The sequence below is a fragment of the Calliphora vicina genome, chromosome 5 (assembly GCF_958450345.1).
Source record: "Calliphora vicina chromosome 5, idCalVici1.1, whole genome shotgun sequence".
NCBI lineage: Eukaryota > Metazoa > Arthropoda > Insecta > Diptera > Calliphoridae > Calliphora > Calliphora vicina.
The window spans coordinates 81,012,335-81,300,692 of record NC_088784.1 but is presented as its reverse complement, the minus strand read 5'-3'; the positions used below and the strand labels follow the sequence as shown (position 1 = coordinate 81,300,692).

General features: G+C 29.9%; 1 protein-coding gene across 1 annotated transcript; it reads left to right on the top strand.

The window, feature by feature from the left end:
• Positions 1-58,090: 58,090 nt before the first annotated feature.
• Syn2 (Syntrophin-like 2) lies at positions 58,091-287,949 on the top strand. Its single transcript, XM_065511233.1, has 10 exons — positions 58,091-58,183; positions 197,498-197,573; positions 198,938-199,084; positions 204,943-205,228; positions 218,196-218,360; positions 224,049-224,233; positions 231,280-231,438; positions 257,897-258,121; positions 275,898-276,101; positions 287,615-287,949. The coding sequence occupies exons 2-10, from the start codon at positions 197,514-197,516 to the stop codon at positions 287,723-287,725; spliced, it is 1,542 nt and encodes a 513-aa protein (XP_065367305.1). The 5' UTR covers positions 58,091-58,183; positions 197,498-197,513; the 3' UTR covers positions 287,726-287,949.
• The last annotated feature ends 409 nt before the right edge of the window (positions 287,950-288,358 follow it).

The following is a 288,358-nucleotide window of genomic DNA, read 5'->3' as shown; positions in this document are numbered from 1 at the left end:
TGTTGAATTTTCTATGTATACCAATATTTTTAAGTGATTTATGCACGTTAAAGTGATTTTCGGAAGCGGGTCTATATGGGAGCTATGACTAATTATGGACCGATCGTAACAAAATTTGGTGACATGAATTTTGTGTATATAAAACTTGTTTGGAGCGGAATTTGTGGAGATACATATATAAATTAAATATTTATGACCGATAAAGTCCAATTTCGGGAGGACATTTGTTTTTCTCTAAAACTAAGAGCATAGGAGTAGCGGTACCAAGCTTAAGAGTTTTATGATATCAGAAAATTCACATTGGGTGAGTGTACTTCATTTTTGCAGGTCATGGAAATAGACAGTTGTAAAACATCAGCATTATCTTATGGTAGACTTTTTTTTGTGATCTGTTAAAAATTAATATTTTCCTACAATCACGTGTTTTAAACTTTATTAATTTAATTTTAAAGTCAAATGGGAATATTTTGCTATTGAAGAACATATATAACAATATTAATTTTATAATAATTTCAATAAACCACGTGGTCGGCTAATGTGGTATAGCTAAAGAATTTCAAGCAAATAATATGCCAAAGAAATGTGAAGTATGAAAATGGGCAGCGGAAGATTTGAAGAACGCTATCTGAGCTATTACAAACAACAAATGGAAATTTTTTTCGCATCAGTCATTCAATGTCTGCTACGAAGCGAAGAATGTATTGATGAGCTTCTGGTAAGCTTGGTCAGCCGCCAACTTTAACCGCATCCATTAAAGATGATTTAAATAAAACGCAAATCATTTACAAATTAAAATAATATGTATCGGTTATGCGGTTTGGTATACAATATTAAAAGAACATGGTGTACCACATTACCCGCCAATTTTTTCAATGGCTTGTTTATGGGTGTTTTCTTTTCTTCCCAAATTTCTCTGAAACTTGAACTTAAAAGACTTTTTTATTTTCATGGATGTAAACCTAACACTTGTAGTAAAACTCCAGCTGAAAACTGTTCCAATCGAATTAAGATTCTAAAAATTATAGTCAAATAAAAACAAGTAAGAAAGTATGGTCGGTCAAGCCCGACCATATAATACCATACACTAAGTAAAAGAGCAAAAACATTTTTCTTTTAAAATTTCAATAATTTATATTTTTGAGTGATTTTTGGAAGTGGGCCTTGTATGGGGGCTATGACCAATTATGGACCGATCACCATGAAATTAGGTCGTGTGATTTATGTCTAAATTAAAGTTAACTGTGTTGAATTTTCTATGTATACCAATATTTTTAAGTGATTTATGCACGTTAAAGTGATTTTCGGAAGCGGGTCTATATGGGAGCTATGACTAATTATGGACCGATCGTAACAAAATTTGGTGACATGAATTTTGTGTATATAAAACTTGTTTGGAGCGGAATTTGTGGAGATACATATATAAATTAAATATTTATGACCGATAAAGTCCAATTTCGGGAGGACATTTGTATGGGGGCTAGGTGAAATAATGGACCGATTTCAGCCAGTTTCAATAGGCTTGGTCCTTGAACCGAAAAATATAATAATATGTACCAAATTTCATCGAAATATCTTCAAAATTGCGACCTGTACTCTGCGCACAAGGTTTACATGGACAGCCAGTCAGCCGACCAGACGAACGGACGGACATCGTTTAATCGACTCAGAAAGTGATTCTAAGTCGATCGGTATACTTTAAGGTGGGTGTTAGACTAATATTTTTGGGCTTTACAAACATCTGCACAAACGCATTATACCCTCCCCACTATGCTGGTGTAGGGTATAAATAGGTATACCACATTACCCGAACTTACTCTAATATAGCTCTCTTACTTGTTTTTTTCAAAATGGGTTATTTTTTTCTGAAAAGAAATCATAGATTTTAACTTTGAAGACCTTTCAGGTCGCTAAGTGGGATGCGAGTTTGATATCTATCAAAATAAATGTTTTTTTAACTCAAAATATAAAATTTTTGACTTTTTTTGCAAAATAAAAAACTTTGTTGACTTTTTTTTCATTCATTCTAGTTCAGGGAAACAATATGTTTAAGGTTCAATTTCAGCTAGCCACCGAAAATCTGTTCATATATGGGCGATTTCATATCAAGTGAAGCAACTTTAGAAATCGATCTTCCGATTGGGATTAAATTTGCACCAAGGTTAGACCAGTTAGATAGTAATTCAGACACACTCAACAAACTCACTAAGTTAGAGGTAAAAATTTGGCATTTTAGACAAACTGGTGTTTTTTGTCTCATCCATGTAACTTATTAATTATTGTTCTTAGCAATGTCCCAAATAGTTAAGATAGCTATTTCTTCAAAATTTCGAAAAAAAAATTAAAAATTATAGAAATTTTGAATTTTTTTTTCCCAAAATCAAAAACTTTTTTCACTTTTTTTCAAACCGGGCTCTCTTTTTCTGAAAAGAAAAATTAGATCTTAACCTTAAAGAACTTTTTGGTCTCCTACTGGGATGATGAAAAATTTTGTTTACCTAAAAATATTTAAAATTTTTATTTTAATGTATAATTTGGTAAAGAAAGCTTAGATCTTTTCCTTTAGGAGCTTTTGTGTCGCTGAGTGGCATGCGTGTGGGATATCTATTAAAATAAATGTTTTTTTGATATTTCTTCGAAGGAAATATTGTATAGTAAAACAAATCTAAAAATTGTTCATACGGAGGGGACCAGGTCCATCCAAATAACGCCTATTTCTTATGTAAAATTCAAATTAAGAGCAAAAATTCTCAAGCCGCATAGTCGATATCAAAATAAAGTATCCCATTTTATATGGCCAAATATGTTCTTAATTATATTTTAAAGGGTTTCAGTAACCCCGCTCTTGGTATGAATATTATAGTAACTTTTGGGATTTTTTCAAAACTTTTTTGGGAATTGCGGGATTCTTCAATATAAATTTCAAAATTTGTTTTTATTTTTCTATTTCTAATAGAAAAATCTATATAACTGTAAAATATTCATAAATAAATAATTAATTTTAATTTGAAAAATTTGTATCTTTGCAAAAACTCAATAAAACTCATTTTTTGTCATACCTTTACAACAACTTTTTTCACTTTCAAAAACTCCGGGTGTATCTGTGGACAATTTGCAGTTTGTGTTAATTTAAAAAAACCTACTTATAATACTAACTTCAAACTAATATTAAAGTTTTATTTGTTATTAATACTATTTAATATACATTCCCTAATTAATCTATTGCTTAAAGTTGTCTTTATTTAAACTAATTATAGGACATTAATCATTGAAATGTTATCTGTTTTAAAATCAAACAAACAAATTTCATAATATATTAGTTTCAATATATTAATCGTTTATATTAGTACTTTGCTGTTCTTATTGAAATTAAATTATTTTCCTTGAACAAATATTTTGTGATTAAATTAGTTTTGTTGCGCAAATCTACAAAAACTAATTTAATTTAAGTGTATCCTTTAAATTCAAATTGTTTACTTAATTTATTATTTAAAGGAAGGATATTCAAAGAGTATAATTGCTTTAATTTAAAATAAATTTTAATTTTTAAATGTTGTATGCATGTATGTGTGTGTATTTGAGGGTGTTTGTGACAGCAATAAAATAAAATGGCAGGAGAAAAACACAAAATGTAATATTTTGTATGCATTTGAAATGAAGCCAATTAATATGAATATAAAATTTGCAATTTGGTTATGAGAATATGTATGTGAAATAAATAGTTAAAACAACTTTAAAGGTATTAAGTCGTACCACAGGTACTTTAAAATGAATTTCAATATTGTTCTAGTTTCGTTTCTGATTTTAATTGGTGTAGCATTTAATTACCTGTATCAATAACCCCATAAAAATAAGTCTAATGGTGTCAAATCATATGCTATTGAGAGCCAATTCTTATCACCAAAACGAGGAATTATATGAAAAGGTAATGTATCGTTCACTAATCTTGCACCGTCTTGTTGAAATCACATGTCATCCACTGTAATCAGCTCGCAATATCCAGTAGCAGAAAAAGTCACTGCATCATTAATAAGGATATGCTCGAAACTTTCATTATTCTTACAATTTGCCAATGAATCAAGCCAATTTCGGATACTCTGTTCTAAAGTAAAGCGTATCCCAAAGGAAGCGTTCTGCATCGATTGAAACAAATAGCAAGAACTGGACTATAAGGCGAGTGAGGAAAAACTTCCCAATCACTTCTTGCTAAATACTTTTTAACAGGTATTGCAAACATGTAGCCTATCGTTGACATGATGGGATATTACGGTTTTATGTCTGGTCTTATATACGGTCCATTCTCGGCAAATGCTCGCTTTTAACGAATCAGTAGTTCATAATAGATAGAAACCTTTTGGTTTTATCTTAGCATTATCTTATCTCCATGAATATATTGCCTTGCTTTCTATATGACTGGTTTGCCGGGCCTCAAATACGATATCTTACACCTCGGGTTATCGTAATGGATCCATTTTTCATCGCAAGTAATGATTCGGTGAACAAATTATTTTTTTCCACAGAAATACTTTATAAGGGGTCTCAGCTTCAATTGATATGATACCCAATTTCCCTGTTTTTGGATGAATCATGCTGCATGAAAACCTTTTGAAATTTCTGCTTGAGTAGCTCGATTTTTACAACAATCTTGTATTCAAACATTTTTGGTTTGCCTTGTCTTCCATGTCGAAACCTTCTGAACCGCATAAACCATCTCTCGCACATTGAAACCGATGAAACACATTAACCATAAGCATCGGTGAGTAATCAGTATGCTTCAGCGGCACTTTCTTCAAATTAAAGAAGTAAAGCAAAACTTCCCGCATATGACGCTTTGTTGGCACAAAACTCGACATTAAAGTAAATGTAAACAAATTGTTGTTTACAATATAATGTTCAATAACTAAGTGAGAATAGATGATATACATACCCTTCAAAATAACATATAAGGACTGAGATCGAAAAAAACCTTAACACATATTTTTCCTTAAAACTTTTAACCAAAGTATTAGTTGATTCTTGTTTTTATCAAGTCACCTTTATAAATCATATCAGTTATTACGTTTAATGTCAATTATGTTCATTTGCTGTTAATCTGATTAAAATGAGTGACGAGAAAAAAGTGCGTGCAATAATTATTAAATATTTTCAACAAGACCCAACTTGGTCCTATAAAAAGTTGGCCAAACAATCAGTCTGCCGTCACACTGATTCTAATGTTATTAAACAATATCGGAAAAATTTGTTCGTTAATAAAAAACCTGGTTCATGTAGAAGGAATGGTCCATGATGTATCTAAAGCCAATAAAAAGAAATCATCCGGTAGGAAAGCAGTCTGGTTAGCTCTGTACTCGGACTAAGGAGTGAGATCGAAAAATTCTTAACACACGTTTTTCATTACATTTTTTAACCCAAGTATTATTTGAATTTTTTTTTGATCAAGTTACCTTTGAAAAACATGTCAGTTATTATGTGTAATGTCAATTATATTAATTTTTTTGTTAATCTGATTAAAATGAGTGACCAGAAAAAAGTGCGTACTGAAATTATTAAATATTTTCAACAAAACCCAACTTGGTCTTACAAAAAGTTGGCCAAGCATACAAAGGTCTGCCGTCAAACTGTTTCCAATGTTATTAAACAGTACCGGGAGAACTTGTCAGTTGATAGAAAACCTGGTTCAGGTAGAAGGAATGGTCCACATGATGTTTCTAAAGCCAAAAAAATAGAACGCATTTTCAAAAGAGCTCCCAACACATCCGGTAGGAAAGCAGCCCGGTTAGCTCAGTGCTCGGACTATTTGGTACGAAAAGTTAAAGCTAATGCAGGTTTAAAAACATACAAGGCTCAAAAAGTTCCTGACAGGAACGCTACTAAAAATTTAGAGGCCAAAAACAGAGCACGGAAATTGAAGTCAAGTTTTATAAAAAAATATTCTTGCTGCATAATGGATGACGAAACGTATGTTCTGGCAGATTTTTCGCAACTTCCAGGTCAAAAATTTTATGTTGCTGATGCTCGAGGGAATGTTGAAGAAAAGTTTAGGACCCAAAAGCAGACAAAATTTCCCAGAAAGTTCTTGGTATGGCAAGCAATATGCAGTTGCGGCAAAAGAAGCCACTCATTTGTTACAACGGGCTCTATAAATACCGAAATTTACATCAAGGAATGTTTACAAAAAAGGCTGCTTCCATTCATAAGACTTCATAATGTGTCCACTTATTTTTGGCCTGACTTGGCATCCTGTCACTATGGCAAACAAGCCCTTGAGTGGTACAAGAACAATAATGTGGTATTTGTACCAAGAGAGGCAAATCCTCCAAACTGCCCGGAGCTAAGGCCAGTGGAGAGATATTGGGCTCTTGTTAAAAGAGAATTGAAGAGTACAAAAAAGGTGTCCAAAAGTGTGGTAGATTTTAAACGGAGATGGACTACATGTTCGAGCAAAGTGACAGAAAGCACTATAAAAACGTTAATGGAAGGGTTTCCGAAAAAGGTTCAAAATTTCATCACTAGTGATTAAAACTATAAAAATAATTTTTTTTGTAAATTGTAATAATAATTTCAATCAAATAAAAAAAAAATTAAAGCTGTAAGTTTAGTGGTTTCTTTTTTATAAACATATATGTATGTTAAGAATTTTTCGATCTCACTCCTTATTTGGTACGAAAAGTGAAAGCCAATGCAGGTTCAAAAACATACAAGGCTCAAAAACTTCCTGACAGAAACTCTGCCAAAAAATTAGAGGGCAAAGACAGAGCACGGAAATTTAAGTAAAATTATGTAAAAAAAAATATACATGCTGCATAATGAATGACGAAATGTATGTTCCGGAAAATTTCGCACCTTCTTATCAATATTTTTATATTGCTGATGCTCGAGAGAATGTTGTAGAAAAGTTTAGGACCCAAAAGCAGAAAATTTTCCCAAAAAGTTCTTGGTATGACAAGCAATATGCAGTTGCGGCAAAAGAAGCCAAACATTTGTTACAAAGGGCTCCATAAATACCGAAATTTACATCAAGGAATGTTTATAAAAGATGATGCATCCATTCATAAGACTTCTTAATGTATCCACTTATTTTTGGCTTGATTTGGCATCCTTTCACTAAGGTTTTGAGTGGTACAAGAACAGTAATGTGTGAGGCAAATCCTCCAAAGTGCCTGGAGCTAAGGCTAGTGGAGAGATGTTGGGCTATTCTTAAAAGAAAATTGAAGAGAAAGTTCGAATTTTAAAATAAAATTTTCAAAACTTTTACCCAACCTATTCCAGTTTTTGGTAATGTTTCACCATTTTCTCCATGTTTTACTTTTTGTTGGAAAAAAAAAATTAAAATTCTTTATACCAGCTTCATTAATATAACACCTATTTTTTATGTAAAATTCAAATTTAGGGCAAAAATTCTCAAATCGCATTGTCGATATCATTGGCCCATTTTAGATGGCCAAATAAGTTCTTAATCATTTCGTAAAGGCTTCCAAAAACACCGCCTCTGATATGGATATTAGAGCCAAAAAACTAAAAAATCCCATTTATCGGATTTTTCAACACTTTTTTTGGGAATTGCAGGATTACTGACTACAAATTTAAAAATTGGTTTTATTTTGTCATTTACAATAGAGAAATCTATATAACTGTAAAATTTCATTGAAAAATATTCTTAAATAAAAGTTTAATTTCAATTTGAAAAATTTGTAGCTTTGCAAAAACTCAATAAAAAACATATTTTGTCATATTTTTAAAAAAAGTGTTCCATTAATTTTCTAATTGTTAAAAGTTATATATAGTTTTAAAAAATAGACAACATCCATTGATATATAACATGTCTACCTTATGTTTTTTACGTGTCAAATTAATAAGGGAAAACTTAACAACTCGCAGAGAAATATTTGTACCCGCTATTATCAAAAAATGGAGTAGGATGGGTAAACATGTTGAAAATTTAATTTTAAAATGAGAATATCTCCTAAGCTATCAGAGATAATTGATAGTTTTTTTGGAAATCGTAACCCAAACGAAGAAATAGGATTGTTTTGAAAATGTAACATATACGAGGTGTCCCAATTTGGGGAACCCTGGCCGCGCATATGGTGGGCTTATGAGGTTCAGGCTTAAGACTTAAACTCGACAATATTTTTTTTCTGCGCTCGTCAAATTTCATTGACATCGCACTAAGCTTCTAGAAGTTACAGATTGATTTCCCTCAATTTTTTTTTTAAATACAACTGGGCCTTTAATAAACCTACAGTACGTATGAATAATATTTATTTAATTAATGCTTTATATTTATCATACGCACCGCAGAACATAGTAAACATTAGTGCAGCGAAATGCAAACTCACACCACTACAGTTTTTAGATATTGTAGTTGTATGAGTTGAGAATTATTCTCTGGCAAAAACAAATAGCTGAAATAATGAAATAAACCAACATAAAAGCGTAACACAACCTGCTTCTATCAATGCTCATGCGAGACTGCCTGTTTTTATACAATGTGTGTGCTTGCGTACATGTGAAAACAAAAACAAGAGAGCTCATTTGAGAGCTCACTGCAGTTCGCTGCATTAGTGTGATCGATTCTTCGACATTTTTTAGAAACCGACCTCAATGGCTCCTTGCACTTAAGCCTCTGCATCGCGTCAAGATTCAGAGGTTCGCAGAGGTTCATGGAAAAACATAAAACAATAAAGAGATCATATAATTATGATAAGGAATATACATACACGTATTCTAATAACAAAAATAAGTCTTTTTATAACGCTTAAATTGTTTTTAGTTCTAATTTTGATTACTTCTTTTAACCTTCAAATTTGAGTGAGTGGTTGATATTTTTGAAATTTTATTTAATCTCAAATGTCAATGGCGTAGTTAGGTTTTTAGAAAAACAAATTTGCCAAAAAATTATCTATAAAATTGTTTATACTTAAGGTCTTTGGTTCATATTTGACCGGGAGCAAAATTCTTAAATTTTTGTTACACATAATTGGTCAATTCACAAAATCACTTATCATGTCATATTGTCATAATGTCCTAATATTTCACAATGGTTTTTATTGATTTTCAAGCAAAAAATATACTAAAATAATACTACTATGTATGCTATAATACTACTATGTTTATTGTGTTATTGTAACCAACCAGCAGATACCTGCGCCGACTGCCTAAGAGTCGGTTAAGCCAAGCCGCCAAGTCATGATATATTAGGACATTATGACAATATGACTGATAAGAGACCTTGTGAATAGACCAAATGTATTTTTTTTGTGATATTTTATGACTTTCATTTGGCAAAAAAATCTGTTTTCTCTTTGGGTCTAATTTGACCCGAAGATTTGATGACCTTATTAAGGTTAAAATCATCTCTTAGGAATAAAACACAGTTTTTAGTTAACAAGGCATTGAGTAAGTTTTCAAGTTTTCCAGATCGCTTGTGACATTAGTCTAAATATAAAAAGTCTTCTAAAATAGTTGGATATTCGAAATGTGAGCTTTTCAAAAAACCGAAACCGACTTAAACAAAAAAACCGGTTATAACCGGTTATTAAAAACCGGGTCGATCACCCTACTAAACATTCTTCTCTCTTAAAAAGAGAAAAATTTATAAGGAATTTGTGTTGAATTACCTTTAAGAAGTTCTCCTTTTTATACCCTTCACTTTCGTGAGAAGGGTATATATAAGTTTGTCATTCCGTTTGTAATTTCTACATTTTTCATTTCCGACCCTATAAAGTATATATATTCTGGATCCTTATAGATAGCGGAGTCGATTAAGCCATGTCCGTCTGTCTGTCTGTCTGTCTGTCTGTCTGTCTGTCTGTCTGTCTGTCTGTCTGTCTGTCTGTCTGTCTGTCTGTCTGTCTGTCTGTCTGTCTGTCTGTCTGTCTGTCTGTCTGTCTGTCTGTCTGTCTGTCTGTCTGTCTGTCTGTCTGTCTGTCTGTCTGTCTGTCTGTCTGTCTGTCTGTCTGTCTGTCTGTCTGTCTGTCTGTCTGTCTGTCTGTCTGTCTGTCTGTCTGTCTGTCTGTCTGTCTGTCTGTCTGTCTGTCTGTCTGTCTGTCTGTCTGTCTGTCTGTCTGTCTGTCTGTCTGTCTGTCTGTCTGTCTGTCTGTCTGTCTGTCTGTCTGTCTGTCTGTCTGTCTGTCTGTCTGTCTGTCTGTCTGTCTGTCTGTCTGTCTGTCTGTCTGTCTGTCTGTCTGTCTGTCTGTCCGTCTGTCTGTCTGTCTGTTGAAATCAGTTTTCTGAAGACCCCAGATATCTTCGGGATCCAAGTCTTCAATAATTCTGTCAGACATGCTTTCGAGAATTTTGCTATTTAAAATCAGCAAAATCGGTCCACAAATGGCTGAGATATGAGGAAAAAACCAAGACAACCTCGATTTTTGACCTATTTTTGACCTATATCTGGATTACTAAGACATTAATATAGACAATATGGATATCTAATGATAGATATTTCAAAGACATTTGCAACGACGTATATAAGAGTTAGTAAGTTGGACCTACAATGGGTCAAAATCGGGAAAAAAATTTTTAATCCGAATTTTTTTTTTCAAAAAAAAAAAAATTAAAAAACCAAAAAAAAAATTTTTAAAATTTAAAAAAAAAAATTTTAAAATTTAAAAAAAAATTTTAAATTTAAAAAAAAAATTAAAATAAAAATCGAAAAATTTTTTTCCAAAAAATGAAAAAAACAACTAAAAAAAAATTCAATTTTGTTTACTTAAAAATATTTAAAATTTTGAAGTATAATTTGGTGAAGGGTATATAAGATTCGGCACAGCCGAATATAGCACTCTTACTTGTTTTAATAGGATTCTAGTGAAAGAAAATGTGAAACTATTTATTACTACTTAAAGCACTCGTAATGTATGCATTCCATTACATTCCTTTAGAATTCTCTTTTAAATAAACTGCATTTTTGTGTGTTTTTGTGACATTTTATGAAATTATCCAATAACCGGAAGTTAAATAGCTTCCGGTAGATTTAAATTAAAATATATTCATGGCACCCTACAACAAAAAACTATGTATAATAGAAATGACATTAAAAATAAAGTTTAGAACACAAATACCATGACTACTACAGAACAATGATCAATAAGAGATGCCAGTAGTTACTATTTTAATTTTATTTAAACATTTACCAATCCGCTTACTGCCAACCTCAATTTTTTTATAAATTAATTTGTTTTTACCTTCATTATATTTAACTAACGCTTTTAACCACAATTTATAATGCCAATGGCTATATGCATTTTTTTTATAAGTTAATCAAATATTCATAATGCAACTTTATTAATAATTTAACTAGAGGTAACAAAAAATAAAACCAGACAGCACAAAAAACACAAGTGACTGTGATTCAACTGAAATTTTATAATGAATGATCTCTTGATAAATTTATAACTTGCATGCATGCAAAAACTCTGGTGGCTGCACAAAAAAAAAACCTGCTGTCATTTAACGTGTGCATTGTTCAGAATTTTTGTGTTGCTGCTTTATTTCAACTAAACTTGTCAACAAAAATTTAATAATTTATAATTAAAAACCATCAACGTTGTGCTAAATTAAACCGCAAAAAACATTTTTTTTTTTGTTGAATATGAAAGATATCAACAACCATCACATGTAGTTAAATGATAATGTGGTGAGAATTTACCAGTAGAATATAATAAAATGAAATGAAATCAATTTTAATATGTGTTTATGCAGACTTTCAAAAGGCACTTGTAATAAAATTCATTTAAATTTTGTGGTATTAGCTTAATATTTCACTTCAATTGTGAGTAACAAATAAATGCTTTTAACATGGCAGCCTTTTGCCAATACTAATTGCAAACAATTTAATTTACATTAAATTTTAATATATATTTTTAATTTAGATTTCTAGATTTCACAGTTTATACTTGAGTATTAGGAATATTTATTTGATAATAAATTATATATTACTCATACGCATCATAGTAACAAGTAGGAATTTAGTATTTCTCATTAAAAACTAAAAAACGCAAATTCAAAATTGAAATTGAAGTAGCGTTTAAAATTGCTCAACTATTTTCTATACCTACATACATATAAAACAAAAATTAAATTATTTGCTATAGTTTTACTATGTGATGGTATCTGCAATAGAAATGAAAATAAAAATAGCTTAATTTCATCACAGTAACATTTTCAATATTTAAATTAACTAAAATTTAAAAAAAAAACTGTTGCTTTTGCTGTCCAAACATTCACAGTAGTTGCAGCAAATCGGGAACATAAAATGAAGGGAATTATTTTCTAAATTTTCCAAGTGATAGTTTTAAATGGAAAAAGAAAACAAACCATAAAAAACTTCAAAGAATTGTTTTTGTTTTCCACACAAATTATAATTATACTTAAATTATTTTTATTTTTCATTTGCGACCCCACAAAGTATATATATTGTGGATCGTTATAGATAGCGAAGTCGATATAGCAATGTCCGTCTGTATGTTGAAATCAACTTTCCGTAGCCCCTAAATAACTTACACACATGATTCATACATCAATATATCGGGAATACTTCCGGCTCGGTTGCTATTTAAAATCGACAAAATCGGCCCACAAATGGCTGAGATATAAGGGAAACCTAGATGTTTGGCCTATTTTTGATCTATATCTATTTACTAAGTGATTAATATAGACAATATGGATATCTAATGATAGATATTTTAAAGTGCATTGCAACGATGTATATAAAGCTATAGTAAGTTGGGTACAATGCATTGCAATGGGTCAAAATCGGGAAAAATATTTTTTAACCCGAATTTTTTTTCATCAAAAATTTTTTTGTCATAAATTAAAAAAATTATTTCGAAATGAAAAAATTAAAAAAAAACTTTTTTATAAAAAAATTTCGAAAAAAAAAAAAAAAATTTTGTTTACATAAAAAATATTTTAAAAAAAATCTATCTAAGATATCTCTCTTACTTGTTTTTATTTCTCACTAGATGAACCCGGTCCCTTAGAAAACATCTGTTTTATATTGCATCTCGATTTCGAAAGTTGATACAGTACCGGACAAAGTCAATGATCAACCTTCAATGATAATACTGTGGTGGCAGTCCAGCTGGTGCCAATGAATAAACAATTCAGTAGGATAATCCACGACTTGTTCTTCGTTCATTTCTGTATCAATCGATTTGTATTTTATTGTTTCACCAGGCAGTTTCAATTGTATTTGCTCACTGAGCTTGTTAACATCATAATTTGTTGGTGCCAAAATTGCACGTTCCCACAGCCATTCCGAATTTTTGTAGTTGGTTGTAAGACTTGGAAATATATTGCCGACAACGGGTTGAATATTCATTTGCATTTGGCAGAAGTTCGGAAACGATATCTCATTTGTGACGGGATCAATTGGAATTTTTTCCATTTCCATTTCATACAATTTTTTTGAGAATGTTTCGGCAGAAGGGTATTTCAGCAAATACACACGCATATTCGCATAAATTTGAAGGAACTTCGCATCATCATTGGGAAGCGGGATATAATTCTGTGGTACATTTGGCCTTGACCTTTAAAGGTGAAGCTGACGTCATTTGAAAGCATGAGTTGCACTTTTGGATATTTAGAAGGAAGTGCTTTGAATAGGATTGGCGGCGGAAATGTAACTTAGAAGCAGCTTAGGCGGCTCAATAACTGGTAGCGGAATAACTTTACTGTTCGAAGAGCACATTCCCGAGGATTCATTAGGGAACTCCAAAACGTTGTAATGTGAGCAATTTTTGTTCATTGTGCCAATGATTACGTCCTTGTGATACAGGAATCATAATTATTGTAATAAAATGCTGGCAACTTTAAATCGAATCTTTCTCTTCATCGATCTTTTCGGGAGCGATTGGTGTCTCTACAGCACTCGATGAAGATGCACTGCAACACATTTGCTGAAGTCATGATTCTCGTTATTTTCCCGTTTCTGCGGCTCTAGACGTATATGCCCTTCGAAAACAAATTTTATTTGAATAATACCTTCATTTTTATTAAAAGTGGAATGCGGAGAGTTATTATAAGTATTATTTTAATAGATTTCAAAGCATAATTGTTTATCATCAATTGATAATATAAAAGACTACACCACTGTGAATTAAAATTTTTAGATTGATGTCAACCATCCTAATGAAAATTGTCATTGTTTGATCGTTGGGAAAAAAGTACATATTTATTTCTCCAATTAAAAAAGAAATTTTTTTGTTGAGATAAACATTTTTTGGACAAAATTTATTTTTTTATTTTTTTACCAATTTTTTTTTACTACAATCACTGACCATGTAAACTTGTATATAGGAAACTAAATAAACTATCTATAAGAATTGAAGAAAAGGTCGATCAACATTTGTACAATAACCCTTTTTTATTTTGATAAACATTTCATTTTGCCACGCCACACAGTGGTTCAAAAAAGTATTTTGATTGGTAATAATTGGGTATCTCGGGAACTATAGGGGATATTATTACGAAATATCACATGGTTGGAGCTGAGGTGTTTTCGTGTTGATTTGTAGTTGTTCATCTTCCTAGGAGTAATGGGGACCAGAGCGTGGACCCTCAAGTTCACCTTGGGTCTCAAATTTTTAAAAAATCCATTTATGATTCAAATGAGCTGAAATTTAAAATAAAACTTTGAATGTCCCTGGACAAAAAAGTAATAAAGATATAAGCCTAATATATTTGGTGCATAATTATTAGATTGTTTATTACAAACTGTTGAAAAACGCATTCTACGGAAAATTCTAAGAAATTTTCCAATGATATTTCAGTATTTATTTTTTTTAATCATTTTTTTTTTATTGTATAAAAGACGAAATGCGCAAGATAGGATTTGATTTTAAACTTGCGGTTTCATGAGGACAAATTTTCCGTAGATTGAGTTTCTGCGATATGAAATTTGTTTACTTTTTGATCGTTAAATTTTAATTTCTTTGAAATCATATTCCTTCAAAAGTTCAATTCTCTAATTATAAAATTGAGTTTTAGATCACGATGACCAATTTTTTACCTCGAACTAGCGAAAATCGAAAAAGAGCAAAATAAAGTTTAACCAAATGTACATACATAGATATAGAAATATTTAGCTATTTTCATATTTATCCTTAACAATTAAAATTATGAACAATATAACAGCATAAATATTTTTTATTTTATTTTATTTTTTTCATACACTAACACAATTATGATTTTTAATGTCTCGACAATCATGAAAATGTAGTTGTTTTTTTTCTACATCATTTTTATTTTGCAAACAATTCCAAATTTCATCACTCTCATGAGCTTTATGTTGAAAAATGCAACACACACACACCACAACTGAATACGAGTACAATGCGTGTCCATAGAAAACCACAATAATTTTTATTATCGAATTGTATATTTGGTCAATTGCACAAATACAATTCTCCATAGATGGATGTTGATCGAAAATTCTTTAACAAAAACAATAAAATAACAACATCATCATCAAAATGCAACAACAACAAAAACAAGGGATTTTAAATATTGAACAAAACATTTCATAAAATATCAAACGCAAAAACCACACACACCTGCTCATATTCCGATATGAATACATAAAGGATTGAATGGAGAATTGAATAAAATAATAAAAATAAAATAAAACAAAACAAAATACTCATAGGAACTCAACAATAATGAACAACAATACTGTTAAAAACAATCATAGAGTTTGCATTCGTATCATCACAAAAAACATTTCTCGATCAAAAAATATTTTTATAGAGTACAGAAAGGGGAGAAAATGTAGCAGTTCGTTTAGTGAGTAATCTATATATATAAAAGAGTAACGTTACTGACTGACTGACTGACTGACTGAATGACTGACTGATTCATCATCCCACAGCCCAAACGACTGAAGCTAGAATCATGAAATTTTAACTGTGGGTTCCTCCCTTCCCAAAACGATCCACTAAGAAGGGATTTTTGGAAATTCGAAAGTTTAGGGGGTAAAAAAGGGTAAACACATGTAAATCCGGTAATCTTATATCTTCAAAACTAATAAAGATACAAAAAAACCTGAAATTGCATGTTACTCCATTTAAAAAATAAGCTGACAGGTGCTTCGTACTTTTTCGAAATTCGAACCTCTTAGGGGAGTAAACGGGTAAAAACTGTATTTTGGTACTTTTTTGGCAACTTATGTATCTTTTAAACCAATAAACATAGAAACAAAATTTAAATCGTATTCTTTACTTATCAAAAAATAAAAGATATAAGTTTGGTACTTTTTGGAAATTCGAACCCTTAAGGGATAAAAATTGTGCTTATTTTTGGTACTTTTTCATAAAATATGTTTTTCTATAATTTGACATAGACATTCGAATATTTTACTATGAGCTCCCACCCAAAATTCAAGCGGATACTTCATGGCACTTTTTTTATTATAACGGTACTTTTTTTAATTTTCTATAATAATGGACTTAGAAATATGAAATTAAGCATACATGGTCCTAAGTGAGTGAGAATTCTAGGGGGAGACTTTTTGGTACTATTTCTTTATTCGAATGGTACTTTTAGTAATTTCTTCACCAATGAATTTAGAAACATGAAATAAAGATTATATGGACCCGAGACTTAATAGTAGTATTTCTTTCTTCTAATTGGGGTGGCGAAGCGCACCGGGTCAGCTAGTTTCATATAGAATTGGTATTCAATATTTTAATATGCGTTTGTGCTGATGTTTATAAAGCCCAAAAATACCAGTCCACCTTAAAGTATACCGATTGACTCATTCTGAGTAGATTTGGTGATGTCCGTCCGTCTGGCTGGCTCACTGGCTGTTAAATATTGTGTGCAAGTACAGGTTTCCATTTGAAAATATTTCAATATAATTTGTCACATGTATTATTTTCAGCATAAGTACGAAGTCTATTAAGACTGGTAATAATAGCTATATTTTTTCACCTAGCCCCCATTCAAATGTTTACCCAAGTCATCGGTCATAAATGCGTGATTTATATAGTTATCTAAACAAATTTATCCACAAGTAACTATTATGTACAAATATTGGGTGTATGACTTAAAAAATCGGGATTTACAATGTTTGAAATCTAACCACACCATCACAGGAAACCTATATTGAATGCAACTGATTCGTTTTCAAATGAGCATTGGCTGAAAAACGTTCAGAATATGCGGTCAGACATGAAACCGTAATATTCCATTATGACAATGAACAGTGCACAGTGGGGCAGAATCAAAATTTTTTGGAAATAAATCTGGCATTTCTAAACGACTCGCCCGATCGGAATAAAACTTGGCGTAGGCAAGGGGCATTTGAGTTTAAGTTATTAAAATAGGCCCTACAAAGGATCCAGGGGCGGCGCTATAGGAGCTAAAAGTAATGTAAACGATTATTATTTAGTTTTACATCCGATTTTAAAGTTTTTTATATTTTTGGTAAGCCCTCGGCTAGGTCTTGAAAAAACATGTTTGCGTGTGCTATTTATCTCTTATAATTTCCGAGATATAGGCATTTCTAAATTGAAATTTTAAAATTTTGCTATACCTTGGTTCGCTTTTTAAAAAATATAGGTCGGACTTTTGGACCGAATGGACTCGAATTTTTTTTGTTGGTTAGACAACTAAATTACAAAGAACACACAAAAGATTTCAGAGCAATACCAATTTTGGATCCAAAAATAAACGATTTTCAATTTAAGTATTCAAAAAATAGTTCATTTTTGCTGTTTTTTGGCCGAAAAGGTGACTTAACTCTTTTTTTTATTAAAAATAAACTTTCTTTAAGAACATATAACAATTTTATATTTTTCTGTAAGGTATCTTAATGAAGAAAATTTTGGTATAAAAAACATGTCCTATTTTTAGAGTATGTCGCCCCTGCGTCTTTCGAAATGTGACCTATTTTTTATCAAAATTTCAACTTTGGGCTACATGTTCTAAAATCCCAAAGCTGGGATCAAAACACGGGAATCAGTTTTAGAAACTTCGATGTGTTCCTTATTTATCCCCAAAGTATTTTCCCAGTCCAGAAGGAAATGTGGAACGCATGGGCAAAATTGTAAAAATACCATTTTTGGGATTTTCGCTCCAATTTTTAGGAAATGCGGGATTCCCTTTAATCTTTTGACAAGTTTTTTTACATTTTGTTATTTCAAATGACAATTATAAAAAAACGTTGAAAATTTCATTGAGTTTTGTTGACAAACAATGATTTTATTACATATTACATATTTATTGAGAGAGATTCCAAAACTAAAATTTATATCAGAATTTTAATAGGATTGCAAATATTAGAAAAGGATCCACATTTATTCCGAGTTGTATGTTTTTGTTTAGAAAGGTTAACTTTTGGTCTTACAAAAAATTTCAAGTCAATATCTCAATTAGATTCAAAAGTATGCTACTTTGAAACTCCGTCCTTCAAAAATATTTCACTTTTTCATACTAAAACATTCGTTAGGAGGAGTTAAGAGGAGATTCTATATATGTAATGGTTTTAAAATCGGAACACAACCAAAGAAATGGGATCGTTTTAAAAATTGAACATACCCGAGGTGTCCTACTTTGGGGAAACCTGGCCGCACCTCTTGTGGGCCCATGTTTAAAACTTGATCTCGGCAGCACTTCTTCTTTTTGCGCATGTCAAATTTCATTCAAATCGGATTAAGGGTTTAGAAGTTACAGATTTATTTCCCTCTTTTTTTTTCTCATACCACTGTGTAATGCTCGGTCATCATGTTAAACCGAGTTTAAAATGGAGTAGTTGGAAGTTTTTCCCCACCGGTTTGTAATCCAGACCATGCCCCATTTTTTTCGATCGATGCAGAACTTTCTCTCTGAGACAGAATATTCGATATTGGCTTAATTAGTTCTTGGCCTCATAAGTGCCAGAGAAATGGAAAAAGATCATAGCTACGATGGTCAGTACTATAAATAAATTTAAATTGTACAAATGTTTAAAAAAGGTAAACATTTTAAAAAATCCCGCATTTTTAAGCCTAATATTTTTTGCTTAATTTTAAGAATAATAAACAAAAACAGTAAGTACTGCTATTTTAATCAACCCCTCTGTTCGATATAAAATACTTGTAGTCAATATTTTGCAATTGTATTCATCATGTTATTGTGGTCAATCATCAGTCAGTATGGGACAATATTTTTAAATTTTTAAAATTCTCTTCACATGAAAATTTATTTTTTTCATTGAATGAAAGGTGTATTCGTTTATAGCAGGGGTGGCCACATAACTAATAGAGATTAAACAAACTTACCGAGGACTCCTATATTTGATTTTTTTTAATAAAAATAAAAACTAAAAGAAAATGCAACAACCTGAGTTTGGAGGAAATTTAAATGTTTTCGTTAATCGTTGAAACTGTTCCTGCAAAGGTTTTCATTAAAATATAATTGAATCACACAGCAGCATTTTAACTGAATTATCTAATACAGTGAGGACGAAAAATGTTCATCATGGTTTTCGAGTTTTTAAAAATTAACCCTCCTCTAAACAATCCATCCAAGAAGACCCCTGACCTCGTGGTAAAGGTCAGGCAGCCCGCCACCTCCTGGGGAAAAAGGTAAGAATCAAAGAGTTAAATTAGCAAGGTTCCCCACCACCAATACCAAATATACAGAGGGCGTTGTTTCTAGGCAACAACAGATGGCAGCACCATACAGTAGACCAATCATCTGTTGGTACAACAACGGATTAACGAAACTGATATAAGGCAAAAATAACCACAGATCTTATGGCAACATCCTACATGTATCCTTGGACCAACAACCATTCTGCAACTAGCAGAACTAATAGTAAGGCTTATTGTGACTTCTAAAAGTATGTAAATGCTTGGAGAGATATTCTTGTCAATTTTGGATTTTATCATATCAAAGTTTAATTGTTTTTCGATGAATTAGTGTTTAAACTAGTACTAGTACTTCAGTTTTCATAGAATCAGAATCAGAATCAATTTCCAAAACATGTTTGTAATTAATAATGAATTCATCGGCTCCATCCAAATCTAATTTAAAGACATTGTTAACATCTTTTGGTAATGGAATGCTTTGGAATCGGTATTAGATATTAAAAATTATGCTATCTATTACTGGATTATATATACATATTTAACTTCTTTTAGTTACAATTTTATATTTACATATTTATTTTATTTTATAAAGGAAATGCTTCTTTATTTTATACAATTTTTAAAACCAATTGCAATTAAAAATCAGTATATGTTTATAAATGAATTTTCAGATATTACTTGATCAAAACAAAATTAACAAAGTATAATATATATACATATGTTTAAAAAAATAATAACCAACGACCAATAACACAGAGGAACAAAATTGACATTTTGGTTTGGTGCCGCGGAAAATGGTTTTGATAAAACATATATGGGACATTTCATAGTCAAAACTATCTTTAGTTTTTTTTGAGCAGCTCTTGTTTTTAAGATATCGCGGTTTTAATTTTTTTGGTTATTCTGTATTTATTTCTCTGTTTGTTTGATTATTTCATAAATGGATACTAAAATTAAAAATTCAGTTTTGTTCTGGTATTCTACACAAAATTATATTTTCTTTGACATCAATTCTGTTTATCTAAATTTCAGGATATATTGGTAATATCGCAAGGATGTTGAAAATTAACTTTTTTCAGTTTCATCCTTATAAGTTTGACCTATGGTAAAAGGGTTCAAAATTTTCTAACTATATACAATAAAAACATATCAATAAACTAATTTATATAAAAATATTGAAATTTCGCTGAAAATATATTAAACTATTTGGCAAAATAACTCAAAGTTGTACAATATTTTTCATATGTTTTTCGTATTAAAAAAATTATTAAATGATCGTAACTTGAATGTTTTACACCTGCAAGATTATACATAAACTAAAAATTTAAATATAATTTCTCTTGTTATATTATTTCATTACGGCTAGTAAGATGAGATGCTGTGTTAAAGATCCTAATATGTTTTCTTACATTTGTGGCGAATGTATATTAAAAAAAAATCAATTACATACACTGTTCTCCAATTGTATTTTGCTTACTTTGGTATTCAAATTCGCAACTTAGACAATTCCGGGATATATAATGTAGAAATAAATCTATATGTTTGTAAAAATTAATTTTTTTCTATAAAATACTAGTGTTTTTTAAAAAAAAATTAAGATATTTTCACCAACAAAGCTTGTAAATCACATAAATACAAAATTCGCAATATTTTAAAAACGTCAAATTAAGTATTTATATTGCTGTAGTTAGATTTAAAACTGTATTAAGAAATAAGATATAAGACTACCTAAAAATTTATTTATAAAAAAATTGTTTTTTAGGATGTGAAATTTCGGGATATTATCTAAATATTTCATTAAATTTTTAACTAATTTTTCATTTTAATTAAAAACTATGTTCGCTATAATGCCTTGAATGTTCAGTGCTAAATTTGTATTTAAAATGTTCATAATGCACAATTTTATTAAGGATAAAGCTAAAAGAGTCAAATTTCAACTTTCCTGAAAGATCAGACAAATATGCCAAAACATCCATTACAATTATTATACTCAAAAGAAGCATATGCTTACGTAGACCAGTCTCATGCTAAAAAATTTCACATTCTTAGCTGCATTACCCAACATTTTGAAGAAAAACTCCAAAAAATAGGGTATTCAATGATAATTTAAAAACCGCGATATTTCGAAAACGCGAGCTGACTGGAAAAAAAACAAGTATAACATAGTAATAAGGGTTCATCAACTTATACAAAACGTAGTTCAAATCTCGGGCACCAAAATCTCTGTTCCGCAGTATAATCAACTGAAGGAATAGAATCCGGTAAATCCAGATTTTAGCTTTTACCTAATGTTGATTTTATATAAAAATCTTCAAGATCACTTTTAATTACAGCGTCATTTTTAATTACTGACTTACAATTTTCATATCTACAACTCCATCTAGTTGTGCAAATGCTGTTTATTTTACATTGTTTAATTTGAAGAGCATCGCTTAGGCTGAATAAATCATTATTATTTTCTGGTTTCGAAAACTGAATGCATAAAACCTCTATGCTATGAATGTTTGCGCTGATGATTCATATGTGTGAACACGAATCCACAATAACTAAGTTTAGCCTGTCGGATAAACAATGAACCAAAATAGCTTGCGGATTTGACTCCTTCATTGTAGCTTGTGATCCGTTTTTAAAACCAAACATTACATGTGCTCCGCTGTACGATTGGCATTGGAATATTTTTTTAACTTTTTGGGTTCCAAACACCCCATGATTAATGTTCTAGGGCACTGGAATCTCTTAACGGAACAATCTACAAATCCAAAAAAATATTTCTGCGACTTTCCAAGTTTTTATCTGGGGTGGGCAGATGCGAGTCTGGGGTGGTTTTGACCACCTCTGCCCCCACCTATCTACGCCAATGGATATTAGTAACAATTACTATATATAAGCGATTCATTGACTACTTGATTTACAACATAAAACAAAGTTGTTACTACATAATATAAGGTTTGTAAGGTATTAGCTTTTCTATTGTCATATCTATTTAATTTGTATTTATGCATTACGCTGGCCATTAGTTTACACTTTTTGGGATTTTCGATTATCCCAAAGTCTAACATAGTTCTACGTCATCATCAGCTAACCATTTGAGCAAAAATATAAAATATTTATATTTAATTCAAAAAAGTATAACTTTATACCAAAAAAAATTAAAGAATTTCATGTATATCTCAAATCTCAAATTTTACATATTCAACATTTTTTCAAACGAAATTTCAAACAAGTAAGAAAGTCGGGCTTGACCGACCATATAAACTACAGTAAGTAAAAGAGCAAAAACATTTTTCTTTAAAAATTTCATTAATTTATATTTTTGAGTGATTTTCGGAAGTGGGCCTTATATGGGACCTATGACCAATTATGGACCGATCACCATGAAATTAGGTCGTGTGATTTATGTCTCTATGAAAGTTTACTATGTTGAATTTTGTGAGTATACCAACATTTTTTAAGCGATTTATGTACGTTAAAGTGATTTTCGGAAGCGGGTCTATATGGGAGCTATGACTAATTATGGACCGATCACAACAAAATTTGGTGACATGAATTTCGTATATAAAACACTTATTTGGAGCGGAATTTGTGGAGATACATATATAAATTAAACATTTATGACCGATAAAGTCCAATTTTGGAAGGACATTTGTATTGAGGCTAGGTGAAATAATGGACCGGTTTCAGCCAGTTTCAATAGGCTTGGTCCTAGGGCCGAAAAAAATATGTACCAAATTTGATCGAAATATCTTTAAAATTGCGACCTGTACTCTGCGCACAAAGTTTACATGGACAGCCAGCCAGACGGACGGTCGATCGGTATACTTTAAGGTGAGTGTTAGACTAATATATTTGCGCGTTACAAACATCTGCACAAACGCATTATACCCTCCCCACTATGGTGGTGTAGGGTATAAATATTCATATTTGTTTAAATTATTTCTTAAAAATACATTTTACAGTAGCTGCCTAACTACGGTGACGAAGCAGTGGCAGTCTGTGACATCAACTTGGGCACGATATCTCAGCAGTTGGAGAATACACTGAATATACTAAGTGGCTCAGTTACAACAATATATCAGACAGGGATATATACTAATAGTAAAGCCACAATAAAATCTCTAACAGGTGCATAAACAACATCGAATAATCATGATCTGATGATCTGGCGAAAAAAGAGTGATGATGCCTGACGGAGACATAGACTTCCTATTGCGTTTTCTAAATGCGAGCAGCGAATTAGTGACTTTTACTCTGAGCTCGCTTAGACAAGGTGGAGTTGTGCATCCAACTGTATGATTAACAGAATGATATGGCCTTGACTAATTTGGCCTGGCTTATAATGACTTCTGTAGAAGCTGTAAATAACTCTTGCAAACTAACCTGAAAAACTTGCACATGTTGCAAATCTAGATTAAGTGCTATATATTATTGTTGTGGTATTGCAAAATACAGCACTTTTCCTAGATTTGTAACATATGCAAGGTTTGCAGGTGTAGTGTGCAACGAAGACTGATTATAGCTATAGATTATTAAGATCAATTTATACACAAAGTAGGTCTTGTATTTTGGCTACTATATCAAAACTTCTGCAATATATTCGACATACAATTTATTAGCTTTGTTACATACCAAAATTATAATAATTTATGTTTAGTCTTTGTTAATATTTCGAACATATCATTTATTTACATTAATTCCATTCTCATTAGCAAATGACTAATTCCCCTCTCTAAACATTAAGCAAAATCTAATCAAACTTTTTCAGCTACTTTTTCCAGCTTGTACAATTTTTCAGCCTAATTTATTATAATCTCTTCTCACCTATAATTCATTTACTACCTTTTGTTAATAAGGCCAACATGTAATAAAAACAATAACAAAAAATATCTCAACAAACTGAAAAAGAACATAATAAAATACAAAAACTTTGCACCTCATTATTTAGCTATTTGTCTTAATGTTTGCCACTCACACTAACAATTATACTTACAAAAAAAAAAGCAACAACAATAACAGAAAAAGTGAAAATAATTAAGAAATCTTAACGATTTCTTTAACATGGCAAATGTTAGTGCGTACCAGCAAAGAAAAAAAACAACAAATTATGCACAACTGAAATAAAGTTTTTTCTTTTTGAAAAAAAAAAAAATCTGTTCATTTTTGTTGCCAAAAAAAAAACGAGAAAGAGAAATGAAAATCTTATGGGGAAGTTGTAGTGCATTAATTAACTTTTTCTTTATACCAATATTTTTGTTTATTCATTAGATTTTATGTGTGTGCCCCCTACAATATGCAGCAGTACCCAGCAGTTAAGCTAGTAGTCAATGTATCTTATAGACAGTAGTTGTTACAGTAGTTGATCACTTATCGGACTCCTATTTTTTTTTTAAACAAACACGAACTGCGAAGCGTTTTGCTTGTCTGCAGATACACCCAGAGTCTCTGGCGGGAATCGAACCCGCAACCCTCATATTAATAGTTCAGCACACTATCGACTGGTCTGTCGGGTCATTTGAAGTACAGATTAAAGTCAATGTGTTACTTTATACATAGCAGGTAATCTAGCGTGAAGTCAATTGTCACTTAAGTGTCTATAAATAATCTAGAGTTTCATATCTGTCAGCATATTCTGTGCAGGTTTCCTGTGATGGTCTGGCCAGATTTCAGCAGCTCAGAATTGATAGGACCCTTTTGTTCCCACCAAATACAGAGCATTACCTTAGCGCATATTAGGCATTGGTATCGCCAGATTATCCGGACTTCACATGCGATCTCTCACAATTCGGGATATCGTAATGGTTCCATTTTCTTCCGGCAAATAATGATTCGGTGCAAAAATGATTTTTTTTATAACGTTCAAGTAGCATTTCAGACTTCCAAAAACGTCTTTCATTCGTACGTCGTCGATTCGTATGTTATCCAATTGTTCTACTTTTGGATGAGCGCAGGGGTTTTGAAATTGCTGCTGGCGTAGCTACCAATGATTTTTTTGCAAGCTGTTGTTGAGTTTTACAACAATCTTCATTTGGTCAAACTTCTAACGACAAATTTCTATATTTCCCAACAGAAGTAAAGCTTGCCTCAGTCTAACTATGCCCATGGTTTCTTTACCAACTTGTTTTGTTGTTATTATTTGCTGCTCACATTCATTATAATGCATTGCTGTTATTCATTCACTGTTGTTGTTGCCGCTGCTACTACTACTACTGCTGCTGAGTATCATCCTGACTTAATGTAGAAATGATGATGACTGTGTTTTCATCTTCTTATTCATCTTCATTTTATCTTCTGTAAATGAAACTGAAAATTTGTGAAAAACAAAACAACAGGCAACAGTGGCAAAAAAAAAAGTTTTAATGAGTAATTTAGATATTCGTATTTAGGCTCTACTTAATTAAAGTTTAATAGAAATTAATTAAACTTTTGTTTATTGTGCTCCATCTTTCTAGCTGAGTTCTGTATAAGTTTATTAATGTTATTTTTGCAATTAGATGAATTTAAGTTGCAATAAGGTAAAGCATTGAAAGTGAGTTTTTTTGACGTCACATTTTGTTTAAGGCAGTAAATATATAAGATTTAATAAAATTAGAAGTTTGTTTTTGAAGATTATTATAAGAAACGTCTGAAGTTCCATCTTCAGTATTTTATTTAATATTCTTTATATTACGGGTTTTATACAAATACATGTTAATATTGAAGAAATTCGATTTAGAGATTTATATTTTGGAGAAAATATAAATCAATTTCTATAAGAACTTGGAATTTTATGTGGTATGATTTTTTGTGAAGAAAAATGTCTAATTCAAATTGTTTTTTTCTATCAAAAACTGATTCGAATAACTGGTATTTAGCCATTTTGTTTTGTTAATTGAAGAATATAGATATAAATTAAGCTTAAATTATTTTTTTATTAAAACAATGTAAAAATCGTTTGTGTTGGAACTAAGAAAATAGATCAAGGGAGAGAAGAAAGAGAATATGGTGTTTGTGGACTTTCGATTGGAACTTTTCTACATTGAAAATAACGGGAAAGACTTCAGTGGGAATTTTTTTTCACTTACAGACCGCTGAGAACGAATATGAAAAAGGTGTATTATGTAAAAATATGCGGACACCAGGAACAAGTTCCCTAATTTCATCAGAACACATTCCATTGTAGTGCCGATAGAAGAGTAAAACGCATCCCAGTTTATACGCTGCTGTCACAAATAATCAACTTCGCCCTCTCCTTTACGCGGGCGAAAAGCTTCAAAATAGACTTTGAAGCACCGATCCATACATAGGAGTTGTATTTTATTTTCGGTCGTATATAGGTGGCGTAAATAGTGAGGAGATCAGATGAAGTGAAGTAATTCCTACACCGTTTCAGAAAACCGAAACACTTGAACGCTTCTTTTGACACTTGAAAAATGTGTTTAGACCAGTGGACATCACATTGTATTCTCATGCCCAGAACACCAAGATGAAGCGACATGGTATGTCTTTTGTTTTTATGTCAACATGCAACACTGAGTTTAGTTAGCGTTGAAAGTGACCCTTTCGCACGACACCATTTAGAGATTGTCACAAGGTACCGATTAAGGGAATCGTTCATGTCTAGTTGACCCAATATCCGACAAGTGACTGCCTGAATATGAAAGTCAAATGTTGCTGTCCTCTGCAAAACAATATACACAGAGAAAACAGATTCGTGATAGCAACCGAATTCGTTGCCAATCGAATGATTCTACCTTAGTGACCGAATTTTACAGTTGTGGCTACAAAATTTTGGAAGGGGTAGCAAAAGTTTGGTTGCTTCAATCGAAATTCTTCTTTATCAACTGACTCTCTGTTGATAGAACCGAAAAATTCGATGTGTGCAACCGAATCATTCGATTTGCAAGAAATTCGGTTGCTATCACGAATCTGTTTTCTCTGTGTAGGGTTGGAAGTTTGATGTAGACGGTCGTTTAGAAAGAAATGGAGTAGGAGAAAGAACGTAGTCTTGCGGTACCCCTGAATTTATCTTGTACTCGTTTGAAGAGATCCTATCTATAACAACTCGTATAGTGCGATATCTGAAAAGCAATATCTTTTGACAAAAGTGCACCATGATACACGCCTTACACACAGAAAACAGATTGGTTGAAAATCGGTTGTAATTATTAAAATTTAATTACGTTAAACAACATTATATTCTAATCATTAAATAACTGTATATTTAATCGTTTTTTAATGTTTACACAGAGAAAACAGATTCGTGATAGCAACCGAATTTGTTGCCAATCGAATGATTCGGTTGCACACATAGAATTTTTCGGTTCCATCAACAGAAAGTCAGTTGATAAAGAAGAATTTTGGTTGAAGCAACCAAAATTTTGTTACCGCTTCTAAAATATTGTAGCTACAACTGTAAAATTCGGTTGCTAAGGTAGAATCATTCGATTGGCAACAAATTCGGTTGCTTTCGCGAATCTGTTTTCTCTGTGTAGAACTGAAATACAGTTTATTTTAATATTTGTTTAGGAGTTTAAAGAAGAAAAAATCATGAGTGGAACCACCGAAAGAAATATACCGAAAAGCTAATTCTCAACTAGCCATAAAACAATATTTTCCCATTATAAAATCTATTCAGTGGAAAAATTATGTACAAAACTAAAAAGTCTTCTATTGCAGTTCAGTGGTTGTCACTTTTTGAAGTGATAGTGTTCACAACACGCTATTATCTTTAACATTGACCAAATGCTGAGGCCAACGAGACGATTAACCAACAACCGTAGAAGTATATTTAAGTTGACTCTCTCAATAGAAAGCAATTTGACTTTAGGCACATGAATAATACTACTCTGGATAGTTGCTGGATGCGTGCATAATTCAGTGGCTGCAGGAAAAATTAAAAAAAAGGAAGAACAAACTGATTGCAAACTGTAAATCACATCATACTTTAAAACACTAAAAAAAATTGTAATTTATATTTATGTATGCATCTTTCTTTTAGCGCATGTTTATTAAATAAAGTATATTAAAAAAGAAAAGTCAATTTATTTTGAAATTAATTCACAGTAGTCATTAGTACTTTCTGTCCCTTTCACAGAATTGTATTTGAAAACAGTTACTAGTACTAATAAATTCAGTAATTCCAATCGAATTATGAGATAATTATTGTAACCGACAAAATTCGATTTTCTCTGTGTGGAAATATCTAGAGCCATTACTTTGCTTTGGCCAAAACGGTGAATGGAACGATGCCGTTTTTGCGATAGGAAAGCCAGCAAGTTTCCCGTAGAGCGTTCTCTACGAAAGCCATACTGCCGATCACTGAGTACATTCTTGTACTCTAAATATTTCACAAGATGACAATTAACCACGTTCTCCATAACTTTGGAAAATGCCGAAGAAATTGCTATTGGGCGATAACACAGTGATACAAAATCGAACTTTCCGCATCGGAATGGGATGAAGCTAAAAGCACGTTATTTTCTACTCAATAAATTTGCCGTAAAAATTGTATTTTTAGATGTTAGACTCTGTTCAAGTTACCGAGGTCGGGGCATGCTATGCGATTCATGAAAATTTGGCATAAATTGGAAATTTATGTAAAAAATAGGTCTACTTCGGAAGGCTCTGGACCTTGCCCTAATACAAATTTTGAAATTAATTTTCTTCTACAGTACTTACAAAATGTTTCCTTTGAAAAAAATATAAAAAAGTATATTTACTTTGTTTGACTTAGGATTTTTCTGATTTCTGACTAAATACTTGAAAATAAATTCGTTTTGGAAATGTTATTTCCAAAAAGTGTTAAATCAAACTCACATCAATGTAAAACTGCTGACTTGTGCATTGCTGGATGAGGTTAATAATACGGTGCTACGATGGAAAAAAACTTGGAAAACGACCTAGGGTAGGTTATAGGGCTTGCTGAGTACATTAGAAATTGTTTCAAAAAATTTCCAAAACACCCTCAAATTCAGAAGTTGTTCTGAAAAACTCGTTTTCAGTTATGTCGGTGAACTTATCGATCTGTAACTCAGTCAGTCTCTGTCCGACTTTAAATTTTTGAATGGGCTTAAAAACAAAACTGATTACGCTTTAAAATGACGTGTATTTTTTTATACATTTGTTAGTTATAAGTATTGTTTTTGTTAAGAATAGCTTTTCATTGCTTATTTTGATATGACAAATTTATACCAATGTATTAAGGAAATTTAGTTCTTAACAAACCATCGTTATAATAATAATTCAAATCGGATAAAAATTGTAAAAGTTATTCAACTTTTCATTAACACCTTTTTTAGTACTTTCGCCCCCAGCCCACACAGAAAAAATTATATTTCAATTCAAACATTTATCCCATATTCAACTGGTTTCAATTATTTCAAAATTAAATCAAGTATTCATTTGCTCAAAAATAAAATTTCTTGATATTTTCTATTGAATTTTGAGTTTTGAATTTGATTATTTTGACAATTGAATATACAATTTTCGTTATTGGTTGAATTTCAAATACAAAAATTATTGAATAGATAATTTTCGTAATTGAAATCACATTTTTGTTATTTTTTGTGTTTCAATTACGAAAATTATCTATGCAATAATTTTTGTATTTGAAGTTCAACCAATAACGAAAATTGTATATTCAATTGTCAAAATTATCAAATTCAAAACTCAAAATTCAATAGAAAATATCAAGAAATTTTTTTTTTGAGCAAATGAATACTTGATTTAATTATGAAATAATTGAAACCAGTTCAATATGTGACAAATATTTGAATTGAAACGGTTAAAGAAATAGTTTTTTCTGTGTACGAATAAAAAAAATCAAAAAACTATAAAAAAAAATATTTTTCTACAATTTTTAATTTACAAGGTAAATTTTGTGGAACTTTTTTCGAAAAAGTTTAATAACTTTTGCAAGTATAAACCGATTTGAATAACTAATATCTCGTTTCTGTCTACATAAAATTGTCTATAAATTACTGTGCAAAAAAAATAGGGTTTCATAGACAAAATTTAAAATAACTATTGTTGAATTTGAAAAATTAGGAAAAATAATAAAAAAGAAAGCCAAACAATTTATAAAAACTTAAATAATTTCTAGGAATATAGATCTTATACATACATTTTATCAAAGCCTAATTCTTTACTTAACTATAATTGTTAAAAATTTTGAAATCGATCTAAAAATATGTAAAACAGTACCCTAAAACAGTTTTTTCAAAATAACTAAAAATTTTGAGGGTATTTCAAGATCTTTGAAAACGGTTTTAGTATGTCCTCACCTAGGCCTACAACAACCACTAGGTGGCTTTTCAAGTTCTGACAAAAAGTGTCATTTTGTAACAGAGTGTAATCAGAGAGAGTCTCAGTGCTACTCATTCTATTTTTGTTTTTATTATAATTTAAATTATTTGCATAAATTATTAATTGTTTATTTTTCAATACAAATGTCAAAAATTCTCTTCTATACAATCTGGTAAAAATAATAAACTAATTAAATTTGCCAACATATAAATTCAATACATTTGTATTCCTCCACAGAATTAAGATAAAATAAAATAATCCTAAACAAGTCAATTTGTAACTATAATGACGTTAAAAGATTTATAGACTAATAAATGTAGACACTAATGCGAATGCTCTTTATAAATAAATATAAACAGACAGTTAAGTTGTGAATGGAAAATTTTTGTGAAAAAAAAAACTTATTTTCTAATTCAATATTATATAATAACTATGTAGTTATAAGACATAAGTAAATATATACTAATCTATATTTATATATAATAGATTGTATATGTATGTATAATATGAATATATGGACATTAGACAGGCCCTTATAAAATAGCTACTAGTCATAGATGGGCACTTTGCAGTACCAGAACTTTTTTACTGATTACTGGAACAAAAAAATCAGTATTCAGTAAATTTTACTGACTCCTGGAAAAAAAAATCCAGTATTCAGTAAATTTTACTGAATTTTACATTACCAGTAAGCATTTACTGATTACTGAAACGCTTACTACAGTAAAAAAGTAATGCAGTATGCCCATGTTTGTTACTAACGACCATTGTTTACCCAATTTTAAAAATATCAACCCATTTTCGACACGAGTTCTAGTTATCCGATTACAATTCATTGTTGCAATAGTTAGTTTTAGCTACAATTGAACTAAATAAGACCCATCAAATCTCTTTTTTTAAGGACTTGTCTAATAGTTATCCGTATTTGTAAATATTAGAGAGTGTAAATATTTATGTGTGTAAATTTGGCTTCAGGAGTACAATCTTTCTCAACTGTATTAAGCCACAGTATTATATAATTATTCACTTATAATTTATTTAATTTTATATTTACTATATGAAAATATTAGTGCAACTAAATTTGTAAGGATATTTTTGCCTGCTGGTTTCTGTACATTCAATCAGTATGTGTGATTGCGAATATATGTATGAATGGAATTGAATTTGCATTTACATAGATACACCCTGCTAACAATTTGTATCGAAAAAGTCTTCCAAACATATCATCCTGAAGTTGAAACTCGTCTCTCCTCGCCTTCCACTATTTATTTTCATTGTATAGTGCACTTTTTGGTGTCGAATTATTTTATATAGGACTATCACATTTTCATCTAAAAAAGGCAAGAAAAAAGAACATGTCTCCAATCCAGAAAACTTTTTGATTATTAGTTGAATAACATTCCTTCGAAACGATGTAGAAACATTTTAGTGTATGCATCAAAAATATAACATCCAATTGCTGGTAAGGCATCTGTACATAAGCATTTTTGTCTAATGTTTTATGTTTTAAAGGTTCATTAGTTTGTATTATGATTATTATTTAATAGTTAAAATTCGATTAGTAAAATTTTGTTTTTCACTTAATTCCATGTGGGATTTATATTCATAGACATAAATCCATACATATTTACGAATACAAATGAAGTATTTATTTAGTGATTTTGTCGTTTTAATTACAGTTGTATACAAAAATTATCACTTTTGAGTAAACTATAACTCAAAAACAGGCACTAAGGTAATACACTGTATTTGATAAGACCGAAAGGCTGCTACCTATTATGAGCGGCTGAAATCTGGACAGACTACAACACAGAACATGTATCGAATGCAACAGAATATGCGGTCAGACATAAAGCCGTAATATTCCATCATGAAAACATTCGGCCACATGTTGCAATACCTGTTAAAAAGTATTTAGAATGAAGTGGTGGGATATTTTGTCTCACCCGCTTTATAGTCCAGACTATTTGTTTCGATCGATGCAGAAAGCTTTCTCTGGGTTACGCTTCACTTTGCAAAAGAGCATTCTACATTGGCTTGATTCGTTCTTGTCCTCAAAAGATGATCAGATCTTTTGGCTTGGAATCCATATGTTGCACAGTGGTTTAGAAACTTTTTTTCTTAAATAATTCAGTATTCCGGGAACTATTTTATATTTTGTTACGAAATTTCACATGATTGGAGCCGAGGTGTTTTAAAGTTGACTTACGTTTGTTCAGCTTTCTAGTGCTAATGGGGACCAGTGCGTTGCCCCTCAAATTTGGTCACCTCGGATCTCAAATTATAAAAAAAATCGCCAAAAATAAGATAAAATTCAAAATAAAATAAAAAAAAACTTGTTAACAGTTATCTTGTCCCTATAAAAAGTTAAACGCATCCAAAGTTGAAACAGGTGAAAAGTGCCGTATTTTTTATGTTTTTTCCTAAAAAAAACCATATATTTTTCTTTTGTAGAAAAAAATTTTCTTCGGGACTATATAGAATTTTTATATGATCCTTATAGATAACTTAATGCAAAAGCGTGTAAAGTGAAATTTGGCTTCCTTAAGGGGACCAAGTCCCAAACACGCATATCAGTAAAATATTCTAAAAAGCCAAAGCAGCTATCCTCAAAAAAGCTTCATATTTGTATAACCTTATATGTTTCTTAAATACTTACAAAGTTTTTCTACTATCACATGGTAAGTAACGTAACAGTAGGCACTTTTCTAAAAAAACTCAGTTTATGGAATATATTTTCCCCGTTTTAGAAATTTCGGTATTTGAACATAAAAAATTTTAAAAATTATAATGTCGTTAATTTAAGGACATTTAGTCTACATTAGTTCCAAATTTTGTCATGATATCTCTAACCGTTAAAATTTTACATTAATTAAAATTTTATATTTTTCATAATGGAAAATCAGCATATTATAATTTTTTAACTTTTTAAGGTAAATGACGTCTGTGGAACTTCTGAGGAGTAAATAAAGGCAAAACCACTTGCCAGAAAGATGGGAAAAGTTCATAGCTAACAATGCACAGTGGGGCAGAATCAAAAATTTCAAAAGATTTCACAGCAATATCAATTATGGATACAAAAAAATAAACGATTTTCTATTTTAAAGATTAAAAAAAATAGTCGATTTTTGGGCGAAAAGGTGACATAACTCTCTATTTATTAAAACAAAACTTTCTTTAAGAACATATAACAATTTTATACATATTTTTCTGTAAGGCATCTTTATGGAGAAGATTTTGGTATAAAAAACATGCCCCACTTTTTTTTATACCAAAATTGGTCCACATGTTCTAAAATTCCAAAGCCGGAATCAGAAAACGGAAAGCAACTTTGGAAACCTTGATTTGTTCCCTATTTATCTACAAAGAATTTACTCAGACTCGAAGGAAATATGGACCCTATGGGCAATTTTTTTTTTTTTAATATTGTGGCTTACTAGTCGAGCTGCTACACTAAATCCCATTTTCGCAATATCTGGTTATCTTTTTTCGTAACAATATATTTCGAATTAATATAATTTTTGCATATCGTCACGATAAAAACAAGTAAGAAAGTATGGTCGGACAGGCCCGACCATATAATATCCTACACTAAGTAAATAATCATTTTTTTTTTAAATTTCAAACAATTATTTTCGTGAATGATTTTCGGAAGAGTGCATTATATGGGAGCTACGACTAATTATGGACCGATCGCCATGAAATTCGTTCGAGTTATTTATGTTTATATAACACAGTTATTTCTGTTCAAGTTTATGTTTAGACCAACATTTTTAAGAGATTTATGCTCGTTAAAATGATTTTCGAAAGCGGTCCTTATATGGGAGCTATGACTAATTATGGACCGATCATCATAAAATTAGGTCGTATAATTTCCGTATATATAAAACTTATTTGGAGCGAAATTTGTGTACATACCTATATGAATTAAAAATTTATGACCTATATAGTCCAATTTCAGGAGGACATTTGTATGGGGCCTACGTTAAATAATGAACCGATTTCGGGCCGAAATAATTGTATGTACCAATATAATTTTCCGACCCTATAAAGTATATATATTCTGGATCCTTAGAGATATCGGAGTCGATTAAGCCATGTCCGTCTGTCTGTTGAAATCAACTTTCCGAAGCCACCAAATAACTTACATAAACGATTCATACTTCAATATCTCCGGCATTCTTCCGGCTCAGTTGCTATTTAAAATCGAGAAAATCGATCCAAAAATGGCTTAGAAATAAGGAAAAAACCAAGACAACCTCGATTTTTTTACCTGTTTTTGACCTATATCTGGATTACTAAGTCATTGCTTTTCGCTGATCTAATGATAGATATTTCAAAGACCTTTGCAACGACGTATGTATACAAGACCTAGTAAGTTGGACCTCGATGGGTCAAAATAAATATTAAAAAAAATTGAAAAAACAAAAAAAAAATTTAAATTTAAACAAAAAAAAATTAAATTTAAAAAAACAATTCGAAAAAATTTTTTTTACAAAAAATCAAAAGAACAACTTTGAAAAAAAAATAAATTTTGTTTACCTAAAAATATTTCAAATTTTTATTTTGAAGTATATATGGTGAAGGGTATATAAGATTCGGCACAGCTGAATATAGCTCTCTTACTTGTTTATTTTTACTTTCCTCAAAACAAAATCTTTAATTAGTCTTTATAAAATGCATTGAATACTTTTGAAACCAACTGTAGTCTTTATTCCATGTTAGTGGCTGATGTTTTTTGTTTTTGTAGTGGATGTTGTATGACTATTTCATATACCTTGGGTAATTCCCATTAAGCTACATTATTATGTAAAAACGTTATAATTGATTTTACTTTCAATTTGTTATGAATTCCATAATATTGCTTAATACTATCTGTTTAAGCCCGCTCTTGTCCAGACTTCCAGCTATAGGAGATGTCTGTTGATGTAGTTAAACCGAATAGATTAGGCCTAAGATGAGTTCATAATAAATATTATTTTAAAATTAACCAGAACTCATTTCCAAAGTTAATAAATCTCTTTAATTTTTCAAGTTTTATTATTTAAAATAATTTTTATATATTTTTTCCAATGAATTCTTTTAAATTTTCTAAATTTTTATAGCAATATGCAAATGCCAACTTTGTTCAACAAATAGTTTTACAAATTTATTTTGCAAAGTAAAAAGTATGTATGTTATGTCTATAAAATTTCTTTACTCTACAATATTACTTTGATGATTATGGAAAACAAATCCACAAATCCAGAAATATAAAAGGACAAATAATATCCACAAAAACTTTTTTTGCTTAAGGAATTATATTATTTCAAGTTTAGCATTATTGAGAAAGTTTTATTTGTTGTTTTTGGTTTTTCATACACCAGCACAAATACATTTTGGCTGATTGAAATTAGTTGATGCATAAAAAAGTTTTTGTTTGCAAACAATTTTCTACAAATTCGTGGAAAGGTACCAACATAAATAGTTCATTGATTTTTTTGTTGTAAAACAGAATGTGAACATTAAACGTACCGCTCATATTTTACACAAAATTAACGAAAATTATGACTACTTTGCATATTTGTACAATTTGTTCGGAATTTTTCTTATTTTGCATCTTTTACTTTACTTCTTATTTTTTTTTTTGATTTCTTTGCCAGCGGTAAAACGTTTAAGTACAACGTAAAAATCAATGAGGAGAAAGTTTTTCCATTTTGATTGTGAGTATTATTGGCAATAAAAAGAATTTACGGCTGTTGTTTTCTTCTTTTAACAAAGAAACAACTAAAAGTCCTGAAAAGTATCAGCGAATTTTGGTGTTTTTTTTTTATTTGTCAAAATCATCAAAGCTTAAGAAAAACATTTCATCATTTTTAAAATTTGAAATAACTTTTTTGTTTTACGGCAGAAACAAATAAATAAAAAGTTAGGTAGCATTTTATTTAATAAATAAGTTTCTTTCAATGGTTTATTGCTGTTTTGAATAACTGCTAAAATTTGAAAATCAAAAGTTGTGTGATTGCAAATTTTGTATATGAACTTGAAATATTTTGTTGAAGCTAAAATGCGTATTGTTTGTTGGTTGTTATTTATTAAATATATCATATCAGATTGAGGGTCATGTTCTAGGTTGTATATTAGGGTGGCCCTTATTTGGGACTTTATACTATGTTTTCCATGTTGTCCCCCGTCTTCTAAAAACCAAATGCTTAAATTTTGGGTCAAAGTAGAAATATTTTCAAATAAAATTAAATGTTAAAAAAATTCAAATAGAAATAGCTTTTGTATTTCGTTAACCCATAGATGTATAAACATAGCAATTTTCCTACAAAAAGAATCACCAAATTTTAGGTCCATCTCAAATCGCAAATTTTATATTTTCAAAATTATATTTAAACGAAATTTTAAAAAATTTAAAATTTTTGAACTTTAACTCGAGTCAAAAAGATAGTCTCAAGCAACCTTCGATAGCATATAAATCCAACACCCACCTTAAAGTAAACCGATCGAATAATAATCACTGCCTTAGTGTTAGACTTAACGATATCCGTTCGTCAGTTTAGCTGGTTGGATATCCATATAAACCTTTTGAGCAGAGTGATACGTTTAAAATTAATCGAATTATTCGAATAATTTAATTTTTTTAAAAAAAGTAAAGAATGAAGTTTTGATGTCGGATTTTTAATATTTGTTTGTTATAGAAAACCAAAAAATAACGTTAAAGTTAACAATTCAAGTATTGATAATGTTAAAAAACATTCGAAAACAAAGTCCATCATTAAATTTTCAACAGAAATATTCTCATCAGATTAACTCCCGAACAATCTACAAAACAATTGACTAGCAAACCCTTTTTCCGTTTTGGAGCTATGCTTTAAAAAATTTAAGCTAGTTGGACATAATCCTGAATTCAAATACAATATAAACGTATTAAGAACTTTTTTATGTCGTTCATTAATTCGGGTTTTAAATTGAGTAACTAATTCTTTAGTAAATTAATTATTCACTATTTCTAAATTATTTATGACAAATTGTATTATAAATCAAGCTCTAACAACGTTGCAGAATCTTTGCTTAATAAAGTGGTCTTGGGGAATTACACAATAAAGGGAATCTGTCCAAAGTTTGATATCATTGTCAGTGAACGTGGCTAATTTGAAGTCAGGCAGTGCATGATTGACGCATTTACAAATACGCAAAACGTTTATTTCCATGTTAGACAAAGATATTCAAAATAATGTATAAGACGAGCTCCATGCTTTTCTTGCAACAAAACATTAGTTTGCAATATTTGTGTTTATCATTCGATTTATTAAAAATTTTGGAACACTTTTACGTACGCGGTTAATAACATCACATATATACATATATTTTAAGATCATGGCCTTCATCTATTTCAATGTAATCATTATAAATATCATCCTCAACATCACTTTCGACGACCGTTTCAAAATCACATTCTCCATCACATTCATCTCCACTTTAATATAAGTTACAATTTTGATTATTAATAGCGATTATTCTAATATTTCGCCCGCGAAATAACAAATATTTTATTCCGTATCTTTTATTTTCATTGGTTCAAATCCTAAGTTAAAAATTTTGAAAGATTTGTTTTTAGAATTGTAACTTCTTGCAGTAATATTTATATATTTATAGAAGGAGCTATCGGAACACTTTGTCTCTTTGTCTTTAGTTATTTGTCCAATTTCAGAAACAATACAATTTTTGTGAGTCATTATTACTTGTTTAAATTTGAAATTATGAAAAATTTTAATTAATGTAATAAATTGAAATATATATGAACATTTATTCGTTTTAATCGATTATTCTACATAAAATTGTTCGAATTATTCGTTATTCGAAAAATGGCCATTTTTAAATTGTTCGAATAATTATTCGTAAGAAATCATTCGATTAATCGAACGATCATTAGTCGATTGAATACCCTAGTATCCACATTATTCAACAAATAAAATTCAATTATTGGCTCCGACCAATATGTGGAAATTGTGTTCCTTTTTTGGACAAAGGAATAGGGTTTTTATCCCGAGAATCTTGGCAATTTTTCACTACCCGATTCTCGAGATTTTCAGTCGGGATTCCCGGGAATTAAAAAGTAGTTAAAAAAAAGTTTATTTTACATTTTTTCGTTTATATCTCGGCAATAATAGACCGCTTATTATTATTATTTATTTGGTGTTTTTCGAATGAACATTTAAAAAAGCATATGGAAAACTGCACGATCTAGAAATAAAGGTGAATAATCTTAAATGCCAAGATTGACCGGTGCGAAATATTCCAGAAAACGCTAGTCCTACGGTCCCTACTTTTGATGGCGGCACACCATTTGGTATTTTCAAGTATAGAATTGATTTTGGCCATTTTGGTAACAATGACAGCTTTATAATTAGTGTGTTTTGCAGATGTTGTATTATAAAAATTCACCTTTGAATCCAATAATTTGGAAATTTTCTCGATCAACATATATTTTATCTCTTAACTATTAAGCTAAATGTATTGAATTCACTCCTTTTACTAAAAGGCTTATGAAATGTTTTTTCAATTCATTTTGAAAATGATTAAAAGCTAAATAAAACTGAATGACGAAAAAACATTTTAATTCAATTTGTAGTAGAATTGAATTAACAAAAATTTAATCATTCAAAGTTTGAATAAATTCTGTTATTAACTTCAAAATTAATTCAATTTAAATGAAGGTTTTGAAGGATTTTTAGCTTCCTTAGATATTGAGAATGGATTTATGAAATAAAAGGCTGAAATTTTTGAATTACGGATTAAGATTTTAGTGAATTTAGCACAAATTGAATTAATTAATACGAAGCTCTATATATAATTGGTCAACTCACAAGGTCTCTTATCAGTCATATTGTCATAATGTCCTAATATATCACGACTCGGCGGCTCGGCTTAACCGACACTTAGGCATTCGGCGCAGGTGTCTGCTGGTTGGTTACGATAACACAATAAACATAGCTACAGAGTAGTATTATTTTTGGAAATTTTTTACTGGAAATACAATAAAAACCATTGTGAAATATTAGGACATTATGACAATATGACATGATAAGAGACCTTGTGAATTGACCAAATGATTCTAACACTAAGTTTGTTTATGAAATGTTGATATATTATTCATAGTTTACAGTAATATTGTATATTTCGGGAATTGCCGGGTACCCGGTAATGTTGAGAAAAATTTTACCGATTCTCGGGAATCAAAAAAAAATCGGGAAATTAAAAACCTTACAAAGGAAGCTAGTATATATACGAAGAAGTTCGGAAGGGCAGAATATATCCGAAACCGTTTGATGAATCCCAAACTCCTAAAAGTTTCCTTCGCAACACAGAATATATGATGATTCCAACGGACGTCACACTGTCTTCTCGAACCTAGATTCAAAAGGTTATCTGAAACTCCAATAGTTTCGTTATCCATACGAAGAATTGATTGTTGTGAAATCTCTAGACGTTTATGTGTCAATAGGCAACACTGAGTATTGAGTGCGTTGAAATTAACTCGGTTAAATTTACCACATCTGGAGATTGTTTTAAGTCACGATTTATCGAGTCATTCATATTCATTATTGAGAGTTTAATCTCAGAAAGAGTTGGTCTATGAACAAATAAATATGAGTGACAGATATTATTGTCATCCACGAAAGAATAAATTGAATTTGAAGTAATTGTTAGTAAATCATTCATGAAAATTAAAAAAAGGGAAGGAGAGAGAACAGAGCCCTGTGAGACTCCAGAGCTCAATATGAACTTCTAGGAGCAAACACCATCTATAACTATGTCCACAAAGGAATCTAGGATGATGAGAAAATTCTACCCCTACCCGAGATCAATTTCGAAACTAGTCCATCATGCTTTCGAAATGTTGGATTACAATCCTGAGCAGGGATGTTCACATTGAGTCCGGATAGGACTTTCTTAGGTGCCCAAGTTCTGAAGAATATTACAAGATACAATATGTATCACAAATAACAAATTGAAAAAAAAAATTTTCCAAAAAATTAAAAAAACAACTTTGGAAAAAAATTATAAAATAAATTTTTTTACCTAAAAATATTTGAAATTTTTATTTTGAAGTATAATTTGGTGAAGGGTATATAATATAGCTCTCTTACTTGTTTCCTTTAGCTTAGTTTTAAATACAAATCCGTAAGAAGAGGAGGAATGGAAATGCCGGTGTTTTTCCGAATTCTTTTGAATAGGACCAGAAACTTTTGCTGGTTTTTGGGGCAAGCTAGCTGGGGTATTCTAACTCGAATGCGATGTTCGTCTGTGCAGATATTGTAATTTGACGCGCATATTACATCCACATTGTAAAGCTAATTAAAAGGTCTATAATGAATTCCTCGTTCAGCATTATGATTTCCTAAAAAATGTCTCACAACGGCAACAAAATGTTTCCAAGCCGCTGCTTCTAAACCGATAATTGAATACATGAAATCGATGACTTTCATTACTTGTGGTCATCACAAATACCAGCTTCTTAAAAGGAATGCAAAACATGGACCAGTTTTATCTAATGCCTTCATATACTGCTACATAAGTCCCAATTTTATGTGCAAAATGGGACCTATGTAGCGACAAATCTGATAGATGTTGATTAATAGGAGATAATAGGTCGTCTGAGTACAGTAGAAGACTTTAAGCAGACGGTAAATCGGGATATTTCAGTTTCCTTTTATTCATATCATGTAATTGAACAACACAAAAATATCAATCATCAATAATGTTTCCATTGGTTGAGGAAGAGCATCCCTTCAGATGGGAGTTTCAGAAGGGCAATGATCAGAGTTTACTCCCTCGAAATTGGCAAAAGAGTGATTTTCTGTCAACTCTTATGGAATGGCATTGGCAGTCAGCGGACCTTAACCCAGTGGAACACCTTTGGGGAGTGCTCAAGAGTAAGCTAGAGGGCTTCAGTCCAAAAATAAGGACGAATTATGAGAAAAAATCCAGAAAGGGTGATTTTTCATTGATAAGGACGTTTACAAAAAAATTTGTTGATTCAATGAGCCGCAGATGCAATGAAGTTTTGGAAAACAAAGCTAGAGATGAGTTAAAACATTTACTTTGATAGATATCCTACTCGCATCCTACTAAGCGACCAAAGAGTTATTCAAGGAAATGATCTACGCATTCTTTAAAAAAAATTCAAAAATTTGTTATTATAATTTTCCTATATTGAAAGTGACAGGAAATACTTCAGGAGGAAGCTTATTCCACATACGGGTAGTACGGCTAAAGAACAAATTTTCCCTCTAATATGTTGTGCGATCTACTATCCAGTCGATAACGAATTGATGTGCCCTTGCCGAAGAGCGTCTGTTGCGTAAAAATCTACGGGTTTCGGGAACAAGTTCCCTAATTTCAGCAGAGCACATACCATTGTAGTATCGGTAGAACAGTGAAACACAACCCACATTGCGACGATGTTCCAGTGAGTCAATAGAGCTAGATACCCTACTGTCACCGATAAGCAACTTCGCCCTCTCCTGTACGCGGTCGAGTAACTCCAAAATAGACTTCGAAGCACCGGCCCACACATGAGAGTTGTATTCCATTTTAGGTCGGATATAAGTGGTGTAAATAGTAAGGAGATCAGATGGGGTAAAGTATTTCTTACACCGTTTTAGAAAACCAAGGCACTTGAATGCTTCTTTCGACACTCGAAAAATGTGTTTTGTCCAGCGGACATCGCACTGAATACTCATGCCTAGAACATCAAGAGCTTCTGATTCCTTAATATTTACACCACCCATAAAAAGAGATGGAGCAACATGATCTGTTGTGCGTTTGTGGGTTAACATACAACATTGAGTCTTGCGTGCATTAAAATCGACTCTATTCGCACAACCCTATTCAAAGATTGTCACAAGATCTTGGTTGAGCGTATCATTCATATTTTGCCTCATTGCCCCAATATCCGCCAGGCTTGGTCTATAATTGAATGCATATGAATGGCAAATGTTGCTGTCATCTGCAAAAGAGTAGATAGGGTTGGAAGTTTGACGTAGAAGGTCGTTTATAAAGATAAGAAATAGAGTAGGAGAAAGGACGGAGCCTTGCGGTACCCCTGAATTGATCTTGAACTCGTTTGATGAAATTCCATCTATAACAACTCGTATAGTGCAATCTCTGAGAAAGCTCGATATAAATCGACAGAAGTTATTACCAACACCAAAAGCAATAAGTTTTGCTAAAAGCGCACCATGCCATACTCTATCAAATGCTTTAGAAATATCTAGAGCCACCACTTTACTTTCGCCAAAACGGTGTATGGAACGACACCATTTTTCCGATAGGAAGGCTAGCAAGTCTCCCGTAGAGCATCCTCTACGAAAGCCATACTGCCGGTCGCTGAGTAAATTGTTGGACTCTAAATATTTCACAAGATGGTAGTTAACCATACTCTCCATAACTTTGGAAAATGCAGAACAAATTGCTATTGGGCGATAATTTTCAGGGTTGTTAGCCTCTCCCATTTTAGGAGTTGGCGTTACATTAGCAACATACTGGAAATTTGCCGGCACGGTATAAAGTGCTGAAAAGGTTAGCTAATGGACGAGATAGCATCGAAGAGCACTGCTTCAAGACCAGTGCTGGTATACCATCAGGCCCAGGAGACTTATTTATGTTGAGATCCGCTAAAACCCTTTTAACTGCGCGAGCGCGAAAGAATATATTCGGCATAGTAACAGATACTCTTTCGAGCTCGGGCAGTGGTTGATTGCTTTCCGGTAAGTTCGAATTATTTGCAAATAATTCAGCCAAAAGGTTAGCTTTATCAACCGGGTCAGTGAATGATTGGTCATTCCTTAAAAGAGTAGGAATTGATGAACTAGCATTATCCTTAATTCTTTTAACGAATGTCCAAAAGCTTTTACTGCCCCGGGGAGCAGTAAGAACTTTGGCACGGAGGCGCTGCTCGTGTAGAGATTTTTCACGCCTCAGCACTTTGGCACACGAAGATCTCGCCTTTTTGCGTAGCGAATCAGTTTCTGCATTTTTGTTATAACGCCAGATTCTGAATGCTTCCTCTCTAGATCTGATTGCAATTTTGCACTTCTGATTCGAAATGTTAACTGCGACTACCTTACTCTTTCCCATGTCGTGTGTTTATTAACACCACTGTTCTGAAAGAATCGTCATTAGGTCCCCAGTTGAACGACTACTACCTTGTCAATTCCATATAATTGACAAGGTGATAGTTTAACATGATCTCTATAACATTCCAGACAGCAGAATAAATTACAATTGTGCGATAATTGTCCGAAATCGGCATTTTTGAGGATTGGCTTGACGTTGGTAACCTTTCAATAATGCGGAAATATCCCAAATTGATATGAAAGGTAGAAAAGGTTCCTCCTAAGTGGACGGACCAGCGATGAGGAACATTTTTTTAAAACACGTGCTGGATTACAATCCGGAGCAGGGATGTTCACATTGAGTCCGGATAGGACTTTCTTAGTTGCCCAAGTTCTGAAGAATATTACAGATACAGTAGGTACCACAGGCACTGATTGACTGCAGTCGGGAAGTGATGAATTTGATGTGAAAATGTTAGCCAAAATGTAAATGTTTTTATACCCTTCACATTCGTGAGTAGGGTATATATAAGTTTGTCATTCCGTTTATAATTTCCACAATATAATTTTCCGACCCTATAAAGTATATATATTCTGCATACTTATAGATAGCGGAATCGGTTAAGCCATGTCCGTATGTTTGTTGAAATCAATTTTCTGAAGACCCCAGATATCTTCGGGATCCAAATCTTCAATAATTCTGTCAGACATGCTTTCGAGAAGTTACCTATTTACAATCAACAAATTCGGTCGACAAATGGCTGAGATATGAGGAAAAAACCAGGACAACCTCGATTTTTGACCTATATGTATCTGGATTACTAAGACATTAATATAGACAATATGGATATTTAATGACAGATATTTCAAAGATATAATAAGACCATAGTAAGTTGGACCTACAATGGGTCAAAATCGGAAAAAATATTTTTTAACACGATTTTTTTTTTCTCCAAAAAAAAACTTTTAATTAAAAAAAAAAAAATTTAAAATTTAAAAAAACAATTAAAATAACAAATTGAAAAAAAAAATTTCCAAAAAATTAACAACTTTGGAAAAAAATTATAAAATAAATTTTTTAACCTAAAAATATTTCAAATTTTTATTTTGAAGTATAATTTGGTGAAGGGTATATAAGATTCGGCACAACCAAATATAGCTCTCTTACTTGTTTCCTTTAGGTTAGTTTTAAATACCAACCCGTAAGAACAGGAGGAATGGAAGTACCGGTGTTTTTCCGAATTCTCCTGAATAGGACCAGAAACTTTTGCTGGTTTTTTGGGGCATTCTAGCTGGGGTATTCTAACTTGTATGCGATGTTCGTCTGTGCAGATATTGTAATTTGACGCGCATATTCCAAGTTTTGTAAAGCTAATTAAATGGTCTATAATGAATTCCTCGTTCAGCATTATGATTTCCTAAAAAATTTCTCACAACGGCAACAAAATGTTTCCAAGCCGCTGCTTCTAAACCGATAATTGAATACATGAAATCGATGACTTTCATTACTTGTGGTCATCACAAATACCAGCTTCTTAAAAGGAATGCAAAACATGGACCAGTTTTATCTAATGCCTTCATATACTGCTACATAAGTCCCAATTTTATGTGCAAAATGATCTCTGTTTCCGACAAATCTGGTAGATGTTGATGAATTGGAGATGATAGGTCGTCTGAGTACAGTAGACGACTTTAAGCAGACGGTAAATCGGGATATTTCAGTTTCCTTTTATTCATATCATGTAATTGAACAACACAAAAATATCAGTCATCAATAATGTTTCCATTTGTTGAGGAAGAGAATCCCTTAAGATGGGAGTTTAAGAAGGGCAATGATCACAAGTACTCCTCAAAATTGGCAAAATAGTGGTTTGCTGTCAACTCTTATGGAATGTCACCGGCAGTCACCGGACCTTAACCCAGTGGAACACCCTTGGGGAGTGCTCAAGAGGAATCTAGAGTCCAAAAAATAAGGACGAATTATGGTAAAAAATCCAGAAAAGGTTATTTTCTATTGACAAGAACGTTTACAAAAAAAAAATTGGTTGATTCAATGAGTTGCATATGCAATGAAGTTAAGGAAAACAAAGCTAGAGCTGAGTTAAAACATTTATTTTGATAGATATCCTACTCGCATCCCACTAAGCGACCAAAAAGGTATTCAAGGAAATGATCTACGCATTCTTTTGAAAAAAAAAATTAAACAATTTTTTATTTTAATTTTTTTTTTCGAAAGATTGAAGAAATAGCTGTTTTGCTAAGAACAGTACGTAATAACTTACATGGATGAGAAAAAACACCTGTTTGTTAAAGACTGACCCCCTCTAACTCAGGAGTTCTCGACCGATCTTGTTGAAAAATTGTGTCTGAATTACTATCCGATAGAACTAACCTTTCCGATTGGAAGACATCGATTTCTTAAGATGGTTCACTTTACATGAAATCCCCTATATATTTTATATTTTTTTAGATCATAATATTTTATAAGATTATCTAGATTCATCTTTGAATAGTTTATATGGTCAAAAATACAAAACATTTTAAATCGATGAAACAGACTTTAAGTATTCAAACTAAAAACCACTGTTTCCAATCGCCAAAGTGATACACGACAACCTCGAAAAAAATTTAAATTTTAAAATAAAACCGCTTTTTCTCATATACACCAAGTAGGGTCGGGCTTCACCTACTATACTTTCTTATTTGTTTATTTTCACATTTAGCAAATAAGTAATTACTAAAACATGTTTAATTTAAAAACATGAACAAATTTCGAACTACTTTTTACTGCTTAGCAAATTTCGTCATTACTTAAGGTCAGTCAATACAGTAAATAGTATTGTACGTACTTATGAGTGAATGAATGAATATATGCAGAAATCTTTGAAATGTATTTGTATCAAACACGTTTCAATTCAACCAGAAATAAACCACAAACATAGAGAAATTAATGTTTTTGTTTTAGAGTAATTGAAAAGTGTTGCTACTATTACTAGTTATTCGTGTTTTCCATCTACATTTGCATTTGTATTGTTCATTTGTAAGTGTATTCTTATACATACGTAGTGTGTAGTAATAGATGTAGTAGTGACCGATACAAATGATTGTACTTTTAACACTTTATGCCACAAGCACAACATCATCATGACATTTTCTGGCCCATGTCCAAATGGTCTATACGGATGGTACAACACAAAACAGCAACAAAAAAAAGCAAATAATACAGCACCAACACTATTAGCAACAACTACAACATTATCAACAACAATAATAAAAACAATTACAAGAGCACTAATAATTGTTGAGTGAATTTGCATGTTTATTTCTTTCCTTCAATTGACCCACAAGCCAAGTGTTTTTGCATTAACAACAAAAAAAAACAAAACAAACATAATACTAAACAACAAAAACAACAACTAAGTTTATAATAAAAACAATCTAAATAAAATGTTCACATTGGAAAAACACACAAGCACACACTTCTACACACATGTATCTGTGAGTATCTGTCGTTTTATGTAAATTTTATTCTAAATAAACTGACTGCACATTGAAAATTATAAAAATATATATAAGTATGTTTATGTATATAGAATAAAACTTCAATTACTACATTTGTATAAAATATTAATTTTAAAATAATTATCCATAACAAAGTTATCAAACATCCTTAATTTGACATGAAAACATAGAACAAGAAATACTAAATACATGTAGACTAGGGTAGTCCTCATATTGGATTTTTATACCCACCATCAAAAAATGGAGATATGTATATTGATTTTGTCACTTCATTGTAACATATCGAGATATTAGTCGTAGAACCAAGAAGTATATATATCACAAGATTCTCACACGATCTAGATATGTCCGTCCGTCTGTCCGTCCTTCTATCTGTTCAAAACACGATTTGACCCAACCTAAAGGATCTAGCTGGGTGAAATTTTCCAATACTCCCGTTGGGCTTAAAGTCAAAATTCAAAAATTAAACACAACTACATCTCCTATATAGCTATTTTACAAAGTTGTCCAATTTTGTTAAAATTTTCAGCGGGTTTTTTGATTTCGGAGAACAGCTTAATGTTTTGGGAGCATCAAAATCGTATAAGTTCAATATAAGTGCAAGCCTAATACACACAGACATAAATGCCCAACAAACACTTTTAAAAATCACTAATCATTGAAAAAGAATTAAAATCATAAATTAAAATTATTATTTTAGATGCAAAATTATTGCTTTTGTGTAGGAGTTTCTAAACAAATTAAACGTACGTTATTAGTGGTTGTTTTAACATCCGAATATTATACTTTATTTCCTAAAATACTTAATACATAGTATGTGGTATGTTCATTTCACAAGCTAATTTGAAATTCGTATTGAAAAACCAAAATAATTTGTGAGTCCGGATCAGTGTTGCCAGTTTAGCCTTTTTGAGGCTAAATTTAGCCTTTTTATTTACTCTTTAGCCTCGAAATTTTGGTTTTAGCTTCGTGGCTTTTTTCTAGCCTTTTTTTAATTTCTAAATAGCCTTTTATGAAATTAAAAAAGGCTAAAACCAAAATTTTGAGACTAAAGAGTAAATAAAAAGGCTAAATTTATATTTGTGAACCATTTTCATTTTAATTCATTAGTTTTTCGTTTAGTTTTTCAACATACTCAAGAATTGTGCAGTATTAAAAGAACAAATAACAATTGCCAATATCAAGTGATTCAAAATGAAATAGAGTATTTTATATCTGAAAGCTTAAATGTCTAACAAATTCTCTTTCAAGACAAAATTGTTATTACACATTATATTCATCATTATATAATGGACAAGAGCCCCACAAACTCTTGAAGGCTTGTGATACTCGATGGCGATCAATAGCCGTTTAACGTCTTGTGGATCTATGCTTCGAGTTAAAACCCATTTTGTTTTAATTTCGTCAAACCAGCAATTCTAAAAAGCCAAACTTTTAAGTAATTAATACACTGATTATAATTTGGCGTACCATCTTTTTTTAAAACCAGTATTGCACAAAGTACAAAAAATAAATAAATCATTTGCTGTTTTCTGATTTAAAATTCAAGGAATTTGATCCATTATCGTCGCCAATTGAAAATTGTTTAATGTTTTTGACACATTTTTCATACTAGTTTGATGAATGACAGATAAAATAAAGAACGTTTTAATTAGTGAAGATTATGACAAAAATAATACGACAAATTAAACTAATTGAGCAATTGCGACAAAGATTACCATATGAAAACTCTACGCAAAATCAATTTTTTTCCCGTTGATAATAAAGTAGTAAAACCAAAAAAATATATTATGTCATATTGATAGTGAAAAATTAAAGTGCTAATAAAATTACGAAGCTTAAGGCTCAGGGGCAGAATATATTAAACTACAAATGGACAAATATAGAACCAACAATGTCCATTTTCTGACATGGTTAATCTAGTATTTAACTTTTTAGTACTTCCTTTAAGTAAAGTAAAAATATAAGGCTTATATTCATCGTTATATAATGGACAAGAGCCCTACAAACTCTAGAATGCTTGTGATACTCGATGGCTGTCAATAGCCGTTAAACGTATTGTGGATCTATGTTTCGAGTTAAAACCCATTTTGGTTTGATTTCGTCCAACCAGCAATGCTACAAAGCCAAACATTTAAGTGATTAATATACTGATTATAATTTGGCCTACCAAGTTTTTGAAACCAGTATTACACAAAGTATAAAAAGTAAATAAATCATTTGTAAGCAATTCAGCGGATCCAACAAAGCTGTATTCTGATTTAAATTTTTTTCTAAATAGTTTGTGTTTTGAAATTGTTATACAATGCAAGGAATTTGATCCATTATCGTCCCCAATTGAAAATTGTTAAATGTTTTCGCCACATTTTTCATACAATTTTGAAGAATGAGATATAAAATAAAGAATGGTTTAATTAGTGAAGGTTATGAACAAATATTTTGCAATTGCAACAAAGATTATCATAAGAAAACTCTTCGCAAAATCGATTATTTATCCGTAGATATACACTTAAAATACACTTAATATATGATAGTGAAATTACGAATATTAAGGCTCAGGGGCATTTTAAACTACAAATGGACAAATATAGAGCCAAGATATCTATTTTCTGACATGGTTAAACTGGTATTTAACTTTTTAGTACTTCCTTTAAGTAAAGCAGAGGTTGACCGACTTTTCAGTACAACGAAAATTGTAAAGTTAAAAAATGTTTAATGTGTTATTGAATATTAGATTATCATCAAAAAAATTACATAAATATTATTTATTGTATTTTATTTATATTTATGCAAATTCTAGTTCTGATATTTATATTTATTATTAACAGTGTACCGTTTTAATTTGATTTGCTTTTATTAATTTTATGAATATATTTTGTAATTTTTTATTTAAAAATAGTTTTAGCTTTTTTTGGCTTTTTTTTAAAGCGGTTTAGCTTTTTCTGGCCTTTTTTTAAGTCAATTTAGCTTCTTTTTTTGCCAGCTCCTGGCAACACTGGTCCGGATTAAAACAAAATTTAATAAGGTATGCTCTCGACAAAATTACAATTGTTCATGATTTAGCACATTTTCAATTACATCTACTGGTCACACTGATTAAATTCAAAATCTTCGAAATTTGCAATCAAATCTATGTGTTTGCTGGGCGTAAACAAAAAATATTTACAAAACATATGCAGAGACGCCTAATGCAAATTGAAAGCAAATGTTTTTTGGCTTTCAAAACATATAAAAACAAATCGCAAAAAATGGAAAAATAATTAGTTTTTCTCGAAAATTTCAAAATTTAAATCGCAGGTACGAAAAAACTATAAGAGATGTTTTCATAATTTTTTCACATTTTTATTCCCTATTATATTTTCAATAAATCCCAATGAGATGATCAAAAAATTCTAAAATTTGTTTAACAAAATTTTTAGAAATTTGAAAATGGAGTTTTGAAACTGCCGTTAAAAAAATTTTATTTTTTGGTCATACCTGCGAATAGGTTAACGGTATCCTACGAAGACAAAAACTCACATACAAGTATGGATATATTTTAAGTAAAAATGAGCTTTTATTTTAAAATTTATCAAAATATGTTAATTTTGTTCCTACATTTCTTGTTCTAGTTGCCTGAGACACGTTAATGGCCTGGCAAATTTTTAATAACTTTAAAATTTTTTGACCAATTTCTGTTTTGTATGTCTCATTAGAACGAAAATTACGTACACATTTCTATTCTTTTAAATTAAATTGGAAAAGTAATTTTTTAATGGCAAAATTTTTACAAAAACTAAAAAAAATGCATGTAAATGCATTTCAAAATTTCAGAGGGCTTAACCCCTACCGATTTACCTAAAATTTTTTCAGGATGATTTTTTACTAATGTTCACCAAACTGGGGGGTGAGAATAGCCAAAATCCAACTATCGTTTATTAAGGGCCACCCTAGTGTATATATTGTGTACATGTCATGGAATGTTTCAAATTATTTTAAAAATAAAAATCATATTCTATAATTATTTTTTATACAGTTTTTCCTTAAATAATTTTAAATTATAATCAAAAAAGGCCTCGAAACTTTAATAAGTTTTAGTCAAGTCACTTATCTTCAAACTATTCAAGTTTTATCTAAATTTATGAATAATAACTACATAAAACAAATTTTTTTTATACTCATACGCATGTTCGACAAGGCATCGACAAGGTTCTTAACCCTTCCAATTTTTTTTAAAAAAGGATAATAAATTTAAACAATATCGTTTTAGCAAGGATATTTTAAAATACATTTCCCAACATTTTGTATATTATTATTTTTATAATTATATCAAAACAAGTAAGAAAGTATGATCGGTCAAGCCCGACCATATAATACCCTACACCAAGTAAATGAATAAAAATATTTTTCTTTTAAAATATCAATAATTTATATTCGTAAGTGATTTTCGGAAGTGGGCCTTATATGGGAGCTATGACCAATTATGGACCGATCACCATAAAATTAGGTCGTGTGATTTATGTCTATATGAAAGTTATTTATGTTGAATTTTGTGTATATGTATACCAACATTTTTAAGTGATTTAAGCACGTTAAAGTGATTTTCGGAAGTGGGTCTATATGGGAGCTATGACTAATTATGGACCGATCGTAACAAAATTTGGCGACATGAATTTTGTATATATAAAACTTATTTGGAGCGAAATTTGTGTAGATACCTACATAAATTAAACATTTATGACCGAAAAGTCTAATTTCGGGTGGACATTTGTATGGGGGCTAGGTGAATTAATGGATCGATTTTAGCCAATTTCAATAGGCTTCATCTTTGGGCAGAAAAAATTACATGTAACAAATTATATCGAAATATCTTCAATCAAACACGATGGTTATCAACATTTTATTCTTAAAGGACTTCAAGTTTCAAAGAAGAACACTTTTCAAAAAATATTTTTTTTAAAATATTTTAATCTTAAAGTTTTAAAACTTAAAGGATATTACAACTTTAAGATTTCCAATAAATTCCTTTTGAAAAAATAGTGCCTTACGAACCAAATAGTTTATACTACACTGGTGCATATTCCTATAAACGCACACTACTTTTTTTATAAAAGATTGTAAAAATTAAACATGAACATATTTAGGAGGCTACAAATTTGTTTGTTAAATTAGTTAATACTTCACTTAAAATATTGTTTACAAAAAAAATTCATTTGCACTTTATTTATTTTTTTTTACTTAATTTTCGAGATTAACAGCCATTTTTAAGGGTATTTTCCTATAAACGCACTTTAATTTATGGGCCACTGTAGCATTATTAATAATGTGTGGATGATCCTTTGTTATGGATTGTTTAAGAAATACGGTCTGGCATTGATTCCACTAATTTTTTAAGGAGATTGGAATCAATTTCCTCACAGACTTGTTTAATTCTTAGTTTCAGCTCTGTCACAGTCATTATGCTTTCATTCTGGGCATTATTTGCATAAACTTTACGGGCAATGAATCCCCACAAGTTCTCCATTTGGGTTTAAGTCCGCACTACAAGTCGGCCAGTCCAACAGAGGAATGCTATGTTCATTAAACCAAGATTTCGATTGCTTAGAAACATGGATTGCAGTATTATCTTGTTGGAATATGCAATCTCCATCCATTTTTTTATCCATAAATGAGAGAAGAGCATCTTCTAACAGTTCATTATAAATCGCACTATTCATTTTTGTCGGAACAAAACATATTTTCGACTTGCCAACTGCAGAAAACGCTGACCAAACCATAACACTGCCACCACCGAAATTACGTTTTGCCATCCGAACATCGTTTGATCTCAAATCGTGCCAATACACTATAGGAAAAATTAAAATGACCTTACGATGAAATAATAAAATTATGAAACTGAACTTTATTTGGACTTACAAAAAAATGTTAGCAGATGTTAGTTATAACATCATAACAGTTCTTTAGGACAGTCAATTACCTACAGAATTTTTCATATTTCAGCTGCATATATTTGCATACTTTTTCAAAAAACGCATTTTTTCAGGTAAATACAGTGTGAAAAACTCAGAATTATTTAATGTATGGCATGAGAAATATGGTGAAAATGAAAAAAGAGCCGCTATATATGCATATTTCTTGTCACAAATTTATGAAAGTGATTGTTCAGAAAATCTAAATCAATGTTTAGAGGAGCAGTCACGAATGTTTTGTGCAAATATAAAAACCAAATGGAGTAAAAGTTATAGGAGTTTAAATAATTTTAATAAACAACATGTTGTTTGGCTTAACCTCAATAAAAATAGATAAAGTGCACCCTACCCCCACTAAATTGAAGCCTGTTCGACCGCAATTAACATTTTGTCAAAATGCTGAAATCTTATCCTACTTCTTTAGAAAATTACCAAACAGATGAAGAGCAATCGGAAAGTGAAGATGAAGAAATAGAATCGAGCGGTCTTTTGAACCCTTGTTTTTTAAATATGGTTGATAATTTAGAATTAGAAAATCAAATTGATGAATAAATTAAAATTTTAAACATAACTGAGTTTATTTTATTATCAAATGTTAGTTTACACTCAAAAAACAAAATAGAAGAAAAGAGTTTAGGCAAATACCTAAGAGTTACAGGTATGGACTGGATCCAGGAACATACAAACCCGTAAACACAGTTTGGAAGAAATTTTTAGTTAATTTTATTTTTGTCTTTGAAATTCAGTGTATGGAAAAGTTTTAATGGTCCCTTCCTCCCTTTTAAGAGTCTTCAAAAATTCGAATCCAAAAAAATTATTTAAATCGGTCCTGCCGTTTGGCTGTAATTAATTATAGCCAAAAAATGGGGAAAATTTCCAATAGTGCAATAGCATGAGTTTGAATCAGGACCGTCTAAATTTTATTTTTTTTTGTCAGAGAAAATTACTTTTTTCCACTCATCTGTCCATTTCATATATTTTCTTGCGAATTTTAGACGGTTTTCTTAATGGTGCTTTTTTAAGCATTGGTTTACATTTCGTCTTTTTCCATTTAATGTTTTCATCACTGGAAGATTAAATTTATTCTTTATTTGTGTGGAATTCAATTTGTTGCGGGTTGCTTCTTGTTTTATTAGATTAACGGCCATTTTCACAATGTACGATTATTTCATTTTAACCGGAAAATTAACTAACTGTCGGTTTGTTTAACGGGGACCATTTAACCAACGGTTACCGATTTACGTTTCACCATCATTTGATTACTTAACCAAAGCATTCAGTAGAAAGTATGGCAATAATGCATACATTTGTTTACGAAAAATAGTGTAATGAAAGATTTAAATATGAAAAATTGTCTAAAAGACGGCATAAAAAATAATAATTTGTGTTTTCTTAGTGGTATAATAAAAAAACGTATAAAACTCAAAAATATTAAGGTACCTAACTGTAAAATTTACAGAACAAACTGAACAATAATTACTGAAAACCAACAAGGAAAAGTGCACATTTGTTGTTTGGTTTGTAAGTGCAATATCCGGGTGGTATATGGATCACCCCGTGCAAAATTTACTTTACTTCGCTTTACACTTTTAAAAATTATAAATATTACAAAAATATAAATGTTTTTCCATGTTCTTTTATTATGTTTCTTACAATTAAGATGCTAACCGGCGAAATTTATTCGGTTATATTTAACAGCAACTTTGTTGTTAAATAGTGTCAGTTAAGAATTAATCGTACATTGTGAAATTCATATTAGCCTAACTTGCGGTTAAACTTTTAATCGTACATTGTGAAAATAGCCGTAAGTTGTCTTCTTGTTAGTTTTGTATTTCCCTTTGTAGGTTTGCGAACTCCATAATTTTGACCTTTCTTCAAGAAATTTCGCACATCACTTTCTGAACGATCGATTTTACGTCCAATTCCTCTATTGGAACATCCTTGGTCGTGAAAAAAATTTAATTGGAATCTTTTCTTGATCGGACAAAAAAGTTCGCTTGGGCATCTTTAAAAGTGATGAAATTTATCGATGTTACTATTAGAAAAGTAACTTTGGTTGAAAAAAAACTAAAATTGTTAATATTTTATTTTTGGTAACTTTTTTAAAAACAAATTTCACGCCTGCGTTTATACGAATCTTCCACTTAAAATAGCACCAAGAACATTTGATCGCATAATTAAGGCAAACAACAAGAATAATAAAAAACTTAATTATAACTTATAACAAAAATACAGAAACAAATTAAGTGCGTTTATAGCAATATGCATATTAAACAATTTTTAATTTAAATAAAAAAAGGTTTATTAAGAAAAGTCCATGTTTTTGGTTTGTCGTTTATGTAGACCAGTAGTGTTACGATAAATTGACCAACAGTATTGGGCATATGGGCGGCATTTTTTCCACGGTACCGATTCTCAATTGTGGCTATGTCTTGATGGAATCTCTCTCACTGAAGTCCTCAAAATTAATAAGGAAAAATCCAGTTGGCTGTCCAAAAAATTAATTTTAAGTGACATATTGACTCCCATTTGAATGAACATTTTTAACATCGTTTGATCCTGGCAGGATAAAATAATAATAACGTAAAATATCATCCTGAAAAAATCTTAGGTAAATCGGTTTCAGAGAAATTCCAATATTTGGAATTTCTAATTTAAAGATATAGAAATGTTATTTATTTTTGGGCCGATTTTGATGAAACTTAAGAAAAATATCATGCAATTTTATATTTTCCACCAGCTGGTGAAAGGGTATATAAGTTTGTCATTCCGTGTGTAGCATTGAGAAATATTCATCTAAGACCCAATAAAGTAAATGTTTTCTTGAATCTCATGATATCCTAAGTCGACTGTGCTGTGTCCTTCTCTGTAAAACACTCCCACGTCCAAAATATACAAACAAACTTAGTAGGATTTAAAAAAAAATGTATTTTTGTCCTAAGCGTTTGGTATTGAAAATCAGTGGACTTAGGGTTATAAACCAAAATGTGAGACAACCTCAAACAAAATTTGATAATTTTCACATATTTTTTGTTATTTTGTGTAATGTAACTTGTTCTTAATAAAAATCTAATTTTTGTTAAGATAAAATTTAATAACTGCCATCTGTATGGATTCACAGAAAACTTATCGAAAGCTACAAAGCCGTATAGAAAGCAGCTGCCATCTATATTTATTCCCAGAAAATTTAATAAAGCTTCAAAGACGAATAGAAAAGCCTATCTATTCCTACAACTTTCAAAAAACTTTTAGAAATAACGATTTTCAAAATGCTTTTGAAAGGAAAGCGAAAAACATATAAATAACGTTATTAAAACAATATTAACACAAACCTAAACCTAATGGGAAAAATGTTTTGCAAGACAATTTAGTACCATAATACACTCCACAAGTACTAAATGAAGTGTTGTAACTGCATATAGTCCTGAGTAAAGACACAAACCATATATTACAACAATAAGTGGCAGCACCATATTACAACAATATTATGACAGGCACAGCTGGTAACACTTTGTTTACATATTTAATAATGCGTGTGTGTCTGTATATGACCTGCCGCACACAAAGAGCGCAGCAAAATACAAAAACAAAACTGTCAAACTATGTTGCAAACATATGAAATGAGCTAAACAAAATCAGTTCACTCGTGAACTGCAAGAGAGCTTGTTATCGGAAACGGAAGAACGTCAAATATTTTAAATAAAAATTTAAACGGCCACAGCAAAACCAAAAAACATAATAAATTAGAAAAAAAAATAGTTTTGTGTTTAAACAAGAAATAAAAATTAAATTATTAAATAAAAGAAGTAAACTTCTTAACAAGTAATATTTAAAGAAAATTAATAAATTTGAAAGTGTAAAAATTTAAAAAAAAAATACTATTTAAAAGTGAAGTTATATCACAACAAATGATGGTCATTTGCTAAATTACCGTGATAATAATGAAGATTTTAAACCTGAAATTATATTTGTTTAATAAGATTTGGGTGCGGTGCTAATTTTTGGTAAACAGAATAAAATATTTTGCACGATTCATCAAATAATTATTTGTTACATAAATTAAATTAAACAAAAAAAAATACAGCCCAATTCAAGCTAATACATTTTATGGTGAGGTAGAAAGAAAAACTGAATACAGCAAAAAAACAGTATTTGTATTGAATTCTTTTGGTTTATGACACTTTCCTCTAACCAAAACGAACAAAAAAAATTGAATTGTATACTTTTTGGAAAGAGCTGGGGGTTTTGTGTTGCTTTCTGTCCATGCTCCAATTTCTACAGCTGTTTTCTGTTAGAAGTTGAGCTGTTCTAAAAAAGAGTAATTGTGCTCTCTCTACACTAGCTCTCTAAATTTGATTTATACAAACAATACAGAGAGTAAATTGCACGTTTTTTTAAGGATAAAAAATCAAAACAAATTGTATACACATCCTTACAGAAAAAATTATAAGAAAAGGAGCAAAAAAACAAAAATAATGAAATTTATTACTCCATTGTATTTGTAATAGTAGTAGGTAGTATTAGTGTAAGATACGAGCCCACAATTACCTTAAGCAAAACAACAACAACAAAAGAATTTATTGGAAAAATTCTATTAAAAGTCAAGAAATCAAACGAACTTAACCAACAACCCAGCCAACATTATCAATATACCTTCAAACAAACTTTCACATAAATAAATACGTAGCTACGTACTTTCGTAATCACTTGCTGCTGTCTTAATACCTTTAAGGATTATACATTTTATATAACGGTAAGTTCTGGCACTTTGCTAACTATTCTACAGCTAAATAGAAAAAAACATATTTCATTTCTTTAGGTTTTGTGACACGAATACAAAATAATTCGCCTTAACCTACATCAACATTCCTCTTAAGATTTGTTTTTTTATTTTCATTAAATGGTGGTGGTTTTAATGATTCAGTTGTGGCCTCATTGAATTTGTATTATGTTCAAATTATTCGCTTTATTTCTTTTAACATTCAACTACATACTTGAAATTTTGGGAGTGCTGCCTGCCACAAACAACATGTTGAGAGTGGTGGATAATTGCGTAAAAAAACTAGATTTTTTAGAAATTTAATTTGCTAATTTTAAATCACTAATTTTTAACAAATGAATTGAAATTTATTGTGAATTTAACACTTTTTATGCTCATTAAATTTAAAGCTCAAATTTACATAACTTATATAAACCTAATTTATAGCTTAGTGAGCAAACGCACTAAGTCCACTTTTTATGAAAATTGAGGTTTTAATTCAAAGCCTTAGAATACAATGGTATGTAAAAGTACATAGGTCCTAGAAATAAGGGCTTAACGGAATGCAATTTTCCCCAAAATATTCTTTGTTGATCATAAATGTTTGGCATTAAAAATTAAAAAAAATCGATGTATTAGAACCAGAGTCATCGATCATAATCAAAAAAGGAAATTTAAATCTAAAAGGTAATCACTAAATCGTTCCATAACTGACCATATCAACCATACATCTTCCTAAAATCACTTAAATACGCATAATTCTCCTATAAATATCGCAATCACTTCAAAATTCCACATAAATTATCACCATATATATAGAAATCGGCGCACTTAATCTAATGAAGAACTGATTATTGGTCCATAATTAAACATTAGGGTGAAGTGAAAATTTATGAATATTTTTTTGTTTTCAACGGCATAGCGATATAAAGTTGCCTTTTAATAAGTAAGTTAAACGTACGAAAAATTATATATGTACCTGTTTTGATGTTTTGAGGTGCCCCAACACAATTGAAAATCAAAAAAATTACCTAGTTTTCATATTGTCATTAAACCATCTTATATTTTATAATCTTTAGTTTATGTTGAATATAAATATTTGCATTCATTGTTGGTCAATATAATTATATTCAATAATTAAAAAAAATACATTTTTACTTGAAAAAATTAAATTCTTATTTCATATATTTTAGAATCCACATATGCCGAAGTGGGTATTTCTATACCCAATCCACAAAATCGTACTTGTAGCTTAGGAAAGTGAGTGAGCCCGATGAAAGCGTGCAAGTAATAAAAAGTTAATTTTAAAATTTCTAGAGCCAAACAGGGTTATCCTTATGAAATATTTGTGATTTGTGACTAAATTCAAGAATTTTGTCAAACTTAATTATGTTGGGTCACCTCTATATATACACTGATAACGCTGATGTATTTTGACATCAGTTCTATGTCAAGTGTCTTCGTTTTTGAACCCATGACACTTTTCATCATTGTGATGTTAGCCTTTACAACAATTGATAAAATAGTCATCAGGGTTAAAGTGTTATCAATGTGATGACATATCGTCATCACAGAGATGACTAATCGGAGTCAGTTTAATAAAAAAATGTCATCAGTGCGATGACACAGTAACATCGGAGGAATGACTCTTCGGGCTCAATTTGATCACAAACTGTCATCAATGCAATGATACATTGGCGCAATTGGATACAATTATCATTGACTAATCGGCATCAATTTAATGGCAAAAAGTCATCAATTCAATGACACACTAACATCAGAGGAATGATTAATTGACACCTATTTATTGACAAAATGTCGTTAATACAATGACACAATAACATAATTTTAATGACAAGATGTCATCAATGCAATAACGAATATTAATAACTTTAAGACATGTTGTCATCAATATTATATTTTAATAATAATTTACTTATAGTTAACACATCGAAATATTGGTCGTTGAGCCATAAAGGTGTATATATTATGGATTCTTACAAAATACGAAGTTTTGATATCCTATAAAAGGCCTTTCAGGGCGCTTTCAATTCTATAGCAGAATTTTTCGTGACATTTTTTTCCTGAAGATTTATCACAAAAATCCAAATTATGTTGCTATTACTCCTCAAGACTGTATAGCCCACAACAAAGTGGTTCCAATAATCTCTATCGTCGGCTTGATGCTGCAAGGTAAAAGCTGGTCTCCCAACTCGTCTGCTTCACTGCGGGTTCCAGTCAATGCATTTCTTACCAATGTATGGTTTTCGGAAGGTGTGACTTATCCAACTCTATTTCCTCTTCAAGCCGAGATACCTTGAAAAACGATTTTGCATATCCGAAACGATGCTTGAACGTTATGAAAGAAAATCATTTTTGCACCGCGTCATTACTACGACAGCATAGCCCACAACAAAGTGGTTCCAATAATCCCTATCCCCCAACTCGTCTGATTCACTGCGGGTTCCAGTGTATTCATTTCTTGGCAAAGTATGGTTTTCGGAAGGTGTGACTTATCCAGCTCTATTTCCGTCATTACATGCGATGGAAAATGGATCCATTACCATAACCCGAAGCGTACGAGGTCGTATGTGAAGCCCGGCCAACCAGCCGAATCGATACTAAAGCCAAATATCAATGGCGCTAAGGTAATGCTCTGTATTTGGTAGGACCAAAAGCGACCAAAAGAAGCTGAGGAAATCTAGCCAGAACATCACATGGAACCTGTACCAAATGCAACTGATTCATTTGCGAAAAACGCCCATAATATTCCACCATAACAACGCTCCATCATAACAATACTATATTTCAAAGTGAAGCGTATACCAGAGATAGTGTTCCGCATCGATCGAAAATAACAGTAGCCGGTCGGAGCACGGTCTGGCTTACAAAGCGGGTGAGGCAAAACATACCAACAACTTCATTCTAAATACTTTTAAACAGATATTGCAACATGTTTCCGAGCGTTGTCATGATGGAATATTACGGTTTCATGTCTGTCCGCACATTCTGAGCGCTTTTCCACCAATGTTCGCTTCATACAAAACATCTGTATTCGCTACATGTTCCCTGTGATGGTCGGGCAAGATTTCAGCAGCTCATAACATACAGGATCATTTTGGTCCCACCAAATATAGAGCATTACTTTAGAGTCATGCACATTTGGCATTGGTGTCGATTCGACTGGCTGGCCAGGCTTCACCAATGTAAGATGCTTGGGTTATCGCAATGGATCCGTTTTCCATCGCAAGTAATGATTCGGTGAAAAATTATTTTCTTTTTTATCATTCGTATTGTATCCAACTTCCATGCTTTTCTATTAATACTGCTATTCGCAAAAGTTTTGAAATTGCTACTTCAGTTGCTCACAATGATTTTACAAACACTTGTTGAGTTTTACAACATTATTTAAAGAGTAATGCCTACAATATTTTTTGGCTGGCCTGGGCGATCTTTGTCTTCCGTATCTAAATCACCACTTCTGTACCGGATAAACCATCTCTCGCACATTGAAAGCTATGGAACACATTCACCATAAGATTTGGTGAGCAGTCGGTGTGCTTCAGCGGCACTTTTTTTCACATTAAAGAAATAAAGCAAAACTTCCCTAATATGACGACTCGTTGGTACAAAACTCGACATTTTGGAAGCAAAACTGTGATCTTTACAATATAATGTTCAATAACTAAGTTTGAATAAATGACAGATATGTATGTACCTTTCAAAATTACGTATAAGTTAAGAAAAGCAAAACCCGCGTTTAAAAGATATGCTATCTATTGTAAATCCTGCAATTTTAAGTCTTTACCGAAGAAAGACACGATTTCTAAGCTTCAAAGTCATTAATTAAGTTAAAATATTTCATTCTGTGAATCTAGATGCCTTTTCGAATAGTCAAGTTCTCTTATCAAGTCACTTAGGTAAAAAGTTAAGGCGTCGATAACACGTCGATTTCATATTCATCAGGAAAAACATCCAACATCTCTGTATGGTATGGTATTTTTATACCCTTCACCATGAGTGGCATGGGTATATATAAGTTTGTTATTCCGTTAGTAATTTCCACATTTTTCATTTGCGACCCCATAAAGTATATTCTGTATCGTTATAGATAGTGGAATTGATATAGACATGTCCGTCTGTGTGTTGAAATCAACCTTCCGAAGCCCCCAAATAACTTGCATACACGATTCATACATCAATATCTCCGACATTTTTCCGGCTCGGTCGCTATTTCAAATCGAGAACGAATCGGTCCACAAATGGCTGAGATATAAGGAAAAAACTAGGACAACCTCGATTTTTGACCTATATCTGGATTACTAAGTCATTAATATAGACAATATGGATATCTAATGATAGATATTTCAAAGTACATTGCAACGATGTATATAAGACCATAGTAAGTTGGACATACAATGGGTCAAAATCGGAAAAAAATATTTTTTAACCCGAATTTTTTTCCATCAAAAATTTTTTTTTTTTTGTCATAATTTCTTTTTCCAAAAAAATTAATTAAAGAAATTTAAAAAAAAAATTTTGAAAAAACTTTTTTTAAAAAAAATTAAAAATCAATTAGGAAAAAATAAATTTTTTTAAAAAAATTTTAAAACATTAAAAAAAAAAATATTTGATTTTGTTTAAATAAAAATATTTAAAAAAAAATTATTTTTAAGTATAATTTGGTGAAGGATATATAAGATTCGGCACAGCCGAATACAGCTCTCTTACTTCTTCATTTTCATGTAATTTAACAAAAAATGTTTAAGAAATTCTTGCAATAACATCAGTTTTTAAATTATTTTCTGATATTTCCTATAAATTTATATTTCACAAAATTTAAAAAATATTTATATATATAATAAAATAATTAAAAATAAAAAAAATTAAATATAAACTTTAGGATAATAAAAAACCTTTGGAGAAAGTTGAATCAAGAATCTTTATCTAAAGAATTCTGCATATCTTGATGTTTATACTACAAATTCATCCAACAAAACAAAAAAGTCCTGTGCTAAATACTGTGAGAATATAATATAATTTTGTAATTCCTATTTATTACCAACTAAAACGATTACATTAACTATAAATTATACACTGTCTAATGGCCAGTACGAAATATATTCCAATTGTCATAGGTCTCCTCCTCAATTCTTTACGCTATGCATATTTCCTTCATGTCACTGCTATCTCTTAATTTATTTATTTACTTACATTAATATACCAACAATTATAAGAAAAAACAAGTAAGAAAGTATGGTCGGTCAAGCCCGACCATATAATACCCTACACCAAGTAAATGAGTAAAAATATTTTTCTTTTAAAATATCAATAATTTATATTTTTGAGTGATTTTTGGAAGTGGGCCTTATATGGGAGCTATGACCAATTATGGACCGATCACCATAAAATTAGGTCGTGTGATTTATGTCTATATTAAAGTTAACTATGTTGAATTTTGTGTGTATACCAACATTTTTAAGCGATTTATGCACGTTAAAGTAATTTTCGGAAGCGGGTCTTATATGGAAGCTATGACTAATTATGCACCGATCGTAATAAAATTTGGTGACATGAATTTCGTATGTATAAAAGTTATTTGGAGCGAAATTTGTGTAGATACATATATAAATAAACATTTATGACCGATAAAGTCCAATTTCGGGAGGACATTTGTATGGGGGCTATATGAAATAATGGACCGATTTCAGCCAGTTTCAATAGGGTTTCTTCCTGGGCCGAAAAAATTATATGTACCAAATTTTATCGAAATATATGCAAAATTGCGACCTGTACTTTGCGCACAAGGTTTACATGGACACCCAGCCAGCCAACCAGAAGGACGGACGGACGGACGGACATCGTTTAATCGACTCAGAAAGTGATTCTAAGTCGATCGGTATACTTTAAGGTGGGTGCTAGACTAATATTTTTGGACGTTACAAACATCTGCACAAACGCATAATACCCTCCCCACTATGGTGGTGTAGGGTATAAAAATATCCTTTACATTGCGTGCGTATTTTCTTTAACATTTATTTCCAATTTATTTTGTTCATTCCTCCACTTAATAATTTGTTGTAACCTCACACGCTTTACCACACTTATACATATTTGTCTGAGCTTTATTCAATACATACACAAATTATAAGGTGTAAGTGTTTATTAGGGTGGCTCCGCTTATAAAGTTTTTTTTTTCTGAGAAATTGGCAAAAGTCTCATATGGGCGATTCCACGAGAATGACAACCATGATTGAAAAAACTTTTTTTCAATATGATCTGAATAGGAGAAAACACAAAAGTTGTACTATGTGAAGGTATTTATAGGTTATTACAAACATTTTAAGAGCAAAAATAATAGTTGAAACTGACTATATTTAATTTTTTAATTTAATTAGTATGTTTTAGGCTAAGATGGTAGCGAAAACTAAGCGCCCAATTATAATGAAGTATTTAAACGGAATATATATTTTGTTATTTGTTTTTTAGTTTTTGGATACATATATTTACAGAATATATCATCACCTAAAGTGCAAAATAACGTATCATCATTTTTCATAAGTTTATAGGAGAAGCAAAAAACGATATAAAATTAAATCTACTTGAGATATTGAAACAAAATTTTCAAATCTGAAGTACAATGACTCTAGAAATATATTTTATGGAAAAAAAATAATTTTTTCAAAGCACACTTTAAGAAATGTGGCTTACGTTTTTTTGAATTGTTATTTTCTGAAACAGAAAAACGTACCATCAATATAAATTTTTATGAAAAAATAAAAACTTAAATAAAAATATTTTTTTTATTTTAAATAAAAGCAGTTTATATATAAATTTTTAATTTTATTATGTTTTTTTTATTTTAATTACTACAACTACTTTTTTAAACTAAAAATGGTTCTTCATTAAATTTTTATTTAGACTGCAAAAAACATTCAATTACAACAAATTTATTAAAAAACAAATAAGAAAGTATGGTCGGTCAAGCCCTACCATATAACACCTTACACTAAGTAAAAGAGCAAAAACATTTTTCTTTTAAAATTTCAATAATTTATATTTTTGAGTGATTTTCGGAAGCGGGCCTTATATGGGGGCTATGACCAATTATGGACCGATCACCATGAAATTAGGTCGTGTGATTTATGTCTTAATGAAAGTTATTTCTGTTGAATTTTGTGTATATACCAACATTTTTAAGCGATTTATGCACGTTAAAGTGATTTTCAGAAGCGGGTCTATATGGGAGCTATGACTAATTATGGAGTGATCGTAACACAATTTGCTGACATGAATTTTGTATATATAAAACATATTTGGAGCGCTACTTGTGGAGATACATTTATAAATTAAGCACTTATGACCGATAAAGTTCAATTTTGGAAGGACATTTGTATGGGGGCTAGGTGAAATAATGCATCGATTTCAGCCAGTTTCAATAAGCTTGGTCCTTGGGCCGAAAAAATAATATGTACCAAATTTGATCGAAATATCTTCAAAATTGCGACCTGTACTCTGCGCACAAGGTTTACATGGACAGCCAGCCAACCAGACGGACGGACGGACATCGTTTAATAGACTCAGAAAGTGATTCTAAGTCGATCGGTATACTTTAAGGTGGCTGTTAGACTAATATTTTTGGGCGTTACAAACATCTGTACAAACGCATATTACCCTCCCCACTATGGTGGTTTAGGGTATAAAAATTAGGATACTAAAAACTAGGATAAGCTAAAAACGATTTATTAATTAATTACTCAAAGTGTATACGTTATTTTGTTGAAGAAAATCATATACTTGATGATACTTTAGTTTCAATTTTGTTTATAACTTGGTTATTTTTAATAGTAAAAGTTTAAAATTTTGTACTCATATGTAATATGATATAGTGAATCGTAATCAATAATAAAATCAATTTCTAAATTTTTGATCATACGTTGTTTTGCATTTTAGGTGACGATATGTATATTGATTTACTATAAGAGAAAAATCTTTAGCGTACGGTATGTCACTTACGATATTAAATTTTATTTATTACAAAATCTTCCGAAGATTGTTTTCATTTAAATATGACAGATTGTAGTGGAAAAATATTTTGTTTTGTGTAAGAAATTAAATGAAAAAATAACGCCTCTTACGACTCGCAAATTTTAGCATATTTTTACATGTACCTCAAAATTACTTCCATTTTATGTCACGTGCGATATAATTTTTCGTAAATATGAACAGAATACTGGGCTTAAGACAAAGATCGCCCAGGCAAGTTTGAAGTCCATAAATTGGAGGCATTACTCCATGAAGATTGTTGTCAAAATTAGCAAGAGCTTACAATATTATTGGAAGCTACTCAACCAGCTATTTCAAAATGGATCCATCCAAAAGCATAGAAATTGGGTACCATACGAATTGATGCCAAGCGACCTTGAAAGAATATTTTCCATGTCCGAAATGATTCTTGAACTCTATAAAAGAAAATAATTTGTGTACCGAATCATTATTTGCGATCAAAAATGAATCCGAATCGTAAGACTTCGTATGTGAAGCTCGATGTTGCAAACAGCAACATCCACACCAAAGCCAATTACCCATGGCGCTAAGATAATTTTCTGTATTTGGTGGCAGCAAAAAGGTCCTATCTATTATGAGCTGCTGAAATCTAACCAGAAAATCACAGGGAAGCAGTACAGATGCAAATGATTTGTTTGAAGCGAGCATTGGCCGAAAAGCGCCCAGAATATGCGGTCAAACATGTTACCGTAATATTCCATCATGACAACACTACGCCACATATTGCAAAACCTGTTACAAAGTATTTATAATGAAGTGGTTGGATTATTTTGCCTCACCCGCTTTATAGTTCAGACCATGCCCTGTCCGACTACTATTTGTTTCGATCGATGCAGAACGCTATTTCTGGGATACGCTTCAATTTGGAACATTAACAGATGAGCAGTTCTTTTGGCTCGGAATCCATGTGCTGCTAGAAAGATTGGAAAAGGTAAATACAGCTAAACATTTTAAAAGTGCCGCATTGATAGGTCATACAATCCAATCCGCAGCCATGCCGAAAAATTTTGTTTCCTTCCATGAAACAAAATTTTCTTGATTTAAAAAAAAACTTTAATCCTGAATAAAATCGCGATTTTGTCGAAATTTAAAAGAATACAAATTCAAATGTCCAAAGGACTCAAAGGGTATCTGTTAAGGTATTCAATCGATTAACCGATTAATTTTGGTAGGTTAACTGTTCGAATATTTTAAAATTGCCGATTCAAAAAACAAATAAATCGATTAATATGTATCGATTAACCGATTAACTGATTTTTTGTTTGGTACTTTATATAGAGATATGGTTTTAAACACACAAATTTTATTTCTTAACGAATTACGCACATTTTCATCTAGCAACAGTTTACTGAATTAAAGTACAAAAACTAAATGAATTTGAAAATTAAGTTTTTTTTAGAATCTTCTATGAAGAACATTGTCCTACTGAATGGGAGGACGACATGATACTAGAAGAAACTAAACACATTACTGAAACGAGTCTGTAATCAGAACATATTTCTTTTGCAATTAAATATTTATTTTTTTGTTGAATTGATATGTTTTTGTTATTTTTATTAAAGAATAATAGAAATTATTCAGTTAAACGAATAATTTAAAATTAACCGATTATTAACCGATTAAATCTAAACCCCGATTAATAATTCGCTCGATTAACTGATTAAACCAGAAACCCGATTAATTGAATACCCTAGTATTTGTCTACTAAATATAGTCGAAATCAGAACACTCCAGGAAAAAACTTGTGTTTTTTCCAAAAAAATAATTTCACCAACAAAAATTTTTTTCACCAAAAGAATTAAATTATGATAAATAAAAAATAAGTTTTCTTTTAAAGTGAACTGAGGTGGATTTTTTTATCTTTCTAACCCTAAAAAAACATATTGAGAAATACTATCTTAGAATGAAGTTAACTTCAATTATCTTTGCGAATATTCAATTTAATTTGGGTGCCACCCTAATTTATTATAGAGCATGTGTTGTATATTTGAATGTATATAAGAAATGGCCCTGACAATGGCTTCTTTTTTTATTTTTGTTGCCAATATACATACTCTTTTGCCTTTCTTTCTTTTGGGGGTTGTTAATTTTACTTTTTTACTGTTTTGTAATTCACACCTCCCGACTGTAACCTCTTCACTAAGAACTGTCGCTCAAGTCATTGTACTTTGTTGCAGGTGAATAACTATGCGAGGAATGATTGATAAGGTTTTGAAGGGAATAAAAAGAAAATTGAATAATAGGATCCTGTAAGAGACATTTCAATTAATATTTACTTATAGTAGGCTATGTGCATCATTGAATTTTACTTAACATATCTTTTTTGAGAATTTATATGAAATTAACAATAAAATACTTCATTTTTTCTATTATTTTTACAAATTAGACATTTTTGAGGACTAATATTAAATTTGTATCCATATTTATACAGACATGTTTACCCTGCCATTTGAATTGCCCATCCACCCACTTACATTTTCATACCAGATATAGAAAATCACATGAAAAGCTCTGCACACAAGACACAACAATATTAAACTTTTTTATTCTCATTATTTTTTTCCCCCATTCATGGCATTTAATATATTTTTTCTCCATATTTTTTAGCTTCAACATCAAGGACACATTGTTGTAGCTGGATGTTGTTGTTTAAACGAATGAATAATTAAAATAAAATACTCAAGTTTATTGTTTAAGTAAAACAGAAAAAAATAACTTTCACATGCAATTTTAATGAAGTTTAAGAACATATTTAAAAATATTATTATTTTTTATTTCTATTAATTTCAAAACAACACTGCACGTGTAGAAGATGGTTTTGCAAATTTCAAACATAAAATTGTTAACAAGTACTATTTGGAATTAGAAAATAATTTTAATGGTGTGCTCCAGAACTATAAATTCTTGTAATGTGGCATTAAAACAAAACAGAATTTAATCTAATTTGCAAAAAGAGAAAATATTAAAATGCCGGATATGCAAGACATCCTGTTTTGTATGAGCTTTGCAAAAGTGTAGTTATTGATCTTGGGTGAGGGAAATTCATTTCATTCTTCAATTCACATTCACATTCAATGCTATTGTGGTACTCAAAAACATTCATATTTTAATGTTATGAATTGTTTAGCATATTGAGTATTAGTGTAAATCGCAGGTCTTTATGTTGCTCAAATTAAGCTTCAATCGGAGGTCTTTATGATTCTCAACTTTAGCTTCAATCGCAGATCTTTATGCTGTTCAATTTCATCTTCAAAAGTAGGTGTTAATGTTGCAGAATTTTAGCTTCAATCGTAGGTCTTTATGTTGCTGAACTTTAGCTTCCATCGTAGGTCTTTATGCTGTTCAAATTTTTGCTTCCATCGCAAGACCGTATAGTAGGGCTTTGTGTTGCTCAATTTTATCTTCAATCGTAGGTCTTTATGTTGCTCAATTTTAGCTTCTGTCGTAGGTCTTTATGTTGTTCAATTTTAGCTTCAATCGCAGGTCTTTCTGTTGTTCAAAGTTATCTTTAATCGCAGTTCTTTATGCTGTTCAATTTTATCTTCGCAAGTAAGTGTTTATGCTGTTCAATTTTAGCTTCAATCGTATGTCTTTATGTTGCTCAAGTTTAGACTCAATCGCTGGTCTTTATGTAGTTGAACTTTATCTTCAATCGGAGTTCTTTATATTGTTCAATTCTAGCTTCAATCGTAGGTCTTCATGATGCTCAATTTTAGCTTTAATCGCAGATCTTTATGTTGCTCAATTTTATCTTCAATCGTAGATCTTTATGTTGCTCAATTTTAGCTTTAATCGAAGGTCTTAATGTTGTTCAAATTTATCTTCAATCGGAGTTCTTTATATTATTCAATTCTAGCATCAATCGCAGGTCTTTATGTTCCTCAATTTTAACTTCAATCGTAGGCCTTTAAGTTGCTCAATTTTAGACTCAATCGCAGCTCTTTATGTTGCTCAATTTTATCCTCAATCGTAGAAATTTATGTTGCTCAGTTTTAGCTTCATTCGAAGGTCTTTATGTAGTTCAACTTTATTCAATTCTAGCATCAATCACCGGTCTTTATGTTCCTAAATTTTAGCTTCAATCGCAGGTCTTTATGTTGCTCAATTTTAGCTTAAATCATAGGTCTTTACGTTGTTCAACTTTAGCTTCAATCGTAGGTCTATATGGTTCTCAAATTTAGCTTCAATCGCAGGGCTATATAATGTTCAACCTAAGAATCAATCGTAGGTCAATTTTATATTCAATCATAGGTCTTTATGTTGCTCAATTTTGGCTTCAATCACAGTACTTTTTAATGTTCAATTTTAGCTTCAATCGTAGGCCTTTATGTTGCTCAATTTTATCTTCAATCGCAGGTCTTTATGTTGCTCAATTTTAGCTTCAATCGTAGGTCTTAAAGTTGCTCAATTTTAGACTCAATCGCAGGGTTTATGTTGCTCAGTTTTAGCTTCAATCGCAGGTCTTTATGTTGCTCAATTTTAGCTTCAATCGTAGGTCTATATGGTTCTCCAATTTAGCTTCAATCGCAGGTCTTTATAATGTTCAACTTTAGCATCAATCGTAGGTCTACATGTTGCTCAGTTTTAGCTTCAATCGTAGGCCCTTATGCTGCTCAATTTTATCTTCAATCATAGGGGTTTATGTTGCTCAAAATTAGCTTCAATCGTAGGTCTCTAAGTTGCTCAACTTTAGACTCAATCGCAGGTCTTTATGTTGCTCAATTCTAGCTTCAATTGCAGGTCTTTATGTTGCTCAATTTAAGCTTAAATCATAGGTTTTCACGTTGTTCAACTTTAGCTTCAATCGTAGGTCTATATGGTTCTCAAATTTAGCTTCAATCGCAGGTCCTTATAATGTTCAACTTTAGCTTCAATCGTAGGTCTACATGTTGCTCAGTTTTAGCTTCAATCGCAGGCCTTTATGTTGCTCAATTTTATCTTCAATCGTAGGTCTTTATGTTGCTCAATTTTAGCTTCAATCACAGTTCTATATAATACTGAATTTTAGCTTCAATCGCAGGTCTTTATGTTGCTCAATTTTAGCTTAGATCATAGATCTTTATGTTGTTCAACTTTAGCTTCAATCGTAGGTCGATATGGTTCCCAAATTTAGCTTCAATTGCAGGTCTTTATAATGTTCAACTTTAGCTTCAATCGTAGGTCTACATGTTGATAAGTTTTAGCTTCAATCGCAGGCCTTTATGTTGCTCACTTTTATCTTCAATCATAGGTCTTTATGTTGCTCAATTTTAGCTTCAATCACAGTTCTTTAAAATGCTCAATTTTGGCTTCAATCGCAGGGGTTTATGTTGCTCAATTTTAGCTTAAATCATAGGTCTTTATGTTGTTCAACTTTAGCTTCAATCGTAGGTCTATATGGTTCCCAATTTTATCTTCAATCGCAGGTCTTTATAATGTTCAAATTCAGCTTTAATCGTAGGTCTACATGTTGCTCAGTTTTAGCTTCAATCGTAGGCCTTTATGTTGCTCAATTTTATCTTCAATCGCAGGTCTTTATGTTGCTCAATTTTAGCTTCAATCGTAGGTCTTAAAGTTGCTCAATTTTAGACTCAATCGCAGGGTTTATGTTGCTCAGTTTTAGCTTCAATCGCAGGTCTTTATGTTGCTCAATTTTAGCTTCAATTGTAGGTCTATATGGTTCTCAATTTTATCTTCAATCGCATGTCTTTATAATGTTCAATTTCAGCTTTAATGGTAGGTCTACATGTTGCTCGGTTTTAGCTTCAATCGTAGGCCTTTGTGTTGCTCAATTTTATCTTCAATCATAGGTCTTTATGTTGCTCAATTTCAGCTTCAATTATGTGGCTTTATGTAGTTCAATTTCAGCTTCAGTCGTAGGTATTTATGTAGCTCAATTTCATCTTCAATCGTAGGTCTTCATGTAGTTCAATTTCAGCTTCAGTCATAGATCTTTATGTAGTTCAATTTCAGCTTCCTTCATATGTCTTAACGTAGTCCAATTTCGGCATCGATCGTAGGTATTTATGTGGCTCAATTTCAGCTCCAATTGTAGGTCTTCATTTGATTCAATTTTAGCATCAGTCATAGGGTTTATGTAGTTCAATTTCAACTTCAATTGTAGGTCTTCATTTGTTTCAATTTTAGCTTCAGTCATAGGGTTTATGTAGTACAATTTCAACTTCAATCGTAGGTATTTATGAAGTCAAATTTCAGCTTCAATTGCAGGTCGGTTTGTGGTTCAATTTCAGCTTCAATCGTAAGCCTTTATGTAGTTCAATTTCAGCTTCAATCATAGGACTTTATCTAGTTCTATTTTAGCTTCAATCATAGGTCTCATTTTTACCATTAATCGAAGGTCTTTATGCAGCTCAACTTAAGCTTCAATCGCAGATCCTTTTGTAGTTAAATTTTTAGTTTAATGTAGTTTAATTTTAGATTTAAAACTATAAAAGTTTTAGCTATGAGTTACTGAAAATTATCGCTTGTTACTATGTAAAACCTTTCATAATTTCAGATAAACAGGTAGTAAAAAATACCACTTCTACTCTAAAAAAATTTATCAAGAAATAATAATAATGAATGTAAGTACAACTTTCGCACCCAACCAACATGATAATTTAAAACAAATACATGCAAGAAAACATCATACATATTTATGCAAACACACAGATAAAGAATAGACTTTGTTTCTTTATGAATCTGTAACGGAAGTTCATTTGCTGTATTTTAGTATCCTGTTACTCACTGTGAGTTCATGCCAGACCCGTAATCATTTGCGAAACATTTTTGAGTAATGTTGAAGAAGATGAATGCCCTTTGGTGATAAAGTGTTATAATGGATACGAAGGTCGCATGATAAAAAAAAAACAAATAAATAACAATTTAAATAATTCAAAAAATAAATTTATCTTGTTGCTTATCAAACGGCTTTTAGAGAAGTCTTGTGTTTAAAATATTTTACAAAATTTCCAAAAATTAAGTAAAGGACCCTCGTTTATGCATGCTAGCCTGTAATGTTCATCCATTTAAATGATGTACATGCCAAAGCAGGGCACAAAGAGAAATAAAAACAGTTGAGAAAGAAGTGCATACAAAAGTTATTTTAAATCGACATGTTGTAAGTAAATTGTATTGTCTATTAATGACATTCTTATTTTGGGGTTGTTTGAGTTTCTTTTGCAATCCTTGCACAAGAATCCCTAAACGATACAGAAATGTAAAATAAAACAAAAAAATACGCAGCAACAAAAAACTGTTTGGAACTATAAAAATAATATAAGAATGTTGTTTAAGTTCTGTTTTAGTTGTAGCATAAGATAAATTCAAATCTTTAATTACATTTTATATTCGTAATAAATAGATTACATATTGCAAACAATGGCAGTACCAAATAAACAGTAATTTTTTACCAACTTATTCCATGTTGAATTATGCTTTCTGCTATATTTTATTGTTAGTGTTTAAGAAGAAAGGATTTTTGAAATATTTTATTATTGTAAGTATATTTATGTAATTGTAAAAGCTTTATTGTGCTGTTGGCAGTTTCTGTGAGAATTTGAAGCACTTATAGAATTCATAGTAAGATTATTATTTATGCATTGTATTGTGTCTTTTTTAGATAGATTTATATAAACATTTGTGCGACTTAAACAAATTTTGTTATTGTGAAAGTTCTTTAGATAATTTTGGTTTGGCAAAAACAATTGTTGTTAAATATTAAATTGCACATTTAGTAATAACGGAATTGAAATCTATACATAACTATTTTTCTAAAAAGATATTGAAAAACTCTCAATTTATTAAAAATTCCCCAAACGGTTATGTAACACAGAAACATGTCAAGATTTTACTCGTTCTGAGAAAGATGAAAGAAGAATATAATGAATGTATATTCACAACTTACAAATATCATTAAAATTTCTGATATGTAATCATGTCTAGAAAATATTTTACCCATTCCCACCTATTTGCTGCCAAAAAAGATATATTTACACCATTTTCAAATCTTAAACTTCAAGCTTTTTAAAATTTTAATCGAGTTTACAGTATGCGATATATTAGAGGTCAAAAGTCACAAAAATCGATTTTTGATATAAATTCCCTAGGGGAACAGTAACTAATACAAAACTTGTCACGTGTTTAGTTCCAAAGTGATAGGTACCATTTCTATTTCAAACGCTTTAACATGGCGATGTCCTTTGAGGGGGTAAATTGATACCATTTAATCACTCTGTGATAGGTCACACAATTATTATACCCTTCACCTTCGTGAAAAGAGTATATAGAAGTTTGTCATTCCGTTTGTAATTTCCACAATATAATTTTCCGACCCTATAAAGTATATATATTCTGGATCCTTATAGATAGCGGACTCGATTAAGCTATTTCCGTCTATTGAAATCAATTTTCTGAAGACTCCATATCTTCGGTATCCAAATCTTCAATAATTCTGCTTTCTAGAAGTTTCCTATTTAAAATCAGCAAAATCGGTTCACAAATGGCTAAGATATGAGGAAAAAACCAGGACAATCTCGATTTTTTTTACCTATTTTTGACCTACTATATCTGTATTACTAAGTCATTAATATAGACAATATGGATGTCTAATGATAGATATTTCAAAGGCCTTTGCAATGACGTATATAAGACCATAGTAAGTTGGAGCTACAATGGGTCAAAATCAGAAAAAATATTTTTTACCGGAAGTTCTTTTTCACCAAAAAAAAAATTAGAAACAAAAAAAGTTTAAAATTTAAAAAAATTAAAAAAAAAAATTGAAAACAATTGGAAAAAAAAATTTTTTTCCAAAAAAGAAAAAAATAAATTTTGTTTACCTAAAAATATTTAAAATTTTTATTTTGAAGTATAATTTGGTGAAGGCTATATATAAGATTCGGCACAGCCGAATATAGCTCTCTTACTTGTTTTTAAATATTTTTACCAAATTTGCTTACAATTCATTGATTAAATAGTTGACAATTGAAAATTTATCAAGTGATATGTCCTCTTATCACATATCACGAGACTAGTTCATTCAAAACAATTGACATAAATTTTCCGCAGAGTTGAGATTTTTTTCAGTTATCTATTTTTCCAATATTTCGCGTAATTTACACTCAATTTATCGTTTATCTCATTTAGAACAGTGCCAAGTTTAAACCTAAAATTCACTACTTTTCATAGAAAATCGTGAAAGTTGTTATTGAAAAACACCTGACAAGCTCATTTTATAATTTTCAGACATTAATTATAATTCTGTTGTCTTTTTGGTGTAAAAAGTTAAAAAAAATTAAAATATCGTTTATTGAGATATCAAAGGTTAAAAGATATTTACTAATTTTGGAGATTAATTTTCTAGGAAGGTATGTGTTATAAATAAATAAAGTTATTCAACATTGCTAATTTTTCACAAAAAATTCCAAGATGTCCAATTTTACTGGGTTTATTTGTCATCAAATGTAAATTTAGGAGCAGAATACATGATTTAAATTTTAATACTGGTCGAAAGCAAAGCAACTCCTATTTGTAATAGTATTTAAAGTAAATTTCCACCAATTTTATTAAAAAAAATTGCATTCAAGTAGACACAAAATACCGTGAAAGGTCTGTGGCAACATACTAAAGTAAACAAGTAAGAGTGTTATATTCGGATGTGCCGAATCTTGTATACCCATCATAGATATGTGGGTATATATACATATATGTATATAATTTCCTTATTTGTGTGTTTCTCTTTTCTGTCTATCCAGAGTTTTTTGAAGCCCACTGATGGGCCAGAAAGCTGAAAATTGGCATATATAGTAAAACACTTTGGCCCAATCCTTTCGTAGCCAGATTTTTTGGTCTGTGGCGGAGAATTACGAGGAAAAGGGGGCGTGGTAAAATTATTTTTTTTAAATGTTTGCTTATATTAAAGTACCCTAATGACATAGGAAGCTGAAAATTGCTTAGCATATAATCCTAACAACGGAACATAGCCTGAAAGTAGGGTGTACGACTTTTTTCGCTACATTTCAGCTAATTTTGAAGCCCCCTAAATACTAAGAATTGACAAGCATATGGTAATGACGTTGGGGCTTACCATAAAGTATAGTATTAAAATTTTTGGACTATGGACGCAGAATTAAGAGAAAAAAGGGGCGTGGCAAAATGCATTCATAGTAAGTCCAAGAAATATTTGCGCGTGTTTTCCAGACCTCTGCAAGAAGCATATTCTCGGAGAAGTTATTGCCAAAATTCATGCCAACGAATTTCAGAAGAGAGACTTACCACATGCTCACATGCTTATAATATTGGCCGATGACGACAAGCCTCGCATTGACAATATCTGTTCAGCTGAAAAACCCAATTCAGAAGATATCCAACTGCTAATCCTAATTCGTCCTGAATTGAAGATGGGCAGTGCTCGAAAGGTTTTCCGAAACAATTTTAAGACGAATTGATATGCAACTTGATGAATACCCGAGATATCAACGTAGAAACACAAAACCAAAATTTGGATTTGAGGCCAATCAATGTAATCCGTAGCTTAGCTTTAAATACAATTTCCACATCAATGTTGAAGTATGTGCCTCAGTTAAAAGCTTTAAGTATTAAGTATTCCTTCATGAACATCGATTTTCTTAATCTACTCTAAAAACCAAGAATTTTGGTGTATAACACTAAAATATTGATGAACGGGAAGTGGTCTCTGAAATCGTTTTTTAGGCAAAATGCATTTTTTTCAAAAAATTAAAAAATTTTGCTTTAGTAATTTGCCTCTAACTCAAGCGGTTCTTAACTGATTTTAACCTTATTACTTGCATTAGAAAGCTAATTAAATTTCCTAAATGTTTCTTAAAGCAACATTGCAATTTTGTTGGATGGTTTTTTATTTATAGCATTACAACTTCAGATTTTCAAATACGAATTTATAATTTTTGTTAATTTTTGTTTACCTTTTCTTATATAAAAATTGAACGAGGCAAAATTTGTATATTCTGTAAATGCAGTATGGTAGAAAATTTTAAAATAAAGATTTTGGTGTAAATAACAGTAGCATTCTGTTAAGAAAAACTGAACTTTTAGTTGAAATGATGAAATGACTAAAGTTGTTTATTTGTAAATTTCCTTCAATTTCATAAATACATTAATATAAAGTAAGAAGAGACAGAGGTTGGATTTTTATTTTTTCAAATTTGCTAAAATTATACTTTTGTTGGAGTTTGGATGCGTTTTGTGAAAATGCTCGATAACTTGAATCAAATCATTTTACTCACTGTTTTCCATCACTAGTGTGTTGTTGACGGTTTTTGGAAGGCCAATTGCGCGCTCAGCAGGATCGTTAACTACTGTTAAGTTTATTGCAAACTGTTAAATTTTGATAATATCGAAAAATAATATAATATCGAAAAACATTTTTGTGTTCTCTGACACCAGGTCAACGATTTTGAGGTTAGCTTCTTTGAAAAAACACTTATAAAGAAACAAATTTTGCTGGTCCCTTGGACTATTTAAAGCGGATGCCATTTCGTCCAACTTATTTAGTGAATGTCTTGGATCAAAAAAAGATAAACCAATCGCAAAAAAATGTCTGTATAGTTAGCTGCGACTAATTTTATTTTTAAGCTAGTTTGACACATTTTTATTATGGTTCCTACATTTTACACAATCTTATTTTGATGAAGAGCAGACATATTTAACAAGTAAATATAGATTTCAAAATAATTAATTTTTATCATTTCAACTAAAAGTGCAGTTTTTCTTAAAAGAATGCTACTGTTGTTTACACAAAAATCTTTATATTAAAACGTCCTACCATACTGCATTTACAGAATATAAAAATTTGTAATGCTATAAATAAAAAACCATCCAACAAAATGGCAATGCTGCTTTAAGAAACACTTAGTAAATTTAATTAGCTTTCTAATGCATGTAATTAGATTCAAATCTGTTAAGAACTACTTGAGTTAGAGGCAAATAGCTAAAGCAATATTTTTCCATTTTCTGTAAAAAAGGCTTTTTGCTTAAAAAAATTAAAAAACGATTTGAGAGACCACTTCCCGTTCATCAATATTTAAGTGTTATACACCAAAATTCTTGGTTTTTAGAGTAGATTAAGAAAATCGATGTTCATGAAGGAATTTCGAAAAAAGTGTAACAACTGAGACGGTCTAATGTATATATGTAAGTCATGACTGCGCTAAATCAGAAATTCCAGAGAAAGCTACTTTAAAACATGACGAATGAAAAAGTTCGTAGACACCAGGTATGTGAGCGCACCAGAGGATGGTTGGCGAATTCTAGCAAGACCAATGCAAGAGCAGCCACGCTCAATAATGTGCCTTGCCGTACACTTGCAAAACAATCAGTTATATATAGCGGAGTCGATATAGAGATGTCCGTCTGTATGTTGAAATCAACATTCCGTAGCCCCCAAAATAACTTAAATGCATGATTCATACATAAATATATCTGATATAGACACGGTTCAATTGCTATTTAAAATCGAGAAAATCGCGCCACAAATGGCTGAGGACCACGACAACCTCGATTTGTTTTCTATTTCTGGATTACTAAGTCATTAATATAGACAATATGGATATCTAATGATAGATATTTTAAGCAACTTTGCAACGACGACATGTTTTTGACATATTCACTAATAATTAAAAAAAAAAAAAATAAAAAATAAAAATGTTTGCCATACAATTTTTTTCACTGATAAATTAAAACAAAAGAAATAAACAAAAAAATTGTTAAATGAAATTTGCTCTTTTACTTGTTTTAGCATATGCTTATTCAGTTAAATTAAAAAGTACTTCTTGAAAGCGTTCATATCTAAAATTCGATTATTTCGCGATTAAAATTTTATGAATATAGATAATAATTGGTTTCGATTTCAATTTTTATAACTTACGTAAAAGGGAATACTTTGATACTTTGTTATTTTTTTACTTTGATGTTACTAATTTTTCACTTAAATAAACTTAAAGTATTAAATTAAAAAAATTTTTTTTTAATATTTTTAAGGCTCGATAACTTTTGCAACTTTTGGCTCAAAAACTAAGTTAACAACGTTTTTATTCTGTCCTGTAAAATTTTGCTAATAGCTTATACGCCCTTATTCACTGCCCTGCTTCCTCTAATTAATCTCCATTTCACTTTAGCATCCTTTTCAAACATCATAATCTGAGATTGAAAGTATGTTTATAATCTCTTGTTTTAAAGCCTTAATAATCCACCATTTATTTGCTGGAACATATTTATGTGTATGTACGCTTTTGGGGATTTTTGTTAATCTGCTTCCGACAGCATGTTCTTTTGTTGTTGTCTCTTACACGTACTTCTATTTTGCAAATATTTTTGCTTAATAAACAAGAAAAAAAAAACAATGAACGGAAATCCTTCAGACTTAAATTTGAGTTTTAACAAATAATATTTGCCTTTTTAAGATAAAACAAACACACACTTTCCATCTGCACATGTACACAATGTACGTTGTGCTCTTAAAAGAGCCAACACATGCCCTAATTACTTAATTTGTTACAAAAATTAAGTTTGAAAACTGTATTCCATATAGTCCAACATACAGGAAACGAAAAACCAAAAAAAAAAAACAAAAATACAGAACTAAAACTGCAAATAAAAGGAAACACATAGAAACACAACGGAAGTATAAAGCAAAAATACACAATTTCGTATAGAAAATATAACTTGATTAATTACCAAATATGTATATTAGGATGGCCTCCAAAAAAATATTAAGAAAAATAAACTTTAATCAGTTAGCACAAAATGTTTGAGAAATAATATCATAAGCAGGGAACATCAATTTAAATTTTTGGTTACACACAAATTGGACAACCCTAATATACAATTATTAACGCATGTATCTGTCTTTGTGTGTAAACATTTCAATGTATTTGAAACATATAATTCAGTTAACAATTATAACCATACATTTCAACACTTTTAGCCAAAATTAACCCTTAGAAGTTGTTGTCAAAACTTGAAGTAGATATCACTCTTAAACCACAAAAGTTTTTTTGACAGGGAATTTTTATTGTTGGAAACATTTTGTAATTTATCCATGAATTAGACTGACATATTTCATAATTTATTTTGATATTAGAAATTAGTACTTAATTACTATTACTGTATTTATTCCTGTTTTCAATAAACAGCAAGTAATACTATTTTATTTGGCGGTTCCGAATCTGGTATACCCACCAGCAATATGTGACAATAAAGTATTATTTTTATAACATTTTATAACCAACACTCAGGGGATATCCCCATATATGTAGTGCATTGTATTGATGTTAGGAAATAAAGTTAAGAGAAGGAGGAAAGAGGAAGTAGTGCTTGTTGTCGTTTGACTAGAATTGATAAATATTACATTCGGCCGGAAATACATTGGCAGGTTGTAGATTCCACATAGGGTAGAAGGGGGATCATTCGCCATAGGGGCACATCTGCCAACACCAAATAACTTGAAAACCGACTAATCGATTTTGTTATATTATCAATTTATGTTTTCGTTTATCGATTATTTATCATCCCTGAAAGTTGGAAAGTTTAATTTTACATATGATATGATACAGACGCTGTGAAAATATTTCAGCTTGTGAATTTTTTATGTTAACTTTTTTAGTTTACTAGTCATAGAATAGAGAACAATAAGTGACAATAGTTTTTTCGATTATTTAATTTGAAGTACGAAAAACATTTATATTAAACCTCAAAACTAACCCTGGGTCACATTCGCCAGATACAAAGAATCCCTTTGATGGAGAGCAAAATATTGATAAAATATAGAAAACATCAGTCACAATTTGTTAAATTTTTTTTTCGTTAAGTTATGTGCAATAAACAATAAATATCTAGTTTATTATACATTGTTTTGTAAATTAAGGTATAAAACAGTAAAATATGTTTATATTTTTGGATTTTGTTGTTTTATTTTACAAATGACAAATCTGCCCCATCTCTTTGACGTATTTACCCCATGGGTGGGGAGGTTACGCCGTTTTTGATCAGTACAGAAATGTTAAAAAAAATATGTATATAAAGATTAGATCGGCAAGATTGAAATGATCAAAACTAAAGCCAACATATCTAAGTATCCGAAACAAGAAACAAATTAAGAATATGAATTGTGGTTTTAATTTGAAATCGCCTCAAAAAAAATGTGGCGTATAGTCCCCCTTCTACCCTACGAATGGTTCGACCAAAAAAAAGTTTTCCCTATAATGTGTCGTGCGGTCGATACTCAAATTTATAGCAAATGGGTGCGATCATCACACAGATCGCACCCATTTGCCACAAACATATATTTGTTTACTGTAACCATATATATGGTTGATACAATCATGTGAATCATAAATTAACCATATTATGGTTACCACAATCATGTAAACAGTTACTGTGACTATAATATTGTTAAAAATCTTGTAACACTATTTAAATGGTTACAGTAACCATGCCCAATTATATTTTTTCTCTGCGTGTATAAAATATTGATTAGCTGCCTACATTCGGACGATGTTCTAAAGTACACGGTGCTACGATGGAAGAAAAAGTTGGAAACGTCCCAGCGTGGGTTATAGGTCTTGCTGAGTACATTATAAATTGTGTCTAAAAATTTCAGAAACACGCTCAAATTTAGAAGTTATTCTAAAAAAACCGTTTTCAGTGATGTTCGTCGACTTATCGACCGACTTTAAATTTATTAATGGGCTTGTATAGAAAACTGATTATGCTTTAAAATGACGTGCATTTGTTGATACATTTTTAAGTTATAAATATTTTTTTTTTCTAAGAATATCTAAAAAAAAATAAAATTTAGCAACTTTTCTTATTTTAGTCGCTCTTCATTGCTTATTTTCATATGAAAGCTTATAAACATTTATACGAATGTATAAAGAAAATTTAGTTCTTAAAAAAACATAGTTTTAATTATTCACATCAGATGAAAATTGTAAAAGTTATTCAACTTTTCATTAACACCTTTTTTGTAAACAAAAAAAATTTACCAAAAAAAAAAGTAAAAAGTAAAAAAAATAAAAAAAAACAAGGTACATTTTTTTGAACTTAATTTGAAAAAGTTTAATTACTTTTGCAAATATAAATCGATTTTAACATGTAATGTCTCATTTTTGTCTATATAAAATTGTCTTTAAAACACTGTGCAAAAAGAATTAGTTTTTCATAGAAAAAAACAAGTAAGAAAGTATGGTCGGTCAAGCCCGACCATATAATACCCTACACTAAGTAAAAGAGCAAAAACATTTTTCTTTTAAAATTTCAATAATTTATATTTTTGAGTGATTTTCGGAAGTGGGCTTTATATGGGGGCTATGTCCAATTATGGACCGATCACCATGAAATTAGGTTGTGTTTTTGAGTTGAATTTTGTGAGTATACCATCATTTTTAAGCGATTTATGCACGTTAAAGTGATTTTCGGAAGCGGGTCTATATGGGAGATATGACTAATTATGGACCGATCGTAACAAAATTTGGTGACATGAATTTTGTATATATAAAACGTTTTTGGAGCGCAAGTTGTGGTGATACATATATAAATTAAACATTTATGACCGATAAAGTCCAATTTCGGAAGGACATTTGTATGGGGGCTAGGTGAAATAATGGACCGATTTCAGCCACTTTCAATAGGCTTGGTCCTTGGGCCGAAAAAATTATATGTACCAAATTCGATCAAAATACCTTCAAAATTGCGACATGTACTCCGCGCACAAGGTTTACATGGACAGCCAGCCAGCCAACCAGACGGACGGACGGACATCGTTTAATCGACTCAGAAAGTGATTCTAAGTCGATCGATATACTTTAAGGTGGGTGTTAGACTATAATGCGTTTGTGCAGATGTTTGTAACGCCCAAAAATATTAGTCTAACAAGTATACCGATCGACTTAGAATCACTTTCTGAGACGATTAAACGATGTTCGTCCGTCCGTCCGTCTGATCGGCTGGCTGTCCATGTAAACCTTGTGCGCAGAGTACAGGTCGTTGAATTTCTACATCTTCCATTTGCGACCCCATTTCTGGATCGTTATAGATAGCGAAGTCGAGATAGCAATGTCCATCTGTATGTTAAAATCAACTTTCTGTAGCCTCCAAATAAGTTACAAACATGATTGATAGATACATCAATATAATACATAATCGAGAAAATCGGCCCACAAATGGCTGAGACTAGTGAATGGTATGAAAAGCTAATAATCGATTTTCGACTTTTCGATCAACCATTTTCATTTCCATTTTTACAGTCGATTAATCGAACCCAATAATCGATTTTTTAATAATCGACCTGCATTTTTGGGAACTATAGCAAATACGCTATAATTATGGATTAAAATCATATTTTGGAATTGTATTATAACTCCTTTATGTTGAGGTGCTCATTTTATAAACCGTAACGGCAAACATTTAACAACAATTTTATGGAAAAAATTTCGTAGCGATTTTTATAAAAATTTCTTAAGGTTGAAAAAATTTCGCATTAAAAAAAGAGGTCCTCTGTGAATATTTTCCGATGTCATTTGAAGATTAATATATTGCAAATTTTAATGAAAGCAAAAAACGTAGACAATACTAAAAATTCTAGCATTTTTTTCTATTTCGATTAATCATTATCGAAAATCGATTTCAGCATAAAAATCGGAGTATATAATCGATCACGAAATAATCGTTTTTAGACCCTGAAAATCGATTTTCGACCATAATCGTAATCGATTTACCATTCACTAGCTGAGACATAAGGTAAAAACCGGGACAACCTCGATGTTTGGCCTATTTTTGATCTATATCTGGATTACAAAATCATTAATATAGACAATATGGATATCTAATGATAGATACTTCAAAGTCCATTGCAACGACGTACAGTCAGCGTCAAAAGAAAGTGTACAACTTGTTTTTACATTTAAAACGTTTTATTTACATATTAAAAAACAATTTTTTCTCCAGTTCTAGTATATTTAACAAAACACTTAATTGTTCTCTTGCAATATATAAACAAAAAACTAAACTATTTCAACTGCAACAAAAACAGTAACAACAAAACCAAAAATACTTCATTTTTAACGCGTCAGAAAAAAGTGTACACATTTAGAATTGCAATTAGATTTTTCTAGCTACATAAAAAAATATATTGTTATTCTTTATTTTTGCCTAGATTATATTTTTTTGTGGATCTTGCTGCTAGTCTCATGAGATTTTAAGATAGTAGCTTTTCTTGTTTGATCGCGAGAACTTTAAAACCAAAATGGGAAAACAAACTGCAATTGAAACAAGAAAGTAAGTCATAAAATTTAAAAATGAAGGCAAATTGTCACGTGAAATCTCCTCTATAATAGGAAGAAGCGATAATACTGTAAAAAAAATTATAGACAAACAAAAAAATTTGGAATTTTAGAAGATCAGCAACGTGCCGGAACACCAAAACGCCTTAACAACCTTGAAATACGATCGATTGTGAGAGCAGTGAAGAAAGTATTCACAGTAAGTTCAGTAAAATTATGCGAAGAATTAACAGATTCGTCTGGAGTGAGAGTTAGTAACAGTACGGTTCGCCGACCGCTACACCCAAATGCTCTATATGGTGGAGTTCCGAGAGAATAACCCCACATTTTAAAACGAAATAAAGAGCGACTTCGAGAATTCGCAAACAGGTATAAAAACCAAGAAAATTGTTTTGGAATAATGTGCTGTTTACGGACGAAAGCAAGTTTGAGATTTTCGGAAGTAAAAAAAGGAGTAAAATTTGGAGAAGCAAAAATCAAGAGTTCGACCAAAAAATGTACTATCCACCGTAAAGCATGGTGGTGGTTAGATGATGGTGTGGGGGTGTATGGCGTAGAGTTGTGTAGCTCATGAATGGCCTAGTTCAATTGAGCTATTCACTCAACTGAGCGAAGTGAATCATTCATCATACTGAGCGTTTTCAGCTCAGCACTGAGCGTATTCAACTGAGCGGATTTGTTTTATGCTCATGTTTCTTTCAGTACTCATGAAAGAGCAGCACAAGCACATTCATTTGTCATCTTAAAATTTAAGACTTAAATGTTTCACATGTTTCACTTTACTCGTCAATTCTGTAACATTCTTTCGCTCACTGACATTGAGAAGTGAGTGAGTATTGTGTCCTACAAAAATAAAACGATCATTAGAATGTAGGTTTGTTATGTATGTATATGATCGTATGCTGCCGCGTATATATTTTTGTTTCAAGAATTATTAGAGTTATTCAAATTGTTTTTGTTTTCATGAAGGAATTTTTATATGTGTGCTATTGAATGAGTGTGAATTTATTTATGGTATGGTGATGTAGAATGAAATAAAGAAAGAGTATTGCTACAGTTTGTAAGTAAATTTCATAAAAAAATAATGAAAAAGGGAAATACATAATTGTTATTGTTAAAATAATAATTGTAATTGAAATTAGCGACCTATCGTGGGATTTTCGCTGTTTTTTGTAATGACAGTTTAGAATTTCTGAATTTAAGGAACATTTTCGTGAATTTACACGTACACAACCCGAAAGTAAACAAAACACACATCAAGAGCGTAAAAAATACAAATAACTCATTTAGTTGCAAACAATAGAGCGTAAAAATACAAATATTTCATTCTGTTGCTTGATGTTGTTGCGATTTTTTTATTTTTAACCCATACATGTACACAAACTACAATTTCTATTTTTGCGCTTCCCTGGTCTAAACATTTGGTTAGTATCGGAAATTAGAAATAATAAAAAATTAATTCTTTTTTCCGCAAAAATATTAGTTTAAATAAAATACAATTTGGTTTTTTTTAAATTTTAATCAATTATTTCACGCATAAATCTCTAATTGTCAAAAGACTGTGTGTTTTTACAACTAACAACAGAAATAATTGATTTAATTCACTACAAGCAATTCTCAAAATGAAATGGTTATTATACAACATACTGAGATAATGAGCTAAAAGAGCGACCTAGTTCATTTCAGTGAGCTGAGCTGAAAAGAGCGGTCACTTCACTGAGCTAATAAACACAACTCTAGTATGGCGGCAAGTGGCATGGGAAAACTCATATTTATTGATAGTTTGATGAGCAAAACCGATTACCTAAACATTCTTATAGAAAATATGGAACCCATCATTAGAAAATTAAATCTAGACCGAACCTGGATCTTCCAACAGGACAACTATCCGAAGCATATTTCTTAACTTGTTAAAGAATGGTTGTTGTATCATACACCGAAACAACTGGAACAACCCCCACAGTCACCGAACATTAATCCCATAGAACATCTGTGGTAGCATTTGGACAGACAGATCAGAAAATGAAATATTACCAGCAATGACTCTCTACACGAAATCCTGCAGGAAGAGTGGTTCAACATCCCAACATCGGTGACATCAAAATTGGTAGAAACAATGCCAAGGAGTCTTGAAACTGTTTTAAAACTCAAAAGATGTCAAATAAAATACTAAACACGTTTTTTCTTCTAATTTCCCTAAACTGTACACTTTCTTTTGACGCGTTAAAAATGGAGTATTTTTGGTTTTGTTGTTACTGTTTTTGTTGCAGTTGAACTAGTTTAGTTTTTTGTTTATATATTGCAAGAGAACAATTAAATGTTTTGTTAAATATACTAGAACTGGAGAACAAATAGTTTTTTAATATGTAAATAAAATGTTTTAAATGTAAAAACAAGTTGTACACTTTCTTTAGACGCTGACTGTATATGTATAAGAATATAGTAAGTTGGACCTACAATGGACCTACAAATCGCAAACATTTTTTTAACCCGGAAATTTTTTTTTCAAATTTAATTAAAAAAAAATTTTAAAAAAATTTTAAAAAAAATTTTAAATAACAATTCGAAAATTTTTTTTTTTTCCAAAAAATTAAAAACACAACTTTGGAAAAAATAATAATTTTTGTTTACCTAAAAATATTTAAAATTTGTATTTTGAAGTATAATTTGGTGAAGGGTATATAAGATTCGACACATAGCTCTATTACTTGTTTTAATCTAAATTGGAGCTTTAAAACTAAGTAAAATAGTAACATATTGACAAAGCTATTACCGCAATCCATTGAATTTAAATTGCTACCACCATTAACTTTTAAGGTTTAATAAATATGAGCACATACACACCTACATAATTACTTATTAAATAAACAATACTTTAACACACAAAAACTTATTTTCCTTTCTCTCCAACTATACAAACATAAAAGATAAATACAATAGATAAATTATTTTTCTTTATAAATCATTTTTGGATTATTCTGAGTTCTATCTTTCACTCTCAACTAAAAATACGTCAGCTATTTTTAGCATGCAACTTGCAGCCACTCCATCAGCAATTAAAAAAACAAATAAAATTTCTGTTTTATTATTTATTCTGTGGCAAACAGAAATTCTATTTTAAATGTTGGAAATGTTGTACTCTTTTTTTTGTGTGTAAAATGTTTCCACTAGCGTATAAAGGAAATAATACTTGTATTTACAACATGTAACAATCAGTTGTTTCCCTGTAAAACTGAAATCAAATAAAAATATACAATATGAATGTTAAGCGAGTGTGTAAGTAGCATGTGGTACAATATTGTGGCACGGTTTGTCTATTCGATGTTTATTTTAGATAAAAACTCCTACAACTACAATTAAATTGCATGAAAGGCGCCAAACCACAAGTGTACAAATGTATGTACATTAGACTGGCCCTTAAACACTAGATTCATTTTGGATGGATCATGTTATTTATTAGCTAAAACTAACTGCTGCAAACTCATCCAAAATAAATCAATTTTTTAAGGTCCGGTCTAATGTACAATGAAGTAGAGTTAGACGAATGTCCACAGCAACATGCACACAGAACGACAGACGGACTCCAACACTTTCCCTATTCAATGATTTTTATTTTGTAATGTTTATTTTCTAATTAAATTGTTGTTTTCTATTTGGAAAGGGGTGGGGGAGCATCATGGAATGAAATGGAAATTATTATATTATAGTAAACATATTTCTTTTTGAAGCTATTAATAAATATTTTTATTATTAGTAATTATTGCAATTAGTGTTTTTGTTTTCCCTTTCTCACAATTTAATTAGTTTTATTAATAAAAATGACATATTAAGTTACATGAAATTAGACTAATAATCATAATATGTTTCTGTTGATTACATTTTCATATGGGCCATTAATCTATTAAAATATTTTGAAAATAGTTTTGTTCCAGCATAAATTTAAAATGTATCTAAAGCCAAAAATATTCTTTATATTTTAAAATAATTCTATTGATTTAATGGAATATGTCTGTCTTTGGCGATTGAGGTTTGCGTTACAATAAAAACCACTTGTAAGTACTTTTTCCAATTTAATAAGTGCTATCATAGACATGTACTTATATGTGGTTTGACAAACGTTTTAGAGATAATACCAAAACTAAATTATGTGGTTAGATGTAATGTGCTGTGAAAGTGAGAGAATGAAATTATAGTATTTAGTATAAAAAATGTTACAAATTGAATTTTAATTGAAAGGAATAATGTTGTGTTCAACAATTTAAGCTGAAGAATAAATATATTGTACATTGAAAGTAGTTTAGAATTTCTTAAAATTTCTTTAAAAAGTCAAAATATCAGACAAAATAATATAATCCGAATGAGCTGAAATTTAAAATGTAAATAGTCCTTGAGAAGATCTACAAAAAATACTCCTACATATGTAGGTTATCTCTATTAGTTAAACAAATATTTAGGTTTATTGATTTATTTTTTTGACTTTGGCTCGATCTTTTTATGGTTTTTTAGATATAGAGGTGTTGAATTTTATTTTTAATATATCAGCAAAATTTACGGTAAAATTCTAGAATTCCTTTATGTTTTTTCCCAAAATTTTTTTCCCGTCAGAAAAAAAAACTCATTTCAGGAGTTTTAATTTGTCCGTCATAAAATATAAGTCATTTGAGGAGTTTTATTTTTCCCGTCAGAAAACAATACTCTTTTCGCTTATTTTCTACTTTGTTTCAGTATCCATCTTTATTGAGTCTATCTGATATAATGTTTCTAGTAATTTATTTGTTTAAGAAAAAAAAACAATTTGATAATAGGAATTAAACAATAACAAATTAAAATCCCACTTGATTTTATTTTAATGACAATTTATTCAATTGCAATGCAAGGTGCTTTACAAATTGTAATGATCAGATCTATTTACATAAAATGAGTTTTATTTCTGACGGGAAAAATAAAACTCCTCAAATGACTTTTATTTGATAATGGGAAAAATAAAACTCCTCAAATGAGTTTTTTTATGATTGCTATTTAAAACTCCTTTTTATTTTTTACGTTGAATAATAAGTGTTTCTGTTTTAAGTAATTACTGTTATAAAATAAATTTTTTGACATCGCGTTCCCTTCCAAAAACCCCATATACGTATTGTTTATTATGTAGAAAAATATTTTCTTGGGACTATATCGTCCCCTCAATAAAACAATAGTGTATAAGCATTAGGCTGGGTAGATTTTTTGTCATAAAAAATCGTATAGCTGAAACGCATTCTACGGAAAATTCTAAGAAATCTTCCCCAAGAAACCATAGGTCTAAAATCAAATCCTATCTTGCGCATTTCGACTTTCATCCAATAAAAAAACTATTTAAAAACAAGTAAGAGAGCTATATTCGGCTGTGCCGAATTTTATATACCCTTCACCAGAATATACTTTAAAAAAAAATTTTTAAATATTTTTAGGTAAACAAAATTTAATTTTTTTGAAATTGTTTTTTTTAATTTTAAAAAAAAATTTTTTTAGTTTTTCAATTTTTTTTTTTTTAATGTATAGTGAAAAAAAATTTTGGTGAAAAAAAAAATTCGGGTTAGAAAATATTTTTTCCGATTTTGACCCATTGTAGGTCCAACTTACTATGGTCTTATATACGTCGTTGCACAGGTCTTTGAAATATCTATCATTAGATATCCATATTGTCTATATTAATGATTTAGTAATCCAGATATGGGTCAGAAATAGGTCAAAAATCGAGGTTGTCCTGGTTTTTTCCTCATATCTCAGCCATTTGTGAACCGATTTTCTCGATTTTAAATAGCAAGCGAGCCGGAAGAATTTCGGAGATATTGATGATATATATGATATATGTAAGTTATTTGGGGGCTTCAGAAAGTTGATTTCAACACACAGACGGACAGATGGACATGGCTATATCGACTCCGCTATCTATAACGATTCAGAATATATATACTTTGTGGGGTCGCAAATGAAAAATGTAGAAATTACAAACGGAATGACAAACATTTGGTGCACAAAAGTAAAGTTTCCCTGGCAATAATCCATGAATTAGGCTACGAATTGCTCACTCATACGCCTCTCTTCCGGATTTAGACCCTAGTGACTATATCTCGTTGGGATACAACCTGAAATAAAAGCTGGGCGGAAAGGGTTTTGACTCAATCGATGAAATCATCTCAAAAACAAATACCTATTTTGATGACCTCCACAAATCGTATGTTTTAGAATGGATACAAAAATTTGAGAAATTTTGAAAAATGTATGTAGAGCTCAAAGGAGACTTTGTTGAAAAATAAAAAAAAAATATCCGAAAACCTGTGTTTAATTCAAAAAGTCACAGACTTATTTATAATTCCTCGTAATTTATAAAATCGCAAATGAAAAATGATTCCTACTCCTCATCCAGCTAAACGCCGTGGCTATAATTTTTTTTTTTTTGACAGATATAACTTTTCCCGGTATGTAGAACCCCCGCCGATCACTGACTGCTATCATTTGTCGCATAGTGTTAATAATTGGCATTTGTAGAAACTTTAAATATGCATTATATATAATACGATGTTTTATGTTTAACATATTTAATTCTAAAAAAAGAAATTAAGGCTTTTTGTGAAAAATTTATCCGAGAATCCCAAAATATATTAAAAAAAAATCCAAAAATGGGAAATTTAAGATTTCTGCCCATTAGGACATTTGGTGCGAATTTTACAGAAGTCTTATATGCAAATTAAAACATGTAAGAAAGTATAGTTGATCAAGCCAGACTACATGACACCCTCAACATTTTAACTTATTTTTAAAAAACAGTTTTAAGGCAGGTCCTAACTTTAGTACCTCTAACTCACAGATTTTTAGACCGATTTCAAAATTTTAAACAATTATGGATAGGCAAAGAATTAAGATTTCATAAAATGTACCGCTTTATGTTTTATTTTTTTCGTAATTTTTCAAATTCAACAGTAGTTATTTTAATATGTTTCTATGAAAACCTATTGTGTTTTAAAAACAATTTTATATAGACAAAATGAGATATTACTTGTTAAAATTGGTTTATATTTGCAAAAGTTATTAAACTTTTTCGAAAAAAGTTACCTTGTAAATCCAATTTTTTTTTTAGTTTTTTTGTTTTTATACCCTTCACCATGAGTGGCAAGGGTATATATAAGTTTGTCATTCCGTTTGTAATTTCCACATTTTTCATTTGCGACCCCATAAAGTATATATATTCTGGATCGTTATAAATAGCGGAATCGATATAGCCATGTCCGTCTGTGTGTTGAAATCAACTTTACGAAGCCCCCAAATAACTTACATACACGATTCATATATCAATATCTCCGAAATTCTTCCGGATCGGTCGCTATTTAAAATCGAGAAAATCGGCCCACTAATGGCTGAGATATAAGGAAAAAACTAGGACAACCATGATTTTTGACCTATATCTGCATTACTAAGTCATTAATATAGACAATATGGATATCTAATGATAGATATTTCGAAGACCTTTGCAACGACGTATATAAGACCATAGTAAGTTGGACATACAATGGGTCAAAATCGGAAAAAAATATTTTTTAACCCGAATTTTTTTTTCATCAAAAATTTTTTTTTTTGTCATAAATTCTTTTTCCAAAAAAATTAATTAAAGAAATTTATAAAAAAAAAATTTGAAAAAACTTTTTTTAAAAAAAATTAAAAAACAATTTGGACAAAAAAAAATTTTTAAAAAGATTTTAAAACATTAAAAAAAAAATTTGATTTTGTTAAATAAAAATATTTTTAAAAAATATTTTTAAGTATAATTTGGTGAAGGGTATATAAGATTCGGCACAGCCGAATATAGCTCTCTTACTTGTTTTTTATTTATATGCGCTGCGGTAGAAAATATTAAAAAAAGGAGTTTTTATGAAAAGTTTAATAACTTTTTAAATTTTCATCCGATTTGAATAGTTAAAAAAACTAAATTTGCTTTATAAATTGGTATAAATTTTTGTAAGCTTTCAAAAAAGTTGATTAATTTTGTTTTTCTTTTAGATATTCTTAACAAAAAAATATTTATAGCTTACAAATATATAAAAGAACGCGTAATCAGTTTTCTTTCCAAACCCATTAAAAAATTTAAAGTGGGACAAAAACTGACTGAGTTACAGATCGTTAAGTTGACGAACATCACTGAAAACGGTTTTTTAGAATAACTTCTGAAATTGAGGGTATATCGGAAATTTTTAGACACAATTTTTAATATACTCAGCAAGACCTATATATATTTATATATCAGCGATTGGTCCGGTAGCACCGGTTAATTTAAATTAAATTTTAGAGATTTATGCTCGTTAAAGCGATTTTGAATGTTTTCTGGATACCGTCATTTTTAAGAGTTTTATGGGTGGTAAAGTAGTTTTCGGAATTGGTGTACATATTCAATAAAAATGTTGTTCGTTAACATATCCAAGGTGCCCTACTTTGAGAACTCCTGAGGAGTCTGGGAGGTCTGTCGTCCAAATAACCCTCGAATAATCCTTTGCTATGCTATGAGAAATCTGTCGTCCAAATAACCCTCGAATACTCCTTTGCTATGCTATGAGAAATTTCATGCCTATCAGCCATTTAGAAATGGCAGATTATTTCCAAAATATTTTAATTCTATCCCACTATAAGCTCGTATATAATAATTTAGGCTGGCAAATGGGCCACCTTTTCCAGACCAAACTGTAATTGTAAGGAGAATAAGTAAAGCTTCTTATAGACTATTAAAACTCTAATTTAGCTTTTAAGTGTAAAAATATTGTGCAATTCCACCAAAACCATTTTATTATATTTTGGCAGAATATAACTTGGATCTATTTGATACTCTTCTATTGTAGAATAAAACGAATCCTCATTAACACCTTCTGTATGCCAAAATATGTGTGGCAAGACCTAGAATGTTTCAATACTTATAATTTGATTCAAACAAAAAATAACTCTATTTACTTGTACAGTTTGTTTTTACAAACTTTATGCAAAAACATTGTTTTCAATTATAAATTTTTGTTATTAAATATAATTACTTTGGCAACTTTTGTAAAAAGTTTTTTTTATTGTGTTGTTTCCTTTTTTGTATAGTTGAGTTGTTGTATTACAATGAAGTCAAGTCACCTTAGAAGTATGAAAATTTGAATGAAGTTTTTTCTCTATTTCCCTGTTATATTTTAGAAAAGAAATAACTCGTAAATAAAATAAAAGTTTTCAATGTATTCTTAACACGTTTGATTTTTGTACACAACTATAGGGACGCATCTCATGGTATGATTTATTAGGGAGCAACACATTTCTGTTATAAAGGACATTATGTAGATCCCAATCAGTTCAATAAAATTGAGCGCAAAGTACAAAATTTGGATCAAAAATAAATAAATATATGACATACATATTTTCATCTGTATTTTGGGGTTTTCACCATTTCGTAGCTGCCGGTTTCAGAGGCTGGTTTCTTTGAAATTCATCCACATAACTCGATACCTCACTAATGTTTAGCTTACCAAAAAATTGCCTGCATTCTAATACTGATTCTTATTCATGCAACTTCACTGCATATTCCCACATGTATTATTTTATTTACTCTAGTTGCCTCAGCATTCTACATGACTTCGAATGCAGCAACACACAAACCTTAAGCCAACATCTTTATTTGGCATTTTTATTTGAATTTGTTTGCCTTTCGATCTAAAGATTATTTTGCGTATTTGATTTTCGTTTCATTCCGTACTCGTATTTATTTATTTGCAAACACTGTATGGAATAAAAAGTGCAACGTGAGGCAAACATTAACGTATTGACACAAACATACGTGACATGTCCAAACTTTTTACTCCTTTTTACTTCTAGCTACAGCAATGGAAGTTACTGGTGTGCTGTTCTTTTTTTAGTTTTCTTAGGGGGGAAAACATTTTATTTTGCTATAAATTTTCCGTTGCGTGTCAAATTCTATCACCAAATTGTATTTATTCCCTGTTTGACATTATTTTGTTATGTGTTGTTATATTTATTAGATTTTGGCATTTTGAGGGGTTTATGCTGATTGTGTCATTGCGTTTGCAACATATCGAACTATTAGTAATAGAACCCAAAAATTTAAATTTCAGCCACTAGGAAAATGTTTTTCATAGGCACTTAATAATTGTGTGTTTCAATAGTACTATGAGTTGAGTACTTCTGAAAGTTTGTGACCATTTATTTTTGGATAAGAAATCATTTTAATTTTCAACATAGTCTCCTTTGAGCTCCAAACACTTTTTTCAACGTTTCTCCAATTTTTTTATCCCTTCCAAAAATTAAGACTTGTCGAGGTCATCTTCACTCTTTGCGGTTTGGTGGTCAGTTTACTAACCACATTTTCTATATCCTTTAAAACCTAGTTTATAGTCCTATTGCCATTTTGCTAAAAAATCGAATTCAGTGTTACTTTGATATTTCGGTTGTTTGGTCAGAAAATTTAGTCAAAAATATTCGATTTCCAAAAATTTATCCGAAACAAAAATTTGTATCATAGTTATTTTTAATTCCAAGCGCCACGATCCACCGCAGTGGTTAGTAAACTAACCACTTCACTCTACAAAAAACCTTGGAATGGGGTGGTTTTTTCATATTTTTATTAGTCTTTTCTTACTTTTTATAATAAACTAACCTTGATTAATGTAAAAATGCAATTGTTTCGATTTTAAAATTATAAACAAAAAAGCGTGACTGAAAGAGTTAATAGGTATTTTTTGCGAGATTTCATCATTGACAGATTTGGAAACAATAAATAGCCACTAAATTGGGAGAACAATGGATTTTTGTCATGGAAACTGCACATGTGTTTGCATTTTCCTGGAAAATAGCTTTTTTTTGGCCAATCCAAAATGGTTCCAATGATTTAATTGACTGATAAAACCACCTTGGACTGTTTTGGACAGATTACACAACCGTATTGACTGCTGTCTGGTCTCTGGGTTGTGGTGGAACCCTGATTACGAAACGGCGCAAACACTAGTCCATAGTGTGGTTCATTAAAATTAATTTAAAAAAAAAACAATTAAAAAATTAGATTATAGCTATAATTATGATTGTTTTTTTTTTCAAATCTACATAAATATCTGCTATTTCAAATAAATATTAAAATATTTTTACATATTTTACTAGTAAAATGCCTTTTAGATGATTAGTTATTTATGTATTTATATATATGTATCTGCTTCCTCTAAAGAGAGTCAACTCAAAATTTTTAAATTTTCATTTTTTGCAAGAAATCGATGTACAGTGGTAATATGTGTGTATGTATCCATCTTCAACTTTTATTGATTTTTTTCGCCTACACTGAAAATTCATTTTTAAATTTTGAGATGACTCTTTATTGAAACCAGTGCGATACGTATACATAAAGTTATAATATTATATTTTTTTCTTTTTAAAGTATAAAATAATTTTGTAAATTATTTTTAAAGATATTTATCACTTTTTTAGATGTTTTAAATTAAAATCCATTACAATTTATTCCTAATTTGTTTTTATAATTAATTTAATTTTCAAGTTTTCAATCAATAGTTTCTCGAAAATAAAAACATCAGACCGAAAATCCTTTCAATGGCGGCATTTCAAAATGGGGAATTGAAAAAATATAATTGCAATTTTTTTCAAAATTAGGAAAACTACCACTGTTTAAAAAGCCTTTCTATTTTTGGTCAATAGTTTTTTCTGTTTCTAGGAGATTTCTATATGAATATTTTCAATTGATCACAATTTAACAACCTCAGTAAAATCTTGAAATAAAATGTTTGAATTTATGTTGAAAATATTCAGTTTTCCAAATTTGTTATTTTTTAAATCAATTCGATCTTAAATGTATTTTATTACATATATATACTAAATAATGAAACAGTTTCGGCTATGTAACCATAATTATTTTAATTACATTGTTCTTAAAATTTGTCACGAAGCATTTTAACAATTTTGTAAACGTCGATTATAATTAAATTGTCCTTTTCTAATTTCTTAATTGATGACAATAATGCAATACCTGTATTGTGGACAAATCCCAAGTCTCAAGTTCAAAAAATTGTTTTAAAACTGCTGAACAATTATCTTGAGAAATCAAATACGTTTTGATTGCTAGATAGTTCTTGAGAAATCGTTCAACTCAACCACTTGACGAAGCATTTCGCTCCATTCTGGTTCACACAACTCGAATCTTTCTTTTAGATTTGAAGTATTCGTTGTTGATAAGCTAAATTTATTAAAAACCTTGATTACAATATTCTCTATATCGAGTTTAACAATTTCAATCCATTTTTAAATGCTTTATTAATGATTTGACACAATGATTATTTTAAGCTCAACAAAAACACTCTTTTTGTATTCATTTCACAAAAAAAAAAACAGTACAAAGTGTGAAAATCAGTACAATTGCGTACTGATTTGGGTGTTGTGAATAAAACAGTACAATTGAAAAAAATCAGTACATGTACTGTTAAAAACAGTACGTCTGGCACCCATAATTGTGATGAGAGCTTTATCATACCCTAGTGAATATTCAAAATTGAAAAAAACTGAGCTATGAGAGAACCTATGGCATATCGTGAATTTTCCAATAGATTCGGATTTAGAGACCTCATGTCTGTGACCGTGCAAAATTCAGTAAACCACTTTTTTACAAATAAAAATTGATGGTACAGAGATCCCGTAGTATTTATTAAGCTTAGCCTTGGTTTGAGTAATGGATTTTTCCGCACAAAATAATGCTTAATGGGCACACAAAATACACTTTTTTTCTATATTATCCTCCAGTCATGCGATAGTTTGCTATCAATGGCTGTCAAACTCAAACCAAATGACGCAATGTATTTCAATTTTGAAAGGAGTCAACTAACAGATGCCTGTTGACAAGAGCAACAAAAAGAGTTGTCCTTTCTACTGTTTAAATTTGACAAAGTTGGACTTTCACCTGTGTTCCATATATGGAAGTCCACGTTTCTTAAAAACAGACATCAATTTGTATTGTTTAGATACTATATGTCGGAAATTATTATTGTTATATCCAGAGTCCCTAAAGGTAGTCATTTGGGACCGTTATTTTTCCTAATATTCATTAATGATCTACCATATTGTATTGCAAATGCCGAAATATTAATGTATACCGATGACATAAAGTTATTTCTTTGCTTAAACTATTCTAACCAATGATATTCTGCAAAAGAAAACCAGCATTCTTCAGATCAGATATGCAAAATCTCTCAATTGTTTCTCTTTTGGAGTTTTAACGAGTATCGCACAGTGGCCCAGGACTATTCGAACAATTGGGGCTCAAAGTAGGGTACCTTCGACATGTAAAATTTTTAAACAGCTGTCATTTGTTTTTTCTCATCCGATTTGAAAGATGGCTTGTGCTATTTATCTCTTATAATTTCCGAGTTATAGGCATTTTAAAATTTAAATTTTAAAATGGCCACTCCTTGGCCCACTTTTTTAAAGACAGAAATTTTGGTATGGTCCAAATTACCAATGATATGCAAAAGATTTCAGAGCAATATCAAATATGGATCCAAATATGAACGATTTTCAATTTAAAAATTCAAAAAATAGTAGATCTTTGCTGTTTTTTGACGAAAAGGTGACTTAACTATTTTTTATTAAAAAAAAAACTTTCTTTACACATATGTTTATGTTTTTCTATAATGTATCTTTACGGAGAACATCTTAGAATAAAAAACATGTACTATTTTTTGAATAAGTTGGCCCTACGACCGCGGAATTTGAACTAATTATTATCAAAATTTCAACTTTGGGATTCATTGAGTTTTGATAATAAATAATGATTTTATTACATTATTATTGAGTTTCTAAAACTAAAAATTGTATCAAAATTTTATTAGGATTGCAAATATAAAGGAACATTTGATCCACATATATTCCAAACTAATTTCAAGTCAATATCTCAATTAGATTCAAAAATATGCCACTTTAAAACTCCGTCCTTCAAAAATATTGCACTTTTTCACATTTGAGTCAGAACCATTGACTTTATAGAGCTGTGGGAGCTACGACTAATTATGTACCGATCATAATAAAATTTGTTGACATGAATTCCGTTTATATAAAACTTATTTGGAGCAAAACTTGTATAGATAACTATATAAATTAAACATTTATGACCGATAAAGTCCAATTCCGGGAGGACATTTGTATGAGGGCTAGGGGAAATAATGGACGATCATTTGCCGAAAAATTATATGTGCCAAATTCTATCGAAATATCTTCATAATTTCGATCTGTACTTTGCGACAATTCACCCCACAGTTTGCCGGGCATTAATTGAAATATTTTTTGTTTGAATTGCATAATTTTTTTCTTTTTGGAATCTTGAGAAGTCCTCTATGTAATATTGAGTATGTAAATGGAAACGTAACTAGTGTAGGGTATCATACTACTTTTTTTCGGTTGTCCTATCAAACAAATGGATAAGTAAAATAATGTATAAAGGATATAAAGTGTACAAAAAGGCCAGTTATACATGTGCATGTATTCATTCGTGCTAGAAAATCTCTAGGGTCCCTACTATGATGGACATATTATGTTCTTTTAATAGTTCGTTTTTTATAATTCATGATGATCCATCCATCTTGAATTTGAAAAGCAAAAAGGTTTTGTAGTTCCAGTTTAGTTTTAAAACAACCGCAATAGTAATGTGTCTTTGTTTTGTATTTAACTTTAAACATGTTGTTACTCATGGGAAATGTTAAAACATTTACTAAAATATACACTAATTAATTATGTATGAATGTTAAGGCAATTGGGGCTACGTCTTTAGAAGTTTAAAAATCTTTAAAAAAACCCAGAACCAAGGAAAACATTCATACTGGAAGGCTCCTATTTTTTACTTTGGCAATTTTGGATGCTCACAAGTCTAAAACTATTCTTCTAAAGTTTGAAGTCAGCAAAATCAGATAACGTTTAGAGGTTGCACATTTTATTATGAAGTTGTAAAATTTAAAAGAAATATATAAAAATTAATTTTGAGCGAATCATTTTTATTGAAAACACTGGAAAAATTTGTCGATATCCATGTCAGGAATATCCCCTCCCCTGATAGTTGCTGTAGGGCACAGCACGCATACCTTAAAGGGAGGTCGGGGAATACAATAGAGGGTACACTTGACAAAAAGTATTATATTATGGCATCTTTCTTGAATATAGAGGGTGCGATTAATAATGTTACCATATCCGCAATAGTTGATGCATTGTGTGACTTAGGTATTGATCAGCGAATAAGAAATTGGACAGAAAATATGCTTAGGAACAGGGTCATTAACTCCAATATGGGTATTGGTAGGACATGGAAAGTTGTGACAAAGAACACACCACAAGTTGGTGCCATCTCTCCACTTCTGAGGAATCTTGCCTTTTTAGGCTCAGTAGGATAGGCACCAAAGTACTCGCATATGCTGACGACGCACAGTGGGTTGAATGGTAGCCAAAGTGGCGATTAATTCATAGAAGCCGTAGTTTTAAAATATTATATTTTTTTATTGATGAGTTATAAAAAAAAGTTAAAAAAAAAATTTTTTTTTAACCTTTGTTTTTTTGTAAAAAAAATACCTTTTTCACAATTTATGCTGTAACTTTGGAATAGAAAGCGATAAATTATTGAATAAAATTGGAAATTAAAGCATATTTAATGTGCTATTAAAAAATTCAAAATATAAATTTATTGTGTGTATTTATATTAGTATAAATTTAATTTAAAATCCAATTTTTGTTTTACACAAAATTGTATAAATTTACAAATTTTTTCAAAAAAGTCATAAAAGAGAATATTATTATTTTTTAGTACTGAATAATCATAAATCCATAAAAACACAGCACTTTAGAAAAAAAAAAGTTTAAAAAAATTTTTTTTTTAACCCGTTAAATGCATTATTGTTTTTTGGAAAAAAGACCTTTAGCTCACAATTTATGCTATAACTTTGGAATGGAAAGCGATAAATTAATGAATAAAATTGGAAATTAAAGCATACTTCATGTGCTAATAAAAAAATAAAATTATAAATTTATTATATGTATTTATATTAGTATAAATTTAATTTAAAATCCAATTTTTGTTTTACACAAAATTTTATAAATGTAAAATTTTTTTTAAAAAGGTCACAAAAGACAATATTATAAATTTTTCGTAATGAATAATCATAAATACATAAAAACACAACATTTAAAATAAAAAAAAAATAAAAAAAAAAAATTTAACCCGTTAAGCGCATTATTGTTTTTTTGGAAAAAAGACCTTAGTTCACAATTTATGCTGTAACTTTGGAATAGAAAGCGATATATTAATGAATTAAATTGGAGATAAAAGCATATTTAATGTGCTATTAAAAAATTCAAAACATAAATTTATTATATGTATTTACATTAGCATAAATTTTATTTAAAATCTAATTTTTGTTTTTCACAAAATTTTATAAATGTACAAATTTTTTTAAAAAAAAGCCACAAAAGACAATATTATAAATTTTTGTATGAACAATCATAAATACATAAAAACACAACTTTAAAAAAAATGTAAGAAAAAAATGTTTTATTATTCTATTTTGTATCAGAATATGTTTTTTAGCAAGAGGAGTTCTTTCACTATAACTTAAATAAGTAAAAAACCTCAATAAACCCGCACGATTTTTATTCTGTATATAGCAGCTGAAAGTTCATATTTTAAGAGCATTTAATGGAATTTACCCGATCTTTTTTTAAACTCAATCTATATATCGAAAAAACCTTAATAATGGAGAACTTTAAAAAAATCTTAAAAAATATTTTCAAAACATTTATCTAAACAAAAATTATTTATTTATGTTCTCAAATACCTGAAGTTGATGGTTCCATTTTAATATTTCTACTTTTAACAGATTTAACAAAAAATATAAGCTCTCGAAATATCACAATTTTCAATTTTAACCACAGCACGCAAAATTTGTAAAAATTATTTGACTTTGACCGCTCACTGCCAATAAAGTAAGTTACTCACAACTGTAATTTTAGCAGTTTGTGATGTATTATTTAATGCACTTTAACCCAATACCAAACATGACTGAAACAGATAAAGTTCAGCTTTTGAATTAATCGCCACTTTTGGTACATTTCAACCCTCTGTGCGACGCACCCTTGCATGGACTTTACTACAATTTTTAAAAAAAAAAATAAAATTTTTCTTAAAACTATCAGTGTACATTTCATCTTTAAACATTTCTCTACAAAACTGCATCATTTGATTTTTGAAATTAAGTGTTTTGTGCGACGTTGTGCTTCTTATTCAAGTGAAGTTTCTTAACACAATAAGTGAACTCATGGAATCAGCTCTCAGCGTTCTGCTATCATGGGCCAAGCAAAACGGTCTAGGTCTAGACTTCAAGCGAAGCCAAATATCTTGGCTTAATTTTGGACTCTAAGCTCTCGTGGAAACTTAATGCTGAGAGTCGAATGAAGAAGGCATTATGTGGCTTTTATTTATAAATGTAAGAAAACCTTTGGGAAGAGCTGGAGTCTTAAACCATACATTGTACACTTGCTGTACACCACGGTCATAAGACCTATTTTGATCTATAGGACTCTTATTTGGTGGACAGTGATGGACATTAAGACTCAACTTTCTATTCTAAACAAGATACAAAGATTAGCATGTCTTGCAATTACTGGCTCTATGAATTCCACCCCTCAGACCAGGCTAGAGACGATGCTAAATATAACTCCCCTTGATATGCATTTCTGCTCAAGTCTGATCTACGACTTAAACAGTCGAGCGGACTGAAGCATGATCGTATTGGTCACGGGAAACGGATTACGGATTACCGAATTTTGATAGAACATTTAAGATCAGCTAATCCTGGCCTAAGGGATGACGTGATCTCAATCTACACTGATGGTGGCAAGGGCTCGGGAATTTTCTCAGATGAACAGGACCTTTTGTATCTCTCGCGCAAAGGGAATTCACACTCCCTTGGTGACAGTATCGAAATTGATTGATGGGCTTTGAACGAGACGGAACGGAAGAATGCTCTGGGCCAATCTGACAGAGATTAGAACTGGGACTCTTTTGTCTCTTAGTAGGAATTCGGTTAGGCTTCTTACGGATATAATCACTGGACACTGTATGATTGGACACAAGTCGTTATAGCTATTGTAGAAGTTGTTTGGTTGAAGAGGGGGAGGAATCGGTACAGCACCTTCTATGTGAATGTTCAGCCTTACAAGAGCATAGACTACAATATTTTGGTAGAGCTCTTTTCCATAATCTGGACTGTCTCAGAGATATGTCACTAGTAAATATGAATAGATTTATTAGAAGTACCGGCTGGTTCCCACGGGGACCACATTTCGTCACATAGTCAACGAAATTAGCGAGGGAAAACTATTCTCCACATAGCCTAACCTAACTTATACGTGTTATACGTTTTTTTACTTGGACACAAATAATAAAGTCAATAGTGATTTCAAATAGTACTCACTAGGATAGAATTTAATGAAAACCAGTTTTTTCGCATTGTTATCTTTACAAAATATAAAACACCAAATCCTCATTTGAAAAAGCTTTTTTTCCAATTTCCCCCTTAAACCAAACATAATCTAGGAACTTAGGCCATATTTGCTGTGTTTCTAAAGAAAGGTCTGCTATATTGCTTGGCATACACAAATCTCCTCACTGTACATCAACTGATGGCACAAATTAGTAAATAAAATTCTTGTATTGACCAATTTTTCTCCGCCCCCCCTCCACCAAAATTCTTCTGCACTACAATTACCTCAGGCTCATGAAACTCTTTGTTTAATTTACTGTAAAATGAGACTGATTTTTGTTTTCTACGACTACACTGCCGTTGTTGGTCGCAGTTGCTATCGTCATTATCCTTAGTTGTGTGCTTAAACATTTACTGAGAAAAAAAAGACAATTTAATGACTTGTTAATACCAGTACTTACACGCGTATCTACAATCGTACTCATACATCATTGTTATCGATCCACAATTACGTATCTATTGATTTGTGTGAGTCGCTAGAACTACATACAGTAAAAAAAGTTTCATGAAACACTAAACTGAAATACTTGTACAAAGATAGTGAGTGGAGTGGAATGGACTCAATGGAGTGCGTAGGATGTATGGTTGGTTGCTGGTAGTTTTGTCTGATACATATTATTTATCGTTGTTGGTTACTATTGCTGTTGTTGTTGTTGTGTAGAGTGAGTGGTTGTATGTAGTTTGTGTTGTTGCACGTAAATAAGTCCAAACCATCATGTAGAGTGTGAGAATACGAATGTGGCATACACATGACGTGCAATAAATTCAATAAATGATTTTAGATGTTTGATTTCAATTTCTGCATTTTTATTGAAGTGTAGTTATAAAATGAATTGAAACATGTGTTATGCTACAATTCTAGTACATGCTGTTAAACATTTTGCTGGTAGAATCGAAATTTCACATAGCAGAAATACATATATTAGAGCTAAATACATTTCGAGTTTTGCATTTATCAAACAACATTTCTTTAAAAGAACTGAGGTACTTGATTAACGGCTTAAAGCTGAATATCTGGGATTTTCTTGTTGAGTAGGATTTGCTTAAAGGAAACCAGTCGTAAGTTTTTGTGTTTAGACATATGACCAAAACTTGGGAATAGACAAAAAAAGAATCTTTTAACTGGAAATACTAATTTTTAATTACACAATATCGTAACCTTAATAAAACAACAGTGTATAATTTTTTTGCCATTTCGAAATAATTGAGTTTAAAATTTTCGTGTTATTAGTAGAGTATTCAATCGATTAACCGTTAATCGGTTAACCGATTAATTTTGCTCGGTTAACTGTTCGAATAATTTAAAATTGACGATTTTCAAATAACAAATAAACAGATTAATTCCTTTTTTTTGAACTTTAACATATTTTTTTGAATTTATTTTTCCATTTCAATTCAAATACAAATTTCAAATTAAAATTATATATTTTTTAGAACATCCAAGAAAATTGTTTAGTGAGAATAAGAACTGCCATATTTAATTTGCATGTACTTGAAACTTTGTTTAAATTTATATGTTCAGAACTTAATGAAACTAAACGAAACTATCAAAAGTATTCTAGATATTGAAACAATCCAAAAACGACACCAATGGTTTAACAAAAGATTTGATATGCTTAGAAAAAAAAACTAAAAAAAAACTGAGATATTGGTATTTTTTATCATGCTTTCGATTTCTCAAACATCAACAATCAGCGAGAAAGTTTTTTCCAAGTCAAGTTTTATTAAATCTAAAGAAAAAAATCGTTTAAATTATATTTTTTTTTTAAAAGATTATTTCAGAAGATCTCACTAAAATCCTAAAAAAACTCAAATGTGTATAAAAAGGATCTCAAATAATATATTTGCTATTATTTTTTGGTTGAATTATTTTGTTGGTTTTTTATGTTTTTGTACACAAAATTCGTGGTTGTATTTTCAATTTAAAATTAAAATAGATATTATTCGGTTAATCGAATAATTTTAAATTAACCGAATAAATCTAAACCCCGATTAATTATTTGACCCTAGTTATTAGAAATCTAGAACAAAAGTAATATTTCAATTGATCTTTTGAACCACTTTGTGGTAGTATGCAATACTATTATGCAATAAAATGGTGCATAGCTTATACACTATTGTCTTATTGACCGGACGATATGTTTTAGTATTCTGTCATTATCAGCATGCATTAAAATTAAACAAAACAAGTAAGAATGCAAAAGTACACTTAAAGAAAAATATTAGAACCTAGTTTTGGTGAAAAAAAGTTTTTGTCAACAATAAAAAAATAGGTGAAAATAATTTGTTTGTGAAAAAAGTCAAGGTTGTAGGCCAATTTTCTCGATTTTAAATAGCACTCAAAGTTGGACTATATCGGATATAATGATGTATCAATTATGTATGTAAGTTATTTGGAGGCTTCTGAAATTTGATTTCATCATACAGAAGGACTGACAGACATGGCTATATCGACTCCGCCATATAAAACTATCCAGAATACATATGGGGGATTTCATGTCAAGTGAACCAACTTTTGAAATCGATGTAATCTCAGACACAATTTTTATACCCATCACCATTTTTCATTTGCGACCCCACAAAGTATATATGTATATTCTGGATCGTTATAGATAGCGAAGTCGATCTAGCCGTGTCCGTCTGTCCGTCTATCCTTCTATCCATCTGTATGTTGAAATCAACTTGCCCCCAAATAACTTACATACATTCATACATATATCAATATATCGGGAATTCTTTCGGCTCGGTTGCTAATTGAAATCGACAAAATCGGCCAACAAAAGAGATATAAGAAAAACCGGTATTTTTGACCTAATCTTTTTAATCTTTATCTGGATTAATAAGTCATTTAATATATACAATATGGATACCTAATGACAGATATTTCAAAGTCCATTGCATCGATGTATATAAGGTTATTGTTGGACATACAATGGGTCAAAATCGGGATAAATATTTTTGAACCCGAATATTTGTTCACATCAAATAATTTTTATGTCATAATTTCATTAAAAAAAAAAAAAATTAAAATTTAAAAAAAAAATTGGAAAAAACTTTTTTTAAAAAAATAAAAAAAGAATTTCGAAAAAAACTACATCTCTCTTACTTGTTTTAACTCAAAAATTGTATGTCTTGCTTTACAAAACATTTATTTTGATATAACCCACTTGCATCCCATCCTAATAGGTCTTAAAGGAATAAGCCTAAGCTTTCTTTTGAGAGAAAAAAAAAATTTCAAAAAAAGTCAAAAACTATCTAAACTATTGGGACAAATTTTACCAAAAAGGCCGTAAAGGAAAACACCTAAGCTTTGATTTGAGCAAAAAAATAAATAAAAAGGTTCCATTTACAAAAAAAAAGTAAAACAAGTATTTGATTTTGCACAAAAAATTCAAAAATTGTATATCTTGAGTTGCAAAACATTTATTTTGGTACATATCCTACTAAGCGAACACAAAACTTTTTAGAGAAAAGACCTAAGCTTTCTTTTGAGCAAAAAATATAAAAAAATGGTCCATTTTGAAGAAAAAAAATTCAACAAAGTTTTTGATTTTGCAAAAAAGTAACAAATTTTATGTCTTGAGTTACAAAACATTTATTTTGGTAGATATCCGACTCGCATCCCACTCAGAGACCAAAAAGCTCTTAAAGGAATAGACCTAAGCTTTCTTTTGAGAAAACACAAATTAAAAAAAGGGCTTATTTAGAAAAAAAAAGTTCGATTTTGCAAAAAAAAAATTAAAAATAGTATGTCTTGGGTTACAAAATATTTATTTTGATAGATATCCCACTCGCATCCCACTAAGAGACCAAAATGCTCTTAAGGCGGGCAATAGACCTAAGCTTTCTTTTGAGAAAAAACAATTTAAAACGAGTGCTCATTTTGTAAAAAAAAAGTCAAAAAAGTTTTTGATTTCAGAAAAAAAATTTCAAAATTTTTTATTATTTTTGTCGAAACAGTTTTTTATTTTTTCCAAGTTTTTTTTTAATTTAAAAAAAAAAATATTTAAATTTATTAGTGAAATAAAATGCATGACAAAAAAAAATTTTTAGATAAAAAAATTTCGGATTAAAAAATATTTTTCTATTGCTCTTAAGGCGGGCAATAGACCTAAGCTTTCTTTTGAGAAAAAACAATTTAAAACGAGTGCTCATTTTGTAAAAAAAAAGTCAAAAAAGTTTTTGATTTCAGAAAAAAAATTTCAAAATTTTTTATTATTTTTGTCGAAACAGTTTTTTATTTTTTCCAAGTTTTTTTTTAATTTAAAAAAAAAAATATTTAAATTTATTAGTGAAATAAAATGCATGACAAAAAAAAATTTTTAGATAAAAAAATTTCGGATTAAAAAATATTTTTCCCGATGTTTACCCATTGCAGGTCCAAATTACTATAGCAACGTTGCAATGGACTTTAAAATATCTACATTATATATCCATATTGTCTATATTAATGATTTAGTAATCCAGATATAGATCAAAAAGGGGCCAGAAATCGAGGTTGTCCCGGTTTTCTTCTTCATATCTCAGCAATTTGTGGGCCGATGTGCCCGATTTTAAATAGTAACCGTGCCGGGATAATTTCCGACATATTGATGTATCAATCATGTTTATTTGGAGACTACGGAAATTTGATTTCAACATACAGACGGACATGGCTATAACGACTTAGCTATCCAGAATATATATACTTTGTGGGGTCGCAAATGAAAAATGTAGAAATTAATTTTGGAAGCTTTTTAAAATAATTTAAGTCCGTTTTTTAGCGACTGTTACATGAGTTTTTGAAATGCAAAATCAGTTATATTTGCATTTATTGGCATGTTTGCGATGAGTGCCTTGGGTATGCTTGGGCATTAGAGGTTTAATATTATTTTGATGCCGAAAAAAACATCCCACAGTTTAAGTAATTAAATATAACTGTTAAATTGAAATATTAGAACGAAAGAAGTAAATTTAACAATTTTGTTACCAATAGTTTAATTTCCTTAAATATTGCATTTTTTAATCCTCAATTAGCATTCATAAAAATAGAATAAAAATCGAAATTTCATTCGAAAAAATTAGTTATTTATGATATGCATGAATTTTATGATTTTTATTTTGTATTATAATTGGTCAGCGATGTCAAATTTTTATATTTTAAATACTAAAGCTCTTTCTAGATAATTGGATTTTTTTTTCAAATTTTTAAAAATTGGAAAAAAAACACTCTAATATTCATACAGATGTGTGTTTGGTTACGTGATTGTAAAAGTACTTGTATTCTACGTGGTTGATTACATATGTATTTACATAGGTATGTATGTATATTATTATATGGCCTTTGGTTATGGGTTACCATTAAATTCCTTTGAGGTGTTTTTTTTGGATTACGATACTTATTATTTTTCGTTTTCTTCTTTTTTTGTTGTTGTTTACCCCCCAAAACAGAAAACTACACAAAACATACACTTGTGATAATATACTCATCTACACTTAAGGATGAATGAATACAACAGTAAACACTCGCTCTTCAAGAGACACTTGAAAAAATATTTAGTACCTTGTTAGGAAAAAATAGTTTGTTGTGTAGAAAATCGAAAAAATAAAAAGATGAAAAGAATTGAAGGTCGGTTTTAATAGGGTCTTAAACAAGGTTTTTGTCTATATTCTTCATTTTTTATAGACAAGAAAGTGGTTGCATTGAGAATATTAATAATAAACCATTATAAAAGGTGTTCTGTTGTATTTATAGTTTATTAATTATTAATATTGAAATATAATAGAACAGATAGATAGGTTTCAATTAGATTACAATTTTAATTTTAAATAAATATTTTAAAGTCCATTTCCAAGTGCGTTTAGTGTGTATTCAGTCAGCTACACTTATATTTTATGAATATTAAGGTATTTATAAAATTGGGAATTGTTTTATTCAACCATTAGTCAAGAAAAAATAACATGTGCTCTTTTCCAGTTACTTACCTGATGATTTGGATTTTATAAAGGGAAATTTATGAATATATTCATAATGGAATATGAAATAACATAAACTCTTCATTATATCGCTCCGGTATCAAATTCTGGTACTTAAAAAAAAAACAACCAAATAACCCTAGAAACAAAATATTTAAATGAAAAAACAAAAGTTAAGATTGTCCTTTAAAATACCTTTATTGAGCAATAAAAAATCTAAAAACTTGAATGTTAAATACGAGTATATGAGTGGCCCTAATGATGCAGTTTTTACAGATAAAAAAATTATGTTTAGTGTATGCAAGATTATCTATAATAAAACGAATTTAATTCCATTCATACACATGTTCGAGCTCATGAAAGACTTCATTAAAATTATATAGAGAAGCAATTGTAAAAGAGAACCCATAACTTTTGTCAGAAAAGATAGCTCTAAAAAATGAAGAAATTTTAATTGAGGTTTGAGAAAAACACATGAGAAAAAGATTATTTTTCTATATTTTTTCTTATTTGTTCCTGTTTGGAGTAACAAAATGGTCAAAGAATATATTGTTAAGTACGCATGTTGTTTACATCATAGAGAAAACACATAGAGCGGAAACTCTCCAGTCAAAGACCTAACTCAGTTGTCAAAAACCTAAGTGGTGAGAATGTATTAGTAAAAAAAACTATGTAAAAACAAAAACAACACTCGTATGTGTGATTATTTTGAGTAATTTTTTTGTATGAGTTTTTTTCGAGTTTCCGCTCTATGTTCTCTATGGTTTACATTTCAGAAATATGTGAATACAATAGGGTGACCGTTATTTTGCACTTCTAGGATTTTTTATAATTCCAATGTGTATTGTATTGAAACCAAAACAAGTAATAATGTTATAGTCAACTGTGCCAAATCTTGTATATCCACCATCAGTGTGGGCCTTATAGTGTTTTCAACAGACAGACGGACGGGCATAACTAGATCGTCTTAGAATTTTATAAGGACCCAGAATATATATACTTTTGTGGGTCTGCAATGAATATTTCGATGTGTTACAAAAATATTGACAAAATCTATCTTTTTTGATGGTGGGTATAAACAATTTCAGTCATATCTGAAATCCCAAATTTTACATTTTCACATTTTTTTTTAACGAAAATTAAAAAAAAAATTAAAAAAAACAGTTTTTGATTTTAAACTAGGATTGAAAATGTCACATGTAATAGGAACAAAATGAGATATCGATCATAAAAATTTATGGATTCTTCTCGAATTTATTCACAATTATGTGAATTCGATCATTTTCACAAAATTGTATGTGCATACAAGCGTGTACTTTGAGTGTAAATTTTTTTTATTGTAACAAAAACAAAACACATGAAAAATTTACACTCAAAGAACACACTTGTATGCACATACAATTTTCCGAAAATAACTGAATTCACTTAATTATGAATAAATTCAAAAATAATCCTTCGATTTTAATGATCGATATTTCATTTTGTTCTTATTACATGTAGCTTTGCGGTAAAGTAATCAGAACAATTTCTGCCGATTTCGATTTTTCATGATTTTTTTAAAAAAAAAAATCTATTTTCACTTAAAAAATAAATTTTTTGCTTCAATTTTTTATTATAACTCCGAACCTACTGAGCCGATTGAAACGCAATATATATGTGAAAATTTGTACATATCATGGGGAAAATGTTTTCTAAATTAAATCAATCGAAAGAAGAACTCTAACTACTCAGTTTTATGTATATCAAACAAAAAAGTTAAATTTTTTGAAAATGAGCGAATTCACTTAATTATAAATAAATTAAAAAAATAAATCATCGATTATTATGATCTATATTTCATTTTGTTCCTACTATACGTGGCTTTGCGATAAAGCAATAAATCTGAAAAATTTCTGACGTTTTAGATTTTTCATGATTTTTTTAAAACAAAAAAAATGCTATTTTCACTTAAAAAATATATTTTTTGCTTCAATTTGTTATTATAACTCCGAAACTACTGAGCCGATTAAAACGCAATATATATGTGAAAATTTGTACATAGCATGGGCAAAATGTTTTCAAAATTTAATTAATCGATGAAGAAAACTAAATACTCAATTTTATGTATATCTAGCAAAAATTTTAAATTTAGTGAAAATGAGAGAGTTCACATAATTGTGAATAAATTCATAAATAATCAATCCATTTTTATGTGCGATATCTTATTTTGTTGCCATTATATGTGGCTTTGCGACAGTGAACAATTTCTGCCGTTTTTGATTTTTCATAAGTTTTGTAAAACACAAACATTTGCTATTTTCACGTAAAAAATATATTTTTTGCTTCAATTTGTTATTATAACTCCGAAACTACTGAGCCGATTAAAATGCAATATATAAACGGATTAAAGGCTATGTAAATTTCAACTTTTTTAAGTTTACTTCAATAATATCGGACTAACCATTTTTGATTTATTATAAATTATGTGGAAAAACATCTAAAAAATTATAAATTTTAGAAAAAAAAATTTTAAAAAAAAGTCTATATTAGTCATAGCTCCCATATAAGGCCCTCTTCCGAAAATCATTCAAGAAAATAAATTATAGTGTAGGGTATTATATGGTCGGGCTTTATCGAATATACTTTCTTACATACCTTATATACCCTTCGCCATGAGTGTCCGTCTGTATGTTGAAATAAACTATCCGTAGCCCCCAAATAACTTACATACATGATTCATATATCAATATGTATATCGGGAATTCTTCCTGCCCGACAAAATCGGCCCACAAATGGCTGAGATATAAGGAAAAAATCAGGACAAACTCGATTTTTGCCCAATTTATCTATATCTGGATTACTAAGTCATGAATATAGACAATATGGATATCTAATGATAGATATTTCAAATTCCATTGCAACGATGTATATAAGGTTATAGTAAGTTGGACCTACAATGTGTCAAAATCGGGAAAAATATTTTTTAATCCGATTTTTTTTTTTCATCAAAAATTTTTTTGTCATAAATACTTTTTGGAAAAAAAATTTTAAAACTCTTTTTAAAAAAAAAACCATTTTGGAAAAAAACAATTTTTTTTAAAAATAATATTAAATTTAATATTAAAAAAAATATATTTTTAAGTATAATTTGGTGAAGGGTATATAAGATTCGGCACAGCCGAATATAGCTCTCATATTTATTTTTCTAGTTATAACTTTTTTTAAGTAAAGCCGATGCAAAAAATTCCAAAAAAAAATTCAACTTTAGCTTAAACTTTCTCAACAACTGCTGAACCGATTTTTGTGACATTAAAAATGGAAAAAATTTAAGAAAATACCTCTCCTTCAAAAAAAGTCTAAAAGATCTCTACGTTTAAATAGTTAAACAGTTTTGGCCGATGAAAAAAGATCCTGAGCCGCAGTGTGTCGTAGCGGAACTTTTTTTCGTCATGCCAAAATCTATGGAAAAATCGATGGTACAATATCGACAAATTTTTGACCTTACAAATCGGCCCACCCTAATACACACGTATGTATATGTAGGAATACATATGGGGCATTTCATGTCAAGTGAACCAACTTTTGAAATCGATGTCTTCCGATCGGGATGAAATTTGCACCAAGGTTAGCTCTATTGGATAGTAACTCAGACACAATTTTTCAACAACATCGGTCGAGAACTCTCTGAGTTATAGGGGGTAAAATTTTGACAATTTGGTCAAACAGGGGTTTTTTCTTATCCATGTAACTTATTACCTATTGTTCTTAGCAAAATGTGTCCCAAATAGTATAGATAGCTATTTCTTCGATCTTTCGAAAAAAAATATTTAAAAAAAAAAATAAAAAATTTTTAATATTTTTTTTCCGAAATCAAAAACTTTTTTGACTTTTTTTTAAAATGGGTCCTTTTTTTTTTTTTTTTTTTTTCTTAAAATAAAGTTGAGATATTTTCCTTGAACACCTACTTGGTCGCTTAATGGGATGCGAGTGGGATATCTATCAAAATAAATATTTTGTAACTCAAAACATAAAATTTTTGACTTTTTTTGCAAAATCAAAAACTTTGTTGACTTTTTTTTTCAAAATGGACCCTTTTTTAATCTTTTTTTTTAGGTCAAACAAAAGCTTAGATATTATCCTTTTGGTCGCTTAGTGGGATGCGAGTGGGATATCTATCAAAATAAATATTTTTTAACTCAAGACTTACAATTTTTGACTTTTTTTTTTGCAAATACGATTTTTTTTCCAAATGGGCCCTTTTTTTAAAATTTTTTTTGTAGTCAAAAGAAAGCTTAGGTCCATTCCTTTAAGATATTTTTAGTCCCTTAGTGGGATGCGAGTGGGATATCTATCAAAATAAATATTTTGTAACGCAAGACATACAATTTTTTAATTTTTTTTTGCAAAATCAAAATTTTTTTCCAATATGGGCCCTTTTTTAATTTTTTTTTTGCTCAAAAGAAAGCCTAGGTCCATTCCTTTAAGATATTTTTAGTCCCTTAGTGGGATGCGAGTGGGATATCTATCAAAATAAATATTTTGTAACAATTTTTTAATTTTTTTTTACAAAATCGAAATTTTTTTCCAATATGGGACTTTTTTTTTAAAATTTTTTTTTGCTCAAAAGAAAGCTTAGGTCTTTTCCTTTAAGACCTATTTTGTCACTTAGGAAGATGTGAGTAGGATATCTATTAAAATAAAAATGTTGTAACTCAAGACATTCAATTATTGACTTTTTTTTTGCAAATTCGAATTTTTTTTCAAAATGGGCCCTTTTTTAAAAATTTTTTTTTAGTCAAAAGAAAGCTTAGGTCCATTCCTTTAAGATATTTTAGGTCCCTTAGTGGGATACGAGTGGGATATCTATCAAAATAAATATTTTGTAACTCAAGATATACAATTTTTGATTTTTTGGCAAAATCAAAAACTTTTTTGACTTTTTTTTAAAATGGGCCCTTTTTGTAATTTTTTTTTTTGCTATAAAGAAAGCTTAGGCCTATTCCTTTAAGATGGTTTTGATCGCTTAGTGGGATGCGAGTGGGATATATATCAAAATAAATGTTTTGTAACTCAAGACATACAATTTTTGTGTTAAAACATTTATTTTGATAGATATCCCACTCGCATCCCACTAAGGGACTAAAAATATCTTAAAGGAATGGACCTAGGCTTTCTTTTGAGCAAAAAAAAAAATTAAAAAAGGGCCCATATTGGAAAAAAATTTTGATTTTGCAAAAAAAAATTAAAAAATTGTATGTCTTGCGTTACAAAATATTTATTTTGATAGATATCCCACTCGCATCCCACTAAGGGACTAAAAATATCTTAAAGGAATGGACCTAAGCTTTCTTTTGACTACAAAAAAAATTTTAAAAAAAAAGGGCCCATTTGGAAAAAAAAATCGTATTTGCAAAAAAAAAGTCAAAAATTGTAAGTCTTGAGTTAAAAAATATTTATTTTGATAGATATCCCACTCGCATCCCACTAAGCGACCAAAAGGGTCTTCAAGGATAATATCTAAGCTTTTGTTTGACCTAAAAAAAAAGATTAAAAAAGGGTCCATTTTGAAAAAAAAAGTCAACAAAGTTTTTGATTTTGCAAAAAAAGTCAAAAATTTTATGTTTTGAGTTACAAAATATTTATTTTGATAGATATCCCACTCGCATCCTACTAAGCGACCAAGTAGGTGTTCAAGGAAAATATCTAAACTTTATTTTAAGAAAAAAAAAAAAAAAAAGGACCCATTTTAAAAAAAAGTCAAAAAAGTTTTTGATTTCGGAAAAAAAATATTAAAAATTTTTTATTTTTTTTTTAAATATTTTTTTTCGAAAGATCGAAGAAATAGCTATCTATACTATTTGGGACACATTTTGCTAAGAACAATAGGTAATAAGTTACATGGATAAGAAAAAACCCCTGTTTGACCAAATTGTCAAAATTTTACCCCCTATAACTCAGAGAGTTCTCGACCGATGTTGAGTTACTATCCAATAGAGCTAACCTTGGTGCAAATTTCATCCCGATCGGAAGACATCGATTTCAAAAGTTGGTTCACTTGACGTGAAATGCCCAATATATTATATACAGCAGAACTCAGCATTTTGCCCTGTTTCATATTGATTTTTAATAACAAACATTATATCTAATGTATACGCATTTTTCGTATCACTTACATACATATTTATGAACGTATACATATTTATTTTTACATACTCCCTATAATATCTTTGTGCATGTATAAAAATACTAATAGAATTCTACAGCTTGTGGCAATTGTTTTGTAGAATGGCAACTCCATATTATGGTTATTTGATGTTTTTTCATGCCTTTTGGTTACAAGTATGAACTCAAAAACAATTTCATAGTAGAACTGATAGAACTGAAAACAATAACACTTTACGTCAAAGATCTGCACCGACAACCATAATGGCAACTCATAGAAAAACAAACATACAAACATGCACTCGTTGTTCACAAGCCCTTAGTGCTTTTGGGAGTATGATAATTTATTGGAAAACAGGACATTTACCATTAATATCGATTTCTGTTTTCATTTTCCTTTTTATTTCAACAGTGAAAATATTAGTCTGGACATTTATATCGTTTATCTAGTATGTGATACTGTACACAAGTATATGTACGTAAAACAATTTGTTACAAAAATGTCACAATAAATGTATTTTGTAATCCTTTTTGAGAACCTTAAGAGACATCAAAGTTTTGCCAATAAAGCCATAGAATTTTATTGGAAAATTTTTTATATAAGTTGGTAATAAAATAAAAAAAAACATACGCACAACTAGGTCTAAAGTATGTCATATTTATATGATGTTTTTAAATCATTTTTTCATTTTTTCTCTCTTTAAGTGAAGAAAATAATTGTTCATGGCTCAAATATAAACATTTTTATACCCACCATCAATTGTATTTAAGAAATTTCTAATTGCATTTCAGAATATTCCAATTTAGTTAAAAAATTACTAATTCCAATTCAGAAATTTCTAATAATATGTCAGCATTTTATAAACTAATAGAAATACAAATGGAATTTATATTGGTATACTAATGCAAAATTTTAAAATGCATAAAATTTTAAGAATAAATTACAAATTCTAAAATACAAATAGAAGATTCAAAAATATAAGGCGATATTTCTGAATTAAATCAGAAATTTCTGAAATACAAATGGACAACTTTTAAATTCTTAGAATTTTCTGAAATGTTCTGAAATACGATTTCAAAATTTAATTGGAAATTTCTATTTTCTAGATCTATTTATCCTTTAATCCATTTATATTTTGCATTTTAATCGGCTCAGTAGTTTCGGAGTTATAATAACAAATTGAAGCAAAAAAATAAATTTTTTACGTAAAAATAGCAAATTTGTTTGTTTCACGAAAAAACGAAAATGGCAGAAATGGTTCAGTTTTATTACTTTATCACAAAGCCATATATAATAGCAACAAAATGCGATATCGACCAAAAAAATTTATTGATTCTTTTCGAAAATTCATTTCACAAAATTTTAGTCTTTTGTTTGGTATACATAAAATTGAGTAGTGAAAGTTCTTCTTTCGAATGATTGAATTTATAAATATTTTGCTCATGATATGTACAAAATTTCGGATAGTTTCGGATTTATAATAACAAATTGAAGCAAAAAAATATATTTTTTAAGTGAAAATAGCTAATTTTTTTGTTTAAAAAAAATCATGAAAAATCGAAAACGGCAGAACTATTTCAGATTTATTGCTTTATCACAAAGCCACATGTGATAGGAGCAAAATGAGATATCGATCATAAAATTCGAATTTAGTATTTATTTATTATTATAAGTGATTTCACTCATTTTCACAAAATTTTTTTGAGGCTGACCTTTGTAATCCTTTGATAAATGTAAAAGTTGTTTATGAATAAGGCCTTAATTATTTATTTATTTCTACTTTTAATATAAAACGTATTGACCTTAGGCATTGCTTAAAATCGTTAAATATTAATTTGAATATTGTATTTATTTAGCATATTTATAATATATTTGCATTCAAATCTTGTTTTATTTAGTATTAATTTAATATAATAAAATACATCAAAAACATTTGGGTGGCCCTTATTTGTCACTTGTTTGATATTTCCCATGTTATTCCTCATCATGCTAAAACCAAATGCTGAATGAGAAAAATCGAATAACATTTACAGGCTTCATATTTTATTTGATACTTCGCCCGGTAGAATTTACTAATGTTAGTTCTTCAAGTTTCTCCAACCCACATACTTATTTATTTGCAAATAAAATATCTAAATTTGTACAGCATACTTTAGGGAGCTTTTTTAATACAGTTGAAGGGACTAAAAAAAAAAATCCTAGTTTTACCCGGAATTTTTTAATTTTTTTTCTTTACAAACCATCTCCTGAAAATTTCAAATCAAATAAAAAAAATCAGCCATGGATGGACCATTTCATTTTTATATTTTACTAGTTGATCGCCCCGGCTTCGCCCGGTAGCATTTACTAATGTTAGTTCTTCAAGTTTCTCCAACCCACATACACCTGCCTGTTCTTATTTATTTGCAAATAAAATATCTAAATTTGTACAGCATACTTTAGGGAGCTTTTTTATTACAGTTGAAGGGACTAAAAAAAATTTCCGAGTTTTACCCGGAATTTTTTAATGATTTTTCTTTACGAATCGAATAAAAAAAAATCAGCCAAATCGCTCCAGCCGTTCTCACGTGATGTCATTACATACATGGACCATTTCATTTTTATACCCTACACGACCATAGTGGGGAGGGTACTATGCGTTTGTGCAGATGTGTGTAACGCCCAAAAATATTAGTCTAACTCCCACCTTAAAGTATACCGATCGACTTAGAATCACTTTCTGAGTCGATTAAACGATGTCCGTCCGTCCGTCTGGCTGGCTGGTTGGCTCGCTGTCCATGTAAACCTTGTGCGCAGAGTACAGGTCGCAATTTTGAAGATATTTTTATAAAATTTGCTACATATAATTTTTTCGGCCCAAGGACGAAGCCTATTGAAACTGGCTGAAATCGGTCTATTATTTCACCTAGCCCCCATACAAATGTCCTCCCGAAATTGGACTTTATCGGTCATAAATGTTTAATTTATACATGTATCTACACAAAATTCGCTCCACATAAGTTTTATTCAATCATGTCACAAAATTTTGTTACGATCGGTCCATAATTAGTCAAGCTCCCATATAGACTCGCTTCCGAAAATCACTTTAATGTGCATAAATCGCTTAAAAATGTTGGTATACTCATAAAATTCAACATAGTAAACTTTCATATAGACATAAATCACACGACCTAATTTCATGGTGATCGGTCCACAATTGGTCATAGCCCCCATATAAGGCCCACTTCCGAAAAACACTCAAAAATATAAATTATTGAAATTTTAAAAGAAAAATGTTTTTGCTCTTTTACTTAGTGTAGGGTATTATATGGTCGGGCTTGACCGAAAAGTTTTCAAGTTTTCCTATTCAAACATTTTTCCAAATTTTGAACTTTTTAAAATTCGTATGTCTTAAAGTAAGTATTTCTCTCAATGTATAGATCCACTAAAAACGGATTTTTGGAAATTTTTAGGGGACAAAACTGCTAAAATCGGTATCTCTACATCTCCATAACTAAACTTTAAGTTATGACGTGAAAATTTTTGATATAGTTACATCTTATAAAATTTTTCAAAAAATTTTATTTTAAAAAAACATTTTTTCGTTAATATTTGCTTTTTTAAAAAAAAAGAGTGCAATTTTGATTTAAGTGAAAAAAATTGTATTCTTTACAAAAAAACAGGCACATTATTTCACAAGCCTTTTTGATAAAAAAAAAATGAAGAGAGGCTGCAAAATATGCCACCACCTGATAAGTTAAAGGCTAAAAAACTCAGAATATCCAACTTGAGCTGAAAAATAAATGGACAGTTGTGTGGTACTTTTTGATTTTTTAACTTTTAAGCAGTTAAAATGGACGAACACCGAGTTTTGGTACATATTCCAGACATTAAGTTTAAATGGAACCGTAGTCCTTCTAAAAAAATTGAAAATGGAATTTGGAACTTTTTAGAAATTTTAATGTATAGGGGGATTGATCCCTCTTTTAGAAATTAATTTTATTATAAAACCACTCCATTAAAAAATAATTAATAAAGAAATATGTTTCTTTTTCTACCGAACCACAGTGGCTTAGAAACTTTTTTTTTTGGAAATAATTCGGCATCTTGGGAACTATTGGATATATTGCTACGAAATTTCACCTGCACTTGTAAGCGTATTTTTTGTAGACCTTCTCAAGGACTATTTATATTTAAAATTTCAGCTCATTCGGATCATAAATGGATTTTTGGCGAATTGAGACCCGAGGTGACCAACTTTGAGGGGCTACGCACTGGCCCCCATTATCTCTAGAAAGCTAAACAAACGTAAATCAACTCAAAATCACCTCAGCTCTAACCATGTGAAATTTCGTAACAATATATCCAATAGTTCCCAAGATACAGAATTATTTCCAAAAAAAGTTTCTAAACCACTGTGCGAACGACCAAAAATGTACCAAAATGGATCAATTACGCATAGTACGGTACTTTTTCAAACATAATGATTCCTGGACTAATTTTTCCAGCTAATTCATAAATAATTTTTTTTAAACTGTCGAATCCAAAATCCGAAACAGGGCTCAAGGTCACTAAGTCTTGCTGGTTTGAACTTAGGAAATGTGTGTTTTTCGCATGTCTAATTTTATGTTGATTTCTTCAGAGTTGAAACGCCGAAAAAGCTTTATTTTTACACATCTGCCAAAAAACTCAATATTTTCCGCTAGTGAAACAAAATTTCCTTTTTTTAAACAAAAAAACAACAAACTATTTTAATTTTTTTAGCTTGGTAGCACACGTCGGGTATCCGCTAGTAATCTGGCATGAGGGCTATGAACCACCCTCAAAAATAACATAGAAATAAGTTTCAATATATATGCAAATCCTGCCACCAAATTTAATAGCGATCGGATCATAATTTGTTACAGCTCCCATATAAAGCCCACTTTCGAAAATCCTTTTAATTTGGTTTTCAGATGACTCGGATTTTAGATTTAGACCTTAGTAACATCGAAAATAGAAAAGGTGTCAAACAAGTGCCACCCTAGTATGCATTCTCGACCATAAACCTAATAAAATTTCCCTTCAAATCGTCTCCTCTAAAGTTTTATAATAGAGCCCTTAAGTAATTTCATCGTCTCTGGTTAATGAAAAAATCCAATGACCAGACATTTATTTGGCTCAATGCCAAGCAAATGATTTCCATTCTTGCCATAATGTTGTTTAACAATCGTAAAAACCAGACTATTGTAGTCTACTTATACGTACGTACGTTTGTCGGTTTGTCGGTATAAATGCAGTTTAATTTTGTATTATATTCGAATAAATTAAATTGTTACAATAAGTTGCCAACCATACAGTCATACATAAAATTTTATATAAACCAATGAATGCATACAAACATTCATATGTATAAATATAAAGTAAAACAATAAGAACAACAAATAATGAAAAAAAGCAAAACACAAAAAACTATTATAATAAATGTTTATGTCTGTATGTCAACCACAATTGGACGAGTGAATGGTAGTAGACCAACAACAAATCTAACACACACTTGCTTGCATGTTTACACACAAACATGTTAACAAATAAATACAATAACAAATAAATACAATAACAAAAAGAGACTGAAATGGGGGAGAAAGAGGGCGAGAGAGGGAAAGCGAGACAAGCAAATGTCCTTTTAAGTGCCATTTTTTATTTGTCAAATGTTCGTCCGAATAAACAAAAACAAATGGACAAACAAACAAACACTGTGCCTGAATGGCTCTGGTGCACCACACACTGGTGTAAATAAATACTACTACGAGTATTAAATACAATTTGTTATAATTTATTGATTTTATTTGTTGTTGTCAATGTTATTTTATTTTATTTATTTATAAACATGTAGCGGATATGTTATATATTATATACTTGTAAATAATACATTTAGTTAGTCTTTAGTTTCTTCAAAATCCAATGAACTTAATTCGCTTAATTTAATACAAGGTCTGCAATTGATTGCCATTTCAATTGAATTTAATAGAATTTAAGGTTTTGTTAATGTAAGTTCTAGAATTTTTTTTCTAATATTGCATCGGCTGTGCCGAATCTTATATACCCTTTACCAAATTATACTTTAAAATACAAATTAAAAAAAAAATTTCGAAATTGTTTTTTTTTTTTTCAAATTTTTTTGATTTTTTTAAAAACAAAAATTTTAAATTTAATAGTGAAAAAATTCATTATATATTTTTTTATGGTTTTAGAAGCTTGGGGTCATTTTAACCCCAAGTGCTATATAGGGTTAATTTTAATTTTTCTGCTGTTTTTGTAAATACTAGGCTTTGTGTTATATTTTTGTTAAATTTCATCAAAATCGGCCCAAAAATATACAACATTTCGAACATTTCGAAATCTTTCCAAGAGAAATTCCAAATATTGAAAAATTTGACATTTGACCTTCACGATTTAAGGGTTATCGTTTTCCGATTTTAGTAAAAGTTTCAGAGTATATTTAGAATTATCTGGACTATAATATTCTGAATAAGCTTTGCTTATTTAGAGCTCATTCGCAAAAAAATTGCCAAATAATTAGTTTTTCTCGAAAATTGCAAAATTTAAATCGCAGGTACGGAAAAACTATAAGAGATATTTTCATAATTTTTTCATATTTTTATTCCTTATTATATTCTCAATAAATCCCAATGAGATAATCTAAAAATTCTGAAATTTGTTTAACAAAATTTTTAAAATTTTGAAAATGGAGTTTTGGAACTGCCTTTATAAAAATTTTATTTTTTTGGTCACACCATCGAATAGGTTAACGGTATCCAACGAAGACAAAAACTCAAATACTAGTAAATATGTATATATTTTAAGTAAAAATGAGCTTTTATTTTAATATTTATCAAAATATGTTAATTCTGTTCCTTCATTTCTTGTTCTAGTTGCCTGAGACACTTTAATGGCCTGGCGAAATGTTTATAACTTTAAAATTGTTTGACCAATTTCTGTTTTTTATGTCTCATTAGAACGACAATTTCTATTCTTTTAAACACATTTCTATTCTTTTAAATTAAATTGCAAAAGTAACATTTTAATGGCAAAATTTTTACAAAAACTGAAAAAAAATGCATTTTTCTTTTTGTAAATGCATCTCAAAATTTCAGAGGGTTTGCGGCACGTCTTAACCCCAATCGATTTACCTAAAATTTGTTCAGGATGATTTTTTTACTAATGTTCACCAAACTGAGGGGTGAGAATGACCAAAATCCAACTTTCGTTTATTAAGGGCCACCCTAATAACCATATAGTCTTTAATATTGTCATATTGCCAAAAAACGAGGTTGTCCCTGTTTTTTCCTTATATCTCAGCCATTTGTGTGCCGATTTTGTCGATTTTAAATAGCAACCGAGCTGGAGAAATTCCCGATATATTGATGTATGAATCATGTATGTAAATTATTTGGAGGGCACGGAAAGTTGATTTCAAAGACTTTGTGGGGTCGCAAATGAGAAATGTAGAAATTACAAACGGAATGACAAACTTATATATACCCTTGCCACTTATGGTGAAGGGTATAACAAAATGGGAAATAAATCTGTAACTTCTAACAATTAGTCCGATTTGAATGAAATTTGACATGTGCAAAGAGGAAGTGCTATCGAGTTTATGTTTTGAAGTTAGACCTCATGAACCCAGCAGGGGCACGGGTCGCCAACATAGGACACCTCTATGTATGTTAAATTTTTAAAAAAAATTTATTCTAAGGTAAATGCTCAATGAATAAGTAATTTTGTCTATTTTTCAAAAATATATGTATATATAGCGTTTAACAATTGAAAAATTCATGGAATACTTTTCTGAAAAGTATGACAAAAAATACTTTTAATTGAGTTCTTGCAAAGACACACATTTTTCAAATTGAAATTAAATTTTTATTTATGAATACTTTTTAATTCAATTTCACAGTTTTTTAGATTATTGTATTGAAAATTCAAAAATGAAAACAAATTTTTTAATTTGTTATCAGGAATCCCGCAATTCCCAAAAAAGTTTTGGGAATGGGATTTTTTTAGTTTTTTTACTATAAAATCTATACCAGAGACGGGGTTACCGAACCCTTCACAAAATAATTATGAACTTATTTTGCCATCTAAAATGGATTACTATAGTTTGATATCGATAATGCGATTTGAGAATTTTTGCCATAAATTTTAATTTTATATAAAAAATTTTCGTTTTTTTCATAGAAATTTTTTATATAACTTACATCAAGTGGCAGTGAAAGGGAGAGAAGTGGACCTTTTTTGGAAGTAAATAAACCTATCATTGATAAGATGCATGGGCCGTAAATAACGGATAAAATCAAAAAAAATTTAAATCAAAAACTCTATATGTTAGAATCAACGGATGTTATATACGAATAGATTCGTATTGAAGTGCTCTTTCTGAATCTATGGTGGTACTAAATAAATGATCTCAACTCCACAGTTAACAGTTATTTGTCAACTTAAAAATAAAAGTTCGCATGAAACACTAGAAAAAAGAGTTTTAAATAGCCATCATAGAAGGAACTCATTTGAGGAGTTTTATTTTTACCGTCAGAAAATAAAACTCATTTCGTTTATTTTCTACTTTTTTTCAGTATATTTCTTTATTGAGTCTATCTGATATAGAGTAAGTTCGGGTAATGAAGTATACCTATTTTTTATTTGACTATAACTTTTAAAATCTTAATTCGATTGGAACAGTTCCCAGCTGGTGTTCTACTAAAAGTATTAGGTTTACATCCATGAAAGTAAAAAAGTCTTTTAAGTTCAAGTTTAAGAGAAATTTGGGAAAAAGAGAAAAATCCCATAAACAAGCCATTGAAAAAATTGGCGGGTAATGTGGTATACCATGTTCTGTTAATATTGTATGCTAAACCACATAACCGATGCATAGTATTTTAATTTGTAAATGAGTTGCGTTTTATTTAAATCATCTTCAATGAATTCGGTTAAAGTTGGCAGCTGACCAAGCTTACCAGAAGCTCATCAATACATTCTTCGATTCGTAGGAGACATTGAATGACTGATGCGAAAAAAAATTCCATTTGTTATTTCTAATAGCTCAGATAGCGTTCCTCAAATCTTCCGCTGCCCATTTTCATACTTCACATTTCTTTGGCATATTATTTGCTTGAAATTGTTTAGCTATACCACAATAGCCGACCACGTGGTTTATTGAAATTATTATAAAATTAAACATATACACTAAATATGCTATATTATTACATATGTTCTTCAACAGCAAAATATTCCCATTTGACTTTAAAATTAAATTATTGAAGTTTAAAACACGTGATTTTAGAAAAAAAAAGAATTTTTAACAGGTCGCAAAAAAAGTCTACCACAAGATAAAGCTGATTTTTTACAACTGACTATTTCCATGACCTGCAAAAATGAAGTACACTCACCCAATGTTAATTTTCTGAGATCATAAAACTCTTAAGCTTGGTACCGCTATTCCTATTCTCTTAGTTTTAGAGAAAAGCAACTAAACCACATTACCCGCCTATATCACATTACCCGAACTTACTCTTATGTTGGTAGTAATTTATTTGCTTAAGAAAAAAAAACAGAAATTTTATAATAGGAATCAAACAATAACAAATTATTTTATTTTATATACGAAAAAATAAAAGTTTTCAAATAAGTTTTTTTTTGTGACGGCTATTTAAAAATCTTTTTTCAAGAGTTTCGTGGGAATTTTAATTTTTACGTTGCATAATAGCTGTTTTGCAATACGCTATAAGAGCTAATTTATAGTATGAAATCGGAACGCAAACGAAGAAATAGAATCGTTTTAAAAATAGTTTATACCCACCCTAAGCGTATGAGTATTATCAATCAGTTATAAGTATACTCAATAATAATATGCGTAGCATACTTTAGGGATGATAAAATAAATCTCAGATTTCTCAAAGAAATTATTCGAATATATATTAAAATCTACAAAATTTTTATACAAATTGCTTCTAATCATATTAGAAAATGTATCGTAGCTAAAGATTTGCATAATTCTGTGAAAATGTACAAAATATCTTTTAAGAAATTCAAATCGACTACGAAATGTATGCTTTAGGATAAAACACAAAAACATATCAAATACCTATGTTACTAAACCTTTTTAAAAAAAAAACTAATACCACAACTCAATAATCTATCATAATAAACTCTGTAACATTTGCTGGTAGGCAAAGGACATTCACAAACAAATATCAAATAAAAACTAAACCTTATTTTAATATTAAAAGAAAAATACGAAACTTGTGGACCTACACAAAGTAATAATTGCAAAAAGGAAAGATCCACAATGAAGGCAAGCAAATAAGGCTTAAAGGATATTAAAAATGCCACTACTCCTAAAATTTCATTAAAAAGTTCAGTTAGCAAATTTTTTTTTTTTCATTAAACTTACAATTTTCACAAAAAAACCAAAACAGCAAAACAAAAACATCATTCAACATATAAACAAAAAGCTAAAAACATCACTAAAAATAAACCAACGTGCTACAAAAACAAGTCAACAGCAAACAAAAAAAAAATATATGGTTGCATTACTTCTCTACAAAAGCGGTTGTTGTTAAAGACGGAAGCGGAAATGCATTGAAGTTATATATGGCGCGCATTTTGGTTTCATTTTATGGTTTTACTTTTGTCATTCTCCACACAGTCCCCCAGCCCTTTACCGATTTTAACCACCAACAACAACATGAGTACTATTACATTTCATGTTCATTTATGTTTTTACAATTTGTCTCCTTCACCCGTTTTTTGTTTGTTTGTTTTTAAAACTTGGAGTTTACTTAAACACATACGAATGCACATATACATTAGGGACGCCCTAAAATTATTTGTGGATGTTTCCAACTAAAATAAAGGTTTAATTCATTCTAAGATACCGTTTATCATTGATTGGAGCACGGTCTGGACTATAAAGCAAAACTTCCCAATCACTTTATTCTAAATACTTTGTAACCGGCATTGCAACATGTGGGTGAGCGTTGTCATGTTGAAGTATTACTTTTTCATGTCCGGCCCCATATTCTGGGCATTTTTGTCCAATGCTCGATTCAAACGAATCAGTTGCATTCGGTACAGGTTTCCTGTGATGGTCTGGTCAGCATCTCTTAATAGTGGAACCCTTTTGCTCCCACCAAATGTAATTCTTTCCACAATGGGTATACGGCTTTGGTGTCGATTCGACTGGTTGGCCGGTCTGTACATCTGAACCGCCAAAAATCATCTCTCGCACATTAAAACCAATGAAGCACATTCGCTATAAGCTTCGGTGAGCAATCAGTGAGCAAATCTAACCGCATATGACGATGCGTTGGTACAAAATTCAAGCAAACTAAACTATCGTTTTAGTTGGGAATATCAATATCGTATTTTTCCTCCCTACAATATACGATTCCACCCTAATATACAAACAAATGTATAATTTTTTTTGGTTTTTCCCTTGTATTATTAGTTTATTTCAATTTCTTTTGGCAGTAGCTACTTTTAATACCCTTCACCACTACTTGTGGTTAGTGGGAGCAAAATGTAACTTGGTTAATACATGTTAAACTTCTACAAAGACACATTAGAGATTTTTCAATTTTGGTTGATTTAAATTCAAAGCCATTCTGGGAGTTGCTGTTAGAATATGTTGTACATTATAAACTTTAAATACTCGTTAATGTAAGATAAGGACCCCAGAGATCAGTCAAAGCTAGTAAATGTGTTGATAAACATTTATAATATTTTTAATGGTAAAAATTGAAAAAACAGAACTAAATAAGTACATACAAATCTGCTTGAAAGTGCGAACTCACCATCAATTCTGTCTCTTACAGAATTTTTTTTATTTAGTCAGCTGTGCTACTCCAAAGAAGTAGGTTCTAGCGATAGAATCGTAAAAGGAAAATATTTACATTCAATAAACAGAAGTGCTACCATATAATAACGAATAGGGATTTAATATTTATATGTTAGGGGAACGTGTTCACGAAGGCTCTCCAACGATTTCTATATTGTGCCTTATGTTGGATTTGAGTCCACGTGAGTCCTTGTTGTCGATGCTCCACTTCTACAGATCTTCTCCATGTTGGTCATTGTCCCAAATTTCATCTCCCTTGCGGATTCCATTGTAAACTGGCCTTTGCTATGTTGGAGATGTCGCAGCGTGTGGCCAATCCACGACCATTTACGATGGCGGATTTCATAGGAGACATTTGTGATGCGGTTTGGCCCAAATATTTTGTTTATTTTGCGCACAAGATCAACATCTTCAATTCTAGAGTAAAGTGGGTCTCTACGGGTATGAAACGTGAAAAAGTGTTTGTAAATAAAGGCCTTTTTCACGATGTCGAAAGAAAAATGAGTCGAAAAAATTGTATAAAAAACACTCAGTCTTTAAAATTCTTTCGAATAGTTTTCATACAAATTTGTTCGACTCATTTTTCTTTCCACATCGTGAAACAGGCCTTCATCTATAAACACTTGCTGTGTTGCTGTTAAGGACTCAGTGACATTCCACGTTTCAAACCCATAGAGAAGGACCCACTTTACGCTATAATTGAAGATGTTGATTTTGTGAGGCTTAGAAATTTGTGAAGAATTCCAAACTTTACTCAGAGAGGCATATGCACTACGAGCTCGATTTATTCTGTTTGTCGCATCTTTGTCTATGCCTCCATCTTTACTTATGACGCTGCCAAGATAGGTAAATTTATTTACGTTTTCTATCTCGTTGTCATTTAATAGTATTGGTTTAGTGTTTGCAGTGGCGATTCTGAGCGACTTGGTTTTGAAAGCCTTCCAATGTATGTGACATAAGGCATCTGTCGTTTGCATAGTCAAGGTCATGTAACTGTTGGTTCAGGTGACATTGGATTCCTTGTGGTACCTCGATGTTTGTCTAACATAGAACTGTATTCTGAACTAAGACGAAAAGCAATGGTGGCAGCGGACATAATTTTCTCATGCCGGTATTCATATTAAAAGCCTTGTCTTGTCCTTTAAAATGCGCTTTACATGGAGCGTTTCGGTATAGCTCCTATATAAGAGATATGAGATAGTCAGGAATTCCAATGTTTAGCAGTGTAGACTTTTGCCTGTCTATTGATCGAATGCTCTTTCGAAGACCACAAACACTAAGAAGAGCGGGGAGTTGTACTGTGCGAACTATTCGATTATTATGCGCAATGTATTGATTTGGTATACAAATGATCGATTCGGTCTAAATCCACTCTGTTCATTTCGAAAAGATTTTTCAATGGTTGGCGAATTTCGATATAAGATGATCGTTATGATAACCTTATGGATGGTGCTCAACAGAGTTATGTTGCTCCAGTTCGGTTTGGTCACCCTTTTTGGGTAGTGTTATTATTACGCCTTCTTTCCATTCGGTAAGGAATCTGATATCCACGCTTCTTTGATATGTGTCCATATATATGATATGAGGTCAGGGAATGAATTCAAGAACTTGGGTGGTAGAGCTGCTTAGCAGCAGCTCTTCTTACTTATTCAATAGTCGGTGGTGCTGTGGAGATGACTCTTCTTGGATTTCTTCTGATTTGTCGCTGAGAGGGTGTACTGTGTAATTCTGTTGCCAGAGGTGGAGACTCGAAGAATTCTTTCCATCGTTCTAGCTGATCTTCTATGTTTGTGAGGATGTTGCCATTTCTGGCCCTTATATTTGGTATGGTCGTGAGTTTGGATCCTCTTAACTGCTGAATGGCTATGTAGGTTTCTCGTGTATTGTCATGGGCAGGTGGATATTCAGCCGAGCTAGCTATATTTTTCTGATACAACCTGTGGTCAGCTCGAGCCATTTTCTTCACCTATTTTTCGACGTTGCTGTAACAGTGACTTATTTGATGGAAATTGGAGTTCTGTTCTAAGGTGAGTAGTTCCAATTTAATGGCTTTCTTTTCCATGGTGAGGTGCAGTTTTAATGCAATCTTCGGTTATGTTTTTCCAATTCGGTTGGTGTTGATGTGATTTTTTATAATTAGCCATTGGTCTCAGCCTTACAGAATAGGAGGCATTTAACCGTATGAATATGTACTCAATAGTCAATACCCCATGTAACTTTGTGGTTGACCAGCGAAAAACAAACTTGACTGGGAATTATCTGCAAAACATGGCACAGTAACGAAAGTTGTGATTTGCTTCGAAAATGTCGAATTTTGTACCAACAAAGCGTCATATGCTAGAAGTTTAGCTTTATTTCTTTAATTTTAAAAAAATTAAGCACAAGGATTGCCCACCAAAGCTTATTGTGAATGTGTGCCATCGGATTCAATATGCGATAGATGGTTTGTTTGGTTCAGAAATGGTGATTTTGACACCGAAGACGAAGATCGCCCAGGCCAGCCAAAAAAGTTTGAAGACCAAGAATTGGAGGAATCACTCCATGACGATTGTTGTAAAACTCATCTAGAGCAAAAATATTTATTTTGTTTCATTGTTTTTTAGCCTTCTTCAAATAGTGTAAATAATATTCTCCACAACCAGCAAAAATATTTATATCGTTTGATTTTCTTTCTGCCTTCTTCAAATACTTGTAGAGATGTGCATAAAGTGTATAAAGTAAAATCATGTTACAGGTTTTAGTAGATTTTTTTTAAAGCATTTTCCATTTTAATACATATGTATGTTTATTTCTGTGTGCTCAAAATGAAATAAAGAGTACTTCTTTAACAAGTACATGCTATTTTGAAGTCAAAAGGTTATTGCAGGTGTTTTAAGGTAAGTCTCCAATACAACAATAACAAGTATACATATTGATCGAATACCTTGCGACATGCTGTCTGAAGTCAAGGAGTATTTGTTTTAGTTGAGTATTAAGTTGAAATAAAAAAACATTGCAAACGACACATAAATATACATGTACGTGTTTTTTTTCTGGATAGACTTATATTTATTAGTCTCACTTAGTTTGCTAAATTATTTCATCAAACTGGTTGACACAAGGCAATACTTGAAAATACTGCAAAAAAAAAGTTAAAATTTCTAAGTAAACTTATTCGACCGTAAGTATGTATATGATCGGTATTTTCAATCTAACCCTGAATTATTTTGAACCCTTGAATAATTATGACTTTTACGGCATTTTAATTGCTTGTCCCCAACAATGATGATCACTAAAGCGTTCACATTGTTAGATCGTCTTATACTTTATGAGGTCTAAGATCGATATTTTGTTATGTTACAAATAGAATGATTAAATCAATATACTCATCCTGTTTTTAGGTGACGGAGAATACAAAGGATTTGCTATAATTCTGGCATTTATATACAATGCATAAATAAGGCTTGTGTATACACCAAACATGACACTTTTAAGTTTCCTTTGAGTGGTGTTATTTTAGTTGCCATTAACAAGCACCAGGAAAATACAAACTCAAGGGAAACGAATAAAATATATTTGTGCAACAGCCATACACACATACATGTAGTACATAATAATAGTATGTGTGCATCATATGTTTCTATTTTGCACTTCAGTACTTAGTGCAACGTAATAGAGAAATGGTGTAAAGTTCAAACAGACGGGGATAGGACGACAGAAATGACAACTAAATAATTGATACTGCAACTAAATACGAAAACAAATTGTAATAAATTTTATTCACAAAGTTTTATTAACATTCAATGCTTTTGCAAAATGTTTTATTTCTAAAAAAAAAACAAGTAAAAAATATGGTCGGTCAAGCCCGACCATATAATACCCTACACCAAGTAAATGAGTAAAAATATTTTTCTTTTAAAATTTCAATAATTTATATTTTTTGTGATTTTCGGAAGTGGGCCTTATATGGGAGCTATGACCAATTATGGACCGATCACCATAAAATTAGGTCGTGTGATTTATGTCTATATCAAAGTTAACTATGTTGAATTTTGTGTGTAAACCAAAATTTTTAAGCGATTTATGCACGTTAAAGTGATTTTCGGAAGCGGGTCTATATGGGAGCTATGACTAATTATGAACCGATCGTAACAAAATTTGGTGACATGAATTTTGTATATATAAAACTTATTTGGAGCGAAATTTTTTGTAGATACATATATAAATTAAACATTTATGACCGATAAAGTCCAATTTCGAGAAGACATTTGTATGGGGGCTAGGTGAAATAATGGACCGATTTCAGCCAGTTTCAAATGGTCCTTGGGCCGAAAAAGTAATATGTACCAAATTTGATCGAAATATCTTCAAAATTGCGACCTGTACTCTGCGCACAAGGTTTACATGGACAGCCAGCCAGCCAGCCGGCCAGCCAACCAGACGGACGGACGGACGGACATCGTTTAATCGACTCAGAAAATGATTCTAAGTCAATCGGTATACTTTAAGGTGGGTGTTAGACTAATATTTTTGGGCGTTACAAACATCTGCACAAACGCATTATACCCTCCCCACTATGGTGGTGTAGGGTATAAAAATAGTTACTTTAAAGGCATTTAATACTTTAAGATACAGATTAAAAATTGTTTATATCCTTCACCAGCATAGTAGGCAGGGTATATTGGGTTAGTGCACAGACATTAAAAATATTGTTTTGTATGTCCCGATATGTTCTTCAATAATGTGCAATGGGATTGCATAGCCCCGAGTTCGGTGCCTTCAATAAATCCAAAAATCTAAAAAATTCCCATTTTGGGATTTTTGAAAAGTTTTTTGGGAATTGTGAGATTGTCATTAACAATTCACAAATATCTTTTTCACTTTTTGATTTTGATCAAAAGTTTCTATATACAGTGGTTGACAAAACAATGGAAACTTTTCTAAATATTTCATTAGTGGCCTAAAATCTGAAATATTTTTTTTAAAAATTTTAACATTTTTGTAGTATTTTATTTGTATACTTTTATTAACTTAATTTAACAAAAAACAAATGACATAATTAATTGAATTCTAAAAATGAGAAAACAAAATTAAAAGATTTCTTTATTACGGCTTTGACAAAACCATGGAAACTGAACTATTAAATTAATCAATTTTCTATATTCATATTTAAAAATCCATTATCGTAATCGAATTATGGTTTCAAAAATTGTAAATTTATTTTATTTACTCAATTCATACCTTCACTACAACTGTATGCTTAATTCGGTAATGAAAACGAAATTAAATTTAGTATTTGTTCATCACAGCTGCTATTAATAGTGGTTGTAATCGAATAATTGTTTATGTTATACTATTTATAGTTAAACATAGAATTTCAGGTATCGTAACCAATAATTAGTTATAAAACCGTAAAAAATTCGATTGTGATATGAAAATTCAATTCGATGTTCACAACCGACAAAAAATACAAATTGGTAATTTCAGTTGACATTTAAAATAAATAAATTAAATAAACAAAAAATCTCATATATTTTGCAACAATTTTTAATAAAGGGAAACAATTAGATAAAAAGCTGATTATTGCATTATACTACTACTATAAATATAAATGTTCAAGAGTTATGAAATAGTAAGTTAAAGATCATTGCATACGAGTGTGTATTTACAAGATTTCTATAATTTTAGAAGAAATATCTTGAAACATCTTCCAACATGAACATATGTGTGTACATATCCGTTCACAAAGAGCAAGTAAGTGTCTTCTAAATCGAATTGGACATCGTTATTAACAGCTTTCAACGTGTATAGTTACTCCTAACACAGTACAACATTTTTCAGTTCATTACTTTGGGACTCAATTCTGACAATTGCACGTGAAAGTAGCCCCAAAAATAAGAACTTCTGCATCATTAGTTTTGTCAAGTTGGCTGCCGTATTAATTTAATGGCCATACGAATTTTTTTTCCTCAAGGTGGATTTTTATCACTTTTTCTATATTTTAGCTCGGTTATATCTCGTATACCGTACGGAATATCTCTTTTGTGGCTGAAGCAAAGTTGTAGATATTGAATAGTAGAAAAAAAGTACGGAACATACCTACCCGAAAAAGGTGCATCCAGTGCCTTAAAAATCGCAAAAATCCCAATTTTTTTAAATTTTTTACCAATTTTTCACATTTTTTGCTCAATAGCTGGATTACAAATCCAATTATGGACTGATCACCATGAAATTAGGTCGTGTGATTTGTGTCTATATAAAAGTTATTTATCATGAATTTTGTATGTATATAATCATTTTTAACAGATTTATTCACTTTAAAGTGATTTTCGGAAGCTGGTCTTATATGGGAGCTATGAATAATTATGGACCGATCATAATAAAATTTTTTGACATGAATTTTGTATATATAAAACTTATTTGGAGCGAAATTTGTGTATATACATATATAAATTAAACATTTATGACCGATAAAGTCCAATTGCGGGAGGACATTTGTATGGGGGCTAGGTGAAATAATGAACCGATTTCAGCCAATTTCAACAGTTTTCGTCCTTGGGCCGAACAAATTATATGTACCGAATTTGTTTATGATCGGTCCATAATTAGTCATAGCTCACATATAAGACACGCTTCCGAAAATCACTTTAAAGTGCATAAATCTGTAAAAAATTATGGTATACATACAAAATTCATGATAAATAACTTTTATATAGACAAAAATCACACGACCTAATTTCATGGTGATTAGTCCATAATTGGATTTGTAATCCAATTATTGAGCAAAAAAGGTGAAAAATTGGTTAAAAAATTTAATAAAATGGGCATTTTGGCGATTTTTAAGGCACTGGATGCATCTTTTTCGGGTAGGTATGTTCCGTACTTTTTTTCTACTATTCAATATCTACAACTTTGCTTCAGCCACAAAAGAGATATTCCGTACGGTATACGAGATATAACCGTGCTAAAATATAGAAAAAGTGATAAAAATGCACCTTGAGGAAAAAAAATTCGTATGGCCATTAAATTAATACGGCAGCCAACTTGGCAAAACTAATGATGCAGAAGTTCTTATTTTTGGGGCTACTTTCACGTGCAATTGTCAGAATTGAGTCCCAAAATCATGTGTTGTACTGTGTAATGCGTATTTTATATTTCGCAGCGCTTTCGGTGAAAAACAATTGCCCTTTTCGCTATTATGGCATTCAATAAATTGAGAACATGGAATATGACAAGAGAATAAAGAAGATACACACAAGAAGAAGTATACGGAAGAATTGGAGTCTTAATATTTAAAATTTTTACTGCCCAATAATGTATTTTTGTAAATTTAAGGAGAAATATAAAATAAAATTTTGTTTTTAATGCGATCCACAAATATATGTGTAATAAATAATATTTCAGTTACACGTTCTGATAGTTTCAGTTCTTTCAGCCGAATTATTATTTTAAAATGGTTACATGATTTATATATACAGTAATGTAAATCGAATTATTCTGTTATTGCAATCGAATCATGCGATAGTACCTGGAACCGAACGAATTCGATTGGCGACAAATTCGGTTGCCACAACGAATCTGTTTTCTCTGTGTGTCTTTTATAATATGAATTGGGCCCATTCCTTGCCCTGAAAAACATCCCCATACCATAATATTTACAGTCTTATTTGTGTACTTTGGATCTAATCTTTTTCCCTTTGGTCGTCTTACAAATGTGCTCCCATCACTGCCCGAATACTGTCGGAAAAAAGGACAGTATTCCATTTCTGTATCGACCAGTTTAAATGATCCCTGGCAAATTGTAGACAACCAGAACGGTTCTTTTTAGAAATGAGTGGTTTTCTCACAGGACGATAGCAACCAAGACCAGCCTCATTTGCACTGCGACTAACTGTTGGGTACTTATTTCTAATTTTTGGCTATTAACAACCTTGAATTTCTTGAACTCTCTCGCTATTAAATTATCTTACTAGGTCTTCCATCTAAATGTTGAGTTTTTACAGAACCGGTCTCACAAAATTTCTTTATAATTTTTGAAACTGCTGACTTATTTATTGAATATTTGTCACAGATACTTTTTTGTTTTAAACCAGCTTTAAAAATCGTTAATTATTTTATTTTTTTATGTGTTCGTAAATCTTAACTTTAGCCATTTTCATTAACTTTGAAAAAAAAGCAATTATGCGAAAAACTTAGAAAAAGAAATTGTGAAAAATTACCAGAATTTAAAAATAAAATAAAATAACTGTAAACAGGATGCTTTTTACATCGCTCTTTTAAATATTATTTTCGTTTTACACTTCTTTCTTGCAGAAGTTTAAAAGTTTCCATTGATTTGTCAGTAGCGAAATAGTGAATATTTTTAATTTCGTTCCCTTTTTCAGAATATAATTAATTATGTTGTTCGTTTTTCAGTTAATTTATATAAATAAAACTATACAAGTAAAATACTAAAAAAAATTTATTTTAAAAAAATATTTGAAATTTTGGACTACATATGCAATATTTGGAAAAGTTTCCATTGATTTGTCAACCACTGTAAGTGTAAAATCTCATTAAAAACGATCCGTAAACAAAACTTTTATTGCATTTTAAAAATTTTCAAAAAAAAAATCAGCTACCATTTTTTTATTCCCATATTTTTGAAAAAACTCTTCTATAATTTTTTGAATTTTAAAAAATGTTTTACACCTTTTAAAAGAGGACATAATTTCCTAAACGTTGATATATAATATGTATATATTTTCTTTTCCACTAGTCCAATTTATGGATTTCATGTTGCAGATTAGAAATTTATTTCCACTTTTTTTTAGTTCCCCCACTGTGCGGGGAAATGCAAAAAGTCACGAATGAATTAATTGAACTGCCCTTGTATGACTTAAAGCAGAGCAAAACCTTATCTCGTATATTATTTCAAAAATGTCTATCATTCAAATAATTCGATTGATGAAGAAGAAACGGCGATCTATGTTACAATTCAGCAGGAGCGATTTTTTGGGTATACACTGGTGCATATTCCTATAAACGCACTTAATTTTTTTCTGTATTTTTGTTATATCTTTGTTGTTCTCACCCAAAAGCAAAATTTAACTTTTTTAATGAGAGACAACTTAACTTAACAACTTTTTGAAAGTAAACTAGTTTTTTTTCTTATTCTTGTTATTTGCTTAATTATGCGATCAAATGTTCTTGGTGCTATTTTAAGTGGAAGATTCGTATAAACGCAGACATGAAATTTGTTTTTAAAAAAGTTACTAAAAATAAAATATTATAAATTTTAGTTTTTTTCAAGCAAAGGTACGTTTCTAATAGTAACATCTCAATTTACTTCAACTTTTTCTTTTTGAATCACTAAATTTCATATCTTTTAAAGATGCCCAAGGAAACTTTTTTGTCCGATCAAGAAAAGATTCAAATTAAATTTTTTCACGACCACGGATGTATCAATAGAGATATTGTACGTAAAATCGATCATTCGGAAAGTGTGGTGAGAAATTTCTTGAAGAAAGGTTAAAATTATGTTGTTCGCAAACCTACAAAGGGAAATACAAAATTATCAAGAAGACAGCTTAATCTAATAACACAAGAAGCAACCCGCAAGAAATTGAATTCCACACAAATAATGAATAAATTGAATCTTCCATTGAATCTTCCAAACACGTTGCACACATTTTACGAAACGATGAAAACATAAAATGGAAAAAGCCGAAATGTAAACCAATGCTAAAAAAGCACCATAAAGAAAATCGTCTAAAATTCGCATGAAAATATATAAAATGGACAGATGAGTGAAAAAAAAATAATTTTCTCTGACGAAAAAAAAATTTAATTTAGACGGTCCTGACTCATACTATTGGCACGATTTGAGATCAAACGATGTTCGGATGTCAAAACGTAATTTCGGTGGTGGCAGTGTTATGGTTTGGTCAGCGTTTTCTGCAGTTGGCAAGTCGAAAATATGTTTTGTGCCGACAAAAATGAATAGTACGATTTATAACGAACTGTTGGAAGATGTTCTTCTCTCGTTTATGGATGAAAAAATGGATGAAGATTGCATATTCCAACAAGATAATGCTGCAATCCATGTTTTTAAGTAATCGAAATCTTGGTTTAATGAACATAGCCTTCCTCTGTTGGACTGGCCGGCTTGTAGTCCGGACTTAATCCAAATGGAGAACTTGTGGGAATACATTGCCCGTAAAGTTTATGCAAATAATGCCCAGAATGAAACTAAGAATTAAACAAGTTTGGTAGGAAATTGATTCCAATCTGCTTAAAAAATTAGTGGAATCAATGTCAGGCCGTATTTTTGAAACAATCCATAACAAAGGATCATCCACACATTATTAATTATGCTACAGTGGCCCATAAATTAAAGTGCGTTTATAGGAAAATACCCTTAAAAATGGATGCTAATCTCGAAAATTAAGTAAAAAAATAAATAAAATACAAATGAATTTTTTTTGTAAACAATATTTTAAGTGAAGTCTTAAGTAATTTAATAAACATATTTGTAGCCCCCTAAATATGTTCATGTTTAATTTTTACAATCTTTTTAAAAAAAGTAGTGTGCGTTTATATTTCGAATTATTCGATTTTTCTCTTGTTCGAATAAAACGAATAATTCGAATACGAGATTTTAACTTGTTCGAATAATTCGATAACACGTTTAAAACTAATCGAATTATTCGAATAATTTAATTTTTTTTTAAAAAGTAAAAAATTTAGTTTTGATGTCGGTTTTTTTAATATTTTTTTTTAAGGAAAAAGAAAAAATAACGTTAAAGTTAACAATTCAAGTATTTTTGATAATGTTAAAAAACATTCGAAAACAAAGTCCATCATTAAATTTTCAACAGAAATATTCTGATGAGATTCCCTTCCGAATAATCTACTAAATAATTGACTTGCAAACCCTTAAGCTTCCGTTTTGGAGCTATGCTTTAAAAAATTTGAGCTAGTTGGACATGATCCTGAATTCAAATACAATATAAACGTATTAAGAACTTTTTTATGTCGTTCATTAATTCGGGTTTTAAATTGAGTAACTAATTCTTTAGTAAATTAATTATTCACTATTTCTAAATTATTTATAGCAAATTGTATTATACATCAAGCTCTATCAACGTTGCCGAATCTTTGCTTAGTTAAGTGGTCTTGGAGAATTACACAATAAAGGGAATCTGTCCAAAGTTTGATATCATTGTCAGTGAACATGGCTAATTTGAAGTCAGGCAGTGCATGATTGACGCATTTACAAATACGCAAAATGTTTATTACCATGTTAGACAAAGATGTTCAACGATGTTCAAAATCATGTATAAGACGAACTCCATGCTTTTCTTTCAACAAAACGATAGTTTGTAATATTTGTGTTTATCATTCGATTTATTAAATATTTTGCAACACTTACGTACGCGGTTAATAACATCACTTATATACATATATGTATGTCATCGACATAACCTAACTCCTCCAACCGTCTTTGTAAGCCCCACATAATACCTCTCTTATGATGGCTTATTGCCTTCTTCATCTTAAATACTTCAAGCAATATTCTCAACAATAGTTGTTGTTAAATTACCAAACCATAAAATTCAATTAACAGTTCTTAATAACACCACAACCCTCTGTAACCCAAATGAGAATTTCAATATTGAATTTAATTAGACCGTAATATCTGCACCCCACAATAGAAACAACAATTATAATGACCTTAATGCAATTTAGTATCAAAGTAATTAACTCAAACTCAGTTTTATATTTCTTTGAAATTTAGGTCAATCTACAAAAGACTCAAAGAGTAGAAAATATAAATCCTTTTAACGAAGCCAGCTCCAATAACCTACTGACGTTAAAGATGTTTGTTTAAAAGTGTTCATATTTATTATTTTGTTTGTTTTTGATTTATTAAGAAAGTTTATAAAAACAACAGCAGCAACAAAAACAAAACAGAATCTGTTGCAAAATAAACAAATCATCTCTTTAAAAGTGTTGCTGTTGCTGTTGCTTTTTATACCCTACACCACCATAGTGGGGAGGGTATTATGCGTTTGTGCAGATGTTTGTAACGCCCAAAAATATTAGTCTAACACCCACCTTAAAGTATACCGATCGACTTAGAATCACTTTCTGAGTCGATTAAACGATGTCCGTCCGTCCGTCCGTCCGTCCGTCCGTCTGGTTGGCTGGCTGGCTGGCTGGCTGGCTGTCCATGTAAACCTTGTGCGCAGAGTACAGGTCGCAATTTTGAAGATATTTCGATCAAATTTGGTACATATTACTTTTTCGGCCCAAGGACCAAGCCTATTGAAACTGGCTGAAATCGGTCCATTATTTCACCTAGCCCCCATACAAATGTCCCCTCGAAATTGGACTTTATCGGTCATAAATGTTAAATTTATCTATATATCTACACAAATTTTGCTCCAAATAAGTTTTATATATATAAAATTCATGTCACCAAATTTTGTTACGATCGGTCCATAATTAGTCATAGCTCCCATATAGACCCGCTTCCGAAAATCATTTTAACTTGCATAAATCGCTTAAAAATGTTGGTATACACACAAAATTCAACATAGTTAACTTTAATATAGACATAAATCACACGACCTAATTTTAAGGTGATCGGTCCATAATTGGTCATAGCTCCCATATAAGGCCCACTTCCGAAAATCACTCATGAATATAAATTATTGATATTTTAAAAGAAAAATATTTTTACTCATTTACTTGGTGTAGGGTATTATATGGTCGGGCTTGACCGACCATACTTTCTTACTTGTTAGCCATATTTATATACATATTCATGTCAAGTGTGTGTCTTAAAGGGGGCGAAGGACATGCTTTCAACATTTTTTGTGGATAAAAACTACATTTATTGTTGTTTGTTGCTGTTTCTGTTACTGTAGTTCTGCTTGTGTGTTTGTTAGAGTTTTTGCTTTTAATTTTGAATATATACAGAGTACTACAATAACAACAGCAACAACAACAACAAAAGAATAAAACACTTTAGAATGTTTTGACCCACATTTTATAAGCAAACAAATGAACATTAAATCTTTTTATTATATGTATATGTGTGTATTTGTATCTGTGTGTAAATATATGTATATATATGCATGGATATGTGTGACCCATATTTTAATATGTGTGTGCGAAACACACTCTTTGCAAATGTTGATGAACTTTGCTATTAGTTTATATTTTTTTTGTTCTCCATATAAAAAATAGGAAACAATTTAGGTTCTTTTTTCCACAATATTTGTTACATACATTTATATTACAAACCACTTAGGAACGAGTATTGGTTGGATGGAAAAGTAATTTCGTTTGTTTGGCAGATGGAGAAATGATATTTATTTTTAATGAAATCTTTGGAAACCTAAATTTTTGAATCTTTACTCATCTGATTCCGATCATATTTGATATCTTGATATCTTCCATAGCCGTACAAAATTTAAAGTTCTACAGAAGTTCAAAATTCTCTACCCAGTATGCAAAATAATTCAAAGTTGGTTTGAAAATTTATCCACTTTTCGTAAAATTTCATCGATATAGAATTCAACATTATGTCGAAAATGTGCGTTTTTTCCTGTGTAGAGTGCAGAGCTATAACGTGCCGAAAATTAGTTATTATTCTGATTCTAATTTGTATCGCAATGTTCTACCATTTTCGATATTAAAAATGTTCTTCAATGATTTGATTAATATATGAGCCATTTTCTATACTTTATATTTTTCAGCTCACATTATATTTTTTGTTGTTTTAAAATATTTGTATATTTTTTTTTGGAATATGTTATTGTTATTTACCGTGTGATAGCAAAAAAAAAACTTTGTATTTCATATTTGATAATCTCATAAATAAAATTCGACCCTCCGTAGGCCCGCAATATCTAAAAAATAAAAAAAAATCGAGCAAAATTAAGAGTCTGCCTCACTAAATGTGAACAAACATTTACTTACAATAAAAAAAATTCAAATTTATTTGTTGTTTTCAATATAAAATCAGAAAGAAAATATCCGTTCGCATATAGTGAGCCAGGCCCAAAAAAATGAATAAACCTAAATATCTCTGTAACTAAAACAGATATCCTACACATGTTATCATCTTCCCAAGGGCTATTTATATTTTAAATTTTAGCTCATTCGGTTCATAAATGGATTTTAGGTGATTTTTTTAAATAGGTGGCAAATATAGAGGGGTCGCGTACTGCCCCGCATTATACCTAGGAAGCTGAGCAGCTGAATCAATTCGATCTCCAATAGTTCCCGAGATACCGAATTATTAAAAAAAGTTTATAAAACACTATGGGGGATCTGAAAAAAAAAAGTATAAATAAATCTACAACTTGTAAAAGGATAGCCGGATTTTAATAAAATTTCCCATGGCTATAGAGGAGGTGTTGGTAAATTTTAATTTTGAATTTGAGCATATAATACCAAGGGGGTACCGTTTCAAAATGCCTCAAATTAAGGCACCATGGATATATCAAAAATAAAAAATGAGGCCAAGTTTTTGTTCCTTGGTGCCTTATGGCTCGGCGCCCCATTGGTTTTTTTAAGCCCAAATTCAAAATTTACACTTATCAGCACCTCCTTCATAGCCAATTTCATTAAAATCGGGCTATTCGTTTAGCAGTTATAGATTTATTTCCACACAGGGGTTTAGAAACGTGTTTTTTTTTATACCCTTCAGCTTCGTGAGAAGGGTATATATAAGTTTGTCATTCCGTTTGTAATTTCTACATTTTTCATTTCCGACCCTATAAAGTATATATATTCTGGATCCTTATAGATAGCGGAGTCGATTAAGCCATGTCCGTCTGTCTGTCTGTTGAAATCAATTTTCTGAAGGCTCCAGATATCTCCGGGATCTAAATCTTCAACAATTCTGTCAGACATACTTTCGAGAATTTTGCTATTTAAAATCAGCAAAATCCGTCCATAAATAACGGAGATATGAACAAAAATCCGAGACAACCTCTGAAAATTTCATCAAAAAACACAATGTATTGCATGCTTTGACAAAAAAACAACAAAACGTATGGTTGGATGTGCAAGCTTTGCGTATTTTGTTTTTTTTTTGTGTTTTGTTTCTTTTGGTTTTGTTGTTGTTTTTTATACAACTAAACGTTTGTTTGGTTGTGTGTTGGTTTTTTTGACAAAAAATCAACAAATCGTATGTTTGAATGTGCATGCTTTGCGTATTTTGTTTTTCTTTTGGCGTTGTTGTTGTTTTTTATACAATTAAACGTATGTTTGGATGTGTGTTGGTTTCATTGCCTTGCGTATTTTGTTTTTGTTTTTTCTTTTGGTGTTCTGTTTCGTTTGGCGTTGTTGTTGTTTTTTGTGTTCTTGATAAATTTAGGATGCTGTAAGCTGAAAGTGGACAATGTACATACATACCTATATACTAATTATAAAAAATAATAATGCATCCACAACAAAGGTGAAGGGTATATAAGATTCGGCATAGCCGAATATAGCACTCTTACTTGTTTTTTTTTGAAAATAATTCGGGATCTATTGGAGGTATCATATTCACAAGGAAGAATCATATTCGGAGCTGAGTTGTTTTCGCATTGTTCAGCTTACTAGGCGTAATGAAAACTAGTGGTTTCCTTCAAAATTGGTCAAATCGGGAATTAATTTTTAAACAAAAATCCGCAACAATTTTCAAATACCGAACTTTGTATTTTAGAAAAATATAGGGCTATAAAAAGGTTTTTCGAGGATCGGTGCTTTGCATTTTTAGAATTTTTTACACAAATTTATAGTTTTTTCAAAATTGATCGAGCTTGGATAGGACTGGGGGGACTATGTCCACTTAAGTGAGTGAAATTATATCTAATACGCTTTTGCTTTAAATTCTCTTTCCTATCATATAAAAATTGTATATAGTCATGAAGAAAAAATTTTTTCTACAAAAGAAAAAATTTTTTTGGGAAAAAATTTAAAAAATACGGCAATTTTTAACTGTTCCAATTTTGAATGCGCGTAACTTTTTATAGGGACGAGATAACTTCTAGCAAATTTGTTGGACTTATTTAGAATTTTATTGCAAATATAACTGATAATCTCAGAAATTAAATTCGACGCTCCGTGGGCTCGCCATATCCAAAAACCAACATAGTTCGAGCAAATTAAAAAAATAATAAATAAACCTAAATATCTCTTGAACTAAAAGAGATAACCTTCACATGTAAGTATCTTCCCAAAGACAGTTTATATTTTAAACTTCAGCTCATCATAAATGGATTTTTGAAGATTTTTGTAAATATGCCACGAACTGGCCTCCATTATTCCTAGGAAGCCGAACAACTGTAGATCAACTTGAAGACACCTCGGCTCCAGCCTTCTGAATATTCGTTATAATATCTCCAATAGTTCCAGATATACCGATACAGTATATAAAACGTTTGTTCATGCTAGAGAAACCAAGAAGAAAGTTATCTTAGGAGAAAAATCAAAGAAGTGCCACTCCTTTCGTAACAAATTTTTGTTATAAATTTGCTTCGTTTAAATAATATATATTCATTTAAAAATGGATATTTTTAATGGTAGAATTATTTCTGAAATCCCTTTCAATGAAGGCTTTAATAACACTAGTTTACAAGGTTTTTGCTCATGAATTGAAATATATGGGGATTTCTGTATTTAGGTCTTCTAACTTCGGAAAAAATATTAAAAAAAAAAATCTATTAAAAACGAAACATATGTACATTAAATTAGGACAAACAAATTAAAAGTGAAGTGTTTTAGTCATGTTCGTCACTATGTGTCCGAGATTTTCCGGGAAAAAAATCCACATGAGAATGTAAAAAGTGAATTTTGAGGGACATATTTACACCCATCAGTTCATAATTATGTGAAATTATGTGATCTCTGTAATTTTGACTTTTCTTATTCCACAAAAATTTGTGCTGCTTTTTCAACATCGGTTAATAGACACTCAAATTTGGTATCACCCATTTTTTGATTTAGCCTCAGAAAGACTCGGGAACACGCTGCATAAATATTGAAATGCTGGTTTTGTCTTATCTAAAGCTTTTACCAAATTTTTCATTAAACCTAATTTAATGTAGAGTGGCGGCAAAACTATTTTTTGTGGGTCAAACAAACTGACATTTTTAATGTTCATTTTACCTGGAATATATTCACTACAATTTGTGCAATTGTAATGAGGGACGACCCACTTTGTATCCTGATTTGACACGGGAAATCCAAAATAATGTAAATAAGCATTATTTGTATTATAGGAAAACCTCGATTTAACTGGAAAGTTTTTCCACAAATATAACAAAAATGGTCTGGGTTCATTTTACACTTTCTAGAAGACATTTTAAAATAGTCTTTAGACTTTTGTATTTAATATCGATTTATTAACGTTTATCTACAAAAAAAGATGTACTTTTAAATAGTATTTATTTTGTTCCTGTTATATTTTTTTAAAATTTTTAAAAAAAAATACAACTCTGAAAGTATCTAGTAGCTTCGCCAAAGTGTTGAGTACCCAAAAACGATGAAATACCTAATTACCACAATTCGGTACACTACAGTATGCATTAGTAGTACTCAGGGCAAGTGAAAAATAAAAACCCATATATCTCAAAAATTTTACGTATAGGTGGAAAACAATAAATGGCCAATTAGCTAGCGTCCCTAGCTATTCTCAAAAATATAAGTTTCATTAGATGAGCAAACAAAAATTTTCGAAGTAGTGTAATCCTTTGCAATGCACCAAATCAACAATTAATAAAAACTACAAAATATGGCAAAATTGCCTGTTAAACCCCTTAAAACTTATTGAAAAAATAAATCTTGATGCAACGAATTTTAAAATTTACCGAATGGGCCTGGCAACATATCTTTCGTATCAGTAGGATTTGCCTGTATTAAACTTTGAAAAAAACATTTTTGAGAGAACTGATAATTATTATGAATAGAGTCATTTGATGAATGAAATCTCGAAAATCAGGACCTTAAGTTTTGTATTTTGTTTTCATAAAAATTAGTCTATACTATTGGGAAAATCATGCCAACAATTTTAAATGCTAGTCTACAACACCTAGAAGATACAATTGGTGTTCCGAAGTCCAACTAGCACAAACATGAGTACTTTAACCAATGATCTTCTTCCCGCTTGGGGAAGAACCTCACCAATGATCCTACAAGACTAAAAGACCTGGGGCCAAGGATCTCCGCTGTACCTGATAAGACTCAGGTCAGCTTCGAACTTAAAAATATTAAGTTCTTTCCAGGAATGTGGCCCGTGCACCACGGAGCCCCGGTTTCACCCCTTAAAGCCTTGTCAATTAGCCACTCCAGTTGTATAATAATCAACATCATCTTCTAATCAAAGAAGGTGATGAGATCATCACACCTGGAGTGTTTCCAGCAGGCACCGCTTGGAGGTCTGACATAGGCACATGAAAAAGATATGGTTGCTCATATCAATTTCTTTGCCCAACAGTTCCCAGAACAATTGTAGTCGTAAGGAACAAAAAATATTTTTGGTAAACAAAAAAAATTGTTAGTGAAAAACAAAATGTTTGGTGAAATAAATTCGCCATAAATATATTTAACCCGATATTGATCCGTTATCGGTTCGAATTTTCAATTCATTATATTCGCAGTTGGAAAGGTCAGTCGAGATATAGATAAAAAATTGGTTAACAAATTTAGGGATTTTTGCTTATATCTCAAGCATTTATGGGTAGATATTCCAGATTTAAAATAGTAACCGAACAAGGAATATGGCCAATATATTTATGTAACAATCATGTTTTATGTTATGCAAATAGCTGTATCCACTCGGCTCTATATATGAATCCGAATATATTGTTACGTTTTTACCTTTTAAAAGAGGTGGCTTATTTCCATTAAATAAATCGTAGTCTTTTAATTTCAAATAGTAGTTCAAAAATTTTAACAATTTATTTAATTAAATTTTCACAGCTCTTCTCTTTAAAAACACAGAAGTATTATATTGTCAGTCACTATTAATTGGGCACATCTACCTGTTTAATTTTTGGTTCCATAAAAACAATACTCACCTAGTATTCACAATGTAAATAATAAACTGCTAATTGCCTTAATTACCTATAAGAAAAAAACAAAAAAAAAGCTCCAATATCTACATATATCAAAATTTCTTAGAATTTTATACAAAAATGCAATCAACTATGTAAACATGGAAACTAAACCTCATAGCAGCTGCAAAGTAAACAATAAATAAAAACAACCACTAATACCGAAAATACTTTCATCATCATCCCACAACCAATATCTACAAGTCTCACTATTCGAGCCCTAACTGCAAAAATATCTTAAGTTCATAACAACAAATTTTACAGGAGAAGTAATTGTTAGCATGTTTTAATTCAATATAACCATACGGAAGATAAGAAATTAAGGTGAAATTACACAGTACAACACATGATTTTGGGACTCAATTCTGACAATTGCACGTGAAAGTAGCCCCAAAAATAAGAACTTCTGCATCATTAGTTTTGTCAAGTTGGCTGCCGTAATAATTTAATGGCCATTCGAATTTTTTTCCCTCAAGGTGGATTTTTATCACTTTTTCTATATTTTAGTATGGTTATATCTCGTATACCGTACGAAATATCTCTTTTGTGGCTGAAGCAAAGTTGTAGATATTGAATAGTAGAAAAAAAGTTCGGAACATACCTACCCGAAAAAGGTGCATCCAGTGCGTTAAAAATCGCAAAAATTTCCATTTTTTAAAATTTTTACCAATTTTTCACATTTTTTGCTCAATAACTGGATTACAAATCCAATTATGGACCGATTACCATGAAATTAGGTCATGCGATTTGTGTCTATATGAAAGTTATTTATCATGAATTTTGTATGTATACCATCATTTTTAACAGATTTATGCACTTTAAAGTGATTTTCGGAAGAGTGTCTTATATGGGAGCTATGACTAATTCTGGACCCATCATAAAAAAATTTGGTACATATAATTTGTTCGGCCCAATAACGAAGCCTGTTGAAATTGGCTGAAATCGGTTCATTATTTCACCTAGCCCCCATTCAAATGTCCTCCCGAAATTGGACTTTATCGCTCATAAATGTTGAATTTATATATGTATCTACACAAATTTCGCTCCAAATAAGTTTTATATATACAAAATTCATGTCAAAAAATTTTATTATGATCGGTCCATAATTATTCTTAGCTCCCATATAAGACCCGCTTCCGAAAATCACTTTAATGTGAATAAATCTGTTAAAAATGATGGTATACATACAAAATTCATGATAAATAACTTTCATATAGACAAAAATCACACGACCTAATTTCATGGTGATCGGTCCATAATTGGATTTGTAATCCAGTTATTGAACAAAAAAGGTGAAAAATTGTTAAAAAAATTAAAAAATAGGCATTTTTGCGATTTTTAACGCACTGGATGCGCCTTTTTCGGGTAGGTATGTTCCGAACTTTTTTTCTACTGTTCAATATCTACAACTTTGCTTCAGCCACAAAAGTGATATTCCGTACGGTATACGAGATATAACCGTGCTAAAATATAGAAAAAGTGATAAAAATCCACCTTGAGGAAAAAAAAATCGTATGGCCATTAAATTATTACGGCAGCCAACTTGAAAAAACTAATGATGCAGAAGTTCTTATTTTTGAGGCTACTTTCACGTGCAATTGTCAGAATTGAGTCCCAAAGCAATGAACTGAAAAATGTTGTACTGTGTTATTAAACAATGTAAATCAAATATTTTGTTGATTAAGATATTTTTGCTGTTACGGCTCGTATTGTACACAATATTTAAAAATCATTATATCTCCTGAATGTAAATATGTGTGTATATGTATATAAATACACAAACATCTGCAAATGTCTGTACATGAATGTATGTATGTCTTAGGGATTATATTCTTTATTTGATTCGAATATTTTCCAATATGTTTTGTAATTTTTGTCCTTAAATAAATATGAAATCAATTTATGTAGATTTTTATTGGTATTTCTATGTGCATGGCATAAATATTTGTCTTGTTCGGTTCATATTTGCTTTCTATCACTTTTCAAATATTTAGTATAAGTATTATTGAAGTTTTTTTTATACTTGTTTCTCTGCAATAAAAACTTCCTGGAAAAACATAATCATCAACATTTTGCTCCATTAAGTGTTTGTGTGTGTGGTTGACTATCAAACATTATGTGGAAAGTGTATGTACATCAGGCCAGTCTAAAGGATTTAAAAGAATATTCGAAAGATGCATACATAATTCTTAAGTTAAATTATGCATGTTATAATCGAATATCCTTGCTTACATATTTATGGTTATTTATATTTATTTTGTCTTTATAAGTTTATTTTTGGTAATCGTTTATTTGAAAATTTTAACAATTTCAATCACTTGAATAACTAGCTAATTTAAAAAATATTGAAAATAATATGTAACCAGAGAATATTTTTACACTAAAAATTATTATTAAAAATAGTTTTGATTCCTTGCACTTTTCTGGCCAAATTCGAAAAAATTACTTTAAAGTAAAATCACAGAAGAATGGCAAATGTCTTTAAAAAAGCAAAACAAATGCGCGTAAATTTTTTGAAACAATTATTCTAAACGTATACGCTATAATTAATTCCACAAAAATTATATATTACGCATACGCACAGTGGAAAATTTTGGTAATTTTAGGATCAAAAATATATAACTTTTGAGTGGATGAGTATTTCTGTAAGATTTTTTTTCCATTGAATAGGTGCGACTTTAAGCTTTAATTTGTATTTTCGAACATAACAATCGAATCATTATAAAAAAAGTTATGAACGGTTAAAATTAAATTTTTAATTTTTTTAGTTTTGTATAAAAATGATATGCTAAGACAAGTAAAAGAGGTGCTTTTATGTATTTTCTCATTAGTTTTAATTGTCTTAACAAATGACATTTGTCAATAGCTTCGGCTAGTAGATCTTTAAGCCCCAATATTTACAGGGGCCAAAGGTTGCATTTTTTAAAAACATTTGCAGGTGCAGTAAAATAAAATTTCACTGGTAGCAAAAAAAAATAATTTTCGAAGTTTAAAGTTTAAAACCGTTTTCAAAGATTTTGAAACACCCTAAAAATTTTGAGTTATTTTGAAAAAAGTGTTTTAGGCTAGCTCGTACTCGTACAATTTTAGACCGATTTCAAAATTTTAAACAATTATGGATAGGCAACGAATTAATCTTTCGTAAAATGTATAATTCAAGAAACTATGTAGGTTTTTAAAATAATGTTCGCCTTTTTATACCCTTCACGATGAATGGCAAGGTTAATTTCCGACCTTTTTTGATTCCCGGGAAACGGGAAATTTTTTTCTACGTTTCCGGGTTCCCGGCTAATCCCGAAATATATAATAATACTGTAAATTATGAATATTATAGCAAAATTTCATATAAACTTAGTGTTATAATCATTATACATATATAGAGCTTCGTATTAATTGATTCAATTTGAGCTTAATTTACTAAAATCTTAATCCGTAATTAAAAAATGTGAGTCCTTCATTCCATAAATCCATTCCCAATATCTAATTATTTAGCTTCATTAAAAAGCTTAATTTAAATCGAATTAATTTTTTAGTTAATTAATAACAGATTTTTATTCAAACTTTGAATGATTAAATTTTTGTTGATTCAAATCTACTACAAATTGAGTTCATTCAATTTTATTTACCTTTTAATCATTTACAAAATTAATTGAAAAAAAATGTCTTACGTTTTTTAGTAAAAGGAATGAATTCAATGCATTTAACTGAATCGTTAGGGATAAAATATATTTTGATCTCGATAATAGAATTAAGAATTAAGAATTAATTCTTTCGATCCTTTGTTATATATGTAATTGTTACCAACACATATTTATTGAATAAGCGAAAGAAGTACGTATTCAGGAAAATAAACTATCAAAATTATAACTTTTTTCAATACAATTTTTTTGAGATTTTCGTAAAACAAAAATTTTTAATTTAAATTTTTTATTTTCTTATATTTGAAATTACCCAACCAGCTATAACTTTAAATTTTTGGACTTTTTCTGAAATTTCGAAAATGTTTTGTTTGATATGTCGTAGTGGAAAGCTATCCAAAAATCAATGGCACAATATCCTAAAGTATATACTCTGAAGTCTTATAGATACGCTTTCAAGAACTATTGCTGAGTTTTCTTTCAAGGCCAAACGTTTTCCATAGTCTTTTTAAATGTTCATTCGAAAAACCCCAAATAAATAATAATAAACGGTCTATTATTGCCGAGATATAAACGAAAAACTGTAAACACTTTTTTTTCGTGAATAAAAATAAAGTTCTAACTTGTTTTCTTTGTAGTTTTAAATTCCCGGGAATCGGGTGGTGAAAAATTGGCATAATTCCCGGGAAATTTGTCCCGGGAATTCTCGGGATAAAAACCCTAAGTATATATAAGTTTGTCATTCTGTTTGTAATTTCTACATTTTTCACTTGTGACCCCACAAAGTATATATATTCAGGATTGTTATTGACAGCGAAATCGATATAGCCAAGTCCGTCTGTTCATCTATCCGTCTGTATGTTGAAATCAACTTTCCGTAGCCCCCAAATACTTACATACTTGATTCATACATCAATATATCGAGAATCTTCCGGCTCGGTTGCTATTTAAAATCAACAAAATCGGCCCACAAGTTGGACCCACAATGGGTCAAAATCAGGAAAAATATTTTATAACCCGATTGTTTTTTTTAACAAAAAAATTTTTTGGTCAAAAATTATTTTTTCAAAATTTTTTTTTTTAAATTTAAAAAAAATATTTGGAAAAACTTTTCAAAAAATTTAAAAAACAATTGCAAAATTCCCAAAAAAAATTAAAATTTTGATTACCTAAAAATATTTAAAAAAATATTATTTTGAAATATAATTTGGTGAAGGATGTATAGGATTAGGCACAGCAGAATATAGCTCTCTAACTTGTTTTTTTATTTTTTTCGTGCGAACGTGCTAATTTCCATGTTTTATGAAAAATCAGATTTTAATACAAAACGTTTGAATTTATAATCTGTATTTGTATCAATATTAATTAAACTTTTTTCAAAAAAGATTTTGTAAAAAATTTTAATAATTAAGTATGCAATTATACTCATTTCAATATTTTGAATTTTATTATTTATTATGGATTAAGATTTTGAAAAAAGGTTTTTAAGTTTTAGTTGAAGTTTATCTATATATATGTATAAAAATTAAATGGTCCATGTATGTAATGTCATCACGTGAGAACGGCTAGAGCGATTTGGCTGATTTTTTTTTTATCCGATTCGAAATTTTCAGGAGATGGTTTGTAAAGAAAACAAATTAAAAAATGGCGGCTAAAACCGGCTTTTTTGAGTCCAGTCAACTGTAATAAAAAAGCCCCTAAGGTATGCAGTACAAATTTAGATATTTTATTTGCAAATAAATAAGAAAAGGAAGGGTTTGAGAAACTTGACGAACTAACATTACCCAGAAAAAAATGGTGCTTCCTCGGAAGCAGGTTTGTAAGGCAGAGAGCACTTGTATACTGCTACAACTTCGCATGAAAGATTACATGATTTTTAAATGGGATTCTTCGCGTAGAGGCTCTGCATAAGGAATCCAAAATAAGCATATTTCACAGCTTTAAAATTAAACTGATTTCATAGAATTAAATATGTGCAAACAATTGTGCACATAGATTTTAGAGCTGCTTCCAAATCCAGAATATTTTTTGATGGGTAGTAAATGCTACCGGGCGAAGCCGGGGCGGTATACTAGTAAGATATAAAATAATGTCTCTAGAAACAATGTTTGACAATTATTACGAAAAATATTTGCAAAAACAAAATAAAATCAGTATAAAATATAAAATGTCAATATTTAAATTGAAATGTGTTTTAAATAGGGTATTCAATCGATTAAGCGTTAATCGGTTAACTGTTCGAATAATTTAAAATTGCGGATTTTCAAATAACAAATAAACCGATTAATTTGTGTCGATTAACCGATTAACCGAAATTCCTTTTTTTTTTGCACTTTAACATATTTTATTTGTATTTATTTTTCCGTTTCAATACAAATTAAAATAAGATATTTTTTTGAAAATCTAATAAACATGATTAGTGAGTATAACAACTGACATATTTAATTTACATGTATTTGAAACATTGTTTGTATTTACATGTATAGACGAAACTTTTTTTGAAATGAGTCTTTTATCGGAACTAAACGAAACTTTAAAGCAATCAAAATCTAAAACAATTCAAAAAGGACTCCAATGGTATAACTAAGGATTTTATATACTTAGAAAAAACTAAAAAAAGAATAATTTCTGAATATTCTTTATCATGCTTTCGATTTTTCCAAGAAAAGTTTTATTAAATCTAAAGAAACAAATCTTTTAAATGGAAGACATTTAAGTTATATTCTTTTTTTTTAAAGATTATTCCAGAAGACCTCATTAAAACCCTAAAAAACCCACATATCACTCATTTGCTGAAACAACGTCATAATTAAAAAAATCGTTTTGAGAAAAACGTCTTTGAATGTTTTATGACATTTTACTATTTCTTAAATAAATTTTCAACAAATCATGCGATTTCAGAAATATAAATAGCAGATATTAATATCTTTCTAATCTGTATTTAATCCAAATTTTTACTTGTCAAATATACGAGAAAACATGAATTTTAATTTTGATGTTAACAACAAAAAAACACTCTCACATAAAAAATAATTGACTTTTTTGAAAACTGATAAAACTATATGAAAGCTTATGGAACAGCGCATATTTTGTATTACTCAATTCAAAAAACACAGGTTGTGATTTATAACAACGTCATAAGCAAAAAAGCGATATGTCAACAAAAATGATCTCAAATACTTTATGTGCTGCTTTCGTTACTTTAGGGAAAGTAACGAAATATTTATAAAACCGAATTAACGCCGTTAATTTTTATAATTTTGGGCACATTTAGTGTCAATAGAGTCTTTAAAGACAGCGTTAAAGTGATAAAATTAAAGAAAGCGAGCTAAGTCCACTAAAAATTATAAAATAAGTAAAACAAAATGTGCAAAGTCCCAAAAAGCACTTATAAAAAAATTACAATGTTTATTGTTATGTTGTCTCTACAAAAATAAATAGAATTATGTTGAACAACATGGCCATTAACGTTGCAACCATTTTGTACAACCTAATGAAAAATCAAAAATGTGTTGATCTTTCGTACAACCAAGACACAATTTCATATAACAACTCCACAATCTTGTACAACCTACTCTTGCATTATACATAAAACCGTTAACAAAATTATAAAATATCGCATTTGCATTTACTCTGGCAAACATAATTGTGAATAAATTAACTTATTATGGTGTGGTTAGTTTCCTTCTTTGTGCCGTCCTACTACAATACTTGAATAATGCATTTTATTCATGAGTTATATATTAGATTGCTCCAAGATTATGTGACTGAAAAAAGATAACTTATTTTGAGAAATATTCTAATAAAAGCATACATATTTTTACTTAAAATATATCCGTATTTACTCGTATACAATCTTTTATTTAGCTTTATAGGATTATCCGAGGGTGTCCTTTTATTAGAAGAACAATCTGTGCAAAGTTGTGTGATATTATCTACAGTACATTTGAATAAAATATCGAAATATTTTAGAAAAATATTGAATTTTTTGGAGGTTGTCTCACATTTTGATATTCCACTTAAGGGTGTCTAAGTAAGACTGAACTTCTTTATTTTAAAATAATAGCACGTATTTTTTGAGATAGTTGTGATTCTTTTACCAGATTAAGTATGGAATAAAATATCCCTCAAATGGCCCCCATGGTTCTCATAACAGAGAAATTCATAAAAAAGCATGTTGCATTTTAACATTTTTATGAATGTAAATAACAGTGCTAGGTAAATTCTCAGTGAGTTGTTAAGTTTTTCCTAATTTATTTGACACGTAAAAAACATAAGGTAGACATGTTATATATCAATGGATAGAGAATTTTCAAAAATATATATAAATTTTGACAATTAAAAAATTCATGGAATACTTTTTTGAAAAATATGACAAAAAATGCTTTTTATTGAATTTTGCATAGATACAAATCTTTCAAATTGAAATAAAATTTGTATTTATGAATATTTTATAATGAAATTTCACAGTTATGTAGATTTTTCTATTCAAAATGGAAAAATAAAAACAAATTTTGAAATTTGAAATTCCCAAAAAAATCTTGAAAAATCCCAAAAATGGGATTTTTTCGTTTTTTGGCTATAATATCCATAATAGGGGCGGGGTTATCGAAACCCTTTACAAAGTAATTAAGAACTTATTGGGCCATCTAAAATAGGTTACTATATTTTGATATCGAGTATGCGATTTGAGAATTTTTGCCCTAAATTTGAATTTTACATAAAAAATAGGCATTTTTTAATGGACGTGATCCCGTCGGTATCAAAAATTATAAATGTTTTTTTCATTTAAAATATTTGGCGTAAAGTTAGCTTTTCAAAAAGTATAAATTCATTATACATCCTCTTAGAAATTTTTTAGATAACTTAAAAAGAATAAAAGTACTTTTTTTCCCAAAAAATTGCGAAAAATCGCCATTTTTAATTTTTTTAAATTCAAATGCATGTAACTTTGGACTCAGTCATGATTTTTAAACACTTCTTTCTTTATTTGATATATAGATCTATTGTTAATCCTATAAAAGAAAAGTAGATAAATTCGGGGAATATTTGGAACCGCAGTCACCAAAAAACTGGAGTAGGGTGTGTAAAAATGTTGAAAATTAAATTTTCAAATGCGAATATCTCGTAAGCTATAAGAGATAATTGTTTTATGTCTATATGTGTAATTTTTTTTAAATCGGAACACAAACGAAGAAATAGGATCATTTTAAAAATTGAACATACCCGAGTGTCCTACTTTAGGAACACCTGGTCCCGCTCCTGGTGGGCTGATGAGGTCCAAATTCAAAACTTAAACTCGACTACACTTCCTCTTTGCGCATGTGATTTATTTCCCTCTTTTTTTATTATCATACCACTGTGCGGCGCTTTTCATGGTCTACTGGTTTGAGCTCCTGAGTTAGCATAATTTTGTATGCATGAAGGTGGAGGTCTTTTGTGATAATTCCCTGCAAAGTACTTCGTGATGAAGTTTTCGGGTTTTCGCCAATTCTTCGACTCCAATTTGCATTTGAAATAGATTATAGTAAAGTAAAAACTAAATGGTTTTGACATAATTTTTATAAAGGGCAGGCCTAATCAGGATAACTGTGTAAACTTGCACATACTATTGATGATTAAATTTCAAATGTTAACATCTGCCATATGAAATTGAGAACAAATAACTCTGGAAGACTGCATTTTACATTATGACACAATTTTAAGATCGTTTTTATATGTTGTTTTCATATAACAATATAATAATGCAAATACAAACACATTTTATTTATTTTCTCATATTCCAAAGTAACAACTCAATATAAAATAACAATGGAAATATTGAAATTAAATTTAATCTATGAGTATAACAAAAGGACAATAACTAGCATTATTGTAATTTGTATTTCCATATCAATTTTACATATTTTTTGTATAACAATTTTGTGATGTCCGACAAAAGTAGAAGGAACAAATTGTACATTGTGTTAAGAATTTAAAAGGAGTTTTAAACATATTATAATGCTCTTTTATATTGAAAACAACAAACATCAATGTTTTGCATCATTATTACTTTATAAATTGAAATTAAGTTTAACTAAATACATATTTAATATTATTATATACAAATCTTTGGACGTATACTTAATATTAATTTTTTGTCCATATTTTATAATACTCATACGCAGTATAGGTGGAAATTGTGGATTTTTCGAATTAAAAGAAATAAAATGAAGTTTAAAAAATTCGTTTACAAATGAATAAAGCTTTTGGCGATTTTCTTAACAATCCACATAGGTCTGGAGTATAGTTTTTTTGTTGGCCAAAACCATATACTTTCTTTTTTACGTTGAAAATTAATTGAATACTAATAAGTGAGAGGTTGAAATAAATTTTAGCAGTTTTTAACCCTTTTGTGACCAATAAAAACTTTTAAAAAATGTTTTTTAACTGAATAATTTATTATTAATGTGCTAATATTTCACACACTAAAACTAGATTAATTTCTTCTGTTTCTGCTTCAATGTCATCAATATTTTCATTATCTTCATATATTGTATCCTCTGGAGAAATTTCACAGCTTAAGAGTTCTAAAAACTCTTTCTTTGGTGCACACGTGTTTTCAAATGTAGCGAAGAAATTAAATGATCTAATGTATCCAAAGCTCTATTAAAAACATCTGAAAAATTGTCCTTTCGGCTAATGTCTAGTAGTTTTAAAAAACATATACATATATGTATTTAGGTTTTTCCCAAGTGAAAATAACTTTTAAAAACGGCTCATTTTTAATTAAACGGGCAAGTTATGGTAACATAATTTGCTTCCATATATTTCCCCACATATTGGGTTAATTTCGATTTTTAAAATTTCTCTCAACACTTTTCAAGATTTCGTTTTATTCTTATTTTAAGTCTGTATTATATAAAATATAAAATTTGTGGTAATAATTAGCTTAAATAATGTAAATTTTGCATTAAACGGGCGAGTTATGGTAAAATAAATTGATTGCAAATATTTACCAACATAATGGATTAATTTCGATTTTTAAAATTTTTCTCAACACTTTTCAAAATTTTGTTTTATTCTTAATTAAAGTCTGTATTAAAAATTAGAACCAAAAAATGTTTATGACCAAAAAAAAAATATATTTTTTGAGTAATAATTTGCTTAAAAATGTTTAATTTTTCATAAAACGGGCAGGTTATGGTAAAGTAAATTGATTGCAAATATTTTCCACCATATTGCTCTAATTTCGGGTTTATATACTTTTCTCAACACTTTTAACCATTTTGTTTTATCTTTGTTTAAAGTCTGCATAAATATTCAAACTATAATTTTATGCAATTTTTAACAAAACGGGCAAGGTATGATAAAATAAATTGATTGCAAATATTTTCTTACATATTGGACTAATTTTGGGTTTTTATATTTTTCTCAACACTTTTAAACATTTTGTTTTATACTCATTTCTGTATAAATATTCAAACTATATTTTTTAGAAAAAGTTAGCCGTTATAAAAAGTGCAATTTTTAACAAAACGGGCAAGTTATGATAAAATAAATTTATTGCAAATAATTCCCAATATATTAATCTAATTTCGGTTTTTTATATTTTTCTCAACACTATTAACCATTCTGTTTTATATTTTATTTAAATATTTTAAGTAAAAATTTGCTTTAATGTCCATTATTAACAAAACGAGCAAGTCATGATAAAATAATTTGATTGCAAAAATTTTCCAACATATTTGCCTAATTTAGGGTTTTTATATTTTTTCCAACACTTTTAAACATTTTGTTTTATTCTTAATTAAAGTCGAAGTTTTAATGAATGTAAATAAAATTTTTGAAAAAAAATAAATTTTTGTAGCAAAAAGAATCTTAAGAAATTACTCTTTTTTAACGAAACGGGCAAGTTATGGCAAAATATATTGATTACAAATAATTCCTAACATATTGATGTGAGTTCGCTGTTTGATAATTTGTTCAACACTTGTAAAAATTTTGTTTTATTCTTAACTGAAGTCTGTATAAAAACAAAAAAATAATAATACTTAATAATAATGAATAAAATTTTTTTAAGATTTAACTTTTTACATATAAAAATATATCATCAACTATAATCTAAATAAGAAATATTTTATTATTTTCTTTATTTAACTAAAAAAATCTGTTGGATAAGCTAGTACCAACATGAATATATTTTTTTATTTTTTTTTTTTAATTTACGAAAAATATTTTATTTTTGTTTCATCGCGGTCTAACGTGTAGTAAGTTTTTCAAAAAACAGCAGTCCACATAAGTATATTTCAAGTATATACTTCCATATTACAGTACCAAAAATGTCATCGCAAGATTTTAGTTTGCAATCGTACGTGACATTTGTTCGCCTATAGAGTGGAATAGATTTTGCAAAAATAAGAGTAACTGAAAAATAATTTGGTCTTTATGTTCCATTCAGAGGGTGCTATATTTTAAAAAAATAATAAGTTCTTTCGAAACATTGGTGTCCAAAATATTGAGCGAAATAAGGGTACATGTAGAAGTATGAGAGGCGTTATATTTTCTTTTAAATTCTTATACTAAATCAAATATTAAAAAATTACAAATATTTTGCCCTTAAAATATTGTAATAAGCTCTTAATACTTTTGCATATTAATATTTTAGTGTTTTCTCCTATTCAAATCATATTGAAAAAAGTTTCAAGAGTTTTTGTATTTTCAGTTGTGGCTGTCATTCTCTATACCAATCAATGGACGTATACTTATTATTATTTGTTGTCCATATTTTATAATACTCATACGCAGTATAGGTATGTACATTAGAGTGCTCCAAAAAAATAAAATTGCGAATTTTGACCGTCCCCCCCTCTAGAATTGTTCTATGTATTGTAGAAACACATTGTGTAAAATATTAGGATGATAGAATAACGTTAACTGGTGGCGCAACGACGCTGAAGTTTTGAGATGCATTTACAAGGGGAAAATATGCAATTTTTTCAGTTTTTGTAAAAATTTTGCCATTAAATAATGACTTTTACAATTTAATTTAAATGAATCGAAATGTGTACGTAATTGTCGTTATAATAAGATATAAAAGACAAAAATTGGTGAAAAAATGTTAAAGTTATTAAAAAATCGCCAGGCCATTAACGTGTCTCAGGCCACTAGAACAAGAAATTTATGAACAAAATTTACATATTTTGAGAAATATTAAAATAAAAGCTTATTTTTACTTAAAATATATCCATATTTACTTGTATATGAGTTTTTGTCCTCGTAGGATACCGTTAACCTATTCGCAGGTATGACCAAAAAAATTAAATTTTTTTAACGGCAGTTTCAAAACTCCAATTTCAAATTTTTAAAAATTTTGTTAAACAAATTTCAGAATTTTTTGATCATCGCATGGGGATTTATTGACAACATAATATGGAATAAAAATGTGAAAAAAGTATGTCAATACCTCCTATAGTTTTTCCATACCTGCGATATAAATTTTGCGATTTTCGAGAAAAACTAATTTTTTGGCCATATTTTGGGGAATGACCAGAATTTCCTTACTGTAATGATTTTTAAGTAAAAGCTATTCAGAATAATATAGTCCAGGTAATTTTAAATATAGTTTGAAAGTTTTACTAAAATCGGAAAACTTTAACCCTTAAATCGTGAAGGTCAAAGGTCAATTTTTTCAATATTTGGAATTTCTCATGGAAATATAGCGAAATATTATATATTTTTGGGCCGATTTTGATGAAACTTAAGAAAAATATAAAATGAAGTCTAGTATTCACAATAACAGTACAAAAATGGAAATTAACCCTTAATAGCACTTGGGGTCCAAATGACCCTCAACTTTTAAAATCACGAAAAACACATTCATTTTGACCCCAAGTACTCTTAAGGGTTAATTTCCATTTTTGTACTGTTATTGTGAACACTAGACTTCATTTTATATTTTTCTCAAGTTTCATCAAAATCGGCCCAAAAATATATAATATTTCGCTATCTTTCCATGAATATTGAATATTGAAAAAATTGACCTTTGACCTTCACGATTTAAGGGTTAAAGTTTCCCGATTTTAGTAAAACTTTCAAACTATATTTAAAATTACCTGTACTATATTATTCTGAATAGCTTTTACTTAAAAATCATTACAGTAAGGAAATTCTGGTCATTCCCCAAAATATGGCCAAAAAATTAGTTTTTCTCGAAAATCGCAAAATTTATATCGCAGGTACGGAAAAACTATAGGAGGTATTGACATACTTTTTTCACATTTTTATTCCCTATTATGTTGACAATAAATCCCCATGTGATGATCAAAAAATTCTGAAATTTGTTTAACAAAATTTTTAAAAATTTGAAATTGGAGTTTTGAAACTGCCGTTAAAAAAATTTAATTTTTTGGTCATACCTGCGAATAGGTTAACGGTATCCTACGAGGACAAAAACTCATATACAAGTAAATATGGATATATTTTAAGTAAAAATAAGATTTTATTTTAATATTTCTCAAAATATGTAAATTTTGTTCATAAATTTCTTGTTCTAGTGGCCTGAGACACGTTAATGGCCTGGCGATTTTTTAATAACTTTAACATTTTTTCACCAATTTTTGTCTTTTATATCTTATTATAACGACAATTACGTACACATTTCGATTCATTTAAATTAAATTGTAAAAGTCATTATTTAATGGCAAAATTTTTACAAAAACTGAAAAAATTGCATATTTTCCCCTTGTAAATGCACCTCAAAACTTCAGCGTCGTTGCGCCACCAGTTAACGTTATCCTATCATCCTAATATTTTACACAATGTGTTTCTACAATACATAGAACAATTCTAGAGGGGGGGACGGCCTGTACCTAAAAAGTTTTTTTCGTCCATACAATCTTGGAGCACTCTAATGTACATATATATTTTCAAATTGTGGATTTTTCGAATTAAAAGGAATAAACATGATGTTTAAAAATGCGCTTACAAAATAAAAAAATAATGCTTTTCGATTTTCCCAAGGTCTAAAATTGTATGAAATGTTGGAAAACTTAGAATTAAAACTTGTTAGTATCCCAAATTTTATATCTTTAATTCTTTTTTTTAACGAAATTTCAAAAAATTAAAAAAAAAATATTTCGATCCTGATAGATTCTAAACGAGGAATAAAAATTAAAATTCAAACTGTTGTGCCTATTATGGGTTAACATTCAATTCAATATCTGATTGTTGTTAGTATTTCCTTGAAAGTGCTGTTATCTGTTCCCTAGTTTTGGTCTCACTTTTAGACATTAAAACTTACGTCAGGTTTCCTTTTATCGAATCCTTCTCAATAAGAATGTCTCAGATATTTTTCTTAAAGCCGTTAAGATGCTGCTTGATCTATACACTGCTATCGACCAAATTAGTTTGCTAAATACGAGAAAATTGGACAAATGGCTGAGATATAGGCAAACACAACTGCGACAACCTCGATATTTTTAACCATTTTTCACCAATATTTTTTTTCACAAAACAAATTTTTTTGAAAAATATCTATAAATTCCAACGAATTTTTAATACTAAAAAAATAGTTCCGGAATTTAATGTGGTCCGAATCACATAATTTTACAATGTTTACAGTCGTCTTATTTATTTGCATTCTATTTTTCTTGTACAGTATTTTTGACTTCCTGTTAATATGGGTTTAGGAGTATATTCTTTTTGCAATAACCGTGGTTCAATAGAGTGCAAAAATTAAAATTAACATACAAATATCATCTATTTTATATTTTTAATCAGTTTTAGTTTAGAGTCCCAACTTTGCTGAATTAGACAGATTATAATCCAGATAACAAAGGATTGACAATGTCTTAGACATTTCAAATTACTAACGCTTAATTTACAAAATATTAAGGTTACAAAATGTATTCTAAAGAAATAATTTTAAAAATGTTTACCAAAAACATAATTTCATCAAAATCTTCCATAATAAAGCAAAAACTCGAAACTTTAAGGAGGGAGTTAAGAGGGAGTAGTGTTTGTGGACATTCGTTTTAAACTTTCCTGCATTGAAAGTGACAGGATAGACTTCAGCGGGAAGTTTTTTTTGTTCCACATAAAGAAAGAATTTTCCCTGTAATGTGTTGTGCGGTCAACTAGCCAATCAACCACAAAGGGATGTTTACTTGATGAAAAATGTGTGTTACGTAAAATCTGCGGGTATCAGGAATAACTTGCCTAATTTCATCAGAACACATTCGATTGTAGTACCGATAGAACTGTGAAACGCAACAAACATTGCATCAGTGCTCCAGTGAATCAAGAGAGTTGGATACCCTACTGTCAGCAATAATCACCTTCGCCCTCTCCTGTGACCCGTAAACGGGACTTGTATTACATTTTCGGTCGGTTGTAATTTCTACAACGTTTCAGAAATCCGAGACACTTGGATGCTTCTTTCGACACTTGAAAAAAGTGTTTAGACCAGCGGATATCACATTGTATTCTCATGCCCAGAACATCAAAAGCGTCTGATTCCACAATAGTTACATCATCCAAAAATACAGATGAAGCGACATGATCTGTCGTTCATTTTTGAGTCAGCATGCTACGCGTTGAAAACGAACCTATTCGCAAAGTCACAAGGACACGACTAAGAGAATCCTTCATGTTTTGGCTCATTGCCCAAATCTCCGAAAGGCTTGGGATATAACTAAATTAATATGAACAGCAAATGCTGTTGACATCTGAAAAAGAGTGATAGGGTGGAAGTTTGAAAATAAGGAATAGAGTAGGAGAAATAAAGGAGCCTTGCAATGTGCAAAATAAAAGCCACTCTAAGCTATTGCTTAAATATATGCTTATATTCACAACCATTGAATTATTTTAATCAAATTTTTGACACAAAAGTTGGTATAATAGAACAATTAATATGAATATAATTTAAATTAATTACAAATAATAAACTAATTCTATGTTCTTAGTAATTTCATCCAGTTGCATTATTTACCAAAATCAACTATTTATCAACATCAATAACAAAGAGAAGTCCTGCTAAAGATAAAAGCTTTTTAATTAACTAAATTGAAATGCATTCAGGGAAAACTTTAATACATTTCTTAGTAATTTAATCAAGATTTTAATTTCACCTTTCACACTACTTGCACTTGTACGCACTTTGTTGTCAACTACTTACAACTAATTATAATTCTTTAGAAAACAAGTGCAAATGCGCAGCCCAAGAAAACTAACAGCACAAACATGAAAATATTGAAAGAACTACAGAAGTAAGTAAGTATTTTGAGCTATTTGTATAAAATCTGAAGCAAATTTCTTCCCTCTGAGTGGCAAACAGAAAAATTAATTAGTCAGTAAACAAATAGTAGGCAATTATTATAATTATTATTTTCTCCTATTTCTAGCTCGTATTTCTTCCTGTACTTATTTCCTAGGTTTGAAATTATTAACATGACATGTTTTACAAATACAGCACATTACATTGTGTACTAGAACTAATACATTATGTATTTATAAATGTGTCAGTGCGAGTGTATGTATGTATGTCACACTTGACATTTCATTATAGACTTTTAAGAAATACACTCTTTCATTCTGCTGCTGATTTGCACATACAAACATAATCTCAAACCAGCACAGTTTCCTTTTGTTCCATTAATGTTGGAAGAAAAACAGAAAGAGGAAAATGATGACAAACTATTTCAGCTCAAGTAGCTCCTTCATTACAATCTGTTTTAGTTTTTTTTTTTTCTTCTATTTTTTTCCTTTATATCCTTCTTATAACAAGGAATGCATTCATAATTTAAGTTTCAGAGTTGTAAGTAGATGTGTCTTAACTACATATAAAAAAAACACATGTCATATAAATGTATGTATTCAGTTAAGCAGTTAAGCAAGTAGTCAATGTGTCCCTTATACTTAGGCAGTAATTGTCACTAATGTCTGATCACTTGGCAGACTCCAATTTATACATTTTTGGCCAATTGATACCTATATGCTCTTTGTAGTGCAGATAGAAGTCAATTGGTTACTTTATACATCCCATGTAATCTAGTCCAAAGATGATTGTCACTTAAGTGTCTCTAAGTAAGGTTTATTTTGCACTGTCTTTATATAAATTATGTTGATGTAACAATCATACAGTTAAATTATTTTTGGCTGAGTATACTGACATCTCATGTAACCTAGCGTGAAGTCAATTGTCACTTTATTGTCACTAAGTAACCTACAGTGTAGTCACTTAAAGTGTTATTTTTTTTACTGCACTTAAAAAAGTTGTTATTTTACATACCAGAAGTAATTTATGGGAGAGTTGTCGGAGAAAGGTTTGTTTACAAGCAATCAGCAATGTTGGACTGTCTATGAAATGTTTTTTAACTTATCATTTGAGGTCAGTTAGCAGCAAGTAAAATGAGGAGCCGCAGAACAAAAGGTCCTTTTTTGAAAATTTAATCATTTTGAGCAACAGCATTTTTCTAGAAGATTTCAACCCGAATATTATAAAAATACCAAAAAATCAATTTGTAAAAAAATTCGAAAAAGCACCTTTTGTTCTGCGGCTCCTCAAACGAACTAGTTATGTAGCTGATCAAGTAACCAGTTAGGTAACTGTAAGTTAACTGATTCTATGTAAATTGTATGTGAATCCAATGAATTGACTACTTTGGACCAGCTATCTGACAGTCTCGCTGTAATTCAAAACGGTCACTTTACCGCCTGCTTAGGACATGCACGTGTTAAAATAACTAGTCCTATAGCTAGTTGTCACCCTAAATCACAAGTAAAATCACTAGTTCTTAGGAGTCTCCTAGAGCTGCTGGGTTTGGTTTGTATTTTATATATATATATGTCATGCAAACTTATCTGTATGCATGATGACTCCTGCAAAAAATTTAGGTTTTCCAAAGAATATTTTTCATTAGTAAACATTTGTTATACATTTGTAACCAGTATTACAAATAGTTTATCCTATAATAGAATTTACTTTAAATGTGTCGGCCACCTTGAATATTTTAATAAAGCTGTCATATGCTACAGACTTCGTGAAAACATATTTTTTAAGCTTAAATTGAATAACAAGTAACAGTGTTCTATTCAGCTGTGCCGAATCGTGTATTTCCTCCATCAATACGTAGTTTTGGCTTTCTATGGGAACTTGAGTCAGTTATGATCCGAACTGTACAGAATTTGATAGGGTAATAAATTTCTTAAAACTTTGAATGACTTATGTTGAAATATACATATGTTAATATCATTATATATAAATTATTTATTGGCATAAAAGTTGGTAGAAAAATTTAGATTCATATAAAATTTGTTTTTGTCCAATTTCATCATGATAGAAAGATTTAGATTCACATAAAACTTGTTTATATCCAATTTCATCACAATACTATTATGACTTGAATATTCAAAGCAATTTCTGAGAGGGACCTTGTAGTGTGACTACACGCAGGGAAATAACATGGTTCGACATGGTCACGACAGCTATACTATTTTCGTTGTAACAATATATTGTTGTAGTAAACATATAATTGTTGTTTTAATTTAATTTCAACAATATTTTAGTTACAGTATTGGTTTATATTTTAATGTACAACCATTAAATGTTATAAATATGAACATGGTTCGGACAACTAAATAATGATAAATAGGTAAACATATAATTATTATGTACAACCATTAAATGTTAAGTTTCTATACGCGTAGTCATAATATGTTTAAGATGCAAACAAAATATGTTTACATTTAATATTCTTTTTCCCCACCATTTGTGAGTGTTGGTGTTTGTCTAAGCTATAATATTTTTACAAGTAAATTTTGAGTGTATGAAATTCTCATTCTCTCTAAGTTTTATTTGTGTATTATATATAACTTTCCTAGAGTGAATAAAAATAAATTTCAGTGAATTTATTAATAATATTTTAATTCGGAATTTAGTCCTTAAAACTGAAACCTATTAAAATATTAAAATGTACTTTCAAAAATAAATTTCAATAATAATATTATTTAATTGGATCATAATATGATTTAATTGGTACATAAATATGATTAATTTAGGTCATATTATGTTTGCTTCGCATCATAATGTGATTATTTCAAAACATATTATGATATTTTATGATAATAATAGCTCTGTTCAATAACTAAAAGTTGTTACTAGTTAGTAACAATTGTTACTGGAAAAGCGTTCACTAACTCAAAAAACTTGCAAGTAGAGAAAAAATCAAGAGCGTATAAATTTTAGAGAGTGTTCTCTCGTTGCAAACTATTACAAGTTCTATTTTGAACTCGTAATAGTTAGCAGCTTATATTTTATATGTTTTGTGTTATTGTTTATTTATTTAAAATTTTATTTTTGTGGTGAAAAAATGTCAAAACAAAAGAATTTTCAATAAAATTGAAGAAAATGTGAGTATTTATACCACATGTTAAAAGGAATAAAATAATAAAATTGTGTGTATAAAACAATTGTTACTGGAAAAGAGTTCATTTACTTTTTACTATTTTTGAGAATTTAAGAGAATAATTTTGTAAATTTTGATTTTATTCTCTCGTTGCAAGTATTTACTGGGAAAGTAAATGAACAGACCTAATAATTATCATAATATGTTTCGGACAACAACAATAAATTTTATCATAATATGTTGCTCTTAGATTATGTTTACCACAACCATGTTTTTTCTCTGCGTGTAGGGACAAGTGGGTGTTGCCAAGACGTATGCTCCAAGGGCGTCGCTATGGGGGCTCAAAGTGGTGCCCTACTTTGACATGTAACATTTTTAAACACGTGCCATTTTATGGTTTCCTGTCCGATTTGAAAGATTTTAATATTGAAAAACTATTTATCTCTTATAATTTCCGAATTATAGGCATTTTAAAATTGAAATTTAAAAATATTGCCATTCCTTGGTCCGCTTTTTTAGTTAGACAACTAAATTACCAATAATATACAAACGATTTCTTAGTAATATAAATTATGGATTCAAAAATAAAAGATTTTTAATTTAAAAATTAAAAAAATAGTAAAAAAATAAACATAAAACAATTTTATATTTGTGGGTAAGGTGTCTTTATGTAAAACATTTTGGTATAAAAATCATGTCGTATTTTTTGAATATGTCGCCCTTCGAAATTTGACCTATTTTTTATAAAAATTTCAACTTTGGGCCACATGTTCTAAAATCCCAAAGCTGCTTTAGAAACTTTGATGTGTTCCATATTTTTCCTCAAAGTATTTGCCCAGCCCCAAAGGAAATGTGGACCCTATGGACAAAATTGTAAAAATTGACCGTTCGACTAATTTATTTGCACTTTGTTATTAAGAATAACAAATTTAAAGAACGTTGAAAATTTTATTGAGTTTTGTTAATAAATAATGATTTTATTACATATTTATTGGGTTTCTAAAACTAAAAGTTGTATCAAAATTTTAATAGGAACTGATCAATATTTTTTTTTTTTTGTGTAGATAAGTTAATTCTAGGTCTTTTCAACTTTTTCATATTCTAATGTGACTAAGTCGGAACCAATGAATTGTTGTTGAATAAAATATTAAGAAAATTTATATAAATTGTTAGTATGAAAAAGTACAATATTTTTTGGTAATATTGACTTGAAATTTTAAACTCGAACACTCCTTGGCTACGATCACGTCAAATTTTATGCCGATCGAAAAATCCGTTTAGAAATGCCAGATTTATTTCAAAAAATTTTGATTATGCCCCAAAAAATTTTGATTATGCCCCACTGTGCGACATTTGGACGGAAGGTGGTTGAAATCATGGACCGATATTTCCCATTTTTATAAACACACATAATAGAATCTTATGAGGACCCTGAACAGAATGAAAAAATCAATATACCGCCATATTTTTTGATGGTGGATATAAAAATAATTGTTAATAAAGCATATTTCATGGAATTAATTAATTATATACAATAAGTAAATGAATTAATTTTCTTGAAATTATTTATGCTTTGAGTATAAATGTTAATTATAAGTAAATATTTATTATTGTTCCGAAAAATTCTGGCAAACAACTGTCAGTTTAAATCCAAAAAATCAGCATTTCATAAAATTAAAAAATTAAAGGTTGAAATGTAAAATGATCTTAACCACATCCTGATGTCCTCACCTGTGAAAATCTATCAGGTACCACCAAAACATCTTTAATTAATTTTAGTAAAATTGTTTTATGCTAAATTCCCAATTTTTAATTTGATAAATTCACTGAAATTTATTATTGGGGGATAAGCTAGTTCCTATGCGCATTTCACTGGTTGCTTAGGCCAGATCATCAGGAAACCTCTTCCCAAAAGGCTTTAGAAAAACTTAAGATATTATACAAATAAAACTATATTGTAAAAATATCAAAGCTTAAACAAAACACCAACAATAAACCGTGATTTATCTTTTCTTACATTTCCTTACTACAATTGGTTGGTTTCTTGCCGACACAAACTGTAGTGTGTAAAGGTAGGTACTCTGTTCAAAATTTCGTGCGAAATGCTGTCAAACTACATATAAAATAGTTGGAATGAAATATATACGAAATAATTTCTCAAAAGCCGTACTCTGTTTTTATTGTGGAAAACATGTGAAATACATCTGGCAACCTTATTTTTCCACACGAAATAGCATACGCTGCACTTCTTTCGCACGAACAGCTAGCTGTCAAACAGCATGTAAAATTTTTCGCATGAAAAAACCATAATTTTTCGCAAATATGAACAGAGTACTAAGCTTAAGTGAGTAAAGAAAAAAAATAAAAACAACTTGCTTTATTGTTTTCACAAGAAAATCAAAATAAAGCGAATTGCCAGTTTAGTCTTAATGCATAAGCAACTTGCAAATTTATCGTTAAAAGGTTATTCGGGAATACAAAATTAGTATTTTAGTAAAATTGTTTTATGCTAAATTCCCAATTTTTAATTTGATAAATTCATTTTCAATTGTTTATTGAACGATAATCGAGTTAACAACAATTAGTCATAGTAGATGAGAGATCAACCCACCTTAGAAATTTTAAAGAATTTCCAATTCCCAGCCTTTGTTTGAAGGCAGAAAATTTCAAAGGTCTTGATAAGGATTTCTTCGACCTTATCAAGACACCGATATTTTCGACTGCTGGTGTCATACTTATTAAGGTTTTATAGTTGAAAAAAAGTATATTTTACTTTTTTCGATGTTTAAAAAGTCGAATTTTTTAATTGTTTTAATAATCGACTTTTGCTATTTATAAAAAATCAATATTTTCTACTTTTTATACTATTTTATTGTACAAAAAAATGTAGCTGCTAGATCTACTGATGAGAAAAACACATATTTTTAAGTTCTTACAAAATAACACACCAAAAATATACAGAGATTCTAATATGGGAATTATGTTCTAATGAAGACCATAAGGGTTCTGAAATACTTATAGCTTTTCTGGATATCCTCGATATCGATTGTTCGACACACTGATTTAGTCAGTTCTACCCCAAAAGTATCCGCATATGGTCTGCAAAATATACTCTCCATTTATCTGATAACCAACCAACCACCATAGTGTCACCTACCCTTACAAATGTTCTTGCTAAATACAACTTTATAGCCCATAAATGATTGATTGATTGATTTATATATGTATATTAGGCCGGGTTGATTTGTATGGACGATCAAAACGTAAAAAATCGTAGCAGAAACGCAATCTACGCAAAATTCTAAGAAATTATCCCCAAGAAACCATAGGTCTAAAATCTAATCCAATCTTGCGCATTTCGTCTTTTATCCAATAAAAAAACTATTAAAAAAAAATATATACTGAAATATCATTGGATAAAAGACGATACGATTTGATGCGCAAGATACGATTTGATTTTAGACGGTTTCTTGGGGAAAATTTCTTAGAATTTTCCGTAGAATACATTTCTGCTATACGATTTTTCGTGAAAAAAAAATAGACCCACCCTAATGAATAGGGTGGGACAGACCAAGCACTCCAACAGGAACCATTCTATCGTTGTACTGTTCAACGAGGGCCTCCATTGTTACATGGCCACTTTTCACATTCGCTGGTTCCAACACCAACAAACCATTGTCTATACAATCCTCCACTTCCTCACGGGCCCATACCAAATCCTCTGAATCAGTGCTAGCTCTTTTTAAATGTGGCTCCTGTTGATGATTCGCCAGCTGATTATTTCTTGATGGTGAAACATATCTTGTTCGCTTTCTTGGTGCTCTACAGTTTCGCTGAATATGACCAATTTTACCACAGTTATAACATTTAATTTTGGCTTTACATTGTTTCTCATTTAAAGCCTCTAAAACTGCCTCTTTTTGACATTGAACATTATTCAAGTCCAACTCCTTTTTACCGATGCCATCCACTCTGTTGTTAATAACATCAGAAACTTTCTGAATTTTCTTATCTGTGGCTCTAGAAGATTCTTGAAATTTTTGTTAGAAGTTAATCGTTGTTTACTCTGAAAGTTTCTTTAACTTCAGCTAGAAGCTTCTCGTTATTTACTTTATAAGTTTCTTGAAGTTTCATTTGCATTCCTTCCATCTTTTCCATAATAGCCGCAAACATTGTGCTTAAATCCATGCTGCTTGTTGTGGAACGTGTAGAAACTTCCATTTCTTACACAAATTTCAAAAAGAGATAGTTACAAAAATGTTAATTTGGTATTAACTTCACTTCATTACTTATATTTCATCAACATAAATAATGCTGTATTCAAAATTAGCACACAACCCAGCATTTATACAGTATTATAAAAAGTCATATGACAAATGTCATGCCAATCCAAATAATTCTCATGCAAATTTCCCGCTGTCTTGAAGATTATAAAATAGTATTTAGCATTTGGAATAAAACTCCGGCTAAAATTAAACTTGTACTCATAAAATTCTATAGTAAATATTAAAAGACTTTTGACATTCACGCCAACTTTTTCATACATTTTTAAGTAGAATGGTTTATATTTCTATTTGCATCATGTTTTTAATCCACGTATTGTTGGTTAATTTATGTCAAAAAGGTTTTTAGCCTCTACTGCACACAGTTTTATAACTTTATATACAACAATATACAACCCAGAAAACATTTATATAAGTAACAAGATAGTTACAGCTATCCCTATATAAGAACGCCGAGTGTTGTTTATTTGTCAAAAATTGTCATGTCCATATAACTTACCTGAATCATACCAAAATAACGCGGCGACAACGCTAAGATATTTGAGATTTAATTCTGACAGTACGTTAAATTGTGAAGTTCGCTGCAGAAGATATAGAAACTCAGTAGTCACGTTTATCCCAAAGACACTTCCAAATGCTGACATGGCTACTATGCTTAGTGTACACACAATCAAAAATATCTTAAGGCCTTTACCACTGACAAAAAAAGAGAAGAATACTCGTATGTATGTGTGTTGAGGGGGAAAAAAATGTAAAGTTGCGCTGTTACTTTTCATATCCTCATCAAAATAAATACTCACTTTTGTTGCGGTAGTACTTGGCTAATTTGTAGCATTTCTATACTTATCATCTCTGCTTTTTTCCTTTTCATCTCGACTTTCTTTCCTTCTTTGATAGGATGTCAAGTGTAGGTTAATTGGGGACACGTACATTAGAGTATGTGAGTAATACACACACACTTTCATTAACTATAAACACTTACACCATTTTATAAAACACCTTAATTTAAGTAAATACAAACATTAGGATGGCACCATTTTTATGAAACCTTTAATGTTGTCCAAACAAATCTTTTAATTGCTAGTATATCGTTTTATTTACATAAAACCCAGGCTGCGCCCGGTAGCATGTTAGTTCTTCAAGTTTCTCCAACCCACATACGCCTGCCTGGTCTTATTTATTTGCAAATAAAATACCTAAATTTGTACTGCATACTTTAGGGAGCTTTTTTATTACAGTTGACTGGATTCAAACAAAAAATAAAATTTCCGAGTTTTACCCGGAATTTTTTTAATTTTTTTCTTTACAAACCATCTCCTGAAAATTTCGAATCGAATAAAAAAAATCAGCCAAATTTCACATGGGCGTGGCACTTCCCATAAAAGTATAAAGTTATAATGGAATATCTGGTGAACTATAACCTTGAAAGCCGAAAAACTTTATGGTACCATTGTGAGCTTTTTGGCTAAGGCGTGGCACCACCCTTTCCAAGTAAATAGTTATTTTCCATTATATAGAACTATAATTGTGACAGACTTCAAACTTTATACGAATAAATTCCTTAGCAGTACATGAAATTTAACCAAACGGGGGACGGATCAGAAGAGGGAGGACCCTCCCATACAAAGTAAATAGTTATTTTCGGATATCTTGAGAACTATAGTTGTGAAAGTCTTCTTTTATTATTGTAAATAGTTTGACTGCAAATAGCTGATATGCTAGTAGAGAGCGTGGCAGCTCCCATAAAATGTAAATCCTTAATTCCGAATATCTGAAGAACTATAGTCGTAAAAGTATTTAAATTTTGAACGAATTAACTTCTTATCACTATACGGAATTTGGCTGAAAATGGGTGGTATTGTATTAGTGGGCGTGGCATCTATCATACAAAATAAGTAGTTATTTTCCAATATCTCAATAACTATAATTCTGAATGCTTTCAAACTTTATATGAATCAGTTTCATATCATTGCATTAAGCTTAACCAAAAAATGTGAGGGATCGGTGTAGGGGGTGAGTCGCCTTCCATACAAAGTAAACAGTTATTTCTAAATATCTTGAGAACTATAATTATGATATTATTCAAACATTGTCCGAATAGCTCTTTCACTTTTATATTTTTTTTCTTCAAATCTAAACCTTTGAATTTTTGGTGCCATCCTAACTAACATCTAAGCTTATGTTTGCAAACAAAGTGTAATGCATAACGACTTCTATTGTTGGACAGGAAAAATAGAAAAGGAGAGAGAGAGAAGATGCTAAAGAAAACTTTAAAGTGTTCTTGTCTGACATACAATCTTCACAGATACATTTGCAAGTTACGTGGCTGATTCCATAAGTGTTTAATATCTGATGCATTGCCTTGGAATTATTTCTATATATAGAATATGGTTCAGTGATTCAATGATCCAAAGAACAAATCAAAATATCCTAGAAATGTTGAGACTCTTAATGTCATGTAATGACATGTAATCAGTTAAATAAAAAAGAATAACTGCAGTAAAGTGAGATTTCACAAATTGAATTTAACGGATTGTAACCACTGATTTCAACATTCTCTTCTGAGGTTTATCAAAAACTGGCTTTGGTTAGTAAACATTTCTTGCATTTTTGGGCGGTTTTCTGAAGTACTTGGAAACTTATCGGAAGTAGAAGAAGTTATTATTGAGAGAAGCCAATCTTTGATACATCCCAGAGGAGAAAGTCCTTGATCCAGGCCAAAGGCCGATAATGCAAGAAGTCTTTACTGAGAGAAACCCAGAGGAGAAAACCCTTGATCCAGGCCAAAGGCCGATAATGCAAGAAGTCTTTACTGAGAGAAACCGCTTTTTGATTTACCCCAGAGTAAGAAAACCTTTGCGTTTGGCCGCATCAAAACACACATCAAAATTCTACTAACTTCCCACAGTACCCCCTCGCATTTAACCTACAAGACACATCAAATTGTATGGTTTATTTTGCATTAAATTAAAAAGCATTAAACAGAGTAAATAAATAACAAAAAAGAATGAGAAAGAGAGAGAGAGTGAGAATGAGTAATAGGATGTCTTAACAAATTACCCACACTAATGTTAAAGATTGCCTGATTGATTATATTAACAGGAAATGAAGTGTAAAAGTGAAGAGCTTGTAATATAATTTTGGTGTAATTTCTACTAGCGGTAAAAAAACCATAAAACAAATAAAAATGTGATAATAAATGATCTATTTAATTAATTAATTAAGTTTTATTTCAAAATAAGGCTATTCCTTAAATTTAAATAAATAAACAGCTTTCAGCACTTTTTATATAATAAACGAACGATTCGTCAACAAAAGTATGTATTACAAATTTGTTTTTCATAAATCACAAAATGTTTTTTTATATTTTTTATGTAAAAATTTCCAGTATACAGTTCTTCTAATAAAGTCGAAAGCAAAATTTATTTAGTAATGAGCTAAAAGTTGAATAAAAACTGGTGTTAATAAATAATGAATTCCATAAAACATAACTAACTAATCCGATTTTCATCATATTCGGTAAACACATTATCTTTAGAGTATTTTGGACTCGCGATTTTAATTTTTGGAAAAAATATTTAATATGTATCTTGAAAAGTTTACACAAAAAAATTAAGACTTTTTGATTGTAACAGAATAGAGACCCTATAATTCTGTAAGGGCATATACATATATATTTCATGTCAAGTGAACCAGCTTTTGAATTCGATGTCTTCGGGTCGGAATGAAATTTGCACCAAGGCACAGTGCGGCCAAAGGCACCTTTGTCCGTCCAAAAGTCGAAAAATATACAAAATGATCCACAAATTTGTATATGGGGGTTTTTAGGGTCGCCGATTACGAATCCGTTATCATAATTAGCAAATTCTAGGGTATATAATTAAAAATTTATTAAAAATTAACAAATTTACAATGGTGAAATGCAATATGGCGATGTTAGAGTGCATTCAACAAATACATGCATACGTATTTGTGTAGCTCTACCTTAGTTCATGTTTTCAAGAGTTTACTGTATATTTTTATATCACGAATTCCACAGAAAAGTCATCCGATGGGTAAAAAATCAAATTGTAAAGAGAGAAGAGAAATTATGTTAAATATAATCTGTAGATTTACAACATCATTTGCAAAGTTGAATTTTTAAAAATAACGGCTTTTTTTCCTTCGTTTTCCGTTACTTTTTGCAGTAAGTGCGTGCATTCGTTATTACCGAAAGTAAAAAAAAAACGTTTTCCTAAAATTTTGTTTATAAATTGCTTATATTTATATATAATACATAACTATCAACGAAATTCCAAGATAAATGAAGTTTAATAGAATAAGAAATAATGTAAGATGTGCGTTACGAAATTGATATATGTTTCAATCCAGTCTCTGATATTAGAATTTCTTTCCCGGAAAATGGTATTATGTGTGGGTTTTGAGATGGTAATATATATTAAAAAAAATTCACTCGTTTCGCACATGTTACACTTTTTTTCTTCAATACATACAACTTGTTGCGTCTGGACTAGAGATGCTAATCGGGACTGATTTTTGAAAATCCCGGGGTTCGGGATTTGGTAAAAAATCTAAAATCCCGAAAATTATAAGAAAGAAACGTACATAATTATATCTTTACAATTGAAAGAAAATTTTTTATTTAGCAATTAATTTATATTAGACACTAAAAAGCATAAAATACTTGCATGAGTACATTATATAAGAAGAAATAACAATAAATACTATATTAGGGTGTGTCGATTTTTTTCACGAAAAATCGTATAGCTGAAAATTCTAAGAAGTTTTTCACAAGAAACCATAGGTCTAAAATCAAATCCTATCTTGCGAATTTCGTCTTTTAAAAAAAATACTGAAATATTATTGGATATATTTCAGTATTTTTTTTAATAGTTTTTTTTTATTGGATAAAATATGAAATATGCAAGAAAAGATAGGCAAATCCCGGTATAACGAACGATATGTTGTCAGGCCCATTCGTTAAATTGAATAATTCGTTATATCGAGATGATTTTTTTTTTTTATTTTGAACAACTTTTTCTATTTTAGAATTTAACTAAACCTGATCCCTAGGTTGGATGAGCGGTGTGACATTAGGAGGCAAGAATATCGTTCAAATTTGTATATCTTTAGTAGTTTTTACTAATTGTTCTTCTGGAGGATGGCTTGGTGTATTTTCCACGATTAATGTAAGGGATTTCGATTCTGAAAATGATTCAAACTGTAGAAAATTAAACTCGGACAAACATTTAAAAAAAAAAACAGATTTTGAAGATTCCACTTAATTTGTGTAAAGATAATTTATAGAAAAAACTTAGTCACGATAAAATGTTTGTTTTTATTTTCTTCAAATTACATGTTGAGTATTTTGTTATTCCATATTTCATTCATTCGTCTAAATTTTTAGTTTTTCGTTCAATGAAATTCTTCTACGGTTTTCCATATTTAATTCACATGAATAATAGCCTGTTTCACAATATCGAATGAAAGATTTCGTTCACATTCTAAGCGGAAATCTGATTTTGGATTCCTTAACTTCATGTTAATGTGAACGAATCAGTTTTCTTTAGAATACTTAGAATGCGAACGAAATCTTTCATTCGATATTGTGAAAACAAGCAATTAAAACCACTATAGAAAAATAGACAGACCTATTATTAATGAAAGTAACCATTGAAAACGGTACTGTAACGACTTATTTTCAAAATGCATGAAAAAGGCACACAAAAATTACAATTTCCCCTATTTATTTATAAAAAAATGGGATTTGGAAAATCCCGAAAATCCCGGGATTTAAAATTAAAAAATCCCGGGCTTCGGGATTTAAGAAATCCCGAAAACCCCGGGATTTTCGGGAACGGGATTCCCCGTTTGGCATCTCTAGTCTGGACACAAAATATGACTCAATCAATTGCAATTTTGAAGATATTTTGATAAAATTTGGTACAAACAATTTGTTCGATCTAAGGACGAAGTCTATTGAAACTGGCTGAAATCGGTCTATTATTTACCTAGCCCCCATACAAATGTCCTCTCGTAATTGGACTTTATCGGTCATAAATGTTTAATTCATATAGGTATCTACACAAATTTCGCTCCAAATAACTTTTATATATACAAAAATCATGTCACCAACTTTTATGATGATCGGTCCATAGTTAGTCATAACTCCCATATAAGGACCGCTTCCGAAAATCACTTCAACGACATAACTAGCTATGTAAAAAAATATGAAAATTCTATCTGAAGTAATTTCGCAGAAATTTTTGATTGAAACTGACATTAAATTTTAAAATGATAAATTTTGTAGCGCGTGCGTACGATACATTTTGTTTTATACCAACGAAACTAGAAAACCGATTAATAAATCCTTTACACATTTTGGAAAGAGTATAAAATTGAATAATAAAAATGACAAATCTGCATTAAAAAAAATATTTTCTTAACAAAATCAGTTGCAATTATTCGCACGCTGTAACAGTGCGTGACATGGAATTCATGATATATAAATATGGTGTTGTATTTTATGTTTTTTCATGTACATTTGATTTTATGTATTATACTTACCTTCAGCTGTAGAAACCATTTTGTTTCGTTTGATTAGCTTGATTACAAAAACTTTGACACGTGTTTAACGGAAACTCCTACTAGTCGATCTTTCCTACGGTATTGTGCCATTCGTGTGAAGGCCTCATTCAAACTGAAATTATGAAGGGCATTTGAGGCAAGGGACCTTAACACATTGACTGTCACGTCAGACACATATGTGTGACACTGCACTATGCGGTTTACGCCACGTCGGACACATATGTCCGACACAACTTTTATTCTCTCTAGCCATGTCAGACAATAGTGCTGGATTTTAAGAATTTGTTCGATGTTGTCTGGAAGTTCCTCATCAAAACTGTAATCTGTAAGCTGTGGCCCCCAGCATCTTATTTGCTGAAAGTGCCTTAGCAGTCAATGTGATAATATGATAATTTTTTATCTGCTATAGCATTTCTTTAACCAACCCAATGACAAAAAACCCCCAACTAAAAACTTGTTTTTTCGACTTTTGGCCGGACAAAGGTGCCTTTGGCCGCACTGTGCAAGGTTAGTTTTATTGGATAGTAATTCAGACACAATTCTTCAACAAGATCGGTCGAGAACTCTCTGAGTTAAGGGGGGTAAAAATTTTACATTTTGTCCAAGATGGTGTTTTTTTCTTATCCATGTAACTTATAACCTATTGTTCTTAGCAAAATGTGTCCCAAATAGTTTAGATAGCTCTTTCTTCAATCTTTCGAAAACAAATATTTAAAAAAAAAATAATTTTTTTTTTATACAAATCGGATCGCAAACAAAAATTTAGCATCATTTTTATTTTTTATATACCCGAGTTGGCCCACTTTGGGGCATTGTGGCTCGCCGCTCCCTTGGCGTTATAAGCCCAAATTCAAAACTTAAACCTCCTCTATAGCCATTTATTAAAATCGGTCTATTCATTTAGAAGTTACAGATTTATTTCCACTTTTTTCTCAGTTCCCCCACTGTGCAACGTCAGCCAAAATAAAAGTCCACCGAAATTTTATCTTTAAGCCCAAATTCAAAGTAAGGCATCTTGTTTTGATTGTGAATTTATTTGCATCAAATAATTGTAATGGGTCAGGAGTATGTTGAAGTTAAGAAGAAGTGATAGAAAATGCAGAGACGTGTGCGACAGTATCGACAAGAAATTTAAAATGTAAAATGTGATCTTGATGGCCTCGTCTGTCACTGTAGACGACGAGCCTAGTGTTTTTTCGAAGAATATGTGATGGAAAATATACATGGCAGAACACACTTTGTAGCTTTTTCTCAAAATTTAAAATGATACCAGCAGTAGGGTTTTGCTTACCTTGTGATAGTTATCTTGTGCGTGAATGTTGCACGATTTTGACATTGAGATAAAGCTGTAAAAATTTTCTTTTTTAAAGCACTATTTGTCAATGTAGATGATGTGAATACTGAATTTACATCCCAAGATTCTCACGTGTCGGCGATTTTGTCTGCCATAATTATGCATAAGTGCTAATTTACTTAATTATTTAATTGTTTTTCTTCTGAATTTGTAAAGCTTTATTGTAGCCGTTGTTTTAGAGTTCGATACATATTTGCCTCCGTCTGCTAGATATTATGTCGCTTAAGCTTTACTTAACATCGAACATTAGCTTCGATAGATCCGTCAATAGCATTTTTTTTTTTTTTTTTGAATCTGAAAAGATTCCAGCTGTGATGAACTGACTTTCAACTTGCCTGAACCATAAAGCAGGATTCGTAATACAAAACGGAGGTACCTGGACAAAAATTTAAATTGTGAGAAAACTCGCGAGTTTTTAGAAATTTAAAAAAAAAATAAAATGGCTCAGAGGGATATAAGTTCTATCTTGGTCAATAGCAAAAGTCCCAAGTTCAAACACTTGTGTTTTTCCTATGCTCTTTGGTGGAAATCATAAAATATAACAATGTTTTGTATATTAATGTTTTCGCATTTTCAATATTTACATAATTTTATTTTAAAGTTTAACTTTTGTCTAATACAAATTCTTCTTGAAGTCAGCTGTTGAATTTTAAGCTTCATCTTCTAACTCAACTTAAACAGTATCTTGTCTGCTTCAGTAAAAACAAAAATAAAAATAAAAAAAAGGATTTAACTTGATGGATGGATTATTGAGATTTATGTGTTGTTGCTTCTTCAACGTGTATGAGTAATTGTGCACATGCTTCTGATTTAGTTACATTTACAATGTGAATCTTTTTCAAATATGAAATTGTTGACAAATGAAACAATATGTACGAGTACATAAATATGTACTAGTACACAGATATAAATATAAACATTTTATGTTTAAATGACAAGGATTATCTTTCATAAGAATTTGGACTTTCATTTAAAATACAGAAGTTGTATAGGGTTTTTAAACAATTAACATTAAATTTTAGTTTGAAAACAAGGTGGGGTACAGGGTACCAAAGTTAATCTCTCTGAATGATTTAAAAATAGTAATGGAAAATAAATTCTTACAAGTCATGAAAATATGACATGTCGACTGAAGATTTGCTTATTAATTTCCATACAAATTAATGACTTTCAATTTCATTATTTCTGTAATTTAAAAGTGATATTTTGTTAAATTTATTATTAAATAAATATACTAAAATTGTTACTTTGCCTATGAGTTCAGTGAACTTTTAACTGATGTTATTGCAAAAAAAAAAACACACACACCGGAAATTGTGCCTAATTTGTACCTGTTTAAATCTTTGCCATTGTTTAGCATGTACCAGTAGATGTAATGGTTTGATATTGAAAACAAATTTGTTAATTGTATGTAAAATGATTCTCTTGTGTGTCATTTTTAAATGTATGCTGTGACAATACAATCACAATACTTATTGTTTGACTATGGCTAACTACTATGTTCTTATTATGTCCATTGATTTTATTCAACAGTTTGTCTTATCTGCAAAATAGTCGATTTTCAACTAAGAGCCAATAGAGTTTGAGTCCAATTCTGTACAATAGTGGACCTGACCACCTGGGATCCGTCTCTTTCAACGCCTAAAGATTAATCAACCACAACCAAGGGACAACCAAGCATTTGCCTTATAACAACAAAGCTTTTTTGCTTCGAAAATGTCGAATTTTGTACCAATGAATCGTCATATGCAGGAAGTTTTGCTTTACTTCTTTAATTTGAGAAAAAGTGCAGCTTAAGCACAACGATTGCTCACCTAAGCTTATGGTGAATGTATTTCATCGGTTTCAATGTGCGATAGATGTTTTGTGCGGTTCAGAAGTGGTGATTTTGACTCGGAAGACAAAGATTACCCAGGCCAGCCAAAAAAGCTAGAAGACCAATAATTGGAGTCTGTACTCCATGAAGATTGTTGTAAAACTCAACAAGAGCTTGCAAAATCATTGGGAGCTACTCAAGCAGGAATTTCAAATACATCCAAAAGCAGAGAAATTGGGTACCATACGAATTGAAGCAAACAGACCTTGCGGTTCAGAAGTGGTGATTTTGATTCGGAAGACAAAGATCACCCAGACCAGTCAAAAAAGCTAGAAGACCAAGAATTGGAGTCTGTACTCCATGAAGATTGTTGTAAAACTTAACAAGAGCTTGCAAAATCATTGGGAGCTACTCAAGCAGGAATTTCAAATACATCCAAAAGCAGAGAAATTAGGTACCATACGAATTGAAGCAAAAAGACCTTGAAAGACGCTGTTGTATATTCGAAATGATACTTGAACGCTATAAAAGAATATAATTTTTGCACTGAATCATTACTTGCGTTGAAAAATAGATCCATTACGATAACCTGAAGCAAAAGAGATCGTATTTGAACCCGAGACAACCAGCCGAATCGACACCAAAGCCACGTTCCCACGTCAAATGGATCTACGCTCCGAAACGACCCGATTCCCGATCTGTCAAAAATTGTCAACTCAGCAAAAACTGTAACCACCGGAAGTTTTTTCCCCACTGTTACAACAACGCCAAAGCCAGTTATCTATGGCGCAAAAGGATCCTCTCTGATCAGAACATTACGGGGAACCTGTATCGAACGCAGCTGATTCGTTTGAATCGTGAATTGTACGAAAATTGACCCGAATATGCTGTCACACATGAAACTTTAATATGTCATCATGACAACACTCGGCCATATCTTGCAATACCAGTTAAAAACTATTTAGAATGAAGTGTTTGAAAAGTTTTGCCTGACCCGATTTATAGTCCAGACCTTGCCCCGTCCGACTTGTATTTATTTCGATCGATGCAGAACGCTCTCTGCCGAATATTACCTTGATTCATTCTTGGCCGCTAAAGATGAGCAGCTCTTTTTGGCTCGGAATCTATATGTTGCCAGAGATATGGGAAAAGCCCATAGCTAACAAATGTACACTAGAGTGTCCCTTAGAATTAAATTTTTTGAAATGTTGAAACGGTACCCCCTGAAAACTTTCATAATAATCTAAAATACCACTAAAAAAAATTTTAAGCTTGTTCTAAGAAGGGCAACCCGTGCCGACTTTCGATTTAGTTTTGAGGTGCAGTTACAAGGAGAAAAAATTTATTTTTATTTCAGTTTTTTTTAAAAATGTTGCTACTAAGTAATTACTTTTGCAATTTAATTTAAAAGAATCGAAATGTGTACGTAATTTTCGTTCCAATAAGATACAAATGACAAAAATTGGTTAAAAAATGTTAAAGTTATTAAGAAATCGCCAGGCCATTAAAGTGTCTCAGGTCACTAGAACAAGAAATGTAGGAACAAAATTAACATATTTTGAGAAATATTAAAATAAAAGCTTATTTTTACATTAAAATATATCCATATTTACTTGTATATGAGTTTTTATCTTCATATAATAAGTTAACCTATTCGCAGGTATAACCAAAAAAAATATTTTTTTTAACGGCAGTTTCAAAACTCCAATTTCAAATTTTGAAAAATTTTGTTAAACAAATTTCAGGATTTTTTGATCATCACATGAGGATTTATTAACAACATAATAGGGAATAAAAATGTGAAAAAAGTATGTCAATACCTCCTATAGTTTTTCCGTACCTGCGATATAAATTTAGAGATTTTCGAGAAAAACTAATTTTTTGGCCATATTTTGGCGAATGAGCCCAATTTCCTTACTGTTATTAACCCAACCCTACACCACCATAGTGGTATGAGAATAAAAAAAGAGGGAAATAAATCTGTAACTTCTAAACCCTTAAGCCGATTTAAAAAAATTACACATACAGAATCTCCTCGTCGAGCACTACATAAAACTCAGGATAATTAAGAGCTTATTGGGCCATCAAAATAGGCTACTATATTTTGATATCGAGTATGCGATTTGAGCATTTTTGCCCTAAAGTTGAATTTTACATAAAAAATAGGCATTTTTTGAATGGACCTGCTCCCGGTATCAAAAATTAAAAATGTTTTTTTCATTTAAAATATTTGGCGTTAAGTTAGCTTTACAAAAAGTACAAATTCATTATACATCCTCTTAGAAAATTTTTAGATAACTTAAAAAGAATAAAAGTACTTTTTTCCCAAAAAAATTGCGAAAAATCGCCTTTTTTAATTTTTTTTATATTCAAATGCATGTAACTTTGAACTCAGTCATGATTTTTAAACACTTCTTTCTTTATTTTATATATAGATCTATTTTTAATCCTATGAAAGAAAAACGGATAAAATCGAAGAATATTTGGAACCGCGGTCACCAAAAAAATGGTGTAGGGTGGGTAAAAATGTTGAAAATTAAATTTTCAAATGCGAATATCTCCTAAGTTATAAGAGATAATTGATAACTACGACGAGGTTTTATGTAGTGCTCGACGAGAGGAGATTCTATATGTGTAATTAAACGAAGAAATAGGATCATTTTAAAAATTGAACATACCCGAGGTGTCCTACTTTGGGAACTCCTGGTCCCGCTCCTGGTGGGGTCATGAGGTCCAAATTCAAAATTTAAACTCGACTACACTTCCTCTTTGCGCGTGTGAAATTTCATTCAAATCGGCGTAAGAGTTTAGAAGTTACAGATTTTTTTCCCTCTTTTTATACCCTTCAGCTTCGTGAGAAGGGTATATATAAGTTTGTCATTCCGTTTGTAATTTCTACATTTTTCATTTCCGACCCTATAAAGTATATATATTCTGGATCCTTATAGATAGCGGAGTCGATTAAGCCATGTCCGTCTGTCTGTCTGTCTGTCTGTCTGTCTGTCTGTCTGTCTGTCTGTCTGTCTGTCTGTCTGTCTGTCTGTCTGTCCGTCTGTCTGTCTGTCTGTCTGTCTGTTGAAATCAATTTTCTGAAGGCCCCAGATATCTCCGGGATCCAAATCTTCAACAATTCTGTCAGACATACTTTCGAGAATTTTGCTATTTAAAATCAGCAAAATCCGTCCATAAATAACGGAGATATGAGCAAAAATCCGAGACAACCTCTAAAATTTCATCAAAAAACACAATGTATTGCATGCTTTGACAAAAAAACAACAAAACGTATGCTTGGGTGTGCAAGCTTTGTGTATTTGGTTTTTTTTTTGTTTTTTGTTTCTTTTGGCGTTGTTGTTGTTTTTTATACAACTAAACGTTTGTTTGGTTGTGTGTTGGTTTTTTTGACAAAAAAGCAACAAAACGTATGTTTTTGGATGTGCATGCTTTGCGTATTTTGTTTTTTTTTGTGTTTTGTTTCTTTTGGCGTTGTTGTTGTTTTTTATACAACTAAACGTTTGTTTGGTTGTGTGTTGGTTTTTTTGACAAAAAATCAACAAATCGTATGTTTGAATGTGCATGCTTTGCGTATTTTGTTTCTTTTGGCGTTGTTGTTGTTTTTTATACAATTAAACGTATGTTTGGATGTGTGTTGGTTTCATTGCCTTGCGTATTTTGTTTTTTCTTTTGGTGTTTTGTTTCGTTTGGCGTTGTTGTTGTTTTTTGTGTTCTTGATAAATTTAGGATGCTGTACGCTGAAAGTGGGCAATGTACATACATACAGTCAGCGTCTAAAGAAAGTGTACAACTTGTTTTTACATTTAAAACATTTTATTTACATATTAAAAAACTATTTGTTATCCAGTTCTACTATATTTAACAAAACATTTAAATGTTCTCTTGCAATATATAAACAAAAAACTAAACTAGTTCAACTGCAACAAAAACAGTAACAACAAAACCAAAAATACTCCATTTTTAACGCGTCAAAAGAAAGTGTACAATTTAGGGAAATTAGAAGAAAAAACGTGTTTAGTATTTTATTTGACATCTTTTGGGTTTTAAAACAGTTTCAAGCCTCCTTGGCATTGTTTCTACCAATTTTGATGTCACCTATGTTGGGATTTTGAACCACTCTTCCTGCAGGATTTCGTGTAGAGAGTCATTGCTGGTAATATTTCATTTTCTGATCTGTCTGTCCAAATGCTACCACAGATGTTCAATGGGATTAATGTTCGGTGACTGTGGGGGTTGTTCCAGTTGTTTCGGTGTATGATACAAAAACCATTCTTTAACAAGTTAAGAAGTATGCTTCGGATAGTTGTCCTGTTGGAAGATCCAGGTTCGGTCTAGATTTAATTTTCTAATGATGGGTTCCATATTTTCTATAAGAATGTTTAGGTAATCGGTTTTGCTCATCAAACTATCAATAAATATGAGTTTTCCCATGCCACTTGCCGCCATACACCCCCACACCATCACCTAACCACCACCATGCTTTACGGTGGATAGTACATTTTTTGGTCGAACTCTTGATTTTTGCTTCTCCAAATTTTACTCCTTTTTTTACTTCCGAAAATCTCAAACTTGCTTTCGTCCGTAAACAGCACATTATTCCAAAACAATTTTCTTGGTTTTTATACCTGTTTGCGAATTCTCGAAGTCGCTCTTTATTTCGTTTGGAAATGTGGGGTTATTCTCTCGGAACTCCACCATATTGAGCATTTGGGTGTAGCGCTCGGCGAACCGTACTGTTACTAACTCTCACTCCATACGAATCTGTTAATTCTTCGCAGAATTTTACTGCACTTACTGTGAATACTTTCTTCACTGCTCTCACAATCGATCGTTTTTCAAGGTTGTTAAGGCGTTTTGGTGTTCCGGCACGTTGCTGATCTTCTAAAATTCAAAATTTTTTTGTTTGTCTATAATTTTTTTTACAGTATTATGGCTTCTTCCTATTATAGAGGAGATTTCACGTGACGATTTGCCTTAATTTTTAAATTTTATGACTTACTTTCTTGTTTCAATTGCAGTTTCTTTTCCCATTTTGCTTTTAAAGTTCTCGCGATCAAACAAGAAAAGCTACTATCTTAAAATCTCATGAGACTAGCAGCAAGATCCACAAAAAATTATAATCTAGGCAAAAATAAAGAATAACAATATATTTTTTTATGTAGCTAGAAAAATCATATTGAAATTCTAAATGTGTACACTTTTTTCTGACGCGTTAAAAATGGAGTATTTTTGGTTTTGTTGTTACTGTTTTTGTTGCAGTTGAAATAGTTTAGTTTTTTGTTTATATATTGCAAGAGAACAATTAAGTGTTTTGTTAAATATACTAGAACTGGAGAAAAAATTGTTTTTTAATATGTAAATAAAACGTTTTAAATGTAAAAACAAGTTGTACACTTTCTTTTGACGCTGACTGTATATATTAATTATAAAAAATAATAATGCATCCACAACAAAGGTGAAGGGTATATAAGATTCGGCATAGCCGAATATAGCACTCTTACTTGTTTATTCTCATACCACTACTCGATGTCCGTCCGTCTGGCTGGCTGTCCATGTAAACCTTGTGCACAGAGTACAGGTCGCAATTTTCGCAAATGTCCTCCCGAAATTGGACTTTATCGGTCATAAATGTTTAATTTATATATGTATTTCCACAAATTCCGCTTCAAATAAGTTTTTTATACACAAAATTCATGTCACCAAATTTTGTTACGATCGGTCCATAATTAGTCATAGTTCCCATATATGCCCGATTCCGAAAATCACTTTAACGTGCATAAATCGCTTAAAAATGTTGGTATATACACAAAATTCAACATAGTTAACTTTAATATAGACATAAATCACACGACCTAATTTCATGGTGATCGGTCCATAATTGGTCATAGCCCCCATATAAGGCCAACTTCCGAAAATCACTCAAAAACATAAATTATTTAAATTTTAAATGAAAAATGTTTTTGTTCTTCTACTTAGTGTAGGGTATTATATGGTCGGGCTTGACCGACCATACTTTCTTACTTGTTTTAAGTAAAATCTTTGCAGAATATTATAGTCCAGGTAATTTTTAAATCGGAAAACGTTAACCCTTAAATGGTGAAGGTCAAAGGTCAAATTTTTAAATATTTGGAATTTCTAACGGAAAGATAGCGAAATGTTATATATTTTTGAGCCGATTTTGATGAAACTTAACAAAAATATAAAATGATGTCTAGTATTAACAATAACAGCACAAAAATGGAAACTAACCTTTAAGAACAGATATCAGATTATTTTAAACTTTTTAATTATGAATTGTGAACAAAAAAAAACTTTTGTCAAAATTTATTTATCGGTACTACACTGAAAGGTGGCCGATACTACATCATAGTCGGTTTGAGGTATGTTCAGGTAATTATATGTGATTAATGAAGTGATCAAGTTTTAATCATGTCAATTTGAAGTGATCATTTAAATGTATGGATAATCATCTCGATTTTGAATTGATTAGAGCTTAATCATTTTTGAGATGATTAACTCTGCAAATGTGAACATAGTGTTAGGGAAAGCAAATTTCACCAACCAGTGCCCGTTTACGTTTCTAAATGATCAGTGTACACTGATTATTTAAATACTTTTCTGTATGCCTCTAGTAGGTACTATATAATCCGTCTTGTACCGAAAGAATTTATTTATTCTTTAAAATCATTGATACCTTAGGGAACAACTCACTGATATGTTTAAAGTACCAAAAACTAACATTGAATTGTTTTAAAAATTATCTTTCTAATGCTGCCAAATTACCAAACAAATACACTGGACGCACCTCAGTTGTTCAACTCTGGGAGTGTAAAGGTAGATTTAACGATAAGTAACAATTTAGCTAGAAATATAAATGAAATGTTTGTGTTCTTTCTAGAGTAACTTACATTTACCCTTTGAAAATACAGCATATTTGATGATTTCACAAAACGTTTCCCTTAAGCTTTCTAATGCACACATAAACAAAATCTTGATTTTCAATGTGGTGGAGCATTTAAAAAGCTATTTAACTTACTTTTAAGGTAATTGCGAAAACAAAATCATAAAACTTTATACTAATATTTACAAATGTGCTTAAATTAATTATAGAAATTAATTGCTTTTTAATTATAACTTTTCAGTTAAAGCTTAAAATGAAAAACTTCTACATTTACTTTTACAATGTCTTATATAATTGTTTGCAAGTATTTAATGAATTTAATTAATTTAAATACAGCTTGTGGCGAATTATTGAATAAGTTTTTATATATTAGACTTATTGCCATAAAATATTACATTATATTCTTATAAACTCATGTAATAGTTAACCACAAAATCCATTGCCAACTAAATAAAAACATTTTATGAAAATCTATTTAAAACTTGCTTGACCAGAATGTTACTGAACTTTATGCTTTATGCTCGTTTGTTGAAAATACGCTTGAAGCGTAAAATTGTAACAGAATGTAATTTTCAGGAAAAAAAAATTGTTTACCATCATTATTTCATTTGTTTTAATAGTATTTACTGCCAAAAACTATTTGCTATAGCACAATACACACATATTAGGGTGGTGCTTAAAATTTTTATAAGTGTATTTAAGTAATATTTTCCAAAAATTTATAAAATTAAATGTTGAAAATAAAAATCCTATTAATTTTTTTTTATATTTCATTAAATCCATAAAAATTTCTAATCCATTATCTTCTATACATATTGTTATGTTTTTACCTTTTAAAAACGGTGGTTTATTTCTTTTAAATAAACCGGATAGATTGCAAAGAAAAACAATTTAGTAGTTTAAAATTGTAACAAAACTTTATTTATTATAATTTTCACAACAAAAGTTTAAATAGTCATTATGTGTTTTTATACAAATCGCTATCTTAATATACCTTAATTTGTAAGCCCAGATATTCGTTTATTTCGATAAATGGTCCACTCACATATCATATTTAGCCAAAAAATTTCGACTTAAAAAAACACGAGTTATGGCCTTTCTATATTAAGGTAACGAAATACACGTTTATAATTCACAATATCACACACACTTAAATTACACTTTATAATATACAAGACACTAAATTGATGTTAACTCTAACAGCGCCTATGATAAACTGACTACTGACAGTAACCTCTGCCACTATTTATACACAGCGCTATCTTTCATCGAGTAGCTTCATGAATGACCTTAATGGACAAACTAGATTGTTCGCATTCTAGAGCTTTTAGCAGCTTCATTGTTAATGTAAGCAGCTTTAACATTTAGTGTTGCCATACTTACAAACAATATATGCTAATAACAGCGTGCTATCAATATTGTTGATAAGTAGAAGCTTCTAGTGATGGGCATGTTTATAAACATGATGAATGTTGCAAGTAGTCGTTACAGACCGTTAAATTCTAATTGATAGTGCACTTTCGTAACAATATTTGTTTGTTTGTTAGTTATAGACCTAAACCACTGGACCGATCCTCTTGATTGAAATTTCAAGAGGGCGTGGTACCTCCCATACAAAGTAAATAGTTATAATGGAATATCTGGTAAACTATTGGGTGTATGTCTTACAAATGCGGGATACAACACAAGTTTACTCAAAGTATTGGCCATTGGCTATGACCTTTTCCCATCTTCTTTGCTAACATGTGGATGCATCGATCGAAACAAATAGTAGTCGGAAGGTGTACGGTTTGGACTATAAAGCGGGTGAGGTAAAAATTCCCAATCATTTAATTCTAAATACTTTTTAAGAGGTATTGGAACATGTGACCCAGCGTTGTCATGATGGAATATTACGGTTTTATGTCTGGTCCCATATTCTGCACAGAGAAAACCGATTCATAGTAGTAATCGAATTTGTTGCCAATCGAATGGTTCTGCCTTACTGATCGAATTTTACAGCTGTGGCTACAAAATTTTAGAAGGAGTAACAAAACTTTGTTTGCTTTAACCGAAATTCTTCTTTATCAACTGACTTTCTGTTGACGGAAACGACAAATTAATCCCGGCCCACACTGCGATACATTTGCTGCAAAACATTTTTAAATTCTCCTTTGAAACTGCATTCGTGTTCACACAGTGAAGTTTTTGCTTTTCAGTTTATGACATTTCTGTACAGAACGAACATGAACTAATAAATGTGGATGACATACTCAACAAAAACTTCATGTACATGAAACAGAGTACCCTTTTCCATTCATCTTTCCCCTTTTATCAACAAATTCAAATGTTTTGCAGCAAATGTTTCACAGTATGGATGGATATCTGTACAACCGCATCATTCGATTGGCAATTTATTCGGTTTGCTACTACGAATCTGTTTTCTCTGTGTGGGCGTTTTTAGGCCAATGCTCGCTTCAAGCAAATCATTTGAGTTCGGTACAGGTTCCCTCTGATGGTCTGGTCAGTTTTCAGCATCTCATAATAGATAGGACCCTTTTGGCCCCACCAAATAAAGAGTATTACTTTAGCGCTGTTGATATTTGGCTTTGATGTCAATTCACGATCTCTTACGCTTCAGTTTATCGTAATGGATCCATTTCAAGGTCTCTCGGCTTCAATTTGTATGATACTCAATTTTGGATGAATTGCTGCTTGAGTAGCACCCAATAATTTAGCAAGTTCTTGCTGAGTTTTACAACAATCTTCATAGAGTAATGCCTCCAATTATTGGACTTCATACTGTTTTGGCTTGCCTGGCCGATCTTTGTCTTCTGTGTCAAAATTACTACATCTAAACCGAACAAACCATCTCTCGCACGTTGAAACCGATGGAACACATTCACCATAAGCGTTTGTTGAGCAATCGAAGTGCTTCTGTGGCTGTTGTTTTCAGATTAAAGAAGAAAATAATCTTCCCGCATGGAATCAAAAAATTCTTGTTGTTCAATAACTAAGTAAGAACAAATGACAGATATGTTTCCTTCCAAATTACATATAAGTATTTACAAGTTATTAATCAAAAACCGTACAAAAGATAAATAAAGCAGAATACAATTCCAGACCTTGGAAGCATAGAAAATCGAAAATGTTTAAAATATAGGCCTCCCTAATATAAATATTAGATTCATTTAAACTTCAATTAAAACTACTAACACACGTTCCATACATAGATGAGAGTTGCAAGGTGCCCACAATGATTTATTAAAACAAAACTCCATAAACGAGAAAAAGTTTTTCATTTATGAAAAAGTGTCATGACCAAAAATGTTTTCATTTTTACTTTTTACTAAAACTAAGTACTAACTACTCTCTGTATTTAAGTTGTTGTTTCTATTTATTTATTTCATTTTAGTTGTTGTTTTTCTATAGATAATTTTGGCAAAAATAATACATTTTCAATTTGCCATGAGTGTGGTAATTGTGGTTTGGAAAAGTAATTTTCATATTGTACGGATATAATTCAAACTCACAGTCTAACAAATAAGTTAAAGAGTGATAAACTTCAGTTTCCTGGATTTAGTTACGTATAGGTTGTTTTTTGGATATGTTTGAATATCCTTTATATTAAAAATATAAAGGTTATAAGTTTGTCATGCAGTTTGGAAATTATAGCAGATTTATTTGAGATAACGGATCGTTATTACGGACCCTTATAGTTGGGACAGTCACCAAGAACTGTTGTTAATAAAATAGTGTGTATTTATTTATAATTTTACCACGCAATGCAGATTGATAAAATTAAATTATATTTTAAATATTTTATGCGGATCGGCCAATAATTGACCATAACTCGCAAAAAAGACCCACTTCCGATCATAAATCATTTACAAATGTTGATGTCGAAATAAAATTTAACACAAATAAGTTTCATATAGAAATAAATCACGCAACCTAATTGACGATCGATCCAGAATTGATCAAAGATCGCATACAAGACCCACTTCCTAAACTCCCAATAAATCTCTCAAAAATATTGATATCTAAATAAAATTCAACACAAATAGAACCTAAGCCTAAGGAAATCATGAGTCTTTATTTCATGATTCCATGGTTAATGATTAGTCATAGTTCCCATAAAAGGTCTGTTACCGAAAATCAGTCACGAAAAAAAGTATTAAAATTTTTAAAGAAAATAGATTTTTATAAAATCTCATTGTAGAGCATTATATTGTCGGGCTTCACCGACTATCTTTTTTACTTGTTATACCCTACACCACCATAGTGGGGAGGGTATTATGCGTTTGTGCAGATGTTTGTAATGCCCAAAAATATTTGTCTAACACCCACCTTAAAGTATACCGATCGACTTAGAATCACTTTCTGAGTCGATTAAGCGATTTCCGTCCGTCCGTCCGTCTGGTTGGCTGGCTGTCCATGTAAACCTTGTGCGCAGAGTACAGGTCGCAATTTTGAAGATATTTCGATGAAATTTGGTACATATTATTTTTTAGGCTCAAGGAAACTGAGCTGAACTGACTGAAATCGGTCCATTATTTCACCTAGCCCCCATACAAATGTCCTCCCGAAATTGGACTTTATCGGTCATAAATGTTTAATTTATATATGTATCTCCACAAATTCCGCTCCAAATAAGTTTTATATACACAAAATTCATGTCACCAAATTTTGTTACGATCGGTCCATAATTAGTCATAGCTCCCATATAGACCCGCTTCCGAAAATCACTTTAACGTGCATAAATCGCTTAAAAATATTGGTAAACATACAAAATTCAACATAGTTAACTTTAATATACACATAAATCACACGACCTAATTTCATGGTGATCGGTCCATAATAGCCCCCATATAAGGCCCAAAAATATAAATTATTGAAATTTTAAAAGAACATTTTTTTTTGCTCTTTTACTTAGTGTAGAGTATTATATGGTCGGGCTTGACCGACCATACTTTCTTACTTGTTTTTAAAATAGATTTAGCTGAAGGGTATATAGGAAGGATTCTACCCAGGTGAATAAAGCACTCTCTTTCCTAATTTTTGTTTTCATTTTTGTTTTGTCCAATATAATAAATGCTTAATTAAAATATTAATGCTGTGCAAAGCAATTCATAAAACTACAAAAAAATGCTGAGAGGACGAAGTAATTAAAAACAAGCATTAACTAAAATAAATGGCAGCAAAAAAGAGCATTCATCAAATAAGATGATTTTATTTAAACAGTTTGCTTTTAGTATTATGAGGTCAATGAGTTTTTTTTAGGTTATTATTTAATAAAATGTAGTGCGCTTAATACTTCTTATGAATTGAATTAAAATAAAAGAATCAAAACTAAAATTCATTATAATGTTTGGTCAACACTTATATCTTCTTGATTTATAATTTTTAAAATTTGTTTAAAAAATATATAAATTACTTAGCTGTGCGACTGGGGAAAAAATTATGCAGTATTAGTTCAGTGAATGATTTCTTGCGTTCTACTTTTGTAGCCTATTTTCTAATATTTATTTGGAACTATTTTGCTACTCCAAGTATTTTTCTACTTATTAAAAAAATAAAAAAAAATATTTGGAAATTTGGACAATTAAGGGGTAAAATCTTTATTTATTGTTTGTACATTTTTCATAAAATAAAATTTACATAGAGATATAAATATCTTATTATGAAAACAAGTGGTACTTGTTTTCATAAAATTTTCATTAATTCCATTGCGATAAAAAGGTACCAAAAAGGGGTAAAAACGGAAAAACACATCGAATGATTTTTAGCATAAAATATCAGTGATCATTGATTGATTTGGATTGCATTTATCTGCTCGAGTTCGAAATAGCACCCTATATCAAAAAAATATATATATATGGGGCATTTCATGTCAAGTGAACCAACTTTTGAAATCGATGTCTTCCTATCGGGATGAAATTTGCACCAAGGTTAGTTCTATTGGATAGTAACTCAGACACAATTTCAACAAGATCGGTGAAGAACTCTCTGAGTTATAGGGGATCAAATTTTGACATTTTGGCCAAACAGGGGTTTTTTCTTATCCATGTAACTTATTACCTATTGTTCTTAGCAAAATGTGTCCCAAATAGTTTAGATAGCTCTTTCTTCAATCTTTCGAAAAAAAATATTTAAAAAAAATTTAATATTTTTTTCCGAAATCAAAAACTTTTTTGACTTTTTTTTTAAAATGGGCCCTTTTTTTTTTCTTAAAATAAAGCTTAGATATTTTCCTTGAACACCTATTTGGTCGCTTAGTGGGATGCGAGTGGGATATCTATCAAAATAAATATTTTTTAACTCAAGACTTACAATTCTTGCCTTTTTTTCCTGCAAATACGATTTTTTTTTCAAAATGGGCCCTTTTTTAAAGATTTTTTTATAGTCAAAAGAAAGCTTAGGTCCATTCCTTTAAGATATTTTTAGTCACTTAGTGGGATGCGAGTGGGATATCTATCAAAATAAATATAAAATAAAATTTTTGACTTTTTTTTGTGCAAATACGAATTTTTTTTCACCTGTTTGACCTATAACTCAGAGAGTTCTGGACCGATCTTGTTGAAAAATTGTGTTTGAGTTAATATCCAATAGAACTAACCTTAGTGCAAATTTCATCCCGATCGGAAGACATCGATTTCAAAAGTTGGTTCACTTGACATGAAATCGATGTCTTCCGATCGGGATGAAATTTGCACCAAGGTTAGCTCTATTGGATAGTAACTCAGACACAATTTTTCAACAACATCGGTCGAGAACTCTCTGAGTTATAGGGGGTAAAATTTTGACAATTTGGTCAAACAGGGGTTTTTTCTTATCCATGTAACTTATTACCTATTGTTCTTAGCAAAATGTGTCCCAAATAGTAATTAAAAAATTGTATGTCTTGCGTTACAAAATATTTATTTTGATAGATATCCCACTCGCATGTCACTAAGGGACTAAAAATATCTTAAAGGAATGGACCTAGGCTTTCTTTTGAGCAAAAAAAAAAATTAAAAAAGGGCCCATATTGGAAAAAAATTTTGATTTTGCAAAAAAAAATTAAAAAATTGTATGTCTTGCGTTACAAAATATTTATTTTGATAGATATCCCACTCGCATCCCACTAAGGGACTAAAAATATCTTAAAGGAATGGACCTAAGCTTTCTTTTGACTACAAAAAAAATTTTAAAAAAGGGCCCATTTGGAAAAAAAATCGTATTTGCAAAAAAAAAAGTCAAAAATTGTAAGTCTTGAGTTAAAAAATATTTATTTTGATAGATATCCCACTCGCATCCCACTAAGCGACCAAAAGGGTCTTCAAGGATAATATCTAAGCTTTTGTTTGACCTAAAAAGAAAGATTAAAAAAGGGTCCATTTTGAAAAAAAAAAGTCAACAAAGTTTTTGATTTTGCAAAAAAAGTCAAAAATTTTATGTTTTGAGTTACAAAATATTTATTTTGATAGATATCCCACTCGCAGCCCACTAAGCGACCAAGTAGGTGTTCAAGGAAAATATCTAAACTTTATTTTAAGAAAAAAAAAAAAAAAAAAAAAAAAAAAATTTAAAAAAAAAAAAAAAAGTTTTTGATTTCGGAAAAAAAATATTAAAAATTTTTTATTTTTTTTTTTAAATATTTTTTTTCGAAAGATCGAAGAAATAGCTATCTATACTATTTGGGACACATTTTGCTAAGAACAATAGGTAATAAGTTACATGGATAAGAAAAAACCCCTGTTTGACCAAATTGTCAAAATTTTACCCCCTATAACTCAGAGAGTTCTCGACCGATGTTGTTGAAAAATTGTGTCTGAGTTACTATCCAATAGAGCTAACCTTGGTGCAAATTTCATCCCGATCGGAAGACATCGATTTCAAAAGTTGGTTCACTTGACATGAAATTCCCCATATATCTAACATTTAAAAAATCGAGGAAAATATTTTCTTCAACTAAAGATTTATTTTCATATTTTTTTTACACAAAAATTTTTTTTAAATAAAATATTATCAATCTTTATCTAAAAGTATACTTTGGTGAAGCTATATAAGATTCGGCACAACCGAATTTGGTACTTATTGTTATTTAATTATGCTGTTATATTGACAATCGAGTATAGTTTTCAGTTAATAAGTGGTAAATAATGGTGTAGGCTATGTCTTACTGTTTCGTATATGTGTATGATTAATATTAATTCAAAATTTATCATACATCATTCCAATCTAAAGTTATATATAAATACATATACACAGCAAAAACAAGTAAGAAAGTATAGTCGGTCATGCTCGACTATATTGTTACGAATTTACAATAGCGCACACTGGGCCAGATATCCCATTCCTTGGCCATAATTAGAGCAGTGGATGTATGAAATAAATAAATATCAGATATAAGGTTTTCGGTGACGCTGATTACGATTCTGCAAAAAAAAAGTAAAAATTCAAAATGGCGGTCAAAATTTTTAAAAATTCAATTAATTAAATTTTTATTGAACACGTTTTGTAAACCTATGGTCACTGATTACAAATATGAAGTCATATTTTGAAAATTGAATAAACTGAATCCAAAATGGCGGATCAAACATAAGAAAAAATTAAATATTTAATTTCTTAGCAGTATTTAAGATGAAGATATTATGAAATCATTGGCTTAAGTATTACAAGCATAAAACTATGCCATACCTTAATTAAATTTGAAATACTTGAAATATTAAAAATGGCGGATCAAATATGGCGGTCATCAATTTTTATTTATTGTTATTATATATAACTATTACTGAAAATATATAATTAAGATAACTTGATAATTATGAATCTTAATTCTTATTGCTAAAAACTAAAAATGATAATCCAAATCAAAAATTAGTAATATGAAAATTATTCAGCCAAGTATCTTTTCTAATTAAGTGGTAGTAAATAATTTTTTTTTGTTTTTTATTAGAAAAGTAATAATTAATAATATTAAAAAGTAATATACATATAGTAACTAAAAATGCGAAATAATATTAATAATAACAAATAAAAATAATAAAAAAATTATAGAAATTCATTAGGGAAATTAATTTTTAATAAATTAATCCTTTTCGGTCATAAGTTCCAAGTTACTTAATCCGTTAAATTGTTCTAGTAGATCCCAATCATATAATATAAATTGTTAAAACTATAACAATAAATGGATATATCTAACGGTAATAAAATACTATTTTACTCAAGATTTTTTTTTCAGACTAACTATAAATATCGGACATTCGACAATAGTTAATATAACTTATAAATATAAAAAGGCGTTAAACAGATATTGAATTTGTCATTTTTTTAAATGTGAGACTAATATCTGCCAATTTTATCATCAAAATTTTATATTACTAAAAATGAATTTTTACATGGTAAAAATATCCTAAGTTTCAACGACTATTTTTATATTATCGGCAATAACTCTTAAGTTTATGAACGGTCGCAGGCGGTCGCAAAATTCTGGACAGAGAACATATCAATGCGTCGATTGGTGCTATAACCATTAAAATATCCTCTGGCACTGCTTAGCACTAGATATTGAAACTTCAAGTTTTTTGAAAAAAAATCATATTTATAAGGTTCAAATAACAAATTTTTTAATAATTATCTTCAAATTACTAATAATTTTCATTTTTATTTTAAGCACCAGTTCCATCTGTTTAACTTCCTATCATTTCATGTAAATATTTTTGACTCATGTGAATATTATATAATATTTTTGAAATATAAATTATATTCACAAAAATATGAAAATTTGACTTTGACCTCATGTCATTTGAAAACGGTGACCCACAATGATACAAAATTTTACTGGTGTAAAGTTCAAAGTCCCCAGATTTGAAATATATAACTTTTTTTCCTCTCTACCTGAAATGAACTTTTTGCCAAAAAATGGGATCTCTGGCCCAGTGTGTAGCGATTTGAATTTAACATTCTGTAAAGACTGCCAGCAACATTCATCATGTTTATAAACCACCAGTCCATCAGTAGAAGCTTCCGTTTATCAACATTGTTTATAGCACGCAGTTATTAGCATTATTTGTAAGTACGACAACAGCAACCCCCATTAACACGAAGTCTGGTTATGCCTTAACTATTAGTTATACTATCGGTTAAAATTATTTTTGAATGAAAACTGTCAGTATAACTATTATATATTTGAATAAAATTTTATTTCGATCTGTAATTTGCGCAGCAGGTTTATATATAAGCATGCCAGTCATATGAGCAGACGGTCATGCTTAAATTGTTCGAGATTCTAAGTCAACCGGTATACTGCGTTCGACCCTAATATTTATTATGTAACCATATTCATATTTTTGAAAAAAAAACATTAATTTTATTCTTTATTTCTTTCTACTTACAGTTTAATTTACAAAAGCATGAAGATCAATGAAAAAATGGCGACTCCGATAGAGGAAAAAGTTGATCAAAATTTAAAGGTAAGTAATTATTTGCAACCACAGAATCTATATTACAGAGCTGCATGATACTGAAAGAATCATTCACCGCCAGTTCATTATTGCAAAGTACTGTAATTAACGAGAAAAATTTGCATTACCAAGTAAAGAGTCAAATGCAAAATTCTTGCACAAATTCCGCTACATACACAATAGTATTTCCTCTCATTATTTTAACACGTTGTTGCCATTGGAGTAATGTACTTACTGCACTAATAATATAACTAGTTACAAGTAATGCCATAAATGACTCACTGATAGAATTACTCATAAACAGAATATTCTTATACAAATGGCTAAACAATTGGCTGTTATAAATAGATAATAAATAAGTCATTATACGATTACTTCTAAGTAATGTAGACGGTATATAATACTCATTGCAGGCAAGTTCTTGCAAAATTGTGTCAGCATATTTACAAGGTATGTATCTCAATTCCGATATAACTATATAGAGAAAGACATTAATTAAAAATATATTTAAATGACAAGACTGCATTAGCATAAGTCCGAAGTAGCCAAATCCCATTTTTCAGTAATATCATTGCAATTCATTGAACTAGTTCCGCCACGTAGAATTAGTTAGCCACTGACAACTACTACTAGTGAATTTTTTAACACATTCTCAAAGTTATTGACTGATGAATTTAACACGGGGATCTCATTGCACTCTGCATAACATTTCACTATTATATTCAATAGTACTAATTCTACTGCATTTGAGAAAAAAAAATTATCAGAGAGCGAGGTTGAACTCATAAACTTTTCTAGTCAAATGATCTAAGCCACAGAGTATTTTATTTTACTTGAGTTTATGTTCAAAAACATAAGGCGAATATCTGACTATTGTTTGTTACTGAATACTCTTGCGAAATGTAGTGCAAATGATAACCATTTAACTACCACTTTAGCAGCCACAGCGAATTAGTTTGTTGTACAAGCAGTAATATAGCTAGTGTAAGGTTTCCAATTGGCACTTTTCAAACTGCTGGGACAGTATTACTAACAATGCAGAAAGACAATATTCATTCGCATCTCCCACCGGCATTAGTGCTTAATATTTACTATGAGACTTTGGCATCTCTCATATATCAATATCAATTAATTATTGGATCCATTTCAATACATAATGAAGTTATGCATAATTTGTCAAAAGTGTTAATAAATTATTATGGATATAAACACTGCTGTTTTATTATAATTATCTTGAATATTCATCAGTAATTGTAATTATTTTCATTATTTAACATTTGTGTATTTAAAGTCATGCAGAAGTATATGAAATTTAATTTACGACTATTTTTAATTCTTAATAAAAAAAAAAATTATTTTCATTTCATTTATAGATTCGCACTGGCATGGTAAATGTCAGCGATGGCAAATCGAAACCCGAACCACTTAGACTGAATTTAACTATGGAACTGGTGACACTGCAAAGATTAGAAATTGTTACGCCCACAAATCCACAAAACGGACCACCCAGTGAATCAAAAGTAAGTATTAAGGGAGTAATTTCCTTTTGAAAATCTACTATGACAAATAGCCCAATTATATTAGTAGAATGACACGAAAGTGCCATTCTACTAATATAAAATTTTATCACAATTCTGACTTGATCTTGGTGTGATTACTAAATTTAAAATGCATATAAACATGAGCAAAAATACTAAAATGTATCAACTAAAATTTATTATTACTTATATGATTACAGTATAAGTTTTTCAAGCTTTCAGTTTGGAAAGTAAGTTTTCCATTTTTTAACAGTTTCTGTGGAAAAGTGCATTTTTCGCTGAAATGTTTTAGAATGTTGATATCAATTGAAAGAGCTTCAACATCCTGAAATATAACTTTAATTAAATCTATATAAATAAAAATCAAATGTCGTTCGTTGGTAATTGCATCAGTTGAGAACGGCCGGATCGATGTAGACAATATTTTTTTTTAAATGTTGGTCATAGTCCAACTTAGGTTTTTACGGAATGAAAAATTGACCACGCCTACTTTTTTCGATTTATCTAAAATCGGAAAATGGCTGCACCTATTTGGCTAATTTGTATATAAATGTTATTCATAAGAAAAATTTACCACGCCCACTTTTTTTCGATTTATGTATTTAAAATCGCAGAACGCCTGGACCGATTTGGCTACTTTTTTTAAATATTCGCTTTAATCAAGAAAAGAAGCTCGAACTTGGCTGCACCTATTTGGCTAATTTGTATATAAATGTTATTCATAAGAAAAATTTACCACGCCCACTTTTTTTCGATTTATGTATTTAAAATCGCAGAACGTCTGGACCGATTTGGCTACTTTTTTTAAATATTCGCTTTAATCAAGAAAAGAAGCCCGAACTGTGATCACTCATATTTCTAAACCCAATTTATATAAAAACTCAAAATATCTAAATTTGCTAATACCTTGGACAATAAGCGTTTAATAATGAAAAGGAGTTCGATCTGTGATCACTCATATTTCTGACCAAATATCGATTTTTTTTATATAAAAACTCAAAATATCTAAATTCGCTAATAACTTGGCCAATAAGCATTTAATATAGAAAATGAGCTCGATCTGTGATCACTCATATTTCTGACCAAATATCGATTTTTTTATATAAAAACTCAAAATATCTAAATTCGCTAATAACATAGCCAATAACCGTTTAATCAAGAAAAGGAGCTCGATCTGTGATCACCAGGGAAACCAAAATATGCAAATGCATGTTTTTTTCTGGTGAGTCTAATGAGCACATGGATAAGATATTTACACGTTTCAGAACTATTTAAGAATTTTGGCATCGATTTGTTAGTGCATATTTTTGCATATTTTACCCTTAAATTCATATTTTTGCATATATTTGATTTAAGAGCATATTTATGTCATATTTTTGCGTTTTTAGAGCATATTTTACTGTTTAATAGCATATCTTGACAACATTTTTTATCCAAAAAATGTAAAAAGCTGAAAAAAATGTTCACCTAAAAAAATATTTTTTTTTTCCAAAAAATTAAAAAACTGAAAAAAAATTTTTGTTCACCTAAAATATTTAAATTTTTTATTTTGATGTATAATTAGGTGAAGGGTATATAAGATTCGGCACAGCCGAATATAGCTCTCTTACTTGTTTTAATATAAAATAAGCACTATTTTAATAATAGCTCCATCTAAATATCAAATTTTAGTTCTAATTCAAACTTAACCGTTCTAAGTGTTAAAGAAATATTGTCTTTTAAATTTGCTCCTGTGACATCAGTTGATGTCGAACAAACATTTTCTATGTATAAAAATGTTTTCAGATCCAATAGACAACGATTTTTATTGGAAAATTTAAGTAAATTTTTTTTGGTTAAAAATTATGTAAAAGTTTGTTTTTTTAAGAGCATATTTTTTTTAATTTTAAGAGCATATTTTAAAGTTTTTACTGCATATTTAAAGGGCTTAAAACGCTTTTTTTAGAGCATTTTTCCGGTTTCCCTGGTGATCACTCATATTTCTGAACAAAAATCAAAATATCTCAAAATATCTAAAATCGCTTATAACTTGGCCAATAAGCGTTTAATCAAGAAAAGGAGCTCGATCTGTGATCACTCATATTTCTGGCCAGAAATAGATTTTTTATATAAAAACTCAAAATATCTAAATTCGCTAATAACTTGGCCAATAAGCGTTTAATAAAGAAAAAGAGCTCGATCTGTGATCACTCATATTTCTGACAAAAAATCTATTTTTTATATAAAAACTCAAAATATCTAAATTCGCTAATAACTTGGCCAATAAGCATTTAATCAAGGAAAGGAGCTCGATCTGTGATTACCAGTGTTGCCAGTTTAGCCTTTTTGAGGCTAAATTTAGCCTTTTTATTTACTCTTTAGCCTCGAAATTTTGGTTTTAGCTTCGTGGCTTTTTTCTAGCCTTTTCTTAATTTCAAAATAGCCTTTTTTGAAATTAAAAAAGGCTAAAAATTTCGAGACTAAAGAGTAAATAAAAAGGCTAAATTTATATTTGTGAACCATTTTCATTTTAATTCATCACTGATTTTCATTTAGCTTTTCAACATACTCAAGAATTGTGCAGTATTAAAAGAACAAATAACAATTGCCAATATCAAGTGGTTCAAAATGAAATAGAGTATTTTATATCTGAAAGCTTAAATGTCTAGCAAATTCTCTTTCAAGACAAAATTGTTATTACACATTATATTCATCATTATATAATGGACAAGAGCCCTACAAACTCTTGAAGGCTTGTGATACTCGATGGCGATCAATAGCCGTTAAACGTCTTGTGGATCTATGCTTCGAGTTAAAACCCATTTTGTTTTAATTTCGTCAAACCAGCAATTCTAAAAAGCCAAACTTTTAAGTAATTAATACACTGATTATAATTTGGCGTACCATCTTTTTTTAAAACCAGTATTGCACAAAGTACAAAAAATAAATAAATCATTTGCTGTTTTCTGATTTAAAATTCAAGGAATTTGATCCATTATCGTCGCCAATTGAAAATTGTTTATTGTTTTTGACACATTTTTCATACTAGTTTGATGAATGAGAGATAAAATAAAGAACGTTTTAATTAGTGAAGATTATGACAAAAATAATACGACAAATTAAACTAATTGAGCAATTGCGACAAAGATTACCATATGAAAACTCTACGCAAAATCAATTTTTTTCCCGTTGATAATAAAGTAGTAAAACCAAAAAAAAATATATTATGTCATATTGATAGTGAAAAATTAAAGTGCTAATAAAATTACGAAGCTTAAGGCTCAGGGGCAGAATATATTAAACTACAAATGGACAAATATAGAACCAACAATGTCCATTTTCTGACATGGTTAATCTAGTATTTAACTTTTTAGTACTTCCTTTAAGTAAAGCAGATGAATTTTATGAACATATTTTCTAATTTTTTATTTAAAAATAAATATAAACCAAAATTCTTAATTTATAATATTTTAGCTTTTTTTGGCTTTTTTTCTAAAGCGGTTTAGCTTTTTCTGGCCTTTTTTTGAAGCCAATATAGCTTCTTTTTTCGCCAGCTCCTGGCAACACTGGTGATTACTCATATTTCTGAACAAAAATCGATGTTTTTAAAGGAGCTCGATCTGTGATCATATTTTTGAAGAAAAATTGATTTTTTATATAAAAACTCAAAATATTTACATTTACATGTATTCTCTTGTTGACAACAAACTCAGGTTCTTTGTCACTCAGTAGCGCTGCTATGTATATTTTATTCTATCGCCTACACAGAAAAAATTATATTTCAATCAAACATTTATCCCATATTGAACTGGTTTCAATTATTTCATAATTAAATCAAGTATTCATTTGCTCAAAAACAAAATTTCTTGATATTTTCTATTGAATTTTGAGTTTTGAATTTGATTATTTTGACAATTGAATATACAGTTTTCGTTATTGGTTGAATTTCAAATACAAAAATTATTGAATAGATAATTTTCGTAATTGAAAACGCATTTTTGTTATTTTTTGTGTTTCAATTAGGAAAATTATCTATTCAATAATTTTTGTATTTGAAATTCAACCAATAACGAAAATTGGATATTCAATTGTCAAAATAATCAAATTCAAAACTCAAAATTCAATAGAAAATATCAAGAAATTTTGTCTTTGAGCAAATGAATACATGATTTAATTATGAAATAATTGAAACCAGTTCAATATGTGACAAATATTTGAATTGAAACGGTTTAAGAAATAGTTTTTTCTGTGTATATGAATAAAAATTATCATTCAGCAATAATTTTTTTTTTATTTTTAACTATTTTTACCCATTTCAAACCGCTTCTCACAAATTCACAAATCGAACACAAGCATTTTTTTAATTTGGATAGGATAAGGTCTGTCGGGTCAGCTAGTGTACAAATAAAAATAAGAAAACTTTAATCATTTTGTATTGCATTTTATTTTTTAGCATGTTCGAAACAAGCGTGGCAATGTTCAAAGTTAAAAAATATATTTTTTCCAGATAACATAATTATTTATATAATCTAGGATAGTTTCTTATAGCTGTAAAAAATATGAAAACTCTCTGAAGTAATTTCGCAGACATTTTTAATTGAAACTGACATTAAATTTTAAAGAGATATATTTTGTGGTGCGTGCGTACGATACATTTTGTTTTATAACAACGAAACTAGAAAACCGATTAATAAATCCTTAAAATTCAATAATAAAAATGGCAAATCCACTTTAAAAAAAATTATTTTCTTAACAAAATCTGTTGCAATTATTTACACGCTGTAACAGTGCGTGGCATGGAATTCATAATATACGAAATTCATGTCACCAAATTTTGTTACGATCGGTCATAGTTCCCATACAGACCCACAATTGGTCATAGCTCCCATATAAGGCTCACTTCCGAAAATCACTCACGAATATAAATTATTGATTTTTTAAAAGAAAATTGTTTTTGCTCATTTACTTGGTGTAGGGTATTATATGGTCGGTCTTGAGCGACCATACTTTCTTACTTGTTTTTCTATATCACTATGCGACATAGATCCGGGCGAGAGGTGGTTTCAACAGAATTGAAATCAAAACTTGGCGATAACATGATTTCGAGAAGTGCACCTGTCAATTGGTCACCAAGGTCGTGCGATTACACCTCTCGATTATTTCCTGCATGGCAACATGAAGTTAATGGTTTACACTGACGCCTTGTAGGACATACGGCCAGCAATGCTCGACAAAGTGGACGTCCAGAATGCGGTACATGAAGAAAAATCGCGGGGCCATATGACCGAAATTATTTTGAAATATAATTTCCATATTCTGACCTTTTACTTGTTTATGCAATTTTTTACAATTCCATGTTCTATCGGGATTACCTTTATGTATACAGACATGTTTATTACATTATAATTATTATTATTATTTTTTAAAAAAGAAATAAATATGAAAATGTATGTATTTCAACTGCAGCGTGTCATTAAATCTCATGTAATTACAATAAATTACAATTAAAACATTAATTTAAATTTACGCAGACATACGATATGAAAAAAAAACAGTGACTATTTTAATCTTAATTAATGCAGCAATAAAATATGTGCAAACATACCCGCATACGTGTTGTCATAATTTAAAAAAAACGTGTTGCCTTAATGTTACACCTTTAATCCTTTGATTATTAAAACGTTTAAATATTTATTTATAGGCTTACACAAAAACTCACTCACTCGCATGTTCTTTTAGATAAACTGCTTAAACTAATTTGTTCAAGTTATTGAATTTCCCCTTTTACCCACCCATCCGCTTACTTACTGACTTAATTTCATTACATTTATTTGTTTGCTTTTGTTTTTGTTTACTTGCAGGAACGCATGGTGCAAATCACGCGTCAAAAACAAGGTGGCCTTGGCTTGAGTATAAAAGGTGGTGCCGAACACAAGTTGCCCATATTAATCTCACGCATTTATAAGGATCAGGCAGCTGACATTACGGGACAATTGTTTGTGGGTGATGCCATAATTAAAGTCAATGGTGAATATATAACAGCCTGCCCTCATGATGATGCTGTGAATATTTTACGAAATGCCGGCGATATTGTTGTATTAACGGTGAAACATTATCGTGCAGCAACGCCATTTCTACAAAAACAATGTAAGTCATGTCAAAATGTTAATGTGTGTTTAAATATGTACTAATGTAAGCGTATAACACTGAATACAGAGTTTTAAAAGAATTATTATTTGTTGAATTTTTGAGCTTCAAGGAAGTTGTTGATATAAGTAGGAGGAAATTCAAAAATATTCGAGAATCTTTGGTACTGAATACAAATGGCTTGTACTTATTTTTGTTTCAAAACGAAAAAAAATCTGTGATTTATACTGGTAGCCTAAATCAGAAACTTAGATGTGAGATATTTAAGGTTGCCAATCGTCCAGCTTAAAAGTTAAAAAAAACAAATATTGATACGTATTAGTAAAAGTGTCTTTTATTAAATACCATTAGCCATTTTGGTGACCGAATTTTACAATTGTGGCTACAAAATTTAAGAACTGGTAACAAAAGTTTGGTTGCTTCAACTGAAATTCTTCCTTATTAACTGATTTTCAGTTGCTAAAACCGAAAAATTCGATGTTTTCTATTCCATTGCGAATCTGTTTTCTCTGTGTGCTTAAAAAGTTATTGAGTTATCTTACTATAACACAGGTCAACAACAAAAAAAGGCTTCACTAACCACTATATAGATTTGATGCATCATGGTTACCTAAGTACAAAAATGGTAATTTTTTTGAATTCTATGAATAGATTTTTTTTTAAATTTTTTTTTTCTAAAATTGTGAATTTTTTTAGATGTTTCTCCACATAATTTATGATAACTCAAAAAGGGTTAGTCCGACATTATTTAAGTAAACTTAGAAAAGTTAAAATTTACATAATCTTTAATCTGTTTATATATTGCGTTTTAATCGGTTCAGTAGTTTTGGATTTATAATAACAAATTTAAAATAGCAAATTTTTGTGTTTAAAAAACTCATGAAAAATCGAAAACGGCAGAACTTGTTCAGGTTTATTTCTTTTGTTGTAATAGCAACAAAATGAGATAGCGTGCATAAAAATCGCTTGATTCCTTTCGAATTTATTCACAATTAAGTGAATTCGCTCATTTTCACAAAATTTAACTTTTTTGTTTGATATATATAAAATTGAGTAGTTAATGTTCTTTTTTCGATTAATTGAATTTTGAAAATATTTTTCCCATGCATATATATTGGTTTATAATCAGCTCAGTAGTTTCGGAGTTATAATAACATATTTAAGCAAAAAATATATTTTTTATGTGAAAATATCAAATTTTTTTGTTTTATAAAAATCATGAAATATCGAAAACGGCAGAAATTGTTTAGATTTGTTACTTTATCGCAAAGCCACATATAATAGGAACAAAATTAGATATCGGTCATAAAAATCTATTGATTCTTTTCGAATTTATCACAATTAAGTGAATTCGCTCATTTTCACAAAATACAATTGGGCTTTTGTTTGCCAAAAATCCCTTACCAACTGAATCATCGCACCACCGAACCGGCTTTGATTGTTTCATAAATCTTGCAACGTTTTGCCTAATGCCTTCAAATACTTTTTATGCGCCATTGTACACGCATCCCAAACGATCAGTTCGCATTGCTGCAAAACTGTTCTTGGAGATGTTGTATGTGGGATTTTCATTGATTTTCTTTTTCAATGTCATCTTGAGTGCTGAATAAGCAGTTCGACCACCCTCCAACAACGTAGGTACAATTCCTGATGAAGCAAGTTCAATATCATTCTGCAAGTTCAAAATCCCTCCAGTTCCATATTTCACAACTTTCATATGAGTATCGTACGCATATTTTTGTTGTCGATTCAACAGTGGATCGTTTGTTCGAAATGATTCCCTCAAGGCATCGCAATCATATTATTTTTCACATCGCAACTCTTGATTATTATTTGATAATCATTTGACGAAATATCTGATTGTTTATTCCCAAAGAGTGTCATTCTCTAACAATCGCAAGCGTTGACAGGCTTCTCTATACGAGTCACACAATTCACCATTTGTAGTTCTGAAATGTTAAAAATGTTAAACTCGCTACAATACATTCTCCTAAGTAAAGTACACTATTTGACCATTATTCAGATGTACGGCTAAATGAACAACAGTTGGATGTCATTCATGAATTGCTCATGAAAAAATGCGATTTGAGTTACTTTATAGCTGGAACTCCCGCACTAACTCAGTCTTGTCAATGTCTTGATTACATATTTGCAGATATATTTGATAAGTGGGCGTGGACAATTTTTATTTCTGTAAAAAAACGTTTGTGTACTATTGCGAATATTTAAAACAAATTACCCAAATCGGACCATGCGTTGTGCGATTTTAGATATATCGAAACAAAGTGAGCATGGTAAATTTTTCTTTCAGTAAAAACTAAATTAGTCAAATCGGTGCAGCCGTTTTCCGATTATACATAAATCAAAAAAAGTGGGCGTGTAAATTTTTGTAAACGATTGTTTTTGAAAATTTAAAAAAAAAAATAAAAAATGTTTTCCAAATTTTAAAATTATTTTTTTAATATTTTTTTAAAAAAATTTAGGTTAAAAAATATTTTTCTCGATTTTGACCCATAGTATACTTCGTCGCAATGGACTTTGAGATATTTAGCATTAGGTGCCGATATTGTCTTTATTAATGACTTAGTAATCCAGATATAGATCAAAAATAGGCCAAAAATCGAGGTTGTTCCGGTTTTTTCCTTATATCATAGCCATTTGTGGGCCGATTTTCTCTATTTTAAATGCAAACTGAGCCGGGAGAATTCCCAATATATTGATGTATTAGTCATGTATGTAGGTTATTTGAGGGCAAAGGAAAGTAGAATTCAATATACAGACGGATGTCTATATCGACTTCGTTATCTATAACGATAATGACAAACTTATATATACCCTTGCTAATAGGGTATTCATTCGACTAATGATCGTTCGATTAATCGAATAATGTCTTACGAATAATTATTCGAACAATTTAAAAATGGCCATTTTCGAATAACGAATAATTCGAACAATTTTATGTAGAACATTCGAATAAAACGAATAAATGTTCATATATATTTAAGTTTATTAAATTGCTTAAAATTTTTCATAATTTCAAATTTAAATAAGTAATAATGACTCACATAAATTGTATTGTTTCTGAAATTCGACAAATAACTAAAGATAAAGGGACTTTCGATCACTGTAGATGAGTGTTAGGATAGCTACTTCTATAAATATATAAATATTACTGCAAGAAGTTACAATTCTAAAAACAAATATTTCAAAATTTTTAACTTAGGACTTGAACCAATGAAAATAAAAGTTACGGAATAAAATATTTGTTATTTAGCTGGCTAAATATTAGAACAATCAATATTAATAATACAAATTTTAACTTAGATTAAAGTGGAGTTGAATGTGATGGAGAATGTGATTTTGAAACGGTCATCGAAATAGATGAAGGCCATGATCTTAAAATATATGTATATAAGTGATGTTATTAACCGCGTACGTAAGTGTTGCAAAATATTTAATAAATCGAATGATAAACACAAATATTGCAAACTATCGTTTTGTTGCAAGAAAAGCTGGAGTTCGTCTTATATATGATTTTGAATATCGTTGAACATCTTTGTCTAATATGGTAATAAACTTTTTGCGTATTTGTAAATGAGTCAATCATGCACTGCCTGACTTCAAATTAGCCACGTTCACTGACAATGATATCAAACTTTGGACAGATTCCCTTTATTATGTAATTCCCCAAGACCACATTATTAAGCAAAGATTCGTCAACGGTAATAGAGCTTGAGAGTATAATACAATTTGTTATAAATAATTTAGAAAAAGTGAATAATTAATTTACTAAAGAATTAGTTACTCAATTTAAGGCCTCATTGCTCCATTCCATACTCATATATTTTTTACATACGATGTCCTAGCCAGCCAAGGCCTTCTTCAACAGGCCTGATAGAAGGCCTTCTTCAACAGGCCTGGCAGCAGGCCTTCTTCAACAGGCCTGGCAGCAGGCCTTCTTCACAGGCTTGTTTTCAGGCCTTTTGTAAATAAATTTTGTTAAATAAATTGTATCTTTGATTAAGCCTAAACTATGTTTAAAATTTAATAACTTACCCGGCCTAAGCGATATCTTATTTATTTTAATTTTTTTATAATAAAATCCAATAATGACCAAGTAAAAAATTCTCACAACCGCTTTGTTCAAGAATTAAAGCTATTTTTATTTTTACTATTTTATGTTTACTTCTTTTTTTTCTCTTCACTTTTTGCATTTTTTTGTATATGTAGTTTTGTCTTTGGAATGTGAGTTTTTAACGGTATTTTCTGCTTGTACTACGTTTGTAGCAACAAAAAGAAGGGAGCAGGTAGGCCTTCCATAAGGTCTTCCTGAGAAGGCAAGCGAGCATGAGTACTGTATCTAAAAAAAGGTCCAGGAAGGTCTTACAGAAGGCCTTATAGCTGAAGGCCTCAAAAATTTCGCCGCTGGGAAGTAGCTCAATTTTTTTTAAAGCATAGCTCCAAAACGGAAACTAAAGGGTTTGCAAGTAAATTGTTTTGTAGATTGTTCGGGAGTTAATCTGATCACAATATTTCTGATGAAAATTTAATGATACACTTTTTTTCAAAAGTTTTTTAACATTATCAATACTTGAATTGTTAACTTTAACGTTGTTTTTTGTTTTTCTTTAACAATAAAATATTAAAAAACCGACATCAACTTCATTATTTACTTTAAAAAAAAATATAATTATTCTAATAATTCGATTAATTTTAAACGTGTGATCGAATTATTCGAACAAGTTAAAATCTCTTATTCGAATTAATCGTTTTCTTCGAACAAGAGAAAAATCGAATAATTCGATTACCCTACTTGCTACTCATGGTGAAGGCTATTTATAAAAAAAATTGTAGTTTTAGTTTAAAATCAAAATAATACACATCCAAAGAAAATCTATTTTTAAAGGAATGTATACATATGAACGTTTTACGAAGTGTACACTCCTTTGAAATCCTGCCCTTGAATGAATGTGTCTTTGTATGAAAATTTGATTAAATTTGTTTTCCTTTGGAATATTTGCACAAGCATTTAACTTCAATGATTTTATTATGGAGCATAAAAGAAATTTAAGCAACAATATTAAAAATAATAAACGAAAATAATTTGAAGAAAATAAAGGCTAAAGAATTTCAAGGCTAAAAAATAAGGAGGCGAGAAATTTCTAAGTGATTTTAGAGAATGTTAATGAGTAAAAGTTTAATGATTATGAATATTTATTTTACTATTACAATAACTACAATAACAAATTATATTTCGACTTAATTAACAAAAATGCTGGCAGTAACATAAGCTCACAAATGAAAAACTAGTAAACTGGGTATCATCTGTTTTAAAGTAATGAGTACAATTTGTTATAAAATTTGTGTTGTAGCTTTTTAAATTACTAACCCTCATAATCGAAAACGATTATTAAAGATAGGAAAAGTTTACAATAGAAATTTGGTACGGAAAAAGTGTTTTGAATATCGAAGTAAAATTAAAGTTAAATTAAATTTTAAATAATTTTCTGCATCATATCTTTTTAGGAGGCAGTCTGGTTTACATATGCATAAGTACTTAGAGACAAATTTCCATATGTGCAAATTTAACAAACTATAAACAGCCATTGACCACTGATCAATTTATGTAGGTCCATTGTGTTCGTACTTGTCCACTTACATAAACTTCACTCTTTGTGCTATAAAATGTCAGTGGGAGCCATTAAAACGTCAATGCAAATTGTTCAGCCTGCCATTTACTTATGCAAATATAGAAGAGAACATTCTATAAAAAAATGCACTTTAGTCCTGCAAAAAAAATTCTTATTTCAAGAATGTTGATGTTATTTTACACATTTATTTTCAGTCTTAATTTTCATTTACATGAGAGGAACAAACAGCTCTTGTGTTTTTAATGTTATTTAACGAATACACACTATAATACACATTACATTCTACATATATGGCATTAGGGTGGCCCTTAATAAACGAAAGCTGGATTTTGGCCATTCTCACCCTCCAGTTTGGTGAACATTAGTAAAAAAATCATCCTGAAAAAATTTTAGGTAAATCGGTTGGGGTTAAGTTGTGCCGCAAGCCCTCTGAAGTTTTGAGATGCATTTACAAGGGGAAAAAATGCATTTTTTTCAGTTTATGTAAAAATTTTGCCATTAAAAAATTACTTTTGCAATTTAATTTAAAAGAATAGAAATATGTACGTAACTTTTATTCTAATGAGACATAAAAAACAGAAATTGGTCAAAAAATTTTAAAGTTATTAAAAATTCGCCCGGCCATTAACGTGTCTCAGGCAACTAGAACAAGAAAGGTAGGAACAAAATTAACATATTTTGATAAATATTAAAATAAAAGCTAATTTTTACTTAAAATATATCCATATTTACTTGTATATGAGTTTTTGTGTCCGTGGGATACCGTTAACCTATTCTTAGTTATGAACAAAAAAATAAAATTTTTTTAACGGCAGTTTCAAAACTCCATTTTCAAATTTTTAAAAATTTTGTTAAACAAATTTCAGATTTTTTTGATCATCTCATTGGGATTTATTAAGAATATAATAGGGAATAAAAATGTGAAAAAATTATGAAAATATCTCTTATAGTTTTTCCGTAACTGCGATTTAAATTTTGAAATTTTCGAGAAAAAACAATTATTTGGCAATTTTTACTTGAATGAGCTCTATTTCCTTACTCTTATGAATTTTGAGCAAAACTTATTCAGAATATTATAGTCCAGATAATTCTAAATATACCCTGAAACCTTTACTAAAATCGGAAAACGTTAATCCTTAAATCGTGAAGGTCAAAGGTCAAATTTTTCAATATCAACATTGAGATATTCAGCTGTGCCGAATTTTATATAATCTTAAGCAAAGTGTACTTTAAGCTAAATAAATAACCAAAAACCATTTTTAGTGAAAAAAATTGAGTAAAAAAAAAGCTTATAAAAAAAATCGAGAAAAAAAAATTGGAGATAAATAAGTAATCGAGGTAGTCACTTACATCATAGATAAATAGACATATGTATATCGGAAACTCTCCTGTCAGAGACCTAATTCAGTTGTGAAAAATCTTATTCAAATTTAGAGCTCATTTAATATGCAGTTCAACCCTAATACATATAAAAACATATATGTGGGCAATTCCATATCATCGTACGTGACATTTGTATTATAGAGTGGAATAGATTTTGCAAAAATAAGAGTATCTGAAAAATAATTTGGTCTTTATGTTCCATTCAGAGGGTACTATATATTAAAATCATAAAAAGTTCTTTTGAAATATTGTTGTCCAAAATATTGAGCGAAATAAGGGTATATCGTACGTGACATAAAACGGAAGTCATTTTGAGGTAAATGTAGAAATATGCGAAAATATTCGAATCGTTTTCTTTTAATTTCATACACTAAACGAAATACTTTTCCTTTACAATCCGTCATATAAAATAAAAACAATCTTTGAATGATTTTATAATAAATAAAGTTTAATATCGTACGTGACATACCGTACGTGACAGACAGACTCTTATAATAAAACAATATATATTCTGTAAATATATGTACACAAAAACTAAAAAAGTGAATAGAAAATATCTATTCGGTTTCAATAAACAATTTGACAATAGCAAAAAAACAATCAGAGTCAAATTCATTTCATACTACAAGCTAATAGCCTAAAACATACCTAAAACATTAAAAAATTAAAAATAATCTGTTTAAACTATTATTTATGTCATTAAAATGTTGTAGTATGATCTAAATACTTTCACATAGTAACATTTCATTATTTTCTTCTATTCAAATCAAAAGTTTCAAGGGTTTTTGTTTTTTCAGTCGTCGTAGTCATTCTCGTGGAATTGCCCATATGTATATGAGCATGTAGGAGCATGCATGTCAATATATACAAATGTATGTATTTCTGTATGTCATTACAAACACAAATGTAATTTAATTCTTAATTATATGAAAAAGGGCACAAGTACTTAAGAGTACATTTACATTGGAGCTCTTTTGTCTTGAATTTTATTTAACTTATTTATGTAGCTATTAAAATTTACCATATACATATGTACGTATGTACATTAGACATGTCCTTAAAAATATACATATTTCCTTTGAATTGATGTTATTTTGTTCATTAATAGCTAAAACTAACTATTGTTAAATTTAATCTGTTCCGGAAATCGATTTAAAGTTGTAAAAATGGCTAAAGAATGGTATTTTTTTGATTTCTTAAAAAATTTAATTATTTATAGATTTTATATATGTATATATAATATGAAAGTAAATTTTTAATTAGGCCTTGGCAGGGTGGAAAATGCATTCCTATTTGCCAATTGTCTAAAATTTCAGTATTCAGTGATATTCTTTGAATTATTACCAGGGAAACCAAAATATGCAAATGCATGTGTTTTCTGGTGAGTCAGAACTATTTAAGAATTTTGGCATCGATTTGTTAGTGCATGATTTTGCATATTTTACCCTTAAATGCATATTTTTGCATATATTTGTTTTAAGAGCATATTTATGTCATATTTTTGCGTTTTAGTGCATATTTTACTGTTTAATAGCATATTTTGACTTTATCAAAAACAAATTTTGTCTTACTTATTTTTCGCTGTTGTGTTACAGGTTTTTACTTCCTTTGTTTAAAATTCAAAATTTAAAAATAGATGGTTTTTTTTTAATATAAGCTAAGCACTATTTTAATAATAGCGCCATCTAAATATCAAATTTTAGTTCTAATTCAAACTTAACCGTTCTAAGTGTTAAAGAAATATTGTCTTTTCAAGTTGCTCCTATTACACCAGTTGATATGGAAAGAACATTTTCTATGTATAAAAATGTCTTCAGATCCAATAGACAAGGATTTTCATTTGAAAATTTAAGTCAATATTTTGTAATTTTTGCAATAATAACCCTAATTGAAGAAGTGACTTTAAATTTATATAAAATATCATCAAAAAATACCTCTCGAGGCCTTATCATAGCATTGTTTTTATGTTGTATGTATTTATTTTTTGTTACACTTGTTTTAGTTCATGTTATTTTTGTTTATTCTATGTTACTTTACCTTTTTAGAAATGAATTGTATTGATTTTTTTAAATAAAAGTATATTTTTTGGTTAAAAATTATGTAAAAGTTTGTTTTTTTAAGAGCATATTTTTTATATTTTAAGAGCATATTTTAAAGTTTTTACAGCATATTTAAAGCGCATAAAACGATTTTTTTACAGCATATTTCCGGTTTTCCTGATTATTACAAATAAATTATAATAAAATGAACTTAAACCTAATTAAAAATTTACTTTCAAATTATAAATTTAAATATTTTAATAATATATTTTTAAAAATTTAAATAAATCCTATCTTTCAATAAAAATTATCTTAAACCTGTTAGTTTGAGATACAAAAGAACTAAATAAGATTCATCCAAACCAAATATATTTTTTAAGAGCAGCTCTAATGTACATCCATTTATATATGGGACGAAATGAAAAATGTCGATAAAAGAAAATAAAACTTTTTAATCTTTACTTTATAATTAGTAAACAAGTTTTATATGGTCATACAAAATTCAAAGTTCTCCAAAGTTCTTTTTATGCTACAATATCGTAAATACTACTAAAAAATGTTGGTTTTTTGAAAAAGTTTATTGCTTAAATATTAATATAAACAAAAATTTAAATTCATTTATTTAAAAAAAATCATTATTAAAAAAAAAAACATCACTGAGATCGCTGGACATTTATGATAGAATCATTAAAAAAGAGAAAAAAAATGTAAAGAAGGTTAAAAATAGAAAAAAAACGTATTTATTGTACGTTACCAATTCGCGAGCAATTTGACTTTGAATCTGCCAATATATCACTTTCGCTCAACCAATCATGATTTGTCTTATTTTTTGCAATGTTTGGAAACACCTTGCGAATGAGTTTGGATTTTGATTAGGTGAACTGGCAGAAAGCAACAAGAAATTGAATACAGCCGATCGAAATGTCAATGGGGATTTTGCAGTTACCAATGTCAAGCCATTGCTTTGAAAAAACATCTACATTAGTCGTTCTGCAGCTCGACACGCATGTTCAAAGTCAGTTTGAGTTTCCACAAAACGGAAAACTTCAAATGTCCATTACCCAGCAAAAACTTTACTTACAAATAAGCCGAAAAATAAGGGGAATTTGACGATTCGACTTCTTATTTTTCTACTGTAAGAAGTCATTATTTTTGTTCGCGATGTCCCAAAAGTAATCCTTTATATTTTGGCCGGAATTAAGTGGTTTTGTTAGTAGAGTTATTTATAGAATTTTGTATTTGCAAACAAGAAATAAAAAAAAAAAATAAGTCGCAGCCAAGAGTCGAACCACCAACCATCCGTTTGCTAGTCTGTTGTTGTACTCACTACACCACTGTTTAGTTATTTCATTGTGCGTCAAATAATGGTTTTCACACAGTAATGCAATATTCCTTTCTATTTTTCTAAAAATAAACATGCAATAAAAAAAAAGACTTTACTACTTAAAAAGTAAGTTATTAAAAAAGACATTATTAAAAAGACATTGTAGCTTTTTAAGCGAAGTTTTTGCTGGGTAAATTCATTGACTGGTTTTGACCGTGAAATAACTAGCAACGTTTGCGAAAATCACCTGGCAACAGAATCATAGCATCATCAAACCGTCTTTGATTATTTTGTAAATTTTGCATCGTTTTGTCTAATGCCTCCAATTACACTGTTCTTGGAAATGTTGCACTTTAGATTTTCATTGACTTGCATATTCAATGACAACTTGAGTACTGAATTAGCAGTTCGACCATCTTCCAGCATCAATTCGTTCGAACTGCTTCCTTCAAAGCATCGCAATCATAATGATTTTCATTAAGAACTTGTCCGTGACACTTTTATTTTTCTTTCACTATTTTGCGCGGACAGTCAAACTTCTACATGAAGTTTCCTGAGGATATAAAAAAGTGGGCGTCTTTTCTTTCCGTAAAAAACTTTTATGGACTACTACAAACATTAAAAAAAAATTGCAAATCCGTTCAGGCGTTCATCGATTTTAGATATTCTTTAAATTGGATTACTATAAACAAAAAAAAATTAAACAATTAGGTCCAGCCGTTCTCCAATTTTAGATATTTCTTTCCGCAAAAACCTATGTTGGGTTATAAATATTAGCCATTGCAAAACATTTATATCAAAAAGAGGATAATAAGTTTTTAAGAAGGATATCTAGAAATTCATGTCCTACATTTTTGTATTTGTTTTAAAAAAAACTGTTGGCAATAACATTCGAAATGGGATTCTAATGATGTGATCCGATATACATTATGTTTTTAAACAGTTCCATCCCAATAAGCATTTTTACTGGAATTCAAGTTGAAAGCAAGTGTAATTCAAGCCTTGAATTATAGTCAAGCAATTGAGTTACAGTTTTATTACACTTTATTTCAATAGCATTCTCCAGTAAAAAGGAAACATAAATTCAAGCCATATGTTTTTTGTTTGAAAAATAAATAAATTTTCAAATATTTTCCATGTTTAAAGTATAATTACATTTGCATTCAAGTCAAATTCCAACAAAATGTTCAAGTGCTTAAATTTTTGGGGCTTTGGTGCTTACTGGGATCAGAAGAAACTTCTATTGTTATTAACAACGTTGATAACACGCTGTTATTAATATAGATTATAAGTATGACAACATTAACTTTGAAGCAGCTCTAAAAGCTATAGGTGATCAATGTGAAAATAGAACATTCTAGTATTTCCGTTAGATTATTCATGAAAATTCTAGAATATAGCGCTGAGTATTTAAATAGTAACAGCGAGTTATGATTGAGTCCGTATATCGTAGGAGCTGTGCGTTTTTAAAGTGTGACTATTAGAAAGTGACTAATAAAATTGTTGTGTTAAATTAAATAAATAAAGAGTTGTTATAATTTTTAAACTACTGATCACCTGTTTTTGCAATCAAAGGAAGACAAAAGAAATAAACCACCATTTTTAAAAGATAAAAACAAAACAATATTCTGTATGTTTTCGTACAAATAAAGAAAAACCATCATCGAGAGTTCAGATTTTATTGATTTTAAAAGGTAAAAACATCCACTTTAATTTTAGAAATTCATATTTTAGTAAAAGAGCATTTATAATGCAATTCCATTTTTTCAAATACATTTGTTACTCAATTTCTTCCTATCGAAAAATTCATTCATCATTATAACTAATTAATTTAGTAGAATGTCCAAAAAGAGCATTGAGAAAAACAAACAAATTGTTTATGTATTTTGTAAATATTTAAATTGGAGAAAAGTGTCTACATTTTAATTAGGTTGTTTAGTCATTTTAACACTTTTTCAGATTATTTCAAAAAATTTAACGGGTTTTAATTTTAAGTTAAAAATTCGCTTGGGTGTGGTTACAGTTACAGTCCATTTGAATAGAAAATATAAGTAAAACTCTATATAGACATATCAATTTATTAAAATAGTAATACAATTCTAATAAAACATTTTAACTTGGAACATCGATAAAATACAATCTAAATCGAATTTAAAATTGAAACGAGTTAAGTTGGATACCTTATTGAATAATTTTGATTCCTCCTATATACATACATACGTACATATACATATCGTACACCCAGTTCAAAAATGATACAAATCAAAATTTTAATTTTTCAGAAATCGAAAATAAATATATACCAATTGAAACATAATAAAAGACATTTTTCGGGTTTATATAACCCATAGCTGTGTGGCTTTTTATATAAAAGTAACAGACTGAATACATTAACACATTCCTCTATACATATGTATAGATACATACATATAATGTTATTTATTTAACATTTATTTCCTCATATTGTTTTTGTCTCTGTAAATACGTTTTTATTCATGTATACATATATAACTTGTCTTCTTCTTTACTCTTTTTTTTAAACATTTTTTTCCAACTTTCTCCTTATTAAGTGGCAAAAGATACACCAGACTCGGATAATGATACAACATGTGCTGAACTAAAGGCTGATGAAGGATACAAATCCTCAGTGAATAATGGTACCATAAGTCGTAGCTGTAGTAGACCAATGTCAATTTGTTCAGAACCTGAAAAGAAGTGGGTTGATGTTGTGGCAGGTAAGTAAAACATAATAAAAACAATAACAACGACAACAATGACAACATAAAGCAGGACGGAAACAAAACAAAATACTTGAAAGACAAATGAAATAAAGACAGGAAGTGAAATATATAAACAATTAAGTATGTTATATACGGCTGTGACGAATCTTGTGTATACCCAACATCAATATGTGACTATAAAATATTCTGATGTAGGAGTTATTTGGGGGCTTGGGTCAATTAGGGACCGATTTAGATTAATATAAAACTTGTTTTTGTCCAATTTCACAACGCTATTAATTGTTATCAAACAATTATGAATGTTCAAGTAATTTTCTGAGGGGGACCTGCATGAGGACGAGAGACAAATGTTGCCCGATTTTCGTTATACTTTACAGTATAATTTCAGAGTACTTAAAACTAATTTGTGCAAAATTTTATCAGAATTGCCGCATAATCAACATATTTAATACTGTATAAAACAGTATTCCGGAACAACATTTGTATGGGGGCTAGGTGAAATCATGTAACGATATTGGCCATTTTCAATGCCAAATAAACCTTATCAACAGAGAGTATTTCAGCAGCTGGCTCCTTTCGTTTTGGTCCTATCGTGTTTTCAACAGACAGACAGAGGAACGGACATAGCTAGATGGTGTTAAAATCTTTTGAGGACCCAGAAATATTTTGACAAATATTCTGATGTGTTACAAACAGAATGACAAAATCAATATACCCTCCAACTTTTTGGATGGTGGGTATACAAATGATAATAATGAAGTATAATGTAGACATATAAAAGTGCTAACATGTGAAGGAATATACGTAGACTTAAATTGTTAAATTATATGACAAAATGCTGTATAATAAAATACAAGTGCATAGTTTTAAATTAAGATTGTTTTTAATGTAATAATTCTGGCATGTACGCGATTAAGGTTGCATAAATCATTCACAAAATCGTACAGAAGACGATAAACATTTTATAAAACTTATAAATTTACAATTAACATACAATAATTTTCGTAATTGAAACACAAAAAATAACAATAATGTGTTTTCAATTACGAAAATTATCTATTCAATAATTTTTGTATTTGAAATTCAACCAATAACGAAAATTGTATATTCAATTGACAAAATAATCAAATTCAAAATTCAATAGAAAATATCAAGAAATTTTGTTTTTGAGCAAATGAATAGTTGATTTAATTATGAAATAATTGAAACCAGTTCAATATGTGACAATATTTGAATTGAAACGGTTTAAGAAATAGTTTTTTCTGTGTACGTGTTAAAATTCAGGAAAAATTTCAATTTGTGGCTGTTTTTTTTTTTAAATGGAATAAAATTATATAAACTCTAAATAAAGAATATACTGTATTGCAATTGATGTACTTTTGAAATAGTTGAAATAGTGAGTATATATTGAGAGTTTAAAGGACAATATTGTTGATCCTTTTAAATAACTTAAGGACGACAAATAACCAATATCAGCTTAACTTAAAGAAGGCCATCATCATGTATAGACTATTGTCAGATCTTACAATACTGTCAGAAAAATGTGTAGAAAATGTCTAACAACCGTGTGAACTTACAATTTTTGTCTTGCAACGTTGTCACAAAAAGCATTGTCAGACATCTGACAATCGTGTGAACATACCATTTAAAAACAAACAAAATGATACAAAATTGGAAAATAAATTAAATATAAAATGGATAGCGACATTTCAATTAATAAAAAATCAAGGTCCAAACAAAAATCCAACCTCTAAAAGTTGGAATCCGTGAGGTCACACGGAAATATTATCAAACTCGAGGAAATTGAAGTACGGCGAAGTTTATGGGATTCTGGTTGCGCTGAGTATAAACTACCCAAAGATATTTTATGGCAAGAGGTCGCAGATGCCATCCAGTTAAGTTTGAACAATTGCAAAGGAAAATGGGCCAATCTCCGCACCTCTTATGGACACTGTCTTTTATTCAATATCATAAACTTGGTAGACTTTCAGGAAGTTCCATAATGATCCAAGTTTCATCATCGTTTTCCTCGCAATATTTAAAAAATTATAATTTTTTTGAGGAGCTCATCCTCTTCGACCTGAATGTTCTTCTTAGCACTCAGATATAGAACTGTTTAAATTTTAAATGTTATATATTGTAGGTTTTAAGAAATTTTGTACATTGTCCCTGAAATATTTGGTTGAATCCGCAAAAGCTACTTCACCATTTTACACTCACCAACTATTTATTCCGAAGTATTCCAAAACACATCGAAACAGACAGATGGATATACCTAGTCCATGTTGAAGCCACGACAGGGCCTAGATGAAAAGAGCTAGGGGGATGAAATATATCCCAAATATTTCCGTTTGGCCAATAATTTTTGTTATCGATTCAAACAAAACATATTTTAGAACAAAATGTCCGTCCGTCCGTAGACCTCTTATGAGGAGATATAGAAAGCTGATATTTATCACGAAATTTGTTCCCAATAACATTTGAATGCATGAATCTAGCAAGGTGAAATTTACTTCTAATATTTTCTAGTAATAGAAAATATAAAATAACTCCCACATTTCATTATTATATAACAGCCAGTGCGTTAGGAATTATTTCATTATGAAAATATACCCAATGAAACAACTACCATCAAATTTTTTGTTGGGGATTATTTAAATTTTTTTTGGGAGTTACTTCATCTATTTTGGGAGTTATTTCATACAAAGCTTCGCTCACTAAAAAGGGATCCTTTCAGATGTACCCAAAAATGGCTTCGCTCAGTAAAGATTTCTTGAGTTGCTGTCCTTTGGCTAAAAAGGTTTTCAAAAACTGGCTTCGCTTTGTAAGGACTCCTTCCATAGCCGAGTGAAAAGCTTTTCTTAAGTATTTCGAAACATATATGTAGTAAATTAAATCTTTACTAAGCGAAACCGGTTTATGATACATCCCAGAGTAGAAACCTGAGCGAATCCGGTTTTTATACACAGGGCAACAAAATCGAAAAAAAATTTAAGGCATTTTCCCAATGCTATGTATATATTTTCGCATATATATTGCATTTCAATCGACTCAGTGGTTTCGGAGTTATAATAACAAATTGAACCAACAAATATATTTTTTACGTGAAAATAGCTAATTTTTTGGTTATAAAAAAATCATAAAAAATGGAAAACGGCAGAAATTTTTCAGATTTATTACTTTATCGCAAAGCCAAAAATTGGTAGTAGTTTACTCTTTGGGTGTTATTTAATTTTTTAAGTTTGGGAATTAGTTAATTTTTGTTGAATTGATTTATTGCATGAGAGTTATTTCATGGTGCCATAGATGATATACAATCAAACAAATCGGGTGATATATACAACAGTTAAGCGATGTGAGATCTTATCAATGATAACACACTATATTCGCTATTAATTTCGATAGTCCCGAATTTTGAAATTCTCCCACAAGAAGAAATAATTATTATACGATCCAGAGTATATATATATTCTGGATCGTTATAGATAGGGAAGTCGATATAGCCACGTCCGTCTGTATGTTGAAATCAACTTTCCGTAGCCCACAAATAACTCAAATACATGGTTCATACATCAATATTTCGGGAATTCTGCCGGCTCGGTTGCTATTCGACAAAATAGTCCCATAAATGGCTGAGATATAAGGAAAAAACTGGGACAACCTCGATTTTTGCCCTATTTTTTATCCATATCTGTATTACTTAGTCATTAATATAAACAATATGGATGTCTAATGATAGATATTTCAAAGTCCATTGCAACGATGTATATAAGTAAGTTGGACCTACAATGGGTCAAAATCGGGAAAAATATTTTTTAACCCTATTTTTTTGTTTCATCATAAATTTTTTTTGTCATAAATTATTTTTCCAAACAAAATTTTTTTTAAAAATTAAAAAAAAAATTTGGAAACAACTTTTTTAAAAAAAATTAAAAACTATTTGGAAAAAAAATTAAAAAAATATAATTTTGTTTAAATAAAAATATTTAAAAAAATATTTTTATGTATAATTTGGTGATGGGTATATAAGATTCGGCACTGCCGAATATAGCTCTCTTACTTGTTTTATTTGATATAACCTACTCCACCATAGTGACAAGTGTATTATGCATTTGAGCTGATATTTGTAACCCCCAAAAATAGTCCTTTAAGTATACGGATCAACTCAGAACCACTTTCAGACTCCATTTAGCGATGTCCGTCCATTGGCTGGCTGTTCATGTGAAGCTTGTGCTTAAAGTACATTTTGATGATATATCGATTCATTTTTTTTTGCCCATTATTTCATCTAGCCCTTATGCAAATGACCTTCCGAAATAAGACATTATCGGTCATAACCAGGGCAACCAAAAATATGCAATATCATATTTTTTTCTGTGTGTCGTATAAACATATGAGTTAGTTATTTATCCGTTTCAGAAAATTTTAAGAATTTTGGCATCGATTTGTTAATGCATATTTTTGCATAATTTTTTTGTTCATTAGTTTGTTTTCTTAATACAATTTTATTGTTTGTATTGTAATTTTTTATTTCTATATTTTATTTTATTTATACTTAAAGAAAAAATGAGAGTACCCATAATCGACTTATCTTAAATGAATTTTCGTTGACTTAAATGAGCTTAGATTCACACAATTATTAAATTTTAACAAATAGTGAAAATACGTAAAAAATTAAATATAAATTTCTAAATTGTGTTATTATGGGTAACTTCTTAACAAAATTTTGGATACATTTAAAAAAGAAACTTAAGGTTGAGACAGTTATGGTTGGGCATTAACAGTTTACCACTAATATAAAATTAAACAAAACTTCAGAATATTAAGAAGTTTTTTAATCGAAAATCTTGCGTCCAAAGCACGTTGATAGATTTAGACAAATTGTAACAAAGATATCGTTAGACGAAACAATGGATGCGAAAGGAAGAAAACTAGGAAATGTCATGGTATTTTGAATCCTAATTAGTGTTTATGAACCGGTTAACCGAAAACCCGTTTTTTCTTCGAAATCTCGGTTTTTCCCAACCGGTTAATTTAAAATGTCGATTTTCGGTGAACCGATTTATCCGGTTTTCATCACTCGGTTAACCGGTTTTTAAAATTTAGATCTAAAATTAAGAAATCTCATGGTTTTTTGCAAAAGACAGTACAATCGAAATTTAATCTTATAATAAACAATTTTAATTAATCAGCTCAATATTTTATTTACTTCTTATATATTTTTTTAATAAAACGTTGAAATCAAACAGTAACCAACTATTTTCAAGTGCATATTTTTTATACTTTAAGAGCATATTTTTCGTTTATAAGTGCATATTTTATGCGCATAAAACTCCTTTTTTAGAGCATATTTTTGGTTGCCCTGGTCGTAACTTTCGGATTTATATAGGTATCTATACTTAAAAATTTTCCCAAAAATATGTTTAATGTAAAAAGAACATTTTAAAAGAATAATAATCCTTTCGCCCATTTACTTGGTGAACGGTATTATATCGGTAGTACTTGACCGACTATACTTTCTAACTTGTTTTATTTTTATAACTTACAATAAGTGCTATTTTCTAATATTTGAATTTAAGGACAAATTATATTCGATCTCTGCTAAAATGCTACAAACGTTTAACACATTTTATTAACAAGATTTTTTGTTATTTTTTTCTTTAAAATTTCCTTGTATTTTAGTACCCCTAATGATGGCTTATGTGACACGTTATATTTATGGCACTGATAAATTAAGACAAAACGCTTTCGAAGTTCGTGGAATAAATGGAACCTCAACTGGCATTATACACTGTGATGAGTTGGCGATTTTGAGTCAATGGCTGAAATTAATTAACGACAATGTAGTGGGTTTAACACATTTACAGGTGAGTGCAGATATTAGCATGTTGACAAGATTTTAATGTTTCTTTTTTCATCAAAAATATACATACACTCAGGTCTCGTTTTATGAGGATTCAAATTTATGCGGTTTTTAAATTAACGATTTTTTTTTTGGAATTTTAACAGATTTTAAAATTTTAGATGTTTTTTTTAATTCTAGTGATGAAAATGATATTTTACAATATGATTGTATCATCTAGTAATGAATGTGACGTTGTACCAATTCTTAAACAATGTCGACAATTTTAAAGTCGTTCAGATTGATCATACATATTTACAGAATTTCCTTAAAAAATGGTTTAGCTTATTTTTTTGATAATTTTCAGTTTTTTCTGTTATTAAATAATTAATAATTGGGGAATTCAAACGGTCTGCTATTAGGTCGTATTGTCATATTCTGCAAACAAAAAAACTGTTATGTTATGACAAACCAATAAACATAGCTCAAAAAGTGTTATTAGTTTATAACTTTTTTGTTTAAAACCCAACAAAAAATTGTTTAAACTAAAAAAATATTTTATGACATTATGACAATACGACCTAATAGAAGACCGTTTGAATCCCCCAATTATATTTTTGTTGATTTTTTTATGTGATTTTGCTTTGGATTTTCAATTAAAATTTTAATTTATGCGGTTTTTCAGAATTTTGGAACGAATCATTAGTTTTTATATGAAGCTAGAGTATCGCTATATGCGATTTTTTTGGAACGCATCTATCGCATAAAACGAGACCTGAGTGTATTTGTTTAAAAAAAAAATAAACTTTTGTTTTGACCCACTATTTATTAAGTCAACAGAAATTCTGTGAATAATCAACACTTTTAGTTAATATTGTTTTTAAAGTTTTTATTATTTTATTTATTTTCTTTTTTCTCTGTTTCAAATACACATTCATTTACATATTTGTTGTTAGTTGTGATGTTATTGTTACTCTTGCTAAAAATACGAGTATAAATAAAAAATTTATTGTACAATAAAGCAATTTGTTCACAAATAAAACTACATACATACAGACATGCAAATATTCATACACATACACAAATGCTCATACTCTCTCTCTTATAGCAAACATGATAAATGGCAAAAAGCAAACTCGACATAAATGAATATTCGTACACAGATACAACAAAAAAAAAAATAAAAGGCTAACAATATGACATGTGTGTGTTTGTGTGTGCGGAAAACGGAAATAAAAAAGTTGTACACAATACAGCAACACACCAACCTAAATACAGTTTGTGCAACAAAAACCATGGTTTTTTTTTGTCTCTTCCAATTAAGATGGATCGTATCGATGGCACTGTGGAACGAATTTTTTAATTTATTGTGGGAAAATCGCAAAAAAAAATATTTTTTATTAATATTTGGTTGTGCCGAATCTTGTATATCCACCATCAATCTATAGTTTTGGCATTCTATGGTTACGGTCCGAACTGCATAGACTTTAAATTAAATTTTAAAAGTATATAATTTAAATCGGTTCCCAGGCTAACCCATAACAGGTACAGCCACTAAAATATGCACTTTTAATAATTATTTAGCGTTTGTTAGAATCCAAATCAATTTTAATATTTTTTTGTAAATTTCGTTAAAAAAAAACTAAAAAATGTAAAATTTCAGATTTGAGGTAACAAATTAAAATAAATTACATATAAATACTATAGGGTGTATGACTTAAAAATGCGGGATTTACAATAGATGGCTTATTTTTTGAAAGCAGTTTTTGTTTTTAATAACTTTTATGTTGTTTTCAAGGGTACATATCTGTCATTTATTCTCACTTAGTTATTGAACATTATAGTGTAAACAACAAAGTTTTTTTTTGTTTCAAAAATGTAAAATTTGGTGCCAACAAAGCGTCATATGCGGAAAGTTTTGCTTTACTTCCTTAATTTGAAAAAAGCTGAAGCTTCCTCACCAAACCATATGCTGTATGTGTTGCATCGGTTTCAACGATAGATGGTTTGTGTGGTTGAGAAGTGGTGATTTTGATACGAAAGACAAGCGTCGCCGAGACCAGCTTAAAAACTTTGAAGACCAAGAATTGGAGGCATTACTCTATGAAGATTGTTGTCAAACTCAACAAGAGCTTGCAAAATCATTGGAAGCTAATAAAGCAGCAATTTCAAAACTTTTGAAAGCAGCAGGCTTTAACCAAAAACAAGGAAATTGGGTAATATACGAATTGAAGCCGAGAGACCTTGAAGGATGATTTTGTTTATGGAGAATGATGTCAAGTGAACCAACTTTTGAAATAGATTTCTTCCGATAGGGATGAAATTTGCACCAAGGTTAGTTCTAGTTGATAGTAATTCAACAAGGTCGGTCAAGAATTCTCTGAGTTAGAGGGGGTCAAAATTTTACATTTTAGCCAAACAGGTGTTTTTTCTGATCCATGTTACTTATTATCTATTGTTCTTAGCAAAATATGTCCCAAATAGTTTAGATAATTATTTCTTCAATCTTCCGAAAAAAAATTAAAAAAAAGTTTGACAATTTTTTTTCCAAAATCAAAAACTTTTTTTTTTTTTTTTCAAAATGTGACCTTTTTTCTTAAAAGAAAGCATAGATTTTTTCCTTAATGGGATGCGTTTTGGATATCTACATATCAAAATAAATGTTTTGTAACTCAAAACATAAAATTTTTTACTTTTTTTGCAAAATCAAAAACTTTTTTGACTTTTTTTTCAAAATGGACCCTTGGTCCGCCCGACTAATATTTGTTTCGCTCGGTGCAATACGCAGAACAGCACAGAGTGCATTCATATTTCATATTTCTGGAGAAAAAAATTAAAGAACACAGGAAAGGAATTCCAGAAATTGTCCGATTTTAAGTATGAGTGGATCAACTCGTCCAAAGAGGCGACGCAAGCAATTATAAAATCTTTAATGGGAGGGTGTCTGGAAAAAGTGGATATATTAATAAATACCGAGTACACGATTCACATGATAACTATCTAAATATTTCACAATGTACTATAGGTCAAATGACCAGTTTTTCTGTGCAAAATTAATAACGACTAAAAAATCATAGTATTCAAACCAAGTCCTTAAAGAATTTCATAAGTAAGAATAACTCTTTTAAAAAATGGAATTTAGCCCACTAACGACCAAAAATTAACCCATTTGCAACCATTAATGCAAACATAATACATTGTATTCATTCATTCATTCATTTATTTTAATTATACTAAAACTTTTAGTAATTGCTTAAATCTAATTCATTTTGTAAATCTAAATCAAAAAGGTCTTTTTCCATGGGTTCACTGCAACATAATAATTGAATTACTTCAGGTGGAAACGTTTCCGCTTTTATAAGCGCCTATTTAAAAATGATGTGGAAATTAATTCTGAGCTTAAAAAATTCGTCTTCTCCGCTTCCATTACAGCTAAAAAACGACTTTATGCATCTCAACAATTTTTTCAGTAATATGCAGTAAAATTAATTGCAATGAAACTTTGGCGTCTCATTTTATTTTATTCATTTTATTCATTTATGTAATATCAAGCCTTAGAGGTCAAAATAACAATTTTACAAGTAACTAATATCTGAGATTCATATAATTATTTTTAAATTATTAAATTCAAAAAAAAAAATAAAATAACAAAAGATTATATTCGTGGTGATTTTCGGAAGAGGGCCTTATATGCAGTGTTGCCAATTTAGCCCTTTTTGGGCTAAATTTTAGCCACAAAAAAATAATTTAGCCTTTAGCCATTTTTTTAGCCATTTTTATTTTCATTTAGCCATATATATTTACTCTAATGAAAATTATATATTTACTCTAATGATCTGAAATTGTTGCTGTTGATAATTAGTAAAATTAGTTCAAAAAAATTGGCAGGGATATTATGACAAAAATTAACTAAAAATGTTGGACCAGTAAACAATTTAAGCACATACAAATTGTTGAACCTTCCATACATTAAAAAAATGTCATAACTAGGGGGCGGATTTTTATGCAAATTTAAAAAATATGCACTTATATTTTTGTGCGGAAACATAAATTAACTATGGATTGTGTAATGTCCAAAAAATACACAACAGTGTTAAATTAAGCAAGAAATGAAATAAGGTTCTTCTGAGAAAACGTTGGATATATTGGCCCATAATCATAGTCAAACACTAAAGTCGTTTCCTTTTAAAAACAACTTTAAAATAAAAACCTGCTTTTTACTAATTTGCAACCATAGTCAAAATTAAAAAATTTAAATTAATGTTTTAAATTGAACCGATTTTAACCGCAAATTTAGAAAAAAAAAAGCAAACAATAAAAATAACCGGGACATCCAAAGAAAGATAGTTGTTTGTTGTGAAAAAGTGGAAAAGATAAGATTAATATCATAATTACGATATTTTGGTACTAATTTTATTGATAACTGTTCAATAATTGCAAAATCTCTACCAATATCTTGTAACTTAAACATTTTTTACTTTGTGACGAACTTTTTTACTCGGCGAAGTACAGATGATGCTGTTGTTAAACGAGTTAAAAACAACTTCAGATAGTTTTATATTTAGAGTCGATTTCAGCGTCAGAAGTATACTTTAACTTGTCTATGATAGACCTAAAGTCCACTCTTAAGTAAAGTCGAGTTTAATTCTCTTAAAATGTACTTTATTTTTGACTATGATTATGGGCCATTGATTGTAAGATCTAGGTATGAATACTTGTTTAAGCCATAATCTTTTGAACATATATCTTGCGACTTCCCTTTTTAAATCGGCAATATTTTGATCGTGCTGTATATCATCTCCTAATAACACAGCAGATAAGCAAGTACTGAGTAAATGTATCCCTTATAGACAGTAAATATCACTTGACACGTATTTGATATTTGTAATGTGGAGAGAAGTCAATTGGTTACTTTAAAGACAATTGTAACTTAAGTGTTTCTAAGTAATCTATAGTGTAGTCACTTTAAATGTTAATTGTGTAATGCATTTGTCTGTAATTAATCCAAAAGGGTCAACTGAACCTGTGCTTAGTTGCACTTGTTAAAATAACTACTCACGTAGCTTGTTATGTAACTAGTTGTCATCCTAAACGATAGCTAAAATCAGGACAGTCTCCTAGAAATGCTGGGAATTGACTGTCAGGAGCGGTTACTGTGTATCTAATATTACAAAATCTTTCGATAACGAAATCTCTTATAAATCGAAATTGAAATGAAAACAAATATGAATGTATTCGATACATTTAATGAATTTTTGATACATAAAAAACTCTAAACTTTTTTTAATCAAAATGTTTTGAAATGATAATTTTCAATTGCTGATGGAGAAATGAAGAAGACTTAATGTCAGTTTATTGATGTCGAAAGATGTAAGTCGATAACATTTAATACTATTTCTATAACCAATTCGACAGAAAACTTTTTTTCCAGACAATATGTTGCCCATTGAGACAAAAAATATTACAAATTCAGATAATATGCATATAAATATGCATTTTGAAGTTAAATATAACAAAATATGCATTATCAATAAAATATGCAAAAATATGCCCTAACAAATTAGGGCATATGATTCGGATAGATAATTAGTCAACATTGTATTTGGACGTTTGTGAAAAAACATGCATTTGCATATAAATCCGCCCCTAGTCATAACTAATATAGAGAAAATGGACGGGTCCGGGCGTTTATAAAACCATATATAGGGTTAAAGAGCATAACATTTCAATATATTCATTTGTGATTGCAATCAATCCACAGATCTTCACCGAAATTTTAAAGCTTTCACGAAGTTACATTTTGAATACAGTCGCATCACTTTTAAGGTTATGTTAAAAAATGGCTTCATTTCAAGCTAGTCAAACAAATTTATAACCTTTTTTAACAAAAAACATTAAAAAAAAACAATAAGAGTCGGTTAAGCCGAGCCGTCGCGTCATGAAATATTAGGACATTATGATAATATGACATGATAGGAGACCTTGTGAATTGACCAAGTTCTCGCGTGTAATGCTTCATGTTTAGTAACCCTAAACTGTCAGCTGTCAAATTTATAATTTTTTTTGTTGGCAACAAGGTACTACCCAAATGGCTGCAAATTATAATCTAACATAAATTTTGGGACATCCCAAATGTCATGTTCAAAAAATTCCCAAAAAAAATCCCATTCAATTTGCAAATTTTTGCAATTGTTGGTAAAATAACAACAACTGCAGTGAAAAAATAAACAGAAACAAAAATACACCTGAAATATCAAATCTATGAGTATTTATGTACCTAACAAGACAAACAACATGATATACATTTATGGGCTTGCGTGTGCATGCTGGTCACCATTAACAGGAGTTTATTTTTTATAAAGAGCTTCTACTTAAGATGATTTTTAGCGAATTATTCATTTATTCAAATTCACCGAAAAAACCCCGTTCCAATGAAAAAACAACTGAAAATTGAAAGCATTAAAGGAACCCCCATATTCCAGTCATAAAACAATTGAATGTATTCATCTAAACTGTTAGTTATTGAGAAATTTAAGAAAAAATATTAATACAATATTATTGTTTAGGAAATCATTAAATACACATTTGTTTATTTATTTTCATGTACATATTGCTCATTTGCTGCAACAACGTCATAATTCAAAAAAAGTCATTTCGAGAAAAACGTCTTTGAATGTTTTATGACATTTTACGATTTCTTAAATAAATTTTCAACAAATCATGCAATTTCTGAAATAAAACCTGATTTAAATAGAAGATACTAATATCTTTCTAATCTGTATTTAGCCCAAATTTGTACTTGTCAAATATAGGAGAAAACATGAATTTTCATTTAGATGTTTACAACTAAAAAACGCTCTCATACAAAAAATAATTGACTTTTTTTAAAACTGATTTTGAGTTATGACGTTGTAGCAGCAAATGAGCGATATGTTTCCATGTTTGCCATTTATGTAAAACTTACTTTTATTTATTTATTTTTACATATTTTAAATAAATAAATAACATTGCACAATTTATGTGTGAATTTTTATAAAATTTTTGTGACTTTTGTGTGTGTTTTTTTTGCAGATGAAACTTTACAACCGTAATTTTGCTGTTGGCGAACGCATCGAATACATGGGTTGGGTGAATGAAGGAGTCATCAATAACAACATTTCATGGCAGAGCTATAAACCACGCTTTTTAGTATTAAAAGGCACCGAAGTGATGCTTTTCGAAACACCACCGGTAAGTAAAACCACAACTACGTAGTATTATTGTAAATTGAAATGTTAAATATTTCTGAAAAATTTATTGTCATATAGGTTGGTATGAATGTTTGTTTGTTTCTCAAATGTAATGGAAAATAAATTTGTTGACCAAATATATTTTGATAGAAATGTAAGAGTTATGAAAACATTTTTACAAATATTTATGTTAAATATTAAATTATATAATACAAATTAAATTTAAAAATTAATTGAAATGGACTTTTACATAGAGTTCGCCCCATTAGCAAAAAACTTTCATCCCTCGATTTAGTTTCAAGCGTGGCTCTTGCTGAATGAAAAGATGTTGGGTCGGACCAAATTAACGGTTTGTGAGATACTAAAAACAGCAATAGGTTCATAGTGGGGAAATTCCGAAAAATATACATATAATTCCACGGCTATAGAGGAGGTGCAATTGAGTTTAGCTATTGAATTTTGACTTTAAACATAAAGGGGATGCGGTTCAGCAAATACAATCAAAGATAAAATTTATTTAATTTGTATCAAAAAAGTATATTGAAACATTGATTATGCCTTAACTATGTTTAAAATTTTGATAAATTAACCGCCCTTAGTCTGGTTTTTAAGTAGCTAATGCGTTTTGTTTTATATGGTTCAGAAATCCTTATTGGAAGAAAAATCATCAAAGAAGATTGGATAATTAAACAACTCCAATTTTTGGGATTTTTGAAAAAAAAATCCTTAAAAAAGATTTATAGACAAACATTTTATTGCATTTTATATATTTAAATATTTAAATTAAAAAAAAAATTAGCTAACATTTTTTGTACTTTTTATTTTTGCTAAAAATCTTCTTTGATGATTTTTCTTCCAACTTTGACACTTCTGAACTTTGACACTTAATAGCGGCCATATTGTTGAAGATATATCTTTCGAATTGGACGAATATAAATCCTTTCATCAATATGTGCAAATGATAAAATTGTTTTATCAGAATGAGTGTTCTGTTCGGGAAACGTTCCGCGCACTTCTCCCATTTGACGGTGAGGCCTATTTCTCGATGAATGGGTTAAACGATCCAAGAGCATCCAACGGCGCTACATGCCACCACACAGCTCACACATGGTCATTAGGGATATAACTTTTGACATTTTTTGCAAATATGCAAATTGGCATAGCATAGTCGAATAGAGCATTAAAAAATATGAAATATGAAAAAATATGATTTTATCGCGGTTGTTAAAAAAGTTCACGCACCAAACTCAATAAAGTTTTTCATTCAATTTTTTCAATTATTTTGAAAAACAATATATTTTATTTTAATAATAACTGCGGACATACTTCAAAAGATAATTTTTAAACAAGGGAAGTATCCCTCACACAAAAAAAATATGAAATTATTTAAATAATTTTTCACAAAAAAAAAAATTTGGTTTATTTTAGAAATTGGTGTTGGTTCGTGATGTTTTTGATTCCAAAATTATTTTCATTACTAATACAACATTGGCCATCACGTGGTGGTATGCCAAAAATTTTGCCAAAATTAGTTATATACCTAATGGTCATCTCACGTGTAGGTTATATGAACTGGCCACCTAAATCGTGCGATTTACCCCGTTGTATTTTTCTTGTTGAGTTTACTTAAGTCGCCGAATAACGCAAAAGCCACAGCCAACGTAATTATCATTACTATTTGAAACAATTTTCAAACAGATCCATCTACTTGTTAAAATTTTAAATTTATATGTATGTACTTATGACTATTATTTCAAAATCAACTACATACAGTACATACTCGTATAAGCAATATTTATTCATTCATCATATAAATATTAAGTATACGCACCATTTAAAATTACTTAGATACATGAGGGATTTAATGTCAAGTGAACCAACTTTTGAAATCCATGTCTTCCGATCGGTATGAAATTAGTTAGTCCTATTGTATAGTAATTCAGACACAATCTTTTAACAAGATTGGTCAAGAACTCTCTGAGTTGTATGTCTTGAAAATTTAGATTTTGCGCAAAAAAGTCACAAATTTTATGTTTTGAGTTACAAGACATTTATTTTGATTGATATCCAACTCGCATCCAATTAAGTGACCAAAAAAGGAAATAATTTAAGCTTTCTTTAGAGCCTTTATTCTCAAATAAAGGCTCCATTTTGAAAAAAAAAAGTAAAAAAAGTTTTTGATTTTGGAAAAATAGGTAATAAGTTACATGGATAAGAAAAATCACATATTTGGTCAACATGTACTTTGTATTTTTTTTTTTGTCTCCGAAATGGGACTAACCTTGGTGCAAATTTCTTCCCGATCGGAAGACATTGATTTCACTTGACATACAGAATCATACAGACCCATCAGTCTATTGTCTAATATATCAAAGCTATTTGAGAAGATACTTATGAACAAGTTGTACCCGATGTTAACTGAAAACAATTGTATTCCGAATCATCAATTTGGATTTAGAAGAGAACACAGTACTATCGAACAAACCCATAGACTTGTAAATATGGTGTGAAAAGCGTTTGAAGAAACGAAATACTGTTCCGCACTCTTCATCGACATCTCTGAAGCGTTTAATAAGGTATGGCATGCTGGATTAATATACAAATTGAGTCAAAATTTACCCGCAAAGACACATAAGCTGTTGGAAAGCTATTTAACTGGTCGAACATTTAAGGTTAAACAGGGAAACTTTTTAAGTACTGCACAACCCATTGAAGCTGGAGTCCCCCAAGGCAGTATCATGGGACCTTTTTTATATTTGATATATTCCTCTGATATGCCAACTAACAATCGCACTCATACATCAACATTTGCTGATGATACTGCTATTCTAAGCATTAATGAAAACCCTCAAGAAGCGTCTCGTTACTTACAAAACCACATATTTGAATTAGAAAAATGGTTAAAACTATGGAAAATTAAAGTCAACGAGCAAAAATATACACACATAACATTTACATTGCGTAGAGAATCATGCCCCCTATTCATATCAATAACCAAACAATAATTCAACAATCGGAAGTGAAATACCTCGGAATACATCTCGATCGTCGCCTTACATGGAAAAGTCATATAGATGCAAAGTTGACTCAAATGAAATTGAAATCAATTCAAATTAATTGGCTTATTGGCAGAAACTCTACGCTTAGTTTAGATTGTAAACTTCTACTTTATAACATGATCATAAAACCGATAAGGTGTTATGGCATACAGTTATGGGGCACGGTCTCAGCGTCAAATGTAGAAAAGATCCAAAGACGCCAAAACAAGTTTCTAAGAATGATCACAGTTGCACCCTGGAATATCAAAGACGCGAATATACACAAAGATCTAAACGTGCCCATTGTAAAAACTGAAATCTCGAAAAATGTACAAAAATATTTAAAAAAAAAATGAAGTTCACCCAAACCCGCTGGCCCGCAACATATTAGATAACCGTGGTCACACTCGAGTAAGAAGGAGGGACACAGCAGACCTAATCTAGAAGGAAGAATGCCAATTTAACCAAAACTACTATGAATAAAAAATTTGTTCGTCCGGCACTGGCTGGACTGATTAAATAATAATTATTAGATATAAGATTTGAAACACTTATTGTTAGTTCATTAAATAATGAAGATACAATAAATACAAAAAACAAAACTTGACATGAAATCCCCCATATGTATAATTCAGCACATTCCATCAAGAACACAGGCTGTGTACGTAGAATTTCCAGTTGTCTCTGTCCGTTGCTATATGTCTCAGTTCGTTGAAAGATTTCCCCGTTTCGTTGAGAATTGTTGTAGGCCACCAAATGTTCATCTTTGTCGAAAACACTTATTGGTATAGGTGTCAGAACCAAACTGCAAAATACTCCCCACACATGCATTATATTTATATACTTTACTTTTAGCAGAGAGAGCGCTTGATTTCCATATGATAGAAGATGTTATCCTAGGTTTGTATTGGCGTGTTGTTGAGTTTAAAGCATGGCGGTCGTCCGGATCAATGTTATTTATATTTTCAAACAAAAAATCATTGTGCGGTAACGATCTCCATTGACCATAACGACTGATGATGACTGATTTTTCTTTTAAATGCATTTCTATTTTACTGCATATTTAATTTTCTTTTGGATACATTTTTATAGTAGTGTACATTGCACATTAGACCGTACCTCAAAAAAATACCCGTACACCCCCTAATATAATGTATTTCTGCATGACAGTTACGAACAATTTCTTTTTTTTTGTCTCAAGAAGACCAATGTTTTGCTCTAAGGTCCATAGACCTCAACTATGCCGTTCTAGTATTTATCTACCAAATCTTTGTTCCTAACACCCTAATGTCAGAAAATTAATGCCTGCAAGAAATCATTAAACTTTTGCTAACGATGTACAAAATTCAATAATACCTGCAGAACTGTCTGCATTTACCGTCGGCTGTAAACATATGATGTAACGAAATCGTGTCTTTTTGGCAAAGATAATTCGACAGAATTTGGTATAATCTTTTCTATTGCTCCAAGGACGAAGTCTATTGAATTTGGTTAGAATCGGGCCATTATTTCTCCTAGCCCCCATATAGTTGCCTTATCTGAAAATAGTGAAATTTAGTGCATGAAAATCCTTGCATTGGTAATAAGTCTATAGGGCCTGTTGTGGATTGGTCTCACTCCATATTTTTTTATTAGCAAACCCTACTAACCCCATAAAAACTAGACCGAACTAACACCGATTCGCGCAACATCTATAAGTTGCGCGAATCGGTGACTGATTTTCAATTTGGATAATTTGATGGCGTTGTTCAAGCGTCGATTTATTCATGATAATTTTCCAGAGCATACTGATCATAAATGTCAAAAAGTGAGCGCAGTATGTCAGTTAACACTTTCGTAAATTATATCGGGCTTTAAAAAACACCCTTTATATACATGTAGTGATTTAAAATACTAAATTCTAGCACTTCACTATTTACTAAAGTTGTCAATTATTCTATATTAATCGAATAAAAGTCCATATTTTTTTGATTCGTCTAGTGAACGATTAATTTCTCAAATTCGCTTTGAGTTTTTGAATATTATTTTTAGATCCCACAAAACATACATATTGGATCCTTGTGAGACTTGAAGACTATTTAGCTATGTTCGTCGGTTTGTCTGTCTTGGAAGGAAACTATTCCTTTTATCAAGCAATTGTTTTATTAATTTTTTTTACAATATTTTTTATTTAGACAACAAAAATTTATTTTTCTTGGTTATAAAATGTTTATTACATTGAATTAAGTTTTCTGCATATTTGTGCATATTTCATACCCTTCATGAGCTAAAAAAAATCAGAAAAAATTCTCAAAAATCTATATGACTTAAAAGATTTTTGAGAATTCATTTTATTTGTGAAAAGTAAAAAATTTCCTTTATAATATTCAAATTACTTTCACATCACGCTAAAGTTGATTTCTTTGGAACAAATATAAGAAAAATCAGAAAAACCCTTCAAAGGTAAAAGAAAAATTTGGAGAAATTGTATTGTATAAAAATGAAAATTATTATAATTGGAATTGGCAACAACACCCACCTATTTGTAGCCCCTACAAACAGTGCCACCCTAATACGTATATTTTAATTGCCATAACATTGACGGAAATGGTTGTCATACATTCATTTTCCATTTGTTCATTTTATGGGGAAATTGCTTTTATAAATACATTGCTGCACAGTCATATAACTGCAATACATACACCTGTGTATTACTTACACTTGCACTCCATCTGTACAACACTGTTATTTGCAAATACTCGTAGTTCACAAAATGAAAATTGCCTGGAAATAACCTGTGCACACACAATGTCACATCATGTACTCACATATGATACGCAATATGTAGTAGATGCACCAACACAATTTTTCTGAAAATGAAATTCAGGAAAATTTTAATTTTTCGATTAATTGCATTTACATTTTTCACAATATGTTGAATATTAAAATAATTTCTGTGTAAATTATTAAAATTCCCGTGAAAAAAACATAACACTTTTATGCATAACACAAATTTTTGCTTGAATAATTCGAAAATATTGTAAAACTGACATGTACCTTTTCATTTAATATTTTTTTAGTTTACTATTACTTACGATGTATATAGGTATTTACATTGGAATGACTCACAGAAAAATATTTGCTGTTATTCCCTTCAAAATAACCTTGGTTATTGTGATATCCAATTAGATTTAATTATGAACTTAATAATGAAAATTTTCAAAGAAATATGCTTAAAAAGTCATGTGAAATATTTTTAAAATTGTACTGTAGTTCCAATCCGTAATCCAGCTGGACAAAATTATTAATTATTATTAACTTTGTCTCTTGATAATAAAGCGAAATAAAATTAAAATAGTTTTTTTTAAACTTCGCTCATATTCTTGTTTCCAAATTTCTAAATAGAAACACATACTATAAATCTAATATAGCCATTAAAATAAGCTTTTGTTTAATGCCTGTTTTACATAATTTATCCTCAAAAACATCCTGTTTTAGTCCTTTAAAACTGAATTAAAATAAAAACAAGTAAGAGAGCTACATTCGACTGTGCCGAATCTTATATACCCTTCACCAAATTATACTTTAAATTAAATTTTTTTAAATATTTTTAGGTAAACAAAATTTTGTTTTTTTTAATTTTTTTCAAATTTTTTTTTTTCGAAATGGTATGTTTTTTAATTTTTTTTAAAAAGTTTTTTATAAATTTTTTTTTAATTTTTAAAAAAAAAAATTGTTGGTTAAAGAATTTATGGCGAAAAAATTTTTTTGATGAAAAAAAAAATTCGGGTTAAAATATATTTTTCCCGATTTTGACCCATTATAGGTCCTACTTACCATAGCCTTTTATAGATCTTTGCAATGGACTTTGAAATATCAATCATTAGATATCCATATTGTCTACATTAATACCTTAGTAATCCAGATATAGATCAAAAATAGGCCAAAAATCGATGTTGTTTCCAAATCAAAATCTAGGTGGACAAAATTATGAAAATCGGTATCTTCAGAATTTGGAAAAACTAAGTTTTTTCGGAAGCTGACAATCTGCTCTCCTCCAATACAAATGGGTATTTCAATTGGACATTTCGTTTTCTCGACAGAAGCGCCAGAAGTTCTACAAATTTTGAATCATATTTTCGTTATTTTTTTAAATATTTTACTGCTTTACTAAATTAGATATATCTCAGTTGTTTTACCATATAGAAATTCATACTTTAAAACATAGATAAACATTTATATAGGCTTTTATTAAGTGTACATCTTATATTTATGGGCCTCTCCATTTTCCAGTTATAGTCCTTTAAACTTGGTTCTCAAATATACTGATATTTTGTTTTCTAAGAATGTTATATAGCTTGCAAAAACAAAAGACCGTCGAAGCCCGTCCAATGACTATATACATCATTTAAAGAAACTTCTGGGGAATGTCTTTGTAAAAAAATTGTAGCCGCCAGCACCCGCCGAAATTTTTAGAAATATTTCTTTATTTATTTTTGATTTTTATATATCTAGACCCTACTGTAACTTGAAATATAGTAAATACAAATTTTTTAAAGAATTTTTTTTTGAATTTTTTTAAATTTATTAGTGAAAAGAAATTTGTGACAAAAAAAATTTTTTTGGTAAAAAAAAAATTCAGGTTAAAAAATATTTTTCCCGATTTTGACCCATTGTAGGTCCAAATTCGTTGTAATAGACTTTGAAAAATCTAACATTAGATGGGGTGGTCTAGATTTGAATTTGAAACCATTGAGAGAAAATATAAATATTTTCAAAAACTTTAAAAAGAAATTCCTTTTTAAAAACGATCCACCACGATCATGGATGGTTATAATTAGTCCCTTTATGTAAAATATCATAAAATATATAAAATTTTATTTTGACGAGTTAACAAAAACAATTTTTCATCACCATATTAATTGAGTCGTTCCATTTTTAATATTTTAATATGTAAGTAAGAGATTAAATTTATATGAGAAATTTTAATGATGAATATAAAGAAAATATTTAAATATTAATATGTAAAATGTAAAATTATATTTATGTAACAACAGGGATAACTTCGGGATATATTCATTAATTTTACTTTTCATGTTTCAATGAAATGTACTAGAGATAATTATTATGTATTGCAAGATTTTTTATATATTTTCAAAATATTACGTTTTAACAATTGAAGAGAAACGTGAATAAGGACTCATAAACCATTTAAGCAATTTTACATTAGACAATAATAATGTTATAAAACTTGTAAACTTTTTTTATGGTATCATTTATTAACATGTGCCAAGTCTAAATAATTTCTATTCACTTGCAAGAACTTATCAAGAAATTTAGAACTTTTCGAAGATCCCCAAGTCTAAATCAAATGCTGAAAATTTGACAACGTTCAGAGTTTGCAAATTTTTTTTGAAGTTTCAAATTTTGGATCAAAAATAAATAATTTTGAAAAAAATCCAATTAGAAATAGTTTTTGTATTTAATTTCTATGGGTAAAGATGTTTAAATATAATATATAAAAATTAGCTGGCTTTAATAACCCATGATAATATGCACCAAAAAATATTGTTTAATTTCATGCATATGGGCAATTCCATATCATCGAACGTGACATTTGTACGCCTATAGAGTGGAATAGAATCTGCAAAAATAAAAGTATCTGAAAGAGAATCTATATTTTAAAAAAATAATAAAATCTTTCGAAAATTGTTGTCTAAAATATCGCGCGAAATAAGGTTATATCATACGTGACATAAAACAGAAGTAATTTTGAGGTACATGTAGAAATATACGAAAATTTGCAAATCATAAGAAGCGTTATGTTTCTTTTAATTTCTTACAATAAACTAAATATTTTTTCCTTTACAATCCTTCATATTTAAATAAAAACAATTTTTTAATGATGTTATAATAAATAAAATTTAATATCGTATGTGACATACCGTACGTGACAGATTTTTCTCTTATAGTAAAACAATAAACATATATTCTGTAATTATATGTAAACAAAAACTAAAAAATAAATAGATAAAATATATTCTTTTTCAATAAACAATTTGATAATAGCAAACCAATAATCAGATTCAAATTCATTTCATACTACATCCTAATTGGGAGCTTAGGTTTCGCCGCCATTTTAGCATAATGCATACGAATCAAATTAAAAAATTAAATAGAGTCAGTTTAAACTATTATTTTTGAACTCAAAATTTTGTAATAAGCTCTAAACACTTTCACATAGTAACATTTTAGTGTTTTACCCTATTCAAATCATCTTGAAAAAAAGTGTCAAGGTTTTTTTTGTTTTTTCAGTCGTGGTTGTCATTCTGGAATTGCTCTATATAATTTATGGAATTGCCACTTATTTCAAATCCCAAAATTTACATTTCCAAAATTTTTTTAAACGAAATTTCAAAAAATTCAATAAATTGTTTTCGATTCTAATATATATGTCTTAGAGCAGCCAATTTTTATTTTACACTTATTTACGTTTAGTTTTCTTTCAGAAACATAAACAAAATATATACAATCCCGATGAAATTTTGGTTCTATAAGAAAAATGTGTCAATATAAATAACTCTTGAACTAAAATTAAATATTTTCGAGACCTATCTAATTTGAATAAGAATTGAAGAATTGAAACTGCAGGCATGAAGTGAACAGCTTAATGTACGAAATTTCATTAAGATATCTTCAATCACTATCTACCGAATTGTTTCCAAAATAAAAAGTAACAATATATAAAAATGAGAGAATTCACTTAATTGTGAATAAATTCGAAAAAAAATCAATCATTTTTTATGATCGATATCTCATTTTGTTCCTATTACATGGGGCTTTACGACAAAGTAATAAATCTAAACAATATCTGCCGTTTTCGATTTTTCATAATTTTTTTTAAAACAAAAAAATTTGCTATTTTCATGTAAAAAATATATTTTTTGCTTCAGTTTGTTATTGTAACTCCGAAACTACTGAGTCGATTAAAACGCAGTATATATGTGCAAATTTGTACATAGCATGGGAAAAATGTTTTCAAAATTCAATCGTACAAAAGAAGAATATTAACTACTCAATTTATGTATATCAAACAAAGTACTAATTGTCAATAAATTCGAAAAGAATCAATCGGTTTTTATGATCGATATCTCATTTTGTTGCTATTATATGTGGGTTTGCGATAAACCAATAAATCTGAACATTTTCTGCCGTTTTCGTTATTTTATGAGTTTTTAAAACACAAAAATTAGCTATTTTCACGTAAAAAATATATTTATACCCTACACCACCAAAGTGGGGAGGTTAAAATGCGTTTGTGCACATGTTTGTAACGCCCAAAAATATTAGTATACCGATCGAATCACTTTCTGAGTCGATTAAACGATGACCGTCCGTCTGGCTGGTCGGCTGGCTGTCCATGTAAATCTTGTGGGCAGAGTACAGGTCGCAATTTTGAAGATATTTCGATCAAATTTGGTACATATTATTTACTTGGAAGCAATAATAGACTATATAGTGTTTCTTAACTTGGACCACAAAGGGATAAAAGAGGGCAAAATTTGTACCACCCATACAAAGTAAATAGTTATTTTCGAATATCTGCAGAACTAAAATTGTGACTATCTTCAAACTTTATACGAATCAACGAATACTTGGTTTGACTGAAAATGGGCGGTATTAAATTAGTGGGCGTGGCACCTACCATATAAAGTAAATAGTTATTTTCGAATATCTGGAGAACTGTAAATGGGAAAGGCTTCAAACTTCATATGAGTTAATTTCTTATCAGTACAAGAAGTTAGTAAAAAAAAATGGGAAGGATCGGAACTCGGGGTGAGTCACCTCCCATACAAAGTAATTAGCTATTTCTAAATATCTTGAGATCTATAATTACTAGATTCTTCCAACTTTGTCCGAATAGCTCTCTTATCATTTTTCATAGAATAGCTGAAAATGTTAGGGAGTGGATAAGTGGGCGTGGAACATCCCATACAAAGTATATAGTATTTTCGAATATCTGCAGAACTATTATTGCGACAGCCTTCAAACTTTTTACGAATCAATTTTTTATCAGTACATTAAGTTTATCCGAAAATGGGACGGATGGGAATAAGGGGTGTGGCACCCCTTCTTAATTTCTGGCATAACAGGACACTGCCATCAACGTAATTTACACAAAATTTAAAGACTCTTACAATTAGATTCACTTGATATTCGAATATTTATATATTTTATATACAAAATAACTCATTTGAAGCATTACTTTAACTATTATAATAAATAGCTTTCATATCATTATAAGGAGTCTGACTAAAAATAGGCGAATGTCTTAAAAAAAAGCTTCAAGATTTTTTAAAATCACAAGTTATTTTTTATACCTTCAACGGCATAGTATGCAATTAATCACAAACAAGAAATTCCGGTATTAATTATATTCATTTATTTGCTTATAAAATCTTTTCACATTTTTTTTATTTTACTTCGACAGGGATAGCGAAGCGCACCGGGTCAAGCTAGTACATATATAAATTAAACATTTATGACCGATAAATTCCAATTTCGGGAGGACATTTGTATGGGACATTTGTCCGTCTGGCTGGTCGGCTGGCTGTCTATGTAAACCTTGTGAGCAGAGTACAGGTCGCAATTTTGATGATATTTCGATATTTTTCGGCCCAAGGACTAAGCCCATTTAAACTGGCTGAAATCGGTCCATTATTTCACCTAGCCCCCATACAAATGTCCTTCCGAAATTTGACTTTATCAGTCATACATTTTTAATTTACATATGAATCTCCACAAATTCCGTTCTAAATAAGTTTTATATATACAAAATGCATGTCACCAAATTTTGATAAGATCGGTTCATAATTAGTCATAGCTCCCATATAGACCCGCTTCCGAAAATTCATGGTGATCGGTCCATAATTGATCATAACTCCCATATAAAACCCACTTCCGAAAATATAAATTATTGACATTTTAAAAGAAAAATGTTTTTGCTCTTTTACTTAGTGTAGGGTATTATATGGTCAGGCTTGAAACTACTGTGCCGATTAAAACGCAATATATAAACAGATTAAATGTAAATTTAAACTTTTCTAAGTTTACTTTAATAATATCGGAGTTATCATAAATTATGTGGAGAAACACAATTTTAGAAAAAAAAATTTAAAAAAAATCCTATACATAGAATTCAAAAATTTTAACATTTTTGTACTTAGGTAACCATGATGCATCAAATCTATATAGTGGTTATTGTAGCCTTTTTTGCTGTTGACCTGTGTTTGTAATTTTTGTAATTTGTTATTTGAAATTTTATCAGAAATATGACTGATATTTTTTTAAAATTTCAAAAACTGAAACAACCAAAAAAATGCTTTTAAAAATTAAAAAAAAAATTAAGACAAATATTGGGAAAAAATTTTTTTTAAATATATTTAAAAATAATTTCGAAAAAAATGTTTGGTGAAGGGTATATTAGATTCGGCACAGCCGAATATAGCTCTCTTACTTGTTTATTACATTACATTTAAAAATATATCATGTATTTAATCTCGAGAACGTGCTAATTATAACTACAATAATTTTTTATTTTATTAATTAATAATAGAATAAGGACATGCTAAAAATTCGTAGCAAAAAAATAAATAAATAGATTATATGAGAAAAATGCCTTAAATACTAATCCGATTATTTGTATTGTTCTAAGCTAATTTGTTTTATCTACAAAATAGTAATTTATATGTAAATAAAGTACAAAACTATCAGCTGGATTAGACGTAAAAAACAAGCAAAAAATTAAAATTGTAAAATAGCTGGAATAAACCTTTAGAAAGTTGTTAACAAAATAATCAATAATAAATGTATAAAATGTATAATTTGTTTAAATATTTAGCGTTATCACAAGAACACTTTTTCAATTTTTATAAATTTTTTTGCTGCAATAATCAATAATATTTATTTATTTATGTATATTGCAAATACGAATATTTGTACATTTTGCCACAAACCAATATCAATTTATTTTACCTTTTTCCTTTGCAGATCCTTTTTTTCTTTTGCTTTCATTGCTTTTGACATACTTCAAAATTAAACTTGTTTTATTTGTATTGCCATCATAAAATTTGCAATGAACGTTTTTTGTTATGTATTCAACTCAAATGTCAAACATTTCAGTTTATTTTATTGAAGCAATGAATAAATATAAATTTATAGCTAATATTGCAAATAGATTAACTACCTAAAACATAAAGTTGTGAGAAGTGATAAAATATTTTACATTGTTTTTTATTAAATAAAATGAAATAAAATAAAATAAAATTAAATAAACAAATCTTGAAATTGGTGCAGTTTATAATTAGAAATTTGGATATTGAAACACAAAAAATTAATTAAAATAAAATTTAACAAAATGTGAAAAATTATGTTATTATTTAGTATTTCTACAAATTGTTTGAGAAACTTTATTTTTAATGCAAATAGCTTTTAGTCAGTGAAGTTCTAATTCTTTAAAATCTCAAAAAATCTGAAAATGGAGTTAATCATTTTACCAAATAATACATCCAAGTATGAGCTATTTCCACAAATATTTTAAGAAAACTTTTTTGAACTCAAATCTGTAGGAAAGGACCAATTTCTTAAAATCTAAAAAAATGATAAAGTGCAGTTAATCACTTTGGCAATTAAATTATACAAATGTCTTTCATCTACAAAGAATTTCTACTTTGTGTAGAAAAAGCGCAATAACAAATTAAAGTATTCAACAAACACAACATACATACTTAGTTATTTATTTATTTGATCTTTTATATTATTTTTACGTTGCACAAGCATTAGGAAATATCCTTAACAACTTATTTATATGTACGTCTCAATAGTACTCGTCTCAATCATATTACATACTTGTTTAATATGTCTAGAACTGTCATTTCTATCAATCTTTATGGAATGCTAGATGGATTGGATTGTATGTACGCGATATTATCCATATGAATAAATTAAAATTATTTCATGAATTCCACCAAAGTATACAGAGGAAATACAAGTTTTTGACCATGACTCTATTTCCAAAAAAAATAAAAGAAAAATGCTCTTAAAAGAAGAAAATAAAATAAAGCCGAGAATCCGGGAAAGACGATTTTACGAGCCGGAAATTATGCTTGAACGCTACAAAAGAATACCATTTTTGCACCGAATCATTCCTTGTCATGAAAACTGCATCCAATACGACAACCCGAAGCGCCATAGATTGTATGTGAAGCCCCACCAATCAGACGAAGCCAAATATACACGGTCATTTCATTTCAGCCCATTGTGGAGAACTATTTCAAAATTCAGTTACAAATGTTGAATTAACTGCTCTTGTAACCGAAATTAAAGCTTTAAAAAAAATATATTTTTTTTTATTTCTAAAAACCGACATCAGCTTATAAAAACGAATATGGAGATTTCATGTCAAGTGAACCAACCAACTTTTGAAATTGAATCCTTCCGATCTGAATGAAATTTGCACCAAGGTTAGTCCTATTGGATAGTAATTCGGACACAATTTTTCAACAAGATGGGATAGATATCCAACTCGCATTCCACTATGCAACCAAAAAGCTCTTCAAGAAAAATACCTAACTAAGCTTTATTTTGAGAAAAAAATTCAAAAGTTAAGTTTTTGATTTTGGAAAAAAAATCAAATTTTTTTTATTTTTTCTTTCTTTTGATTTTGGATGAAAAAACACACCTGTTTGACCAAAATGTCAGAGAGTTCTTGACCGATCTTGTTGAAAAATTGGACTAACAAGACATCGATTTCAAAAGATGGTTCACTTGACATGAAATGCCCCATAAATAAATAAATTTAAAGCCCTAGTAATATAGCTTGATTTTTAAAAAAATTTGGTAATTACATCAGTTGAGAGCGTAATAGTCAAAATTTTCTACGTCCACCTTTACGCCAAATTTTCTGACGACGCTTTTAATCAAGAGTTGCGAAGTGAAAGATTATATGATTGCGATGTCTTGAGGGAATCAGTTCGAACAAACGTTCTACTGTTAGGTTAGGTTACGTGGGTTGCTCGCAATTTAGCGAGTTCACTCGGAGGCCGTGTGGCTCATTGTAGTACCCTTAGAAATACTATTCCTTTATGCTGAAATTTCGTACATAAAGTGAGAATAGTTTCCCTCCATAATTTCGTTGACTATGTGATTCCTGTGGTCCCCGTGGGAAGCAACCGGTACTTCTAATAAATCTGATCATATTTACTAGTGACACATCTCTGAGACAGTCCATATCATAGAAAAGAGCTCTACCAAGATGCAGTAGTCTATGCTCTTGTAAGGCTGGGCATTCACATAGAAGGTGCTGTACCGATTCCTCCTCCTCTTCATCTAAACAACTTCTACAATAGCTATAACGTGGGTAGCCCATATGTTCCGACATATGTCCAATCATACAGTGCCCAGTAATTATACCCGTAAGAAGCCTAATCGAATTCCTGCTAAGAGACAAAAGAGTTCTAGTCCTCTGTCAGATTGGGCCAGAGCATTCTGGATATTCCACAAGTGATGATATTTGACCACCTGAGTTCCGTCTCGCTCAAAGCCCATTCATCTATCAATTTCGATACGGTCACCAGGGGAGTGTGAATATCCCTTTGCGCTAGAGATACGTCCAGGGACGAACCGTTGGTTGCGAACGTTCTACTGTTGAATCGACAACAAAAATTTATGAAAGATGGAATTGAAGGATTTTTTTGGGCGTTGATTTTGTCAACGATATGCTCGCAAAATTATATTGCACTTGCTTAATCAGGAATTGCAGCTACATTATTGGAAGGCCATCGAACTGCTCATTCAGCACTCAAGTTGCCATTGAACAAGCAAAAATGTGAATATCCAACATGTAACATTTCCAAGAACAGTGCGATGACCAACATTTTGTAGCAAAGCAAACTGATCGTTTCATGATATTTCCGCGGTCAACACCAGCCGATCATCCGCCAGTCATTCGTTTTGTGGAAACACATCAAGAAAGTAAAATTGACTGTGAGCATGCGTATCAAGCTGCAGAACGATCAATCTGGAAAAGTTTTTTTTTTCAAATAATTGCTGGACATTGGCAACGGCAAAATCCCGATTGACATTTTCACCGGCTGCATTCCCGTCGCTTTCTGCCAGTTCACCGAAACAAAATTCGAACAAAATTTCAAAATTGGTTGAGGTAATGTGCTATATTGTCTGCGGAAAACATTGATGTCGTCGATTTGAATTTTAAATTTCAAAGTGAAATTGCTGTGTAATTTATGACGTACAAATTGGCTAAAAAAAAACTGATAAATAACGTCATCGAAGCAACAATACTTAAAGTACAAAGGAGAAGACGTTTTGATACCACGACTCCCAATGGCTCCGATCGACATGCCATTCGATTTTAAACGTTTGCAGTTTCCGGTACGGTATGCATTTGCAATGACAATTAACAAATCTTAATGGCAGTTATTGCGAGTTTGCGGAATTAACGTTGAAAACTTCTGTCGGGTCAGCTAGTCGTGAATAAAACCGCGATTTTTTTGAAATTGAAAAGAATAAAAATTAAACTGTCCAAGGAATCCAAGGGGTTGAGTTTACTGGTTAAAAAGTTATGTTTTTTCTGTGCTCTTTATTCGAATTCATTATGTATGATAATTTAAACATGCACACTTGGTCGTATGAGTACTATTAATAAACAAATAAAAAATATTAGTTATACATAGTTTAATTGAATGTCTAGTAACACTGTCCAAAAAAATTTGACTTTTTGATTGGAACAGAAGAGCGACCCTATAATTCTGAAAGGGCATGCTGAGTTGATAATTTATGTTATACTAAATGAAAAAAATACTAAATGAAAAAAAATTTTGTAAGTTAATGTCTGAGAGAATTCTTATTGACAGAGTTATATTGTGAAATTTTATGGGAATCATTTTTGTGAAAGATCTTAGCCTTCCAGCTCCTCTCTTTAGGGGTCAATTCGACAATTTTTTCGAGAAAATCTATAAGAGTGCTTTCAAAAAACGTAAAAAATACAACCATTTTTATATTTTTAAGCGTAAAGAGTTTTATTTACGATTTGGATCTTTGGTGACCCCCAATAAAATTTTCCGGCAAAAATTTTCGTAGAATATTTTAATCTTTAAATGTTCTTTTTGAAAGGATTTTTTTCGGTTTTATCGAACAAATTTTCAAATTGAACCTTAAAGAGAGGAGGTTAAGATCTTCCATAAAAATATCCCCTACAAAATTCCACAATATTACTCTGACAATAAGAATTCGATCAGACATTAACTTTCAAAATTTGTTTCATTTAGTATAATGCTCCCTACGATCAAAAAATTAAAACTTTGAGCCACTGTAAAAAAAAATTCAGACCATCTGGACTGTAAGTTTATTTTGCAAAAATTATCTAATCACCATGCACTTTCAGAATTATTGGGTCGCTATTCCGTTACAAAAATGCTGTTGGACAGTGTAATTAGATTTATTGTTCCATACTAATTTACCAAAAACCACAATACAATTTACCAATTTTAAAATCAAAGTAAAATTTACTTTTTCTTACACATAAACAAAACAAATGAATAACAAATTAAATTAGCTTGAAATTTAATTTCAACTCAGCAACAATATAAATTAACTAGAAATTTAAATAAACATTTTCTTTTTAATACACGTAAAACACAAAAACGAAATGTAATGGCAAGTGTAATGATTCTTAAATAAGTTCACTTTATTATTTTCAGTTTTATTTTTTTGTGAGTCTGTGTTTTTAAGTTAATTAGAGAGTATTTTGTTTTTTCTTGGAAAACATTTGCATACTTAATACAATTAACAGTTTAGAAGTTTTTAGTCGCCTGGGAAAAAGAACTTTTTTGTAAAATGAAATTAAGAAGATTTTGGGTAATGTTGCAGACAAAACATGAGAATTTTTTATACTTTGCATTTATTACATAAAACAAATTGTACGCGAGACTAGTGACTAGTAATCGGCACTCTTAGCTACCCTGGCACAGTGGGGGAAATTCCAAAAAAGTGGAAATAAATCTGTAATTTCTAAAATCTGCTATAGAGGAGGTGTTTTAAATTTAGCTTTTGAACACCAAGGGTAGCCGGAGACTCTGGGCCCCAAAGTAACCCACCTCGTGAATATGAACAATTCAAAATCATAAAATGCACGCCTGGCATACGTCGTTCTCAAATAAATTTGGATTGATGACGCCGCCAGCTCAAAAAACAAACCAAATATTGACTTTTTCGGGATGCATTCATCACAAATTTTTTTTAAGTAAATTAGGGAGTGTTTCTAACTGCTCCTGGCCTCATTAAGAGAACACACGTCGTTGTTATTGATCGTTGAAAGAGCGGCCCATGGTGATTTAGAATTCTTTTAAATAAATAACAAAAGTACCACTCATTACAATAATTTAACTAAATTTCCCCGCCACTGTCGTAGACATCAACCACAACAATGTTTCCATTGTCTATTATTCTATATTCTCCTTAACTCTGACCTTAGTTTACTACTACTATTTTAAATAGGAAAACAAAATAAACTAAAAAAAAAACATGAATAGACATGCTGTGCAGCAACAACAACAGGAAAAAATGTAACTAAGTTTAACAAAGTAAAACATTTTTTAGTCATGAATTCAATTTTTTTTTTTTGTCCATGAGTTTATTTTTCTTTTCTTAGTATTTTAGTCCCTAATCAAAATCTTTGACATCAAACATGGTTTCTCTTTGTTTTTTTAATATTTTTTTTGTTATACTCGTAAATATACAACAGGACGAAGAAATAACAAAACAAGAAACAACAACAGCATGAACAATTTGAAATATTTTATAAAAGATTTAGACAGTCTGTCAGTTAGACAGAATGCTTTTGTTTTGCTGTACTAAGCAGTGTTTTTTATATATTTTTTTTTTTTTGTATTTTTCCATTTAACCTTGTAATCAAAATATTTGTTGCATTTTTGCAAATCAATACATTTTGCCATAAAGATTTATTTTACCCTAATAAAAATACAATATAAAAAAATTGATTAGAATCGGTGCAGGTGACAACCCATTTCAACTTTCATACAAAAATTACAAAACTAAAAAAGATATTTAACAAATTACCAAATTTTATAATTTGTCAATTGAAATTTAGTAGGTCTCAAAATAGGGTCCCGCAGACATGAAAGATTTTGAAACGCTTACACATTTTTATGGTTTGTCACTGATTTCACACAGATTTTCTATTTATTTCTTACAGTGAATGAATTTGAAAATTAAAATTTCCAATTAACCAAATAATGATGAAATAGGACATGAACAACTTTTGTGAGGATCGGTCCATGATCGACCCATATAACCCTTATATCAGAAAAATATTTTATTGTCAAAAATTAATTTTGAATTTAGGCTAAGTGTTCTAAAATCATGAAGCTGGGATTTTAAAGTGGGCAACAGTTATTTCAAATAATGCATATCATTTTGATGATTTTTGCGTAATATGGTCAGGTTTACAGTATAGTCATTTTCAATATCAAACAAACTTTATCAACAGGGAGTACCTTTTTGTGGAAAATTTCAGCTTGCTAGCTCCTATAGTTTGGGCTCTATCGTGTCTTCAACAGACAGATAGACGGACAAGCTAGATCGTCTTAGAATCGTATGATTCTTAGCCAGTTAGAAATGACATACATATATATCATAAAACGTTAAAGTATTTCTTAAACTAGCAGAGATATTTTTAAGTACTAAGTTAATAGACTATGCGGGGCCGACCACTAACCCGACCCATTACAACTATGATCTCATGTAAATACCATTCAACTCAAAATGTTTAAAAGTTAATGCAGTAAACTAATGATTTTAGATTTTTGTTTCAAATTAAATGAATAAAATAATTTATACAAGTTCGGTGCTATTATATATGGGCAATTCCATATCATCGCACGTGACATTTGTACACCTATAGAGTGGAATAGATTTTACAAAAATAAGAGTATCTGAAAAATAATTTCATCATTATATTCCAATCATTATGTTTTAAAATAATAAAAAGTTCTTTCGAAACATTGCTGTCCAAAATATTGAGCGAAATAAGGGTATATCGTACGTGACATAAAACGGAACTCATTTTGAGGTACATGTAGAAATATGCGAAAATATTCGAATCGTGAGAGGCGTTATGTTTTCTTTTAATTTCTTACACTAAACGAAATATTTTTCCTTTACAATCCGTTATATTTAAATAAAAAAAATGCTTGGATGATTTTATAATAAATAAAATTTAATATCGTACGTGACATACCGTACGTGACAGAATTTTTTCTTATAATAAAACAATATATATTCTGTAAATATATATATACAAAAACTAAAAAAAATGAATAGAAAATTTACATTAAGTTTCAATAAACAATTTGAAAATAGCAAAAAAAAACAATCAGAGTCAAATTCATTTCATACTACAAGCTAAATGAGAGCCTAGTTTTCGCCGCAAAATTTAGACTAAAACATTAAAAAATTAAATATAATCAGTTTAAACTATTATTTTTGTCTTTAAAATGTTGTAATATGATCTAAATACTTTCACATAGTAACATTTTATTATTTTCTTCTGTTCAAATCATCTTGAAAAAAAGTTTCAAGAGTTTTTGTTTTCAGTCGTGGTAGCGATTCTCGCGGAATTGCCCATACATATGTATATAAGGTCCACTTCGAAAATCACTCACGAATACAAATTATTGAAATTTTGAAAGAAAAATGTGTTTTGCTCATTTGCTTAGTGTAGGGTATTAAATGGTCGGGCTTGCATTATGGGAAAATGAATGGTGATAATAATAAAAAAAAACATATGGAAACATAGTATGTTCACGACCCGTACGTTCGCAACCGGTACTTAAGACAATTAAACAAATACCAATAGAGATATTTTATTGTGTAAATGCCGGATAGATACCTTTTAAAATAAATTAATCGCTTTTAAATATTCCCTTCCATTTCGCAGATTTTCACATTTCACTACTATCAGCCAAAGTTGACTTCTATATTTTGTACATTCGTGACCACATGTTTATAACTATCTTTATGAAAACATAAACTCGATGAAATCCATCTTTTGCATTTTCGAATCGCAAAAAAAAAACTAGAAAAAGTTTTGTTTTCTATCTTCTTTGGACATCAAAAGCGTACGAACGTACGTTCGTGATTCCAGGAAATGCCCATATTTAATAGCACAATTCCATTTAACTGAGATAATAATTTTGCAATTTGGTCAAAAAACAAAATACCACCTTCACCTACTTATAATCAGAATTATAGAAACTACATTGCACAGTGGGAAAATATCAAACATTTTTTGGAAATAAATCAGGCATTTCTAAACGGCTGGATCGATCGGAATAAAATTTGACGTGGATGTAGACAAGGAGTATTATAGTTTAAGTTATTAAAATAGACCCTAAAAATGCTCCAGGGGCGGCGATATGGGGGCTCAAAGAGGGGTACCTTCGACATGTAAAATTTTTCAACACGTGATATTTTTTCCCATCCGATTTCAAAGATTTTTATATTTTTTATAAAAAAACTTTCTTTTAGAACATATAATAATTTTATGTTTTTCTGGTAGGTATTTTTACGGAGAACATTTTGGTATAAAAAACATGTCCAATTTTTCGAAGATGTCGCTCCTACGCCCTTCGGAATTTGACCTATTTTTTATCAAAATTTCAAATTTGGGCCACGTTCTAAAATCCCAAAGCTTGGAAACCTTGATGTGTTCCCTATTTATCCCCAAAGTATTTTCCCAGCCCCAAAGGAAAAATGGGGATTTTTGCTCCAATGTTTTGGAATTTCGGGATATACTTTCACTTTTTGACAATGTTTTTTACACTTTGTTATTTAGAATGACAATTTTAAAATTGCATTGAATTTTGTTAATAAATAAAGATTTTATTACATATTTATTGAGTTTCTAAAATTAAAATTTATATCAAAATTTTAATACGATAGTAAATATTAGAAACAATTTGATCCATATTTATTCGGAACTATTTTTTGTAATTTTTACAAAAAAAATCTTACAAACAAATTTCAAGTCAATATCTCAATTAGATTCAAAAGTATGCCACTTTAAAACTCCGTCCTCCAAAAATATTGCACTTTTAAAATATAAAACAAGTAAGAAAGTATGGTCGGTCAAGCCCGACCATATAATACCCTACACTAAGTAAAAGAGCAAAAACATTTTTCTTTTAAAATTTCAATAATTTATATTTTTGAGTGATTTTCGGAAGTGGGCCTTATATGGGGGCTATGACCAATTATGAACCGATCACCATTAAATTAGGTCGTGTGACTTGTGTGTATATGAAAGTTTACTATGTTGAATTTTGTGAGTATACCAACATTTTTAAGAGATTTATGCACGTAAAAGTGATTTTCGGAAGCGAGTCTATATGGGAGCTATGACTAATTATGGACCGATCGTAACAAAATTTGGTGACATGAATTTTGTATATATAAAACTTATTTGGAGCGAAATTTGTGTAGATACATAGATAAATTAAACATTTATGACCGATAAAGTCCAATTTCGAGGGGACATTTGTATGAGGGCTAGGTGAAATAATGGACCGATTTCAGCCAGTTTCAATAGGCTTGGTCCTTGGGCCGAAAAAGTAATATACACCAAATTTTATCGAAATATCTTCAAAATTGCGACCTGTACTCTGCGCACAAGGTTTACATGGACAGCCAGCCAGCCAGCCAGCCAGCCAGCCAGCCAGCCAGCCAGCCAGCCAGCCAGCCGGCCAGCCAACCAGACGGATGGACGGACATCGGTATACTTTTAGGTGGGTGTTAGACTAATATTTTTGGGCGTTACAAACATCTGCACAAACGCATAATACCCTCCCCACTATGGTGGTGTAGGGTATAAATATTCGAAATTGGAATAGTTGGCAGCATTTTCTGTCGAATTTCAACTTTGTAACGATATTTATGTGATTTTCGAAAGTGAACTTTATATGGGGGCTATGGTTGAATATGGGTCGATCCACAAACAATTTAGTATTGTACTTTGTTTTAGCACGAAACTTATTTTTTTCGAATTTTGTATGGATAGTCCTATTCTATAGGCATTTATAGACCATAGCACCATATTTCGGATAGAAACTTGTATGGGGTCTAGTAGAAATCATAGACAGATTCTTACCATTTTCAACTGAATTAGTCCTTTTATCAGAAAACTAACGAGTGTAAAATATGATGGTATTATCTATAATATATTTACACAAATAACAAAAAATATATGAAAATTTAATATTTTTTTATGTTGTCCCACATTTTGGTTCTACTGTACCGATTTTTTTGATTTTCAATACCAAAATGCTTAGGATACTAGTAAACATATCTTTTTGAAAGTTTACTAAGTTTGTTTCTAGATGTAGGACGTGAACGGGTTTTACACAGACGGACAGATAGGCGGACATGGTTCAATCGACTTAGAATTTCATAAGGATCAAGATATACAGTGGTTGACAAAGCAATGGAAACTTGTCTAAATATTTCATTAGTGGCCTAAAATCTGAAATAATTTTTTAAAAAATTTTAACATTTTTGTAGTATTTTATTTGTATACTTTTATTAACTTAATTTAACAAAAAACAAAGGACATAATTAAATTCTAAAAATGAGGAAAGAAAATTAAAAGATTTCTTTATTACGGCATTGACAAAACAATGGAAACTTAGGTATAATTTTAACAAATATGGTCTAAACTTTGCAATAACTCAATATTTTGTTGGGTATCCCTTATTTTTTATAACTGCTACACATCGACGATGCATTCAACCAATTAAAGAGTCAATGGTCTCCTTTGAAATATTTTGCCATTCCCTTATAACCGCCTCCGACAAATCTTCATTCCTGGTGTAATTTGGGTCTTTATTTTACGATCTACAATTTCCCATAGATTTTCTATGGGATTTAGATCTGGCGATTGGGCAGGCCACTTCAAAACACGTATCTCGTTGGATTGTAACCACTCGGTTACAACCCTAGAGGTGTGTTTCGGGTCGTTGTCGTGTTGGAATCTCCAAACTAGAGGCATATTTTCCTCAGCGTATGGATACATAACATCGTTTAATATGGTTCTGTATCCTATACCTGTCATAGTATCTTTTATAATATGAATTGGGTCCATACCTTGCCCTGAAAAACATCCCCATACCATAATATTTCCACCGCCAAACTTTACAGTCTTATTTGTGTACTTTGGATCTAATCATTTTCCCTTTGGTCGTCTTACAAATGTTCTCCCATCACTGCCTCTTAAATTGTATTTGGATTCGTCGAAAAAGAGGACAGTATTCCATTTCTGTATCGACCAGTTTAAATGATCCCTGGCAAATTGTAGACCAGCAGAACGGTTCTTTTTAGAAATGAGTGGGATTTTCACAGTACGATAGCAACCAAGACCAGCTTCATTTGCCGTGCGACTAACTGTTCGGGTACTTATTTCTAATTCGAGGAGTTATTTTTATGAATTTCTTGAATTCTCTCGCTATTAAATTATTTTGTCTAGGAGTAGCAGTAGGCAGGTCTTCCACCTAAATGTTGAGTTTTTACAGAACCGGTTTGAAACTGCTGATTTATTTATTGAATATTTGTAACAGATACTTTTTTGTTTTAAACCAGCTTTAAAATCGTTAATTATTTTATTTTTTAAGTCTTCACAAATCTTAACTTTAGCCATTTTCGTTAACTTTGAAAAAAAAAAACCAATTATGCCAAAAACTTAGAAAAAGAAATTGTGAAAAATTACCAGAATTTAAAAATAAAATATAATAAAATAAAATAAAATAAAATAAAATAAAATAAAATAAAATAAAATAAAATAAAATAAAATAAAATAAAATAAAATAAAATAAAATAAAATAAAATAAAATAAAATAAAATAAAATAAAATAAAATAAAATAAAATAAAATAAAATAAAATAAAATAACTGTAAGCAGGATGATTTTTACATCGTTCTTTTAAATATTATTTTCGTTTTACATTTCTTTCTTCCTGAAGTTTAAAAGTTTTCATTGTTTTGTCAGTAGCGAAATAGTGAATATTTTTAATTTTGTTCCCTTTTTTCAGAATATAATTATACCCTACACCACCGTAGTGGGGAGGGTATTATGCGTTTGTACCGCGTAATTCCCATAATATACCTTAAAGTATACCGGTCGACTTAGAATCACTTTCTGAGTCGATTAAGCGATGTCCGTCCGTCCGTCCGTCTGGTCGGCTGGCTGGCTGGCTGTCCATGTAAAACTTGTGCGCAGAGTACAGGTCGCAATTTTGAAGATATTTCGATGAAATTTGATACATATTAGTTTTTCGGCTCAAGGACCAAGCCTATTGAAAGTGGCTGATATCGGTCCATTATTTCACCTAGCCCCCATACAAATGTCCTCCCGAAATTGGACTTTATCGGTCATAAATGTTTAATTTATATATGTATCTACACAAATTTCGGTCCAAATAAGTTTTATATATACAAAATTCATGTAACCAAATTTTGTTTTACGATCGGTCCATAATTAGTCATAGCTCCCATATAGACCCACTTCCGAAAATCACTTTAACGTTCATAAATCGCTTAAAAATGTTGGTATACTCACAAAATTCAACACAGTAAACTTTTATATAGACATAAATCACACGACCTAATTTCATGGTGATAGGTCCATAATTGGTTATAGCACCCATATAAGGCCCACTTCCGAAAATCACTCAAAAATATAAATTATTGAAATTTTAAAAGAACATTTTTTTTGGCTCTTTTACTTAGTGTAGGGTATTATATGGTCGGGCTTGACCGACCATACTTTCTTACTTGTTAATTATGTTGTTTGTTTTTCAGTTAATTTATATAAATAAAACTATACAAGTAAAATACTAAAAAAAAAATTTTATTTTAAAAAAATATTTTAAATTTTGGGCTACATATGGAATATTTGGAAAAGTTTCCATTGTTTTGTCAACCACTGAATAATATATACTTTGTTAGGTCTCAGATGAATATTTCGCAATGTTACCACACGGAATGACAAACTCATTCACAACTTGTGATGGTGCAGGGTATTAAAAATTAACTTAGCACTTTTGCATGAGAAATTATAACAACGAGAAAAAACTAAATATTTTGGTACTGGTTTTAAAAAACTTTCTTTTACTTAATTTACTGTTTTGACTTAAAATCTCAATTTTCATTAAAAGTGAACTTAGCACATTTTCTCATTAAGCGACCAACATTTTTCTACATTTTTCCTAATGAAAAACATTTACCGTAAAAAATATCAAACACAAAATATAGCTAATACGATTTTTATCTGAATTTTCATTTATTCTTACAATTACAGCTAAATGTAGCCGGCTTGACGAAAGCTCTGGTTGTCTACAAAGTGTATCAAACAATGTTTCGTGTTGTCAAGGAGTCGGAAACTGTTGACAGTCGTCAACATTGCTTCCTGCTGCAGAGTGCTGGACATGAGCCACGTTATCTGAGTGTGGAAACACGTCAGGAATTATTGCGCATTGAAAATAGTTGGAATGCAGCCATAGTAACAAGTGTTATTAAATTAGGGGTAAGTTTTCTATTTAAATCCACTTCATACGAAAACCCACAGACAACCATTCCAGTGGTTATTGGCCATTAAGTAGTTAATACAAACATATAATAAATATAACATTTACCTGTATAGATAAATATAAACTAGAAGTTGATTTAAATGACACTAAAGGTTTTAATGTTTTGTTGGGTTGTCATGTTGAAATGTAATTTTAATGTCTACATTATATTATATTACCTTGTTTAAATTTGTTAATATATTTTGTACAAGTTTTTATTAATGTTGTGTGTCTGTCATTCAAAATAAACACGGTTAAAGGTTGAATAATTTCAAATTGTATTTGATTTACATTTTATAAAGGTCAACAAAAATCGATATTAGGAAAATCCAAAATAAAGTTGTATTATTTAAATTATTCTACCGCAAACTTTGATAACAAGGAAACTTTTCTACATGAAAAACGGGCAAAAGTTTAGTTGAAGTTTAATTTTGTTTGTTTTTAGAAACATGTTAAAGTAAGAAACTTTAACATATTTTGATATTTTAATGGGCAAAATGTTTAAAGCAAAAACATTTTAATGGAATATTAAATCTATAGGAAGACGCCCCAAATAGAATAACAATGTTTTCAACTAAAATCAAAGTTTAGTTTGTTTGAGAATAATATAAAATAAGATATATTTTAAAGTATATTAGGCCAGATCACGAAAATTATTTTCAAGCATATTATGTTCCAGTTGTAAGAATGTTTCTTTAATATTCAATTCAGATAGTGGGTGCACATATGTACTAGGGCTCCATGCTATTTTGCTGAAAAAATTCGAAAAGCCGAAATCGTGTTTTTGTTCGGAAAAAAGTCAAACAATCGATTACGTTATCCTAAAAAATTCGAATAGTCGATAAAAGTCAATTATGAACCGAAAGAAAGATTTATGTTCATAATCAACATATTTATGACTGCTCAAACAGTATGCCGGGGGACATTTGTATGTGGCCAGCTAACTCCTTTCGTTTTAGCCCTATTGTGTTTTCAAGAGACAGACAGACAGACGGATGGACCTAACTAGATCATCTTAAAATCTTATGGGGACCCAGGAATCATAGAAATTCTACCCACAATGGGCTAAAATCTGAAAAAATAGTTTTAACCGAATTTTTGTTACTAAACATTTGATTTCAGTATCTGCATCTTAAAGTATACAATGCTGAATTATCCCTCCTAGACAGATTTTTTCACAAATGTCTAGTTATGTACTTGGTCAAGTCCAATTTATATTATTTTTAAGTTTTTACCTTTTAAAAACGTTGGTTTATTTCCTTTAAATAAACCGGATTCTTCTAATTTCAAATAAAAACGATCAGTAGTTTAAAAATTGCAACAAATCTTTATTTATTTAAACTTAAGCAACACTTTAAATAGTCACTCTTTCAACAGTAACATCGCCTAAGATATACCGATTCCTCAGCAACTCGCTGTTACTATTTATATGTACACAGTGCCATCTTCTAGTAGTTTTATGAATTATCCAACGGAAAAAACTTGAATGTTCTATTTGCACAATGATCACCTAGAACTTTTAGAAGCTTATTTTATTTGTTTATAAATTTAACTTGACTTTAGTTATAGATTTGTTAACATTTTTCTCCATGCATTCCGATTTTTAGTTTTTGTTCTATCAGCTGTTTTGGGAGGTCATAATTTTAGCACGTGAAATTTTGTGTGAGATTTTTTTTCAAATCAAAGTTTTATTAATTTCTAGTCGCCCGATCTATTGGAAATATTTTTTTTAAAGGCAAGATATTCTTCTTACAGTCTATGCATTTGCGAATGTTAAACAATTAACAAAAAGAGTGTAGAGAATGCAAAAACTAAGGGGTGCCCCAGGGCACTGTTGCGGCTATTTCATAGTTTGTTTCTGATTTAATCGGTTAATCGAGCAAATAATTAATCGGGATTTAGATTTATTCGGTTAATAATCGGTTAATATAAAATTATTCGATTAACCGAATAATTTCTATTTTAATTTTAAATTGAAAATACAACCACGAGTTTTGTGTACAAAAACATAAAAAACAAACAAAACTTCAAACCAAAAAAAAATAATAGCAAATATGGTATTTTCTTTAGATTTAATAAAACTTGACTTGGAAAAATTCTCTCGCTGATTGTAGATTTTGGAGAAATAGAAATCATGATAAAGAATATCCAATATATCAGTTATTTTTTAATTTTTTCTAAGCATATAAAATCCTTTGTTATGCCATTGTATTCCTTTTTGGATTGTTTTAGATTTTGACTTGTTTCAAAAAAAAGTTTCGTCTATACATGTAAATACAAACAAAGTTTAAAATACATGTAATTAAATATGACCGTTGTTATACTCACTAAACATGATTCTTGGATGTTCGAAAAAATATATATATAATTTTAATTTGAAATTTATATTTGAATTGAAACGGAAAAATAAATACAAAAAATGTGTTAAAGTGCAAAAAAAAGGAATTTCGGTTAATCGATTAATCGGCAATTTTAAATTATTCGAACAATGCCAAAAAATTGTTTCTATATGAGTATCATCTATATGTATCTTCGCATAAAGTAAAAATTGTTTTCTTACTTTTTGTATCTTTTGCATTAATTTTTCAATAAAATCGTATCATAATTAAAGTTTACAACTTATTGTTTTCTACACCTATAACGGCAACAGTGCCCTTTTTACACCTGGTCCCTAAACTTAATATGAAAATTAGTTTCTGATGGCTATTCGGAGTTTATTGGGTCATAATTACCCTAAAAAATTTATTCGATAACTTTTTTTTAGCTTTTTAAAGTTTGCGGGTTAGAGGGTTCATATATGAAGTTATAATATAAGGCCCCGACTGCCTGACTATCGAAAAATCTCCTCCTCAAACACTCAACAACATAAATGAGAAAAGTTTAATTATTTGCCTGTATTATTGATGGATCGAAACCCTTCGAAAAAAATATTAAATCTCCGCTTAGAACATTGACGGGTAGAAACTAATCGGGTTTCTGGTTTAATCGGTTAACCGAGCAAATAATTAACCGGGGTTATATTTATTCGGTTAATAATCGGTTAATTCAAAATTATTCGATTAACCGAATAATGTCTATTTTAAATTTATATTGAAAATACAACCACGAATTTTATGTACAAAAACATAAAAACAAACAAAACATAACAATTCAACCAAAAAATAATAGCAAATATGGTATTTGAGATCCTTTTTGTATACACATTTGAGTTTTTTTAGGATTTTAGTGAGATCTTCTGAAAAAATCTTTTAAAAAAAGAATATAATTTAATTTTTTTCCTTTTAAACGATTTTTTTCTTTAGATTCAATAAAACTTGACTTGGAAAAAACTATCTCGTTGATGTTGGAGAAATCGAAAGCATGATAAAGAATATCCAATATCTCAGTTTTTTTTTTTAGTTTTTTCTGTTTTAGAATACTTTTGATAGTTTGTTAAGTTCTGTACATGTAAATGCAAACAAAGTTTCAAATACATATAAATTAAATATGTCAGTTCCCAGCAGTTCGAGGAGACAGTACCGAACTAGTGATTTTACCCATCATTTAGGGTGGGAGCTAGTCACTTCAATAGCCACGTGACTAGCCATTTTAACACGGGCATGTCCTAGGCAGGGGGTCAATTGTCTCCTTTTGATTACATTGAGACTGTCTTATAGTTGGTCCAAAGTAGTCAACATATTGGATTCACATACCGGTTACATAGAGTCAGTTACCTTACTAGCTACCAAACTGGTTACTTGATAAGCTACTTAACTAGCTTTTTGTGTCGTATGCGGAAGATTATTGACCCCAAATAGTCATTCTAAAAGACATATCCTTCTGTTGAGTTAAATAACTAATTTCTTAAGTTCAATTTAAGAGTTGTAATAAGTTATAAAACCAAAATTATATATTTAAAATACAATATGTACATAGTCAGATTGACCGACTCCAGGTTACTTAGCGTAAGTTAAATTACTAGTCTCAAAGTATTATTTTCAAAGTAACATAAGGTAGTAAGTAAAGTTGCTAGTCCTTAAATATAATTGAAGTTATACTTTTGTAGTGAGTAAAATGGCTTATCCCTAAAGTTAAATAAAATTGAAACAGACTATACTTCAGACTAAAATGAGACATTAGGAGACAATTGACTATTCAATAGATTACTTCTGGTGGGTAAAATAACTACTTTCTAAAGTACAGCTCAAAATAATATTTTAAAGTGACTTCACCGTAGATTACTTAGAGACACTAAATTGACGATTGTCTTCCTGCCAGATTACTTGTGGTGTATAAAGAAACCAATTGTCTTCTCTCTGCACTACAAAGAGCACATACGTGTCAAATGGCCAAAATATATAAATTGGAGGCAGCCAAGTGAAAAGACATTTGAATACGAATTACTCACAAAACGATTAAGGTGACTACATTCCAGATTAATTAGAGACACTTAAGTGACGATCATCTTCACGCTAGATTACTTGGGATGTATAAAGTAACCAATTGTCTTCTCTCTGCACTACAAAGTGCACACACGTGTCAAATGACCAAAATATATAAATTGGAGGCAGCCAAGTGATAAGACATTTGTGACAATTACTGTCTTTAAGGGATACATTGACTACTTGCTTAACTGCTGGGTTGTTATTCTCACTAAACATTTTTCTTGGATGTTCGAAAAAATATAAATTTTAAATTGAAATTTGTATTTGAATTGAAATGGAAAAATAAAAATATGTTAAAGTGCAAAAAAAGGAATTTCGGTTAATCGGTTAATCGACACAAATAAATCGGTTTATTTGTTATTTGAAAATCGGCAATTTTAAATTATTCGAACAGTTAAGCGTACAAAATTAATCGGTTAACCGATTAACGGTTAATCGATTGAACCCATGTTTCTCAGAAAAAGTTGCTGAAATATGATGTAAGATGTATGTTGCGTATATTGCCTAACATACTAGACAGATTCAATAGATATAATAAGGTTCCAGCCTAATTATATATAGTTGTTATAAGTCGCCCAGTATATGTTAGCGCAAGAACCAATGTACGGTTACATGATGAGCCGGAAATTCTTAGAAAAGATGAAATGAACTACTGTACATTTTTAAACATTGTTTTCCAGGAGCTAATATTTGTCTTAAAATCGATAAAAAAATACATTCCGAGTCAATTAAGCGATGTCCCACAGTGCTTTGCTTTCATATAAGCAATGGACAAAAATAGAAGGAGTTATTGCAGACGAATAAAAATTAGTGGAATATTACCTTTTGGTAAGATTAAGAAAAAATATAATTCTTGAAAAAATCCGTGAAATATATATCCTGAACATATAATTTTGAATAAAATTCACAGTTATACTCCTAACATTTTAAAATTTGGTTATAGTCATTTTAATAAAGTTATTGTTGTTTGTGAAAATTTGTATTACAATCGCAGCACGGATTCGGGTGGCTGCCATACATCCTTTTCCTTAAAAAACCTATAAACCTGTATAAAATTATTAATTTTCAGAAATTATTGTTCTCTTATAATATTAGATGCAAAGTTATGAAAATTTTATCGGAAGGATATTCATAATTCCAAGACATCAAGATTTCAATATCCTGTATTACATCTAATTTTTTTTTAAAAAAATTCGTAAAAATAGTTTCTTATTTTGGAACCAATTTGGTTATAATCATTTTAATAAAGTTATTATTGTTTGTGAAAATTTTTATTACAATCGCAGCAAGGATTCGGGTGGCTGCCATACATCCTTTTCCTTAAAAAACCTATAAACCTGAATAAAATTATTCATTTTCAGAAATTATTGTTCTCTTATAATATCAGATTAATTTAGTTATTAACATTTCAATTCTAGCAAGGATTTACATAACTGCCATATATCCTTTTTAAAAAAAAATACTGAAATATTGTATATATTTTCTAAGTTCGGAAGGCCGGATGGACGGACATTTTCAAATGTTGATAGCCTTATGGTTCAGCTGTAATATTAGAATCTGGATGTTGGATTATACTTTAAGTGTTCCTAATATCAGCAGAAGCTCATATTAATATCTCAATCTGAGGATATGTGGGTTATATTCAATTATTGAGTTACTTACATTTACGGTAAAAATGTATTATTTATGGGTGCCATCAAAAACAATTTTTTTTTAAAGTTCTAGTCAAAACGGACAAATAATGATTTCACATTATAATAAATAAGAGATAGGCATTAGATAAAATTAAAGAAAAATTAAAATTGATTAACATGTTTTTTTTCAAAATTAAATCAAACTTTGGAATTTTTTTTTGATTTCAGCAAAAAACCTACAACATCAAGAACCAAATAAAGACCTAGTAATACACTTTATGCCATTAAACTACTTTTGTTAAATAACGCAACATTTCTTAGTTATTTAAAAGAAAAAACGGTATTATTTTATAAAAAACCAAAAATCTGGAGCTCTTTCCCCAAAACCATCAAATTGAAAATTTACAAAATGTGAATTTATACATTTAAACAAAAACAAAATTTTAATAGTTTTCATACGAAAGGACAACTAATGATTACATTTTCTTATAGATAATACTTATGGCTATTCTATAGTAAAACATAATCAAAATAGAATAACACGTATTTTACTAATATTCCAACAAAGTTTTAGAATTTCAGGCTTACAATAAAAAAAAATTTTAATTATTAAAAATTGCGCAGATTAAACTGTTAAACCTTTTTTGACAAAAACAGTAATTTTCCATAATTCCACATTCATATTCTTTCATTTTCAGCCAATCGCGAGTTTATATCTTTTAAAACGAACTTTAAACAATGATTTTAGTTAACCTTAAAAAAAATATATTTTTCTCCATAAAATTTATGTTGAAAATGTACTAACTTTAGCGACCTCTAGTGACGACAAAAAGAGATATTTATAAAAAAGTCTTTTTTACACGAATGAGTTATTTAGTTGTCTATTGAAAAATATAAATTTCATTAACATCAAATACATGATCTTATTTTTGATTTCTGTCCATTGAACAAAGCACTGTGTGTCCGTCCGTCCATGTAAACCTTGTAATCGAACTACAGGTCGCAATTTTAAAGATAATTTGACAAAATTTTGCACGAACTTTTATATTGCTATCGATCCATTATTCATTCCCCCATACAACTGCCCTTTCTGGAAAGCTCTCATAAATACTTTAATTATTAACATATCCAAACCAAATACTGCTTAAAAAAATATGTTTTATATCAACTGAACTCAAATTTAGTAATTTACTCTATGAAGCAAAGATCGCAAAAAAGGCAGTTTTAAAAAAAAGTATTTCTAAATTTATTTCGATTTTTTTAAAGTTTTTATCGATTTTGATATTGAAGATGAAATTTTTTGATTTTATATTTTCACAATTTTTGTTCTTTATGATAAGGGCTAGAACTTTGCCTCAGAGAGTAAATCAAAATTCCGAACTGTTTGCATGATATGAGCCTGAGAAAATTATCACTTTTTGCAAAAATGACATGAGGTCCTAAATCTTTATTTGCTTTTACATGTTATTAACTATATTTTCTATAAGAAACGTTATATTGAAAAAATTATCGAATTAAAAGAAGAAAAAAATTTAAATTAATCGCTTTAACAACTCCTTCAAATTAAAAACTTTGTTTGCTTTAAACATTTTCTGGAGCTACTCATGAAAAGAGTATAAGACTCTCTAACAGTTTTGTCCCATGAATAAATTATTTTTATTTTTCCTATAGAAAAATTTTCAATTTCTGTGTTATTATTTTTCTTTTTTGTCCTTTGAAATGCTGGTTTTTCTATAGCTATTGAAATTTATGAAATGAAATTCTTTGTTTTTATTTAGCCAACTCGGTCATTGACCCGAAAATGTAAATAAAACAGAAAGAAAAATATACAATTTGTTGTATAAACAAAAACACACAAAATCAATCATAATTTATTATAAAAAAAATGTGTATATTCAGGCCAATAGTAAAAACTTAATACTTTCATACAGGAAAAGAAGAATAAAAATGAAATACTACTCAACATTAAAACTAATTTTAGGAAACTTTTTGCAATGTAAATGTTTTAGGCATTAAGGCGGTTGGGTGTAATTCGCTATGACCAGAACTTTACATTAAATTCGATTAAATGGAAATGCACAGTGGGTTTATTAAAAACTTAATGACAATAAATAAAATAAAAATACTCAACTAAGAGCTTAACTTCCATAGATTTTAAATAAGCTAGAACTGCACTGATAGAAAAGTTTAGTGAACTAAAAAAAAAGATGTCAGTTTTCATTTATTAACAATAATGAAGTCAATAATCTTAATCAAATTGTAAGGAAACTAGTTCCAAGTATGAATATTTCGAATCAAAAACATTGCACAGTGGGGCAGAGTCAAAATTTTTTGGAAATTAATCTGGCATTTCTAAACGCCTGGTCCGATCAGGATTGAGTTTTAAAAGTGGCATTAAAAAAAATCTATTTTTACAATTTTGCCTATAGGGTCCACATTTCTTATGGAGCTGGAAAAATACTTTGGCGATAAATAGAGAACACATCAAGGTTTCCAAAGCTGCTTTCCGTTTTCTGATCCCAGCTTTAGGATTTTAGAACAAGTGGCCCAAATTTAAAATTTCGATAAATAAAATAGGTTACATTCCGAAGGGCGTAGAGGCGACATATTCAAAAAGTAGGACATGATTCTCCGTAAAGATAGCTTACAGAAAAATGTAAAACTGTTATATGTTCTTAAAGAAAGTTTACTTTTAATAAAAAAAAGAGTTAAGTCACCTTTTCGCCCAAAAAGGTGCAAAAATCTACTATTTTTTGAGTACTTAAATTGAAAATTGTTTATTTTTAGATCCAACATCCATTTGCTCTGAAATCTTTTGTATGTTATTCGTAATATAGTTGTCTAATTAAGAAAAAAAATCGAGTCCATTCGGTTCAAAAGTACGACCTATAGTTCTTAAAAAAGCGGGCCAAGGTATGGAAAAATTTTAAAATTTCAATTTTGAAATGTTTATAACTCGGAAATTATCAGAGATAAATAGCACAAGCAAGCATATAAAAATCTTTGAAATCGGATGGAAAAAAAATTGCACGTGTTTAAAAATTGTACATGTCGAAGGTACCCTACTTTGAGCCCCCATGAATCATTTATAGGGCCCATTTTAATAACTTAAACTCGAATACCCCTTGGCTATACCCACGTAAAATTTTATCCCGATCGGACTAGCCGTTTAAAAATGCCAGATTTAATTTAAAAAAAATATTCTGCCCCACTGTGCATTGGTGTAAGAACTAATTCTAGTACTGTTCTTAATAAGGGCTGTTAGTGATTTAGTGCTTTCCAAAAATATAAAAATCTTTGAATTTGTATGGGAAAAAAAATTGCACTTGTTTAAAAATTTTACATATCGAAGGTACCCTACTTTGAGCCCCCATAGCGCCGCCCATGAATCATTTATATATATATATGTTCTTAATAAGGGCTGTTAGTGATTTATCGTTTCTGTAGAACTAGTTCCAAAGTTGACAGTTTCATGTAGAAATTACTGATTAAAGAACTGGTTCCAGAATCGTTCCAAGGAACGGACTTCATAACGCTTCCGCAGAACTTATTCCGATGGTGACAATTTCAAACAAAAATCATTAGTCGCAACGCCAAACTGGAACGAGTACTGGCTACATGCGTTCTAGAACTAATTGTGGAACTAATACAGCTTTTCCTGCACGGAGAAAACGGATTCGTGATAGCAACCGAATTTGTTGCCAATCGAATGTTTCGGTTGCACACATAGAATTTTTCGATTCTATCAAAAGAAGGTAAGTTGATAAAGAAGAATTTCGGTTGAAGTAACCAAACTTTTGTTACCCCTTCCAAAATTTTGTAGCCACTACTGTAAAATTCGGTCACGAAGATAGAATCATTCGATTGGCAACAAATTCGGTTGCTATCACGAATCTGTTGTCTCTGTGTGCACGCAGAGAAAAAATATAGTTGGGCATGGTTACTGTAACCATTTCAATATTGTTACAAGTTTTTTACTATATAATAGTCACAGTAACCATTTACATGATTGTGGTAACCATAATATGGATAACTTACGATTCACATGATTGTCTCAACCATATATATGGTTACAGTAAACATATATATGTTTGTGACAACCATTTATATGATGAAGGACTTATCATATTATGGTGCTCTCGGCTTAAGGCTTATCATAATCTGAGAACAACATATTATGATAAAATTATTCATCATAATTATGGTTGCCACAAACATATATATGTTTACTGTAACCATATATATGGTTGAGACAATCATGTGAATCGTAAGTTAACCATATTATGGTTACCACAATCATGTAAATGGTTACTGTGACTATAATATAGTTCAAAAACTTGTAACACTATATAAATGGTTACAGTAACCATGTCCAATTATATTTTTTCTCTGCGTGTGGGTTTCAAAATTTTAATATGCCATAATTTTTTTTTCGTACAATATAAATATTAAAAATATTAGTCTAACACCCACCTTAAAGTATACCGATCGACTTTTTCTACTTTCTGAGTCGATTAAACGATGTTCGTCCGTCCGTCTGGTCGGCTGGCTGGCTGTCCATGTAAACCTTGTGCACAGAGTACAGGTCGCAATTTTGAAGATATTTCGATGAAATTTGGTACATATTATTTTTTCGGCTCAAGGACCAAGCCTATTGAAACTGGCTGAAATCGGTCCATTATTTCACCTAGACTTTATCGGTCATAAATGTTTAATTTATAAATGTATCTCCACAAATTCCGCTCCAAATAAGTTTTATATGCACAAAATCCATGTCACCAAATTTTGTTACGATCGGTCCATAAATAGTCATAGCTCCCATATAGACCCGCTTCCGAAAATCACTTTAACGTGCATAAATCGCTTAAAAATTTTGGTACACACACAAAATTCAACATACTTAACCTTATTATAGACATAAATCACACGACCTAATTTCATGGTGGTCGGTCCATAATTGGTCATAGCCCCCATATAAGGCCCACTTCCGAAAATCACTCAAAAAGTTAAATTATTGAAATTTTAAAAGAAAAATGTTTTTGCTCTTTTACTTAGTGTAGGGTATTATATGGTCGGGCTTGACCGACCATACTTCCTTACTTGTTTTATTCTGTATTTAAAACTTTTTTAACATTTGCAAAATTTCCTCATACTTGTGTTCCTAAGAATCCAGGCCCACAGTGCGACCACCTGCTAACATTTTTATTAGATTTTTAAACAATTAAAAACTTTTAGTAGTTTCTCCCACAAACAAACCACCAACGTCTTGTTGACCAGTATAATTAAAATGACTTGAATTATTGCATGTTTCTATTCCACACAATATAAAAATTTTCAAATAAAAAAAAAAAAAACCTAACAATAAATTTCAATAATTTGAAGTAATTATTCCATGTTTTCTGACCAGTCTTGGAAAATATTCTCAGCATTGCAACAACAAGAAACTTAGAGCTAGGAAACAAAATAAAAACGTTCTTGATTACATCTCATACAAAGTTCAGATTGCGTGATGTTGGTCTTCAACACGAAATCTTTATCGATTCACATTGAAATTCAAATAAAAAATTGCTATCAAGGATATAAAACTTGCACACATAAACATTAGACAAGCCCTTAAAAAATAAAGATTTGCCTTAAATGGGTGTTATTTTGTTTTACATGAGTACAAGTTAGTTTGAGTTACCATCGGATTCAAAATCTATTCTTTAGGGACCGGCCTATTGAATTTAGTATAAAAATATTACTTTAGTCTTGTCGGTTGGCACAGAAACAAGAAGAAACAAACAAGTAAAAAATGAAATTATAAAGCCTCGTACTCATGCTAAAGCATCTAACAGTCATTGAACTTTTTTTCTAATACAATTTTTTTTTTGTTTGTAATTTTCCTTGCTCGCCAAGGATCCAAAAAAAAACAACTTTGAGTAAAACTGTTCGTTCACATGTCCCAATATGTAGAAAGTGGCAATTTTTGCAGTAATTTTTTAATGCCTGCATTTCCGTTTGAACTTTAGTTGAACTTTTTCCTTCACATGCCTGGATTTCGATTGGGTTTGTATGTTACAACCTAAAACTAGTACATTTAAATCGTTTAAAGTTAATGCAAAATTATTGCGAACAAAAAATTTGGCTCATAAATAAAGTTTTTGTTTTATTATTGAAACATGATTGCGTGTTTGAATTAGGAAGCCTGTAAAAAATTTGTTATTATTATGACAACAAGATATTATGTCTTAAATAAGTTTTCGAAATTTATTTAAAAATATAAAATGTTAAACAAATAATTAAAATTGACCCCTTAATAGTTCCCTCAATAGACACTTTTTTGAAAACTTTTCATTGCAATTTCAAACATAGAATTTTGATTAGAGAAGAAATATAAATTAATTTTATTTCTAACCTTATTTTTTTGTTTCCCAGTTTTTTTTCATAATCTTTAACGAATCCAAAAATAAGTGATGTTAAATTTGAATATTGAGAAAATGTGGAATTTTCTTGAAAAATGAAAAACCTCTTTTATATTTTTTGATAGATTATAAAATATGATAGCTTAAAAATAGTAAACAAATAAAATATACATACATACTAGAAGAGCAATTCCTACACACAGAAAACAGTTCGATAGGAAATCGGTTGTCATTATAAAAATTCGAAATGGTAAACTGAATGTTTATAATTATCATTGAAAATCTATTATATTAATCAATTTTCTATATTCATATTTAAAAAACCATTATCGTAATCGAATTATGGTTTCAGAAATTGTAAAATTATTTCATTTACCCAATTCATACCTTCACTACAACTGTATGCTTAATTCGGTAATGAAAACGAAATTAAATTTAGCATTTGTTCATCACAGCTGCTATTAATAGTGGTTGTAATCAAATAATTGTTTACGTTAAACTATTTATAGTTAAACATAGAATTTCAGGTTGTAACCAATAATTAGTTATAAAACCGTAAAAATTTCGATTGTGATATGAAAATTCAATTCGGTGTTCACAACCGACGAAAAATACAAATTGGTAATTTCAGTTGACATTTAAAATAAATAAATTAAATAAACTAAAAATCTCATATATTTTGCAACAATTTTTAATAAAGGGAAACAATTAGATAAAAAGCTGATTATTGCATTATACTACTATCAATATAAATGTTCAACAGTTACGAAATAGTAAGGGTACTCATTTAAACGCTTAAGTTTCCCATTTGTGCAAATGGGCAAATTTGCGCGACATGTTTCATGAACCCACCTTTTCAATTTTGTGCAAGTTTATACAGAAAATTTATATTTGTCAAATAAAAATAAAAAAATTCAACAAAAGCTTTAATAATTTTTTTTCAAATTGTATAAATTTTAATTTTAAAATGTTGAATGAAAGTTAAATCTTTGGAACAAACGGTGGTATACATAGTTTGGAGGACTTTGTTTATGTTCTAGCTGTTGGTTAATGTTTTCATACAAAATGTCATTTAATACAATCATTCTGTTCCAAAATTACACAATTTTCACATGCACAAAATTTTTATATTTTATTTGATTTTTATTTCTTATAAATAAAAGTAAACAAAAGCAGCTGATTCATCAAATGCACAATAAATTCAAGTTTGCGAGTCTAAATTGTCGCGCAAACTTATCGGAGTTGTGCAAACGAATTTCCATACATTTTTTGACATTTCATTTGCGAGAGTGTAAAAATGCACAGATTGCACAGTTTGCGAGGCTTTTAAGCGTTTACATGAGGACCCTTAGTAAGTTAAAGATCATTGCATACGTGTGTTTATTTACAAGATTTCTATAATTTTAGAAGAATCTTGAATCTCTTCCAACACGAACATATGTATATATCCGTTGACAAAGAGCTAGTAAATGTCTTCTAAATGGAATTGGTTATTAACAGCTTTCAACGTGTATAGTTACTCCAAATGCGTATTTTATATTTCGCAGAGCTTTCGGTGAAAAAACAATTGCCCTTTTCGCTTTTATGGCATTTAATAAATTAAGAACATGGAATATGACAAGCGAATAAAGAAGATACACACAAGAAGAAATAGACGGAAGAATTGGAATCTTAATATTTAAAATTTTTAATGCCCAATAATGTATTTTTGTAAATTTAAGGAGGAATATAAAATAAAATTTATTTTTAATGCGATCCACAAATATATGTATAATAAATAATATTTCAGTTACACGTACTGATAGTTTCAGTTCTTTCAGCCGAATTATTATTTTAAAATGGTTACATGATTTATATATACAGTAATATAAATCGAATTATTCAGTAATTGCAATCGAATCATGCGATAGTACCTGGAACCGAACGAATTCGATTGGCGACAAATTCTGGTAATTTTCCGCAATTTCTTTTTCTAAGTTTTTCGCATAATTGTTTTTTTTTTTCAAAGTTAACGGAAATGGCTAAAGTTAGGATTTGTGAAGACTTAAAAAATAAAATAATTAACGATTTTAAAGCTGGTTTAAAACAAAAAAGTATCTGTGACAAATATTCAATATACAAATCAGCAGTTTCAAAAATTATAAAGAAATTTCGTGAGATCGGTTCTGCAAAAACTCAACATTTAGGTGGAAGACCTCGTAAGACTACTCCTAGACAAGATAATTTAATAGCGAGAGAGTTCAAGAAATTCCCAAAAATAACTCCTCGAGAGGTTGTTAATAGCCAAAAATTAGAAATAAGTACCCGAACAGTTAGTCGCAGGGCAAATGAGGCTGGTCTTGGTTGCTATCGTCCTGTGAAAAAAACACTCATTTCTAAAAAGAACCGTTCTGCTCGTCTACAATTTGCCAGGGATCATTTAAACTGGTCGATACAGAAATGGAATAATGTCCTCTTTTCCAACGAATCCAAATACAATTTAAGAGGCAGTTATGGAAGAACATTTTTAAGACAAACAAAGGGAAAAAGATTAGATCCAAAGTACACAAATAAGCATGATAAAAATATAGAAGGTAGTTTCAATCAAATTTTGTTTTTTAAAATAAGGTTTTTTGAAGTTTCCTTATTTTGTGAGAATTATAAAAAGCGTTGCCACATTCCTAAAAATGATTCTGATTATCGAGACATTTATTACAGAAAATGTGTAATTTATAATTTAGTATTTAAATAAAAATGTATTATGTTGTGTTGGAAGTTATTGATTCAATTTCTAACGTGCGCTTACTTATATTGGAACACGTTGACTATTTTTATAGGTCTTTTTCGTATGCATTTTTCCATTTATATTATTACTATGCAAATATTTTATATTTTAATTATAAGAGACAGCACACGCATGAATGTATTTTCAAGATCTAGCCGAGCATTTGCAGAAAATATAAAAAGTCTTTGAAATCTGATGGAAATCAAAAAATGGCACGCGTTTAAAAAATTTGCATGTCGAAGGTGCCCTACTTTGAGTTTTAGATATAGCCAGCCGCTGTTGTCGTATGTTGGGTAATGTAGAGACTTTAAAAAAAATCATGTTTGAATGTTTGCAAAAATATTTGGTTTTTTTGCAGTTGGGGAAAATAAACTAATTTTTATGTGTTTTAATATTTTTCAAATTAATGTAATTTAAATATTCCCAAAGAATTAAAGGGAAAATTTAAAATTAATATGGCATTACTATTTTTATGAAAACGTCACAATCCTTAAGCATGTCAGACGTAGAATTTGAAAAAATAAAGAGAGAATGAAACTACCTTCTATTTTTCTACTATGCAAATAAGACTGTAAAGTTTGGCGGTATGGGGATGTTTTTTAGGGCAAAGTATGGGCCCAATTCATATTATAAAAGATACCATGACAGGTATAGGATACAGAACCATATTAAACGATGTTATGTATCCATACGCTGAGGAAAATATGCCCCTAGTTTGGAGATTCCAACACGACAACGACCCGAAACACACCTCTAGGGTTGTAACCAACGAGGTACGTGTTTTGAAGTGGCCTGTCCAATCGCCAGATCTCAATCCCATAGAAAATCTATGGGAAATTGTAGATCGTAAAATAAGGACCCAAAATTACACCAGGAAGGAAGATTTATCGGAGGCGGTTATAAGGGAATGGCAAAATATTTCAAAGGAGACCATTGACTCTTTAATTGGTTCAATGCATCGTCGATGTGTAGCAGTTATAAAAAATAAGTTTTTTAAAAAATTATTTCAGATTTTAGGCCACTAATGAAATATTTGGAAAAGTTTCCATTGTTTTCTCAATCACAGTATATACTTTGTAGGGTCGTAAATGAAAAATGTAGAAATTACAAACCGAATGACAAACTTATATATATCCTTGCCACGACACTTGTTTGCTTGTTTGTTAACGAAATTTAAAGATATTTATGGGAAAATGCATGGTGATAATTATAAAAAAAAGGAAAAATCGGACGTTCGCGACCGGTACTTAAGCCAATTAAACAAAAACCAATAGAGATATTTTATTCTGTAAATACCGGATAGAGACCTACATTAATACACTTTTAAAATAAATTAATCGCTTTTAAATATTCCGTTCCATTTCGCAGATTTTTTAATTTCACTAATGTCAGCCAAAGTTGACTTCTATTTTGCGTACGTTCGTTACCACATGAACTCCTTCTTAGAGCTACCAAAATGCTAACGAATCGCAAAAAAAAAATGCTAGGAAAAGTTTTGTTTTCTATATTCTTTGGACATTAAAAGCGTACGAACGTACGTTCATGACCCCAGGTAATGCCCATATGAAACTTATTTTTGTGATATTTTATTTGGATTCCAACATTTTTATATTTCTGCTCGGATCATCGTTTAATCGACTCAGAAAATGATTCTAAGTCGATCGGTATACTTTAAGGTGGGTGTTAGGCTAATATTTTTGGGCGTTTCAAACATCTGCACAAACGCATTATACCATCCCCACTATGGTGGTGTAGGGTATAAATATGTATCTAAAGATTTGCATACATGATTTTAAGCATCAAGAATCAAAACTGCTGCGCCTATGTGCTAAAATTATGCTGAAGATACTAAGTTATGTATTATTTGCAGATATAATTTTAAACCCCTAAACCTGTTAAAGCTGCCTTGTGAAAAAATTCTGTTAATTCTCATATGTCAATAAATATGCATTATAAAATCATCGAAATTAATTTAAAATATGCGTAGACATTTATTTAATACTTTTAATACTAAATAAATTTATCTTGATTGGTTGTCAACTTTTCGTTTGCTTTACTTTTATATTTTTTGCACATTAACAATATTAACTTCCATTCAAACTCCAAGTTAAACTCCAGTTAGTTACATACCGTTGACTGCTTGTTGAGATGTTTGTTTGTTTATTTATTGTTAACCTACTTAAATGTAACGGCAACAACAAATAAAATCCTCAACGTTTCTCTTCCACTTATTCAGGCCCAAGGAAAATATTTTTTTCTTTTCACCATCACATTTTTTTTACAGCATTTTTATGTTGAATTAAAGTGTATATTGTACCAGCAAAATATCTTTCATTCATTTCATATTTTTGCTTTTTTTTATTTTCACATCCTTCACATCGTCGACAAAATTCCTATAATACTTTGTATAATAGCAGTAGCAACAACAAATAATAATAATAATACCAACAACAACAAAAACAATAACACTAACAATGGCAACATAATTTTGTTCGTTTTCTTTGCAGCGCAAAACTTTTGCCGTCTCACATCATGGAAAGAGTGGAGGACTTACATTAGACTGGCAAACTGGCTTCTCATTAGCTGAGGGTGCTGATTCAGCCATAGTGTGGCAATATAAATTCTCACAATTGCGAGGCTCCAGCGATGATGGCAAATCAAAATTAAAGTTACATTTCCAGGATCATGAAACGCGAGCAATTGAAACAAAAGTAAGTAGATGAATGTGTCTGTGTGAGTCTATATTAGGGTGGCTCTAATTTTACACTTTATTCGATTTTCGATGCTCCCAGGGTGTGAAATTGTTCCATGTCAGCTAAAAATCAAATGCTAAAACCATTTTAGCAAAACCGTATAACGTTTAAAGGTTGTACATTTTATTTGAAGTTTAAAAAATTTTCATAAAAATTTTAAATTAAATGTTAAAAAAAATACAATTAAAAATAGTTTTTGTGTTTTATTAGTCATAGATGTCTATCTCAAAATCCAAATTTTCGAATTTCTTATTATGAAATTTCAAAAAATTCGAGATTTTTTTCAAATTTTTGGCTTTTGATTTGAAACATTTGTACAATATAAATTTATTCAAAGTATTGGCCATTATTAGCTATGACTTTTTCCCACCTTTCTGGCAATATATGGATTCTGAGAAAAAAGAACTGCTTATCTTTTGAGGCCAAGATCGATTCAAGCTAATATTGGATACTCTCTTCCAAAGTGAAGCGTATCCCAAAGAGAGAGTGTTCTACATCGATCGAAACAAATATTTGTCGGAAGTGGCACAGTCTGGACTATAAAGCGGGGACATAATATTGGTAGCATATTCTGGGGGTTGTTCGGCCCATGCTCGCTTTAAACGAATCTATTGCATTCGGTACAGGTTTCCTGTGTTGGTCTGGTCAGATTTCAGCAGCTCATAATAAATAGAATCCTTTTGCTTCCACCAAATACAGAGAATTACCTTAGCGCTAAGGATATTTGGCTTTGGTGTAGATTCGTCTGGTGGACCGGGCTTTACATAGGATCTCTTATGCTTCGGGTTATTGTAATGGATTCATTTTTCATGCCATGTAAGGATTCGGTACAAAAATGATTTACTTTTGTAGCGTTCAAGCATCATTTCGGACATGCAAAATCATCTTTCAAGGTATCTCGGCTTCAATTTGATGATACCCAATTTCCCAGGTTTTGGATGTATCCTGGGAGCTAGAGTAGCTCCCAATGCTTTTGCAAGCTCTTGTTGAGTTCTACAACAATATTCATGGAGTATTGCCTCCAATTCTTGGGCTTCAAACTTTTTTGTCTGGCCTGGGTGATCTTTGTCATCCTTTCCTTCTTTGAACCGCACAAACTATCTCTTGCACATTGAAAGAGATGGAACACATTCACCATAAGCTTTGGTCAACCATCGGTGTGCTTCAGCGGCACTTTTTTTAAATTAAAGATGTAAAGCAAAACTTCCCGAATATGATGCTTTGTTGACACAAAATTCAACATTTTCGATGCAAAAAAACATTGCTGTACTAAGTCCCCTCTTACAATGAAGATAGGGGTTGAAGAGGTAGAGTGTGTTGTACACGACTATCTGTACTAGACATTTTTCGTTTCTCTTTTCCACTCTTCGCAATTTTCATGCTCTTGCTTCATATCATTTATCTCACATCAATGTTTAAATGCATTTGACAATGTAAATATTCACACAGCGAAAAAGAACGAAAAAGTGAAACGACAAATTTCTGTCTGACTATTAATTTCGCGATTGTTAAAGGTTTAGGCAAGTTCAAAAGAGAATGAGAAAAATGTCTGCCTTTCAATTTCTGCATTGTAAAAGCGGACCCTTCAATCTGACGTACAAAAGATATGCCAACCGAAAAAAATTTTCGGTTCTAATAAAAACATAATATTTTTTACTATATTTAAAAATATAGTTTTTAAAGCATTGAAAAGGAACAAAATAAGAGCCACCCTAGTGTATATATAAAAATTTGTAAGTATCAGAGTGGTTATTCCTTGTGATTTTACATTTGTATGTATTAATAGAAAAAACAGTGGTTTGGATAAAAAAATTTTAAAAATATTTAAATTATTAATTAATTAAGTTCTTATTTCTAGTCAAGTATAATCAAGTAGACTGACACTATTCAAAATAACTTCGTTCTTGTTTCATATTTTTATACCCACCACCAAACAGATGGGTAAAATATCGAAATATTGGTCGTAGAAACAAAAATTTATTTGGAAGATTTCATGTCATGTGAAACAACTTTTGTAATCGATGTCTCCCGATTGGGATGAAATTTGAAATTCGATAGTAAGACAGCAGACAGCTATTTCTTCAGTCTTTGAAATTTTTTTTTCCAAAATCAAAAACAGTTTTTACTTTTTTTCAATATATATCCCACTGGCATCCCACTAAAGGTAGGGTCACACATGACAAATATTTGACGAAAAAGACGTAACCACTAAATAAAATATATTTGAAGTCATTTATTTATTTCAAAAACTTATTTTACTTAGGACGATTCCAAACAAAAAATTTAGTTTTATTTTATTTGATGCTGTTTGATCTTACAAAACACTTGTAAGAGTAAACACGTCAAACAAATTTGTGTTAAAAAAGTGGTTACACATTTTTGAGCAAATATTTGCCATGTGTGACCCTACCTTAAGCGACCAAAAAGCTCTTAAAGGAATAGACCAAAGCTTTCTTTTTAGCAAAATGAAATAAAACAAGTAGAGACCTACACTGAATCAATTAAGTCTCCGTACAGAAATACTTGTAATATAAACTAGCAATTTATGGTCACTTTTCAATACATATTTAAAAATTTTTTTAATTAATTTTATAAAAAATTTTATAAACTAGAAATCAACATAAAAAAAATACAAACATTTTCATTAAAAACATAAAAATTTACATAAATGCAAAATGAAGGAAAAAGTCTAACTGAAATCAATGATATTGTAAAAAGACCACGCTCTTCCATTCAGTACGTTATTCAACAGTCCAAAAAAACCGGAACAATGGCAAATAAACCAAGAAATCACCGTCCAAGAATACTAGACCACCGCTTAGAGAGAAGAATTGTACGATTTGTAGAAGGTAATCCAAAAATTAGCGCATGTGTAATTGCGGGAAACTTGAAAACTACTGATGAATTAACGGTAAACCCCCAAACTGTAAGAAACGTTCTTAAACTAAACGTATACAATGGTCGGGTAAGCCGTAAGAAGCCGCTTGTTCGAAAAGTGAACATGAGAAAGAGATTGGATTACGCTAATTGGAAATCGAATTTTTTTTTAGCGATGAAAGTGAATTCATCAATAATAAATTTTTGGTTCTAATGGAAGAAAAATGGTATGGAAAAAGCCAAATACTGAAATGGATCCGAAGCATTTGAAGCTATCCGTAAAGCATGGAAGAGGTAACGTAATTGGTTGGAGTTGCATGGCTTCATCTGGGGTGGGAAATCTTATTTTTATTGAAAAGATGGATAAATATGCATACCTTAATATATTAAAAGAAAACTTAAAAGAAACTGATGCAAAAATTATGGTTGGGACGTTTGTATTGCTTCCAATAAGACAACGATCCCAAACACACCTCTGGATTAGTAAAGGAATGTCTTATTTATAATGTTCCTAAGCAATTAAATCGCCCAGCTGAGTCACCTGATCTCAACCCGATTGAGCATCTATGGAATCACTTGGAAAGAAAGATTCGTAAGCACAATATATCGAGCAAAGATCATCTAAAAGCCGTTATAATGGAAGAGTGGTATAAAATAGATTTCCTAACAACAACAAAGCTGGTCCATTTCATGCACTGCCATTTAAATGCTGCAATTGCTCAGAAAGGAGGACCTACCACATATTAAATGCAATTAATTTTAATATTGGGGTTCCTTGCCTTAAAATGGTCAACTGTACGGAGACTTTTTTGGTGATACTTTTAGTACAATTATTGAATTTATGTAAATTTTTATGTTTTTAATGAAAATGTTTGTATTTTTTTATGTTGATTTCTAGTTTATAAATTTTTTATAAAATTAATTAAAAAAATGTTTAAATATGTATTGAAAAGTGACCATAAATTGCTAGTTTATATTACATGTATTTTTGTACGGAGACTTAATTGATTCAGTGTATATTCGGCGAATCTTATATACCCTTCACCAAATTATATTTTAAAATACAACTTTGAAATATTTTTAGGTAAACAAAATTTAATTTTTTTTTCAAAATTTAATTTTTTTTTCAAATTGTTTTTGAAAATTAAAAAAAAAATTAAAATTTTTGTATTTCGATGTTTTTTTAAATTTTCTAAATTATTTTTTTTTAAATTTATTAGTTAAAAAATATTTATGATTTTTTGGAAAAAAAATCGGGTTAAAAATTTTTTTTAATTAAAAAAAAATATTTATTTGTGAAAAAAAATTAATGACAAATATATTTTTTTTGTTAAAAAAAATCGGGTTAAAATTTTGTTTCCCGATTTTGACCCATTGTAGGTCCACATTACTATAGCCTTATATACATCGTTGCAATGGACTTTGAAATATCTATCATTAGATTGTTCGAACAATCGACTTATAGAACCCTAATATCCATATTGTCTATATTAATGACTTAGTAATCCAGATATAGATCAAAACTAGGCCAAAAATCGAGGTTGTGAATTTTCTCATGGTGAAGGGTATAAAAATACTCCATTTTGAAAAAAAATTTATATTAAAATCTAAAATTTTATGTCTTGAGTTACAAAACATTTATTCTCAGCGACCTAACAGGTCTTCAAGGAAAAAACATAAGCTTTCATTTTAGAAAAAAAAAAATAATTTAAAAAATGATTAATTTTGAAGAAAAAAAATCAACAAAATTTTATGTTTTGAGTTATGTACAAAACATTTATTTTAATAGATTCCAACTCGCATCCCACTCAGCGACCTAATAGATCTTCAAGGAAGAGGTCTAAGATTTCTTTTGAGAAAAAAAAGCCTATTTTGGAAAAAAAGGTCAAGTTTTTGATTTCGGAAAAAAAAAATAATTTTTTTTATATTTCAATTTTTTTTTTCGAAAGATTGAAGAAATAGCTATCTAAACTATTTGGGACATTTAATAGGTAATATGTTATATGAATGAGAAAAAACACATGTTTGACCAAAATATCAAATTTTGACTCAATCTAACTTAGAGAGTTCTCGACCGATTTTGTTGAAAAATTGTGTCTGAATTACTATCCAATAGGACTAACCTTGGTACAAACCGATCGGAAAACATCGATTTCAAAAGTTGTTTCACATGACATGAAATCCCCCATATTTGTTGTCATTAATAGTGTATCGAATTAAGAAATATAATTAGGATATATTAGCGAACAATATTGAATATTATATAAAGGATTTCTTTAAGCGCTACCTATATTTAAATTTAAATATAGCAAAGTGTGTAAGATATCAACGAAATTTGTATTTCATTTGAAAAGTCTATCGATGATATTATGTATGGAATTGAACATCGTAAAAAAGTCCGCCGTGGCTTCACTGGAAATGTCTAATTTTCTATGACTCTGGCTCATAAATAAGGCTGAATTTGACCGATTACATGGGTCATGTTGGCTTTGAGGGTCGCTGTGGTTTGTGGCTTATTCGCATAGACCAACTTAAGAAAACCTCACAATAAAAAGTCGAACGGGGTCAAATCGCACGTTCTCGGTGCCCAGTTCACATCACCTCCACGTGAGATGACCATGCCCTCAAATCGCTAGTGCAGAATGTCCAATATAAAGCACATGTCGTTGTCATTGGGTCCATCGACCCAATTCGTTGACGAATTGGTATCGTCCCAAATTCGAAATTTTTTTTTTTGCTGACGTGAACATGATTTTTTTGAAGAAAATTAGGGTCAGTTTCCAACTGCTCCAGAGCCCATTTAGATAAAACAATTTTATCATTTAAACGTGTTGTTGAATGCTATATCCGTCCGTGGTGATTTGACAAAACAAATTGAATAAATGACAGCCAATTCGACAGATGTACAACAATATGGCCGATATCAACTGGAAGACCATTTATTTGTGAGTTTTCCGATTTCGCAATTATTGTCTTTTACCAGCCTCGAACTTTGTTAATTTTTAAACATCAATATATCTCTCACCTTCTTAATATGGCTATTAACCTATGAATTTCCTAAAGCTTAGGTTCCAAAAATGTCACTTGACTATAATCATCAACAAAAATCAAAGTAAAATTTATGCAAACCACTGTTCATTCAGCTAAATACAGGCAGAAATCCAAAACAAATAATTATTAAATCACATAAATTCGATGACTGCAATTGAATCAAACTAAATTGGATTTTATTATATGGTTGGTTGGCTTAGTGATTTGTCAGTATTTTTCTATTAAATAAAATTAATTTCAAGTTAATATTGTTACATTAAGAGTCTAACGTTAATTTATGGTTTGACATTTTTTTTTTATTTCCTATTCTCGGCCTCTTAGTTTGCAGTTGTTTTTGCTTTACAAAAGTTCTCTTTAAATATTTTTTTTTATTATTTTTTTTATCTTTGTATTAATACGTTTACAGGGAGTAGTCGTATAGTCTGAGTATAAATTTTACGGGTATTTGGGATTTGGATTAGTTGTTGGTTTTATTTGTTTGCTCTTCTTTCTCTTTTTTTTTTTTGTTAGCTGTTTTATTCATAAATTCAAACATTTATAATAGAGTACTGTTGATATCATATTTTTGCTTTGCCTCATTGTTCTAGTTTGGAAATATGCAAAAAAAAAATAAAATTTTTTTTTTGCTATTTTCCTACATTAGTTTTTCATTATTCCGCTTCCTGCCAATAAACTTTAACATTAACGAAGTATAAAACGCCATTTATTTTATATTGTTCAGCTTCCATTTTTCTATTTTAAGTTTTTTTCTCCACTTTATAAAATACCATATTACTTAAGGTTTGTTATTTTTTTTTCTTCTGGATATATAAAATTAAAAGTATTATGTAATTTAATAGCTTTTTTTCAATTTGATTTAATTTAATGGTTTTTGAGTGGATTTAAAAAGATTTGTAAACTAAATAGAATTAAAAAATTAGGAGCAACTGTGTAATTGATTTGATTTTATAAGTTTTTAATAGTTATAGTTAAGTAAGATTCCATCCATAGTAGAGAGTGTGGATTATTTCAACACAGAATGATGGCACTAAATTTGGGATTGAGGACCTAACATTTTATGTCCTACTAGGTTTTGTTTTGAATGGATAATACGATTTGCATTACAATATTCAGAAAACTTCCTGTATGTTATTGATTTCGAATCCTTGAATTCCATTCATATGAGGAGCAAATTTAAAAACTCTGGGTAGAAATGGGTAGAAATGGATAATACTGGAATTTTGTAGAAGATGGCGCTGGGAATACAAATAGTAACAGCGAGTTGCTAAAAACAAGTAAACAAAATATTTTTCTTTTAAAATATCAATAATTTATATTTTTGAGTGATTTTCGGAAGTGGGCCTTATATGGGAGCTATGACCAATTATGGACCGATTACCATGATATTAGGTCGTGTGATTTATGTCTATATGAAAGTTATTTATATTGAATTTTGTGTGTATACCAACATTTTTAAGAGACATTATGCTCGTTAAAGAGGTTTTCGGAAGCGGGTCTATATGGGAGCTATGACTAATTATGGACCGATCGTAAAAAAATTTGGTGACATGAATTTCGTATATAACAAACTTATTTGGAGCGCAATTTGTGGAGATAAATTTATAAATTAAACATTTATGACCGATAAAGTCCAATTTCGGAAGGACATTTGTATTGGGCCTAGATGAAATAATGGACCGATTTCAGACAGTTTCAATAGGACGAAGCCTATTGAAACTGGCTGAAATGGGCCGAAAAAATAATATGTACCAAATTTGATCGAAATATCTTCAAAATTGCGAATCTGCGCACAAGGTTTATATGGACAGCCAGCTCAGAAAGTGATTCTAAGTCGATCGGTATACTTTAAGGTGGGTGTCAGACTAATATTTTTGGGCGTTACAAACATCTGCACAAACGCATTATACCCTCCCCACTATGGTGGTGTAGGGTATAATTAGGAGCAACTGTGTAATTGATTTGATTTTATAAGTGATTTATAAATGTTATTAGAACAGACATAATCTCTCATTTTTAGAGACTATTGTCTGATTCTATTAGAATTTCAAAAAAGGTCTAAATAAATCTTTAATTTCTAAATGGATAGTACGATTTTCATTACAATATTCTGCCAACTTCCTGTGTGTTGTTGATTTTGAATGCATTAATTTCATTCACATATGAAATTGTGTTTTAGTTTTCTAAATGTTTTAGTAACTGTGAAGCAACATGAAAAGCACTGGGTAGAAATAGATAATACTGGAATTGTCTAGAAGATAGCGCTGGGTATACAAATAGTAACAGCGAGTTCCTAAGGAGTCGGTATATCCAAAGCACTGCTTGTGCATAAAAAATGTATGTCCATTCGTTTCTTACTACTTTTTGAAGCGAAAAAACACATATGACCAAGTGAAAACATCTCTATTGTGCTGCAATAGCGAAGAATGTCTAATTTTCTAAGAGTCTGGCTCATAAATCAGGCTGAATTTGACCGATTACATGGGTTATGTTGGCTTTGAGGGTCGCTGTGGTTTGTGGCTTATTCGCATAGACCAACTGCAATAGCGAAGAATGGGCACATCATTATCAGTATGATCCATACCCATCATGTTACCGAATCTTGATCACGCAAGACCGTGTTGCTGCAATATTTAAAAAACGTAAAAAAAATTTGAAAAGGGGCATGGTTTGTGAAGCTTCTGAAGAGTAAATATAAGCTTGTTGGTATTGATGAAAACCTTAAGACTTGAAGATTAAAATTTTGGTGAAATTAAATTATTTTATAATTTTTTCGGACATCATTTACCATAAAAATTAAAAAAAAAATATTTTCCATCAAGAAAAAAATAAAATTTGAATTAATGTAAAATTTTAACGGCTAAAGATATTATAACAAGATTAAGCACTAATATAGATTTAAATGTGCTTAAGTTAATAGCATTACAATTGTTGCCATTCTTTATTTCTAAATAACGAAATTCCTAAAACGGGGAAAATGTGTTCCAAAAACCGGGTTTTTTTGGAAAAGTACCCACTTTGATGTTATTTACAGTGTGATATTAAAAAAATCTTTGAATATATTTAAATAACATATAGACCAATACAAATATGGAGCCTTCTTGAGGTTCAAGACTTTGAGATTTTAGAATTTTTTATTCAAACCTTAAATTTTGTTTCAAAATTGGCCTAGTTTAGATAGGGCTGAGAGGGACAATGTAAGCTTATGTGAGCCAATTTTAATTTTAGACGCATTTGCATTAAGTTCTCTTTCGAGATCATATAAAAATTGTATATAGTCCTGAAGAAATAAAGAAAAAATATAGGGACTTTATTGGGAAAAACTATAAAAAAAACAAAGTTGAAACATGAAAAAAGATAGTTCATCTTTGGGTTAGTATAACTTTTTATAGGGACGAGGTAGCTGTTATCAAGTTTATAGTATTTTCTTCAGAATTTTATCGAAAATATACGTGATATTTAAAAAAAATTTATCGACCCTCCGTAGTACCGTCATATCTAATAAACGAAAAAAAGATCGAGCAAAATTTAAAAAAAAATAAACCTAAATATCTTTCGAACTAAAAGTAATAGCCTACACATATAAATATATTTTTTGTAGACCTCCTCAAGGACTATTTACATTTTAAATTTCAGCTCATTCGGATCATAAATAGATTTTTGGCGATTTTTTTGAACAATGTGAGACTTTGTGGGACCACCCACTGATCCTCATTTCGCCTACGAAGCTGAACAACAGTTAATCAACTCGAAAATACCTCAGACGAATAAATAATACAGCACAACATAGAAATGTGGACTTGATCATACTTTTTTAACAAAAAATCTTTGTTTAGCGTCAAAAAATAGTAAAAAACTAATTTTTTAAGAATCAAAGTGAGCTTTGTGAGCCATTTATTGTGTCTATAGACACATTCAAATTGCAATGATATGTTCACAAGAGTTGTTCAGCTTTACCTTAGCTACAAATTGGTTAAATATTGTTGGTGAAAAATTAAGAGTCCCTGGAAGTTGTTATAAAAAAATTGAAAACTAATTTTCTTTAAAATTTCTTTCAATAAAACAACACGTAAAAATAAAATTTCGCATGAAACTCTTAAAAAAATATTTTTAAATAGCAATAATAAAATAAACTCATTTGAGGGGTTTAATTTTTTCCATCAGAAAATAAAACTCAATTGAGGAGTTTTATTTTTTCGGTCAGAAAAAAAAGACCTTTGAAGAGTTTTATTTTTCGCGTCAGAAAATAAAACTCATTTTATGTAAATTGACACCTAAAGCTTGCCGTTGGTCAGATAATTACAATTTGTAAAGAACTTTGCATTGCAATTGAATAAATTACCATGAAAATAAAATAATTTGTTGTTGTTTGATTCCTAATAAAAAATTGTTTTTCGGGTCCCTGGGGACCTTTTTCATTTTCAAACTGAAATTAATCCTTGATGGTCCATGAGAAGTATTCCAAGGAAATTTTATCTAGAATCGTTTAAAAAAATCAAAGCGATCCGACCAATAGTTTAGGTCCGCTGGGACCGTGTACTGAAATTTCAACAATAGTTTTTTAGGCTTTTTTCTATATAAAACTCATAAAGAATTAATAATGTTATATATAAAAGAACATTTTTTTCTAACATTCATTACACATGTATAATTAGTAAATAATAATAAATCAAAACAAAAAAAATGTTTAAAAAATGCGTTTTCATATAAAATTCCCTGTGGACCATGTACTTCGTATAAGGGCAACGGATGACTCAACCGTCGGAGGGTTAATAAACGAAACGAGTTTTATTTTCTGACGGAAAAAATAAAACTCCTCAAATAAGTTTTTTTCTGACGGGAAAAATAAAACTCCTCAAATGAGTTTTTTTTATGACGGCTATTTAAAATTATTTTTTTAAGTGTTTCATGCGAACTTTTATTTTTATGTTGAAATATAATTGTTAACTGTGGAGTTTAGATCCTCTTAATATCACCATATATTCTGAAAAAGCACTTCACTACAAATCTATTGGTATAAAATAATATAGGTTTTTGATTTTCTGGATAACCGTTATTTACCGTCCCTGATATTTTCTTGAAAGGTATTTTAACAAGGATAACGTTAAAATAGAAATCTCCTAAAATCTGCTAATATTGGTTTACCTAGGCCCTTCCGCCATTTTATCCAAGATGTCATACTTTAGGATTTTGTGGCCACGCCCCCAGATATTCCATAAGATCCAAATTCAAAACATAAGCTTGTCTCTCTTCTATAGACATGGGAAGTTTTATTAAAATCGCACTATCCGTTTAAAAATTACAGATTTATTTATTTTTATAATAAACAAAAAAGAATACAAAATTCCAATAAAATATTTTAAAAGCCCACTTCCAACTAAACTTAGTTAATATAATTTAATTCATTTATATTTATATATGTACATTTGTATGCTAAAATATTTATTCGTTGTATTTTTTTTCTTACATTTTTATGTATCATCATTCGCCTGCTCCTTCTTCCTGTCTAAAACAATAATAAAAAAAACAAACAATTGGCAACACAGGAACTAGAATGTCAAGTGCTACAGAGTTTGTTGTTTTGTATGCATGCATTTCTGACAGCTAAAGTTGCGTCTGTTGATCCAGCATTTTTAAGTTCCATACAACAGACTTAAACTCATTACAACTGCAAATGCAACAGTTTTGTTTTTTGCCATTAAAAAATTACAAAAAAAATTAAAAACAAAAAACAATCCATTAGAGTTGTACGAGAGTGCTATACTTAATAACTAAATAAATAAATTGAAAACAAAAAACAAAACTATGTTTATAAATAAGTAAGTATGAATTTACATAAATATTTATATCAAATTATTATTAATTAAATTATTTATTACCATAAAAAATCAACAAAAATTATATATACAAACAAAAAGAGCAAAACAAAACACACACAAACAAAACTATTTATTAAAGTCAAAACCAAAAAAACTGAAAAACAAATTCAACTATTATAAACTTTAAATGTTGTTGCAACATAAAAGAAAAAAAAAACAAAAAATTAAAAACATAAAAAAAGTCTTCATAAATTAGACTTAAAAACAATTTTTTAGATAAAAATTTATAAAATAAATTTGTATATTAAATTGATATTTATAATAATTACTCGAACAAGGAAAAAAAAACTGTGTAAGAAATTGGCATACAAAGAAAACAATTTAAAGAAAACCTTAAGCTCATTTATAATATAAAATAAACAATTTTTAGCTAAGCTTAACTATATAAATAATTAACAAAAAAAAATCTAT

Bases quoted from the DNA above. Each gene is read 5' to 3' on its own strand.
- Syn2 (XM_065511233.1), top strand. From the start codon at position 197,514: ATGAAGATCAATGAAAAAATGGCGACTCCGATAGAGGAAAAAGTTGAT. The intron at 199,085-204,942 runs GTAAGTATTAAG...GTTTACTTGCAG, and splicing joins GACCACCCAGTGAATCAAAA to GAACGCATGGTGCAAATCAC. The intron at 276,102-287,614 runs GTAAGTAGATGA...TTGGCAACACAG, and splicing joins CGCGAGCAATTGAAACAAAA to GAACTAGAATGTCAAGTGCT.